This window comes from Megascapheus bottae, chromosome 14, assembly GCF_031878675.1.
Source record: "Megascapheus bottae isolate mThoBot1 chromosome 14, mThoBot2.hap1, whole genome shotgun sequence".
Classification (NCBI taxonomy): Eukaryota; Metazoa; Chordata; class Mammalia; order Rodentia; family Geomyidae; genus Megascapheus; species Megascapheus bottae.
In genome coordinates this window covers 52986363-53274720 of record NC_143522.1, presented here as the reverse complement: position 1 = coordinate 53274720, position 288358 = coordinate 52986363, and the positions used below count along the sequence as shown (strand labels likewise).

General features: G+C 44.6%; 5 protein-coding genes, 1 long non-coding RNA gene and 1 pseudogene across 8 annotated transcripts; 4 read left to right on the top strand and 3 right to left on the bottom strand.

The window, feature by feature from the left end:
- Positions 1-48110: 48110 nt before the first annotated feature.
- On the top strand, positions 48111-177143 carry LOC150055316 (uncharacterized). Its single transcript, XR_016537695.1, has 4 exons — positions 48111-48239; positions 165311-165441; positions 168619-168752; positions 176879-177143. It is a non-coding gene; the product is annotated as an uncharacterized LOC150055316 (long non-coding RNA).
- LOC150055318 (dnaJ homolog subfamily A member 1-like) lies at positions 70733-71896 on the bottom strand (annotated as a pseudogene).
- LOC150055317 (dehydrogenase/reductase SDR family member 2, mitochondrial-like) lies at positions 114344-135724 on the bottom strand. Its single transcript, XM_090345270.1, has 9 exons — positions 135641-135724; positions 125552-125742; positions 123507-123684; positions 122933-123034; positions 121289-121359; positions 115796-115847; positions 115160-115294; positions 114815-114870; positions 114344-114608 (listed from the first exon to the last, which is right to left on the bottom strand). The coding sequence occupies exons 2-9, from the start codon at positions 125689-125691 to the stop codon at positions 114497-114499; spliced, it is 846 nt and encodes a 281-aa protein (XP_090201396.1). The 5' UTR covers positions 125692-125742; positions 135641-135724; the 3' UTR covers positions 114344-114496.
- Positions 177144-224210: 47067 nt separating the features above from the next.
- Jph4 (junctophilin 4) lies at positions 224211-234254 on the top strand. The gene is made up of 6 exons (XM_090345268.1): positions 224211-224870; positions 225371-225920; positions 226441-227212; positions 230810-230928; positions 231217-231749; positions 232651-234254. Exons 2-6 carry the CDS (start codon positions 225542-225544, stop codon positions 232732-232734), a joined length of 1887 nt encoding a protein of 628 aa, XP_090201394.1. The 5' UTR covers positions 224211-224870; positions 225371-225541; the 3' UTR covers positions 232735-234254.
- A 273-nt stretch (positions 234255-234527) lies between these two features.
- Ap1g2 (adaptor related protein complex 1 subunit gamma 2) lies at positions 234528-244019 on the top strand. The gene is made up of 22 exons (XM_090345266.1): positions 234528-234566; positions 234948-235152; positions 235528-235652; positions 235794-235935; positions 236040-236136; positions 236280-236356; positions 236477-236572; positions 238093-238173; positions 238495-238593; positions 238751-238806; positions 238968-239081; positions 239194-239334; positions 239415-239469; positions 239552-239674; positions 240471-240560; positions 240658-240785; positions 241013-241117; positions 241653-241779; positions 241860-241995; positions 242707-242870; positions 243560-243658; positions 243737-244019. Exons 2-22 carry the CDS (start codon positions 234949-234951, stop codon positions 243836-243838), a joined length of 2361 nt encoding a protein of 786 aa, XP_090201392.1. The 5' UTR covers positions 234528-234566; position 234948; the 3' UTR covers positions 243839-244019.
- Thtpa (thiamine triphosphatase) lies at positions 244010-248126 on the bottom strand. The gene is made up of 3 exons (XM_090345267.1): positions 247801-248126; positions 246902-247450; positions 244010-244813 (listed from the first exon to the last, which is right to left on the bottom strand). The coding sequence occupies exons 2-3, from the start codon at positions 247443-247445 to the stop codon at positions 244656-244658; spliced, it is 702 nt and encodes a 233-aa protein (XP_090201393.1). The 5' UTR covers positions 247446-247450; positions 247801-248126; the 3' UTR covers positions 244010-244655.
- Positions 248127-253778: 5652 nt separating this feature from the next.
- Zfhx2 (zinc finger homeobox 2) lies at positions 253779-286232 on the top strand. 3 transcript variants are annotated; one of them, XM_090345265.1, is made up of 11 exons: positions 253779-254088; positions 271152-273256; positions 273452-273969; positions 274421-274661; positions 276127-276198; positions 276623-276681; positions 278087-278287; positions 278737-278863; positions 279038-282508; positions 282729-282913; positions 284461-286232. In XM_090345265.1, the coding sequence occupies exons 2-11, from the start codon at positions 271201-271203 to the stop codon at positions 284545-284547; spliced, it is 7017 nt and encodes a 2338-aa protein (XP_090201391.1). In that variant the 5' UTR covers positions 253779-254088; positions 271152-271200; the 3' UTR covers positions 284548-286232. The 3 variants fall into 3 exon arrangements, with proteins under 3 accessions (XP_090201391.1, XP_090201390.1, XP_090201389.1); XM_090345264.1 differs by lacking the exon at positions 284461-286232 and adding an exon at positions 283549-283997; XM_090345263.1 differs by lacking the exon at positions 284461-286232 and having other exon boundaries at positions 282729-283997.
- The last annotated feature ends 2126 nt before the right edge of the window (positions 286233-288358 follow it).

Below are 288358 nucleotides of genomic sequence, written 5' to 3'. Positions count from 1 at the left end.
CTGGGCACTGTCCCTGAGCTCTTTAGCTCGAGGCTACCACCCTACCCCTTGAGCCACAACACCACTTATGGTTTTCCGGTGGTTAATTGGAGATAAAGTCTCATGGACTTTAGTGCCCAGGCTGGCTTTGAACCATGATCTCAGATCTCAGCCTCTGGAGTAGCTAGGATTCCAGGTATGAGCCACTGTGCCTGGCCAATTCTACTCATTTTTTATGGCCCTTTCCTGCTTTGAGCTAAGGAGTCAAAATAGAGTTTAGGATTTCCTTCTATCCTGTTAAACTTTTGTCACTGGTTCTCTGCAGTTTCTTCTTCTTCTTCTTCTTCTCTTCGCTTCTTCTTCTTCTCTCCTTCTCCTTCTCCTTCTCCTTCTCCTTCTCCTTCTCCTTCTCCTTCTCCTTCTCCTTCTCCTTTCTCCTCCTCCCCCTCCTCCTTCTCCTCCTCCTCCTCCTCCTCCTCCTCCTCCTCCTTCTTCTTCTTCTTCTTCTTCTTCTTCTTTTTCCTTCTTCCTTCTTCCTTCTTCTTCTTTCTTCTTCCTTCTTCTTCTTTCTTCTTCTTCTTCTTCTTCTTCTTCCTTCTTCCTTCTTCCTCTTCCTCTTCCTCTTCCTCTTCCTCTTCCTCTTCTTCTTCTTCTTCTTCTTCTTCTTCTTCTTCTTCTTCTTCTTCTTTCTTCTTTCTTCTTCTTCGTTCTTCTTCTTCCTTCTTTCTTCTTCTTTCTTCTTTTGCCAGTCCCAGGGCTTGAACTCAGGGCTTAGATACTGTCCTTGATCTTTCTCAAGGGTAGTGCTCTACCACTTGAGCCACAGCATCACTTCTGGCTTTCTCCTGTGTATTGTGGTGCCAAGTAATCCAATCTAGGGCTTCTAGCATGCTAGGCAAGCACTCTACCACTAGGCCATATTCCTGGCCCTACAGAATAAGTGCCTGAGGCTCCATTTTGTCCAAGGACAGAATCGTTGTCATCTTTCCAACATTGTAAGTCTTTTGGTAAGGAAGAATCTGTTTGGGAGAAGCAAGAGCTAAGTCTCTGTCTTCTGCTTCCATCCCCCACCCTTCTTCCCCTCTCTGTGGTCTTACTGGGGTTTAAACTCACGGCTTTGCCTTCTCATTTGGCTTTTTCACTCAGGGCTAGTGAGCCACACTGCTTGAGCCACACCTCTACTTCCAGCTTTCAGATAGTGACTTGGAGATAAGAGCCTCACCAACTTTGCTGTCCTGGCTGGGTTTGAACTGTGATACCTCAGTCTCACCCTCTTGAGTAGCTTGAATTACAGTTGTGAGCCACTGACATCCATCTCTGTTTCACTTTTGTCACTGTCACTCTGTGCAGTTTGTTCTTAAGTCCCTGAGTTCCATCTTGTCCAAGGGAAGATTCATTGTCTCATTTCCTAGTGCCATTTCCAGTCTTTTGGCAAGGAGGAATCTAGTTGGCAAAAGCTAAATCACTGTCCCTGTAATTCTCTGCTTTTTTTTTTTTCAAACATGTCTCCCTTTATTTTGGAATGTATTACTTTTTTTATTCACTCAGTGAACATTAAGAATGATTCAGGGCTGGGCACTCAGAATTATTGCAATTCAGGTAATCAGTTGGAGTTGACCTTCAGAAAAAACAAATGAGTGTAACACAGGTAGTAAAAGCAAAATATGGAACTCAGGCTCTGAGGAATACATGGAAGAAGACACAGACCTCAGTTTAGGGTACAGGTGATTCAACAAAATGTCCCGGAGAAGAGTGTACCTAGAAGAGCTTCTAGAATGGTTGCTTAAAAATATTCATGCTATCAGGCACTGCTGGTTCATGCCTATAATGAATGCTAGCTCAGGAGGCTGAGATCTGAAAACCAGTCCTGGTAGGAAAGGCTGTGAGACTCTTACCCCCAATTAACCACCAGGAAACCACAAGTAGGGGATCCAAGTGGTAGAGCACTAGCCTTGAGCAAAAAAGCTTAGGGACAGTGCCCAGGCCCTGAGTTCAAGCCCTATGACTGATCTCCCCTTATCACTACCCCACACACCACCCAAATTCATGCTTATAAAAAGAATGCATGGGGGCCAGGAGTTTGACCTAGTGGTACAGTGCTTGCCTAGCTTGCACAAGCCCTGAGTTCAATTCCTTAGGACCACATACATAGACAAAGTTGGAAGTGGTGCTGTGGCTCAAGTGGTAGAGCTCTAGCCTTGAGAAAGCCCAAGGACAGTGCTCAGGCTCCGAGTTCAAGCCCAAGAACTGGCACAAAAAAAAGATGAATGCTCATAGTGAACTTTAAAAAATGAAAAACATTATAAGCAAGATTAGGGAGAATCTGCAAAAGACTTCAAAGGGGAGCTGACTTTGAAATGGTTTGTGACTCACAGGGGGAAATGAGTCTTGTCCAATGCATTCTTCTAGATTGCAGTTCTTTGAGGTTCAATTCTTTACCTTTGATTCCTTGAAACTATTGATAATTCAATAGAAATTTATTATTTATTCTTCTTAAACATTTATTAGTATATATTAATTATACCAAGTGAGTTGTTTCATTGATATTTCATTTATATATGTGCATTGACAAGATGCACATAATGACTTTGATCATACATTCTTTCAGTTTTTAAAAATGGGTTTCATTGTGACCTTTTCATATGAGTATTTTTGCTCCCTCATTCTCTTTTGTTCCCCCATCTGCTTCTCACTGATCCCCCAACCAGTCCCTCTTTTATGTTTTTGTGTTCTTTTTTCCAGATTCTATATATGAGAGCTCAATGTAATACTGATCTTTATGAACTTTTTCTAAATTTGAGTTGTACTCGTTTGATTCCCAATAACATAATTTCATTCTTATTTTTTTCCATTCTTTATAGCCAAATAGTATTCCATTTTGTATATACACTACATATTCATTATCCATTCACCTGCTGATAGACACTGAGGCTAATCCTATAGCTTAGTTATTGTGAATAGTGTTGCAAAACCACTAGTGTACAGATGTTTCTATTGTATGCTGAGTTACACTCCTTCAGATATATGGCAAGAAAAGTGAAACAGAGTCATATATTAGTTCTACTTAGTATTTTTTAGGAACCTCTGTATTTATTTCCATAGGGGAAGCATTAATTTACATTCCACCAATAGTGCATAGGGGTTTCTTTCCCTCTCATCCTTGAAACCCTTACCATGTGTTGACTTCTTGACAGTTGCTATCATTACTGGGGTGTAAGGCACTAGCTGATGTCATTTTGGCTGGATGCCAGTGGCTCATGCCTGTAATCCTAGCTATTCAGTCTGGGATCTGAGGATCAAGGTTCAAAGTCAGCCTGGATACAAAAAGTCCATAAAATCTTATCTCCAATTACTGCCAGAAAACCAGAAGAGGCACTGTGGTTCAAGTTGTAGAGCGATAGCCTTGAGCTAGAGAGCTCAGGGATAACACTCAGGCCCACAGTTCAAGCCCCACAACCAACCAAAAAAATAATAATATCATTTTTATATACATCTTCTATAGTGAAGGATGTTGAACATTTCTTCATGTGCTTATTGCTTACTTCTTTTAAAAACTGTAAAATGGAGTTGTTCTTATAGTGTCTTTTTTAGTGTGTGTATGCCAATCTTAGGGCTTGAACTCAGAGCCTGAGCACTGTCCTTGGTCTTTCTCATAGCTAGAGCTCTACCACTTGAGCCACAGCACCAATTCTGGCTTTTTCATTTTTTCTTTTTTGTGGGTCATGGGGCTTGTACTAGCCTGGTCACTGTCCCTGAGCTCTTCAGCTCAAGGCTACCACCCTACCCTTGAGCCAAGCCCTACTTCCCCTTTTCTAGAAGTTATTTGGACATAAGAGTCTCAGGTCCTCGCTAAATGAAAGGACCTCTAGGATATAAAAACAAAAGCCATATAATGAGTGATTGTTGTCCTTAATGTACTATGTTATCTCTCATCTCTTTTGCTGTCCCTTGGTTATCTCATATTGTTACAGTATTTCACTTTGTTATCTGATATATTGGATAAATGCGTACTTGGTTATTTGAAACTGGATAGGGAAGGGTAAATCAAGATGAGGGGTGGGGGTGGGGGAAAAGGAAATGGGGACCAAGACATGAGAAAGAGTATCAATGTATGTGAAATAATGCACCTTCTATCTGGTGAATATAATGTAACCCATATATATATATATATATATATATATATATATATATATATATATATATATATACGAGTCTCAGGTCCTTTTGTGCCTGGACTGGCTTTGACTCTCGATCCTTAGATCTCGGCCTCCTGAGTAGCTAGGATTACAGGCATGAGCCACCGTGCCCAGTTAGTTCTGGCTTTTTCAATGTATGTGGTACCAAGGAATTGAACCCAGGTCTTCATGCATGTTAGGCAAACACTCTACCACTAGGCCAAACTTCTGGTCCTTTGGTGTCTTATTTTTTAGAACTCTATATATTATAGATATTAGCCCTTTGTCTGATGAATAACTGGCAAAGGTTTTCTTCCGTTCTATAAGCTGTTTCTTCATGCTGACAATTACTTCCTTTAATTCATAGAGGACTTTAATTTTGTTGCAATTCCATTCGTCAATTCTTGTTCTTATTTCTTGAACAATCTGAGTCCTACTCAGCAAATCATTGCCTAGCTCTATTTATATGCCTGTACCTTCAGGTGTTTTCCTCTAGTAGTTTCAAAGTTTCTGGCCTTAAAGTAAGATCTTTGATTTTTTTCCCAGTCCTGGGCTTGAGCTCAGGGCCTGAGCACTGTCCTTGGACTTTCTCAAGGCTAGAGCTCTACCACTTGAGCCTCAGCACCACTTCTGGCTTTTTTCTATGTATGTGGTACCGAGGAATCGAACCCGGGTCTTCATGCATGCTAGGCAAGCACTTTACCACTAGGCCAAACTCCCACCCCCCTTGATTTGTTTTGAATTGATTTTGGTTGCTAGTCTTGGGACTCGAACTCAGAGCCTGGGCACAAGAATAGCACTCTACCACTTGAACCATACCACCATTCCCTTCTGGCTTTTTCTGTTTATGTGGTACTGAAGAATCAGACCCAGGACTTTGTGCATATTAGGCAAGCACTCTACCATTAGCCACATTCCCAGCCCCTTGACTTGATTTTTTTAAGTATATTTTTTATTGTAATTAATAGAAGGGTTACATGATATTTGCCAGATAAATGGTGCATTAATTCCCATACATTGATACCCTTTTACATGTCTTGGTCCCCATTTCCCTTCCCCCCTCCCCCACCCCTCATCTTGTTTTCCCCCGTTCCCTATCCAATTTCAGATAACCAAATACAAATATATCCGATATATCAGGTAACAAAGTGAGATAGTGTAACAATATGAGATAATCAAGGGACAGTAGAAGTGATGAGAGATAACATAGTACCTTAAGAACAACAATCATTAATTATATGGCTTATGTTTACATCATATTTTAAATGACAAGTTTAACAAACAATTGTTCAAGGAGGGAATCTCTAATTACATTCTCTGGGACTTAGTATTTAGAACTTAATCAAAACTAGGCTAACGGTTTCCTTGACTTGATTTTTGTACAGTGCTAGAGGGATTTAGTTTCAATTTTTGACTATGGCTATCCAGATTTCCTAGCACCATTTGTGCTTCTTTAACAAATGTATGTTTTTACTCCTTTGTTAAAAATCAGATGAATTCAATGCAATATCCTCCAAAATACCAATATAATTTCCTCACAGAAAAAGAAATAAATCTAGAAAATCATATGGAGGCCTAAAAGACAAATTGCAGAAACAATTTTAAGCCAAAATAGAACTACTGCTTACTTGCTATTACATATTTGCATGCATGAAAAGTTTAGATCCTCAGACTAGTTTTTATTGCAAAAACTTATAATAAGTGTTTTTTTTAAAGAGCAGTGCTGAAAATATCACAATACTAGACTTCAAATTATATAGAGAGCCATAATAACAAAAACAGATTTGTACTAGTATAAAAACAGAGCGAACCTACAACAGCAATCTTCAATATGTTGGAAAGCGCAACGACAAATCACGACATATATAAATGGTCAAAGTCCCATACAAAGCCTAAGGGGAGACAAGAGTGAAGGGACAAAGGAGATGTCACCATCCCAAGAAATGACACCTGAAGACACACGAAATGTGACTTTGTTCAGGGAGATGATTGTGGACATGACTAAAGAGATTAAAGTAGAATTCCAAAAACAATTCCAGGAACATAAGCAGGAAATTACCAAGGAGCTCCTTGAATTCAAAAGAGAAATAGAAAAAAAAGTATACATCCCTAGAAGAAAAGATTAATACCCTCAAAGCAGACATGATCAGATCAGTGTCCACAATGCAAACAAATATGGAACCATTAAGCAACAGATTGAGATGGAGAAAAGGACATCAGGAATGGAAGATAAAATGAAAGAGCTAGAACAGAGAACATCAGTCTGGAGAAATCAGTCAGAATTCACCAAAGAGAAGCCCAGGACCTGGCAGATGCAGCCAAGAAATCTAATGTTTGTATAATAGGGATTGATGAAGGGGCAGAGTTCATTAATAAAGGAATGCAACCCTTATTCACCAAAATCACATCAGAGAACTTCCCCAACCTCAAAAGGGAAAATACTCACATTATTGAAGGCTTCAGAACTCCAAGCAGGCAAGATCCTAGAAGGAACTCTAGACCCAAATACTAAGACCCAAATACTAAGACCCACTAGACCCAAATACTAAGGAGCTGATCTTAACTGCCGCAAAAACAAAGAAAGAGCTAAACTACAATGGGAAAAAAAATTAGAATAACTGCAGACCTCTCCATGCAAACCCTAAATGCAAGAAAAGCTTGGAAAAATATCACTCATGCCCTGAAGATCAACAACTGCCTACCCAGACTGATATATCCAGCAAAACTACCATTTACATTTAAGGAAGAAACAAGAATATTTCATTCCAAAGAGAAGCTATATAAATACATGCACACTAAACCAGCATTACAAAAAAATATTAAATAATCAAGAACAAATTGCAGAACAGCAAGAACCCCCATCAAGAAGCAATCACCTATAAATCACTAAACATAAAAGGGGAAAAAAGAGAGAGAAAGAAACTCAGAAGTAAAAATAAATAATGGCAAAGGACACTGACCACTTTTTCATAATTTCCCTAAATGTGAACAGGCTGAACAATCCAATCAAAAGACACAGAACAGCAGACTAGATTAAGAAACACCACCCATCCATATGTTGCCTCCGAGAGACCCACCTCACTGCCAAAGACAGAAACAAACTCCAAGTGAAAGAATGGAAAAGAATTTTCCATTTCAACGCACCAGGCCAAAAAGGAGGAGTAGCAATCTTAATCTCTGACAAATTTAACTTCTCAGTAAAATCAGTACATAAAGATAAAGCTGGCCATTACATATTAGTAAAGGGGACAATCCATACCAAAATATTACAGTTATAAACATTTAAGCACAGGAGCACCCGAATTCTTCAAGCAAACTCTCTTAGAATTACAGAACAAGATAGACTCAAATATAGTCATAGTGGGAGACTTCAATATACCACTCTCAACAAATGACAGGTCAACAAGACATGAGAAAGGGTATCAATGTATGTGAAGTAATGCACTTTCTATCTGGCAAATATAATGTAACCCTTCTATTTATTATAGTAAAAATATATGAAACAAAAGATAAGCAAAGACACTATCGACTTAAATGACACCATAGCCCAGCTGGGCTTAATAGATATACACAGAGTCTTCCATCCAACAGCAAAACTTTATACATTTTTCTCAGCAGCACATGGAACACACTCCAAAATAGATCATATAATGGTTCATACAGAAAACTTAAACAGATACAAGAGGACTGATATAATACCATGCATTCTATCTGATCACAGTGGAGTCAGACTAGTTCTGAATAATACGGTAAAAACTAAAAAAAAAAAAAAATCCATTCAGGGGCTGGGAGTTTGGCCTACTGGTAGAAGGCTTACCTAGCATACACAAAGACCTGAGTTCGATTCCTCGGTACCACATACATAGCAAAAAGCCAGAAGTGGTGCTGTGGCTCAAGTGGTAGAGCCCTAGCCTTGAAAAAATCCAGGGACAGTGCTTAGCCCCTGAGCCCAAGTCCAGGACTGGCAAAAAAAATAAAATTAAAATAAAATTAAAAAAATAAAAAAAAAAACATTCAAACACTTGGAAGCTGAACAACACACTTCTGAATAACTCCTGGGTTACAGATCAGATCAAAGAAGAAATTCAAAACTTTCTTGAATGTAATGACAATCAAGATACATCACAAAGGAACTTAGGGTCACAGGAAAGGCAGTTCTAAGGGGCAAATTTATCACAATAGGAGCCCATATTAAAAAGACAGAAGAAGAGCATGTAAATAACATAAAGAAGAAATTGAAGCACCTAGATGAGCAAGAAAAAGTTAATTCTAAAACAACTAGAAGGACAGAAATAACAAAAATCAGAAATATCAGAGATTGAAATAAGATTAAATTAATAAATCAAAAAGTTGATTCTTTGAAAGAGTCAACAAAATAGACAGACCCCTGGCAAGATTAATCAAAAAAAAGGAGAGGGGAGACTTAAACAAAATTAGAGACACCATGGGAACAATCACTACCAATATCAAAGAAATTCAATCCATTATGAATAAGTACTATCAAGGCCTATATTCAAAGAAACAAGAAAATCAAGAAATGGGTGACTTCTTAAATAAATATAGGCTACCCACATTGAACAATGATGAGGTAAACAAATCAAACAAACCAATTTCATACAATGAAATTGTGGAAGCAATCAAGGAAATGCCAACCAAAAAGAGCCCAGGTCCAGATGGTTTCACTGCAGAATTCTACAAGACGTTTAAAGATGAAGTAACACCTATACTCTTGAAACTCTTCCGAGAAATAGAAGCAGAAGGAGCAATACCAAACTCATTTTATGAAGCTAATATTACTCTCATCCCCAAACCAGGGAAAGACCCAACAAAAAAAGAAAACTACAGGCCTATCTCTCTAATGAACACAGACGCAAAACTCCTCAATAAAATACTAGTCAACAGATTCCAGAAACAAATTTAAAAAATTATACACTACGATTAAGTAGGCTTCATCCCACAGATACAAGGCTTGTTAACATTCTTTGCAAATCAATCAATGTAATGCATCATATCAATAGAGCTAAGGATAAGAATCATATAATTTCTCTGGACACGGAGAAGGCATTTGACAAAATACAACATCCATTCATGTTGAAAGCACTAGAAAAAAATAGGAATAAGAGGTACATTCCTTAAAATAAAGCCATATATGACAAACATACAGCCAGTATTATACTAAATGGTGAAAGACTGGAACCATTCACCTTAAAAATCAGTGTCGGGGTCCTTCGTCCCCAGTCCCTCTCTACTAGTAGGAGGAATGGGGACAAACACGCCCCAACCAGGCCAAGCCGCGAGAGGAGGGGGCCCAATGTCCTCCTCCCGCACCCAGCCTTCTTACCCAGGAGCACGAACAGAGACGCCACGCAGCTTCATCAAGGCAGGAAGATTCCCCCCCCCCTCTCTCTCTCCTCCTTATATTGGGTGAGGGAACCTATCAGTATACAAGATGGACAGGACAAAGAGATCCACGTGTTTTATCCCTACTACAAGCCTCGGCAGAAAGTTATTAGACATGGCGTTACCCGGCCCCCAACAAATCAGGAACTAGACAGGGATGCCCACTCTCTCCACTTCTCTTCAATATAGTGCTGGAACCCTTAGCCAGAGCCAAAGAAGGACATCAAAGGGATCCATTTAGGGAAAGAAGAAATTAAACTATCTCTATTCGCAGATGACATGATCTTCTACCTGAGTGACCCAATAAGCTCCACTCCCAAACTCCTAAAATTAATAAACCACTTTAGCAAAGTAGCAGGATACAAAATTACCCTGCAAGAGTCAGTAGCCTTCTTGTACGCCAACAATATACAAACAGAAGGCCAAATCAAGAAAATGATCCCATTTGCAATAGCCCCCAAAAGAATAAAATACTTAGGAATTAACTTAACCAAAGATGTAAAGGAATTATTTAATGAAAACTATAAGAGCCTAATGAAAGAAATTAAAGAGGATACCAGGAAATGGAAAGACCTCCCATGCTCATGGATAGGAAGAACCAATATAGTGAAAATGGCCATACTGCCAAAATTGATATACAAATTCAATGCAATCCCCATCAAAATCCCAAGACATTCTTTACTGAAATAGAAGATACAATCCAAAGGTTCATATGGAACAAGAAAAGACCTAGGATAGCCAAAACAATTCTAGGCAAAAAGAGCAATGCAGGTGGTATTACAATACCAGACTTCAAACTCTACTATAGAGCCATGATAACAAAAGCAGCATGGTATTGGCACAAAAATAGACCAGAAGATCAGTGGAAGAGAATAGAAGATCCAAAAATAGAACCCCATACCTATAGTCAACTTGTATTTGACAAAGGAGCCAAAGATATACAGTGGAACAAACACAGCCTATTCAATTATTGGTGCTGGCAAAACTGGGCAGCCACATGCAGAAAACTAAAAATTGACCTTAGCCTTTTACCATGCACAAGCATTAGCTCAAAATGGATCAAAGACCTCAATGTCAGACAGGAAACCATGAAACTGCTACATGATAAAGTAGGAGGGACACTGGAACTCATAGTCACAGGCAAAAGATTCCTGAACAGAATCCCAGGGTCACAACAGATTGGAGAGAGACTCGATAAATGGGACTACCTAAAAATAAAAAGTTTCTGCACAGATAAAAGCATAGCTAGTAAAGTAGTAAGACAGTCAACCGAATGGGAAAAGATATTTACCAATAATATATCTGACAAATGCTTAATATCCAGTATCTATAGGGAACTCAAGAAATGAATGCCCCCCAAACCCAACAAACCAATCACTAAATGGGCAAGGGAACTAAAGAGAGACTTATCCAAAGAAGAGGTTAAAATGGCAGAAAAGCATATGAGAAAATTCTCATCATCCATGGTCATAAAGGAAATGCAAATAAAAACAACCCTAAGATACCACCTTACCCCAACAAGAATGGCCAAGATTTTGAAAAAAATCTTGGAGAAAAAGGAACCCTATTGCACTTCTGGTGGGATTGTAAGCTAGTTCAGCCACTCTGGAAAGCAGTGTGGAGGTGTTGGGTTTTTAGTCCTTAGTCCCTCCCGACCTGCAGGAGGGATAGGGAGAACACGCCCCAACCAGGAGGAGCTGAGAAAGTAGAGGGCACCCAGCCCTCTCTCGCCTGAGGACAGTCACGTCAGGGAGAGCCATCAAGGCAGGAACCCGTTTATTGAGGAAGTCCATTCAGCTAACATTGGAGCAGGAGCCTATCAGCACAAAGGTGGGCAGGGCGGGGGAGGTACTCTCATTGAGGAAGTCCATTCAGCTAACCTAGGAATCATGTGCTGTCTGATTAGGGGTCTATCCCACATGTGGCCTTACTTTCCATCGCAAACCACAGCCACGCTTTCCAACTGGGCGGCAGGCACCATCTCAGCCAGGTGTGGTCCCAAGACCAGGGAATGAGCATTGGGCCATGAGTTAGGCTTCCCTTTACATCATAGGTTTCCATTTCCCTGGTGTGACATGCTCCACATGGAGGTTTCTTAAAGAACTGAAAATAGACCTTCCCTATGATCCCGCCATACCACTTCTGGGCATCTCTCCTAAACATCATGACCAAGATACGATAAGGACACCTGCTCAGCTATGTTCATCTCTGCACTATTCACAATAGCCAGGCAATGGAAACAATCCAGATGCCCTACTGCAGATGAATGGATACAGAAAATGTGGTATATATACACAGTGGAATTCTACATAGCCAACAGACAAGATAAAATAATGGCATTTGCAGGGAAGTGGATGAATCTAGAGCGAATCATGTTGAGTGAGAAAATCGAGACCAAAGGAACAAAAAGCACATGGTATTCTTAATATGTGGCTGTTAGATCCAAACAGTACAAGAGTGAGGATTCAATGTTTGCATATCCAATGCTATGGACATGGTACTGGAAATATAAACACAAGTACATAGACATAAAAATTTATAACTCTATAGACATAATGTTTTATTACATAGATTAATATATATCTATGACATACAAACCCTCAGCCTAATTTTAATTATGTTCTAAAATCTAAGTGCCACTGATTGTATATAGAGATTCCCTTCCTGAATATTTGTTTGTTAAACATGTCATTTGAAATATGATGTAAAAATCAATGTTAATAAATTCTAAAAAAAAAAATCAGGGGCTGGGGCGTGACCCCAGGTAGACTGTCTTCCTAGCATACACAAAGCCCTGAGTTGGATTCTTTGGTATCACATGCTCAGAAAAGGTCAGGAGTGATGCTGTGGCTCAAATGGTAGAGTGCTAGCCTTGAGAAAGCTTACGGATAGTATCCAGGCCCTGAGTTCAAGCCCCAGGACTGTCAGAAAGAAATCAGATAGTTGTAAGTTGTCGGCTTATTTCTGGGTCTATTCTATTTATTATGGTCTATATGCCTGTTTTTGTGCCAGTATTGTGCTGGTTTGGGTTATAATGACTCTGCAATGAAATTCGAAGTCAGACAATGTAGTGCTTTAAGCATTCGTCTTTTTGCCCAGGATTCTTTTATTTTTTTGAGCTTGGATATAAATTTTAGCATTGATTTTTATTTTTTCTATTTTTGTGAAGGTTATTGAGGTTGTTTTGTGTGTGTGTGTGTGTGTGTGTGTGTGTGTGTGCATGTATGTGTGTTTTGTATGTGCGTGTGGTACTGATGCTTGAATTTTAGGGCTTGACCATGCTCCTGAGCTTCTTTTACTCAAGGCTAGTGCTCTAAAACTTGAGTCACAGCTCCTTTTTTGTAGTTTATTGGAGGTAAGACCTTCCATGCCTAACCTCGCTTCAGGAGCTAGGATTATAGGTGAACTACTGGCACCCCAGTTTGTTACTGAGGTTTTGATGGGGGTTTTGTTAGATCTGTTCACTGTTTTCACCATTCTACTGCTCCATGAACCAGAGAAGCCTTTACGTCTTCTGTGTCCTCTTCAACTTCTTCAAGTTTCAGTTTCTTCTATTTTTTTTTTTGTCAGTCATGTGGCTTGAAATCAGGGCATGGATGCTGTCCCTGAGCTTTTTTGCTCAGGCTAGTGCTCTACTACCTACCCACAAGGCCACTTCTGGTTTTCTGGTGATTCATTGGCGATAAGAGTCTCAGGGACATTTCTTCCTGGGCTGGCTTTGAATCATTATCCTCAGATCTCAGCCTCCTGAGTTTCTAGGATTACAGGTGTGAGCCACTGGTGCCCAGCTAGTTTTCATATTTCTTTCTTCTTCTTCTCCCTCCCTCCCTCCCTCTCTCCCTCCTTCCCTCCCTCCCTCCCTCCCTCCCTTCCTTCTCCTCCTTCCCCCCCCCTCCTTCTCCTCCTCCTCCTCCTTCTTTCTCCTTTTTCCTTCTCTAGCCTTAGGTAAGATTATTCCTATGTATTTTTTTGTTTTTGCCAGTCCTGGGGACTGAATTCACTGTCCTTGGGCGTTCCTCAAGGCTAGAGCTCTACCACTTGAGCCACAGCACCAGTTTTGGCCCTAGATTTTTTTTTAAGACTTTTTGTTTTTGATACTGAGTTTCTGAACTCAGGGCTTCATGATCTTTAGGCAAATATGCTCCACTATCTAATCATTCCTCTAATCCTTTTATTTTTGTTTTAGTTATTTTTCAGAGAGGGTCTCATGCCTTTTCTCCAGACTTTTTTTTTTTTTTTTGCTAGTCCTGGGCTTGGGCTCAGGGCCTGAGCCCTGTCCTTGGACTTTCTCAAGGCTAGAGCTCTACCACTTGAGCCTCAGCACCACTTCCAGCTTTTTTCTATGTATGTGGTACCGAGGAATCGAACCTGGGTCTTCGTGCATGCTAGGCAAGCACTCTACCACTAGGCCAAACTCCTGACCCCTCCAGGCTATTTTTAAACTGCAATCCCCCCACATAGTTAGGCTTACAGGCATGAACATGACTGCTCTATTTCTTTTTTGAGATAGAGACTCACTAAATTTCTTTCTCTGTCTTTAGATTACAGGCATGAGCCATCATGCTCAACCCATCTTCAGGGCTTTTACCATGAAGGGATGTTGAATCTTCTCAGAGTTTCTTTCTGATCTATTTAAATGTGCCTATGATTTTTGTCTTTTATTCTGCTTGCATTATGTTTATTCAGTGTGTGTATTGAACCAGTCTAGCAACACTGATCTTTTTAATATGTTATTGAGTTTGTCTGGCAAGTATTTTAATGAGAATTTTTGCATCTATGTGTCCTTACGTGTGGATAATACTGACTTTATGGAATTAGTTTTATAGTGCTCCTTTACTTCTTTTATTTTATTTTGCCAGTCCTAAGGCTTGATATCAAGGTCTGGGTTCTGTCCCTGAGCTTTTTTGCTCAAGGCTATGACTCTCTTACTTTAACCACAGCTCCACTTGCAGCTTTTTGGTGGTCAACTGAAGATCAGAGTCTCACAGAGTTTCCTGCTGGGGCTGGCTTTGAGCCATGATTCTTAGATCTCAGCATCCTGAGAAGGGTTATAGGCATGAATCCAGTGCCTGGGCATTTTTTATTTTATGGAATAGCTTGAGGAGCATTGGTGAGGGCCATGACTCTTTAAAGATCTCATCAAATTCTTTAGTAAATCTATTTGGCCTTTGATTCTCGGTCCTGCAGGACTACTACAACTTCAGTCTCATTGTTAATTACAGATCTGCTTATGTTGTTTATATTCTCTTGGCCCTGTATCTAAGCAGTTATCCATTTCTGCTAGATTTTACAACTTATTGGAATATAACTTTTCAAACTATTTTCTGATAAATCTTCTGAAATTCATGGACATCTTCTGCGATACTCTCCCTTTCATCTAATTTTTTTTTCATTTCGATCTTCTATTTGTTTTGGTCAGTTTGGTTAAGGGTTTGTCTATTGATAGCATTCTCTTACCCATGGTATGAGATACCAGCCTACCTGCCTCATACATATGCGACTTTGGGAATGACACACACACGCGCAGAGGTTTTCTCTTTTTTTAATTGTAGAGCTGCGGCATTGAGGGGTTACAGTAAGTCAGGCACATGTTTTTGAACAGTGGAGCCTCCTCCCTCATTTTCTTCCAGCTTTTTCCCTCCCAACTTCCTCTTCCTCAAGTTGTAGAGTATATTACCAACATAGTGTCTAGTGAGTATCACTGCTGAATTAGTTCATCCTTTGTCTCACCATGTCTGTGCTTCCCCTGACCCTCCCCCAAACAGACAGACTTACATACAAGACAAAGGATACAAAAACCAAAAACAGTGACAAAAGGGGAAAGGGGAAAATTACAAAAAGTAAAATAAAAGAAAGCTCATTTCCTTTTCTTGAAGTTTATTTTGATAGGCATCATTGTATATGATCATGTGCACAGAGTTATGGAGCCCTTGTGATCCTCTCCTAAGAATATCCTCCTTTGGTCTCACTGTGGAAATATCTAGAGTCCTGTTTAATTAATTATGTCCAGGATTCACCTATATTTTGACGTATACTCTTCTTAGCTTCAGTGGGACCTTGTCTGAGGCCCAGAGGAATCCAGTGACATGAACAGCTACCAAGCTTGGCAGGTCCTCAGGTGTTTGTGCAGTCACCTTTGCTCTCTCCTCTTTAAGTCATCCAGCTATCACTTTCTCCTTCTCTCAGACATACTCTCCTTCCAGCCTTCATGCTGATGAGCTATCGACGTTTTTAATCGCTACAGGGTTAGCTGGGCTGTGGTGACTGATGCTTGTAATCTTTGCTACTCAGAAAGCTGAGCTCTGAGGTTCATGGTTCAAAGCTAGAACGGGCAGGAATGTCTGTGAGACTCAATAAACTATCTCCCCCCCCCAAAAAAAGCCTAAAGTGGTACTGTTGCTCAAGTGGTAGAGCATTAGCAAAAGAAAGAATCTCATCTTTACCACAGAAACCTTCTATGATTCTGATAACAACTAGCATTTTTTCCTGTGTTGGTTTGTCATTTGTGTATCTTTTTGTTAAGACATGTTGAATTGGGAATTTGAATTCCTTATTTATTTTAGGCAATTGCTCTTTATTAGATACGTAGTTTGTAATTCTTTTTAATTAAGTAGTTGTGCAAAGGCGTTTCAACAAATTAGTTTATAAGTAGAAAGTACCTGGGTCAATGTCACCCCTTCCATCCTTCTCCCCTTCTAACGCTTTCTCTTTCTAGAAGTTGACTCCTTTTTCTGCCAGTTGTTTCCTATGCCGAGCAGAAACCTTTTAATTTGATATTATTCCACTTGTCAGTTTTTGCTGTTGTTGCTTGTACATTTGTGGATACAAACACATGTATCCACATGCAGGCACATACATGATCATGAAGTTTTCCCATGTTTTCTTACCTCCCTTCCTCCCTTCCTCTCTTTCTTTCTTTCTTTCTTTCTTTCTTTCTTTCTTTCTTTCTTTCTTTCTTTTTCTTTTTCTTTTTCTTTTCTTTTTTTTTGGTCAGTGGTTAGCTTTGAACTCCAGGCGTGGGCACTGTCTCTGAGTTCTTCAGCTCAAGGCTAGCACTCTACCATTCTGAGCCACAGTGTCGCTCCTGGTTTTCTGGTGGCTAATTGGAGATGAGAGTCTCACAGACTTTCGTGCCTGGGCTGGCTTTCAATTGCAGTCCTCAGATCTGAGCCTCCTAAGTAGCTAGGATGACAGGCGTGAGCCACGAGCACCTGGCTTTCCCATGTTTTCTAGGAGTCCTTTCACATTCAGGTATTCCATTCACATCATTCAACCAGTTTGAGCAGAGTGACAAGTAAATGGCGACAAGTATAGGTGTAGTTTAATCTTCTGCATGAATACTGTCTCACTTCAGTAAATTGACTATTGTTAGACAATGAAAGATAACAGTGCTGGTGAAGATGTGGAGAAAAGGGAACTTGCACACCTGTTGGTGGGAATTATATAATACAGCTTATTGTGGAAATGGTATAGAGGCTTCTTAAAAAATTAAAACTAGAAGTACCATATAGTCTCACATATAATCCCACTATTAGGTTTATAACAAAAGGGAATGAAATTAGTTCATTAAAGATAAAGAGACAACTCTACTCCCATGTTTATTACAGCACTATTCACAGTAGATTTACTATTCCAATCCATGGAACCAGCTGAAGCATCTACCAACAGATGATTGGATAAAGGGTATATACAGTGTTATACTATTGGGCTATGAAAAGGGCAAACTTTTGCAGCATACAAATGAGTTTGGAGGTCATCATGTTAAATGAAGTAAGCCAGGCTGAATATCACAAGGTCACACATATTAAACCCGAAAACAATCTTAAAAATGGAGACTGGGGTGGGTATGGAGGGAAGGGGTGGTGAAAGCAGTGTTTCAGTAAGGGGGAAAAGTTCTGCTATTTCATTGCTCTAACATAGTGTCATATATATCTAATATTCCCAACACACAAAATGATAAAGATTTATAGTGATGGACATGTCTATTAACCCGATTTGATGGTGATACAATATAATCATGCACTGAAACACTACATTTTGATTTATACATATGCCATATAGTATATCTTAATACAACATAGTATACAATTTTCAATATAATATATAGTATACAATATATGACATATAATAACATCACATATCAAAACATATAGTAACACCACAACACATATGGTACAGAAAACACAAGCATTACACGCCACGCCTATAACACACATATGACACATATCACACATATATGTCCATTATATAACATTACACATCACAAATATAGAGATACCATGTAACATAGATTGTTAATATTTATTAGATAATATATGTACATCAAAAATTGATTAAAAAAAGCCCAGCCCAAATCACATTCTTTCCATCACATACGGCCCCTTTCCTGTCTTGGCTTCTCTCCACAGTGCAGTGACCTCTGTGAATTTCTGTAGTGCTGTGTTAAGTGGAACTGCTGAGCAGAGCACTGTGGACTGACTGTCAATCCCAGAAGAGCAGAATTCAGTGCGTGTGTTACCAGTCCCTGGGCAAGACTGGAACACTCCCCTCTCTTTTCATCTGCGCACGAGAGTCACCAGGGAAACACAACATTGTAAAGCACTGGATGGTCTAAACCTTCCGTGACAGAGAGAAAAAATCAGTTACAGAGAGAAAAATCATCTTTGATAGCATGCCCCGGAAGGGTAGGTGTCCCATAAACAGTAGGTCTACCCCCAGCCAACACAATATACGCTGGCAATGCCACCCTTTTGGGTGGTAGTAGAAAGACTCTGTCACCTTCTCATGGAAGGAGGAAGAGGAAAACCAGGAAAAGATCATAGCAGTAGGGTGGCAGGAGTGACAGGTGCATGTAATACACACTCTGGGACAAGCTCTGGATCTCTTGGTAAAATGTGCTTCTTCCAGCCTAAGTCTCATTCTTTTTTTTTTTTTTCCCCAAGGCAGGCACTCTACCACTTGAGCCACACCCCACTTCTGGCTCTTTGCTGGTTAATTTTGGAGATGAGTCTCATGAGCTTTCCTGCCCAGACTGGCTTCAAGCTGCAATCCTCAGATCTCAGCCTCTTGAGTCCCTAGGATGAACAGGTATGAGCCAGCACTGCCTTGCTCCAAGATCCATCCTGAAGTGGCCACGTGGAATGGAAAGGCTGGATTTGTGCAATGGCCTTTTCCAGATCATTCATCAGCCTCCAGGGGCCCTGTTCACTCTGTTATGTTCCTGGGTGGACATGTGGGGGCCACTCTTGTGGCTAAAGTCCATGCCAGAACCCAGAGTCAGTCAGGATCGTTTTCACTTATTCCATTCCATTCAACACCATTCCTGCCAACACCCTGCTAACTTTCAGTTGATCTATTCAGTCAGGGCGTGGCCTTCGTTGGATCAGGCATAGCTCACGCCTGCCATGGAACAGGGTCATAGAAATCTTTCCAAGGTAATGAAGTTCATCTCATTGCTAAGATTCAACAATGGCTCCCATTGGATTTTATGGGAACTTCTTTGGCTTTTCACACTGAGATGTCATTGATCTGTTCTTGCTCATCACCTCAACTTCATTTGTCTTGGTTTTTACAAATTCTTTTATTATATGGGTGAGAGTTACCTTGTGTTTTGTTGGTTACATTTCCTAATCACCTGCATTATTTTCCCCATTCTCAAGACTCAGAAAAGGCTTTATCTTTTCTGGAAACCATCCTTTTGGCTGGAAAGCTTATTGGATATTCCTATTCCGTTTACATTTCTATCTTTTTAATTCAACTTGCGATCTTAGCCCCTCTCACCCATGCTGAAGTACTAGGGGGAAGAGTCTCTTGACTCAGATTTCACACTGCTTATGTAGAATTCCTTGGGTTTTTTTAGAAGTTGTATCTGGGCTAGGTCCAGTGGCTCACGCCTATAATCCTAGCTACTCACAAAGCTGAGATCCAAAGATACTGACTCAAAGCCAGCCTGGGGAGACAAAGTTGACATAATCTTATTTCCAATTAACCACCAAAAAATGGAAGTGGAGCTTTGGTTCAAGTGGTAGAGTGCCAGCTTTGAGTGAAAAAGCCACGCGAGAACATGAAGTCCTCAGTTCAAGCTCCATGCCAGAACAAAATCAATAAATAAAAGTCACATCTGTGTCTTCATATCTGACTGCAGTGATGCCTTTGAGTCCATTGGGACTCAAAGAGTCAAGGCTGAGATTCCTCTGGAGAAGGGGTGTATACCCAAATGTTCTTTGTGAAAATAAATTTCTTTTCTTCTTAAAGAGAGCAGTTGTTTATATCATTAATGAATCTAGTTTTGGAGTACCTATCATGATCTTAATGACAGTTCATTATTATCTAAACCCACTGAGATGGTGGTAACATAGCCATTTTATATATAAGCAAACTAAGTCATAGAGAAGTTTGTCACCTGTCCAATCATTACAATCATCATTTATCAGCAGTGGGATTTGTCATCATAGTCTTTTTTTTTTGGTCTGTCATGGGGCTTGAACTCTGGGCCTGAGTGCTGTCCCTGAGTACTTCAACTCAAGGCTAGTACTCTACCACTTGAACCACAGTCTCATTTCTGGTTTTCTGGTGGTTGATTGGAGAGAAGAGTCTCATGGACTTTCATGCCCGGGCTAGCCTTGTTCTGCAATCCTCAGATCTGAGCCTCTTGAATAGCTGGGATTACAGGTGTGAGCCACCAGTATCCAGAAGTCTTAACTTATAAGCAATTTTTTTTCTTTTTTGCCAGTCCTGGGTTGAACTCAGGGCCTGGGTACTGTTCTTGGACACTTTTTTTTTTTGCCAGTCCTGGGCTTGAGCTCTGGGCCTGAGCACTGTCCTTGGACTTTCTCAAGGCTAGAGCTCTACCACTTGAGCCTCAGCACCACTTCCAGCTTTTTTCTATGTATGTGGTACCGAGGAATCGAACCCGGGTCTTCATGCATGCTAGGCAAGCACTTTACCACTAGGCCAAACTCCTGGCCCTGAGCAATATTTTAAGGGTTCAGGTATAACACGCATAAAGTATTGTATATGTCCTACGACGTTGTGAGGGGATATCGCGACCAAGGGCGAAGATGGACGGACATGTTAGCGAGGGTCCCTTCTCTGGCCCTGTCTTCAGGTTCCTCTTTCTGATCTGTCTGTTCTACTCAGTAAAGGGTTTCTCGGCTACTATTTTCCTGGTCTTCATTCCAAGTTCTTGGTATAAACTTGTTTTTTCTCAGTCATTATATGTTTAAAACTCAATAGCAAGATTCAGGATTCCATCCATTGTCAGTTTGGGATTCAGAATTAAATGCATGGAAATAATTCATTCTTCTACACCAGGCAATTTCTTTCCAAAATATGCTCACATTTTTCCCTGACATTCGCATCTGGTTTTCAGAGAAAAAGTGTTTTTTTTCCCCTGACAAGGTACCTGGCACTAGAACTAATGCAAGTGTTTGGTTTTTTTGATCATTATATTCACAACAAATGGTACTATGATTTAGTTCTTAAAAGCAGAACTCATTTTTCTTGTTCTAAGACAGGAACCAGTTTGTTCTACTTTAGGCAGAAAGTTTATATACACATACACATACACATACACAGTCTACATATATACTTTATTATACAAATGAATATGTTTTGATAACTTTTGATTACTACAGAGATTCTGAATATATTGATCTTTAATTCCATCATCTTGTATAAGCAACTGGTATTACAGTTGTTATACATAAGAGTTTTACGTCTCTGTGTGTGTGTGTGTGAAAGAGAGAGACAGAGAGAGAGAGAGAGAGAGAGAGAGAGAGAGAGAGAGAGAGAGAGAGAGAGAGAGAGAGAGAGAGAGAGAGAGATGGGGCTTGAACTCAAGGTTTTGCAGTCTTGCTTAGCTATTACGCTGAAGGATGGCACTTGGCCAATTGTGTAGCCTGTGGGCTGGGAGCATGGCTTAGTGGTAGAGTGCTTGCCTAGCATGCATGAAGACCCGAGTTAAATTCCTTGGTACCACAAACACAGAAAAAGCCAGAAGTGGTGCTGTGGCTCAACTGGTAGAGCAGTAGCCTTGAGGAAGCTCCAGGACAGTTCCCAGGACTAGCAAAAAAATGGACAGCACCTTACCACTTGAGAGAATATGTCAATATGTGAATACAGTGCATCTTATCTCTGGTACCAGACTAGCAGGCACAAATTTATGTATTTATTTATTTATTGTTGCCATTACTGGGGCTTAAACTCAGGACCTGGGCACTGTTCTTGAGCACTTTTGCTCAGGGTTAGCATTCTGCCACTTGGGCCACAGAACCACTCTCAGCTTTTTCTGTGTATGTGATACCACCAAGGAGTCAAATCCAAGGCTTCGTAGACGGTAGGCAAGCGTTCTACTACTAGGCCAAACTCCTGACATCAACAGGTACAGATTTATTACGCACATGTATTAACTTCTGGATTTCTTTTGTAGGCCTATATTTACAAAAAATGTTTAAAATTTTGTTTTTATGTTGTGCTGGTACTGAGCTTGAACTCATGGCCATGGTGTTGTCCCTCAGCTTTTATGCTTAAGGTTGGCACTCTACCACTTGAGCCAACCATATCTTTACTTCTGGATTTTTGCTAGCTTGTTGGACATAGGTCTCTCAGATTTTCTGCTTGGGTTGGCAAATCTTAATAGCTAGGATTATGGCATGAGCCACTGGTGCCCAGCTAAAAGTGTTAGTTTTTAAAGGAAAAAAAATTGTCTTTCTTCTAAAACCAGTGCTTGATTTTTATTGCACAAACATTGGAGTCTGCATCAAATTTGTGATAAATTTTATTTTCACTGGGATAAGATAATATCCCATCCTTGATGACTGTTAAACAAGTGAAGCTTCCTTATCCATGTAAGAGGTATCAACATCAGCAGAGAGTTTACTGCTCTCCTCTAAGGATCATTCACAGATACCCGAAACTTCTTTAGGGCCCAGAGTGAATCTCCTGTGAACTGCGTCACCTCACAAAGCTCTTCCTCTTCTTTCAAAACCAAATGCTTAGGATAAGCAGAGCATCCAGATTCAGAGATCAGAGCCTTTCCCCCAACCGTGTGTACACACAGTGAAAAAGAAGGCAAATTCTATTTAAGTTTGTTCTGCACTTTTCCTGGTGGTTTTCAAATAGACTTGCTGTAAAATAGGAAGTGAGGTCTGGCTTTGTCTTCCAAGTCTTCTGGGAGATAATTTCCAAACTCTTAGAATGTCTTATCTGGTAACATGTTTTGTTTTGTTTTGTTTTGTTTTTTTGCCAGTCCTGGGCTTGAGCTCAGGGCCTGAGCACTGTCCTTAGACTTTCTCAAGGCTAGAGCTCTACCACTTGAGCCTCCGCACCACTTCCAGCTTTTTTCTATGTATGTGGTACCAAGGAATCGAACCCGGGTCTTCATGCATGCTAGGCAAGCACTTTAACCACTAGGCCAAACTCCCGGTCCCATTTTTTTTTTTTATACTTTGTGCCTTGAGCCTGTCAGATGGTGACAGTATGATTTTAGTGAATGAACCCTGGGCCACACCAACAATGTAACTCAATAGTTCCACCTGAACCTTATGAGGGCTTAGAGCGCACGAGTAACCATGTGGATTTTTCACCGTGCCTATGTAGTGGGGTTCCAATAATGAGTTTAAACACCAAGACTGAGAGAACATCTCTGGTTGGCAGTATGTTGTGTGTGTTGTCATGTATCTGTGCCAGGAAAGTAATGCTATTTTGACTCTATGCAGAAATTCTATGTTTGGATCTTTTCCTGGTTCTGCTTTTTCCATATGCTGCCTTTCCCCTGGTTGACTTTAACCAGTGCCCTTGGTAATAAGCTGTGACTGTGAATGTGACAGTGTTCACTGAATTCCGCGTATCTTTCTCATGAATTCTTTTATGACAGTGAGGGTTTTTGTTTAGGAATTATTTTGATTTACAGTTTCTTTATGGCTAGAGATATTGAACATTTCTTCACATGTCTATTGGTCATTTTCACTTCTGAGAAGACTCTTTTAGACCAATAGCCCATTTATTAATTGGGCTGTTTTTGTTGTTGGTTTTTGTTTTGTTGGTCATGGCCTTGAACTTGAGCTTTTTAGCTCAAGTCTAGCGCTCTACCATTTGAGCTACAGTGCCATTTCTGGTTTTCGGGTAGTTAATTGGAGGTAAGAGTCTCTTTTACTTTGCCCAGGCTGGCTTTAAACCATAGTCCTCAGATTTCAGCCTACTGAGTAGCTAGGATTACAGGTGTGAACCACCAGCACCTGGCTTGGGCTTTTGGTTTTTTGAGGGTCTAATTTTTTTTGTTGTTGTTTGTTTGTTTTGTGGGTCATGGGGCTTGAACTCTGGGCCTGGGCACTGTTCCTGAGCTCTTCAGCTCAAGGCTTCTGCCCTATGCCTTGAACTACAATCCCACTTCTCCTTTTCTAGTGATTAATTGAAAATAAGAGTCTCATGTTCATTTTTTTATTTTTGCCAGTTCTGGGGCTTGTACTCAGGGCCTGAGCACCGTCCTTGGGCTTTCTCAAGGCTAGCATTCTGCCACTTGAGCCACAGCACCACTTTTTCTATAGATATATGGTACCAAGGAATTGAACCTGGGTCTTCGTGCATGCTAGGCAAGTACTCTACCACTAGGCCAAACTCCTGGTTCCAAGACTCTCATGTTCTTTATTGCCCTGGCTTGCTTTGAACTGTGATCCTCAGATCTCAGCCTCCTGAGTAGCTAATATTAACAGGCATGAGCCACCATACAGCTAATAATAATTTTTAAAGGATGGAAATGGTAGAGTTTGAGGTCTTGCACTGAACCCACAATACTGGGGGGAGGGGAAGAAGTTTGTGAACTAAACTGAGTTTTGTATGGTAGAATTCTGTGTAGAGAAGAAAATCACCTGATTTTTATGGTGATGTTTATGGTGTCAATCCTTATTCTATAAATGCGGCCCTCAGAAGACTCTGTTGCCTTAGATTATGTGCCTTCTACGTGTGAGAGCTGTGATTCTAGTCCTCTTTCATTTTCTTTTTGCCAGTCTTGGCCTAGAACTGTCATGAGTCTCTTTCTGCTTAAAGCTAGTGCTTTACCACTTGACCCACAGCACCTCTTCCAGCTTTTCTGAATTTATTGGAGAGAAGACTTTCCCACCAGGCTGGCTTTGAACAGTCAGCCTCCTGAGTAGCTAGGACCCTAGCCACCAGTGCCCAGCTTTTCTTGATATTCTTTAAGACCATGTTTTCAATACATATGCTAGGTTATTCCTAGGGGCACTCGAGACAGAAATCTTGTGGCATGGAAATGGTTAGAGATTGGACCAAGCCACATGTTGCAAATAAGACACCTCTGTTATTGGGACTCCAGCTGGCCAGCAGAAGGGAGTGAACGCTGATTTGAGAGTGATAAGGAGTTTACCTATCAAAGGGCGAGGAGACTTTTATTGATCTGTTGGGTCAGCTAATTAGGTAACTTCCCATATAGTCACTGCTCAGGACAGTTGAAGACTTTTCCTTTTTCTTGTGCCCAAGCATCCTGGCCTGGCACTTGACAGGTTAACAGAGCAACTGTGGTGCAGAATTATGGTGCTTATAGTTTGGTCTCAGCCTTAAGATAAGTCCAAAGGACCATGTGTAGCTGAGCTGCCAAGAATGCACAAAGGCAAGGTTAAAGATACACATACCATCTCCAGGGGGCAGTGTGATAAGTTAGTCTTGGACCAAACATCTTAAATGATGAACGTGTTGACATGCAGAATTGACTAGAATCTGATTCAAGGGTTGTGACAGCAAAGGCAATAAATACAATACGAAGACAGATGTCCCATTTTAGTCATCCAACACATAGCTCTGGCTCTAGTGAAGAGTCAGTGTTATTAACATTTGTAGCCTCCAGTCAAAGTGGCTCATTCCTGTAATTCCAACTACTTAGGAGGGTGAGATTGGGAAGACTGTGGTTTAAGATCAGCTCAGGCAAAAGTTAGCCAGAGACCATGTCAACCAATAAAGCTGGCGTGGTGGTATGTGCCTCCCAGATCTCAGTTTGGGAGAACCTGGACAGAAAATACAACACCTAATTCAAAAATACAAGTGAAGCAAAGAAGGCTGGGACATAGCTCTAGTGGTAGAACACTTGTCTAACAAGCTTGAGGCCTTGAGTTCAAACCCCAGTATTTTCTCAAAAAAAAAAAAAAAAAAAAAAAACAAAACCAACCAACGAAACAAACAAATACCCTTCAGATTTCTGCATTGTAACCTAGGCAGTCATGTGAATTAATGATTTTTTTTTAAAACCAATTGAGAAAATTCTGGTTTTTCTCTGTCAGATTATCTGACATCTGAGTTGATTCTGGGGGTTAACTGAAGGTGTATTATGGAACAAGGTTTTCTTTTTTTCAGTAACCATTTCTCTTTGTCCTTTATGTATTTTATTTATTTTTATTTTTTATATTAAAGAATTTATTAACTGATTTCTACATCATATTTCAAATGACGTATTTAACAACCAAGTATTCAAGAAGGGAATCTCTATATACAATCACTGGCACTTAGATTTTAGAACATAATTAAAATTAGGCTGAGGGTTTGTATGTAATAGATACATATTAATCTATGTAATAAAACATTATGTCTATAGAGTCATAAATTTTTATGTCTATGTAGTTGTATTTATATTTCCAATACCATGTCCATAGCATTGTGTATGCAAATATTGAGTCCTCGCTCTTGTATGTTTTATTTATTTTTGATCATTTTGATCATTTTATTATTTTTGATCCTTTGTGTAGCTATTTCATACCCAGCTGGTTTTAGTTTGATTTAGTCATAGCTAATGGTTTGTAAATATTCTTACCTATGGCCTAATCTGACATTTTATGATACCACTTACTGAAAGTATACTATTAACAGACAATAGGTTAAGGCCCAGAGGTCATTGGCCTTTTATCATCTTGTGGTAGCCCCTACCTGTCTACTGGTGTTGTCATTAATGGATAAAATGTGGTGAAGTTCACTCTAAGCCCTTTTGAATCCTGAGCTTCCAAACATCTTAGAAATAAAAGGTTAGTTACATTTAAAGAAAGTTTTTTATTTAATTTTTATTGTAATTAATAGAAAGCTTACAGTTATATTCGCCAGATAGAGGGTACATTACTTCATACACATTGATACCTTTTCTCATATTTTTGTCCCCATTTCCCTCCCCCCACCCCATAGCTGTTTTTGAGACCAGTCAATGACCTTTGTATAAATTACAAAAAGTGCCCTTTCTGAGCAAAGTCTGAGGGGTGAACAGCTTGGCAACTTGGATGCCACTTTTGTTCAAATTGGGAAAGACTATTTACCTTTGGGTAAATAGGGAAAGAGACTGGATTCTGAGCTGGATTCTGGACTCCTCTCCCTTTTCTCCAAAATCCCAATGACTCCGTTCTTTAATTTCTTAAACGCTTGAAGAGTAAAGTATTCTCTTGAACATGTTATCCCCTCCTCCCTTCTCTCCTTCTCTCCCTTCCTCTCTTTTTTTTGTTAAATTTTGAGACAGGATCTCTACTATGTAGATCAGACAGGCCTTAAACCAATGTCCTCCAGGCTTAATCTCTCAAGATACACATCATCACATCTGACTTTGTGACTTCATTTTCTTCTTCAATTTCTTTGGGAATGATCTCAGGAGTAGGAGGAAGGAAATGGATAAAGTGCAAATGCAGATTGTTGAGCTGGCTGCTCCTGTGGGAGATGGGAACTTGAGCCCACTGGGATTCTCCGAGAAGAAACCATATAGAAGGTAAATTTGGAATCTCTAGCAAAGTGTAAGAGGCATCTTTTGGTCTGCTTTGTATATCTACAACAAATTATCCAAAGCTGAGAACTTTATAAAGAGTAATTTGGCTCATGATTCTGTTATATGGAAGGCCCTCCCTCCCTTCCTCCTTCTCCCCCTCTTTCTTCTTTCCTTTCTTTTTTCCTGCTCCTCTTTTTTATTTTATTTTTTTACTTTTCTCTTCCTCCTCCTCCTCCTCCTCCCCCTCCTTTTCTCCTCTTCCTCCTTCTTTTTAGTGTTGGTAACGAAGTTGGAATTCAGGGTCTCTCACTCAGTGTTTACCATTATGACTGGTGCTCTACCACTGGAACCATGCCTCCACTCTGGCTGCTTTGTTAGTTCATTGGAGATATAACTGTGGCAGACTTTGCTTCCTTGTCTGGGTATGAACTGCCACTCTCAGATCCAATTCGCCGAGTAGCTAGGATTACAGATATGAGCCTCTAGCACCCAACCTCGACCCTACTTTGTAAAGTTTCCAACATAGTGAGGAACAAACTTCTAGCAGATGAGCCTCTGAATGACAAACTAAATCCAAACCATAGTAGAGGGAAACATTTTCCTGCCAGCTCCCTTTGTCCACTGGTCAAGGGCTATCCCAGGCTTTGTGGGTGTTAATGTTCCCCAGTCCACAGCAGTAGAGAAATTCTGGAAAAAGAGTGAGAGTGACAGACACAAATGAGGGAAGATGGCTGATTTTTGCCTTCATGAGGGTTAAATTGCTGCCATAGGAAGCATCAAAGGGGAGTGGTGTGTAAGGCTGCGTGTAATTCACTGGGTTTTGTAATTACCTTTCTTCTTTATCTTTTTTTTTATTTCACTAAGCATTATTTTATATTATCAGAGGCACAGAAGCTTTGTGCCTTTGTATGCCTCTCTCAAGACTGTCCTCCTTTGGTCTCGTGTGTGAATGTCTGGAGTCCTGTATAATTTATCATACCCTGGTGTAGTTTATATCTAGCTTCTGCATGTGAGAGAAAACATGCACAGTTTGTCTCTCTGAGTTTGGCTTACCTCACTCTACCTTTTGCATTAAAACCTCAGTACAGATTATTTTAAGTCATTTGAATGTGCCAAACATCGATTGATTCTTGAATATTTTTCCACCTCCTAATTTTGTTTTCCCTTTTGGTGGGGGTTGGGGTAGGCCCACTATGTAGCCATATGTAATGGAATGTGTGATTCTCTCCCTCAGCCTTCCAAGTGCTGGGATTTTAACACACATGCCGCTATTCCCAGCTAACTATGTGAGAAATATCCCAGAGATTTTAGACATATCAGCTATTGGGAGAGACAAACATATTTGCAGTTCCAGTTGCAACACAGTTCAATAGTACAAGTTATACCCTTTAGTCTATGTTCCATTTAAAATAAATATGAAGGGAGCGAGCGCTGGTAGCTACTTCTCCCCATATCACAACAGTTAGCTGGTAGATTAGGATTTGTTAGCTGGTGCCTTAGGATGTGACAGTTTAAAGCAGAGATTTAAAGGTGGATGTAGGACCTCAGGCACAACTACCTGCTCTCTTCTTGCTTTTGGCTCAGTCTGGCCTCTGGCTTCTTCTTAAATCAGATTTGGAATCAGCTATATGGATAATAATTTGATCAATTGTGGGGGGCTTTTCATCCATTGAATGCAGTTCAGTTCAACAAATATTTATTAAGGGATTGTTTTTTGGATGACCAAGTCATCATATGCAGACCCTGACCTAAAGCATGCCCAGCACACTTGTAAGCAAGAGTTACTCTGGGGGAAGGGAAATGAGGAGAGAGTGGACTGGAGAAGGAGACAGGTCTGTAGGGGATTCTGGGGAGGGGGTGGTGCTACATTAACCTCAGAGTGTGAAGCTCTCAGAGGAACAAAAGTGAATCTGAGATGGGACAGGAAGCTAGCAATGTGTTGACTCTGGTGTGTATTTTCAACAAAAGAAATACAGCCAGTGGCTCACATCAATAATCCTCGTTACTCAGGAGGTTGAGATGTAAAACCAGCCCAAGCAGAAAAGTCCAGGAGACTCCTATCCATTTAACCATCAAAAAGTCAGTGTGGAAATGTAGCTCAAGTGGTAGAGGGCCAGCCTAGAGTGAAAGAGCTCAGGGAGAGTGCCCAGAGTACCCAGGCCCTGTTCAAGCCCCAGTACTCACCCCCCCCAAACACACAAAACCCTCCCCAACACACACAGAATACCTAGAATTCTGGATTCTGGATCTTTTTTTTTTCTTCTGCAAAGAAGCTTTATTCCGTCTCTAAATCTCCTTTCCTACCTGTACTTCTTATACCCATCACCTCAGGCTTGCTGGTGATACACCTGAGAGTATGGCAAAATGGTTCACTGTTACCACATGTTTATGTGTTACATAATAAACTGTCATTCTTTCTGTTGTTTTGTATCACTTGGTTTGCACAATAACATGGCTGTCCTCTGGGGCCACAGGTTCAGAAGATAGCTCTTTCCCATCACTGAAAGCAGATGCAGTGAATTTTTGTGGCAGTCCTCAGGGAGGCTCTGAGCTCTGTGGAAGGCTTCCCCAAAGACCACCTACTCATGGCAGAGAAGACACTCCTGCCCCACTCTGGACCTTGCTGTTGGCTTTGAAGAGTAGTTATGCTTGAGGGCACTGCCAGGCTGTAGGGAAGAGAGTGTGCCATCTGGGAATTGTGCATATGTCAGATTTATATTTGAAGTCTCTAGGCAGCTTGGCATTTGAAAAGCAAAGCAAAGCTGGCTGAATTATTGAGCCATAACATCTGCTTGGACTTCATTTTCCCTGAAGATTCTGCGCCTAATGTGCAAAGGAGTCTTCACATAACACATAAGGAGTTAGTCACAGGGCTTTGTTGGGGGCCTGCATACCTTACTTACATGACATAGGTATCTGCTTTAATTTGCAGGTTGTCTTTGGTTTAATTTGCAGGTTGTCTTTGTCAACTAGGTATCATCCCTACCTCTTCCCCTCTGCACTGCAGGGAAATCTGGAACTCCCTTTCTCAGTGTCAATTCCTTTATGGCTCTGGGTTGGAGTCTGCCAATTGAAGACATTTATAGGATACCTGGGAGGCAGATGAGGAGTCAGCATTCCTGTTGGCTCTGGTGAGCAGATGCTTGGACATATGATATGCATATGATTTGCTCCAGCTTCAGGGCAACCTCCTGAGAATCTCCTGCTTTGATAGTGTAGGCAGCTGGGTTATTGTCGGCAGCTTTCCCAAAATACATCCTTTCCTGATTTTTAGGAAAGTAGTAATAGTTTTGGATTTTCTGTACTTTCCCAATCATTGTACAACCAACCTTCTATGTCCCTGTATTAAAATACTTTCTCAGGGCTTGGGGTGTGGCTCAAGTGGAATACCACCTACCTTGCAAGTATGAATCCTGATTCAGTTCCAGTGTATGCAACACACACACACACACACACACACACACACACACACACACACACACACACCCTTTCTCACTGGAATAAAGAAGTACATTTCCTACTGAGAAAGCGGATTGGGATCACACCGCTACAGCGTCCCCTCTTCTTTCTTGTAACGATGATCATTGTGGTGGCGCAGGCGATCGCCAGGAATGAGAACACCTAGCAAATTGTCTAGAGCAGTGGACTAGACAGCTTCTGGGTAATTCTTCAGCTCTTCAGCCAGAAACACTGTCCAGTGCCAGTCATTCCTGCTGAATTTTCTCTCTTCTTATGATCATCTGTTTGATAGAGCTCGGCGGGACTGAAGTACTTTACCTAAGATAAGCTTTTTAGCTAATTTGTGACCTGGCTCTAGGCTATGATTACTGTAAAACATGGTACTGAATGCAAGGACTGGTTCCTCAAGAAAACTGTGTGTGTGTGTGTGTGTGTGTGTGTGTGTGTGTGTGTGTGTGTTTATGTGTGTATGAGAGAGAGAGGGGAAGGAGGAAAGAACTCTTGTCAAGATCAAGGACCCACATTTCTTGTGTTTTTAGCAGAATAGAATCCCTAAAGGAAGTTGGCTGTTAGCATCTAAGTAGACGGAGGACAGTGTGGGATGTGCATTCCTCACCACACGTCAGCCTTCTGACACTGTGATAGGAACTCTGGGGTCCATACTGCTGGTACTCTGCTAACATTTCCATCATTTCCATGAACAGAAACTTAAGGTAAGCACCTGTGACTGTTTTTTGATCAAGGGATTTGAGGACTTGCAACTTGGGAGACCAGAAATGCATGGAATTCCTCAGCCAATGATGAACAGTAGTAGGTTAGGTGGCTATTCCCCTAGAGCAAACAGCATTATGATTCTGCAAAACAAACAAACAACATAGAATCCCCACATGATCCAGTCATTACAGAATTAAAAACAGGTTCTCACCTCGTGCCAATGGCTCTTGCATGTAATCCTAGCTACTCAGGAGGCTGAGATCTGAGGATCACAGTTCAAAGCCAGCCTGGGCACAGAAGTCCATGAGACTCTTATTGCCAATCAAACACTAGAAAACCAGATGTGGTGCTGTGGCTCACATGGTACAGCACTAGCCTTGAGCTGAAGAGCTCAGAGACAATATCCAGGTCCAGAGTTCAAGCCCCAGGAGCAATAAATAAATAAATACATACATACAGAATACTTAGCAAAATTTGAATTTCAGATGAATATAAAGAATATTGATAACATATAGAAACATAAATGTATGAAAAAATAAAATGGCTAGAGGAAAATGAGACATGTACAAAACACAAATCTGATAAAGGACATATACAACATACAAAGAACTCTGTAAAGTCAACAATAAGAAAACAAATCATCTTCTGAGTACTATAATCCTAGCTGCTCAGAAAAATCAAGTCTTCAAGATCGCAGTTCAAAGCCCTTATTTCCAATTAACCAGAAACAAGCTGGAAGTGGAGGTGTGGCTCAGGTGGTAGATTGAGAGTCTCTAGTGAAAAAGCCAGTGAGAGCTCTAGGCCCTGAATTCAAGCCCCATCATCAACTCACACACAGAAAGTCATTTCAATTAAACATGAGCCAAGAGCTGGGAGCGTGGCCTAATGATAGAGTACTCACCTAGCATGCCCGAAGCTCTGGGTTCGATTCCTTAGTACCGCAAGCACAGTAAGAGCCAGAAGTGGTGCTACAGCTCAAGGGTAGAGTGCCAGCCTTGAGAAAGCCTGAAGACAGTGACCAGGCCCTGAGTTTAAGCCCCACAATTGGCAAAAACAAAACAAAACAAACAACAACAACAACAAAGAGTCCAAGATCTTAACAGGTAACTCACTAAAGAAAATATGCAATAGATCTCAAATAAGTACATGTAAAGACGTCCCACATCATATGTTACCAGGAAAATGTGAATTAAAACAAAAAGAGGCATCATAGTATACCTACTAGAATCAGCAAAATCCAGAGCACTGATAACTCTAATGCTGGTGACACTGTGGAGAAACAGACACTCCAATTCATTGCTAGTGGCAAAAATGCACAGCACTATTGCTCTCCCTGAGCTTTTGTGCTCAAGGTTAGTGCTCTACCAGTGGAGCCACAGCTCCACGTCCAGCATTTTGTGGCTGAGTGGAGATAGGAGATTCACAGACTTTTCTGCCTGGGCTAGTTTCAAACCACAGTCCTCCAGATCTCAGCCTTGTGAGTATCTAGGGTTACAGGTGTGAGCTACTGGTGCCCAACTCATGCACAGCATTTTTTTTTTTCCGGGGCAGGGGTGGTGGTGGTGGTGGTGGTCGTGTGCACTGTCCCTAAGCTCTTCACCTCAAGGCTACCACCCTATCCCTTGAGCCACAGCACCACTTCTGACTTTTTCTGTGGTACTGAGGAATCGAACCCAGAGCTTCGGGCATGCTAGGCGAACACTCTACTGCTAAGCCATGCTCCCGGCCCTTGGCTCATTTTTAATTGAAATGATTATCAGTGTGTCAGTTGTAATAATTCTACTGTTGGGAGTGGATATTAATGATAGGACTGGAAATGTATGGAGAAATCTCTAAACCTTCCTCTCAAGCTTGCTATGCAGATTCTGTTGAAGAAAAATCCTTGCTTATTTATTTTTTAAATGCATAGAAAACGGTTTAAAAAGTGAACTGAGACCCGTGGAGTAGCTTTTTACTGCTACAAATTGAAAAATAGTCAAAAATTTTTTTGTCAAATTTTTTGACTGAGACCTACCATTTGAAAAATACATCTCCAAAGTACTTTTCTATCTTTAAAAAATTATCTACAATTATGCACAAAGGAATTGCTGTTCAACTAAGCAGTTTATGAATGCAATGCATCTTGATCAATTTCACCCTCTCATCATTCTCTCCCAACTCACCCCTTCCCTCCATTTTCTTCATTTTGTAGAATACACATTCAATTTTATGATTTGTCTCCCCACTTTCCTCTCTTCATTAATCTACCCCCTTCTCTTGATCTCACCCCTTTTTTCAGTCCCAAAGTACTTTTTTTTTTTTTTGCCAGTCTTGGGGCTTGAACTCAGGGCCTGGGCACTGTCCCTGAACCTCTCTGTGCTCATGGCTAACACTCTACCATTTGAGTCAGTGCCACTTCAGGCTTTTTCAGAGTAGTTTATTGGAGATAAGTGTGTCACATAGTTTTCTACCTGGCCTGACTTCCAATCAGGATCCTCCGATCTCAGCCTCCTGAGTAGCTAGGATTACAGGTGTGAGCCACTGGCGCCTGGCTTCAAAGTACTTTTAAAGTTGTTGTATTAAGTGAAGTAAGCCAGACCCAGAGAAACATAGGTTGCTTATTTCCCCTCATTTGTGGTAGCTAGAATGTGCCTACAAATCTATAATTAAACACACTGGGTGGTATGCAGGGAGTTACAAATGAACTGGAGAGTAATAGACTCTGTGGAGAGAACAAATAGTGTAATTCTTTAAGAAGACAACAAAATATGCAGCAGGAAATGAGTACTTGCATGGGGAAAGGGTGGGCCAAAGAGGAGAGGAATAGAAGAATGAAGGGGGAAGGGGGAGAATGCAGGTAAGAACTCATTGTATATACCATCAAAATACCTTGTATTTTGTAAATATAAGAGAAGGGGTGGGTGAAGGGGGGTGGTGGAGATGTTGATGACATGGCTCAAGATGTACTGTACACATAAACTGATTTGTTAACCTACAATTAAGTAAGGGAAGGGGTTGGTCAGGAGGTGTTGGGTTGGGGGATAAGAATGATCAAGATGGATTGCATCATAAACTGCTGCTGCCATGAACGACAACTCCTTGTACAACTACTTCACAAAAAGAAACAAAAATAACAAAGAAAAACCAGTCAATAGATGGAAAGTAAGCCACATATAGGAATTGTGAAAAAGTTTTGAAAATATTACATTCTCACAAAAATATGCGAAATGGGAGATCGGCGCAAGATGGCAGTGGTTCAGTGGGAGTCTTTCTGAGCTCTCGCCAAGATACCAGTTCTAGCATCGTAGGGGAAAGTTCATACCCAAAGACCCATCCTAAGGAAGCTTTAGCACCACAGAGATCTCAGTCAACAAAGCCTCCCTCCGGCACCTGAGCAGACAGCGCTTCTGGGCAGCGCAGACCTGCGGGCTCCACACAGAGCCACACAGAGCCTGCGCGAGCCCAGAGCCGTCACCCGGCCATGGCGCAGACCTGCCAGCTTCACGGAACCAGAAAACCCAGCAATTTGTGAGCACCTCCGTGGACGTTTCCACTTCTGCTCGCTGAACGGCATTGGGAAGGACTTCCCTTCCCCCCAGCTGACGGCAGCGCCATGTTGACTGCTGCCAAAGACCCTGACAAACCAACTGGAGCCTGAGAAGTGGTGCTGGCAGCGCCATCATTCAAAAGGGCAAAGGTTTTCCCAGAGGCAGCTTGGCGGACGTCCATTCCGGCGCTAGCGGAAGTTCCTCCCCCTGGGCGGGGCCGCACTCCTGGTAAACCAAGCTGCTTGCAGCTTCACCGGATTTTATTTTTTTCTGCCCAGTTAAGCAAACTGATCAGAAATACCGCAAAGCCAAATGGCAAGAGAAAAAGACTTTTTTGAAATGTTCCCAAATTTAGTGAAGACACAAGTTTCCTATCCTGTTCTGCCCCCCCAAAGAACAAACTGAAGAATACCCCTTTCTTTTCTACCTTTTTTCATTTGCATTTGTGTTCTTCTTTTTTTTTTTTTTGCCATTTTACCTCTACCTTTTTTTTTTTTAATATTATGATTCCCCCCCCCCCTACTTTCCTTCTGTCAGTGTGGTCATTCCTAGAAACATAGTGACAGCACTGGGTACAGACTGCAAACAAATGATATTTTTTTAATTAAAGAATTTATCAACATTGATTTTTACATCATATTTTAAATGACATGTTTAACAAACAAGTGTTCAAGAAGGGAATCTCTATATACAATCACTGGCACTTAGTTTTACAAATGATATTTTTATTGATACAGTCACCTGCTTTTTAATCTCTGGGTTCGTAGCCCTAGTATTTCTTGTCTAAGAACTCACAATTGTGTGGGGTGTCCCCTATATATACTTTCCTCTTTTCTTTATATATTCTTCCTATTACTCTTCTTATTTTCATAAGTTTTATCTTATTTTTTCTAAATTTTCTACTCAATTATTATAGCTTTCTACCACCTTAGGTCAGTTATCCTTATGCTATCCCTTTTTTTCATTACTATATTAATCTTACACTCCTACATTACTCTTTTCTTACCTCCCCTCTTGTCTTTCATACTATTTTTCTATCTCTGGTTCTCTGTTCATCCTTCAACTTTTTTTTTTTTGGAAGTTAAACAGAGTTTTATTCCATGCCTAGCATCAAGAATCATACCGACTGGTCAGGGCCATCTCTAAGATGTGAGTGAGAGAGCAACCCCACCTAATCTTACAGGCTACTTTTTTTATTAAAGAATTTTTTATTTCATAAATTAATATGTTTCTATGACATACAAACCCTTAGCCTAATTCTGATTAAGTTCTAAATACATCCTTCAACTTTTATAATGCATGCATCTTCAGTGGATGGTTGTTGAGCAATACTGTATAGCTAGGTGTTCAATTATACTGTAGGTCCAGAAGGACTTAAATACAATAGAGATTGGGTTGAGGGTTTTTTTTAGTCATAAAACAGTGACTGGTGGTGGTATTAGATTTGTCTGTAAGTGCACAAAAAGAGAGAGAGAGTGATAATACCAATCTAAAATTGTGAACATCTATTGTCTGGCCAGCTAAAGAGCTCTAGGTTGGTTATATCTTTAAAAATTGTAATCTTGTGCAATATTAATCTTGCTCCCATTTTCAAATGGACAGAACAAGAAACTCAAAAAAAATGGCAAATCAAGGAATAGAATCTCCCACCCAATATAAACAGGCAATGGAGCAGTCAATGGCCAAACTAGAGGAGAGTCCTCTAAATGCTATACAAATGCAATTGATAAACATGATGAATGAAAGACATACAGAAAGCGGTATGTGAGGAAGCCATATCTAAACGAGATGAAACCGTAAAGAAGGTGATACATGAACATGAGGAAGCCATAAAGGAGGCCATAATAAAGGATTTACAAAGAAAAATGGACAAATTCATAGAATCCACAAACAAAAAGCTGACCGAACTCCAACAAATGTCCAATGAGACTAAAGCTGCTGAGCTAACCACTCAAATGTAAATCAAGGAGAAGTCCATACACGATCTAAAACAAGAGATGCAAGACATCAAAAATGAGCAATTGGAAGGAAGGGCGATGAAGAATAAAGTAGAAAGTATTGATAGCCGGTTAGACAATGCAGAAGAGAATTTCCAGGGTTGAAGATAACCTAGTTGTTATAAAGAACAGAAAATGAGTCAAACCAAATCTAGGAAATATGAGAGAATGCTTCAGGAAGTCCAAGACACAATTAGGAAGCCTAATTTAATGCTAATTGATATTGAGGAGGGCCTGGAAAAAGAGGTCAATGATATTGGAAATATATTTCAGGGAATCATCTCAGAGAACTTCCCAAATATCCAGAAGGGCAGGCCTATCCAGATACAAAAAGCTTTTAAAACCCCAAACAGACTTGACCAGAAAAGACCATCCCACCACCACATTACAGGATCAATAGAGACCAAAGAAAGAAATCCTAAAAGCAGCCAGGGAGGATAGAACAATCACCTACAAAGGAAAACCAATCAGAATAACCACGTATTTCTCAGCAGAGACCATGCAAGCAAGAAGAGATTGGAATGATATATGTTAGGCCTTTAAGACAAATAACTACCAACCAAGAATACTGTACCCAGCTAAGCTTTCTTTCATAACTGAGGGAACAATGAAAACCTTCCATTCCAAGGAAAAAATGCAACATTACGTAGCAACCAAACCAGCATTACAGAAAATTCTCAAAGATGTTCTACACATTGAAAACCAACACAAATGTGATACTGACAAAGAAATGGCACGTAAAAATCAAACCAGCTAAATATTGCAAGAACTGTCAAGCCACAGGCCCTAATGAAAGCTTTTAAAAATGGCAGGAACTAGTAAATATTTTTCAATCCTAACCCCTTCAATATCAGTGGATTTAACTGTCCAATTAAATGGCATAGACTGTCGAGTTGGATCATAAAGCAAGATCTATGGTTCTGCTGTCTTCAAGAGACACATCTTGGGGCCGGGAATTTGGCCTAGTGGTTAAAGTGCTTGCCTAACATGCACGAAGACCCGGGTTCAATTCCTTGGTACCACATACATACAAAAAAGCCCGAAGTAGTGCTGAGGCTCAAGTGGTAGAGCTCTCGCCTTGAGAAAGTCCAAGGACAGTGCTCAGGCCCTGAGCTCAAGCCCAGGACTGGCAAAAAAAAAAAGAGACACATCTTGCCCCCCAGAAAACAAATATTTTTTGAAAGTGAGAGGTTGGAATAAAGTTTATCAAGCTAGCGGCCCCCATAAACAGGCTGGCGTTGCCATCCTCATATCATATAAAATTAGTGAGAAAAGACAAAGAAGGTTATTATATACTAATAAAGGGATCTCTCTTCCAGGAGGACATAACTATCCTAAATATCTACACACCTAATCCTGGAGCACTGAACTTCATCAAGCAAACTTTACTTTCACTAAAACCATACATAGATTGAAACACAGTGATTGTCAGTGACTTTAACACACCACTGTCACCTATGGACAGATCAACCAGGCAAAAACTCAACAGAGAAACCTCAGAATTGAACAACTGTATAGACCAACTAGATCTAACAGACATCTGCAGAATATTTCACCCAGCAACATCACAATATACAATTTTTTCAGCAGCACATGGAACATTTTCCAAAATAGAGCACATTTTAGGGCATAAAGCAAACATGTGCAGATTCAGAAACACTGAAATTATTCCCTGCGTTCTCTCAGACCACAAGGGCATCAAATTGGAACTGAACACCAATCTCCATCAATGAAAACCCTGTAACTCATGGAAATTGAACAACACATTGTTGAATCACGAATGGGTCATCGAGGAGATAGGAACAGAAATTCAACAGTTTATGAAATTTAACAAAAAGCACACAAAATACCAGCTCCTTTGGGACACAGGAAAGGCAGTACTCAGAGGAAAATTTATATCTCTGAGTGTGTACATTAACAAATGGAAACATTGCAAACCAACAATTTAATGTCGCACCTTAAGTTCTTGGAAAAAGAGCAACAAACCAACCCTAATTCCAATAGAAGGAAGCAAATTATTAAAATCAAAGCAGAACTAAATGAATTGGAGTCCAAAAAAAAGCTATAAAAAGAATCACCAAAATGAGGAGCTGGTTCTTTGAAAAAATTAACAAAATTGACAGACCCTTAGCAAATCTTACCAAAAATAGAAGGGAGCACACCCAAATAAACAAAAATCACAGATGAGACTGGTAATAGCACGACAGAAATGACCAAGATCCAGAGCATCCTGAGGGAATACTTTTCAAACCTTTATGCCAACAAATTTGAGAATCTAGAAGAAATGGATGAATTTCTAGCCAATATTAACATACCCACACTGAACCAAGAAGACCTAATCCAACTAAACAGAGCTATTTCAAGCACTGAAATAGAAATGGTAATAAGAGACCTTCCATCCAAGAAAAGCCCAGGGCCAGATGGATTCACAGCTGAATTCTATAAAGTCTTCAAAGCAGAGCTGACACCAATACTCCTCAAGCTCGTCAACAAAACTAAAAACGAAGGCTCTTTGTCAAACTCATTCTCTGAAGCCATTATATATGTATATGTATATGTATATGTATATGTATATGTATATGTATATATATATGCATTTACCCAATCATCTAGAAACAAGGACATACTAAATCCACAGCACAATGATGTTCATTGCAGCACTATTTACCATAGCAAAGATATGGAACCAACCCAGATGCCTCTCAGTTGATGAGTGGATCAACAAGATGTGGTATTTGTACACAATGGAATTCTATGCTGCTGTCCAAAAGAACAACATTGCCCCATTTGTAAGGAAATGGAAAGACTTAGAAAAATTCATAGTAAGTGAAGGAAGCCAGATTCAAAGGAACATAGGCTCAATGGTTTCCCTCATTTGTCATAATCAGTAGAAACCTTGGGCTCTCTTAGCAGAGATTTACAATAGAACAAAACCTAAATATATAAGGACATATAGAATGACGCTAAATGAAAGGACCTCCAGGATACAGAAACAAAAGCCATATAATGTGTTGTCATTAATGTACTCTGTTATCTCTCATCTCTTTTCTGTCACTTGGTTATCTCATATTGTTACAGTATTTCACCTTGTTATCTGATATATTGGATATATGTTTATTTGATTATTTGAAATCTGATAGGGAAGGGGGGAAAACAAGATGAGGGGCAGGGGGAAGAGGAGGGAAGTGGGGATCAAGACATGAGAAAAGGTATCAATGTATGTGAAGTAATGCACCCTCTATCTGGTGAATATAATGTAACCATTCTATTAATTACAATAAAAATATATGGGAAAAATATGCAAAATGACATTGCGATGCGTGAAGAAAAGAGAAGTTATGTCCACAGCCTTTGGGGTTAAAGTCTCCAGTTCTGAGGGTTTATAGTTCCAAAGAACTGGCTGGAATATGGTTCAAGTGATAGAGTGCCTGTCTGCCTAGAAGAGTGAGGTTCTGAGTTCAAGTCACAGTAATGTTCCCCCAAAGAGTCCTTTAAACTATATATGTCCAAGGGACAGAGAAATGGAAGTAGATTATAAACAGTACGGACAGGAAGGAAATCAAAACAGGACTAATGTCACTTGACAAATTCTGCTGAAAACAGTGGAATACACTCCTGAATCCATGATCTAAAAATATCTAGCTTCCATACAGTAAGCAATACATTGTAGTCAATGTGCTTTAAAAAAATGAATTCCATTTCATTTGATTTCAGTGACAAATTAGTACATACATTCTTGTCATAAAAATTAAAATTATGGACCGGGAGTTTGGCCTAGTGGTACGTGCCTAGCATGCACAAAGACCCAGGTTCAATTCCTTGGCACCACATACATAGAAAAAATAAAAGCCGTAACTGGTGCTGAGGCTTAAGTGATAGAGCTCTAGCCTTGAGAAAGTCCAAGGACAGTGCTCAGGCCCTGAGCTCAAGCCCATGACTGGCAAAAAATTAAAATTATATAGAAGAATTATATTATATCCCTCTCTAATTCCAATGACCTATCAAGAGCTATTTTAATTGTGAGTACTCTTCCAGACCTTTCCTAATGTGTTTATACTGAGCTGCAAATGCACAGAAACATGTAGGGAGGCATTAAAAACTTGGCTGATATTATAATGGATGTTTCTTTCTGTAACTGTTATAGACATCTTTTTATATCACGACATCTAGATGTATCTCATTCTTTCAAATTGATATATTTAGATCTTGGAACACTGCCTTATAAATTTGTTTGTTTATGTTTTTCTGAATTTTGTCACTGTATTCTTCGCTTTATTTGGAGTTAAACATATTGCATTTTATGAGTGTGTGTGGTGTGTGTGTGTGTGTGTGTGTGTGTGTGTGTATGTGTGTGTGTGTAGGATTGCTCTAAGGAACTAAAAAACATAACTGAGTGAGCAAGGTATGGTGGATGGCATCTGTAATCCTAGCTATTCAGCAGGCTTAAAACCTGAGGATCACAGTTTGAAGCCAGCTGGGCCAGGATAGTCCCTGACATGCTCATCTCCAATTAATCACCAAAACCCAGAACTGGAACTGTAGCTCAAGTGGTAGAACACTAGCCTTGAGCAAAAATCTCAGGGAAAGCCTATACACCATGAGGTCAAGCCCCAGGATTGGCATACAAAAACAAAAACAAAATCCATATAACTTTGCACCATTTATTTAAAATCATTGTCTTACCACCTTTATTAGAATATGTAGAAATTCCAAAGGCACAAGCCTAGGCACTAAAGTTCATGAGAGTAATATCTCCAGTTAACCACTAGAAAACAAGAAGTGGTGCTGTAGTTCAAGGGGGTAGAGCTGAAGAGCTCAAGGACAGAGTCCAGGCTCAGAGTTCAAGCCCCATGACCAACAAAAAAACTTGGAGGTAAAAAAAATATAACAACAATAATAATGAACCTTGGCTACTTTATGGGACACTGGTCTTCTGTACTCCATATATTTGTGATATCCATATATAGAAAACTCCATCAGTGACAGAATTTATGTTTTCAACCATCAAACCATCAAGAGAATAGTCTAAGCTAGCCTTTTCTGATTGGTTCATAATACTTCATAATAGGATTCACAGGATGAAATGTATAAAATAAGTTTGAATCATAGGGAAGCTCTATCCTTAGTCTTTTTCCAGGAACCTCCTATGGCTTTCCAGAGTAGTTGAACCACTTTACATTCCCACCAGCAGTATAATAACATTCCCTTTTGGCCACGTTCCTGTCAGCATCTGTTATTGTTAGTTTTCTTGATAATGGCCATTCTAACTGGTGTGAGATAGAAACTCAATGTTGTTTTGATTTGCATTTCTTTTATGGCCAGAGATGTTGAACATCTCTTCATATGTCTACTTGACATTCTTACTTCTTCTGACAAGTCTCTCTTTAAGTCTTTAGTAATTTATTAATTGGATTGTTGTTTTTTGAATATTTGTTTTGGGGGGCTAACTTTTTGAACTCTAAGTATATTTTAGATAAGAGGCTCTTGTCTGATGCATAGTTAGTAAGGATCTTCTCCCACTCTGTGGACTTTCTATTTCTATTACTAGCTATGTTGTTTGTCATGCAGAAACTCTTCAGCTGGATACAATCCAGTCTTTCTTGGGTTTGCTGTGATTCTGGATCCTTCCTTAGGAAGTTTTGACCTGTGCCAAGGAACCATAGTGTTATCATATATCCAATTAACCACAAACCAAACCAAAGTAAAGCCACCAGTACAACCATGTTCATTGCAGCATTGTTTACCATAGCCAAGATATTAAATCAACCCAGATGTCCCTCAGTGGAATGGATCAAGAAAATGTGATACACACACACACACACACACACACACACACACACACACACGATGGATTTCTATGCTTTCATCAGAAAGAATGACATTTTTCCATTCATAAGGAAATGGAAAGGCTTGGCAAAACATTAAGTGAAGTAAGCCAGACCCAAAGAAACATAGGTTTCATGTTTTCCCTCATTTGTAATAATTAGAATGAACCTATAAATCTGCATGTAAATCCAATGGATAGTAAAATTAAAAATTACACTTGGACATGATCAATTAACCAGGACTCTAAACATATTTGGTGAGACCAAAGGAGGATATTCTTTTTTTGTTGTTGTTTTTTACCAGTCCTGTGGACTGAACTCAGGACCTGAGCACTATCATTGGGCTTTCCCCAAGGCTAGTGCTCTACCATTTGAGCCACAGCACCATTTCTGGCTTTTCTATATATGAGGTACTGAGGAATAGAACCCAGGTCTTCATGCACGCTAGGCAAGCACTGTACCACTAGGCCAAGCTCCTGGCCTTCCCCTCACTTCCCCCCCCACCTTGCCACCCCGCATCTTTTTTTTTTAAAAATGTATTTTATTTTTGGGATAATGCATAGAGAGGTTACAGTTATATTCATCAGGGAATGGATACATTACTTCTCAAAGCTTGATAACCCATCTCACATTTTTTTGTCTCCTTTTCCCTCTCCCATCCCCTCCCAATCATCTTGTTTTCCCCCTTCCCTTCCCTATTTCAAATAAACATATATACAATACACCAGGTAACAAAGTCAGATACAGTAACCATATGAGATTAACCATAAGAGGAAAAAAAGAGAAAAGAAATAACTTCACAGAGTACATTAAGAACAACAATCACAAAGGTAAACCTCAATGGAGGATATTCTTAGGAGAGGATCATAAAGGCTCAATAGTTATATGCATATGGTCATACAAATGATGCTTGTCAAAATGAACTCCAAGAGCTGGGCGTGGTGGCTTACGCCTATAATCCTACCTACTCAGGAGGCTGAGATCTGAGGAGTGAGGTTCAAAGCCAGCTCAGGCAGTAAAGTCCATGAGACTCTTATCTCCAATTAACCACTAGAAAACTGGAAGTGATGCTGTGGCTCAAGGGATAGGGCAGTAGCCTTGAGCTGAAGAGCTCAAGTACAGTGCCTAGGCCCAGAGTTCAAGCCCCACGACAACTCCAAGAAATGGAAATAGGACAGTTTTTGTGGGCTTCCTTCCTTCCTTCTTCTGTTTTTCCCTTTTTGATTTTTGTACCCTTTGGCTTATATGTAAATTTATATGCTTTAGGGAGGGGAAGGGGAAGCACAGAAATGATGGGACATAGGATGAAATAATTCAGCAGTGATACTCACTAGACACTATGTTGGAAATGAACTATACAACTTGGGAGGGGAGGGGGAGTGAGAGGAAAGTAAGTGGGAGAAAATAAGGGAGTGACACTGTTCAAAGGGAAATGTAGCCAATACTTGTCTTAAGTAACTTAACCCCTCTGTACATCACCTTTATAATAAAAACTTAACAAAAAATGAAATGAAGGAAGCATGTTTAAAAAATAAATAAGTTGAAGCCAGAAAAGGGGGAGGGAGGGAGGAAGGGAGGGAGAGGGATTTTTATATCATTTTTGTTGCCCTTGTTTTATTCATGATGTCCACATGTCCTCTTGTATCATTTTTCTCCTGTCAGAAGGACTTAGTTTTGAATAGATCAGCTAGCTGAATTCTCTTAGGTTTCTGAATCTGTGTGAGATTTTTTTTAAAAAAAAGGATAGTTTCATGGAATATAGAATTTTAGGGTGTCGGGTTGCTTTTTTCCCCCTCAGTACTTTACCAATGCTGTACCACTTCCTCTGGCTCCACCATTGCTGATGATAAATCTAATTATTCCAGTTGTTCCTTGTAGATAATATATTTGTTCCTACCTCCAGCTGCTCTCCTGAATTTTTTCTTTGTCTTTAGCTTGTTGCACTTGGATTTTAGTATTTTTAGATGCAGCTTGCTTCTGTGTTACTTTTCCTATTGTAGTTGTTCTCACCTTCTTGTCTGTAGGCTTATGTCTTTGGTGAAATTGGGATGATTTATAGGTATTACTTCTTTTTTCTTCAGCACTATACCCTTTCTCATCCCTTTCTGGCACTCTTCAAATTCACTCTTTCCTAAGTCATTAACATTGTGCTATTGAGTCCATCCAGTAATTTTAAAATTTTTATTTTCTCATAGGGCGAGCAAATCTCCTTCCAACAAACATTGTGTCTCTTTTAAAATCATCTAAATTATTAGAGTTCCTGTATTTTTCCATGACTATTTTAGAACACTTCAATCTAATTTCCCTGAGAATCCTACTGGGAATTGAAAATTGAGATTGTACTGAATTTTTAGACTAATGTGGCCAACAATTGATATCTTTATAATGCTAACTTTTATATATCCTCTAAATATAGAAATATCTGTTTATATTCATCTTTTATTCTGTATCCTTCAAAAAAGTTTTATTTTTCCTATAAAGATCTAGTTCACAGCTTGTTAAGTTTATTTCTAAAGATTTTACACATATTTATCAATGTTGGATACTGGATGTCAGTTTTCAAAGAACCTGTTTAAAATATCCTACCATATTTATGCATTTGCTTTCATTTCTCTCTAGTTCTATGTATTTTTAATGACAAGATGTCAAATTGAAATTTGGATGAAAACACCATGATACCTTAGATGTAAGATTCTAAAGTAAGATCACTCTGTGCAAATAGTAAAGCAAATGTTTAAGAATCTATTCTATGACTTTCAAACCTCTCTGCTGAGTTTAATAGCATAAAAAAATAAGGTATTAAGAGGAACATATTTCTTTCTGAGGAGGTTTTTGTGGAAAGAGACATCCCATCTATCAGTAAACTTGGGAAGTGGAAAGAGCTTCAGTTTTCTTAATTAAGTTTACTTTATACCAGACATAACGGTGAATGCAGTAATCTCAGCATTCAGCTCTCAGTTAAATGGGCTATTGACCCATCATCAGATCATCAGACCACAGATCTCTGAATTCAACTAGGATGGCTAGAAGTTGGAACGTTGATGATCTCACTCAGGCAGAAATAAAAAATAGAGAAAGTTGGTTCTTTGCACCCTGGACAAAAAAAGGCTCCTGTGTTGTTAGCCATAGTGATACAGGTGCTGGGAAAGGCTATCTATTGCTCACCACAGGAGCTTTAGAAATATGGATGAAACCAGGAGACAGAGATCTAGGGATTGAAGACTCAAAGTCAGCTTTGAAGTCCATGGAACTCTTAACTTCAATTAATGACCAAAAAAGCTGGAAGTGCAGCTATGGCTCAAGTGATAGAGAACCAGCCTTGAATGAAAAATCCAAATGAGAAGTTGAGGCCCTAAGTTCAGACCTCAGTTCTGGCACGCGCACGTGTGCGCACACGTGCACATGCACACACACACACACACACACACACACAGAATCATAGGTAATATACAAAATACCCTTTCCTTCATGCTTGTACATCAAGCTGAGAAACCCAGGACAGTATCTCCAAGATAGGAACATGAAATTCCCTCCACTTTCACCCAGTAATTGCTGGGTTACATTAGAGCCAAAGTACAAGAATTAATGGAATGATGCTGACAGCTGTTGAGGTTATGGATGCATGAAGGAAGTTGTGAGCAAGAATAAAGGGCAAGAAATAAACTACTGCTAACAAAGCAAAAAATTTCTCTGACATTTCACTTCTCAGTCAACCATGATCATGGACTCTGTTTAGGTGTGTTGTACAAATGATGCCTAATCCAAGAATCCATCAGAAAGTACTAAATTAATCCATTTTCCCTTTCTTTGCCCTTCTTCTTTTTTAGGTCTGACACCTGAACTCCAACTCAATACCTGACACTTTTTCTCAGTGGCTAGCACTCTACCACCTGAGTCATGCTTTCAACTCCTTTTTTTTGGGGGGGGGAGTAGGGGAGGGAGGGCTGGTCCTGGGGCTTGAACTCAGGGCCTGGTGCTACCCTGACCAAAGCTAGTATTCTACCACTTGAGTCACAGCTCTACTTCTGGCTTTTTGATGTTCACTGGAGTTAAAAGTATCACAGACTTTCCTGATCAAACTGCCTTCAAACTACAGTTCTCAGATCTCAGCCTCCTGAGTAGCTAAGATTTCAGGCATGAGCCACTGGCACCCAACTCCATTTTCCCTTTTGTTTAGTTAACTTTGGAAAGGCTAGGGAAGCCAAGCCACTACTGGATGGGAAAAGGAATGGAGGAAAATGAGTAAAGAATGAATTTATAAAAATGATGGTACATTTTAGTAAAACCATCCTGGATAAGGATTCAGGATCTGATACAAGTATCTGGCTGGAAAGTGACCCATTTCTTGCTTTGATTCACATTTGTGTCACACAGATAAAGAAGCCTGCAAAATGGCTCATGAAAACTTGAAAAAATTGAGAAGAAATATTTTCTGTTACTATATTTTGGCTGAAATGACATGGGAATTTTTACTCATATGAACTCTAAAACAAGCTAATTAGAAGCTAATTGTACACAAAATTTGTTATTGAAGGCTGTGAGCCCAAATACCAGAAGAACTTTGTATTCCAGGGAGAAGAACAAAGGAAAGCCAAGTTGGATATTGGTGGCTCACACCTGTAATCCTAGTTACTCAGGAGGCTGAAATCTGAGGATTGTGGTTCAAAGCTAGCCAGGACACAAAAGTTCATGAGATTCTTATCTCCAATTAAACACCAGAAAGCCAGAAGTGGTGCTGTGGCTCAAGTGGTAGATTACTAGTTAGCCTTGAGCTGAAGAGCTCAGGGACAGCACCCACGCCCAGAGTTCAAGCCCCACAACCAACAAAACAAAACATACAAAAAAAATCAGGAAAGCCATTTACACAGATGTGGTGATCTTTTTTTATTTCTGCATCATTCTTCACTGTTAAACCTATCCAGTAATAGTTATTTGAATATCAGCATCAACATCTGATCTAGCCTTTGGCTCCTTATCTTAGTTCATTTTGTACCGGTAACCAATGACTACAGATTGAGTGATTTACAATGAACAGATTCTATTCCAACTCAAGGGTTTGGGGAGATACATTCAGACCTAGTCTTCCTGTTTTGCTTACGTCTACATTTCCTCCAGAAAATGTGGTCTCATTCTGAGTCACAATTCTGTATTATGTCTCTCATGCCACCAGGGCAAAAATCAAATTTCATCATGAAAGCTAATGATAAGTTCAGCCTTTAACCTGGACTCAGCACTCAGCTTTTTTTTCCCCTGGATCACTTGCCCTGAGAGAAGCCAAGTGTTATGCCAGGAGCGGTGTATAGAAGACCATGTGACAAGAACTGAGGCTTCTGTCTTTATATGATAGCACCATCTTAGAAGCTGATTCACAGAGAGCCTTAAGCAAGTCCAGATTCTGACTGATACTTCCTGACACAAAGGTAAGCTGATCCCAACTTCCAGACCAACATTCTGGGCATGCGCATTTTTTTTCCTTAGAACCATAGACCTGTGGGTACTGAGTCTTCTGTATATTTCATCCTGAAGCATGTTGTGTTATCGCGGAGCCAGAGGCTTAGAAAGCCTCATCAAACATGTTGTAATTTGATCAATGGCTCATTGTCAGCAATGTGATAATATAATGTAGTTTTGCTTTATTTTCTTTAGGAGGGGACAAGGGGCCAATACTGACAAATCAGATACTCCATGAACCTTGAATAATGTGCTGGCTCAAAAACTGTGGGCGAGAAGGATAGCCTAACACATTGAGCACATGTCAGTTACCCTCAGGAGAGTACATTCTATTTTGGGGGGGGGGGCGGGGGTGGGTTGAGTCATGGGCCTTGAACTCGGCCTGGGTGTTATCCCTGAATTCTTCAGCTCAAGGCTTGCCATTCTACCCTTGAGCCAAGCCCCACTTCCCATTTTCTAGAGGTTAATTGAAGGTAAGAGTCTCAGGTCTTTAGTGCCCGGGCTGGCTTTGAGCCTCGATCCTCAGATCTCAGCTTTCTGAGTAGCTAGGATTACAGGCTTCAGCCACTGTGTCTGGCTAAGGAGAGTATATATTAATACAATCCTTCTGCTGCCCAGTGGCTACTTCTCTCAACAAACAATAATAACAAGTGGAAGATAATTAAAAGGTGTTTTCAAAGAAAATAACTTGCAATTTGGCAAAATATCCTTCAAGAATGAGGGGCCTTGAAAGAAACCTCAAAAGGACTGAAGTCATGCAACAAATACTGTCTGCTTTCAGTGAAATTGTCCTTACTTTCAACAACTTGGGGATCCACCTTCTTGGAAATAACTCCTGTCAGAGAAGAGACCATAATAAAATTTTAAATATTTGAAATTGACCGATGATAAGGAAGTACATATCAAATGCTGGTGGATGAAGCTTCTTCAGGGGATGTTTATTAGCCTTGAATATGTTATTCAAAAAGAAAAGAACTGAAGAAAATCCAACAAACCAGGCATCCATTGCAAGACATTAGAAAAAGAACAGAAAATAAACAACATAAAAGCAAGAAAAGAATAAGTGAAAGAGATTTACAAAATATGAAGCAAACATAATGAAAAAAGTCAAAATTGTATTGTGTGTATACATACATGCATACACACACACACACACACATATATATATATAATTATGACTACTTTCTAGGCACTTGTGGCTTATGCCTGTAATCCTGGCTACTCAGCAAGCTGAAATTTGAAGACTGCAGTTCAAAGTCAGCTCAGACAGGAAAGTCTGTGAGATTCCAACTCCACTTAACCATCAAAAAGCCAGAAGTGGAGCTGTGGCTCAAGTGTTAAAGTCCTAGCCTTGAGCAAAACTAATCAGAGACAGTCCCTAGGCCATGAGTTCAAGCCCCAAGACCAACATTTAAAAAGACCACTTTTTTTCCTCTCTCTCTGTCTCTGTTTCTGTCTCTCTCTTTCTGTATCTCTCTCTCTTAACTCAGAGCCTCCTTCCTGTTAAGTACAGGTTTTATCACTAAACTACACCTCCAGCCCATATCATTTTTTACAAAAAGAATCCAACAAAGAAAACACCAATGAATTTCCCCAAACATTTATGAAAGAAATAATGGCCAACATAATCCAGACTGTTTAGGGAATAAATAGAGAATATGTTTCAACCTATTTCTTAAAGCTAGCACACATTTTTTATGCAAAATATGCAAGGATCTAGCAAAAAGTAAATTTTAGCATAACTTACAAATGTAAAAATCCTTTTAAAGATCTAGCAATATATTTTTTAAAACATGCATATAATTTCCATTAAGGAATCAATCAGTAGAATTTACAATAAGGCATAAGAAAGGACAAAGGCATTATCTCAATAGATTCAGAAATAGGACAAAAGTCCTATATCACTAGCTATAATAAAAGAGAGCTTGTAATCACACACATTTTTTCAGTAGGAAAACATATGAGAATTCTTTTAGAGCAGGATGGAGACTATAAATAGCGTGCATCTGTTCATTCAAGTGTTGCTGCCAAAAGAAAACAAAAATGTCCTTCCTTTTTTGGATTTGAGTAGTAGATAAGAATGATGGGGCTATATCAAAATATTTTATAAAAGTAGCCAACTAGAGATTTATAAAAATATCCACTGAAAATATTAGCCAAGTACTGGTGGCTGACACTTCTGATCCTAGCTAAACTCAGGAAGCTGAGATCAGAGACTCACAGTTCAAAGCCAGTCAGGGTAGGAAACTTCATGAAACTCTTATCTCCAATTACCACCAAAAAGCCTGAAGCTGAGGTGTGATTCAAATGGGACAGCACTAGCCTCTAACGTAAAGACTAAGGGACCTTGTGTTCAAGCTCCAGTACAGAGACACACAAAAATATGTGGAAGCACAGTGATAAGTTTATTTACAATGTAACATTCATTGATCTGCTTAAAATCCTGCCTGAGATAAATCAATGTGGGAAGATAATTACGACTATAAGACTGTTCAGTAATTCTAGAATCAGATATTAATCACTAAGTGGTTAAAGGTAAGAACCAAACACATCTTATTGCCACAAAAGACAAGAATCAATGCCCACTTTGAACACTTTGAAATGTAAACACACACACACAGACACACACACACACACCCCAGTACTGGGACTTGAACTCGGGCCTTAGGTAATGGTCTCTTGGCTTTTTTGCTCAAGGCCAAAATTCTACATCTTGAGCCACACCCCCACTTCTGGTTTTTTAGTGGTTAATTGAAGATAAGATTTTTAAATGACATTTTTCCCCCCAGGCTGGCTTTGAACCACAATCCTCAATTTCCTGAGTAGTGAGGGTTACAGGCATGAGCCACTAATGTCCAGCTCTGGTCATTTCTTTTCTAAATTAAAGAGAAGCCACTAATGTGGCTGCAAGGTTATCTCAGAAACAGGAACTTGGCATTCTTTACCTACTGGTTTTCTTTCCTTCTTTCTTTCTTTCTTTCTTTCTTTCTTTCTTTCTTCCTTCCTTCCTTCCTTCCTTCCTTCCTTTCTTTCTTTCTTTCTTTCTTTCTTTCTTTCTTTCTTTCTTTCTTTCTTTCTTTCCTTCTTCCTCCCTTTCTTTCTTTCTTTTTTTTTTTGCCAGTCCTGGGCTTGAGCTCAGGGCCTGAGCACTGTCCTTGGACTTTCTCAAGGCTAGAGCTCTACCTCTTGAGCCTTCTGCACCACTCCCAGCTTTTTTCTATGTATGTGGTACCGAGGAATTGAACCTAGGTCTTTGTGCATGCCAGGCAAATACTCTACCACTAGGCCAAACTCCCAGCCCTACCTACTGGTTTTCTAATGCAAGAAAACTTTTAAGAATTCCATTTAGGGGCCGGGAGTTTGGCCTAGTGGTTAAAGTGCTTGCCTAGCATGCATGAAGACCCGGGTTCGATTCCTCGGTACCACATACATAGAAAAAAGCCGGAAGTGGTGCTGAGGCTCAAGTGGTAGAGCTCTAGCCTTGAGAAAGTCCAAGGACAGTGCTCAGGCCCTGAGCTCAAGCCCAGGACTGGCAAAAAAAAAAAAAAAGAATTCCATTTAACCTCTTAAAATGTTTTGTAATCATCCTTAATTCTGTAGGTATTGACTTCATAAGAGACTTGGGCTAACTCCTCAAGCTCTCTCACTTCAGAGGCCAATGCCTTCCTTATACATTACACTACTGGGGCTTCTATGGGAGACTTTCTAGAAGGTGACAAGTCTCCCCTTTGGTCCACACTGCTTGTCACTCCTGTTAACGTGTGTGTGTGTGTGTGTGTGTGTGTGTGTGTGTGTGTGTGTGTGTGTGTGTGTTGGTATTGGAACTTTAACTCAGGGCCTAGGTGCTGTCCCTCAGCTTTATTGCAGTCTACCACTGGAGCCACACCTGTGGAGGTATGGCTCTTTAGTGGTTCACTGGAGATAAAAGGCTCATGGAATTTCCTACCTGGAACTTCAGTCCTTAGCTCTCAGTATTACAGGCATGAACTGGGTTGGCTACTTCCCCCATTCTTAATTCAATAACCTAAAATAGCTCCCTGCTTTCTCATTCTTTTTCCTCTTTTGGACCTTATAATTCCAACACTTCAAATCTGTATTGGAAAGTTATTTCAATAAAAAAATGACATACTAATGTATTTTATCTAATGACAACCTCAGACTGTCTTACAGTACTTTGAGCATCTGTATTATAAAGAAGGTTGGCTGATCTGTGTTCTCAGTTTCTTAGAGGAAGTTGCCTTCCCACAGACATGTGAAGTGGGCCTGGCATGTCTCTTTTAAGTGACATATTTGCAGGCAGCGTTCAGCGGGAGACAGGGCTCCAGTGTCTTCCGCACTGCTATTGAAAGGCAAGGAATCTAGAACTGGCTTGTTCCTTTGAACACGGCCCACATTTTTTTTTTCTGCTTAGAAATGGGACATTTTATCTGGAGTTTAAAATGTAGAAGGTTATGTCTAGGAGTTTCTTTTTCTCTTCCTTTTCTCTTGTATTTTAGGAGTTTCATTTGCTGTTAAAATTTTTCTGGATAGTTTTATTGGTATGTTTTGTCAGTGTGTGATTTTGGTGTGTAATTTTGAAATTTCTCCTTCTCCCTACCCCATCATAACTCCCTCCCCCCCCTTTTTACTAAGTTCTACTCCTTTTGTTTTTCTGTTATTCTTTTTACATGCTTGCGGTATATGAACAGGAAAGAGAAGAACAGGAAAAAGGAAAGAGAGAAAACATCCATGTGATTGGAGAATGAGACAGAGAGAGAGAGAAAGAAAGAGAGAGGGGGGGGGCTTTATGTGATTAGAAGGAGAGAAAATGAGATGGATTTACGTGATTGTAAATCAGATGAGGTGGAATGGCAGACTTGAAAGAAATCTGAAGTCAGCCTGCTGGTGAATTCCTTCTTATGCAGGGGAAATCACTCTCTGTTCCGTAAAAATCTTCAACTGATTGTATTATGCCCATTCATATTATGAAGACTAATTTGCTTTGCTTGAAATCTACCAATTTAAATGCTAATCTCATCCAAAAACACCTTTAGCAAAGCATCCAGAGTACCGTCAGATCAAATATCTGGGCACAGTGACCTACAAACATTAACGAGATCAAATTTCCACTTGACATGATGTACTATCCTGTGTACCGTTCAAAACACACTAAGTTCTTTTCAAAAGAAGATGCGAAGGTTTGAGCCAACATTTACTCTTCTGTTTGCTACCCAGTAACATGTATGCTATGAGGTAAAATTACAAAAACATCAATCCTGTATACAAAGTCACCCCTGGTCCACTGTTTTCTCACTATTAACATATAGGAGGAGCATGAAATAAAAGAATTCGTCTATTTCTACCAATGTTCGCCAAGCACTGAAGATATTGTAAGGAATTTTCCTTCCTTCCTCCCTGGCACTGCTTTGGATTCAAAGGAAAATAAAGAATAAAGGCATAAGTAATAAAAAGGACATAGGAAAGTTCAGAAACAATATACACCCTTAAAAAAGAGAGAGAATAATTGATGGCACCCAAAGAGCATGTCATTTTCACCTCCCCTACATTCACCACATTTTCACCCACCGCCTCCTTTGATAGAATAAAAGATGAGAATCGGAAGTGGAAGTAGTCTCTGTCCCTGTCTGTGCATCTCCCTGGACACATCTCCAGGTACCGTCTTTTGTCTGAGGTTGCAAGGGAAAGGTCCTTCCTTTTTTCATGAACCATCCTCGTAGGTTTATTTTTTTTTCTCCACATACTCTTTGCTAATTTATCAAAGCTTCAAAACCAGATCTGAGCCAGACATCCTGGGTTGTTGCCTGTCTATCCTAGCTATTCAGGAGGTTGAGATCCCAGTTTCTCAATTAGAAGCCAGTTGAGGCAGGAAAAATCCATAGGACTTTTATTTCCATATCAGCCAGCAAAATGCTGAAAATGAGGTGTGGTTTAAGTGATAAAGTGCCAGCTTTGAGCAAAAAAAAAAAGCTCAGGGACAATCACTAGACTCTGAGTTCAAGCCCAAAACAAAAACCGTATCTGAGCTTTCTGTATAAATGTTATGGTGTTCCTCACAGTTTAGGAGGAAGGGTGGGTTTGGAGACCTGACCTCTGCATCAAGAGCTGGGGCAAGTGTAACAAGAGAGAGCATGTAAGTTCTCTGTAATAGAGCAGTTTGCAACCTCCTTCCATACTTAAATCCAGAGACTCACACTGGTATATAACTATTGTCCAATTAATTCCAGTCATTAAAGCATGGACTTGTGGGAAACTGCAGAGAAAGGCAGGTTGTGTTGGGGGCGAGGGGCCCCAGATGACTGCTGTTGTGAAGAATTTCCTTGAAGATGAGATGAGATAGATATTGTGTGCATAGGGATATGCACAGAAATTTAGAGGTGTGTTTAAATGAGGTATCTCAAAATGTCTATAATACTATCAATAAAAGTTATTTTGAGCATTTATAAATTTTTAAATTTTGTGTGTATAGTACTGAATGAATATATTTTGTTTATAATAAAATTTAAATGCAATATAAATGTTTAAAAAGAGCCAATAAAAATAAATATTAAAAAGTTATTCTTTTTTCCTGCTCCTAATGCATGCTTTTTAAGTCTCCTCTGAGTTTAGTGAGCTTTTATTATTCTATAAGATAGTTTATAATTCTCTCTTCAGCAACACATGTACTAAAAGTTCACAGATTCAGATAGGGAGGGAAAGGAAACCAGCATGAAATATTCTGAAAGGTCATAGATTATTCTCTAAGACCTAACCCACACTCTGACAAATAAAGAGAACCTTTGGCTCACCTGTCCTCCCAAATGGACTTTTGTAATGATTATACTAAAATAAATTCTTGTAGCAAATTATGTATTACCTCCTATTTCTGCTAGATTACAGAGGGACATGCTAACTTTCTCTCCTGCACAATAATCTTGTATTTCATGCAACTTGCAGGTAATCAGAAAGCTTCCTCTGAAAAAGTATATTACTTGATTTTGCTGTATAACAATCCATTTCAAAACCTATTGGCTTAAACCAGGTACCCTTGTAATCCTAGCTACTGTGGAGGCTGAGATTTGAGGATCATGGTTCAAAGCCCACTGGCAGACAAATCTGAACACAAAGACAAAAGTGGAGGTGTGGCTAAAGCACTAGCCTTGAGCAAAAAGGCTAAGCTAGACTGAGCTCAAACCTCAGAACTGTGTGTGCATGAGCTCGTGCATAGATGTGTGGGGGAGGGTGTATGCTCACACACATGCATTCACATACACAAATATTAGTTTATCACAGCAAATATTTATTTATTTCATCATTCTGTGGGTTAGCTAGAATGGAAATTCTCGTCTGTGTTGATGTAGCTGAACCGAAATAGATCTAAGAAATAGAGTTCACAAATGATCTACGGAATGACTGAAGATATGAATGAGCCTAACCAGCACCCGCCAAGCCCAGCCCATTCATGCCGAATTTCTTGAGAAATAACAAGTAATCGTTGTAAGCCACTAAATTCGAGTAATGCTTGTAATCAATAAATAATAACAATGCTTATGATGGTTCCTGGTACTCTCATCAGAGAAGTAATCACATTATCTGCCTAGACCTGGAGATACAGAGTCAGACATAGACTTAAAGATTATTATTATCTGGTGTGTTTGTGTGTGTGAATGTGCACACATACATTGCTCCTGGATTTTTTTTTTTTTTTTTTGCTCAAGGCTAGTCCTCTGCCACTTGAGCCAGAGCTTCACTTCTTGCTTTTTTGGGGGTAGCTAATTGGTGATAAGAAGCTCATAGACTTTGCTTCTGGGGATGACATCGACCCTCAGCTCTTAGCCTCCTGAGTAAATAGTGCTTAGCTGTTATTACCTTTAAGTGGTTGTACAACCAGATTTTGCTTTTGAAATAGCCACAGTCATGATTGCAGTGATCCCTGGATTCTGTTCAGAGATCTTTGCTCTTTGTATTTATCATTTCTCTTAATTCTTTGGCTGCTCTCTATGGTGTTTCTTTTGAGCAGACTCTTACTGTAGAGTCCAAGCCAGCCTCGAGATCTTACTGCTCCAGTTTCTGGAGTAGTTGAGACAGTATGCATGGCTACCACCATACCTGGCAAGTTATGTATTTTTTTACTGTACCAAGATTTAAATATTTATAAAGCTAAATGTTTCCTTTATGGAGTTTGTCTTTGTATGTTTGTTAGGAAATTTTTTACCATCCTGCGATGTGATAACGCTTATTTCTTTAAATAATTAATTTGAAGCTAGGTGCCAGTGGCTCATGCTTGTAATCCTAGCTACTCGGGAGGCTGAGAGCCTGAGGATCATGACTTGAAGTCAGTGAGACTTCATGGGGGCTTGAACTCCAGGCCTGCACATTGCCCCTGAGCTTTTCCACTCAAGACTAGTGCTCTACCACCTTGAGCCACAGAGCCACTTCTAGTTTTCTGGTGGTTAATTGGAGATAAGAGACTCAGACTTTTGTGGACCCGGCTGGTTTTGAACCTCGATCCTCAGATCTCAGCCTCCTGAGTAGCTAGGATTAAGAGCATGAGCCACTGTGCCCAGCTTGAAGATAGTAATTTTTTACAAGTAATTCTGTTTGAAGTAAAAAAGAAAAAAAGGAAAGTAGTTTTTCTCAGTAAACTGTTTGCTGGCCAGATTTGTTAGACTAGGAACAATGCTCAATATTTGTGCATTTTTCCCCTTACACTTTAATCACAAAATGCAAACTCCTAGTACCTCCAACACTGCCAGGGTTCTTCCTCCTTTTGCTTCTGATATTTACAACAAGAATACTTATATTTAACACAAAGGGTTGTAAAGGACATCGCTGTTTTCCATTCTAAAATAATAGCTATTCTAAACTTTATAAATATTAAAAATAGTATGAGTTGATATAAAAGATTCAACAGAAAAGCATACCATCTTTCTGAAAGAAAAAACGTGGATATATAGTTGTATTCTCTAAAAAGCTATGAAAATCTTAATCCAATGTATTGCAGTCTAGAAGAAAGGACCTCATTCTTCCTATTGTTCTAGGCCTGCCATAGATTTCTTTTATTTTCAAATAAAGTGAAGTCTGACCATTATTATTGCAAAACTAAGGGTAAGATAGGGTTTCAGCCAAAACAAACCATCACTAAGGAAGCTAAGCTGGGGGGAACAGTTCGAGGCTAGCTTGGGCTACACAGGTTGTGTCTCCAAAGAGAGGAAAAAGGGATAAGTTGGTTTCTCAATTACATCTTCACGAAGGGAAATGAAGCAGATTGGCAAGTGTCCACACTCTACTATCACTACACTTCTTTTTTATATGTTTGTCCGTCTTGAGGCTTGAACCCAGGGCCTAGGCCCTGTCCTTAGACACCTTTTGCTCAAGGCTAACGCTCTGCCACGTAAGCCACAGTACCACTCAATATCTGAGCTGTTTGTTTCCATAACTTGGCTATTGTGAGTAGTTGCAGCAATGAACATGAATGCATGTCCCTATGGTATCTCGACTTGTAATGTTCTGAGTAGATGCCCAAGAATGATTTGGCTAGGTCATAGGGAAGTTCTGTCTTCAGAACTTCTTGTTGCTGTTGTTTTTGCCAATCCTGTGACTGGGCAGTGTCCTTGGACACTTTTTGCTCAAGGCTAGCAGTCTGCCACTTGAGCCACAGCACCACTTCTGGCTTTTTCTGTGTATGGTATGGAGGAATCACACCCAGGGCTTCATGCATGCTAGGCAAGCACTCTACCACTAGGCTACACTCCTGGCCCTCTATCTTCAGTTTTTTAAGGAATCTCCAGACTGCCTTTACCGTGGTGCTAGTTTATAATACGGTTGTAATAAAGTCCCCTTTTGTAATTTGCTGCGTTTAAAATTAGTTCCTTGTAATCTAAGTCCAGAGTTTTCACCACAATGTGTCTAAGAGTATTTCAATTCTGGTCCTGTCTGTCGGGAGGTCTGTATGCCTCTGTTAGTTGGGTGAGATTCTCTTTCTTGAGGTGGGGGAAGTTTTCTCTTATTATTTTGTTGCATAGGTTCTCAGTGACTTTACTGTTGAGTTCTTCTCCCTTATCTTCCCTGATTATGCATCGATTTGATCTTTTGGAGGAATCCACTAGTTGTGGAATTGTCCCTTCAGTGCATTTTGAGTGTTTTTTCCATGCTGTTGACTTTTGGTTCTAATCCCTCTCTTTATCCTCAACTCCTCATAGTATTTCCAACTTCTTTTGTTCTGTTGTCTATGATTTCAACTGTAATTGGGAGTTAGAACTCTCCTTGATTCCAAACTTTTGGTTGATGTCATTTCTCATATCCATTATTTAAGGTTTTTTATTAAAGAATTTATTAACATTGCTTTTTACATCAAATTTCAAAATGTCACATTTAACAAACAAGTATTCAAGAAATGTACAATCACTGGCACTTAGATTTTAGAACAGAATTAAAATTAAGCTGAGGGTGTGTGTGTTGTAGGTACATATTAGTGTATGTAATGAAACATTATGTCTATAGAATATATAGTCCATCATAGATTTATTTTTATTTATTTTATTATTATTATTTTTTGCCAGACTTGGGCTTGAGCTCAGGGCCTGAGCACTGTCCTTGGACTTTCTCAAGGCTAGAGTTCTACCACTTGAGCCTCAGCACCACTTCCGGCTTTTTGCTATGTATGTGGTACCTAGGAATCGAACCCAGGTCTTCATGCATGCTAGGCAAGCACTTTAACCACTAGGCCAAACTCCCGGCCTCCATCATAGATTTTTTTTTTTTTGCCAGTCCTGGGCTTGAGCTCAGGGCCTGAGCACTGTCCTTGGACTTTCTCAAGGCTAGAGCTCTACCACTTGAGCCTCAGCACCACTTCCGGCTTTTTTCTATGTATGTGGTACCGAGGAATCGAACCTGGGTCTTCATGCATGCTGGGCAAGCACTTTAACCACTAGGCCAAACTCCCGGCCCCCCATCATAGATTTTTATGTCTATGTGTTGTACCCAAAGTTCCCAATCCCCCCAAAAGACCACCAGAGTCCACGACCAATGCAAGCAAGAAAGAGCTGTTTATTAGCAAGCTCGAGCTCGGTCCTCTGCGCCTTAGAAACTGGTGACGCTTGGAGGCCCCGAGTACAGAATTAGCACAGCATTTATAGTACAGAACAAACAAGTTTTAGTTTGCATTCTCACAGCCTCATGTTTTAGTTAACTTTTACATAGAACATTTCACAATTTATTATGTTAGGGTTTCCCACAGAAGTTTAGTCTTAGGTGTCCTTGCTAGCTGTGGGACACTGCTGCAGTCCTAGAGATGACCTTTCAATGTCCTTGCTAGCTGTCTGAGTAAACAACTGATGGAGCATCTTACAGGTCTCCTGAAAAGAAACAGTTAGGGGATTTCTCAGACTTAACTTCTGCAGAATGGAGGCTGCTTAGAAATAACTTTTTACTGAAGTTCATCAAACTTCACAATTAATTTAGGCCTCACATATGTAGTTATGTTTCTTATCACCAAGACCATGTCAATAACCAAATATTGAGTCATTGCTATTGTACTATTTGGATCTAATAGCGACATATTAAGGATACCATGTGCCTTTTCTTCCTTAGGTCTTGACTTGTCTCACTCAACATGATTCGCTCTAGATTCATCCACTTCCCTGCGAATGCCATTATTTTATCTTGTCTGTTGGCTATGTAGAATTCCATTGTGTATATATACCACATTTTCTGTATCCATTCATCTGCAGTAGGGCATCTGGGTTGTTTCCATCGCCTGGCTATTGTGAATAGTGCAGAGATGAACATAGCTGAGCAGGTGTCCTTATCATATCCTGGATTATGATGTTCAGGATAGATGCCCAGAAGTGGTATGGCGGGATCATAGGGAAGGTCTATTTTCAGTTCTTTAAGAAGCCTCCACACTGCTTTCCAGAGTGGCTGAACTAGTTTACATTCCCACCAGCAGTGTAGTAGGGTTCCTTTTTCTCCACAACCCAGCCAGCATCTGTCATTGTCTGAGTTCAGAATATTGACCATTCTAATTGGGGTAAGGTGGTATCTTAGGGTTGTTTTTATTTGCATTTCCTTTATGACCATGGATGATGAGCATTTTCTGGAAGCATGTAGAGGACCAAGAAAAAGTTAATTCTAAAACAACTAGAAGGACAGAAATAATACAAATAAAATCAGAAATATCAGAGATTGGAATAAGATCTACTATACATAAAATTAATAAATCAAAAAGTTGATTCTTTGAAAGAGTTAACCAAATTGACAGACCCCTGACAAGATTAATCAAAAAAAGGAGAGGGGCACCTCAAATAAACAAGATTAGAGATCCTACAGGAACAATCACTTCTGACATTCAAGAAATTTAATCCATTATGAATAAGTACTTCCAGGGCCTATATTCAAATAAACAAGAAAAATTAGTAGAAAGGGATGATTTCTTAAATAAATATAGGCTACCCACATTGAACCAAGACGAGATAAACCAACTGAACAGATCAATTTCATACAATGAGATAGCAGAAGCAATCAGGGAAATGCCAACCAAAAAGAGCCCAGGTCCAGAAGGTTTCACTGTGGAATTCTACTAGACTTTTATTGGTTGAGATGGAGTTTTTGCTAATTTTTTGGCCAGGCTGCCCTCAAATCATAGATCTTAATTTTCACTTCCCGGGTAGCTGTGATTATAGGCACAATCCATTACACTAGGCCTAGAAAAGCCTTTTTTTTCCTTTTGCCAGTCCTGGCCCTTGAGCTCAGGGCCTGAGCAGTGTCTGTGGGCTTTCTCAAGGCTGGAACCCTACCACTTGAGCCACAGCACCATGTCTGGCTTTTATCTATGTATGTGGTACAGATGAATCAAACCTGGGTCTTTGTGCATGCTAGGTAAGCACTCTACCACTAGGCCAAACTCCTGGCCACTTCTACAAGACTTTTAAAGATGAATTACTACCTATACTCTTGAAACTCTTCCAAGAAAAAGAAGCAGAAGGAGCCATACCAAACTCATTTTATGCAGTTAATGCTACACTCATCCCCAAACCAGGGAAAGACTCAACAATGAGCAAAGATGCAAAACTTCTTAATAAAATACTAGCCAACAGAATCCAGAAACAAATTTTAAAAAGTATACTCTACGATCAAGTAGGCTTCATCCCACAGATGCAAGGCTGGTTTAACATTTGCAAATCAATCAATGTAATACATCACATCAATAGAGCTAAGGATAAGAATCATATGATAATTTCTCTGGACACGGAGAAGGCATTTGACAAAATACAACATCCATTCATGTTGAAAGCACCAGAGAAAATAGGAATAGGAGATACATTCCTTAAAATAATTGAAGCCATATATGACAAACTCACAGCCAGTATCATACTAAATGGAGAAAGAACCATTTACCTTAAAATCAGGAACAAGACAGGGATGCCCACTCTCTCCACTTGTCTTCAATATAGTGCTGGAACCCTTAGCCAGAGCAATAAGACAAGAGAAGGACATTAAAGGGATCCAATAGGGAAAGAAGAAATTAAACTATCTCTATTCGCAGATGACATGATCCTCTACCTGAGTGACCCAATAAGCTCCACTCCCAAACTCCTAGCAAAGTAGCAGGATACAAAATTAACCGGCAAGAGTCAGTAGCCTCCTTGTACGCCAACAATACGCCAACAGAAGGCCAAGGTTCGAAGTTCAAGCCCCATGACTGGCAAAAACAAAAAGAAAGAGAGAAAAAAGAAAAACAGTTCCTACATTCATTAAAAAAGAAAGATCAGTGGGGAAGGGAAATTCTATAGTGGAAAGGAAAGGAGGAAAAAGGAAAAGAGGATGCGGGATGAGTATATAAGGCTGGAATATTAAGAGAGTGCATGTAATCGACTCCAATGAAGTAAATAAAGTTGAGAAGCAATGAGTCCCATCCCCTGAACTCTAGTTGAGTCACCTCTACACAGCCTAAGTTGGGTGCTGATGTTCACATGCATAAGCACCCCTACATTTTTTTATTAAAGAATTTATTAACATTGATTTTTACATCATATTTCAAACGACATATTTAACAACCAAGTATTCAAGAAGGGAATCTCTTTATACGATCACTGGCACTTAGATCTTAGAACATACTTAAAATTAGGCTGAGGGTTTGTGTGTCATAGATACATATTCATCTATGTAATAACATTTTTAAGGTGATAGAGAAGGTGAAAAAAAGAACAAAAACTAAAGGAAACAAAACAATAACAGCAACAAATAAACCCAATTAAATGCGTAAGTAAAAACCAAAAATACGAGAGGAAATCAAAGGCGTCAAATGTCTTAGAAGCCTGTCCCATGTTGTAGGGAGAGGTGCTGACAGTTCAAAGCCTGCCCTGCTGGCCACTGTGCCCAGTGGCAGTGTCCTGCACAGAGAGGCACAAGTCAGGTTTAGGGGCTGGTGGGGGGTGGTCCCCATATGCTGAGAGGGGCTGGCAGGTAATTGGGTGGTGTCGTTTGGGTGTGGGCTACTGGCAGGCCGTTGGGGTTCGCTTAGACATTGTCCCTGGGGGATGCCTCAGCAGAGAAAGGGTGGGGGGTTGAGGCCACTCACCTCTCCCCGTCACCATGTTAGAATTCCTCACCAAATCCTGTAGCCACCTCATGGTGCTGCTTGGTCTCTTAAATATGGCAGTCTGGGCATGCCCTGTTGTGGCTGCATTTTCCAATTCCAAGACTTCAGCTTCTTAATCACAAGTATGTTGGTTGCTTTCTGCTGGTGAGGCCAGGTCACCAGAGGGTAGTGAAGAGAAGTAGGGGAAAATAAATAAATGAGGAAAGCTCTCAGGCCACAGCCTGTGTCTGGACTGTAGCTACACTGCTGGAGTTCACTGCTTAGGGTCCTCTGTGTGTGCTTTTTTTTCTCTTGTAAATGCTTAGATTTTGAGGCTTCTTGGTGGATGTGGAGCTATGTTTGTTGATAGCTGTTTGGTGTGCTCCCTTGAAGTGGAGTTCAGTGCTAAAGGCCCAGGACCTTGGTGTTAGCATTAGCAGAGGGAGCTAGGGTTATTCACTCACTGTTCTGCCATCTCCATGCCTCCTCCTAACTTTGTTCTTTTATGAAACTGTTTGGTTATTCCAGTTAATTTTCATTTCCACACAGGTTTAGAAAGGCAATTGAGTTTGTATTGAATTGGGCTTTTATTGGATTGCATCGAATCTGTAGATCAATTTGAAGAGAAATGACATTTTCAGAATATTATGGCTGGGCACGGTGGCTCATAGCTGTAATCAGGAGGCTGAGATCTGAGGATCAGGATTGAAAGCCAGCTCAGGCATGGAAGTCTGAGAGACTCTTATTTGCAAGTAGGAACCAGGAACTGAAAGTGGTGCTGTGACTCGACGCGGTAGAGCAAGAGTCCTGTGCTAACAAGCTAGGGTACAGCATCCAGGCCCAGAGTTCAAGCCCCACGACTGACCCCTCCCCCACAAATGAACACTATGTTTTCCAATCTGTGAATGGTGGGGTTTTTTTCTTTCATTTATTTAGTTCTATAGTTTTCTTTCTTTTTTATCTTATAGTTTCCCTTATTCTATAGTTCTATAGTTTGCTTTGGAGTTTTCAGTGTGCAAGTCTCATACATATTTCATAGCTATGTATAGATCTTAACTATATTAATCAGATTTATACATACATATTTTATTTTTAATGATATTTTAAGTGCTAGGGAATTGTGTTTTATTTCTGATTGTTTGCTGCTAGTGTGTAGAAGTCATTTTTTTTTTACATGTTGGTCTGTATCCTGTATCCTTACCTATCTAACTAAACATTTTTAGTAGCAATTGTAAGTTTTGTTGAATTGTGTACATACAAAATCATGTTGTTCCTAGTCGGTGGCTCATGCCTAGAATCAAAACTACTCAAAAGAGAACTGAGAGGGTGGGAGTTTGGCCTAGTGGTAGAGTGCTTGCCTAGCATGCGCAAAGACCTGGGTTCGATTCCTCGGTACCACATACATAGAAAAAAGCTGGAAGTGGTGCTGAGGCTCAAGTGGTAGAGCTCTAACCTTGAGAAAGTCCAAGGACAGTGCTCAGGCCCTGAGTTCAAGCCCAGCACTGGCAAAAAAAAAAAAGAGAGAGAGAGAACTGAGGATCACAGTTCAAACACAGCTCAGGCTGGCAAGTCCATGAGACCCTTATATCCAATTAACAACCCAAAAGCCAGAATGTGAGCTGTGGCTCAAGTGGTACTGCTCTTACCTTGAGCAAAATAATCCAAGTGACATAGCCAGGCACTGAGTTCAAGCCCTAGTACTGGTACACACACAAAATAGCAGTGATAATATTTTCGTCTTCTTTTTAACTTCAGTGTGTCACTTTTAATTCACTGTTGCTTTGAAATTTTTAATCATAATACAATAATAGCTTTTCTTATTTAGAAAAATGGCTATTCAATTACATTAAGTATCTCTTTGACAACTTAGGAAATTATTTCATTTTGCTCTTGCAATTTACTTACATATTAAAGTAAAATTTATTATATTATTTATATTATATTATATATTATAGTATTATATATTATTATATTATAGTAAAATATATTTTAGTTCAAAATAAAAATTCCTTGGTTACAATTTCCAATATGCTATTGAATATAGTCTTATTGACATTTTACTTTTATCCAAGTGATCTTTATAAGTGCAGCCACTGTATCATATTCTTTTATCTGCTTTGCCTTGCGCCAGTTTCTTGTCCTAATATGCATAATGGCATTCCTGATCGAGGATGCTCTAACGCACACAGGTGTGTGCATTCAACCCTGTCTACTCTATGCTCACCCTCAGTTCATCACTGTCTGTGGAGTCATGAAAATGTGAACCTTCACTCTTTTGTTGCCCTTGATTAAAGCAAGCCAGAAGAAATAGCATCATTTGCACCAGCCAATAGCATAGCCTTTAACAATATTTCTGGCCAGCTAGGCGTGGTGGCTCACACCTGTAATCCTAGCTACTCAGGAGGCTTAGATCTGAGGATTGGGGTTCAAAGCCAACCTGGGCACTAAAGTCCATGAGACTCTTATCTCCAGTTAACCTATAGAAAACTAGAAGTGGTGCTGTGGCTCAAGAGGTAGGGCAGTAGTCTTGAGCTGAAGAGCTCAGGGACAATGCCCAGGATCAGAGTTCAAGTTCCATGACAAAGAAAGAAAGAAAGAAAGAAAGAGAGAAAGAAAGAAAGAAAGAAAGAAAGAAAGAAAGAAAGAAAGGGAAAAAGAAAGGGAAAAAGAAAAAATAGTTATCAAAATAAACTCCAATGTGCGCCTCTTTGCAAACCAGAAATGCCTGTTGGGGCCCATGCAAGTAGACCCTCTTCTGCAAAATTGTTTCTTTGTACTTCTCTATATTTCTTACACACACACACACACACACACACACACACCTTATTCACTTACTCAGTTTTTCCTGGTCTTTGCTCTGCACATAATGGAGTTGGTTTGAGTACAATCACTCTGTGCTATTTTGTTTAGTAATATTTTAGGGAATCATCTCTGTTGTTTCAGGAGATGTAATTCATTCATTTTCATTCCTGTCTGATTCATGCTTTACACTGCAGCAGATCTAATTCTTTTTTTTCCTATTTTGAAAGTTTTATTTTATTTTTTTAAAGAATTTATTAACATTGATTTTTACATCATATTTCAAATGACATGTTTAACAAACGAGTATTCAAGAAGGGAATCTCTATATACAATCACTGGCACTTAGTTTTTGGAACATAATCAAAATTAGGCTAAGGGTTTGCATATCACAGATATATATTGATTTATGAAATAAAACATTATGTCTATAGAGTCATAGGATTTTATGTCTATGTAGTTATGTTTATATTTCCAATACCATGTCCTTGGGTATGCAGATATTGAGTCCTCTCTCTTGTACTCTTTGGATCTAATAGCCACATATTAAGGATACCATAGGCCTTTCGTTCCTTTGGTCTCGACTTGTCTCACTCAACATGATTCGCTCTAGATTCATCCACTTCCCTGCAAATGCCATTATTTTATCTTGTCTGTGGAGCAGATCTAATTCTTTTTTTTTTAACGCATGGCAAAAGCAGATCTAATTCTTAAAAACATAAATCCAACCATTTGTAACTCGACTGCATAAAGCCCTTGTGTGGCTTTCTAGTGCTCCGGGAATAGACTTGCAGGTCCCTGGTGTGGCCTGCAAGCCCCCAGGTGACAGGTCCCACCTCCCTCTCATTTCATCTCATTCCTGGGCCGAGTCACACTGCTCCTTCCCGTTCCTGGACCTCCAAATCTGCCAGTCTTCTCTCCAATTAGTTCTCTCTGAATCCCTTCACATTTGGACGATGCCCTGCCACTCTCACTAGAACATCCAATATGCCATAGCGAAAGGAATCACAGAGCAGGGCAGTCACCTACCACAAGGCCTGCAAATACTCTTCTTTCTTCATCCCCCCTCTTCTCCCCCACCCTGTCCTTCCCTCCCCCCCCTTTCTCTCTCTGCCAGTCCTAGGGCTTGAACTAAGGGCCTGAGCACTGTCCTTGGGCTTTCTCAAGGCTCTACTACCTGAGCCACAGCACTACTTCTGGCTTTTACTATGTTTGTGGTTCGAAGGAATTGAACCCGGGTCTTTATACATGCGAGGCAAGGACTCTACCATTAGGCCACACTCCCGGCCCCAGTCCTCCCTCTTCTTCTAACCTCCATTTTCTTCTTTGAAACAAAATTCTGGTATAACTAAGATTCACCTGGAGCTCCCTATGTAGCTCAGACTGTTCTTGAACTCTAGCCTGTCTTAGCCTCTGGTTTACGAGTGCTGGAACTGTAGACATGTTCCACTATGCTGGTCCTCATTCCATTTTTCAATTCCTACACAGTCTTAGACTGTTTTATTATTTATGAGGTTTTGGGGGCAAATAGAAGTTAAACTTTAACTATGTAACTTCTATTAATAAATTACCTTCTGACTGAAGAAATGGGTGACTATATCCAAAAGAAATGTACTAACAGGCCAAGAGCTTGGCCTAGTGTTAGAGTGCTCACCTAGCATGCACGAAGGCCCAGGTTCAATTCTTTGGTACCACATACATAGACAAAGCAGGAAGTGGTACTGTGGCTCAAGTGGTAGAGCTCTAGCCTTGAAAAAGCCCAAGGACAGTGCTCAGGCCCTGAGTTCAAGCCCCAGGACTGACAAAAAAGAATTAAAAATTATCTCCTCTACTTATTGAAATTTATATATGAAATTACTTGGCTGGGAATGTAGCTAGTGGTAGAGTGCTTGCCTAGCATGTGTGAAGCCCTGGGTTCAATTCCTCAGTACCACATACACAGAAAAAGCTGGAAGTGGTGCTGTGGCTCAAGTGGTAGAGTGCTAGCTTTGAGCCAAATAAACTCAGGGACAGTGCCCAGGCCCTGAGTTTCTCAAGACTAGCAAAAAATTAAGGAGGAGGAGGAGGAGGAGGAGGAGGAGGAGGAGGAGGAGGAGGAGGAGGAGGAGGAAAAGAAATGACTACATTTCAGAGATATTTACTAAGAAAAGATCAGTTTACACAACAATGTTTGTTACATTGTGCATAACCCACATGTACCTACCAGTTCATGATTTCTTAAGAATCTCCTTCCAATCTCCCTACTAGGAGAAAAGTCATCTTTCTGTAAATGCAAATAGAATTTTTCAAATTCGCTGTATATTAATATTATTTAATTATGGAAAATAGTTTCATCATTACTGATGAAGGCAGCCAACAGTATTTATACAGTATTAACTTTTTAAAACACTGTTACTCTGGATCTGTAGCTCTCTACACTCCTTTTCTTAATCTCTGTGTATGTCATAGTATTCAATGTGTGTATGTGAGTCTAGAACTAGAGAAATTGAGGGGATGGGTGGTGGTGGGAGAGATGGGGATAAATAATGCAAGGCGTGCAATTGATCAAGAAGCATTATACTCATAAACTGACATGTTGAATTTAACAACTACTTTTTTTTGGCCTGTCCTGGTGCTTGAACTCAGGGCCTGAGCATTGTCCTTGGGCTTTCTCAAGGCTAGAGCTCTATCACTTGAGCCACAGCACCACTTATGACTTTTTCTATGTATGTGGTACCAAGAAATTGAACCCGGGTCTTTATGCTTGCTACGTAAGCCCTCTACCACTAAGCCAAACTTTGGACCCAACAACTACTTATTTTTAAGATAAGTAATAAAAATAATAGTAAAACAAATGCAGCCAGGAAAAAAAATAATCGCTGCCAGGTGCTGGTGGCTCACGCCTATAATCCTATCTACTCAGGAGGCTGAGATCTGAAGATCATGGTTCAAAGCCAGCCTGGACATGGAAGTCCATGAGACTCTTTTTTTGTGGGTCATGGGGCTTGAACTCTGGGCCTGGTCACTGTCCCTGAGCTCTGCAGCTCAAGGCTACTGCCCTACATCTGGGCCTGGGCCTTGTCCCTGAGCTCTGCAGCTCAAGGCTTACCCCATGAGTCACAACCCCACTTCCCATTTTCTGCTGATTAATTGGAGATAAGAGTGCCATGGTCTTTAGTGCCTGGGCTGGCTTTGAGTGAACCTCAGATCCCAACCTTCTGAGTAGCTAGGATTCCACACGTGAGCCACTGTGCCCAGCTTCCATAAAACTCTCTCTCTCTCTCTCTCTCTCTTTCTTTCTCTTTTTGTCTTTTCTTTTTTGGTACTGGGGATCAAACCCAGAACATTGCACCAAAAATCAATCAATCAATCAATCAATCCCCTGCAAACATTGGCAAATTAAAGCCGGAGATACTTAAGATATTTAAATTTATTATTTAAGTTCATTATGTCTCCTCATTTGAGAAGTATCTAATATAGTGCATCCGTTAAAACTATCATTTATTCCATCCACATTTAAACATAAAAGATATAAAACTAAAACCTTAATATCAAATGACAAATCATATCTATGTTATTATTTTCATATTCTTTTTACAGTACTGGGGTTTGAATTCAGGATCTCATGCATGCAAGTCAGATGCTCTACCACTTGGCCCTATCACCAGCTATTATCTGAACAATTTTGTTTTGAAAACATTTCAAAAGATCAAAATTTGTATTTTATTTCTAAGCAAGTTATTGAAAGATTTATATGTCTTTATTAGCAAAGCCAGGGTATAGGAATGAAATGAAATAACTTGTATTTATGCAGCAATCTATTTCTATTTATAGAAAATTAATATTCCAAGAATGAAATCCTTAATTAAACGATTTAAAGCAAATATTATTGTTATTTTTTGTCGAAATGCATATAACTAACATATTACTCAGTAATTTCTCTTGGCGGAATTTATCCTAAAGAGAAGCACAAAGATATATATATAAGGATTCACGGTAGCTTTGTTGAAATCTCACAATAAAGAATATGAATATTTAACAGTGGATGTGAGGCGTAATAACTCTTGGTATCCACCCAAGGGAATTGTCTGTAAATGAATTGCAAGACAGTATGTCTAGTTTTATCCTCTTTTGTAAACTTAAACAAATACATCCCTCAAAATATGATCTGCTTACACAGGAAGTGACAAGGCTGAGACTTCATTAGTCTTTTAGAAAGTGAGAGAGATCTTTTTTGAGATTAAAACATCCAATAAAGTAACATAGGCTGGTAAGATCCCTCAGCAGCACAGGTGTTTGTACCGATGGTTCCTGAATGGCTCTACAGGAGACCTTAAGAAAGTCTTGTGACTTCAAAACAAGGTTATCTTAGAGCCCTTATTTCTTGGAGTACAATTTCATCAGTTTTCTTAACATACGGTATTTGCCATTTCTTCCTGGTGTTACTGTATTCCCTTCTGAACCGCTATGAAATTATCATCTACTTCTAAAAGTTCTTCTCCTAGATTTTTTTTCCCAGTCCTGGGGCTTAAACTCAGGGCTTGAGCACTCTCCTTAGACTTTCCTCAAGGATAGAACTCTACCACTTTAGCCACAGCACCACTTCTGGCTTTTCTATGTACATGGAATCAATCATTGTTCTTGGTCCATGCTAGGCAAGCACTCTACCGCTCAGCCGACCTCACAGCTCTGTTCTCCTAGAAATTTAACTATTACTTTAATATTAATTAATGTTAACATCCATTTGTTTTGTGTACTACCCCTATTCCCCAAGAATCATCATGTTTGATATATCAGAGTCTCCTTTATTCTGGGTTAGGGTGCTTTGTTTGCTGACATTGTGGTAGTAAACCTTAAGGTAAGCATATTGGTTAAACCTTTTACATAGATTTACCTAAGTCTTTGCCCCTAACTTTTTTTTCTCTACAAATCAACTTCTCTTTTTCAGATTACTAACCAAACACCAAGTTTTAGCCCCACAGATTAGTGATAAAAAGACCATATACCAAAGTCAACACATATACTAGCATTTCAATTTAAGCTTGTCCATGTACACAGCTGAATCAGTTCCAAGATGTGGCTTAACAGATGCTAGAGGAACTATTTTAAAAGTAATTTTCACAGGTATTAAAACCTCATCTTACACACTGAAGTCATCCATACAGAGCAAAGTCCATTAGAATGGCGCCGTCTCTCCTGATTTGGATCGAAGTCCACCAGGTCTACCTGATCCATCTCATCAGACTCTTCCACTTCCTTCCTCTCAGGAAGGAGGTTTTTTTTTTTCCCAGCAAACAGAGTTTATCAGGAGAGAAGAAGCCATTTTCAGGAAAGTTTACCTTAAACTCAATGATTAGGCCCCGCTTTCATATGGTCGTGGGTAAACTGGCATGCCTTCGTTTACACACACTTGATACCTCCATGCTTGACGATCTGACCTGGATGCAAAGTGTTTGACTTGGGTTCGGTTGTCAAGAGTGGAGATTGGCTTTTGGAAGCCACAATGCTTCCACTAGCTGTCTGTCCATACACAGGGAAAGGTCTTCTTCTCGTCTCGTAAAAACAGCATGGTCCTTCTGATCTAATACAATCATGACAGCTCTGGGTTCCAATCCTGGTTCTTGGTCTCCTTCACCGTGGAATGTTATCTTCTGGCCATCTTTCATGCCTTTGTCAATGTGACCTTCCAGAATCTTCTTCTCTCGAACTATCTTCCTTCCATTTTAGCTTTTATATCTATCTTTAGGACTGATCCTTTTTCCCTGGCCCTGGCACACCATGCACACAGGTCCTATCTGCTGAATTCGTATTTACATTCCAGTACCTCGGCAGTTGGGGCAGCACTCCACTGCCCCATTTTTACCACCACAGCCTTCACATTTGTCACAAATCACATTCTTTTGAAGAGCCAGTTTTTTCGTTGCACTGTTATATAAATCTTCCAAGGTAACTGAGAGCTAATGCACAACATTTTTACCTCGCCTTTCTCTCTCCATTCTTCCTCCTCCTCCAAAAAACATATCAAAGATGCCCATGGGGGAGCCAAAACTGCCACCTGCTCCACCCTCCTTCATTGCCTGTTCACCTCCTTTGTCATATAATTCTCTTTTCTTAGCATCAGAGAGAACCTCATAAGCTTGAGAAATCTGTTTAAACTTCTCTCCCTCATTAGGATTCTTACCAGGGTGGTTGGTACTTCAAGGCCAGTTTCCTATAAGCCTTTTTCAATTCTTCCCGGGTGGCATTGGGTTTGACTCCCAAAGCATCATAGTAAGTGGTTTCTTTCACCATTTTGTAGCTGGTGAGGGAGCGGGAAAGAGCTTATAGCTATGTGCAGCTAGGGCAGCCATGGCTCCTGCAACCTCTCTCCGAGCGTTCTCTGTCCCTAACTTTTAACAAAGAGTTCCAAAAGATTATTTCGTTTCTAGAGACTTATTTTTTTGTTTTTGGCCAGTCCTGGAACTTGAGCTTAGGGCCTGGACACTGTCCTTGGACACCTTTTGCTCAAGGCTAGTGCTCTGGCACTTGAGCCACAAGCACCACTTTCAGCCTTTTCTGTGTATGTGGTGCAAGGAATCGAATCCAGGGCTTTGTGCATGCTAGGCAAGCACTCTACCGCTAGGCCACACTCCTGGCCCTCTAAAGACTTATCTACGATTTGTGACAAAGAGTTCCTATAATCTCATCATTTTTTTGTTCTTCAAAATTCTTCAATTTTAGCTTGGTGCAGGTGGCTCATGTTTGTAATTCTAGCAAAAATCTGAAAATTACAGTTCAAAAGCTCGCTTGGACAGACAAATCTATGTGACTCATCTCCAAACCAGGAAAAAGCTAGAAGAGGAGGTGTGACTCAATTGGTAAAATTCCAGCCCTTTCCCTTAAGGAAAAATGTAAAGGAGAGTGTAAGAGCCTGAGTTTAAGCCCTATGTCCAGTGCACACATGTGTACACATGCATCTGTGTGAGCACTCATGCGTGCATGCACACACACACACACTCACGTATACTCATACACATGTACACACAAAGATTCTCTGGGACTTGGGACTTGATCATGAGACTTGAACTCTGGACCTGGGCATTGTCCCTGAGCTCTTCAGCTCAAGGCTACTGCCCTACCCCTTGAGCCACAGTGCCACTTCTGGTTTTCTGGTGGTTAATTGGTGATAAGAGTCTCACAAACTTTAGTGCCCTGGCTGCCTTTGAACCTCGATCCTCAAATCTCAGCTTCCTGAGTAGCTTGGATTACAGGTGTGAGCCACTGGTGCCCAGCAAGATTCTGCAATTTTATCAGCCTCTTGAACCTAGACAGAAACATTTGCTTTTTCCTGGCTGACTTCCTGCTCCTGAAGATGGTTAGCTTACATACAGGTAGGAGTATAAAACCACAAGCAGTGGTATGTACCCTGCGTGCCATGCTGTTCTGCTCCACAGCTGTTCTACTCACTCCACTTCAGCTTTGGAAATTGGGAAGTTTTGCTTACACATTCCAGAAAATGCCTGCAAATCATGGGTATTTTTTTTTCTGTAGTCGATTTGGGGCTCCAAACAAAGCCTTTCTGAGCTAATCTATAACAGACCAAGATAACACTCATGGATGAAAATGCCATGCCAACAACTTAGAAATACCACACCAGTGGGGACCATGCTGTGCCAGGCTCAGCCAATTTGCTGGTGTAGGGAAGATAAATACAATTTGTCTCTGCCCTGGTAGTCTCTGAAGACCACGACAGAACTTATAATTCACTGTGATGTAAGGAGCCATGTTTCAGATTCACCTTATAAGGATGTCCAGGTTCCAGGCATTATGGAGAAGCGAGCCTCTGCTTCTGCCTCGGGAATCAGGAATCCACAGAGAAAGTTAGAAGAGCAGAGGAACGAGAAGCAACTGCACAAGAGCTCCATGTGCAGGACCATTGGCTGGGTGAGTGGAGGGCTTGGGAGGAACGAGACTTACCAAGACACCTGAAGGAACTGCTGATTGATGTTGACAGAAAACAAACAAACTGAAATGGGGTTCCTGGCTGACGGAATTATCACTGAGGGAAGCAGCAGGGTCTGGGGATTCCTAGCTGAGCCGTTAGGGTTTCCAGGTAGAACAGGATCTCAGATCTAATATTTGGGAGGTCGTGTGTGACAGAAAAGAGAGGCACAATCCAGGCTCCAGCCATTCACAGCATGACATCTTTACGGAGGCTAACCCTGATAGGAACACGAGAATCCTGACTCATGCCTACATATCACAAGTAAGAGAGAAACACACTGATCCAGGAGCTTTAAGTCCTGGCTCTGCTGCGTGGCTTTGAACAAGACAAATAACTTGTCCACAAATCAGTTTGAATAACGGGCACTGTTTCAGGGGCTCCTTGTAACACCTGACCTATTGCTTGTCCGCATCACAATGCTGAGCTTACTGTCACTAATTGGTCTCACCAAATTCAAAGCACAGGCAGGTTAGGAATCAAGGGTTGGCTTCTGGTTCTGTCCAGCATGTTGACATCCTCTAACTCCCTTCCTGAAGTGAGGACAACAATATTCTGACATTACAAACTACAGTAGAGATAGAGGGACAATGCCTTAGGCCTGGAGCCAGGAGAACTGGAAAGCCTTAGGGTCAGAGTTACAAGGTCAACTTTCTTTCCTTCTTTGGGCCTTCTGGACTGTCAAGACAAGGGACAATGGTGGGGAGAACAACTTTGTAGGAAAATAGAAGATACTGGGGATCTCCAGTTGGTACTTCTAGCAGTCCTAGAACTTAGGCTATTATGTGGATGTACTGGGGCTTGAACTCAGGGCCTGGGTGCTCTTTCTTAGACAGTTTTGTTGTTGTTGTTCTTGTTCAAGACTGGCTCCACTTCTGGCTTTTGGCTGGTTAATTGAAGATGAAATTCTCATGGATTTTTCTGTCTGACACCCCTTGAGTAGATAGGATTTTAGGCATAAGCCACCAGCCAGAATCTCTGCTTTGTAGCAGAAAAATGATGTGGTCTTCGTACTTTCATCTACATTCCCTTGTCTGTGACATTCAGATAGGAAAATAGAGATCACAAGCAAAATGGTGTGCTGCTAAATAGACCACAGAGCCTTATGAGAGAGGGCCAGACAGGGTACAGGAAGAGAAAACTATCAATTTATACACCAAGGGGCTAATGGACACACATGGTAAAAAGAATTCAAAACATAAAGTATGTGCACATCTTTCTACCATTTCAGTTTCTCCTCTCAATGACAAGCCTTGGTATCAAAATAACTCATTTTCCACCAATATTTCAATGTACATTGAGGCACATGGGCTGTTTATACAGCCAGTTTTGATTGCTGGTGACTTTTTGGTGCCAGCAAGAATCATCAGAACCTTTCTAGAACTGTCCAGAACGGTTTCTCCTTTTTCAGTCCTCCCAGTTCTCTCTTCATGTAAGCCAGTAAGTTCATAAGAGCCACTCTGAATTGGAGAATCTGAGGACTTGAACCCGCCTCACTGATCGGAAAGCTACCTAGAGGTCACAGCCTGTGGTGAAGCTCTCTCAGTGATGGGGAGAAGAGGCTGCAATGATATGTTCCCCAGTCTACCCAGCATCACAGGGACCCTTACACTGGTTCTAACTTCTTGTTTTCTGTGTTCTCAGTACACTAGCATTTGAGAGCCTTATAGACCCAGGAGGAGACTTGCCCCTCCCCTGGGTAGTTAATTTTTTTAAGTTGCCTATATGCCCATCTCTCATTTATGGACTATCCAGCCTGAGTCTTTAACCCCAGACACCTTCTGATCTAACTCACCCACCAAGCCAGTGTTTTCCCTGCTCTAAACCATCCCATCACCAGGAATCAGGCAACTGGAAACAGCACTTCTGCCCACAGACCTATTTGCTCTGCCCCGTCTTATCTTTTCTATAGAAATCCCAGAGAAGGCTTTGGCCACTTCTGCTTGTGCCTTGTTAAACCTAATTTTGCTTTGTCATTCCATGTGGTGTGAGGGAATCCTAAAAGTCTGAAGAACAGTGTGTTAGCTGAGTCAGAAAAATGTGTCACAAGTGAACCCTAAAAGCATCTTATCAAAAAAAAAAAAAAAAACAAGACAAGTGTTTGAAGCCAGGCACCATGGGAGGCGAGAAAGGGAAGGATTAATGGTTGAGGCCGCGCTAGGCAGAAAGGTGCCTGAGACCCTTCCACTCTTCTCAGCCCGTCTCTGGGTGCAGTGGTGGGTATCAATCTCCAAACTGCCTGGGAAGCTGCGATGGGAAGGATGATGGTGCCAGACCAGCCTGGGAAGAAAAGTCCATGAGACCGTCTTCACAGAAGGGAAGCTGAATGTGGTAAAGAAAACCCATGGTCCCCCAGACAATGAGAAGCTTAAAAGTAAGTGGCTAGCGGGTCGAATGAGACCCTTTTCCAGAAGCAGCAGTATCTCACCAGCATGATTCGTGCATATCCACAGGGCATCAGTGGAGATAATTATTCTAGTCACAGACATTTTTTTTGTCCCTTCAAGTCCCAGAAGGACTGAGGGACACATTGTCTCAAGTCTTTCTCTGCTACCACAAAATACTCCAGGCTGAGAAAGTTATAAACAATATAAATTTATTTCTCACAGTCCCAGGGGCTGAATAGTCCAGGTAGATTTGGCATCTGGTAAGGGATGCTTTTGGCTTCCCAGATGATGATGTCTTAGTGCTGTCTCCTCTGGAGGGTGGGATGTTGTGTCTACACCTGGGGAGGTGGACAGAAAGGCAAAAAAGTCCCAAGGTACTTTACTCTGATCAACCTCTTTTGTTTTGTTTGTAATTTACAGTGCTGGGGCTTAGACTTCTAGCTTTTTTTATCAAGTCTGGTGCTCAGCCACTTGAGACACAGCTCTACTTCTGGCTCTTTTGCTGTCTAGATAATAATCTCCTGTACTTTCCTGTCCAGGCTGATTTCAAAACCATGATCCTCAGGTCTCAGGCTCCCGAGTATTATCCCCAGCACCTGGCTACTCAGATCCATTTTCTGAGGGCAAGAAAGGTATCACCCCTACAGTGGGGTTTATGTTTCCACACAGATTTTTGGAAGGGACGCATTCAAATCATAGAGAATGAGGAGCAAATCGCAAAAAAAAGCCAAGCAGCGTCTCTTTCCAGGCTTCACGTTTTTGAGCCTCGCTCAGGATTGAGCCAAGGGTTGTAGGACAAGCTTTAAATTGGATGCAGTTAAAGAATTGATATGAAACTGGACCAGACTTGTTAATACTTGGAAAGTGAGACTATTCACTAATAACTAAAGTGACCAGAAAAGCTATTGAATCTTCCCAAGATTTCATTAAAGTGCAGAAAATGGGGATTCAATGGGGCTCTGAAGAAAGGTAGTGCTATAAATAAAGTGTTTTTCCCAGTTGCTCACACTCTACTAAGGCAAGAACACTGAACAAGCCAGTTGGAAGACATATTGTCAAGTGGCTTCCCACAGGTGCTGGGCTTGCCCCCCCTCCCCTCCCAACAGATGCACAGCACCTGTGTTCAGGAGACATTCACACCAGAAACCTTATCATTGCTTTGACATTCTATGAAGCAAACACACACAAAAGACAAATTTGATTCCTGTCTGTCTCTAATCAATTAGTACCTGCTTCCTGACACTGTGTACTATCTAAAATATTAGTGTGTCCTTTCATGTAATGTCTTGCCTCCACATGTGGTGAGTCTCAAGTTACATAGCCTGATTTACCTAATCATGCAAATCACCCCCAATGAAATATCATCTCAGCCCAGTTAGAATGGCCATAATCAAAGACAGGCAAGAAAAAAAAAAAGACAAGTGCTGGTTAGAATGTGGAGAAAGGGGAATTCTTATGTGCTGTTAGTATAAATATAAAAATATAATTAGGGTTGGGCTGTAGCTCAGTGGCAAAGCACTTGCCTAGTAAATGCAATGTCCTGGGTTTAAAAAAAAAAGAAAAAGAAAAGACAAACTATAGTTTTACAAACCCCAAATGGGGTTGGGAGCGTGGTCTAGGGGTAGTGTTCTTGTTTCGCATGCATGAAGACCCGGGTGCGATTCCTTGGTACTACATACATAAAAGAAGCCATAGGTGAGCTGGGCACAGTGGCTCATGCCTGTACTCCTAACTACTCAGGAGGTTGAGATCTGAGGATCATGGTTCAAAGCCAGTCCAGGCACTAAAGTCTTATCTCCAATTAACCACCAGAAAACCAGAAGTAGAGCTGTGGCTCAAGGGGTAGGGCAGTAGCCTTGAGCTGAAAAGCTCAGGAACAATGCCCAGGCCCAGAATTCAAGTCCAATGACCAACAACAACAACAAAAAGCCAGAAGTGTGCTGTGGCTCAAGTGGTAGAGCCCTAGCCTTGAAAAAACCCAAGGATTGTGCTTAGGCCCTGAGTTCAAGCCCTAGAACTGGCAAAAAAAATAATATAAATTACTACAGCCAGTATGGAAAATGGTATACAGATTCTCAATAGGCCAGCTAGCCTGTATACATACACACACACACACACACACACACACACACACACACACACACACACACAAATACCACCTTCTTTCGCTTGTAGGGAGCATCTAAAAGGTCTAAGTGAGAACAAAGAATAATGATTACCAAAGACTGAAAGTTTTAGGGAGGGAAAGGATGGGGAGAGATTGGCCAGTACGACAAAGACATAGCCAGTCAAGAGGAATAAGTTCTAATGTTCTATTACCCAAAAGGATGATTATAGTCAACAATGTTGTACCATTTTAATTCAAAATAGCTAGAAAAGAGGATTTTGAATGTTCTCATTACAAAGAAATGTTAAATACTTGAGATGGTGAAAATCCTGAGTTCATCAGTATACAATGTATAAATGTACCAAAACATCGCACTGCCTCCCATAAATAGAGACAACTGCTTAAATACAGTTTTTTAAAATACAGTTTTTTAAAGTTGGAAGTGACGGTGCGGTTAAAGTGGTAGAACAACAGCTTTGAGTGAAAAAGCCAAGCAAGGACACAAAGCCCTGAGTCCAAGCCCTAGTACTGGCCACAAAGATAAGATAAGCCATCTCTAGTCAATGTTGCTCTGTGGCAGGTCTCCTGATCCTTGTAATTAATTTGTAATTAATCCTTGTACTAATTTTGCATACTAGTTAGAATGTACATTCATGATGTACAATCAGCATCTATTCATAGATGATTTTTAAAGGTCTATGAGGAGCAAGTGAAGCTAAAAAAATAATATTAAGGGCTAAGAGTGTGGCATAATGGTAGAGTGCTTGCCTAGCATGCACAAAGCCCTGGATTCGATTCCTGGTACCATATACAAAGAAAAAGCCAGAAATGGTGCTGTGGTTCAAGTACCAGAATGCACTTGAGCAAAATGCATCCAAAGACAGTGCCCAGGCCCTGAGTTCAAGCCCCAGGGCTGAAAAGAAAGAAAGAAAGTTGAAAATTAAACTATGTTTGGCCCAGTTCTCTGAAAGATCTCACAGAAATGGAAATTTTCTTGTATATCTAAAGGCATTGCTTTACAGTTCTACTTAAGTTGCATATTAGTAGCTGTCACTATTGAAGCTCTATATCATAATCAGTTTTAACTATAACTCTATATTATCTGATATTAATTTTTATCAACTTTTTTGCACTTATTTATTTATTTATTTATTATTTTTTGTTTTTTGGTTTTTGGTTTTTTTTGCACTTATTTATTTATTTACTGTCTTTAAAAATCTATCTTGGGCCATCCTTTCTCACTGGAACCTTTTGCAATATAATTTTATCTAATGACTTGAAGAGACAGATTTTTTTTGACCGTCCTGGGCCTTGAACTCAGGACCTGAGCACTGTCCTTGGGTAGGCTAGAGCTCTATCACTTGAGCCACAGCACCACTTTCGGCTTTTTCGATGTATATAGTACCAAGGAATTGAACCCAGGTCTTTGTGCATGTTAGGCAAGTGCTCTATCTCTAGGCCAAACTCCCGGTCCTGAAGAGACAGATTTTAATAATGAGTTTAGATTATTAATTTATTTTGGTGCTGGTCCTAGGTCTTGAACTCAAGGCCCTGGTGTTATTCCTGAGCTTCTTTGGCTCAAGGCTAGCACTCTCCCATTTGAGCCAGCCTTTTCTGAATAGTTTATTGGAGGTAAGCGTCTCATGGACTTTCCTGCCCTGGCTGGCTTTGAACCTCAAATTTCAGATCTCAGTCTCCTGAGTAGCTAGGATTACAGGCATGAGCAACCATTATCTATGTTTAGTTATTCTTTTCAATATACATGAGGTATCTTTATCATCTCTGCGTGTATTTTGACTCTTTCCCCCCTTAATCTTGTGTGTGTGTGTGTGTGTGTGTGTGTGTGTGTGTGTGTGTGTGTGTGTGTGTACTGGTACTGGTACTGGGGACTGAACTTAATGCCTCTTTCTCTCACTTGGTTTTTTCACTCAAGGCTGGAATTCTATTTGGGCCACACCCCCATTTTTTTTGTTTTTTTTGCTGGTTAATTTGAGACAAGTTTCTCTCAGACTTTTCTTCCAGGGCTGGCTTCAAATTTAGATCCTGAGATTTTAGCCTCCTAATTAGAATTACAGGTGTGAACCACCAGTGCCAGCCTCTTCTTAATCTTTTTAAATGGTTCGGAAGGCAAAATATTTGTCTTAGTTCAGTTTTAGTGGTTCATGATTAGCATGGATATCTTAGAACATTCTAAGATCTCCAGTTCTCTCACTAGTCCTTGGTTTGGAAAAGATGTTTTGTTCTTGATGTCTGTTTGAGATAGGATCTTGCTGTGTAGTCTAGGCTGGCTTTGAACTTAGAATCCTTCTCTTTCAGCCTCTAAGTGCTGGAATAACAGACATAGGCCACCAGGACTAGTTTATACTTTAGAGACTGGCTTGAATGAAAGAAAAAGTATACAATTGTTTTTGACTATACACCTTATTCTATGCATCTAATTTTTCATCCAAAATTAAATTTGCAGCCAGGCGCCAGTGGCCATGTCTGTGATCCTAGGTGCTCAGGCTGAGGTCTGAGGATCACAGCTTGAAGCCAATCCAGGGAGAAACACCTGTGAGACTCTTATCTCCAGATTAACCACCATAAAGCCAGAAGTAGAGCACTAGGCTGGAGCAAAAAAAAAGAAAAAACCCTCAGGGACAGTGCCCAGGCCCTGAGTTCAAACCTCAGAACCAATACAACACAGCAAAACAAAAAAGTACATTTGCTATTTTTTTTTGCGTTCTATGCTTTTAAGTAAGGACGCTTCTAGAAATAACCCTTCTAGTTATCCTTACCTCATTAAAAAGAGTTGGTATCAATAATGCTCACGAGCTCATTTTTAAGCCATTATCTATTCACATTTCTTTGTCTCTGTTTAGCTTGCATACTCTATCTGGCAGCTTTGAGTAATCTTTTCAAAAGAGGCTCCTCTGGTTGTTCATTTTGTGAGATTGGGGATATCTGAGGCTGGCTCTCTGTTGCAGCCCCATGCAAGTGACCTGATGTGGTTTATTATTCTCCAAGTGTGGTGTGTCCTTTGCATAGAAGATGTCATTGTATTTCACATAGCATTACTCATTACAGTGGAAAAAGCCAAAGCTAGTTTCATATTCTGCTCCATGAAAATGGCCTACTTTTTCTGCTTGAGAACTTGCTGGTTTTAAACTTTCATGAAACTTTGTTACCGTAGTGCTTTTACTATTGATTTTCCCTGAGAGTTTGGTAGTAATTTTATTAACCTTTTACTTAAAATTACTGAGAATTGACTTTGATCCTTTGGTCTGTTTTTTTTTAACCACCTTTGGAGAATTCTTTTATTTGGAATTTAACAACTTTTGTTGAATTGTTTTCAGTCCACGCAGGAAAGTCCAGGAGACTCTTATTTCTATTTTACCGTCATAAAGCTGTGGTTCATTGCCAACTGTGGAAAAAACTGAGGTACAACACTCAGGCCCTGAGTCCAAACCCCAATATTGGCGCACACACACACACACATACACACACACACACGAATATTGTTACATTAAGAACTTAAATATTTAATAAGTCTAGATCTCTCCTATCAAACATAGGTGAATTGAAATACTATACTGGATGTTTACATTTAGTATTTGGTCTGTGTATCTGATTGACTTGTATTTACCTACTCTAATTTTGGAATTAATCTGTTAGAACAGAATAATATCTAATTCACTTTCCTCCCTCTTCTCTTCTCTCCTCTCCTCCCCTCCCCTCCCCTCCCCTCTCCCTTCCCCTCCCCTCCCCTCCCCTGCCCTCCCCTTCTCTCCCCTCCCCTCTCCTCTCCTCTCCTCTCTTCCCCTCTCCCCTCATTTCTTCCCTTCCTTCCTTCCTTTTTTCTTTCCTTTCTGGAATACTGGTGTTTAAAACAGGGCCTTACATTTCCTAGACAGGCATTCTGCCACTTGACCAATGGTCCCAACCCTATTTAATTTTAATTGTTTTTCAGATAGGGTCTCATTTTCTCCTCAAGGCTTTCCTATGCACATAATGTCCTATAATCTGCCTATGCACATCTCCTGAATAGCTGGGATTCTGCCAGTGAACAACCACATCATACCTGGTTTATCTGATGGGTTGGAGTTTCACTAAGTTTTTTCCTTAGTTGGCCTTGAACCATGATTCTTTCAATAGTTGATTCATGAGTAACTGAGATTATAAGCACATGGACTCACTCTCCTTAATGAGTTTTTGTCAATATTATGCAAGGCAGTGCCCGGTACAGAACAGGTACTCAGTACCGAATGAAACATAGGAGCTGGAATTGTCATAAGTGTCTGGACAGGAAAATATGTTCCAGGCACAAATTTAGCTCCTTGCAGAAAACTGGAAGCCACAAAACTTTGTCTCATTTATAGAATAAGGCTAAGAACTTGTTTTTATTGGTTTCTCATCCAATTCCTGTCACTGTCGACCATCTCTGGCTTCATGCTGAGGGTCTTCTTGGACTGGCTTCTGCCCCTATTCCTGCCATCATATCCCAGTGCTCTTTCTTCTGGTGCCAGAGCCCTGGTACAAAAACTTCAGCTCCCTCCATGCCTCCTAATTTTGCATGTGTGGTTTCCTCTTCCCAGAGAGAACACTAGTCCCTTTCTCATCTCTTCGTGTCAGTCAGCCTTTTTGATTCTGTGAGTCATACCTGAGTCACCTCATGATTTCTGAAGTTCCAGTTTATGGCTCTGTCAGATCTGTGCTTCTAAATCATGGTATAAGGACAAGGGAGTATAGAGCTGCTCGTGTCAGGGTGATTAGGACGGAAAGAGAAAAAAGAGGGACAAGATACCCTTCAATGCATGTCCTCAGAGCAACTTCCTTCAGCTAGGCCCCACCTCCTAATAATGCTACCAAATTAGAAACTCACCAGCTGGGCTATAATGGCTCATGCCTATAATATTAGTTATCAAGAAGCAAGACCTAGAGGACCTTGGTTCAAAGGCAGCCTAGACAGAAAAGTCCTCTAAAAGTCTGAGCAGAACACTTCATCTCCAAAATAACCAGTAAAAGCACAGCTAGGCTGGGAGTATGGCTCAAGTGGTAGAGAAACAGCCAAGCAAACAAGCATAGTCAGCCAGGGTGAGTCCCTGTGTTCAAATCAGGGTATCAGCGAAAATCTAAAATAAGATGATGAGTCTATAATTCATTGGTGAAAGCAGTGCCCTTGTGACCCAATCACCTGCAATTGCCTGGATCTACCAGCTAAGGACCAAGATGCCAACATGAGCTTTTAGGGGACACTTCATTTGCAAACCGTACACCCTCCTAGACTAAGAGATGACATTTCTTTCATGCTCCCCACAAACTGAGCTCATTCTTGATGAAGCACTTAGCATGCTAGTGTAGCAGTATTTTTTTCTCCCTTCCAGATTGGATATAGGCACCAATCTTTTGTCTATTTCCCCAAACTCTATGAAAATACTTGGACTTTACTTGGTTCTAAATATAAACTGTTGAATGAATTTTAAAATTAACGTAAATCCAAGCCCCGATGAACACAAAAATACAGGCAACTATATATATCAAATATTTTTTCTTAGTATTTACATGTTGAAATTATGTATTGCCCCCTTCACTTAGAATGATGTCATACCTAATATACCAACTCCTGTTGTACTTATATCTCTTGGAACAATTGGTTTTTTTCCTTCATTGCTGAAGCCAAAGCAACCCCAGTTTTACCTGCTTGCAGAGCAGTGGAGCTATATGAAAGGCTCAGCACAGAGCAAAGTGAAAAACTTCAATTCTTCAATGATTTGGGTTCTGCTAATGGCACATAGATCCTCTAAAAATGCAACTATATGACCCAGATTTTACAGAAAAGTTCCACTTTCAAGTATTTTGTTCCATTTTCTCCATAAATAATCATCCATTTTCAAACCATATGTCTCTGTTTTAAGAAAATGGGATTGTTAAATATCTAATTCCAGCACTTAATGATGTAAGCTCCTGTTAGAGTGCATCATGTCTTATTATATGTATATATAAAAATAGTTTTATATTTTTCTTAATTAAAAATATCTTTACATAGTTACATAGTTACATAGTTCTATCTTTATCATGTCAGTTTATGAGTAAAATGCATCCTGATCAATAGTTAGTTTTAACTAAATATCTGATTGCAAAATACCTTTTAAATTTTACTCCTGTTAAAGAAGAATGAAAAGAACAAAGAAAAATAACAAAGGGCCGGGAGTTTGGCCTAGTGGTTAAAGTGCTTGCCTAGCATGCATGAAGACCCGGGTTCGATTCCTCGGTACCACATACATAGAAAAAAGCCGGAAGTGGTGCTGAGGCTCAAGTGGTAGAGCTCTAGCCTTGAGAAAGTCCAAGGACAGTGCTCAGACCCTGAGCTCAAGCCCAGGACTGGCAAAAAAAAAGAAAGAAAAATAACAAGCAGATTTGGAACAGGCAATGGATTTAGTATCTGGCATAATCTCTAATTGACCAATGACCTCATTCTATTCATTTCACTATCGTATAGATATTTTTATACTTATATACTCTTCAATGATGTCTCAAGAGGGAGTGGAGATTAAAAACTTGTACTTTCTTTCATTTTGACCAGAGAGAGTGATTCATTTTTTTAACTTAAAAAAATTATCTTTGAACATAAGAGTTGTCTACAAATCTTGTTGGCAAAATGAAGGTGTTAAACATGTATAAATATATTCCTTAAATGTAGAGCTTTTGAACTAACTATATATATTGGTCAATCTCGCTCAAATTGAGCTACTCTTTTTGCCTCTTTTGTGCAAAAGTACAGTGGAGATTTTTAACCTCGTTTCTAACAAGGGCTGAGTCCACAGTCAGCCCCAACCCCAGTATCCACAGTACTCTCCAGAGGAAGACTGACAAGCCTGACTTAGCAGATGCTGAGAAGACAGTGGCATTCTGGGAAAAAGGCACGAGGGCCTTCTGTCTTGTTTTAACTGGATGCTGATCAGGATTTAACCAATTTCCCCCAGATAACCAAAAGCAGGAGAAAAAAGAAGCAAAGAGAACATCAGATAAGATGTTACCAGAAGGGGTGGGAGTTTTGCCTAGTGGTAAGAGTGCCTGCCTGAAGACCTGGGTTTGATTCCTTGGTACCACATACATAGAAAAAGCCAGAAGTGGTGCCTAGCTCAAGCCCAGGACTGGCAAAAAAAAAAAAAAAAAGATGTTACCAGAAGTTTCCCCCAGCACCAAGGTAGAGAACTGAGCTTGGGATTATTCTTACCTATTTCTTTCCTGTTGTACAGCCCTGCTCCTTCCATTGAGGCCCATCTAGTGAGTCCCTCCCTATCTAATCTGACCCTCTGGGCCCCTTGTCACTGTCAGTACCAAACACATGATTGGCAGTGTGAGGCCCCTGTCAGCCAGACTCAGAGGCCCTCACTGCCTGCCTGCACTCTCTACAGGCTTTGTTTTTCTCAGCTTCAAAGTGTTGTACAAGGAGGTCACATTGTAACAAGTCTATGTAAGTGTGAAGTGGTTCTTGAATCAGAATCACCCCTTCCATCTTTCTTCGCTTTTTCCCTTCCCCCAGACTCATTTCGTGTTTCACTTATGTACATGGAGTTTTCTGAATGTATTTGTCCCCTGTTCCTATTCATCCATTCACTCCCTCACCACTCCTCACCCCCTTCAATCTCATTTCAGCTTCCTAATATTTATTTTGTTAAACTGTTCATTGTTAGAAAGTTTTATTCCATAGAGCTTCACTCTTGAATATGCTGTACTTTCACCTACTAAATCATATATAAATGTATATACATACATATTGGAGAGAAAACGTGGATGCCTTGTCCTTTGTCTTTCTAAATCTGGTTTACTTCACTTGGTATATTTTCCAGATTCATCCCTATCCCTGCAAATGACTTGGTTTCATTTTTCCTTATATCACATTTCTTGATCCATTGTCTATTAAAGGACATCCAAGGTTGTTTCCATAACTTGGCTATTGTGAACTGTGTTGGAATGATTATGGATGTGCAGGTTGTCTCCTGTCATGTCCTGGATAAATGCTTCTAGGGTAGGTCTATGTTTAGTTTGTGAAGAAATCTCCATACTGGTTTCCATAGTGGTTGTGCTCATTTACATTCTCATGAAGACTGCAATATGACTCCTTTATCTCTGCACCCTCACCAGTATTCATTATTTATATTCTTTCATGTTTTTATTCTTACTCTTTGTGCCAGCTCTGGGGCTTGAATTTAGGGCCGGGATGCCGTCTCTGAGATTTTTTACTTAAGGCTAGCACTCTAGTATGTGAGCCACAGCTCCACTCGTGGCTTTTTGGTGGTTAATTGAAGGAAAGCATCTCATGCACTTTCCTGCCTGGACTGGCTTCAGACCATGATCCTCAGATCTCAGCATCCTGAGTAACTACAATTATCGCCTGGGCCACCATTAGCATCCACCTGGTAATGGCCATTCTCACTGGAGTGAGATGGGATTATAATGTTTTCATTTGCATATTTTTAGCCAGAGATGTGCAGCATTTCCTCATGTATGTTCTTCTTTTCTTGAAAAATGAATCTTCAGCTCTTTTGTCCATTTTTTGTGTGGTATTCTTTGAGTTCGAGTTTTTTGAGCTCCTGTATTGTGCTTATTACGCCCTTGTCAGATGAGGCTAGCAAAGATCTTCTTCCATTTTTGTAGGTTTTCTTTTTAGCTCAGAAACTATATTCCTTGCTACTCCACAGCTTTTATGTAGATGATATGACAGACCAGGGAAGATGGATCCCAAGGAGGAGAGGCCCAGACCAGAACAGATGGTAAGAGGAGAGAGGAAGAAATGTACTTGAACCATATGAAATCACCAGTAGCTAGACAAGCCAGTAAACAGATTCAGCAAAGATATGATTAATAGATCGATGGAAATATATTCAGCTAGGTATCATCATCAAAGCAGAGAGAGTTATAAGGGTAGAGAAGTAGATAGATACAGGTAAAATGACAACATTTTAAAAATAGAGCATGATTTGAGATATATGTGTGCTTCTCTTTAGAAAAGGATGGTCTGAGAGAGTGTAAGAGAAAAAGAGTGAAATAAGCAGGAAATGTCTGTGGGAACAATCTCAGATCTGGTGGCAGACCACCTGTGCCACAAGCCTTGCCTTTACCTACCCTCGCCTGAGGATTTATGTAAGCTTCCTCACAGAATTGTCAGGAGCCTGTGTAACCGTGCATACTGCTGAGACACAAGTGGGAGCTTTTGTTTTAAAAAAATCATTCATTGTTGAGTGAGACAAGTCGAGACCTAAGGAGCAAAAGGCCCATGGTATCCTTAATATGTGGCTATTAAATCCAAAGAGTACAAGAGTGAGGACTCAATAACTGCATACCCAAAGCTATGGACATGGTAATGGAAATACAAACATAACTATATAGACATAAAAACCTATGACTCTATAGACATAATGTTTTATTTCACAAATTAATGTTTCTACGACATACAAACCCTTAGCCTAATTTTGATTAAGTTCTAAATACTAAGTCCCAGTGATTGTAAATAGAGATTCCCTCCTTGAACACTTGTTTGTTAAACTTGTCATTTAAAATATGATGTGAAAATCAACATTAATAAATTCTTTAAAAAAAAATCATTCGTAAGTACATCTCAGTGTTTTGTAAAGTAGCTCACAAAAGCAAAGGTTTATAAGCTTGCTTGAGCTAGAATGCCTGCACGGATCCACCATCGTTTATCATTTTCTCGCAAACTCAAACTCATAAGCATTCTAGGCCATTAGCCTAAATGTATAAATACTTGATCAGTTTCCTCTAAACAATGTGTAAACATGATATGACCGGAATAAAAACACAAAGGAATTCCTTTTGGATCAATGGTTCCTAATGAAGTAGGGTAAATATTGTACCCAATCAATTCACGTTCTGTTCCTTCGTAGTTTCAGTTTATCATGTAGACCAAACCAAAGATCTGCTTCCAAGAAGTCTAGATCACGCAAAATGGTTTGCAAGGGTCCAGGAGTTTGGCCTAGCAGTAGAGTACACTTGCCTAGAATGCATGAAGACCTGGGTTTGACTCCTTGGTACCACATACATAGAAAAACTGGAAGTGGTGCTGTGGCTCAAGTGGTAGAGCTCTAGCTTTGAGAAAGCCCAAGGACACTGCTCAGGCCCTGAGTTCAAGCCCAGGACTTGCAAAAACAAAAATGGCTTGCCACATTCATACTTTAAAAGGTAAATTTATTAGCATAAATTATGCATAGAATGCACTTGGATCACATTCACTTCATCTATATTCCTCTTTCTTAGCTCTACTCTCCTTCTAACCTGCTACCTTCATCTTTTGTTGTTGTTGTTGTTGTTGTTTTGGGGTTTCTCTCTCTTTTTTTTGCCAGTCCTGGGGCTTGAACTCAGGGCCTGGGTACTGTCCTTAGGCTTTCTCAAGGCTAACACTCTACTACTTGAGCCACAGCACTGCTTCCATCTTTTTCTTTTTTTGTTGTTTTGTTTTTTTTTAATTTTTTATTGTAATGAGTAAAAGGGTTACATGATATTTGCCAGATAGAAACTGCATTAATTCACATACATTGATACCCTTTCACATGTCTTGGTACCCATTACCCTACCCCCCCGCCCCCCCACGGGTCTTAGTTTTCCCCCCTTCCCTATCAAATTTCAAATAACCAAGTACAACTAAATTCAATGTATCAGATAACAAAGTGAGATATTGTAACAATATGAGATGACCAAGGGGCAGCAAAGGAGATGAGAGACAACATAGTACATTAAGGACAACAATCGTTCGTTATATGGCTTTTGTTTCAATGTCCTGGAGGTCCTTTCAATTAGCTTCACATTATATGTCCTTATGTATCAAGATTTTGCTCTATTGCAAATCTCTGCTAGTAGAGCCCAAGGTTTCTACTGATTATGACGAATGAGGGAAACCATTGAGCCTAAGTTCCTTTGAGTCTGGCTTACTTCACTTAATATGATTTTTTCTAAGTCTTTCCATTTCCTAACAAATGGGGCGATGTCATTCTTTCTGACAGCTACCAAAGACTTGAGCCCAGGGCTTCGTACAGGCAAGGCAAGCACTCTGCCACTAGATCATCTTTGGCATTTATTTTTCCCCAGTACTGGAGCTTGAACTCAGGGCCCTGGCACTGTTTCTGAACTTTTTTTTCCAGTCCTGGGCTCGGGCTCAGGGCATGAGCACTGTCCTTGGCTTTTCTCAAGTCTAGAGCTCTATCACTTGAGCCACAGCCTCCACTCCTGGCTTTTTGGAAGTAAGAGTCTCAGAAACTTTCCTGACTGGGCTGTCTTCTAATAGTGAGCCTCAAGTCTCAACCTCCGTAGTATCTAATATTACAGGCATGAACCACTGGCATGTGTTTGACAGTTTGGGTTTCAAAATAGATTGTCTCGGAGCACTGGAGATCCTCTCTGGACTCAATGGATAAACATTTGTAAGCAAACTGTACCAAGTTTAGCCACTGCTTTCTTGGGCTCTGGGAGCTTGCTTGGCTTCCTGTAAGACTCACTGAGTAGCATTTGTAGATCATAAGGCCACACTGGGAAAACTGGAATCTTTGATTCCAGTTGGCCAGCCTTGATGGTTTCCTCACATGGATGCTCAGGTTCTTGGATCCCAACTTCAATATCCCATGTAGGCCTCAGAGAAAGGAAGGCCCAAAAGGAAGATGGAGTGGAAAGTAGCTCCAATGGCAACAAGAATAAACTGTCACCACATTCTCCCACTATTCATAAGGCAAACGCAAAACAAGCAAAATGACTAGATTTGCAAGCAGATGTGTTCCAAACATCTGTCCTTACTTTGTTATGAAAGATAAGCAATGCTTTTCAACCTTTAGTTCATAAAGCAGAACACATCTATCATGAAGTACACACACACAAACACACACGCACACACACACACACGTTCAGTAAGCACTATAACTGTCTCGACATAACCACTCAGGCTGATAAACAGATTTTGCCAGCACTCCAGAATTCTAGTCATCCTGCTTCGTTAGCATTCTATCTGCACTCCCCACCTTTTGCTTTCTTTCTTGTGCCAGTATGGGGCTTTGAACTTAGGACCTTGTTTTCTCTCTTGGCTTTTTTGCTCAAGGCCAGCACTCTACCACTACAGCCACACCTCTATATTTGGCCTTTAAATGATTAGTTGGAGATCATAGTCTCTTGGATTTGTCTTCCCAGACTGGCTTCCGATTATGATCCTCAGATCTCAGCTTACTGAGTAGCTAGGACTCTAGGTGTGAGCCACCCTGCTCAGCTCACTCTCAGTTTTATGAATGGCATGAAAATTGCTGCCTATTCCTCCTTGTATTTTTACCACCTTTGCACAAAATGTATTCCCATATGCTCTGGTTTAATTTTGTGAGTTTTAACTTGTAACATGCATATATACATACTAATATACTAACTATAAACATATGAATGTACATGAAAATCACACACAGTGAATTTTCATATATTTTTAGTCTATAGTACATGGTGAATTATTATACATCTCTTAAATTCATTTTGATAAGCCATCATATGACTAGACCACGTTCTACTTTTGGTGGACAATGTATATCTCAGCTCGGGCATGTTATAAACAGAACTACATGGGTTTTTGTCACCTGTGTTAGATCTGGAATTGTTCCATATGGTATGTTCAATCTTAATGAACAATGCTATCATGGTGGTAGTAATTCAAATTTCCAGTCACAGTTGATAGGTGTTCCTGTTGTCCACATCTCTACCAACACTTGCTATTATTAGGTTTTCTCTAACTGTCTAGAGTGCCTCACTGGGGGGCGGGGGGTTCTGTTCCATTCGGGTATGTACTGGTACTGGGGCCTCAACTCAGAACGCTGTAGTCTCACTAAGCTTTCTTGCTCATTGCTTTACCACTTGACTCATGCCTCCAGTCCAGTATTCTGTGGATTCATGGCGATGGAGTCTCCCAGAGGTTTTTTTTCCATAGCTGGTTTCGATCTACAATTCTTAGATTTCAGCCCCATGAGGATCATCGTCATCATCATGTTCTCCTCCTCCTTCTCCCTCTTCTTCTCCTTCTTTGTGTTCATCCGTCTCATCCTCCTAATCCTTCCTCATCCTCTTATCTCTCCTCCTCATCCTCGTCCCCATCTTCATCCTTGTCATCATCATCATCTATCTGTCTGTCTGTCTATCAATCAGCTACTTCGGTGCTGATCCTGGGGCTTGAACTCAGAGACTTGGTGCTGCCACAGAGCTAGTACTCTATCACTGAGGCCAAAATTCCACTTCCAGCTTTTGTGTTCTTTTTGTGGTTAACTAACAATAAGAGTCTAACAGACTTTCCTGCCCAAACTGGCTTCACATGGTGATCCCCTCACTCTCTTGACTTGCTAGAATTATAGGCATGAACCACTAGCACCTGGATTATTATTATTTTTGGACACAATCTCAATGCAGCCTGTTTTTCACAGAAGTTGTCTTGATTATTAATATGGCTGAACACCTTTTCAGGTGATTATAGATCACCTGGAAATCTGTTCAAGTCATTTTTCTCTTAAAGTGTGTTGGTTGTATTTCTTTCTGTTCTGTGGCATACTTTTTGTTATGGCATGGGTATAGGATTCCACTCACACACAGCCTCCATGCTGTATGGAAAAACAAAACGGAGGTGTGTGGCACCCCTAAGGAACCCTGACCTGTTACCCACCCTCCCCCCCCAGCTCTGGGACTATACCTCCTCTAGCTCTGAGTCCCACAGCCCAGATTCTGCAGAAAATGGGGCTTCGTGAGGTTGACACATTATCCTTGATCTGAAGACATTCTATGGGTCATGGCAAGAGAGGGGCAAAGAGAGGCTGTGGGGATAGAGACTGACCACAGGCATGGACTTGGAGTTTATAGACCAGGAGATCCTGCTTGGTGCTGGCCGTGGGGGGGGGGGGTGCTGCTAGCTGCTGGAAGTGGAAGGCTGCTGGTTAAAGAGGACCTTGGCCCTCTGGGGAAGGCACAGAAGGCTGGCTTGGGAGCCAAGGTCAGTCTGGATGAATTCCAGCAATAGATATCTCCCTGCTTGCCCCTCGGCACCAGCTCCATAGAGGATTTAGTGAGGCTCTGCAGGGCAGTTTTCCCACAGTGTCTCAGAAGGAAAGGAAATGAAAATGGCCTAGTAGGGGCCAGGAGTTTGGCCTAGTGGTTAAAGTGCTTGCCTAGCATGCTCGAAGACCCGGGTTCAATTCCTTGGTACCACATACATAGAAAAAAGCCGGAAGTGGTGCTGAGGCTCAAGTGGTAGAGCTCTAGCCTTGAGAAAGTCCAAGGACAGTGCTCAGGCCCTGAGCCCAAGCCCAGGACTGGCAAAAAAAAAAAGAAAAGAAAAAGAAAAAGAAAATGGCCTAGTATCTGTGAGAAGGGGGGCTTTTCTTGCTAGACTCTCAGGAGGAGCACAATGGTGTTTCTTCCACTTTTCCTCTGGAATCTCTGACAGCCACAATATGAACAGGTGCAGGTAGGGAGTCTGGGTGTGGAGAAGTCAAGTAGCCACAAACCGTTGGCCCAGGTAGGCTACCAGGTCAGGGAACAGAACCAGGCAAATCTCTGTTCTACAGGAACTGGCTGTCCTTGTGCAAGTCATTTAAGATCCCTAGCCTCCATTTCCACACTGAATTAGTAAGCTCTGCCTGATCTTAGTCCCAGGAATGTGGTGTAGGGACACTGACGTCCTATAGCGCCCCCTGGTGCGAAGTTTTGAAAAATCTTTCCCCTGAATTTACACAGTGCTATGGGTGCCTGATGTGTTCACGGGTGAAACCCACAGCATTCCTTCCAGATGGCACAGGAGATGTGCAGAGGCAGTTTAACTCCAACCTGCAGAAATTCAGAGGGCTGGTGCTATGTAGGAGTAGTTCCCCAGGTAAAATGAATGTCAGGGGACATTTGGCAACCTGAGCATGGATTGGATTTCAGCTCCTACTTGTTTCTAGATGAAGTACTTTTGTGCAATGAGCAACCTGTCCAACTGTACATGGCAGGCCAGAATTAGGAAGCTTGGCAGCTGTGGCTCTCACCTGTAATCTCCACTACTCAGGAGTCTGCTCTGAGGGTCACCGTTCAAAGTGAGGCTTGGCAGACATTCTGAGAAATTTTTTTATCTCCTGTTAATCAGAAAAAAAGTCATAAGTGAAAGTATGGTTCAAGTAGTAGAGCACCATCCTTGAGAAAAAAAAGTAAAAGCTAAGAGACAGTGCCCTGGTACCCCTCTGTAAGATGCATAAACAGCGGCAGAATTGCTAAGGCACATGATTGGGACAAAGGAAAGATTGCACAATCAAGAATCCAGATGCTTCCAAGAGAGAAGAGAGAATTAATGAAGAGAGACGAGAAGGGAAAGTAAAGGCGATGCCCAGGCGTCGTGGGGGAAGGGAGTCGTCTGGTCTGGAAGGGCCCTGACAGTCCATTGTTCTTGCAGCCAGCTCCATGGCAAGAACCAGCAGTGACTGCGTTCCTGAACACTTGCAGCCAGAGAGCCATTCACCTAAAGCTGGCACAAGAGCTGGGGACGGCCACTGAGACCAATGGCCTTCAAATGACACCCAGATCTATGTGGATTGGTCAATAGCTCAAATATGTGGAGTAAATGTGGAGAGCAGCGGTGCCACGGGGGACTGTGGGAGAACCATCAGGCCCTCTTCATCCATCCCCCTATTCTGAGGAGCCCTGAGCAGTGCCTTTGAAATCTGGTGACTATACAAATGTTTCCTCTCCTTGCCTTTACCTTCCCTGCACTGATGGTCCGTTGGGGTTGTAAACGGGTGTGGGGCTGGGCCCTGGCCTGCACAGCCTCAGAGCTAGAAAGAGGACCTAGGACATGCTGACTACCTACTAAGCTTGAGATTTTACATAGGTATTACATTCCTTCGTTACAGAGCTGTTTTGTGAATTCATATGTTGAATTCATTTAGAATCTGGATTCAACTCTAGGACAGAGCCCAAACCATCTCCTTTCCACCCCTTTATTTTGCTTCATGGAAAATAAGAATTGGATGACAGTTCAGCCTTAGAAGGCAACCACTCTCAGAGAGTCTGGCAGCAGGTCTCTGGTTGCAGTGTCCTCTCTGTTAGAGAGAGCTAACATCTCCTAAATGTGAGCGAGCCAGAGATATCTAGTTCCTGACCCCTCTGCAGATCCAGTGATGACAGCCACTTTGTCAGCCGGGGCAGAGCTCCTATCTGCCCACCTGTGGGAGTTGTTATGGGAAGAGGGGACAAAGAGCAAAAGAGACCGCAGTGGCTAGTGGTCAGGCCCTCATCTTGCTGGACCTAAAGCTGGGTTTGACCATTGGCATTGTGGAAGATATGTCTCCATGGGTCCTTCAGGATGGTGTCACTTGTCACCATCTCACGGAGAATATAGGAGGTCATCTCAACACATTCCCCAGGCAGACTGAGCCACCATCCTGGGTCATTCTGCCCCTGGGGCAAACACAGCCAGACCCCCCAGCACATGCCTCAGTGGCTCTTTCTGGCTACCAAGATCCATGTAAGAAACATAACTCTGTCCTAAGCTTATTCCTCCTTTCTCTCCCTCATCTGTTGACTGAGTGGTCTTTATCTACCTAATGTCTCATTTTCGTCCTTCCCCATCTATCTCCCGGCTGTTTTCACTGTGTCTCTAGTTGATCACCCTGCCTTTTTCTTCACCTAGACCCCACCTATGTCTTCTGTATGGGTTACTTTGTGATGTCACTCTCCTTGCTCTGTGGTTCTCACTTAACCACAGTCAAAGCATGCCAAAGACTTCTGAGGCAAAGCTCTGGTGCTCTCCCCTCACCCCCGCCTGGGGCATGCCATCTGTACTGATCAGACTTCTGCTTAAAGTGCCTGAGGGAGGTTGGTCCTGTTTCTCATCATTCCCATCTCAGAACAACTCTTCCCATAGGACACGATGCTAACTATGGTATTATGCTGGAGGATAAGGGGATGGGAAGAGGGAAAAGGAAAACAGTGTGTGGATGGTTTTAAATATTGTGCAGCGATGAAGATGACATAAGGACTTTCCATGAAAGCTGTTAGTCAATAGGGATTGGGAAGCAGAGCGCAGTGGCTCACACCTGTAATCCTAGCTACTCAGGAGGCTGAGATCTGAGGATCCTGGTTCAAAGCCAACCCCAGGCACTAAAATCCAAGAGACTCTTATCCTCAATTAATCACTAGAAAACTGGAAGTGGTGCTGTGGCTCAAGGGGTAGGGGGGTAGCCTTGAACTGAAGAGCTCGGGGACAGTGCCCAGGCCCAGAGTTCAAGCTCCATGACTGACCAAAAAAAGAGGGAGGGTTGAGAGGGAGGAGAAAGAAATAGAGAGGGTTATTCTGAGGGAAATATCTGAAATGCCATAGTGAAACCCCTTGTGCCATTAACACACCCACGCACATGCACACACACATGCACACACACATGCAAACACACACAATGGCTAACAGGAAAGTAAAATGGGCGTGGGAGGAGGCACAGGCAAAGGGCTAAGGAGGAGGATGAATGAGGTTGAAAGTAGTCAGTTTGCCTGTGGAAAAATAAAACAATGAAACCTGTTGAAATCAATTTAAGAAGGGAGAATGAAATGAGGAAGAGATGAAGTCGATCAGGATACATTGTTTGCATGTGTGGAAATGTCAGAATAAAACCCCATTTGTACAACTAATGTATCTTTTTTGCCAGTCCTGGGCTTGAACTCAGGGCCTGAGCACTATCCCAGGACTTTCTCAAGGCTAGAACTGTACCACTTGAGCCTCTACACGGTTTCCAGCTTTTTCTGTGTATATGATACCAAGGAATGGAACCTCGGTCTTCGTGCATAGGAGACAAGCACTCGACCACTAGGCCAAGCTCCTGGCCCCCAACTAATGTATCTTGATAAAGTAATTTTTGAAATTAATTCTTCCTCCTAATGTAGCCCTACCCCGTTCTCTTTTTATTCCAGGTTCCTCTGGCTCTTCCCTCAGTGTGGGGAAGAATAATACTCATGATAGTTACTGCTTTTCTGTTTTCAAAATTAAGTTTTCCCCACATTTTTAGCAGGCGTTTCTATTCTGTGTGAAAGACACGTACCCAAAGGACAGGTAGTTTGACTGGGTATCTCAATGGCATGAGAAGAGGAAAGTCCTTCACGATGCAACTCTTGTTAAATGAATTAAATGAGGCTCAAAAACAAAGGATGCGTGGTCTCTCCTTAAGGATTTGTTTTGAAGGGGGGCTAATTTTTTTATATCTAGGTGTATGTTAGATATGAGGCCCTTTTCTGTGGTATGGCTAGTGAAGAACCCTCCCTACTTGGACTTCCTATTTATCTTTCTTGTTGTGTCCTTTGCCCTGCAGAAGCACTGCGGTTTAATGCAATCCCATTTATCCAGTCTGTTGTGTTCCCAGATCTTTACTCAGAAGTTTCAACTTGTACCAAGGAGCCCTAGTGTGTCCTCTGTCCTTTCCTATAATATTTTCAGAGTATATGTTCTTACCTCGAAGGTCTTTGATCCATTTGGAATTGACTCTGGTGCAGGGTGATATATAAGGTTCTAACTTCAGTTTTGTGCACATGCATTGCCAGTTCTGTCAGCGCCGCTTGAAGGCTGTCTTCCATCCTGTGGTTTTGGCTCCCTTGTCAAATATTAGGTGGCCATAGGTCTGTGGGTTTATTTCTGGGTCTTCAATTCTATTGCATTGGTCTTTAGGCCAGTTCTTATAACCATGGTTTTATAATAGAGTTTGAAGTTTGGTATTGATATTCCTACTGTTCTTCCAGTTAAGGATTGTTTTTGCCATTTGGGATCTTCTATTATTCCATATGAATTTTTGGATTGCTTCTCTGTATCATTGAAGAATGTTATTGGGCTTTTGCTGTGTAGTACATTGAATTTCTAGATAGCTTTTGGCAGGATTTCCATTTTTCACAGTATTAATCCTTCCAATCCAGAAGCATAGGAGGTTTTTCCACTTTCTGAAATCTGCTTTAATTTCCTTTTTCAGGTTTTTAAAGTTTTCATTATAGAGGTCCTTCATCTCTTTGGTTAAGTAATTCCTAAGTATTTAAATTATTTTTTGAGGCTTTTGCTTTCCTGATTTCAGCCTTGCTCTCTTCTCTCCCATGTGGAAGTTAGATCTAAATTACACACACACATATAGGTAACCATATACAGGGTCATATGTATATTGACACAAATATATTAACTCAAGTATGGTAGATGCAGGAGAGGACTCCAGGGGGGTAACTCCTTTGAATGACTAACTTCCACTTTGACAAAACGAATACCAGGAAGATGAAATGTATTGTCAAGGCAAGTGTGACATCAAACAAATGGAAGACAAATGGAAGGGTGGGATCACAGAACTGTATAGAGGGAGAGAATGAATGGGATTAGAAGAGATGAGGAGAACGATGAAAGGGAGGACATTGGGTAAGGTTCATTGCCCTCAGAAGTGGACATGTTGGATTGAAATGCTTTTGGACAACTACTGAAAGATGATAAAAGTTAAATAAATAAATAAGGAAGTCTTCTTAGATGAAAGCATTCAGATTCGGGGGGAGGCGGCAATCCTCAATTGGTCATAGCTGTTACACCAGGTTACAGTGGGGACCACAGGGCTGTCCACAGGCCTTGTAGGCTGTGGGAGATGGTAATGTGCAGGTGTTTTGTGCAGTACTGAGGGGCTTTGGCCTCTATCAAAATAGTGACTCACATCTCTGCCTATGTCCCATGGGAGTGCTTGCAGAGTGAGGTCAAATGTGTCCATTGTGGGGGTAGGTTCCAGAGTTTAGGGGCTGCTAAAGAAAGTAGCCATTGATGTTGTTCAAGCCTGAGTAGGAATTGCTCTGGTCCATTATTGCTCCCACTTGAGGTCATCTGAACTCCCTCCATGAGCACTCATTGTCTGTGAAAGACCCAGTGGGAGACGAAGAGAAGTCATTGTGTATGCATGACCATTTAAATTCAACTTTACTTTTTCATAAGAAAACTTCTCTCGTATCTATGTGTTAAACTAAAAAATAAAAAGGAAACTGGTCACCTGTGGCTCATGCCTATAATCCTATCTACTCAGGAGACTGAAGATCAATCTGAGAATCAGAGTTTAAAACCAGTGTAGGCAGGAAAGTCTGTGGATTCTTATCTCTAATTAAGCACCAAAAGTAAGCATGGGAAATGGAGCTGTGTAGCTCAAATGGTAGAGCACTAGCCTTGAGCAAAAATGTTCAGGGACAGTGTCCAGGCCTTGAGTTCAAGACCACCTCTCCCCCAAAAAGTAAAAAGGAGCAAGTACTCAGCAGTTCATAATCCTAGCTACACAAGAGGCTCACAGTAGAAGGCTCACAGTTTGAGGCCAATCTCAATAGAAACAATAGAAAACATCTCAAGACCCTATTTTGAAATCAACCAGCAAAAAAAAAAGGCTGGAGCTGTAACTCAAGTGGGAGGGTGCCAGCTTATCGAGTAAGAAGCTCTGAGTTCAAGGTCCTAAATTCAACCCCCAAAACCACAAAAAAGATAAAAGAAAAAAAGATGGGGGTTGGGGGGGGTGGGGGGAGGGTAATGGGTACCAAGACATGTGAAAGGGTATCAATGTATGTGAATTAATGCACCTTCTATCTGGCAAATATCATGTAACCCTTTTATTAATTACAATAAAAAATATATTTAAAAAATAAAAGAAAAGAAAAAAAAAAGAAAAATGAGATTTGGAGGTGGAGCTCAGTAGCAGAGCACCTGCCTAGGAAACAGACACAAGGCCTGAGTGAGATGCTGACCATGGCAAAGTAAAACATTTTATTTAATTAATATTCCCAAAACATTAGCATTAGATAGACAATGTAAAAATAATAACTATCTTTATACTAATCTTTGAAACTGGGTCATATTTTGTACTTTGCACTTTGGACTTTGGCCCCTTTTCATGCACTCAGTAACCATACATAACTGACAGCTATCATATTGGATAGCAAGACAATAGGTAACGAATGTTTTCCCAAATGTCCTTATTAAATATTCTTTAGAGAGAACATTAAAGCTGGACGCTGCGGTTCATGCGCTACTGAGAAGGTTGAGATCTGCTGATCAAGATACAAAGCCAACTGGAAAAGAAAAGGCTATGAGACGCTTATCTCTAATGAACAACTAAGAGTTAGAAATGATAATGTAGCTCAAGTGGTAGTGCATCAGCCTTGAGTGAAAATGTCAAACAGGAGCATAAGGCCCTGAGTTCAAACCCCAATACAGATATAAAACTAAAGAGAACATTAAAAATAAAACAAATCTAGCCGGGCCCAGTGGCCCACACCTGTCATCCTACTTACTCAGGACTGAGATCTGAGGATCAAGGTTCAAAGCCAGCCCTGGCACAAAAGGACCTGAGACTCTTATCTCCAACTAACCCCTAGAAAATGGGAAGTGGGGCTTGGCTCAAGGGTAGGGTGGTAGCCTTGAGCTGAAGAGCCCAGGGACAACACCCAGGCCCAGGGGTAGGGTGGTAGCCTTGAGCTGAAGAGCTCAGGCCAAGTTCAAGACCCATGACCCACAAAAAAATTAAAATAATAATAATAAATAAATAAAACAAATCTGATATATAAAATAATGCTTATCAAAATTAACTCCAGGAAATGGAAACAAAGGGTTTTTTTTAATTCATTACTGTTTTTCTATTTGTCATGCTTGGTTGTTTATGTATCTTTTGAGAGGTTAAGGAGAGCACAGAAATGGAGTGACAAAGGATAAACAAATGCAACAGTGGTACACACTAGACACCAAGGTGAAAATTAACTATACCTGTGTGTAGCATGGGAGGAAAAAGCTGGAGACCCAGAGAAGGGGTGCGATTGCACAAAAAGAAATGTACTCATTACCTGACTTATATAACTGTAAGCTCTCTGTACATCACCTTTATAATAACAATTTAAAAAATAATAAAAACTATTTAGGAATGAACAATGAGAACATGTCATATTTTAAAAGGTATTTCTCATAATCAAAATAATACTTAAGGGCATGGGAACTACAGAATTTTAGAAAACATTTAGATTTTAATTAGAAACTACTTAGAAAAAATTATGTATTATGAACGTAAGTTCTTAACCTAAGAAGCCTCTAGAGGCTTGAAAGAAAATGAAGAGAGATAAAGAGACAAATGATTGAAATTGAAATGAAATTCACTAGAACGTTCCAAATCATTTTCTCTGTGTGATAGAACTCACAGTATTTACTTCCCTTGATTTCTATTTTCCTTCTCTTACCAGATTTCTCTCAGAAAAAAAAAATATGGCTTGTATAATATAAAAACTTATCTTTACTTAAAAAAACAAGTCCTATTACCATAGATGATCTTGAAAGAATGTGGTTTCGTAGTAGACTGCTTGCCTAATATGCATGAAGCCCTGGGTTCAATTCCTCAGTACCACATAAACAGAGTGCTGGAAGTAGTGCTGTGTATTTAAATTTTGTCAGATTTGAAAGAGCTAGAGGTGGAGGTGTGGCTCAAACGATAGAGTGTCGAAAAAGCCACACAAGAGCCTGAGGCCTCAGGTTTGAGCTCTATTGCCAGCACACACACACACACACACACACACACACACACACACACACACACACACATGGCCCTTTTTTTTTTTTTAAGTTAAACAGTTTTATTCTGTACCTAGCATGGAGAACCATACTGACCGGTCAGGGCAGTCTCTAAGATGTGAGTGAGAGAGCAACCCTGCCTAATCTTACAGGCTACTTTTATATGCCACCAGCCATGACACACGGCCCTTTTATGTTCCACCCTAACACAGTGCACTTTTTTGTGTTCCAGTACTGGGGCTTGAATTTGGACTCTAGGCATGGTTCCTAGTTCTTCCCCACCTGCCCCGTGTGTGTGTGTGTGTGTGTGTGTGTGTGTGTGTGTCTCTCTCTCTCTCTCTCTCTCTCTCTCTCTCTCTCTCTCTCTCTCTCTCTCTCTCTCTCTCTCTCTCTCTCTCTCTCTCGCTCCCTCCCTCCCTCTTGGTTAATTAGGACTTTCTCATGGCCTTTCTGCCCCCAGCTGAATCTCAGTCCCCAGGTATCCGTTTTGTGAGTAGCTAGGATTACAGGTGTAAGCCAAAGCAGTGCATTTTTGAAATGACTGTAATTATCTTTTTAGGTGGTAACATACTCTTTTGTATTTCTGACAATGCCAATTTGGAATTGCATTCACTCAGAGCAGTGATTATGAACTACCATGCCCAAAGCTTTGTTGTATAAATCCAACTGACCCAAGGAGTAACCAAAGAAACTATGCAGGAGATAAAGGCAGAAGCACAAACATGTCTTCCTAAGCAGTGGATTCTTCTCCCACCCACTCCTTAAACTCCAGTTGTATGAACTTACTCAGACACATAAACGTGGGTACATGTAAAAACTTAGTTTCATAGAGGCTGGGAAAGTTGAGGAAAGAGAGGACCCTACGTTCTGTGATGGAGCTTTAACTGATGAAACTCTATGGTAACTTCTAACAATAAACGCACAGGCTACAAAATTCCCTCAAGTGCTTTAAGTGTTTTGAAATCCAGGGATTTGGATGGCTCTATTGTCGATATTTTGTTTTCATTCTGTGTTATATCCTGAGCCATTCCTCATTTCATTACATAGTCTTTTAAAATACTAGTAAAATAATTTAATGAGTATATAAAATTGTACTCATTGTGGGATATAATATAATGTTTCAATACATGTATCTGTTGATCAGTGTTTAAATCAGTGAACACATAAAACTTGATCTCATGGAGGCAGGGGAGTTTCAGGAAAACATTGATAAATAGGTATTAAGTTATAGATTAGAGAAAGAAGTTCTGAGCAGGACTCCAGTGGCTCATGCCTGTAATCTTAGTTACTTAGAAGACTAATATTCTGAGGATCACAGTTTGACACCAGCCCTGGCAGAAAAGTTCATGAGATTTTTTTTCCCCCGGTCGGCTTGAACTCTGGGCCTGGGCATTGTCCCTGAGCTCTTCAGCTTAAAGCTAACCGTCTGCCACTTGAGCCGCAGTGCCATTTTCAGTTTTCTGGTGGTTAATTGGAGATAAGAGTCTCACGGTCTTTAGTGTCCTCACTGGCTTTGAACTGCAATCCTCAGAACTCAGTGTCCTGAGTAGCTAGGATTACAGGTGTGAGCCACCAGGCAGCTCTCATGAGATTCTTATCTCTAGTATACCAGAAAAAAGTTGGAAATAGAGCTTCCGCTTGAGTGGCAGAGCCCCAGACTTGAGTGAAAAAGCTAAGGGACAATGCCAAGCCCCTGAGTTCAAGCCCAAGTACTCACACAAATAGTATCAACAATATCAACCAAAGAACCCAGAAAGTTTGCTGTATTACACAACAGTATATAAGACCCAGTTCACCCACTACAAGTCACTCTGTGTGTTTAAATTTTGCTCTGTGGGCACTGGTGTAAACAGAATATTCAGACAGGAATGTAAAACCTTCTGGCAATGTCTGGGTTATGTGGCCTGAGAAAATCATCAGGCATGAAAATCATCAGGCCTGATGATTTTCAATTGAGGCATAAAAATTCATGACTACTTTATCTTCTTCAAGAGCTGCAAACATTTTTTTTAAAGAAAGAAAGAGAGGGACCGGGAGGGTAGCCTAGTGGTAAAGTGCTTGCCTAGCATACACAAAGCCCTGAGTTCGATTCCTTGGTACCATATACACAGAAAAAGTCAGAAGTGGTGCTGTGGCTCAAGTGGTAGAGTACTAAATCTGAGAAAGCCCAAGGACAGTGCTCAGCCTTGAACTGAAGCCCCAGGACTGGCAGAGAAAGATGTATGGGGGGGGGGAGAGAGAGAAGAGAGAGAGAGAGAGAGAGAGAGAGAGAGAGAGAGAGAGAGAGAGAGAGAGAGAGAGAGAGAGAGAGATGGGAGGAAGGGAGGGAGGGAAGGAAGGAAGGAAGGAAGGAAGGAAGGAAGGAAGGAAGGAAGGAAGGAAGGAAGGAAGGAAGGCAGGCAGGCAGGCAGGCAGTGTGAACTTCTATGCTCCCACATGCATCCTATTATTTTTCTCTGTCCAATAAATAGATAAGTGGTTGGGTAGATTATGGGGTGTTAACTCAACAGGTTATGATGATTCTTTTTAGAAGATTGTATATATATAATTTATTTGAATATATTTTAATTTATTTGGATGTTCCTTATATTGCCAAGGAGAAAAAAGCCTGTTGTAGAGAAATATACCATTTTTATTAGAAAACTAACAAAAGCTCATATTCATCATCATAATTGCCATATATTTTGGAGCACAAAGAAAGGCATAAATGGTTGTTTTGGACAAATTTCATATCTGCACATCAGAAACACCATGCTGGAGCCTCTTGAAAATAGGGAACATGAGTGACAGGAATGGGGGAGCAGGGCTCCTTGGGGGAGGGGAACCACTGGAGGGGGAAGGGCTAAAGAAGGGGGTAAAAGGATGAATGTAGTAGAGGTAGTTTGCTTGCATGCTGGAACTTTTGGGGAGAAGGGGGTAGGAAAGGGAAGAGTCATAGAAGGAGTGTGGCTGATTGTGATAAAGAATATACACGTATTGAATTGTTACATTGGAAATCTCCTTGTACAACTGTTTGCTAATTAAAAGGGAAATGAAGCTAAATACAAAAGAAATCAAAGGTTAAAACAAAGCTTCTAGTTTCAGATTCTTAACTTAGAAGAAAGCAGTTTAGCTCACAAGGTCTATTAACATTATTTCATATTTCTTTCTAAAATTAGGTTAGGTATCTTCATGTTTGTCTTATTTACATTTTTGTTTCTTTCTCGTGTGTGTGTGTGTGTGTGTGTGTGTGTGTGTGTGTGTGTGTGTGCTAGGACTTGAACTCAGGGCCTAGACACTGACCCTGAGCTATTTTGCTCAAGGATAGTGCTCTACCACCTGAGCCACTTCCAGTTTTTTGGTAGTTAATTAGAGATAAGTGTTTCATGGTCTTTTCTGGCCAGGTTGGCTTCAAATCACAATCCTCAGATCTCAGCCTTCTAAGTGGTTCTTTCCATGTTTATTAATTATTTGATTATGTTCTGTGAATTTTCTATTCACCGTACTTGCTCATTATTTTATTAAACTGTTTAGGGTTTGAGGGAAATCAATATATAGGAATTTTATATAAATTATCAATATATGTATTGTATGTTTGCTCCAAGCCAAACATTTGTCCTGTATGTGACTGTGTGACTGTGTGTGTGGGGCGTGTGTGTGTGTGTGTGTGTGTGTGTGTGTGTGTGTCAGTATGGGACTTAAACTCAATGCCTAGGCACTGTCCCTTAGCTTTTTTGCTCAAGGGTGACACTCTACCACTTGAGCCACACTTCTACTTCCTACTTTCAGCTTTTTAGTGGATAACTGGAGATAAGGTTCTCACAGACTTCCCTGCCCAGGCTGGCATTGAACTTTGATTCTCAGATCTGAGCCTCCAGTAGCTAAGATTATAGAAATGAGCCATCAGTACCCAGTTTACTCTTCATGTCCGAGTTCTAGGTTTCTTGTCATATCTTAGACTATATCACTGATATCTAAATACTATTATTCTAAATGTTAATTTTGTCAGTATTTAGAGCTATAAAACTTTATTCATTTTATCATGCATAATTTGATGTGCGGACCAGAAAGCCAATGGAGATTCATCAAGTTGCTAATTATGACTATTGTTCAATAGACATCTAGGAACTGGAGAAATAATGACATTGTGACAAGAGAAACTCAGTCATCATGTTGTGAGTCATATCTGAGCTCAGGCTCTATGAATCTCCTCACTACCACAAGCTCTACTTTAACAATAGGCCAAGTGGTATTTTGGGTCCCCAAATGGAATTAACCTTAAATTAGAGGCTTTGTTTAATCCCTAAATGATCAGTCACTGACTTAATGATCACAGGCCTACCTGCAAAGGCTGGGTGCAGGCCTAAAGAACTAGGGAGATTGACAACGATTCCAGTCCTTCCCACACCAATATATTTCTTAATGTTTTAGGAAAGGGAGCCTCTTCTGGACTGCCTCACAAAACTCTTATCATCACAGAAATAGAAAATATAGGGACCAGCCACCACGCTAGAGTCCCTGAAGAAGGAGCAAATGTGAAATTTAAAAAAAAAACAACAAAAAAAAAACCTTCTCTCAGGGTTTGGACTTTCTGAATTCTTAGGGAGTGATTTGAGAAAGCATTGTTGTGTTATTCAGCTTTCCATTACAGTAAAAAATACTTAAGAGGGGCCGGGAGTTTGGCCTAGTGGTTAAAGTGCTTGCCTAGCATGCATGAAGACCCGGGTTCGATTCCTCGGTACCACATACATAGAAAAAAAAAGCCGGAAGTGGTGCTGAGGCTCAAGTGGTAGAGCTCTAGCCTTGAGAAAGTCCAAGGACAGTGCTCAGGCCCTGAGCTCAAGCCCAGGACTGGCAAAAAAAAAAAAATACAAAAATATTTGAGAAAATCAACTTAGAAGGAAAAATGTTTTCTGCAGTTATATAATATAATTATAGATTATAATTATATAATATGTTCAACATAATCTTAGGTTTGATCACTAGCATTATCTATCTATCTATCTATCTATCTATCTATCTATCTAAAATGTCCCACAGTTTCAGGTTTCCATCCATGTTTGGTTGTCCCCATTCCTTTTGTTTCAAAGCTGGCTGGGGTCTTTTTACTCTACCCTGATAGAAATCACAAATAAGTAAGGAGAAACTCTTCTAGTACTAGCAGTTCTAGACTCTTTTCCTTTGTAAATCTGTAAATAGTTGTACAAAGCGGTTTCCGTTCAACATGTTTGTTATTTGCACAATAGATGGACAGTTTATGTGTATAATACATCTTGATCAGCATCACGTCTTCCCTCATTCTCTCTCATCCAACATCTAACCCACACCTACCCATCTCCGCAAATTGCCTATTCCACTGACATGTATTCACATGGAATATTATGACTGTATTTGTCCATCATTGGAACTCTGGTACTTGAGGTTTAGGGGTTACACTCGTAGACCCAGAAGCTTATAGTTCCAAGTCCTGAAAGCAGATAGCTACTGCTCTGGGGTTTAGAAGTCAGAAATGAACTTTAGAATTGGAAGTTTACTGATCTAGACTCAACCATCAGAAGCCCCGGCATTTGTAATCTTGAAGTTCTATCTGCAGCAGACAATGACTACTGGTGTTGAGTCTTCTGAACAGGCTGGGAAGGATCAGTTTCTACTGCAGTTAATGTTACAGCTCTCTGGTCTAGGGTGTCTGGGATTTTTAAGAAAGGCTTGGCATAGCCCTGGAATTCTTCCACTGATCTCATCTTCAGCTCATTGCAACCTTGGTTGTCTCTACTGCCTCAGCTCCTTACTCCTGTCCTTCTCTGGAACTTTTCAGTTGCCACTGCCTCTTCTCAGTTGCTTCTGTCCTCTATTCATGTAGTGCATTCTATTAATAATAAAGATCAAAGCCTGGTGCAGTGGCTCACACCTGTCATCCTAGCTACTCAGGAGGCTGAGATCTGAGGATCAAGGTTCAAAGCCAGCCCCGGCACAAAAGGACCTGAGACTCTCATCGCCAATTAACCTCTAGAAAACGGGAAGTGGGGCTTGGCTCAAGAGTAGGGTGGTATCCTTGAGCTGAAGAGCTCACGGACAGTGCCCAGGCTGAGTTCAAGCCCCATGACCCACAATAATAATAATAATAATAATAATAATAATAATAATAATAATAATAAAAGATCAAAAGTAGGAAGCAAGCCTTTCATTGGGCCTAATAGTGAAACAGTAAGAAGCAGGATAGGAATGTTTCCCACCTACCTGGAAACCTGAACTGAACATCTTGCTTATGATTATAGCCCCAAAGGGGATGTGACAGACTTTCATGCAAATGAATGTGTCTACACCAACCACAGCGTAGTCCTGAATGCAAATGAAGGACTGCATTTACACCAATCATAAGCCTTCTGCTGAGCCACTGGGAGAAATCTTCCTTTCTCCTGGGTGGAAATGCCTGCTAAAGTTCACCAAGGATAGGATAACTAAAAGTCTGACACAAGCCATGATGACAGAAAATCTGACACAAACTTGACGTGATCAAGGCTTGGACAGTGCCTTCTCCGGCCGGAGTTGTGATGGTACTAGGGCTTAAACTCCTTCAGTCATTTTGCTCACTGCTGGTAATCTACCATTTGAGGTGTGCATCCACTTCCAGTTTGGAGCTGGTTAATTAGAAATAAGAGCCCCTCCGATTCTTTTAACTTTATGAAATAACCACAGGGACATTTTTATTAATTAGTAAAAACACAGAGAAAGCATTTGCTCGGCATATTTTAAGGAAGAAAATCATCTACTGAAAGATCCATATCACTTAAAGAGTATGCAGAGTGTGTATGTAACCAAACACAGAATTTTTTGTGGTTAACAACAAGGTGGATTATCTCAAAGCAGTGTGGGAGATTGGGTATGGGAATTTCAGAATCTACATAAGATTTCAAGTTGATCCCAAACTGTTCTATGTGAGCCTCTCAGATTTGTCTGCCAGGACTGGTTTTAGTCCTTACTTCCTGAGTATTGTAGGCATAAATCACTGCTGTTGAACTCGAGTACTCTTATTACAAGTTCTAGGTAACATGTCAGGTGTCAATGTTGACCTTAACAGGACAAATAGAAATAAATAGGACTGGGGGGTGATAGAGTTCAAACCTTGTACTAAGGGGAGAGCAGAAGGGAGGTGAAGGGGCAGGAGGTGGGAGGTGGGGGGAGTGAGGAGATTTATAACATGGCAGAAGCTTGAATTTCAAGCCCATGTTCTTGGATGCAGATATGAGTTTCAGGTATGAACAAAAGGGAAGCATTAGAGGATCCAGTAAGAGATATGCATAATGGTTAAACTGTCTAGGTTGAATATATGGTGCAGTGGTCAAAGCTATGGTTTGTTCAGTTGCTCATTAATTCCAGATCCAGACGGAACCTTTGCTTGATAAGGAAAGTCATCCGGTACCTGGGGAGGTGGCTTTGGCCCACGTCACAAGGAGTTTTGGTCAGTCCTGTCCTTCCTTCATGGTGACAGCAAAGAGAATGGTTCAAAGCAAAGACAGGTATAAAATGAAGACAGAATATTTGTAGGCCCAAAGGCGGAATAGTGAAAGCACTTCCCAACTATGGGTTACACTCTCAGAATCAGAATTAGCAGAATAATAACACTCTATCTCTAATCCAGTAATTTAGTGAGAATTCTGATTGGGTCATCTTTTGTTGTTGTTGTTAGCAGTAACAGGGGATTGAACTCAGGGACCTGTGAATGTCAGGCAGGCACCCTGTTGCTTGAACCACATTTCTAAGGCTGGCTTGGGTTATGCTTAGAAGGGAATTATATTTTCTCTGTGTCTGTAGGACTACAGTCACTTGATAGCAGCCATTTGAGTGAGGTAGAGGCTCATGAACTTTTATGCTATCCTTGAACAGCAAGCCCTGGATTCTTGCCTCCCAAATAGCTAGAATAACAGGCTTGAGCCATCGTGCCCCACTAGACTGGTCCATTTTAGCTCATATGCCCATCCCTCAACCAAACCCTGTGGACAGAAGAATGGCGCATCCTAACTACATTGCCTTTCTTGAGCACCGAAGATGTGGTGCAGACTAAGACCTAGAATTGCACCACATGGGCAAAAAGTATTTCTCCAAAATATGACATTAAAGATAGAATGATAATATAAGCCTCACTGGGATATAGGTCTTCTATAGTCTACTTTTTACCTAGGTAGCATTCCTTATACTCACAGATGTTTTAATTTGTTCTTTTGTCATCAGGACTTGAACTCAGGGCCTGGCTCCCAACCTCGAGAGTACTTCTTCAGCAATCTACTTCTTGCTACACAAGTTATGAGAGGTGGAGTTCTCATTTTGTCTAGGCTTCAAGTTTCACAGATTATCTCACAACACCATAGTAGGCTTCAAAAGCTTTTTTGATTGGCTGCTGGTAGCTCATACCTGTAATCCTAGCTATGCAGAAGGCTGAGAGCTGAGGATAGAGGTTCAAAGCCAGCCCAGGCAGAGAAGTCCAATTAACTACCAGAAAGCCAAAAGCAGAAGTGGGGTGCAAGTGGTCGATCACCAGCTTTGAGTGAAAAATGCTAAAGGAGTTCAATCCCTAGAACTGGCACAGAAAGACAGACAGACAGGCGGACGGATAGACGGAGAAAAACAGAAAGAAACTGAGAGACAGATTCCCACCTCCCTACTCCTCACCTTTTCTTCTCTTAAAGCCTTAGAATTCTGGCCTTCACCAGGGGCCTAGTTTGATGAGCCCTTTCCCTACAGGTGAAAGCAATAAACTTCACTGAACCCCTAGATGAAGCAGAACAATCTGCACCTGCAGCCGGTCAGCAGCCCAGCCCTCGCTGAGACTGACAAGCAGGAAGAGAGATTACTGGGAGTTTGGCCTTGTGGTAAGAGTGTTTGCCTAGCATGCCTGAAGACCCTGGTTCAATTCCTTGTGTACCACATATGTAGAAAAAAGAAAAAAAAAAAGCCAGAAGTGGTGCTGAGGCTCAAATGGTAGAGCGCTCGCCTTGAGAAAGTCCAAGGACAGTGCTCAAACCCAAGACTGGCAAAAATAAAAATAAATAAACACCAGTAGTTGCCAAAAGGAGCTATGTGGGGAGAGTACAGGGACTCAGGCTCAGACTCTGGCCTCTCAGGTGTCCCAATTTTATCTCCTTGGTGTGTTTTCTACCTCCTGGCCTTTTATGCTAATTTTAAAACACAACAGGAAAAAAAATTTGATTTTTCACTTTTAGAAGAAGGATAATGAATGGAACCTCAACAGTGGTTCCCCCAGGCAGAGGTGTCTCGCTAAGTGAATATTGCTTTCTTTCTGTTTTCCTCCAGGTCAGCTCACCATTTTTCCCTCCAAGCTTCCCTCCATCCCTTTCTTCTTCCCACCTTCCCTTCCATCCTACTTTCTTATGCCAGTACTGAGGCTTGAATTCTTCCTGAGAACTGTCTCTTAGCGGTTTTACTCAAAGCTGGTGTTCTACCATGTGAGCCACGGCTCTACTTCAGGTTTTTTGGTGGTATTGGAGATGGAAGTCTCATGGGCTTTCCTGTCCAGGCTGTCTTCAAACTGGGAGCCTTACATCTCAGCCTTCTGAAGGAATAGGATCATAGGCATGAGCTATCTGCGCCTGGACTTTCTCTCTAGACCTTATTAAAGGCCACAAAAAATAATCAGTGACTTCTAACATCCTGATACTTTTTTCAGCAAATTTTCTAAAGGCCCATCTCCAACCAGATCGCTGGTATAAGACAGCTAAACTACACTAGGAAGAAGTGTAATGAGCAATGCCACTCTCCTGAGGAAAGAAAGCTCTTCAGCCAGCCAGTTTCACATTTTGGATCTTTGAAATCTTGATTTCACTCAAACGTCCTTCTTTCTGTGTTATTTTTAGAAATACCCAATTACTTGCAGTTTAATGAAATGTGGGCCTTTAATTGGAATTTCAATTTTAAAATCTTGTTCCACCAAGGCTACAAGACAATAAACTTTGTAGATAGATTGACTTGTAAACCGTGTCCCACAGAGCAGGTTTCATGGTGGGGTTAGGGAGAAAATTAAGCCATGTAAAGGACTATGGCAGAGAGAGTTTGAAAAAGGAGTCATGAGAAAGGTAGCATTTGAATAAAGTCCTGGAAGCTGAATGAGATAATGTTGCATACCATACAGAAATCTGAGGGCAGAATGCTCCAAAGAAAGTAACAGCAATTGTGATTGTCCTAAAACTGGAGATAACTGTGGTCTGTTCAAGGATGTTTCTTGAGATATTTCAAAGAGATTGAGCAGGAAGAGACTAGAAGGATACATATAATTTACTAAAAATTGTCCTTATTTGGGGTCATTTCAATTATTTCCAATATTTTGACTTTATAACTTATGTTCATCTGTCTTCTATAACAGACGGCCTCAGTTAAAAACATGAAAGGTGGAGGAGAAAGCCATTTTCCCCTACCATAATTTAATACACTATATTTCATTGGATTTTCCCAATATTTACTTAGGCATTCGTGTTTTTCTTGTCAGTTTGCACAATCTCATTGTTAAACCTGGCAAATTTCAGTTGTCATTTTTGCGGGATCTTCCGAAATAATAGGCAGAAACAACTCAGGCTCTTGACAATATGTACACGTGACCTCTTGCGGAGTTTCTAATCTTATTTATAGGGACAGGGTAGCTTTAGAAGCCAAAAGCCCCTGGAACAAGAAGGCTTCCAGACTAATCACCACCAGATACCCTCTAACTTCATTATAACTTCATTTGCATGCTAACTGGCATGACCTCCCAATTCTGAGAAGTCTCCACCTACTCCTGGAGAATACATGAATACTCCTCCCCCTTATTAGCCTATCTCCGCCCCTCAGCAGCTACTGTGTGCCGGTTCCTTCAGTTTCTTCTATTGGTTTGTTTTTACATTATCATTCTTTGTTCTCATGGCACAAAGATTTTATTTGTTCATTCACATAACAAAAATGTGTTAACAGTCATGTGCTTTTAAACCCTTTGATAAGTTCTGAGGCCTCCAAAATAAACACAACACAGCCCTAAACAATGTAACACAAGGAAAGATACACTTGTAAGTCTTGTCATTATATAGTTCAGTGTAATGTGTATAGGTTCTTAGCTTAAACTGAAATGAGATTTGGGCAGATGGAATAAAATACATGGTGGTCATGCTTTATAGTCTCAGCAGTACTGGCGGCGGCAACATACACATTACTAACAGGTTTATGGGGTCCCCTAGCACAACATGTCCAGCAGTGCTGCTTCTTTATACCCCCTTAGACAAAAGGGGCACCGGTCAACTACGGTCAAGTGTTCATACCTACTGGCGGTTACAGGCCTGTTCCCTAAACTAACGCCTGTGCGCATGCATGACTCCAGGTTACAGGGCTATGTGAAGCAGTTGTTCCACAGTGTTTGGAAAGTGCAGGCCCAAAGTTCTCTGGAAGTTAGTGGGAAAATCTTGTACCTTTCAGCTATTCTATATCTATACCTCTCAACCACATTGGCCGGGAGCTGGTATCTCACACCTGCAATCCTAGCTACTCAGAAAGCTGAGCTCTGAAGATCATAGCTCGAAGCCAGCCAAGGCAGAGAAGTCCATGAGACTCTTATCTCCAACTAACCAACCAAAAGCCAAAAATGGAGGTGTGGCTCAAGTGATAGAGCACCAGGTTTGTATGGAAAAAGTCAAACGAGAGCATAAATTCCAGAGTTCAAGTCCCGGTACTACCGTGTGTGTGTGTGTGTGTGTGTGTGCGCGTGCGTGCGCGCGCACCTGCACACCATGGACACTCTAAATTATTTTCATTATTGACCTGTGACATCAAACCAAACCAAAGAAAAAAAGGACTTCTTTAGGGTCTCTGACAAAGAGTCAACATATCTGTGGGTTTATCACTATACCGTCACCACAGCTGGAGCCTCCAGCCAGATACTGCACCAAACAAGAGGATCATACTTTCTGTCTCTCCCTTCTGACAGCAGCTATTTCATTTCTTCCTCAAACTGTCCTTTTCTGTCATCCAGTCCCTAGAAAGTGCTGCCTTGTTTGTTTTTCAATTCATTAATCTATGTTGTCTGTCAGTGTTCCTCATTATAATGTGACTTTTCCCCAAAAAGTAAGAGGCTTGTTTCTATGGTGACATCAGGGAAAGTCTATGGCGAGTTGTTGCATCTGGAAGCCTAGACTTCTTTTGAGAGCTCGTTAAAGCTGGTGGAGATAAAAAGCCAGCAGACATCTGAGAATGCCCAGCAGAGATCAAAACTTGGTGGCAAATTTGAGTGAATGGGCAAACCCAAAGAATTTCGTTTTGGTCTTTGTAATTACCTGACATAGGTTTGAAACTTTTTTCTTTTCTTTTTCTTTTTTTTTTTTTTTTTTTTTTTGCCAGTCCTGGGCTTGAGCTCAGGGCCTGAGCACTGTCCTTGGACTTTCTCAAGGCTAGAGCTCTACCACTTGAGCCTCAGCACCACTTCCGGCTTTTTTTCTATGTATGTGGTACCAAGGAATCGAACCCGGGTCTTCATCCATGCTAGGCAAGCACTTTAACCACTAGGCCAAACTCCCGGCCCCTCTTTTCTTTTTTAAGCATTTAGTTTTTAATGAAATATATATATATAAAACTCTACATATATTCCCAGTGGGTGGTACACAAATGATTATTCATGTTAATATTGAACTTCATCAGCACGTCTGAAGACTTTTTTTAATGTAAACTTCTAAAGTCAGATTACTATTTGCAGATTAGAGATGTTTCAGACCTGACTCCCAAGACTCCTGATTCTATTTATCACTTTATAAAATAGAAAGCTTTTGGGGCCAGGGGTTTGGCTTAGTGGTAGAGTGCTTGCTTAGCATGCACGAAGACCCAGATTCGATTCCTCCATTCCACATATATAGAAAAAAGCAGGAAGTGGTGCTGTGGCTCAAGTGGAAGAGCTCTAGCCTTGAGAAAGCCCAAGGACAGTGCTCAGGCCCTGATTTCAAGCCCCCACACTGGCAAAAAGGAAAAAAAAAAAAGAAAGCTTTTTACAAGGCACTGGAAGCTCGCACCTATAATCCTAGGTCCACGAGACTCTTATCTCCCATTAATAAGCCAGAAGTAGCTCAAATGGTAGAGTACTAGCCTTAAGCACAAAAGATGGGGACAGTGCCCAGGACTGGCACATACATACACACACACACACACACACACACACACACACACACACACACACACACGTCCAAAAGAAGACCAAAAGAAGAGATAATTAGATGATTCCTTCCTTCCTTGTTCCTTCTCACTTTGGAAGGGGAATGGCTCTGCTGAGAGCTTTTCAAACTAGGAGTGGGCTAATACTTACAAAATTGCACACACACACACATCCTTAATCTCTGTACCTGCCTACATCCCTAAAAGAAGCAGAGATATGTAAGAATGAAGAGGGAAAAGGTATCCGTGAACATCTTTGTTCTTTCAGAAAAATGACCTGGAGGGACAGCACCAGTAGCTCACACCTGTAAACCTACCTACTCAAAAGGCTTGGGATCTGAGGAGCTTAGTTCAAAGCCAACCCAGGCAAGAAAGTCTGGGAGATTTATCTCCAATTCACCATCAAGAAAACCAGAATTGGAGCTGAGGTAGGGGGGAAAAAGGCTAAGAGCACTCAAGCCCTGCACTCAAGTCCCAATACTGGCATGCACACACAGAGAGAAAAATTAGGGTGCAAGGGGTTTCTCACTAGCCAAATAAGAGTGAGCGCAGAGCAGAAGCTTCCAAACATGTTTATTTCCAAATGAAAAGCTTTACACACTTTCCTGAGCAAGTTTCCCTTTGGGATTGCAATCTAACGATACTTACTCTCAGGATTCCCACCTCCACCCAAGGAGGACCTCCCCTGAGGACCAGGCCCCTACTCTCTTCATAGTTTAGGGGAGAAGCCAGCCACCACAATGTTCTCTCCAGTGATGAAGCTGGCATCTGAAGAGCACAGGAAGGACACAATGCCCGCACAGTGTTCCGGCTCCCCAATCCTGAAGGGAAGAGCAGAACAGCCTTGCCACTGTGGAACTCTGATCTCAGGTTCTGCCAGCCCCGAAGGAGGACCTCGAATTCACCCAGGCAGATCAGTGCCTCAGTACCCACCCACCCCTAACTCCAGGCCTAGACTTAGCAGCAAATACCAGAAAGGGAATTCCCCTTTAGCATACATGAACCCTTCTTCCCCCTTTCCACTTACCTCAGCATTCCATAGACTTTCCCAATGGCAGGTAGGATGTGTGCCAATGGCTTCCTCTGAAAAATTTCAGTGCCAATGTTAGGTAGAGGATTGAGCGATGTCCTAGAGGGAGGATGACCCCACTTGCACAATGAGTGACGCAGAACTTTGGGGTGCTCCTCTCAGAGCCTAGAGATCCCATTCTTCTGCAGAGAAAGGGAAGGTTGCTAGGCCCAAAGGTGGTAAGCAGGAAGTCGGGATAACGGATCGCCCCTGGGCTCTGGTGTGCAGACGTCTCAGTTCAGCCAGGAGCCTAGTCCAAGACAGGAAGTTGAGACGGGAGGAGGATCTGCTTGTTACACTCACCACTTGGCTAAACTCGGTATTGATGACCCCTGGCACTAGACTGTTCACTCGGATGCCTTTTGGTGCCAGCTCCACAGCCAGTGACTTGCAGAGACCCAACAGGGCAGTCTTGCTAGTGTTGTAGACACCCAGTTCCTGAAAAGCAGAGGCAGGAGAAAAAGTGGGTGCTCATGAGAAGTCTTGCTCCAGTGAAATCTATGAGTTCCAGGCTAAGATGACACCCAGACTCTATGCCTAAACAAAATCTTTCCCCTTCTCCTCACTGCTCCGCAATAATTTTCAAGTGAAGTTCTGGGATGAAGGGCTTCTCTGAGCTTAAGGAAATGTCAACAAGTCACTGTCAGGCATGTCCAAGCTTGACATAGACAAAGCTGCACTGGGGAGACCTGGGGAGATGTCCTTGCAATAATGTTCACTGACCATGCTACCCTCAGTCCAGTGTTTAATGGCTTTGGGCTTCAGAGATGCTATGGTAACATGGGTTTGTAATATGTGATTTGTATACATCTTAATTCCACTTATATAAAATCTGCAGCCAGTACTGTCCTCCCTCTGCCCCCTTAACTGTTTCAGGGTCTCACAGGAAACCAAATTCATAGGTTTTACCCAAGCACTACCACAGGGCCTCATACTCACTGGTACAGGCATATAAGCCGCCACAGACGAGACCAGAATCACAGAGCTTCCCCTGTGAGAGAGATGGGATGAGACAAGAGATGAGTTCAACTAAAAGACCAGCTATTCTGCTCATAACCAGATTTATGGAATTGTGACCCCTTTGCACACGTATGTAATAATAATAATAATAATAATAATACCAGATAAAACAGGCAATCTTGTGTGTGTGTGTGTTTGTATGCACACACATACCAGCATTGGAGCTTGAATTCAGGGCTTCACACTCTTGATTAGCTTTTTTCACTCAAGGCTAGTGCTCCACCATTTCAGCCACACTTCCGCCTCCAGCCTTTTGCTGATTAATTAGAGCGAAAAGTCTCTCGGATGTGTCTGCCCAAGCTGACTTCCAACTGTAAACCTCAGATCTCATCCTTTATTTTCATATATTTTTATTGTAATTAATAGAAGGGTTACATTATATTTGCCAGACAGAAAGTGCATTAATTCACATACATCGATTCCCTTTCTCATGTCTTAGTCATTTCCCTCCCCCCCACCCCTACTCCTCATCTTGTTTTCCCCCTTCCCCATCCAATTTCAAATAACCAAATACAAATATATCCAATATATCAGATAACAAGGTGAAATACTGTAACAATATGAGATAACCAAGGGACAGCAAAAGAGATGAGAGATAACATAGTACATTAAGGACAACAATCACTCCTTATATGGCTTTTGTTTCTATATCCTAGAGATCCTTTCATTTAGCGTCCTACTATACGGCCTTATGTATCTAGGTTTTGCTCTATTGCAAATCTCTGCTATGAGAGGCCAAGGTTTCTACTGATTATGACAAATGAGGGAAACCATTGAGCCTACGTTCCTTTGAGTCTGGCTTACTTCACTTAATATGATTTTTTCTAAGTCTTTCCATTTCCTAACAAATGGGGCGATGTCATTCTTTCTGACAGCAGCATAGAATTCCATTGTGTACAAATACCACATCTTGTTGATCCACTCATCAACTGAGGGACATCTAGGTTGGTTCCATATCTTTGCTATGGTAAATAGTGCTCAATGAACATCGTTGTGCTAGTAGATTTAGTATGTCCTTGTTTCTGGACCATTGAGTAAAAGCTTAGTAGTAGAATTGCTGGGTCATAGGGGAGCTCTATGTTTAGTCTTTTGAGGCACTGCCACACTGCTTTCCATAGTGGTTGAACAAGTTTGCACTCCCACCAACAGTGTAGTAGTGATCCCTCCTGGCCACATCCCCTCCAGCATCTGTTATTATTCGTTTTCCTGATCCTGGCCATTCTAACTGGAGTGAGGTAGAATCTTAGAGTTGTTTTGATTTGCATTTCTTTTATGACCAGAGATGTTGAGCATTTCTTCTTGTGTCTATAGGCCATTTTTATTTCTTCTTCAGAGAAGATTCTCTTCAAGTCTTTGGCCCATCTTTTAATGGGATGGTTGTTTCTTTGGAGATTAGTTTTGGAGTGATTCAATTTTTTGAGCTGTTGATATATTTTAGATATGAAGGCTCTTTACCAAACTCATTCTATGAAGCCAGTATAACCCTCATCCCCAAACCAGATAGAGATTCATCAAAGAAAGAGAACTATAGACCCATTTCTTTGATGAACATAGATGCAAAACTTCTCAACAAAATACTGGCCAACCGTCTACAACAACTCATCAAAAAAAATTATACACTATGATCAAACAGGATTCATCACAGGGAGGCAAAGCTGGTTCAACATACGCAAATCAATTACTATAATTCAACACATCAACAGGAGCAAGGACAAAAATCACATGATTGTCTCAATAGATGCAGAAAAGACATTTGACAAGATCCAAAACCCCTTTATGTTAAAAGCTCTGGAGAAACTAGGAATCCATGGAACATTCCACAGTATAATAAAGGCTGTGTATGACAAACCCACAGCTAGTATTATACTTAATGGCGAAAAGCTAAAGCCATTCCCTCTAAAATCAGGAACAAGACAAGGATGTCCACTCTCTCCACTCCTCTTTAACATAATATTAGAATTCCTAGCCAGAGCAATAAGGCAAGAAGCAAGCATAAAGGGCATGCAAATAGGGAAAGAGGTAGTGAAACTTTCCCTCTTTGCAGATGACATGATTCTGTATTTAAAGAATCCTATAGACTCCACTCCCAAGCTCCTTGAGCTGATTCAAAACTTTGGAAAGGTAGCAGGGTATAAAATTAACCCTCAGAAATAAACTGCCTTCCTCTACGCCAACAGTGAGAGGAACGAGGCAACAATCAGGAAAGCAACTCCATTCACAATAGCCTCAAAGAAAATAAAGTACCTAGGAATTAGCTTAACTAAGAATGTAAAGGAACTTTTTTGATGAAAACTTTAAAACCCTGAAAAAGGAAATTAAAGCAGAACTGAGGAAATGGAAAAACCTCCCATGCTCCTGGATTGGAAGAATCAACATCGTGAAAATGACAATCTTGCCAAGGGCTATCTACAAATTCAATGCAATACCCATCAATATCCCAATGTCATTCTTTAAAGAAATAGAAAGAGGCAATCCAAAATTTCATATGGAATAATAAAAGACCCCGGATAGCAAAAACACTTCTTAGCAGAAAGAACAGCGCAGGAGGAATTTCAATTCCAAACTTTAGACTCTATTACAGAGCTATAATAATCAAAACAGCTTGGTAATGGCACAAGAACAGGCCTGAAGACCAATGGAATAGAACTGAGGACCCAGATATTAAACCACAGACCTATGACCACCTAATCCTTGACAAGGGAGCCAAATAAATAGAATGGAAGAAAGACAGCCTCTTCAACAAGTTGTGCTGGCAGAACTGGTTAAGCACCTGCAGAAAACTAAAGCTGGATCCTTCTTTGTCACCCTGCACTAGAATTAACTCCAAATAGATCAAAGACCTCGGGGTAAAAGCTGACACACTGAAAACTTTACAGGAAGGAATAGGAGATACACTAGGCCTCCTTGGCACAGGTCGAAACTTCCTTAATAAGGACCAAGACTCACAACAAATCAGAGAAAGGCTGGATAAGTGGGACTGCATTAAACTGCAGAGCTTCTGTATGGCAAAGGACATAGCTAGTAAATTAGTTAGGAAGCCTACAGAGTGGGAGAAGATCTTCAGATCTCATCCTTTTGAATCACTAAAATTACAGGTGTAAAATCACTGGCACCTGGCTTGGGAAGCTGCTTTCGTGTGGAGAGGAAACGAGCTCAAGGTTAGTGACTTTCTTTTTTTTTTTTTTTTTTTTTTTGTAGCCCAATCCTGGGACTTTAACTCTGTACCTGACACTTTAGTTCATTGGCTAGCTACTCTATCAACTAAGCCATGCCATCAACCACTGACTTTTTAAAGAGTACTAAGAACTTAAACTATTTCGGCTAAAAAGCACTGGCTACTTACTTGGATCTACAAATACACTGAAAGCATGAAAAAAGTTTGACAACTCTGCCTCCCTTTGTATCTGTCCTTACTCTGAGTTACCTTGTATTCACCTTGGAATCCAAGACAGGACTAGACGTTAACATTATTACAAGGATAGATCGAGAAAGGAAAACAAAACAAAACAAAGATGCTCCCAAAGAAAGGATCAGCAGAGCCACTCAGAAAAGAGTACCTAGTGGGTAAATGTAAGATGGAGGGCAGAGCCAAGGAGGGGGCAGGGGAAGATGAATGAAGGGAGAAAGGAGTCAGGAATGTATTATATAGAGTGGCGGGAGTTTGGCCTAGTGGTAGAATGCTTGCCTAGCATATACAAAGACCCAGGTTCGATTCCTTGGTACCATATACATAAAAAAAAAAAAAACGGAAGTGGTACTGTGGCTCAAGTGGTAGACCTCTAACATTGAGAAAGCCCAAGAACAGTGCTCAGGTCCTGAATTCCCTGAATTCAAGCCCTGGACCGGCAAAAAAAAAAAAAAAAGAAGAAGAAGAATGTATTGTATATACCACAAAATTAAGTAAAGTACGAGAAAAAGTCAAAAGGGAGTGAGAATGTTGAAGGGAGACACTGATTAAGAGGCATTGTGTTCATAAACTGCTTTATTAAAGGTACCTCCTTTGAGCTGGGAATGATGGCTCACACCTGCAATCCTAGCTACTCAGGAGGCTGAGATCTGAGGATCACGGTTCAAAGCCAGCCTGGGCAATACAAAGCCATGAGACTCTTATCTCTAAGTAATCACTAGAAAACAGGAAGTGTCCCTGTGGCTCAAGGGTAGGGCAGTAGCATTGAGCTGAAGAGCTCAGGGACAGGGCACAGGCCAGAGTTCAAGCCCCATGACCTCCCTCCCCCAAAAGAAAAAGGTACCTCCTGTCAGACAGTAACAACTTGTTCCTCCTGGTTAGATTGCTTCCCTGAATGAGGACTGCTAAACTACAGTGACCTCTCAGTTCCTTAAATTCTTTTTCTATTTAAATCAAAGGCTGGCATCTGAACCCCAGAAGCTGAGTTGCAGTGCGTTCTTCTTTCTGTATGCCCATGAGTAGTAATAAACCTCCCTTCTCTTTATTTGGCATGGTTGGGCAAGTGACCGTGCCTGACATGTGAACCCATTAAGTTTGGGCTCTGGTTTCAAAAGATAAGTTTTAACGACTATTTAGAACTCTCTGGAAAGGACAGAGCTCTAAATTAATGGACACTAAGATCTCTACCACCCAATAAACATGGTCAGTGTGGCATTCCTTGGACAGCATCTAAGTGGAGAAACAGAAGGGCTTATGTAATGTTGTTGTGGTATAAAGTCCCCTGCTGTCACAGGGCCACAAGAAACATAAGAGCCAGGCTCCCAGGACACAGGAAGAGCCCACAGTACCTCTGCCCAGAAGGAAGACAGGTGAGGTGGCCCACAGAGGATGGCAAGAATTAAGAGAATCAGCTGGGCACTGGTGGTTCATGTCTATAATCCTAGCCACTCAGGAAACTGAGATCCGAGAATCAAGGGTCAAAGCCGTCCCAGACAGGAAAGTCTCATCCCTAATTAACTCCCAAAAAGCCAGAAGTGGAGCCAAGCTCAAGTGATGGAATGCTAGCCTTGAGCAAAAAAAGCTTAGGCACAGTCAGTCCAAACCTTGAGTTCAAGCCCCATAACACACACACACACACACGCACGCACGCACGCACGCACGCACGCACGCACGTGCAAGCGCTAAAGAATGGATCAGAGCTGGGGACCATGGGCAGGCTGTTTCATTTTAGATCCTTCATCCCTGAAGCTGTTACTTAAAGGAGCAAAGTCCCTGCCATTCCCTAAGGGAAGGGGAATGAGGATCCTTGGGAAATGTTTCTCTTCATCACAATCATTACAGACCAGGGGGAAGAAGGTAGGGCTAGAAATGGGAAATGCTTCCCAAAGGTCAGGCTTGCTATCTCTCCCACTATCCCCCACTTCCTGGGCCTCAGCCCCAAGTACCTCCTAGGGTTAGAAAAGACCAATGCTTAAAGACACCACTAGGTCCCCTCAGGCACGTACCCTTTGTTCTCCATGTAGGGCAGCAGCTGGCTTAGCAGCAAGGCTGGAGCTTTCACGTTCACATCTAGGATCTGAAATCAGAATGCATAGGGAGGAAGGGGGCATAGAGATGCAGCATTTGCATGGTCACTTGGAGATTTGTCATCAGAATAGGCACAAAGTTCCATGACTGTGGTTGAGTGGCCAGGATCCTGTGTTCCTTTACTAGATGTGAGGGTCAAACTCTGTCAGAAAAGGAATCTGAGGGAACGCATAGGCCTGCCCAGGTCACAGGAGCCACCAGTACTCTGTGATTTGGGGGACCTTCTCACTGTCAAACCCCACATGACCTCTCCCCAATCCTATCGCCTTCCAGAGAGGAGAAAATAAAATTGGGATAAGTGGTTGATCAGTGACTGCCTTAAGGGAAAGGTATGGTGAGAGAAAGGGAAACCACATGCAGGACCTCATCTATGTCAGGAAATGTTAAGAACCAAGACATTTGTTTGCTTGTAATGTATGTTGTAATTGGGGGTTATTTTCTTTTTCTTTTTTTTTTTTTTCGGTGCTAGGGCTAGAAAATACATCACCTCCTCTTCCTCCCCATTGTCCTCCTCCTCCTCTTTTCTCTCCTTTTGTTCTAGTACAGAGGCTTGAACTCAGAGCCTAATACTCATCTAGATTGCTTGTACATGGCTGGTTCTCTACCACTTGAGTCAGACCACCAGCCTGGCTTTTCCCTGTCTAATTGGAGAGAGACTCTCTAAGACTTTTCTGCCTAAGCTGGCTTTGAACTATAACCCTCCATATGTCAGCCCCCTGAGTAGCTAGGATTACAGCAGGTATGAGCCACTATCATTTGACTTAAAAAAAAAAAAACTGGAAAAGCCTAGGGGAAATGAGTTGGAAAGTAGATCAAGATGGCCATGGGATGTGAGAACCACAGAGAGAAAGTAGGCCAAGTGTGTCAGGAAAGAAGGGAAGGTGAACAGGAGAAACCCCTGAGATGCACCTCCCTATCATGGGCACATTCTCTGTCCTGTATTCAGGAGGTGGTCCAGGACTGAGCCATATCGGGTGGATAGCACGGGATAGCAGGACCCCCGGATTTCCCAGTGACTTCCGGTGGGATTATCAGGCCAGGAGGAAGGCCCCATCTGTCACCTGTGACAGTACAGAGGAGGTGCTTGTGACAGCCAGTCTGAATGGTTCATGAGGTATTTCAGTGGGTCCAGCTTGGGCAGCCTGAGAAACTTGAGCTAGAGAGGATCTCCACCATGAACAGACCCAGAAATATCTTCTCATATCTTCACACTTCATAGCAGTGGCTAGAGTGGGGAGACTGAATGCAGATCAGACTGCTGGCATCAGTCAGGCTGGGCACGGTCAATGCCTGTTGAACTAAACTAATGGGAAGTCTGACCTAAGTGAGCCACAATTTCACCCACCAGAGCCAAGATGCTGTGCGTGGACATACACACAACATGACAGATGGCGTGATATACAAGATATACAGGACCTGATCCTCAAGAGTAACGGAGGGATAGCTAGGGGTGGGAAGGGTGAGACTGTTAAAAGGGGTGACATGGATCAAAATGTGTTGTATTCATAAAGTGGTTGAGTGACAACTGCTTTGTACAACTACTGAAAGATAATAATCCTCACCTTGTCCCAGATCTGCTCACTAGATCCCAGAGTGCTCCCCACCAAGGGGTTAACCCCTGCCACACACACCAGGATGTCAACACCCCCAGAATGCTCCAGGGCCTGCAGAGGAAATTGACAAGAGGATCTGGTTGAAAGGGTGCAGTAAAGAGTGGCCTGGAGGAAATAAGTAACTCCCTCTGGTTATGGGAGGGCTGCACTCCAGCAGAACTGGATGCTCCTGGTAGGCAATGAGTAAAGACACCGGTTTCTTGCCTCTCTAGTTTCGGGCCCTGTGACCTGGCAGCTAGGCCCCTAGGCCTCACTCACCCAGATGGTCGTTCACACACTAGGTAACCTGCTTTCACTCTTCCGCCTTCCCTGGGCTCTGAAAGGGTCCTCTAGGGGGTCTGGCAGAGCAAGGGGCCGTGCACCGTCCAGTTCTGCCCCACCCTCACGCCTCTCGGGCTGATCATCCACAAAAAGGCATGAGGACCAACTCCCACTCCCCAGCCTGGGCGGGGCCGTCCCCTCCCACCGGCCCGCCCACCGGCCATGCCCGCCCCGCCCCCTGCCACGCCCCCTGCCGCAGCACCTTGGCCACCAGGCGCTCCCGGTCCTCGGCCTTCCCCACGTGGCACACGGTGCCCGTCACGCTCAGCCCCTCCCCCTGCAGCGTGGCCACGGCCCGGTCCACGTTCTTCTGCTTCCGGCTGCTCACGACCACGTGGGCCCCATCCTGGGCCAGACGCCGGGCGATGGCGAAGCCGATCCTGCGGACGGACAGGGGTGCACCGCGCTCAGCCCTCGCCGTCCTCCTCCCCCAAAGCCCGGCCCTGTCACATCTCGAGTTCCGGGATACTTGCTGCCCAAGAGCTGCCCTAAGACAACAGGAATGCCCTGTCCACCGTTCAAAGGCTGCATCGCCCGGCTCTCACAACTGTTGTGTAAGGTTTTAAATCTTATTTCTGCTTGAACTCAGGGCACCGAGGACCACTCCCACGTAAGCCACCCCTCCACTTCTGGGGTTTCTTTTGGTGATTACTAGGACATTAAGAGTCTCCTGGACTATCCTGCCCAAGCTGCCTTTGAGCTTTGATCATAAAATCCCCCCCTCCTGGGAAAAATGAGGGGAAAGGGTGGGGGGAGGGAAATGGGGACAAAAACATGAGAAGGGGCATCAATGTGTGAGAAGAAATGCACCTTCTATCTGGCGAATATAACTGTAACTCCTCTATACATTAAAATAAAAAATAACAAAAATAATCTCACCCTCCTGAGTAGCTAGGATGACAGGTGTGAGCCTCCAGCACTGGCTGTGTATAACTTGTTTTATAGATAAGGATATTTTTATGGTAATTTCACTTAAAGGAGCTTAAAAAAAAAAAAAGGAAGCCCTGTGCTCTGTCCAAATAGTTGGAAACTTTCCAGGCACTAGGCCTAAATAGAAAGAAATTTTTCAACTGCCCAGCTTTGCTTCCCTTTGCATAGCTAGAGGGCTGTGGCATGAATTGCACCTTCTCTAAGCCTAATAGCTTTTTTCTGGAGAACAAATTCTCCTGTTTCCTCATGTTAAGAAGGTCTGGATCTCTTGCTTGGAGCTTGTCCTGTTTGAGAAAGGAACCGGAGAAGGCATGTTTCCACTGTCCTGTAGAAGTTCTGTGGGTAACTTGGAATTTGGGGCTATATTCATTTATTATAAACTCTGGGGACAGATGTTATGACATTTCAGCCCCTTATACACATACAAAGATTTAAAATATCATTGGAAGGGTCCTAGGAAGTATAGAATCTGTAAACAATTCCAAAATACAGTTGGCTGAATTGGTGATACTACAGACCATGAAAAGTCAAAGAAAAGAGCACAAAAAATAGAAATTTCCCATCCTTCTACTTTTTAGTTAAAAAAAAAAGAGCTCATAAATGCTGCTGTATTATGTTGGCAGCCAGAGGGAAAAGAGGAATTGGAGAACACTGAAAGAAATGTGACCGTGAGTCCCTCAACTACAAAGTCTCTGAGACATCAAGGGTGGTGTCACCATTCTGCTGGTGCCAGTGGGTAAATGCAGTCAACAAAACCCTGAGTCCGAGATAATTAGATCAGAACCCTGAAAGATCATGGCCACAGAGCTGTGAAAAGTAGGGGCAAGAATGTCCTAATGGTAATTAGTTAATTATCCAGAGATTCCATGGACTAAATTCAAACTCTGCTCTTCCAGCTACATTCTTCTTAGAGCTCAGAAATTGAACATTTTCCACTAAGTGTGGTGGCATACATTTATAATCCCTCTATTTAAGAGGCTGAGGTAGGAGGATGGCTAGTTCAAGACTCAGTCCAGATTCTGTAGGGAGATACAGTCTCAGAAATTTTTTAAAAATGGGGGGGCTAAGAAGAAGGCAGATAAAGAGATGTTGGGAAGGAAAGGGAGAAGGATGGAAAGAAAGAAGACAAGAAGGTCTTTAGATAATCTCAATAGATGTTGTAGGAAAAGATGTTACGATTTCGAGTGAAAAGCCAAAGCTAGGTAAGGGAGTGTCAGTATCCCATGATTTTAGCAGAAATGTGTGAGGTGAGTAAAACTGCAGAGCCCATTGTAATATCTCCTAGTTGAGAACGGACCAAGGACTTTATTCACTCACCCATTTGTAGAGCCGGTAATCACAGCCACTTTATTGGCCTGACTATGGCTCATATTTTCTCTTTGGCTGAACATTCTTGCTGCATGAGGGATGGAGGAACCACGAAGAGCCCTACACCCCTGTGAAATAACCCTGAACATGAGTGTGACTGTGTGGTCTTCTTCTTCCTGGAGATCACACTGGGAAAGTACCTGAAAGACAACCACATGGTGGACCACGTTAGATCTGTATCTCCTCCTTCCTCCATGGACATCCGAATAAAGACTGTCACTTCATCCTTCTTCACCTTGTGTTTTCCACACACATCTATTATCTAAGCACTGAACTTGTTTTGGTTGTTGCTGTTGTTCATCCTTTGGTGAATCTAGGGCCTAGGCCTGAAACGTATATATTCTATCAATGGACCATACCCCAAGTCCTTAAGCACTGAACTTGGTGCTTCTTAAATCTTGTTTCTTATTTTTCCCCTGCCTGCTGCAATCACCTTCTTATCAGAGATGCGAAACATATCGGTGCATCCCACAAGTTGTGTCCATCATTATATGGAGAGAGACCAAGAAATAGTAATTATGTTGGGTTGGCTACCCTCAGAAGCATACCACAAGGCAAGTAGTTCTTTGGAAGTAAAAAGAGAAGTGTTAGAAGAATGGCAAGTACAGTGGAAGAGAAGATAGGCCAAGAGTGGCACATGATCAAACAGGTTACCTCTGTGGTCAATCTCGAGTTCATTTCTGCTGAGGAACTCTGAACAACTATTTCCAATCCTAGAGCTAACCCAAGGGAACTAGGAATTTAATGAGATGTACCATCAGTTTCCCAGCCTTGCGGGGTTTAGCACTGAAAGATCTGCATTCCAGGAAACCCTTGGGTCCCATGCAGACCAGAACAGTTATGCACCTCCTGCGATGGATTCTGAGTTCTTTCCATCATTGATTAAGGTCTGAGCAGCACAAACCTACCTCTTGTGACACACAACAAAAACAAGTCTCTATCAAGGCTAGAGGAGGTTAGAGCAAGCCATGATAGATATCAGGATTGGCTCATCTTCCAGGTACAGAATCTAATGGCCATGGGCCAGTGGTGGAATGCAGAGGTACAGAGAGCACACCTGGAAGTAGGGCAGACAGACATAAGCCAGGTGATGAGTTAGAAGGATGGTGTGAAAGACAAAGAGCTCTGGGTCTTTTTCCTTTTTTTTCTTTATGCCAGTCCTGGGGCTTGAACTCAGTGCCCAGGCTCTGTCCTTGACCTTCTTTTTAGTCAAGGTTAGTGCTCCACCATTTAAACAACAGCACCACTTCCTAATCTTTTTCTAATGAATATTGTTTTGTGTCTGTGCAATACTGAGGCTTAAATTCGGGGCCTACGTTCGGGGCCTAGGTGCTGTCCCCTAGACTTTTACATTCGACACTACCACTTGAGCCACAGCTCCACTTGTGACTTTTTTGTTAATTACAGATAATAATCACATGGACTGTCCTGCTCAGAATGGCTTTGAACCTCAATTATTAGATCTCAGCCACCATAGTAGCTAGGATCATAGGTCTGAGCCATCATCACCCAGCCTGATTAATAATTTTAATGTAAATAAATGGTGCTTATGCGTAGGAAAGTATAGATTTCCTTGCTGGTCCTAATAGCTAAAATAATTCATCATCATTTCTCTCATACTCATTGTTCATCCTGATTTAATTATTTGGAGGGAGGTGATCCTGGGGTTTGAACTCAGGGTCTTGAGCTTACTAGGCTGGTGCTTTACTGCTTGAACCATATCTCTAACCCTGCTTTTTGTTGGTTATGTTGAAGACTTGAGTCTGCTGAACTTTTCTTCAAACCCATGTCCTCAAGATTTCAGCCTCCTGAGTAGTGAGGATGACAAGTATGAGCGCATGTGGCTCATCTTAATCTTCCCTCCCTCCCTCCCTCCCTCCCTCCCTCCCTCCCTCCCTCCCTCCCTCCCTCGCTTCCTTCCTTCCTTCCTTCCTTCCTTCCTTCCTTCCTTCCTTCCTTCCTTCCTTTTTCTGTCAGTAAGGCTTTATTGTTCCATTTATTCATTTTCTAGACTAGTGCTTTCTTTTTGATTGGTCGTGGGGCCTGGGTGCTGTCCTTGAGCTCTTTAGCTCAAGGCTACCACCCAACCCCTTCTGGGTTTTTTGTGATTAATTGGAGATAAGAGTCTCACAGACTTTTTGGTGCCCTTCTAGACTAGTGCTTTAAAAAAAAAAAGTCCTTAGGAATGGGGAAGTGTCATTCTTTCAGATGGAAGACTAGAATAACATTTGTGTATATCACCACATTTTATGGTGATGTGTGGGAGGAGGGGTTACAGTTACATGATTCAGATAATGAGTACATTACCTTTTGAACAGTGTCATCCCCTCCCTCATTCTCTCCTAGTTTTCCCCTCCTAACTTCCCTCCCTCTAAAGTTACATAGTTCATTTCCAACATAGTATCTAATGAATTTCACTGCTGAATTGTTTCATCCTTTGTCCCTCCATTTCTGCCCTTCCCCTTTCCCTCCCCAAACCTTATAAACTTATATACAAGACAGAGGGTACAGAAAGGGAATAAATCCAAAAAAAAAAAGGAATGGAGAAAATATACTGCAAACAGTATAATAAGAAACCTCCTGCTTCCATTTCTAGCAGTTCATTTTGTATCATTTTATATGATGTGATACACACAGCTATTGAGCCCTTGCGATCCTCTCCTAAGACTAGTCTCCTTTGTTCTCACTGTGTGAATGTTTAGATGACTGTGTAATTAATCATGTCCAGGTGTAATTATTTGTCTTTTGCTCTCCCTTGAGTTTACTAGTAGATTTAAAGGCGTATTCTATTTATTGCAAATGAAGAAAAACATGCAGTCTGTGTTTCTTTGTGTCTGGCTTACTTCACTTAGTATAATTTTTCCAGGTCTTTCAATTTCCTTATGAATGTGGCAGTGTCATTTTTTTCTGATAGAAGAATAGAATAGCACTATACATATATACATATATATATATGTATATGTGACATTTTATTGATCCATTCATCCACTGAGGGGCATCTGGGTTGATTCTGTATCTTGGCTATGGTAAACAATGCTGTGATAAACATGGCGATGCTGGTGGCTTTAGTGTAGCCTGGTTTGTGGTCAGTTGGAGAGATTGGTTTGTACTCAAATGGATTGCTGGGTCATAGGGAAGCCCTATGTTTATTTAGTCATTTGAGGAACCTCCATTCTGCCTTCCAGAGTGATAGAACCAGTTTACATTCCCACCAACAGTGTAGTCACATTCCCTTTTGACCATATCCCTGCCAGCATCTGTTATTGTTGGTTTTGTTGATCATGGCCATTCTAACTGGGGTGAGATGGAATCTCAGTGTGGTTTTGGTTTGCATTTCTTTTATGGCCAGAGATATTGAACACCTCTTCATATGTCTACTGGCCATTCTTCATCTAAGAAGTCTCTCTTTGAGTCTTTAGCCCATTTAATTAGGTTGTTGTTTCTTAGAGGATATATTTTGGGGTTTTAATTTTTTTTTTGAGCTTGGAGTATATTTTAGATATGGGGCCCCTGTCTGATGTAAAGATCTTCTCCCATTCTGTAGCTTTCTATTTATCTTGCTAGCTATGTCCTTTGCTGTTGGGGGCCGACTATGGGGTCAGTGACCTTGGGCACACTAGGAAATAAGCTATTAGCTTGACTTTGGGCTATGTTAATCCCTTCTTGTTTACTTGATTGCTGTTTTGCACAAATGCAACACAGCAGTTTCCTGGCTTTAAGTATTTAAGATTGGAACAAAGCAATACACGAGGCTGCAGTCTTGAGCTCACAGCCTTCCTGGGCTGCCGACTTGGGCTGCAGTCCTCCCGAACCCCATCTGCTTGTCTCTTTTCTATTTTCTTAGTCCCTACCCCCTATTTCAGGAACCCCGGTTCACTGCTGCCTGGCCCGACACTTCACCATCCAAAAAGTCTTCAGTTTGATACATCTGGATCTTTACTTAGGAAGTTTTGACCTGTGCCAAAGAGCCTTAATGTTTCCACTACCCCTTCCTGTAATATTTTCAGGGTGTCTACTCTTACACTGAGGTCTCTGATCCATTTGGACTGGATTCTAGTGCGTGATGATATATATGCATCTAATGTCAGTTTGGGGCATATGTATAGCTAATTCTGCCAGCACCATTTGTTGAAGAGGCTGTCTTTCTTCCATCCTGTGTTTTTGGCTCCCATAACAAATATTAGGTGGTTATTGTTAAGGGGAGCAGGGAGTGTTAAGGGGAGCAGCAACTGGCACCATCCGCAATGCCTAAGAGTTCCCCGCACCACCACAGAAGGTCAACAAGGCCCAGCCACCTTTGCCCTTCCAGGGAGGGGCAACCTTGACCTTCTCCCCACCCCCATGAGGAGGGATATCCGCTTGGGTGGGGAGGGCCTGCTTTGTGTGGAGACCTTCCCAATTTGCCCGCCAACTCCAACTAAGGTGATAGGTAAATTCAAACACTGGGCTGTAGCCCTATTGGCTACCTGTGTGTGGCCAGAGCTGACTTTGGTCCCTCTGTGTATGTGACTATCCCATTGGCCACCTGTGTGTGGCCAGGTTTGACTGCATGGGTTTTGTCCTTAAAAACCCAGTGTGAGAGCCGCTCGGAGTCACAGTGTCAGCTCCCGAGTCTGCACTGTGTCCCTGGCGGTCAGTTCACCATCTGCTTCCCCAATAAATTCACCTTTTTATATGAGACTGTCTCTGCGTGGTGGACTCTGGTGGGACGTGGAATCCCCACCTGGAGGGATGTGGAATCCCCTCCTCTTGACCCCATAACAGTTATAGGATTGCATATTTATTTCCAGATTTTCTATTCTATTCCATTGGTCCTCAGGCCTATTCTTGTGCATGTTCCAAGCTGTTTTTATTACTATGGCTTTGCATTAGAGTTTGAAGCTTGGTATTGATATTCCTCCAGCACTGTTCTTCCTGCTAAGGATTTATTTTGCTATTTAGGGTCTTCTATTATTCCATATGTCTTATTCCTCTTTCTGAATTATCTGTTTTAGTCCTTATGCCCCTATAAAGCCCTTATACAAGTGAAGAAATAGTATAGAAAACTAACCTAACCTTTCCTCAAGAAGAGAACCATAAGTATCTAAAATTATACACGTTTACTTCTGTATCCAACATATAAAATGTATACATGTATGTACTTTCCCTGGCTTTCAAACGCAGGCTCACTCTGGCTTGCCTCTAGGAGTGTTACATAGCGAACTGTGTACCCTCCGCAAGACACAAAGGCCCAGCGCCTCAAAAATGCTTTGGAAAAGGGACTTTTAAAGAGATGATTAAGTTAAAACAATACCATTGGAGTGGGTCCTAATTTAATCCAAATGTAGTCCTTATGAGATGAAGGAATCTGGGCCACTGAAGGGAAACCAGAGATGTAAAAAGAAAAAAAAGGCCATGAGAGGACAGCATTGAGATGGAGGTGTAAGGTAAGTTGTCACTCCAAGGTCACAGTGTTAGTAAACTCATTTTCTTCATTTTCATTGTGCTTTCTAGTCAAAGTGCCCTGCCACTTGACCCACTTCCTAGTACCAAAAAGATACTGCAGTCCTGGGGCTTGAACTCAGGGCCTGGGCACTTTCCACGAGCTTTGTCCTTAAGGCTAGCTCTCTACCACGGAGCCACACCTTCACTTTTTTTTTTTTTTTTTTTTTTTGGCCAGTCCTGGGCTTGAGCTCAGGGCCTGAGCACTGTCCTTGGACTTTCTCAAGGCTAGAGCTCTACCACTTGAGCCTCAGCACCACTTCCGGGTTTTTTCTATATGTGGTACTGAGGAATCAAACTCGGGTCTTCATGCATGCTAGGCAAGCACTTTAACCACTAGGCCAAACTCCCAGCCTCACTTTTAGGCGGGTTTTTTTTTTTTGGTAGTTAATTCAAGATAAGAGTCTCACTGACTTTCTTGTGCAGGTTGACTTCAAGCCAAACCGTGATCCTCAGATCTCAGACTCCTGAATAGTTAGGACTGCAGGCATGAGCCACCAGTACATGACCCAAAAAAGATACTTTCTAAAGAACAAAGAATCTATTTTACTTATAAACTCATTTGCTTAATTGAAACCCTTTTGTACAACTACTTAAAGCTTTCTTTGTTTTTAAAGAAAGAAAGCAAATTTTAAAATGGTAAAATGAAAAAGGTTCATAAAAATTATTGAAAGCAGATACGGGTATCTTTCAAAAGAAAAACACAGCCCTAAAATGTCTTCAGGGGAGGAAAATAGTGAAAGGTAGGATTAACCATAGATATTGAGATGCACAGATGCATGTTCCAGACTCTTTTCAGACAAAAGGTTTTTTGAAGAAAAAGTACAAGCATAAATCACTATTTAAAAACAACCACCTGAACACTTTGCAGAAGAACAAACTCCAATATGATTAATATAAATCAGAGGGTAAAATGGGCCTAACACTCTGGGAATGTGGCTTGGTGATAGAGTGCTTGCCTAGCATGCATGAAACCCTGGGCTTGATTTCTCAGTGCCATATAAGCAGAAAAGGCTGGAAGTAATGCTGTTGCTCAAGGGCTAGCTTGAGCAAAAGAAGTTCTGGGACAGTGCCCAGGCCCTGAGTTCATGCCCCAAGAATGGCAAAAAAAAAAGAAAAAGAAAACTGGAAGAGAACATTCGGGGCCAGTAGTATGGCCTAGTGGTAGAGTGCTTGCCTAGCTTGCAGGAAGCCCTGAGTTCAATTCCTCCATACCACAGACACAGAAAAAGCCAGAAATGGTGCTGTTGCTCCAGTGGTAGAGCACTAACCTTGAGAAAAACCCAAGGACAGTGCCCAGGCCCTAAATTCAAGCCCCAGGATAGGGGGGGAATGGTCCTCTATGTGTGTGTGTGTTAGTGCTGGGGCTTCACTTCAGAGCCTAAGCTTTGTCCCTTAGAATTTTTGCTCAAGGCTAATGCTCTACCACTTGAGCCTCAGCTTCACTTCTAGCTTTTTGATGGTTAATTGGAGATAAAAGTCTCACAGATTTTCCTGCTATGGCTGGCTTTGAATTTCCATTATCAAAATTTAGCTTCCCAAGTAGCTAGGATTACAGGTATAATCCACCAGTACCTGGCTAATCTTTACATTTTCAGAAAAAAAAATAATGAAAACTATGTAATTTTCTTTTTCTTTTATTTTAATTTTTTGGACCAGGACTCAGACTTGGTACCTGCTACTTTGCTCATTGACTAGTACTTTACCAATGGAGTCATGCCTCTAATCCCTAAAATTTTCTTTCACTCAAAAGTTACAAAAGACAAATGTTAACAAAGTCAACTTAAAAAAAAGAATGAAACATGGGGCCAGAAGTTTGGCCTAGTGGTAGAATGCTTGCCTAGCATGCACAAAAGTCCAGGTTTGATTCCTCAGTACCACATATAAAGAAAAAGCTGGCAATGATGTTGTGGCTTAAGTGGTAGGGCTCTAGCCTTGAGAAAGCCCAAGGCAGTGCTCAGGCCCTGGGACTGGCAAAAAAAATAGTTTAAATAAACAAACATAACAAAGAAACTAATATTTTAAAACTAAAAAAGGACAAAGACATACAGGAGCCAATCTCCTAATGGCCAAAACTAGAACCTGCTAAACAACAAATATTGATTTTAATTTAAAGTATAACACACATACATGTGTGTGTCTGTATTAATATAAAAACTAATACTAGTTAAATAACTGAATAATGGAGAAGAAACAAATCTTCTCAACAGAGGAACCACAAATACTACTTGTAGGTACATTTCCTTGTTTGAATTTTTACCTTGGCTCAAGAAAAGGGAAACATTGTAGTTTCACTGTGGGGAAACCTGATAGATACTTCCAAGTAATCAAGGTTAAGGTCACTACCTAAGGCTTGTGGAACACCCAGTCCTATTTGCCTTTTGCAGTTCTCCTTTGATTGTTAGGACAAGATAAGAAAGCAGTTGCACGCTGTCATTTTTCTCTGAAACCCATCAGATTAAAGTGAAGTTGTTGTATTGTAACTTGCCAGTTCTTGGTTTTGGTAACTGTTTCCTGTAAGCTGGATATTAACTGTGGGGACTGGCTCAGGGTACACAGCAACTCTCTATACCGTCTTTACCATATTCCTATAAAGTTCCATTGATTCTAAAGTAGAAGGATTGCTTTTTATTAATGAACAATTGTACATACCTGGGGATTCTTCAAAATAGTTTCTCCAACTTCGAATGTAAAATTACACTGATTGAAGCCAGGTGTGGTGGCTCACACCTCTAATCCTAGCTACACAAGAGGCTGAAATCTGAGGATCAAGGTTCAAAGCCAGCCAAGGCACAAAGGGACCTGAGACTCTTATCTCCAATTAACCTCTAGAAAATAGTAAGTGACGCTTAGCTCAAGAGTAGGATGGGGGGCCGGGAGTTTGGCCTAGTGGTTAAAGTGCTTGCATAGCATGCATGAAGACCCGGGTTCGATTCCTCGGAACCACATACATAGAAAAAAGCCGGAAGTGGTGCTGAGGCTCAAGTGGTAGAGCTCTGGCCTTGAGAAAGTCCAAGGACAGTGCTCAGGCCCTGAGCTCAAGCCCAGGACTGGCAAAAAAAATAAATAAATAAATAAATAAAAATAATTAAAAAAAAAAAAAGAGTAGGATGGTATATCCTTGAGCTGAAGAACTCAGGGACAGTGCCAAGGCCCAGGGATAGGGTGGTAGCCTTGAGCTGAAGAGCTCAGGGCAGCGCCCAGGCCTAGTTCAAACCCCATGACCCCCACACACAAAAAAAAATTGCAATGATTGAAAGTTGTGATTGGTGGCATCTATTGTTAAAATCCTATGACTTTATAGCTGAGTATGTATTAAAATCAGCCCATTATTAAATTTTCTGAAATAATAAGTTCCAGTTTCATAGGAGAAACCTTTAGATATACTTCCAAGACAGGGGGACTTACAGGAGAGCACCCACAGACTCTTGTGAGCACCAAGAAGAGCCTTGTAGCCCTTCCCTGCCCCTGTGCAACAGATAGCAAGCATGGCAGTACTTTCCCCTAGGAAAAGATTTCAGAGCAAAGGTTGGGCTCAGGTGGCAGGCCTATGTCTGTACCCCACCTACCGAGGCACACAGAACTCTGATTTTCTCTCCTCAGTCACCAGAAGTTCACACGAGCAATCCCAGCTCCTAGACACCGAGATCTGAGGATTGAGATTCAAAGCTGGTCCAGGCAGAAAAGTCTGGAGATTCCTTGAGATAGGGGAGATGGGAGATTGGAGATTCTTATCTCCAAGTAACCACCAAAAAGCCAAAAGTAGAGCGGTGACTCAAGGGGTAGAGTTCCAGACCAGCAAAAAAGCTAAGGAAAAATACCCAGACCCTGAGTTCAAGCCCTAATATTGGCACAAAGAAGGAAGGGAGGGAGAAAGGGACCCATCTTCCAGAGGAGCAGGAAACTTCCAGTTTGTAAGCTGTGTGAAGACACCTTGGGTGTCCTGGGCCTAGGCGAGGCTTCCAGCCCGCATGCGTTCTGTAAGGGCTGGGTGCACACAGGAGTCTGGCCAGAGTGGAACGGTAGGAGGACAGTGGGAGTGGAAGCTGCTTGCTGTCCCTGCCATTTGGCTAAACTCAATCCTAATTACTCCTGGCACCATTCATTCAGATGGCTTTCAGAGCCAGCTCTAGGGCAGAAGGATTCAAGGGAAAGTCACAGGAGACTCCCAACATGAAAGAGAGCCCTATGGTCCTTCTTCTCTGGCTTTACCTATACCCGGGCAAGGCCCAGACCTTCCAGTATGGAGCCAGCTCTGCCCAGTGGAGTACTTGACAGTGGCCAGTACCACAGCAAGGAATGAAGATTTGACCTTTTATCTCTGGTTACAGAGAAAATAACAAGGCTAGCACTTTCTCTGGTAGAACTTAAATCCAGACCTTAAGATTCTCCCTGTCCAGAATCTGACATCCTGGTGATGATTAATTCAGCTCACTGACCACTGAGACCCCCCCCAAAAGCCGACAAAGCTAGGTTTGTGTATCCTAGAAACTCAGTCTCTAAGTCCCTACAGCCCTCTGGCCCTAGGGAACCCCTGAAGGAAACATGCATGCCTACCTCAGACCAATGGACTCAGGTACTGTTTGCAGATTCCTGAACAGAAGTTTGAGTCTGCAGTGGTCAGGTAATTCTGGTGATCTCTGAGCAGTCTATTATATAAGAGCTCCACCCCCTTCTCCCTTGTCTTTCACACATGCCCCTAAGCTCACACACTGTCATTCCCACCACACTCCCAAAGCTCTAGGATGAGTCACAAAAACATCTCATCAAATTGTGGCATCTTTAGACTAGTTGCCTGTCATATTTCTGAATAATCCTTAACAAAACAATATCCTGCCACTCCAAGGTGCCCCAGTGAAGTTTCAGGTAACCAAAGATCTTGGAGGAAGACAGGAATTCTCATTCCAAGAGTGACTCTGTGTGTGTGTGTGTGTGTGTGTGTGTGTGTGTGTCTGTGTCTGTGTCTGTGTGTGTCTGTGTCTGTGTGTGTGTACCTGTGTGTGTATCTGTGTGTGTGTCTGTGTGTCTGTGTGTGTGTCTGTATGTGTGTGTTTCTGTGTATCTGTGTCTGTGTCTGTGTCTATGTCTGTGTCTATGTCTGTGTGGTATACATGCTAGTACTGGGGCTTGAACTCAGGGCTTTGCACTCTTGTTTGGCTTTCTCATTCAACACTGTTGTTCTACCACTTGAGCCTCACCTTCACTTCTAGCATTTTGCTAGCTAACTGCAACTAAGTGGCCTATCATCTTTCTGTCCCTGCTTTGAATTGAAATCTTTAGATCTCAGCCTCCTGAGTAACTAGGATTACAAGTGTGAGCCATCAACACTCAGCTTCGAAGAGTGATTCTTTTTTTTTATTGTAATTAGTAAAAGGGTTACACGATATTTGCCAGATAGAAGGTGCATTAATTCACATACATTGATACCCTTTCACATGTCTTGGTACCCATTTCCCTCCCCCCCACACACACCCCCCAGGAAGAGTGATTCTTGAATTAAGAGAAAGAGAATCCAGAAAGGATAGTGGACTTTTGTGCCTGGCGCTCAGGATGCCACCAAGACATGTTTAAAAAAATGTGTTTTATGTATCATAGAAAAAGAAGAAGTATGTATATGCATGTCTCTCACAGCCAGCCTGGGGAAGAAACAGTTGTGGAATAAAAGTCTTGGAGAGCTACACTAGGTTGTGTTTCTCAAATTCAATCCACTGTAGACCAAGCCATCCGTACCATCACAGATTCCTCTTAGGGAAAGCTTGTCATAATGCATGATGTGTTTCTACTCTTTCTGACATGCTTGGTAAGATTCAGCTTCGCCACAGGCACCGTAAGGCTGAGGGCGTTGTTATGCAATTTGGACTCTCTAAAAACACTTACAGATTGACAGGCTGACACTGAATGGTGAAGTTCCTTAAGTTTTAGAAATGTGTTTATCTGTTCTCTTAAAGTAGAATCATCGCTAAGTTTACCATGGACTCAATCTATTGTGAAATATTCCCAATGACCAAGAAAGAAGACAGCCTCCACCCACACTTAATGAATGTTGCCTTGCTTATTTGCTCCAATTTTTATTCAAAACAAAACAAAACATCAGCGAGGTATAATAACTTGAGCCTGCCGCGAATCCTAGCTACTTAGGAGATGGAGATCAGGAGATTATAGTTTGAGGCCAACCTAAGCAAAATGATTCCATCTCAACTAATGGCTTGGAAGTGGTGGTGTAGCTTAAGTGGTAGATAGGCTGGCTGCCTTGAGCAAAAACTGTCAAAAGAGAGCAAGAGGACCTGAATTCAAGCCCACTACTAGCACAAAAAAAAAAAGAAAGAGAAAGAAAGAATAAAAGAAAGAAAAAAGAGAGGCTGAGTTTGGTGGCTCACCTGTAATCCTAGCTACTCAGGAGGCTGAGATCCGAGGATCGCAGTTCAAAGCCAACCAGGGCACTAAAGTCCATAGACTCTTATCTCTAATTAACCACCAGAAAACCAGACGTGGTGCTGTGGTTCAAAGGGTAGGGAGGTAGCCTTGAACTGAAGGGAAAACGCCGAGGCCCAGAGTTCAAGTCCCACGATCAATCAAAAAAGTAACAAAGAGGGCCGGGAGTTTGGCCTAGTGGTTAAAGTGCTTGCCTAGCATGCATGAAGACCCGGGTTCAATTCCTCGGTACCACATACATAGAAAAAAGCCGGAAGTGGTGCTGAGGCTCAAGTGGTAGAGCTCTAGCCTTGAGAAAGTCCAAGGACAGTGCTCAGGCCCTGAGCTCAAGCCCAGGACTGGCAAAAAAATAAATAAATAAATAACGAAGAGAGTTAGTGTGTGTCATACACACACTAGGTACAGTGTGTGTGCAGTGACATATTCCTGTCATCTCCACTGACATAGGGCTGTAGAGAATCACATCCCAGTCCTAAAGCAAAATCGTACCTTGGAAATAATCAAGAAAAAAGGGGGTTGAAAGCATATATCAAGTGGTAGAGTGCCTGCCTAGCAGAGAGTGAGGCCTAATAGTCACTTTCCACTACCATCAAATCAATCACAAATTGAACGTCATCCAGACCCCATTACCATGCCCCACTCCTACCCTCCTCAAAGGGGTCACTGCTCCAGAACCTTACATTTCCATTCTGTCTATATTTTTACATCCTTACTATGAATAAACTGATAAGCAATAAATATCGTATAACTTGCTTTTATACTTTTACCAAAAGGGAGATTTTCACACTGTACTTATCATGCAACTTCCTGGTTTTCAGCAACTTATGGATGCAATTGAAATGTGAACATGTTTTTGCAATGGAACAGGAATGTCTCATCTATTCACTGTGAAGTATTGTATGAATATACACAGCTTATTATTCATTTTCTGTGGATGGACATGTTCGTTGTTTTCATTTCATCTGTTGCACAATAAGCTAGAAACATCCTCTGCCCACTTCCTTGAATTACATACACTGCACCAGCTTCTAGGAAGAGAGCCAGGTTCAGAGAGAACCCTACGTTACCAAATTTGTTTACACTTGTACTCCTCTCTATGATTCCTAGATCTTGCTACTCTCTGTCATTTTCTATTTTTGTGAGTTTGACAAATTATTATATATATTACATATACATACTTTATTTTACATTTTCCTGCTCGCGCTGTGTGCATGTTAGACAGTCATTCTGCATGTACTCTTAATTTTTACTGAGTTGATGCTTTTTTTCTTTTTCTTTTTCTTTTGTTTGCCAGTTCAGGGCCTTCAACTCTGGGCCTGGGTACTATCCCTGAGCTTCTTCTGCTCAAGGCTAGCACTCTACCACTTGAGCCACAGCATCCCTTCTTGGCTTTTTCTGTTTATGTGGAACTGAGGAATGGAACCCAAGGCGTCTGGCATGCTAGGTAAGCACTACCACTAAGCCACGTTCCCAGCCTTTTTTTTGTTTTTTGTCAGTCATGGTGCCTGGATGCTGTTCCTGAACTCTTCCGCTCAAGGCTAGCATTCTACCACTTTGAACCACAGCACCACTTCTGGTTGTCTGATGGTTAATTGGAGATATGAGTCTCATGGTGTTTTGTGCCTGAGCTGGCTCTGAACTGCGATTCTCAGAGCACAGCCTCCTGAGTAGGAAGGGTGACAGCATGAGCCACTGACACCCAACTCAGCCTCTTTTTCTTATAGACAATCAACCCATCACTTTTCCTTTTCCTCTTTCCTCAAACTTCCCGCATCTCTCACTTCCCCTTACTTTTAGCTGATGACCTTATTTCTTACCTCACTGAGAATATAGAAGGAATTCAAAGAATATCACCAGCCATCTAAACATGCTCTCCCCTCTGTGGCAGTGAAACTATGTGTTCCCGTGGAAAGCCCACACTTGAGCTTTTTTCTATGGATCCCACTCCTTCTCGTTTCCCTAAGAATATTATTATTCTTTAGTGAACCTTTCCTCACCGGATGCCAACACTTTGTATATTTCCTGTCTTAAACAAAAACCAGATACTTAGCCAGGTGTGGTGATACACACCTGCAATCCCTGCACTCAGGAGACTTAAGCAGGAGGATCAACAGTTCTAGGCCAGCCTGGGCTACATAATGAGGCTCTGTCTCAACCGCAAGCATATGCCCTCTTCAGCTATCATCTGTTTTCCTTCCTTCCTCTGTAGAAAACTCAAAGATGAGACCATGCTCACGCCTGTAATCCTAGCTACTCAGGAGGCTGAGATCTGAGGATCAAGGTTCAAAGCTAGCCTGGGCACAAAAGGACGTGAGACTCTTTTTCCTTTTACTAATTCCTTTTCTTCTCCCCCAGTTTTAAAATTAGACTTCTCCAAAGCACAGGTTCTCAGATCTTTCTTCCTTCTGGTTACTCAGTGCCATGATTTACACATCGCCTACACTGACCCATCCCAAATTCTTATGTCAGGATTTGCTCCCCTCCCTGGTCTCTGGATGTATTGTTTGGCTGTTCACCTGAAGTCTGATAGGCATCTGTCATTTAACATGATTAAAGCCAAGTTCTTTTTGTTCTCCCCAAACCAGCTCCTCCCACAGACTTTATCCTTCATTGAAAAGTACCACATTTAACCCACTGACTTGGACCTTAATTTCTCTTTTCTCCCATCCTAAAGCAAGCAAATAAGATTTTCCCTCTTTTCTAAGTGTGGTAGAACAGGTCCATTTCCCTCCCAGGGCATGTCGTGATACTTTCAGCTCCAGGTTCTCCACTTACACCTCTCCTATCTACCTTCTGCATGGCATCTAGAGCAATCCTTATAGAAGGCTAGTCATATCTGCCATTCGGTCAAATCCTCCAGTGGCTTCCCACACCCTTTCAATGTCCTTGCCACATCCTTTCCCCTCCTGTATAGTCTTCCTCTACTTCCTCAATTCATCTTCTATTATTCCTTTCTCCACAACTGTACCCATACTGGCCTTCTTGTTCTTCAAAGCCCATGTATATTCCTGCCTTTGTGCATGCTAGGCAAGCACTGTAACCACCAAACTATATCCCAGCTGGTTCTATTACCTAAGATTTTAGTCTCTCAGATATTCACAAGCAAAATTCCCTTGGTTCCTTCAACTCCCCACTAAGGTATATCTTATTAAAAAGTCTTTATTGACCATCTTGTATCAAAAAGCAATACAACTAGAGAGATGGCTCGTGCCTGAAATCATATCTCCTTGAGATGAAAAAAGATCAGGAAAATCATGGTTCAAGATCAACCTAGTTGAAAAGTTAATGAGACTCCATCTCATCCACTAGCTGAGTATGATGGGGCTACCTGGCATCCTAGCTACGCTGGAAGAATAAATAGGAGGGTTAGAGCTGGGCAGGGTGTGGGAAGAGGAAAGGGCTCATGTTTGCAATCCTAGTTACTCTGAAGGCTGAGATTTGAAGGACTATCATTTGAAACCAGCCTGGATGGAAAAGTCTATGAGACTCCCTCTTCAAAATCAACAGCAAAAGTCTGTGCTGCAGGCATGACTCAAGTAGTAAAATGATAGTCAAGTAAGCAAGCAAGCCAAGAAAGTGAAGGCTTCCCTAAGTTCAAACCCCAGTACCAGAGGAAAAAAAAGTGAGGGGGTGGGGATTCAGGTCTAAGTCTGCTTGGGCATAAACATGAAACCCTAGTCCAAAAGGGCTAAAGGCATGACTTAACTTGTAGAATGCATGCTTGCTTTGTGTGTGCAAGGCCCTCTGTTCCATCCCCAGTACCATCCAAAAAATAAAGCAAGGAAAGAGCTGGGTGCCTATGGCTCATGCTTATAAGCCTAACTACTCAAGAGGCTGAGAATGAAGTTTCAAAGTCAGCTTAAGCAGAAAAGTCCTAGAGACTCTATCTCCAATTAGCCAGCAAAAACAAACATAAAAATGATGGGGGCTCACAGCAAATCGTGGGGCAATGAGCTCAAGGTACTGGTCCCAAACCCAAACGACCAAAATAAGAGCAACTGGGCACTACCCTTGCTCTGTCTGTTAGCTGCATGACACTGATATGTGAATTCTTTACTGCGAATACAAAGCATTAGAAGAGTCAGGATTTCCTTTCATTCACTGTTGTATCCTCAAGCCACTGTTCAGGACAAAATACCAGCTCAATGAACATTTGAAGAATGAATGAACAAACTATGTAACTCAAAGATTAAAATTTTGTGTTCATTGCATGTAGTTCTTAATTTGACTTCAATTTGTTTTTGTGTACAGCTTAAAATAAGGATGTAAAGAACTAGGGGTTTAGTTCAGTGGCAAATCACTTACCTGGGAAGCCTGGGGTTAGATCCCTAGTACCATCAAACAAAAGCAAAAGAACTCTTGAACTAGGAATGTAGTTTGTTGTTGTTGTTGTGTGTATAGGTCCTAGGGCTTGAATTCAGGACTGGGCACTGTCCCTGAGATTCTTTTGCTCAAGGGTAGTAGCACTCTACCACTTGAGCCATAGCTCTATTTCTGGACTTTCAGTAGTTTATTGGAGATAAGAGTCCCATGGACTTTCCTGTCCAAGCTGGTTTTGAACCATGATTTTGAAATCTCAGCTTCCTGAGTAGCTAGGTATGAGCCACTAGTTTGCTTTTGTTTTTATGTTTTGTTTATACTAGTCCTGGAGCTTGAACTCAGGGCCTGGGTGCTGTCCCAGACCTTCTTTTGTTCAAGGCAAGTACTCTACTACTTAAGCCTTTTGGCTTCTTGGTAGATTTTTGGAGATAAGAGGCTCATGGACTTTCCTGCCCAGACTGGCTTTGAACCATGATTGTCAGATCTCACCCTCCTGAGTGGCTAAGACTACAGGCATAAGCCACCAGCTCTCCCACAGATCCAGTTATATTAAATGTGAAAAAACAATCATGCCATTGCCATGTATTGCTTGTTTCTTCTTTCTAATGACTTACAATCACACAATTGTCATTTTTTCACATTTTTACCTATCTGAGGGTCTGTTTCTAGATTTTCTCTGTTCTATTCTGTTGCTTTATTTTTCCTATCCTTGTCCCAATAACTATTGTATTTATCATAGCATAGCAGTAGCATTTTATATGTAATAAGGCAAGTAACCTTTTTCCTTTTTCAAGACTCTTCATGTTATTTGTGGTTTCACAAATGAGTTCCATATAGGAAGAAAACCCCGAGTCCAAGGCGAACCCAGGCTCCTCAGTGAGACACTACCTCAAAAAGCAAAAAGCAGGACTGAGAGCATGGTCTAGTGGTAGAGTGCTTGCCTAGCACACATGAAACCCTGAGTTTGAGTCCTCCATACCACATACATAGAAAAAAGCCGAAAGTGGTGCTGTGGCTCAAGTGGTAGAGTACTAGCCTTGAGAAAAACCTAAGGACAGTGCTCAGGCCCTGAGGTCAAGCTCCAGGACTGGCAAAAAAAAATAAAAAGCAACTATTGAGATGGGAATTGTGTTGGCTTCATATATTAAAGTTGCAACAGATGGGTGAACTTTAGTGAGATTCTGCCCCCTCCAAAAAATAAATTTAAGGGGTCTAAGAGCATAGCTTCGTGGTAGATAGAGTGCTCACCTAGCATACATAAAGTCCTGGGTTCGATTTCTCGGTACCACATACGCAGAAAAAGCCAGAAGTGCTGCTGTGGCTCAAGGCAGAGCACTAGCCTTGAGCAATAAGTGTCAAGGAAGATGCCCAGACCCTGAGTTCAAGCCACAGGACTGGCAAAAAAAAAATTAAGGGCTGAGAATGTAGTTTATAGTATCCCTGGCATGTGTGAAACTGAGTTTAATACCAAGTAACACCATAAACACACACACACACACACACACACACACACACACACACACACACACACACACAAATGAAGCCATTTATTTTGCTGATCATCTCTCTTGAGTTGTTTCACTTTGTTATTTTTATTTTTATTTTTTTGCCAGTCCTGGGCCTTGAACTCAGGGCCTAGGTGCTGTCCTTGGGCTTTCTCAAGGCTAGAGCTTTACTACTTGAGCCATAGCACCATTTCTGACTCTTTTCTATGTATGTGGTACCGAGGGATCGACCCCGGTCTTCCTGCATGCTAGGCAAGCACTCTACCACTAGGCCAAACTCCCGGCCCACTTTGTTCTTTTTATAGAGGTGTGAAGGTTGGTGATGTGTAGTTGGTAGATGCTAGTTAAATGGGTTCGTTAGTTTTTAATTTTCCTTCCACTCCTTTCTACCAACTTATCAGGTCTCCTAATCAGTGGCAGCCATTATTTTCATATTTGGCTCATTATGAAGAAATATTACATACTTCTTAGATGGCACTTATGATTTAGATAATCTCTGTTCCTTTGTATAGAACAATAGGTTGTACAACTGTCATACACATTACTTTTTCACTTAATCTTAGACATCGTTATGGGTACTGCTGAAATCATTCTTTTCAGTAATTACAAATAGTATTTGTGTTGTATAGATGTTAGTATAATGTGATCAGTCTTTTGCCAGTATATATAGTACTGTCATTAATACAATTTTTTTCATGTATCACTTTGATTATTAGTTTGTGGATAAACAATACTTTGTCCAATTGTTCTGCTATACCAATGTGCAATAGACTCTTCTAGAGACCAGAAAACCCAAGATAAAGGCACCAACAAATTCAAACTATTCTGAAGCCATTTCCTGGTCCTTTCTATGCCACAGTCTGATGGAAGGAACTCCCTTAGGCTTTTATTTAAATTTAAAAGCAAATAGTTTAGTCGTGGCACCAATGGTGCAATCCTGTAGTGCTAGCTACTCAGTAGACTAAGTTCCAAAGGACCAGAGAGGATTGAAGTTCAAAGCTAGTCCAGCCAGAACAAATTGGGAAACTCCATCTGCAAATTAACCAACAAAAAGCAGAGCAGGGGATATAGTTCAAAAGAGGAGGAGCACCTACTGAAAAGCCAAGCAAGCACCAAGCACTGAGCTCAAATCCCAATACTGCCAAAGAGAAAAATACTTAATTTTGTCATTATCTGGAAAATACAAGTTTAAAATAAAACATTTTGATATGTCATCAAGTGTCATTTTTGTAATATTATGCTTATTCCAATTGTAAAGATATATACCATTAAAAATTTCTGAAATCCGGGCCGGGAGTTTGGCCTAGTGGTTAAAGTGCTTGCCTAGCATGCATGAAGACCTGGGTTTGATTCCTCGGTACCACATACATAGAAAAAAGCCAGAAGTGGTGCTGAGGCTCAAGTGGTAGAGCTCTAGCCTTGAAAAAGTCCAAGGACAGTTCTCAGGCCCTGAGCTCAAGCCCAGGACTGGCCAAAAAAAAAAAAATCTGAAATCAAAGATTTTACCTACAAATGAAAACAGATGGCTTATGCTATGTCTATCCATTAAATAGTCCATATTTGGTTTTTTATAATAAGGACTATTGTCTAGAAACAGTATAAAATAAGGCAAACTTTTGGAAATTCAATAATAAAATTATAGGAAAACTTGTCAACTCCTCATTTTCCTTTGGGAGCCACCTGCAGCTACCAGACAAGTAGCATGGTGTCAGAGCCTGGGTTCTGCAAAGCAGAAATCACCTTTGACCTCTAACTCAGTCACTTGCCAAAAGGCTCTGTTTGATGTCTTATCACTATCAGATTTCAGCCCTAAAAGTGGTGGCACAACTATTCAGATCATAGGGAAAAAAATGTAGAAAGTGAAATGGTAGCTCAAAACGTTTTGTAAGAATTACATGTAATGTTGGGAGCTGGTAATTCACACCTGTAATCCTACCTATTCAGGAAGCTGAGATCTGAGGATCATGGTTCAAAGCCAGACCAGGAAGAAAAGTCTATAAGACTCTTCCCTCCAATTAACCACCAAAAAGCTGAAACTGAAGCTGTAGCCTGTAGCTGCCGGGAGAACAGCCCCTCCCCTTCCTCTTCACCTGCCTGAAACTAGTAATCATCTGACTGTCTGTGAGTCAGCAAAGGATCCAGGCTCTGAGGTCACTTCTTCTTCTGCTGAGGTCCCTTCCTGAATGGCCCTGGTCCTAGCTCCCTCCAACAGTGAGAGGTTCTCCAGGCACTGAGATCGCTGCCACATCCTCCTCCTTCTTCCTCTCTTTCACTCTGCTTCATCTTTTCTCTCTTTTTACTTTATGAGATGCATTTATTAAACAACGAAATTGTTTCATTTTTTAATTTTTTAACGTTATTGTACAGAAAAGTTACAGTTAATTAAGTTACATAATGAGTACATTTCTTTTTGGACAGTATATTTCCCTCCCTAGCTCTCTTCCAGTCCGTGTGTGTGTGTGCGTGTGTGTGTGTGTGTCTCTCTCTCTCTGTCTCTCTCTCTCTCTGTCTCTCTCTCTGTCTACCTGTCTCCCCCCCTCTTCGTCTCTCTTTGGTGTTTCTACTGAGTCTTCTCAGGCCCTGGTTTGTGCCTTAGCCTTTTCACTAAAAGCTGGCACCCTACCATTTGAACCATAGCTTTATTTCTAACTATTTGTTAGCAACTGGATAAAAGTCTCATGGATAATCTGTCTGGACTAGCTTTGAAACATGATCCTCAGATCTCAGCCTCCCGGGTACTAGGATTACAGGTGTGAGCCTTCACCACTTAACTTCTTTCTCCTTAGGTCTCTCAATGCTACAAAAATCTACTGCACTCTCCTAATTCACTTACTCTCTTTGATTTTGTTGTTGTTGTTTTCATTCATTTTTTTTTGCCAGTATTGGGGGCTCAAAATCAGAGCCTGGTACTTTCACTCAGCTTTTAAATGTATGGCTGAACCGAATCTCCAGTCTGGCTCTGCTTTTTGTTTTGCCTTGCTTTGTCTCCCCCGCCTCCCTCTTTCTTTTCTTTCTTTTTTTTTTTTTCTGTCTGAACTGGCTTCAAAGCATGATCCTCAGATTTCATCTTCTTGAGTTCTAACTCGGCATGAGTCACTGGCACCCAGGTTTTTGTTGTTGTTGTTGTTGTTTTGCCAGTCCTGGGCTTAAGCTCAGGGTCTGAGCACTGTCCTTGGATTTTTCTCAAGGCTAGAGCTCTACCACTTGAGCCTCAGCACCTCTTCTGGCCTTTTCTAAGTATGTGGTACCAAGGAATTGAACCCGGGTCTTCATGCATGCTAGGCAAGCACTCTACCACTAGGCCAAACTCCCGGCCCAGCACCCAGTTTTGACTTTCGATTTGCAAGGATTTGTTCTTTCTTCCTAACCCCACTTTCAGCATAGCACTCTGATGAGGTGGTTGAGCCAAGTGGAGTCGAACCACCACTCAGGATTGAGTCCCTGTTCCTCCAGTAATCCCCTGAGAACTCAAGCAAGGTACTTCTCAGTTTCCTTCTGCATATTTGATAATAGAACTACACACTCCACAGGGCTATTGTGCTAATCAAATAAAACTTAATGTGTTTAAAGCCTTTAAAGGCTTCCTGGCAGTTATTAAATGCCTAATAAAGTTAGCTATTTTTATTTTTAATTTTGCAGAATTGAATTCAAATAATGTAATTGGTTTTCTTTCTTTCTCTTTAATCCGTCCCTTCTCTGCCATCGAAATAGGAATCTGTGGCTCTATTCATAAAAACCCCTATGGGTATATTCCTATATATTTGATTTTTAGAATGAAGAAAGGCTTCAAACAAAGCCAGAATCACCATAAAGAACGAGGAAAACTGGAAAAATATTAAAAACTAGACCAGGTGCTAGTGCCTCATACCTACAATCTGAGCTACTCAGGAGGCTGAGATCTAAGGATCACTGTTCAAAGCCAGCCCAGGCACCTGAGTACCTGAATAGAGTTAGGCCAGGGTTAGGCTGAGTCACAGCACTTTGAACTTGGAATTGAACAGAGAGGCGGTACAGAGCTTTAAACATGGGCCAGATTTGATCATTTAAGGCTTTAAGATCAGGCTCAGAATTGAGCAATTTTCCTTAAGAACTTGACTGTTTCCTCCCCGTGACGAGTGACCTGTGGAGCTGAAACTCAATAGCAGCATTCTGTTCAGCAAAACACAGAGAACAGCCAGAAATTGAAGTTGTCCCTTGTAAGTCCCTGGACCTCTAAGCCCCGTGGCTTTTTTTAAGGTCCCTCTTGAAGCTCAGGATTTAGCGCCAAGATTTTTCTCTGTGTAGCCCAGTGGGCTTCCTGACTCAGTACCCGAGTCCTCGGCTCACTGCAGTGGTCACTCACCCTTGTTTTGGAAGTGGGAACGGGAGGTGCCGGGGGAAGTAGAGAGCTCATCAGGAGTGAAGAATCCTAATTCTTGAAAATACTGACACTGATTAAAAACACTGCCACTGACTCAGGAAAACAGGGCAAGGGGTCTTTTATTTACCACAGGACTACAACTAGTCGGATAGTAGAGTGTAGCCCCATCTTTCATTCAACAGGGTTTTTAAAGGCAAAGAACCACATGCAGGTGGGTATACATATGAGAATGCAGACACACAAAACTTTGTGAGTTAGCAATTACAGAGAGGTAAATACAGATAACAGATAATGAATGCTAGTGATTACAAATAAGAAATCTAGGGATGGTGCTGAATACAAATTTTAAAAAATCTAGGGATTACAGATAACAGATAATGAATTTTTCTTGCAGAACCATTAAGAACAAAGTTTACATTCCATGTTACTCTTTCTTTATGACTCCTCAAGAAGGAACAAAGTTTATAACCCAGATAATTTTTCCTTTTCCTTAGCAAATATCCAACCACTTTTGATCTTGTTATTTTTGGGTTCTTACTCCCTTTTGGCCTCTCTATGACCTTTGCCTTTAAGGGCTAATTGGTGGACCTATGAACTGCCAGCCCTTGAATAAAAACAAAGACCATACATGTTGGATAGAGACCAGGCCTCATCCCAGGCATTTAGGATAGTGCAGGGAGCAGGGCTTCCCTGGGGCTAAACACAGCCCGAGAAGGCCCTCAGAGAGCCTCTTGGCTCTCCCCATTCAGCCAGATAGCTATAATTTAAAAGATTGATGTCGGCACAGGGAGTTTGGCCTAGTGGTAGAGTGCTTGTCTTGCATGCACAAAGACCCGGGTTCAATTCCTCGGTACCACATACATAGAAAAAAAGCTGGAAGTGGTGCTGAGACTCAAGTGGTAGAGCTCTAGCCTTGAGAAAGTCCAAGGATAGTGCTCAGGCCCTGAGCTGAAGTCCAGGACTGGCAAAAAAAAAAAAAGAGATTGATGTCCTACCTCTTAGAGGACAGCCCCCCCCCCACCTTCCTGGCTAAGTGTCAGGGATGTCAGCGACTCAATCATCTTATTTATTGCTCCAGCATCTAGTTAGGAGCCTAGGTGGCTGTGGCTCAGTTATTTATTTTAATTTTCCTTTGTGGAATATATTACAGTTTTCTAGGTTGTTAAAAGGAGAAATTTACCTTGTTGGTCCTGTGGATGGGCTTAAAGCTGGCCCAAGATCTCAGGAGAGCTGGAGGATAAGAACAAACTCACCAAGGAAGCCTTAATATGAGTTCAGCACTAATGTAAGCAAATCAGCACACAGGACCACACAGAGGCAGGCTAGAAGGAGAATTATAAGGCTTATTAGGGGGTCCTCTTATCCCCAGGAGAGGGAAAGATGGCATCTAGGCGAATCCAGGTGGAGAAGAGATAATGGAGGAGCTTAGATGGGCGGAGAGACCAGATGGGCAGAGAGGCCCTGTGGGGCCCCTGGCCCAGGGCAGGGTGAAGTTACCAGTTTCCCTGGGAAATGCAGTGGGAGGGGCTGAATATTAACAAATATGCTCACCAGGACTTATCATCATGAAAATCAAAATCAGTCTAAATATCCAGTGTCAATGAAATGATAAGGAAAATAGACCACCTATACAATAGAAATCCTTTCACATATACACACAATGTTATTATTAAATAAGGTTATCAAAGGACAACTTACAAATTTCATGCAGTATTCAAACACTCTTACTATACACACATAGAAATAACATATAAATTTGTTGTGTTTATTAAGACAGGTTCACACTATGTAGCTCATGTTAGCCTTGACCTCTTGAGTCTCCTGCCTCTTGGGGGCAGAGATTACAGGCATGAATTGCCATACCCAGCATAATGGTATTTTAAAATATATAGGGAAGAAAGAAATAAAAAATCTTAGCCAGCATAAAAGAAATGTAAATTAAAACAACTCTAAGATTCCACCTCACTCCAGTTAGAATGGCCATGATCAAGAAATCCCCTGGTGGGGATGTGGCCAGGAGGGATCACTACTACACTGTCGGTGGGAGTGCAAACTCATTCAACCACTATGGAAAGCAGTATGGCAGTTCCTCAAAAGACTAAACATAGAGCTCCCCTATAACCCAGCAATTCCACTACTTAGCATTTACCCAATCGTCCAGAAACAAGGGCATACTAAATCCACTAGCACAATGATGTTCATTGCAGCACTATTTACCATAGCAAAGATATGGAACCAACCTAGATGCCCCTCAGTTGATGAGTGGATCAACAAGATGTGGTATTTATACATAATGGAATTCTATGCTGCCATCAGAAAGAATGACATTGCCCCCATTTGTAAGGAAATGGAAAGACAGAAAAAATCATAGTAAGTGAAGTAAGCCAGACTCAAAGGAACATAGGCTCAATAGTTTCCCTCATTTGTCATAATCAGTAGAAGCCTTGGGCTCTCCTAGCAGAGATTTACAATAGAGCAAAACCTAGATACATAAGGCCATATAGGATGATGCTAAATGAAAGGACCTCCAGGATATAGAAACAAAAACCATATAATGAGTGATTGTTGTCCTTAATGTACTGTTATCTCTCGTCTCTTTTGCTGTCCCTTGGTTATCTCATATTGTTACAGTATTTTACCTTGTTATCTGATATTTTATGTATATATATATGTTTATTTGGTTATTTGAAATAGAATAGGGAAGGGGGTAAGGAAATGGGAACCAAGACATGAGAAAGAGTATCAGTGTTTGTGAAGTAATGCACCTTCTATCTGGTGAATATAATGTAACCCTTCTATTAATTACAATAAAAATATGAAAAGAATCTTAGCCAGGCACTGGTGGCTCACCCCTGTAATCCTAGCTACTCAGATGGCTAAAACCCAAGGTTCCCAGTTCAAAGCCAGCCCAGACAGGAGCCTGTGAGACTCTTATCTCCAGTATATCCTGGAAGTAGCTCTGTGGCTCAAGTAGTAGATGTTAGCCTTGAGCAAAAGGAGCTCTGGGACAGTGCCAGGCCCAGAATTCAAGCCCTAATACTGACAAAAAAAGAAGAAGAAGAAAGAAAACTCCATTATAAAACGTAAAACTATTGTAAATAAGAGGAAATTCTCAAGTCTCAGAAATTGAGACTCAGGGCGGGAGTGTAGCATGGTTGATAGAGTGTTTGCCTAGCATGGACAAAGCCCTGGGTTCAATTCCCTGGTACCACATACACAGAAAAGGCTGAAAGTGATGGTCTGGCTTAAATGGTAGAGCACCATCCTTGAGAAAACTCAAGGACAATCCCCAGGATTGGCAAAAGCAAAAAGAATTTGAGACTCCAAAGTCAGTATGGTAAGAGAGAGAGATGAAATCAGGCAGAAAAGAGAATGTTAGGCTGGTGATAGATACTCAGGGCGTAGGGACTGGGGTGGAACTAAGGCCACAGGCCACAGGTTCATGATAGGTAGGGATCTTGTCTTGACCTGACTCCCTCCAAAACCAGAGATGAACGATCCAAACCTTCTTGTATATTAATCCAAATTCCTCAACAAAATAAGACCAATAGGACCTGTATTCTGATGTCTTCACCCATGATCTCCAGGAGACAGCTGCCTGTCAGAAAAGCATATCACTGACAACAATTTCAGTGAGTCCACTGTTTGTGAACGTCAAGGTAATAAACAGAAAGAACCACCTGTAAAACATGTGTAACTCTGGCCAGAGTGTTCTTTTCTGACCAGAAAGACTAAATAGTACTACTAAAGGTGAACCATCCTTAGCAGACTATGAAGAAAATGTCAAGCCCTGGTAGAAACCCATCTCCTCTAATGGTTCAAAGTCAACCTGGGCAGACAAATCCAAGAAATTCTCATCTCCAGTTAACAAGCAGAAAGCCAGATGTGGAGTGTGGCTGAAATAATAGAGTACCAGCTTTGAGCAAAAGCCAAGCAAAGCTGGTTCATGCCTGAAATCCTAGCTATTTGAGGGGCTGAGATCTGAGGATTAGAGTTCACAGCTAGCCAGGCAGAAAAGTCCGTGAGATTGTTATCTCCAGTTATCCACCAAAAAAAAAACAAAAATGGAGCTGTGGCTCAAGTGGTAGAGCACTAGACTTGAGCAAAAGAAAAAAGAAAAAAGCTCAGAAACAGTGCCCAGGCCCTAAATTCAAGCTGTAGCAGCCCCTAAACCCTCTCCCTAAGAAAAAAGCCAAGCAAAAGTGTGAAGCCCTGCGTTCAAGCCTCAGTACTTCACACACACACACACACACACACACACACACACACACACACACACACACACACACACACACCTCATCTCCAGCAGCAGTGGAAGACAATTGAAATTGAACAGGGCAGTTAGTTTGGGCTTTAGAGCTTTGGACTTCCTCCCCAGTTTTGATCATTATCTGGGCGTGTTTTTTCTTCCCCTGTCACCTGTCTGAGAAAAGGCTAAGTAGGTGACAGTTCCAGGGCTTGGTGACATCCTGTCCCAGGGAGGGTGTGATACCCCAGGGAACTGCCTCAGCAGTTCCACAATTATAATCCACAGTTATAAGTCACTGATATATAAATCCCAAATTAATTGATTGGCCTTCAGTAAGTATAAATATCAAGTAAGCAGTTCCTTCCTAGACTCAGAAAAAGAACTTCTTTCCAAGCAGGACCCTGATGGTGCAGGGGGATCGGCCCTGGGGTCCTCTTGTGGGGTGAGGCTTCTGGTGCCTTCTCTTTTCCATGGGGGCTCCCCGGGCTCACACTTGCTTCTCCTGTGATGGGAAGAGGGACACTCAAAGTCCACAGGCACTCCCAGGTGACCGCTGTGGAAAGGTCATCTTCTGCATGTCATATAGGCGAAAGAAACCATTAGGGGCTCCCCTGCTTGAGCTAAATCCCTTCCAAGATTCAGTTCTCGTATCCTGCCATGCTGGACCACCCAGAGCCTTCTTTGATAAGGGGGTCTGTGGTAAGAACAGCAGCAAGCCTGGGGAACTAGGGGAGAGAATTCAGAATCCGGAATAGTCTGTAAGATGTACTGTCTGGTCTACTCGTGGCAGAGAGTGACACAACTATGATCTCTACAGTTTCTGGGAAACATTGGGGGAAGATGTTACTCTTTAAATGTGCCCAGTGACAAGTAAGGTGAAATAAGGTGGTTGAACGTAAGTAATTTCTTGCATCCAGCCTGGTGCCTCTGGCCGGTTGAATGGAATTCTCCACCCAGTGCTGAAAAGCCCAGAGGTGAGAGATGCTATTACTTAAAAGCCCAGAGGGCTCTGCTTGCCTTGGGAAAGCTTTGCATGCAGAGAATAAAAGTCTGGGAGAAGGTGAAGCTCCCCTCCCCCAGGTGATTGGTGTGCCTGAACCCCTGGAGATAGGGGTGGGCACTTGACTGACAGGTTACTTTGCCTGTCAGTCCAATACCTAGGACTGGGAGTTTCCTATGACCCTGCCTCCTGACCTGAGCCTGTTTAAGTCAGGACCAGCCTAGGTGCCCTTGGGCCATGCCATGTCTCCATGTTTGCATCCTGTGTCCTGTATCCTGTTTCCTGACTGGTTCTCTGGTCACCCTGGCATTCCAGTTCAACTGTCCATCAAAGCTGAATTGGCTTGTTGGTATTGTATTTGTTATCTCTTTCCTCCCCAACCTGTTTCCTAATTGTATTAAGTGTTTTCTGGCTGCTGGTCTTTGAGATGGATCTGGGAGCCTAGTGGTAGAGTTCTTGCCTAACAAGTATGAAGACCACATACATACAAAAGGCCAGAAATGGTGCTGTGGCTCAAGTGGTAGAGCTCTAGCTTTGAGAAAGCCCAAGGACAGCACTCAGGCCCTGAACTCTAGGCCATGGAACTGGCAAAAATAAATAGATAAATATTTATTTTCAATGAAAACAGGGTCTGGGTTGAGTTAAATAAAAACTGCAGTTTTATAGCATTCTTTAGTTCCCAGTAAGGGGTCAAATTCCCAGCTCAGTTTCCCGACTTAGTCTAGGGGCTTTTTATTCTAAGGGACCCTTATACCTGGAGCAGGAAAACTCAGATAAACACCAAGATCCTGAGTTCAAGCTCCAGGACCAACACACACATACACACACAAATCTTGTGAGATGTTGCTCCAAGATTGAGCTGAGGAAAAGAAGCCTTGACTTCTTACTAACCCAGGCCTAGAAGGGTGGAACCACATGTGGTCACAGACACACAACCTATGTTGCTATGTTGGAGGATTGAAGTTTTGAGGGTTGAGACTGCTGCCACTCAGCAGAAAGGAAGCCATACTGAGTCACCTTCGATTCTTCCGGAGTAGACCACAAGAAGAGTGGTCCATGGTGTATTGTGACAACCAGACCAGGGTGGAAGGCTAGAGGAATGGAATCACAGGTCACATCCAGCTCTACAAGTCCCAACAAAGCATTACAGAAGAGTCTATTTTAGACATTTGCCAGATTCAAAGATATGAGTGATAACTCTCCTGTCCCCTCCCCGGCTCCCTTCAAGTCTGGTCAGAAAGGAAGCAGAAGCCCCTGGCCTCTTGCAGATCACAGAAGAAAGGAAGTAGAATACCTTCAAGCCAAGTAGAAAGTGATTATTTCCTTGGTTGAATGATTGACAAAGCCAACTGATAGCACAAGGCTGGGAGTTTGAATCTCAGTACCAATACAACAACAACAAAACAACTTCACAGGAATCTCATATGCTGCTGCTGTTCATGTACACAGATGCAAACTCTATGCCAGGTGCTACCAAACATAAAAGCATACCACTGATTTTTGGGTTTTGCCAGTCCAAGGATTGCCTGTGCACTGTCCTTGGGCTTTTTCCTCAAGGCTAGAGCTCTACCACTTGAGCCCCAGCACTACTTCTGGCTCTTTTTTTTTTTCCTATGTATGTAGTACACAGGAATCAAATGCAGGTCTTCGTGCATACTAGTCAAACACTCCACCACTAGGCCAAACTCCCGGTCCCAAAGCATATATATTCTTTAATCCAGCCTAAATATGTATTGTGTATGTATCCTGGCCATGGTAAAAGGATATGCTTTGCAGTCTTGTTTATAATAGCAGAAGATTCTAAATGACCTTAAAAGTCCATTAGTGCCAGGCATTAGTGGCTTTGGAAGCTGAATTCTGAGGATTACGATTCAAAGCCAGCCTAGACAGGAAGGTCAAAGACTTAGCTCCAATTAACCACCCAAAAAAAGCAGGAAGTTGGTGAAGCACCAACACTGAGTAAAAAAAAAAACAAAGCTAAAGAAGAATGCCCAGATCCTGAGTCCAAGCCCCAGAATTGGCACATACATATATACACACACAAATTCATTAGTGAGCAAATTAGTTAATTCCATCATGATATATATTACTATATTTGTAATATATTTTATATGTGTCTCAGTGAGCTCAGGCTACCATAGATGGCAATACCTAGATGGCTTTAAAAAAAAAAAAAAGACATTTATTTCTCTCAGCTTTGGAAGCTGACAAGTTCAGGATGCCTGATTGCTTGGTGAGAGCTTTCTTCCTGGCTTGTAGACTGCCACCTTCTGACTGCCTCTTGTAACTGATAGGAAGAGAGCTCTGGTGTGTCTGATTATAAATCTAATCCCAGGCTCTACCCCCAGGACATAATTTAACCTTAATGACTTCCTTACTCCCTATAGTCACCTGTGAATGGGGAAGGACAATTCAGTCCCCAGAACACAGTATAATTACCGTCCACAGCAGTACTGTGATGGCAGCTATACATGTGCAGAGAGACTGTTCAGTGGCAAACAGCTAAGCCCACAAAAACATACAGAGCTGGGAGCAAGGTACCCACCATTTGCCTTTCTCATCCACTCTACCCTTCCCGCCTGCCCTCTGCTCTGAGACACATCTGGGTGAACCACATCAGCAGGCACTCTGTCGTGTGGCTCCAGGCGGGTTCAGCCCAGGGCGGGCTGAGTAGGGGCAAATATCTGTGCCCCTGTAGCCTTCCTGCCACGCCTCAGCCAGCTGAGCAGCTCACACCATCGCCAGGAGGGGTCCTACCCACCCTGGGTACCAGTCAGTGTCTCTGTGCTTTGCCTACAGCCTGCCCACACCTTTGCAAACAGTGCTTGTACTAAACTCCATTCAAGCGACTCATTTGATGTGTGCCATCTGTTTTCTTCAGAACTCTCGCTGATATAGTCAATATGTTAACATTTGTGGGGGGAAAAAAGTGTGTGTGTGTGTGCACATGTGTCTACGCTTAGCAAATCGCTGGGAAAATGCACAAGAAATTGTCTTGAGGGAAGGAAAGTGGGTCACTAGGGTGGAGGGCAGGAGGAAGGGGGTTTTTTTAACTGTAGCTTTTCTTTCCCATTGGAGTTCTGTATTAGATGCATACATGACTTATTCAACAATATTTTTTAAGTTGTCAGGGATTGTGGCTGGGGCCTGCAATTCTAGCTTCAAGAGGCAGAGATTGGAAAGATCACAGTGTGAGGTCGGTCTGGGAAACATCCTTTCAGGCTGGGTCCAGTGATGTTCACTTGCCACCCCAGCTTCTCACCGAGTACAAACAGAAGGGTCAGGGTCCAGGCCCATGTGAGCATAGACAGAAGATTGTGTCTGAAAGAAAACTAAAGCTAAATGAGATTGAAGTGTGATAGAGTATCTGCTCAGCAAGTAAAAGGCTCTGAGTTCAAATCCCATAGCACCAACCTAAAAATGGTCATAATGATTTAATGTTTTAAAGAATAATTAGTCAAGACTACAGAGGGACTTGATAACAGTGGGCCCCCTGCTCTGAGTGTGGCTTCTCAACTCACCAACCACAGCTCACCCATTGTTTAGCATCATCTCTATTCTTTTATCGCATTCATCATACTTCAGTAGTCGCTGTTCCATCTCATTATTGTTGGCAAAGGTCATTCAGAAACCGCACTACCCTTGGGCCGGGAGTTTGGCCTAGTGGTTAAAGTGCTTGCCTAGCATGCATGAAGACCCGGGTTCGATTCCTCGGTACCACATACATAGAAAAAAAGTCAGAAGTGGTGCTGAGGCTCAAGTGGTAGAGCTCTAGCCTTGAGAAAGTCCAAGGACAGTGCTCAGGCCCTGAGCTCAAGCCCAAGACTGGCAAAAAAAAAAAAAAAAAGAAACCGCACTACCCAGGTAGGCTGCAAACTCAGCTCTGTTCCCTAGATTTGGCTAATTTATCAACTGTACACTATTTAGTCTCCTTCTTCTGGTGATGGGGTGACCACCACAGCCTGTCAGCTCTTCTTCCTTTCCAAATTATCTGACTCAATCATAGTTCCTTAAATCAACCAAACTCTCTTTAAACAAAAAGACAAAAAGAAAACATCTCTAAATGGTACATGCAATTATATACAAGTATATAATTGATGGATAAAATTAATCCTTGGTGTGCATTTTTCAGAGAAGAGCTGCTGCATAAGAAGCAAATGGAACAGAATCTCTCCTGCCCCCAAAGAAAGTGAGATGCTTACTGTTCATTTCCTGGCTAACTTGGCCTGAAGCTAGAAGAGAAACCCCAGGACACATTTGCATAAAGATCCTGGCGCCCTTGCCCCAACTCTGTGCAGCAATCTGACTCTGGTTATGGTCCCATGAGGATGGCCACTATCAAAGAACTGGCCTGGCACCGCTGCTGAGAACTGACACCCACTGCTGTCCCTATCTGCGAGCACACCTTCCCCCCAACCCTCTCTGCATACTGAAAGCACCAACCCAAGTGTCCTCTCATGCAGAGTCTCTGCTGGAAGGGCTCATTACTGTCCTGTTAAATAGACCCAGATCCTCCATCTGGCAAAACCAAATGAGCTTTCTTTCTCCCCATCCCCACCTCCACACTAGTACTTGGACTTGAACCTCAGAGCCTGACATCTGACTCTTAGTCTTCACACTGGGCTGGTGCTGTACAACTTGGGCTACAGCTTCACTTCTGGCTTTGTGGTGGTTAATTAAAGAATCTCACAGACTTTTCTGCCCAGTCTGGCTTCAAGCCATGACATTCACATCTCAGCCTCCTGAGTAGCTCAGACCATAGGCCACCGTCAATAGGTATGACGTGAGCTTTCTTTTATGTCCCTGAAGTGTTTGGGGCCTGGATTGTTCCATTTGGTGTCCTCTGTGACTCTCCTAGGCTTTTTATGGTCAGGCTTTGCCTCTGTGTAAATCCATGGTGAGATCTAGAGGGGCTTATGGAAAGCACAGTGGCTGTCCCTTTGTGCTGCGGTGTATCGGAAAAACAAAGGTTGGGTGATTTAATAACCATCACCAGATCTTGCAATTCTAAGGCTGAAAATGATATGATAGCTAAGTTCTTTGTGAAGATTCTTCTGGTGGCATTCTAGATGGCATTCTTGTTCTGCCCTCACAGGGCAGTGAGAGTTTGAGTCCTGTCATCTCCTCTAAGGAGTTAGACACCTAATTTCCCCCCAAAGGTCCTCCAAATACACTAAGGAACAGTTTCAGAGTATAGATTTGAGGAGGAACACAAACCACTGGAGTATGTATCCACTAAATGATGGTTTAGTGCCAGGCCCTGCGCCGAGACCGTCACCATCTTATACCATCCTGCTAAATCCTCCCCACACCCACCAGGGAGGTGTTAATATTTACCACAACATATTTAATTCATTTCATGCTTGCAACAGCTCTATGAGTCCATCCCCATTTTACACAGGAGAAAAGTGAGTCACATAGCCAGATGCCAGTGGCTCATGCCTATAATCCTAGCTATCCAGGAGGTTCGAATCTGAAGATTGTGGTTCAAAGCCAATCCAACCAGGAAAGCTTGTGAGACTCTTTAGCAAAAAGCCAGAAGTTCAAGTTATATAGAGTGCTAGCTTTGGGGGGCGGGGGAAGCTAAGGGACAGTGCCCAGGGCCTAAGTTTCAAACCTTGGAAATTATTGGTTGTCCACCTTTGCAGGATGGCAGAGAGGTCCAGCTTCAGCCATGCTTGTGCCTTTCCTAACCCACTTTCAACACCACTTCAGGAACAAGCAGATCTCAGTGCTCCTCTGCCCCTGCCTCCACCCTGGGCGAAGGACGTAGGGAGGGACACAAAGTTAAGGATACAAAAGAGACACATGCGGCTGGGAGTTTGGCCTAGTGGTTAAAGTGCTTGCCTTGCATGCATAAAGCCCCGGGTTCGATTCCTCGGTACCACATCCATAGAAAAAAGCCGGAAGTGGTGCTGAGGCTCAAGTGGTAGACTTCTAGCCTTGAGAAAGTCCAAGGACAGTGCTCAGGCCCTGAGCTCAAGCCCAGGACTGGCAAAAAAAAAAAAAGAGACACATGCCACACAGACTAGTGGCAATAACAGCACCAGACAGGGAGTTGGGAAGCTTGGGATCACAGGACAGCAGGAATGGGACGGGAGCCCAGAAGGAAGGAAGGAAGGAAGAGGACAGATAATGGTCCGCTCGCATCTCTGAGCAGTAAACCAGCCATGGGATGAACACACACAGTCCAACAGAACCTCGTGTGTCAGACAGGTGACCTTGGTCTGGGCAAGGAAGGTGTAGCAGGCCTCTGGCCTCCTACCACAAATGAATCCCCATCTCCCAGTCAGGCTCTTCCTGTTCCTGCTTTGTCATGTCTCCATGTAGCTAATTGCTAGTGTGGCCAGGGACTTCAGGAAGTCAACTGCCTTTGACAGGCCAAACCCTGAACCCAACTAGACTGAAATCCTGGGCGTCACACTCATCCCTAATTCACACACACACACACACACACACACACACACACACGAACCACATGCTTGTTAAAAAGCAAAAGCAAAAAACCACTGTGTCCTTGGGTCTCTGTCCTACCTCTTGGGTGGAGGAAGGATGCTCTAGAGCTGTCTCTCTAGCCCCCGCCCCCACAGGTTGTCATGGTGCCTGCTGCTCAAGCCTGCAATTGGACAGAGCCACAGAATGTCTCCATGGCAATAAAAAGGATCTGGGCAGAAAGGACGATTGGCCTTAGCAATGAACTCCTGGGAACACTCCCGGGAAATAAGCCTTTTCTGCAGGGGAGGAGGGTTAGAGGAGCGGCTCCTACTGGAGACAGATGCACTTCATTAGCCATTCTACTGGCCTAGGAGGCCCAGCTTTCTAACGGGAAATGCCTTCATTCCTCTAGCCATAGAGGATGCCAACTGTAGATTCCTGGCTGCACTTAGCCCCCCCCCTCAAAAAAAAAAGCATAAAGATACAGACTGCCTACCTTTGATGGTCTCTAGCCAATGCTCCCTGCCCACTCTATTTCTCCTCCTCCCTCTGTTCCCCAGTCTCTGCAGAGTTTAGCTTCTTTTCTCCCACTCTGATGTAGCTCTGGGAACTATGTGTCCCTGATACAGCTGATATAGTTTTTTTAAAAAGTGAAAGTGTATGTAGTTTTGTAGGGCTTTTGTTTGTTTTGGGGTTGTTTGTTTGTTTGTTTGTTTATATGTTGGGTACTAGTCTTGCGGCTTGAACTCAGGACCTGGGCACTATCCTTTAGCTTTTTTTTGCCCAAAGCTGATGCTCTACCAACTTAAGCCACAGCTTCACTTCTGAATGTCTACAACTTGATTGGAGATAAAATTCCCACTGACTTTTCTGTGCAGACTGGGTTGAAATACATATATTTGAACCCAAATATAATCTTAGATCTCAGCCTGCTGAGTAGGTAGGATTACAGGCATAAGGTACTGGTGTACAGCTTTGTAGGACCCTTGATAACAAAACAAACACAGCTCAGCTGGTCCTCAGCCTTTGCTTGGCTCCACCTCTTTGTGTATAGGCTTTGGCACAACTCAAACTCACTAGAAAAGGGAGGAGGCCATTAGCATTGTTGTTTGAAGTGCTCGCTCCCCCCTCCCCCCTGTCTCTGTCATGGGGCTTGAACTTGGCCTGGGCATTGTCCCTGAGCTCTTCAGCTGAAGACTACCACCCTACCCCTTGAGCCACAGTGCCACTTCCAGTTTGGGGGTAGTTAATTGGAGATAAGAGTCTCAGGGTCCTTAGTACCTGGGCTAGCTTTGACCCTTGATCCTCAGATCATAGCCTCCTGAGTAGCTAGGATTACAGGCATGAGCCACTGCACCAGCTCTCTTAATTTCTTTTGAAACCAACACTTGCACACCTAGAAGCAGGCAGAACCAGGTTTGGAAAGATTCCTCCTTATGTCTCATGGGCAATACGCCATTTCCCCACATACCTCAGGCCTTATGCTTGCTTTCAAAGAAGAATCAGAAACTCATTCCTAATCTAATACTGACTGTCCTACGTTCTCCCCCAAGGAAATCATATATTAAATCAGACTCAAGTCTTACTGAAGCTAAGTGATTGGTGCCTCAAGAGTGGTATTTGAACTTGACTCTTAGGGAGGAAAAGTGGAAGTGGTGTAGATCTCTCCTCTCTTTCAGTCCTGGGGCTTGAACTCAGGGCATGGGAGGGCACTGTCTATGAGCTTCTTTTGCTCAAGGCTTAGCACTTTACCACTTGAGCCACAGCACCACTTCTGGCTTTTTCTGCTTATGTGGAACTGTGGGATCAAACCCAGGGCTTCATGCATGCAAGGAAAACACTCTACCACTAAGCCACATTGCAAGCCCCAGGTCTCTTTTTCTCTAAAGCATCCTTCCTTCCTTCCTTCCTTCCTTCCCTCCCTCCCTCCTTCCTTCCTTTCTTTTTTCTTTCTTTCCTTTTTTTGTTTTAACTCAAGCCTTGTGCACTGTACCTCAGGTTTTCTGCTACCATTTGAGCCACAGTTCCACATGCAGATTTTTGGTGATTTATTGGAGATAAGAGTCTTATGAACTTTCTTGCCCAAACCATGATCTTGGATCTCAGTGTCCAGAATAACTAGGATTATAGACGCCCAGTTCCAAAGCATTTTTTGGTGCTGGCTGATTCCCTTAGATGTTAAAGGGAGTTTGTTTTGTCTCCTTTCCTATTTCTAAAGCCTAGGGACTGATGTCTTACAAAATCTGCTCCACTGAAGCTGGATGTGTTCTCACAGTGGGATGCTTCCTTTGTGAGTGAGAGTGAAATTAAGGCTTTTATAAAAGAGCCTTCATTGGCCAGGAGTTTGGCACGAAGACAATGGTTTGATTCCTCGGTACCACATACATAGAAAAAGCTGGAAGTGATGTGGTGGCTCAAGTAGTAGGGTTCTAGACTTGAGAAAGCCCAAGGACAGTGCTTAGGCCCTGAGCTCAGGCACAGAACTGGCAAAAAAAAAAAAAAAAAAAAAAAAAGAGGCCTCAGTAGGGCACAAAGTCTCACATCTTTAATCCCAGGAAGATTACAGCTTGAGACCAGCCCTAACGAAATGTCAGTGAGACCACAATCTCAACCAATAGGTGGGCATAGTGGTACACACGTCATCCCAGCTACACAGGCAGTGTAGATAAGAGGATTGTGGCACAGGCCTGCCTGGGCATACGCATAACATCCTGTCCCCCAAAATAAAGCCAAAATGACTGGGATCATGGCTCAAGTGATAGAATGCCTACCTAGAAAGCACCACGTTCTAAGTTCCATTACAAAAGGGAAGGGATTGTACAACATTGGCTTCTCTTATCTTCCCTTTTCCCCACCATGCTTTCCTCTCCTCCACAGGGCACAGAATTTAAGGTACTGTCTGAAAGTTAAGAGTTTGAGCCTTAACTTGCTGTCACCTTGACCTCAAACTTCCAGCCTCCAGAACTGTGAGAAACTAAATTTCTGTACTTTGTAAACTACCCAGTCACAGCCATTTTGTTATGGAATTACAAAAATATTCTTCATTATTATCAAAGCTGCAACTTTGAAGCCGGGCATGGTGGCTCATGCCTGTGATCCTAGCTACTCAGGAGGCTGGAATCTGAGGATCTCGGTTCAAAGCCAGCCTGGGCACTAAAGTCTTCGAGACTCTTATCTCCAGTTGACCACTAGAAAACCAGAAGTGGTGCAGTGGCTCAAGGGTAAGGTGCTAAAGAGCTCAGAGACAGCACCCAGACCCAGAGTCCAAACCCTACCACTGACAAAAAAATTAAAAAAGAAATGAAAAGCAACTAATATACTTCTCTGGAAATGCATTCACTATCAGAAACCAAGTTTGCTCTTTCCTTGTCTTTACTTTCTGAAAATTGTGCACATACTATCCCAAATCACTTTAACAATTTCATTGGCTAGGAAATATCATAGATTTGTTATGGAGCCTCAGATGGGGTAAATGTTTGAATGGACAGATGGATAAGTGTGCATAGACTATTGTAATCACAATGATTGCTTTGAGGGAAAAGAAGTCGATCTTAGGTTCAAGTAGATTTTAGGGTAGGAGACTCCCTTTTCACTTGTACTCTTTTTTTTAAGTACTTAAATTTATGAGCATGTTTGTTGAAAATATATAAATGTAAGTGCTGTCTATAGCCTCCAGCCAAAGATTCTCAGGAACACAATTGTAGTCAAATAAAAGTAAGTTTATTGACTCATTTCCCAGAGGAAGAACAGACCCCAGGGAACTGTGGGGAGCCTCCGTGAGAGAATGAATTTACAGGACTTGGCTTCTGTGGGTACTTTGCAGAGAATCCAGAGAAGCCAGGCTGGGCTCTACATTGGATTTTGCCAGGTAGCAGGAGAAATTTCTGATCAGAATTTTCATCATAATTTCCTGTAAAGGGAGAGAAGAAAGGAATCCATTTAAAGGCGTTTCCAATTAAAAGGCAGCATTCACTTTCTGTGTGTGTGTGTGTGTGTGTGTGTGTGTGTGTGTGTGTGTGTGTGTGTAGCTTAAACTTAGGTCCTTGAAGCCCTCTTAGCTTTTTCTGCTCTAAGCTGATGTTCTACCACTTGAGCCACTGCTCTACTTTTGGCTTTTTGGTGGTTAATTAGAGTTAAGACTCTCACAGACATTTTCTGGTCCAGGATGGTTTGAACTATGATCTCTGCATCCTGAGTAGCTAGGATTACAGGAGTGAGCCACCAGTGTCTAGCATTATTTACTCTTTTTAGACATTCCAGGAGATCAGTATTTGGTCATTTTTATAGTGGATCGGTGATTTTCTTGTCTATGTTCAAATATGGTTACCGACAAAACACAGTTATTCTGTTTGTCTTGATGTCAGACTAGATCTTACCACGTTAAAGCCTGGCTTCCAGGGTCTGCTTTTCTCTTTTTAAACTAAGGCCTTCAGACATTAACACAATCTGTTACTCGGACTCTACTGCCTAAATGGTACCATATTGATCTCGTTATTTTTAAATTATTGATTCAACCAAGTAAAAATCACTGCAGCAACTTTCTTTGTGAGATACCCAAAGCTCTTTTTGTTTTGTTTTGCTTATTTGTTTGTTTGCACGGGTTCAGAGCTTGAACTCAGGACTTGAGCACTATCCCTTAGGTTCATTTTTTTTTTGTAGTTTATATAGGTAAGAATCTCATGGGCTTTCCTGCCTGGGCTGGCACTGAACTGGGATCTTCAATCTCAGCCTCGTGAGTAGCTAGGATTATAGGAGTGAACCAGCAGTACCCAATACCAAAGGTCTTTATTGGAATATACTCTAAAACTCCAGTGGCCAGGGCTTCTTGGAAGTAGGACATTCCTCTTTCTCCTAGAAGGCTAGAAAGGATTGGCCAGGCTCTCTGACTACTCATCAACACAGCAGTGAAGTCGCTAGGACGTATCAGTGGGCAAGCAGAAGTTAGCCAGGCACTGGTAGCTCACACCTGTAATCCTAGCTACTTAGGAGGCTGAGATCTGAGGATCATAGTTCTAAGAGACTTTTATCTCCATTTAGCCAGCAAAAAGTTGAATGTGAACTGTGGCTCAAGTGGTAGAGCACCAGTGTTGAATGAAAAAGCTAAAGGTCAATGCCCAGGCCCTGAGTTCAAGCTCCACTACTAACACTAGAAAAGAAAGACATGAGAATGCCAGCTCTACAGTCCTCTCCTCTGGCACTGTCCCTGTTCACCTCCAGAGTAAAAGAACTTCTGGGGTCATCACGATTGAAGATACAGGGAGCTAGGGAGCCTCGCATGGGCCGTTCTTATGGACAGGCCCACACTGAACCTCAACTAATCACGACTACATTGGCAAGTCCCCTTTTCCTTCTCTGGGTCTCAGGTGCCTCGCTGGCAAAATAGCAGGGGAGATGAAAGATCAGGGTAGAGTAGAAATGTTTTGCATGATCTTTTCCTGTTCCATCTTCCTTCATTCTGGGGTTCAGCTGTTCCAAGGATGGGTAGGTTTCAAGCATATCTAAAGGTCAGAAACCAGGTGCACTGGAGAGAAACCAGCAGATCTGACAGGAACATCACAGGCTTTTTCAGGCACGTGGGTTTGGATCCTTTAACTCCTTGGGAGACTGCACTTCCCCACACCTGCATGTACGCCTAGACCCCACTAAAGCGGCAAGGCAGGAGACATGACCTCCTGGAAAAGCTGGCATATGACCAGCTGATAAACTACAGGAGGATATGGAAGAGAAAAAAAAAAGCGGAGTGTTCTGGAATTGGCTTTATGTGCAAACTGTTGGGATCTGTTTTGTAGTTGGGGGATGGAATGCTATAATCTTGGCATGTCCTCAAAAATTCCTGTGCTGAAACTTAATCGCTAATTTTACAATTAAGAGGCAGAACCTCAGCAGTGTATAGATAGCTCATGCCTGAAATTCTGTTTATTCACAGGGTCAAAGATTTGAGGAGTGAGCATTAAAGACAGCCCAGCTAAGGAAACCTGTGAGACTCTTCTCTTCAATTAACCACCCAAAAGCTGAAGTGGCACTGGCTCAAGTGATAGAGTGCCAGCCTTGAAAAAGGTAAGGTATAACACCTGGGCCCTGAGTTCAAGCCCCAATACAGGAGGAAGAAAGAAAAGAAAATTCTTCAACTGTGGAAGTGGGTCAAATGTGCTCTCCCTGAACTATCTAGTTGGCCTAGATGATCAACTTTTATATGGAAAAGAATTGTTAAGAAAGAAAGAGAGCGGGATGACGATGATTAAATTAGAAAAACAGATCCTTGTTGAACAGGATCAAGACATTATAAAGGTCTTGGATAATGGCAACATTTTCTTCTCTTTCACCACACGAGGACACAGCAACAAGGCACTATCTTGGTACAGAGAAGTCTTTGCAGGACACCAAATGCACAGACCTTGAATTTGAACTTCTCATTCTCCAATACCACAAAACATGAAATTGTGTTCTGTATACATTTCCCATCATATGGTAGTCTGTGATAACAGTACTTACATACTAAGACAAGAGTGATGGTTTCCTTTGCTTAGAACTTCCATTTTCACTCATCCTGCCTGTTAGAAGAATCTCTTGGCTGGGGCCAGGGGCTCACACCTGTAATCCTGGATACTCAGATGGCCAACATCTCAGGATCATAGTTCAAAGCCAGCCTGGCTGGAAAGTCTGTGAGACTCTTATCTCCAATTTATCACCAAAAATCCAAAAGTGGAGCTGTGGCTCAAGTGGTAGAAGCACTAGCCTTGAGTGAAAAAGCTAAAGAACAGCCCTCAGGCCCTGAGTTCAAGTCCCTGTAGAGGCACAAAAGAAGGAGGAGGAAGATGAGGAGGAGAAGAAGGAGAAGAAACACTCCAGATATAGAAGGGAGACTGAACTGTTTAATTGGCCCAAAGGATCTCTTCTTTTATATGGAAGGACAATTCTGAGTGACCCAGGACACTCAGGTTCCAATATGCCTGGTACTCTGGCTAGGTTACTGTTGATATACCCAGTTGTTCAATTCCAAGGCACCATGTCACTTCCACTTGTAGTTTGCCTGTAGGCACTAAGGGACCCATCCTTTCCAACATTTTTATAAATTGTCTCCAGAAGCTGAGTCACAAGAAATGGGACAAAAGAGATCATGTATTTCTCCCCACCTTCAAAGACCTCACATTTTAAAACTGTTCTATTTACTTAGAGAAAAGTGAAGGCATTTTCTTTATATTAAGTGTGTAAATTGTATAGTACTAGTTGTTGTATTTAAATACTTATATTTTGTAGCTAGTAGAGCACTCAATTGTTGAAAGACCTTCAGTTCTTTTTATGTGCAATTAGTTAATGACAGTTTTTTTTTCTCTCTCTCTGATCCTTCTTCTCTGCCTTCCCATCCTTTTAATCCTCTGGTTTCTTCTAGTACTCACACCCCTAGGGACAGTCACAGGGACTGCTCAAAACCATTAATGGGATATTTGACATCAGCCCCTCCGGAAAATTTTCCAAACTCTATCCCTTGGGGAAGTGGACTAATTGCTATTTTGCGCACAGGAGAGATTCTGTTTCTCCCTGGAGCCCCTTAGAAGCAAGTGGTTGATGGGTATTTTGTCCCTTAAATGTATTTGAGACTGTGAGCTGTTCCTTCCTAGAGACCTGTAGCAAATACATTGAATGCCCCAGCTCATATCCTGTTGCCTTCATTCCCACTGCAGACATGACTGGGTGGGCTATTTCAGGTGTGCCTTCAGTCATTAGAAGGGGGAAGGTAAATAATCCTCAAAGCTACCCTGATACATGGAAGGTGAAATTTCTGCCATTCATTTATAACTGGCACCTTCTATTCCTTTTCGAAGACCCTGGTGACAGCACTTCGTTGCTCTCTCCATGGTGCACCCCCATGATGTTTTTTCCTGCTTCCTTGCTCACTCTCACCACTTTCTCCCTCATTTCCACTCCCTAGATCTCCTATCCAGACGTCTTTGCCTAGGCTCTGTCTTAAAGAGAAACCAGACTGAGTGCTGGTTACTCAGGCCTGTAATCTTAGCTGTCTAGAAGCCTGAGATCTGAGGATCAAAGTTCAAAGCCAGACTAGCTAGAAAAATCCAGGAGACCCTTACCTCCAATTAACTAGCAAAAAGATGAGAGTGGAGACATGGTTAAGTGACAGAGCACCAGCCTGGAGAAAAAAGCTAAAGGAGAAAGTGAAGCCCCGAGTTCAAGCTCCAATACCAGCACAAAGAGAGAATGAGACAGAGACCAGACCTGGTTATAGGTTTATTAAAATGAAATCGCTTTGTACAACTAATTGATATCAATAAAAAGGAAAGACAGAAAGACCAGACCAGAACAGAACAAAGCTGTAAGAAACAGCCGAAGTAACATTAGTCCTGTCACTTTGTTTCACGTGTTGGAGAGACAGACTTAGATTCAAACAAATCTCCAGTCTTGAGTTTTCTAACCTGTGTGTATGTGGACCAATTAATGTCTCTGGAGCAAGTAGCCATTAGAAAACATCAAAATGTGTTGATAAAATGATAGGCAGATAAAGTCACTTTCCTGGCTGGGACTTTCATTGAAATAGGTCTGAGATGTCAGAAGAGCATCTTTTTAGCCTTCAAGGGTTAAGTGAACAAAAACTGAACTTGAGTGCAGTCCCAGCCTACTTAGCTCCTTCCACTTCCTCTCCCACCTCCAGCCTATGTCAGGGCCCACTTGGCTGTGTCCTCCTTCCCATTTCCATCCTAATCCTATCTGTAACTCATTCCATCGACACATGTTTACTTCACTGTGTACTCTGCCAAGAGGATCATTAGCCTTAAATGGAAAGTGTCTTATTTTCTGTAGCTATAACTGATTACCACAAGTTGAGTCATTTATAGAGATTTAGCTGCTAGCTCAGGAGCCTGGAAATCAAAGAGCATCTAGCCAGGCCTTCAGCCCTCTAGCCCAGTATAAGCCATCTTCTTCACTACAGGAGAAGACAAAGCAAGCATACTCCATTCCAACAAAGCGTGGTGTCTCTCTTCTTAAAAGCCATCAATGCCATCCCCTGGCCCCATCCTCATGATCTCATCTCCTCCCAGAGGCCTACCTCCAGATGCCATCAATTCATGAATTTGAGTTTCCTACAAATTGATTTTTTGGGAGGACACAATGAAACCATAAGAGGACAATTTGTTTTTCCAAGCTCTTTACTGGTAATACTTCATCAGTAAACAAAGGGTTGGACATTTCATAGATTCTTGTCTTCATCTCATCCCACAGAGCTAAGCTGCCATAAAATGTCACATCGACCTCTCCAACCCAGCTACTCTGCCCTAGACCACCCCAGCAGGATACCTCTGCACCAAACCAGACCCTACATGCTGGCACTGCCCCCTCAGGCACCTTTCTGCCAGGTAAGCTCAGTCCTACAAGTAGATTCTGCGCAAAGAAAGCTGGAGATAGGCAAGTGAAAGCTACATTCTAGGACAAGGACACAGAATAGCCACTGCCATTGTGATCTGGGAAAGCAAACAAGGGAGGAGGCAAAGGAGGGAGGGAGCGGGGCAGAAAGAATGAAATAAGAAAGATGAAAAAGAGAGGGAGGGAGGGACAGACAGATGCATGGAGGGAGGAAGGGAGAGAGAGAATGGAAGAAGAAAGAGAAACCAAGAGAGAAGGAAGGCCGGGCACAGTGGCTCACGCCTGTAATCCTAGCTAATCAAGAGGCTGAGATCTGAGGATTGAGGTTCAAAGCCAGGCACTAAAGAATGTGAGACTCTTCTTTTTTCCAGTTGTGGGGCTTGAAATCAGGGCCTGAACATTGTCCTTAGATTTTCTCAAGGCTAGAACTCTACCACTTGAGCCTCAGCATCATTTCTGGGTTTTTTCTATGTATGTGGTACCTTGGAATTGAACCCGGGTCTTCGTGCATGCTAGGCAAGCACTCTACCACTAAGCCAAATTCCCGTGCCCAAGAACATGAGACTCTTATCTCCAGTTAACCACTAGAAAACTGGAAGTGGCGCTGTGGCTCCAGAGGTTGGGTGGTAACCTTGAGCTGAAGAGCTCAGGGACAATGCTCCAGGAAGGAGAAAAGACACACAAAAGAAGAAAAAAGGAAGTGGTGCTGTGGCTAAAGGGTTAGAGCAGTAGCCTTGCGCTGAAGAGCTTGGAGATGATGCCCGGGCCCAGGGTTCAAGCTCCACGACCAACCAACTAAAAAAATGTTTAGCCAGGCGAGGTGGCTCACACCTGTAATCCTCACTATTCAGGAGGCTGAGATCTATGCCATCTCTGGGCATACTAGAGTACCCATTAATTTAACACTTTTTTTTTTCAAGTTTTTCACAGGGGATCAGAGATGAGAGGGTTAACTTGAAATGGACACATATACAACAAATTGCTCCCAATGGAGAGTATAAGAGAATGACTCCTGCCAGGCGCGGAGTCTCATGCCAGAAATCCTAGCTACTCAAGAGGCCGAGATCTGAGGATCAAGGTTCAACGCTAACTCAGGCATAAAACGGCTTGAGACTCTTATCTCCAAATGGGAAGTGGGTCTGTGGCTCAAGAGTAAGATAGCCTTGAGCTGAAGAGCTCAGGGACAGCGCCCAGGCTCAGAGTTCCAGCCCCATGATCCCCCCCCCACACACACACAGACATAGAAAATGAATTCCTTCAGCAGCTCATGGAGGAAGTGGGGAGCCTGACTGAAGCTGCCAAATTCTCAGGCAGGCAAACTGGACATGATGTAGAGATCTATCTGGAAGAGAAGCTGGCTCTAAGAAGTTCAGCCCAGGAGCTGAGGTGGCCTGACTTCGTGAGAGGCGGAAGAAAGAACTTAGAGAGTGAGCAGGAAGGGAGCAGTGGCAGAACCAAGCACTACAATATCATGAGATCCTTCCCCTCGCTCTCCTGTAGCCATCCATAGTCAGGTTTAGACACAGAAACACAGGGGAAACTATAAATCTATGTTGAAAATGAATATGACTTATGGGTGGGGATGGGAGAGAAAAACTGGGAGAGCGAGGGAAAGGGTGACATTGTCCAAAAAGAAATGTTTTTTCTCTCTCTCCCTCCCCTCCCCCCCCCCCCCGCCCCGGCCATTCCTGGGGCTTGAACTCAGGGCCTGGGACAATGTCCTTAAGCTTTCTCAAGGATAGTGCTCTACCATTGAACCACAGCACTACTTCCAGCTTTTTCTTTTCCTTTTCCTTTTGGCCAGTCCTAGGGCTTGAACTCAGGGCCTGGGCACTGTCCTTGAGCTTTCTCAAAGCTTGCATTCTGCCACTTGAGCCATTGCACCACTTCTGGGTTTTTCTGTGTATGTGGTATCAAGAAATCGAACCCAGGGCTTTGTGCATGCTAGGCAAGCACTCTATCACTAGGCCATGCACCTGGCCTCTAAAAATGTACTGTTTACCTGACTTACATAGCTGTAACCTCTCTGGACACCACCTTTATAATAATAATTTAAAAATTATTAAAAAAACACCTTGTCTCTGCTCTTGAATGAGGAGAAGTTACTTCTCATTGTGTTCCTCTTTGATTTCCTGGAGTTTCTGAAAAGGAGTTAGGTAGGGGATGATTGAAGGACAGGAAGCGAGCGAGCTGACAGGAAGCCCTAGGTTCTCATGAAGGTCAGAACGTCTATTTGAAGTTGCTCTCTCACTGAAGGGCAGAGGGCTACACATGAGGCTGGGTCTGGAAGCCTCTGTCATGGCAGCCTTTAAGCCTTTGGTTACCAGGAGGCCCGGGAGATTTTAAAGGAGATGGTAGGGCAGTGAGCAGAAGGACATCAGGGTTGGCTCACTCTGGCCTGAATGTGGCTCCTCTGTCAGGCTCTCATTGAAAGGAGCAAGAGAAAAGAATAAGATGGCCAGGCCTGGTGGCTCATGCCTAGAATCCTAGCTACCCAGAAGGCTGAGATCTGAAAATCAAGATTCAAAGCCAGCCCAAGCACAAAAGTCTGTGAGGCTCTTATTTCCACTAGAGAAACGGTGCTGTGGCTCAAAAGGTAGGGGGTAGCCTTTAGCTAAAGAGCTCAGGGACAGCACCCAGGCCCAGAGTTCAAACTCCATGACTGACAAAAAAAAAAAAAGTAGAATGTGGCCTACTAGTAGAGTGCTTGCCTAGTATGCTCAAAGCCTGGGTTCGATTCCTCAGTACCACATACACAGAAAAAGCCAGAGGTGGTGCAGTGGCTCAAGTAGTAGAATGCTAGCCTCAAGAACTCTCAATGACAATGCCCAGGCCCTAAATTCAAGTCCTAGGACTGGGGCAAAAAAATAGAATGAAAATATGTGGTGAAGATTCAAGAGACCAGCAAGGTGTTGGTAAAGCAACAAAAACCTAGCAACAGCGATTTCTGATATGAAGGCTCAGAGGAGGAGTCAGAGCTGATGGTTAAGGAAGAAGGGGGCATTACCTCACAATTGTTGGGGCTTTAGGGGGGGCTTAGGAAAGACACAGACTCTGCCACTGTGGCCCTTCTAAGGGAGGACCAGAAAGGTGTGTGGCACAGACCCTGGGTGAAACCTGAAGAAGGAGGCTCACATGAGGCATGGAGGTCAGCCTGGCCCCGTGCAGGGTGGAGAAGGCTGGAATGTGATTTGTAGACACTGATTTTGTCCATCAGACACTATTTCTACTTGTGTGTCTTGGAGTCCAGGTATGTCAGCATCTTTTCATGAAAGAATTTTAGCAACTCTATTCTTTCTCGTGTTGATTTGTTTCTGTGCCAGTATTGGGTCTTGAACCCAGGACCAGGGTGCACTCCTTTAGCTTTTCACTCCAGGCTGGCACTGTCACTTGAGCCACGTGGCTCCCCTTGTGGCTTTTTGCTTTGGTTGTGGTGTTGCTGGTGTTGATTTGAGAAGAGGAGTCTCATATTGGACTGCCTGGGCTGACTTTGAAACCACAATCCTCAGGTCTCAACCTCCTGAGTAGCTCAGATTACAGGCATGAGCCAGTGGCACCCAGATTCTTGCGTTTAATTGACCAGCCTCAATGGAATTCCTGCTCCTTTGCATCCCATGATGCTTTGTGTGTCCTGCCTTTATTCCCTTTTTTCTCAATGGATGACCCCAGCTTCACTGCCCCTAACATTTTCTTCATCTACCTATTGACACTAGAACACTATGACACGTATTAACACTATGGCTCTATGATTTATCTTTATAGAATTTTTATTGTTATTATAAAGATGATGAATGTACGATTTATTTTTTAGAAAGTTCATTGTGCTCTTCCCCTGCTTCATGTTAGCTCTGCAGGGCAGAGATCTTCATTTTGTTCCCTGTTATACCCTGAGTTCCTGGAACAGTGCCTGGCATGGAGAGGGGTAGAGGCCTGAGGCGGCCACTTGGCAGAAGAATACATTATGCATGCATGAATACATTCTGCCTCATTTATTGATGAGTCTCTTACCTGCTGTTTTCCCACCCTGCTGAAGGAACTTGAGGGAGGTCAGTTCTTATTTAGACTGGTGTCCTCCCAGGCGCCTGGCACAAGGAATGGCTTGTATCAGCAATAGAAACAGAATTGTTCTCACAAGCAGGAACCATCCTCCAACCTTCTGGGGAGGAGGCGAGACTTTGATGATGAGTGCCCTGGATTCCATTCCTCACTCTGGACCAGTCCTAGACAAGTCACCAATGGCAAGATAGGAGTTCTCAGAGCATGGATGACTTGGAACCGTGGACAGTACAAAGGGACTTTTCTCAAAGGGGGAAACTCTTGGGTTATCCCCAAAAGGGACTCACTGACTATTGTTACTTATCAACATTTGATGTTTTCAGACTATAATTATATGCAAACTTTAGTGCAATTATTTTACCTTCAGATTCTCAAATGTTTGTATGGCCTAGAAAATGTTAAGTGCTTTTGGCCTAGAGAATGCCAGAGGCAAGGGGAGTACCAGTGGCTCATCCTAGCTACTCAGGAACCTGAGATCTGAGAAGCCCCACTTTGAAGCCAGCCCAGACAAATCTGTGAGAGACTTTCATCTCCAATTGACTAGCAAAAGGACTGGAGGTGTGGTTCAAGTAGTAAAGTGCCAGCCTTAAATGAAAAAGGCAAGCAAAAGTGTGAGACCTTGAGTTCAAACACACACACACACACACACACACACACACACACGCACACACACGCGCACGCGCACACACACACACACACACACACACACATACACACGCACGCACGCACAGAGTTAATGCCAGAGAGAACTTGGAATCCTTCATCTCATCACCCACCGCAGTCCTGCTTGGCTGCCCACAGACTCTGTTCAGAGGGCAGGACACAAAGCCAGCTGGGAAGCAATACACTCACTCTCGACCGTGATGTGTTTACCACAGGAGACAAACAGGCCTAGCCCTCACCATGCTGCCCTTGGTTTCATCTTTTCCAGAAACTTCCAGATCTGAAGTTTAAGCTTATTTGAGGAAAAAAATACTCGAAGCCCAAATTTCAGGGATCCTCAGAGACCTAAACCCTTGCTGTTTCCCCTTAAGGTAGCACCCACCCCATGAAATCTGTAAGTTCACACCCCAGGCTGACCCGCTGAACCCCTTGTATCCTAGCTGGCATCACCAAATCGATGGTGGTCGTGTAGTGGGATCCTGAGGATGAAAAGACTGAGGAGGTTTCTTCTTCCTTGAGCCTTGCACAAGCTGAGTTGGCTAAGCTGCAAACTTTGTGCCCAGACTGTCATTGTTGGGCTCCTAGGCCTGGCCCCCAGGCCCAGTCCTCCAGCTGTGGGACTCTACGGAGCCTAAGGGAGACGCCTGCCACTACATTGTTCGCACTAGTGATGTCACTGGTGTCTGGAGAAACACAGGAAGGATGCAGTCTTCTCCACATCCTCAGGCTGCCCAATCCCAGACAGAAGAAGAACACAGCATCAGTCACTTATACTCGGGTGTGCTGCTCTGGAACTCACAGGCCATGGGTAGAAGTGGACTTCATGGGAGAATGGGGGTACTCAGAGAGTGCCTCACACCTTCCAAGGTCATATGGATCCTAGGGTTCAGCAAAATGAAGCATTGGCAGGCAGAGAAGGCACCAAGTTTCCAAGGCCCACTCGCCCCTGCAGCTGCTGCTCCTCCTTGATGGCCCCATAAAGCCTTGTTCTTATGTATCTGAGCAAAGAGAAGAGATGAGTCAGTGCTGCTAAAACATCAAGACAGACAAGAGACCCAAGGCAGCCACTTGTCAGAACACCTTGGCAAATCTCCCTTCTCAGGGTTGATGGAATGGGCTAAACAATAGTGAGGACCTCAACCAAAAACTCTCAGTGGTCCCCTTTATTCCTTAGTCACTGTGAAGGGCTTCCATTAAGCCAGGCTAGGGTAGAGGAAGAGGGGTATGGATAGCCCATCCTAGCTACTTAGCTGAAGTCTTAATAATTCCTGGAAGCAGACAGTTCACCGGGATGCTTTAAAGGCCAGTTCCAGTGCCAGCATCGTGGTAAGGCCCAAGAGGCCTGACCTGGACTTTGTAAGTGTCCAACTTCTGGAAAGAGAATTTAAAACCTGACTAGGTGCCAGGCCTAGAATCTAGCTCCTCGGGAGGCTGAGATCTAAGAATCACACTTTGAAGCCAGTCCAAGTAGCAAAGATACTCATCTCCAATTAACCATCAAAAAGCCAAAAGTGGAACTGTGGCTCAACTGGTAGAGAGCTAGCCTTGAGCAAAAAACTTAAGGGAAGGCCAGGAGTTTGGCCTAGTGGTAGAGTGCTTGCCTAGTATGCATAAAGACCTGGGTTCAATTCCTTGGTACCACATACATAGAAAAAAGCTGAAAGTTGTGCTGTGGCTCAAGTGGTAGAACCCTAGCCTTGGGAAAGCCCAATGACAGTGCTCAAGACCTGAGTTCAAGCCCCAGAACTGGCCAAAACAATAACAAAAAAAAAGAAAGAAAAAAAAAAGGAAGGAAGGAAATAACTTTGGGGCCGGGAGTTTGGCCTAGTGGTGGAGTGCTTGCCTAGCACACACAAAGACCTGGGTTTGATTCCTTGGCAGCACATACTTAGAAAAAGCCAGAAGTGGTGCTGAGGCTCAAGTGGTAGAGTTCTAGCATTGGGAATAATCCAAGAACAGTGCTCAGGCCCTGAGCTCAAGCCTAGGACTGGCAAAAAAAAAAAAAAAAAACTTAAGGGAGATAGTGCCCAGGCCCTGAGCTCAAGACCCAGGACCAATACCAAAACAGAAAGTGATTAGGATTTTTAGGGGAGAAGAACAAATCAGTTGGATTTTTCATCTACAAATCACAGCTGGACATACTTGCCTGCTCTAGTCTGAGAATAGAATCTGGATCTTGGGGACCCAGCAGCCACATTGGCACTAGCTTAGGACAGGTGGAAGAAGATAGGAAGAAGGCAGGATCTGTTCTGGGCCCTGTCTGTATTGGAACGCTGGAAAATGGAACCAGAGGCATGGATTCCTTCATGTTTCATGCTGAAGTCAGCCCTTCAGTGGGGAACTCTGGGGACCAGCAAACAGGAGAGAGGCAGAGCCAGGGAGCTAGCTGAGCTTCTTCCACCAGCTCTGAATGGATTCCCAAGACCCTCTCCTCTCCTGAGGTTCCTGTGCTGTAACAGCAGGCCCTGGCAGCAGCAGGCCTACTTGTCTCTGAGAATGTAGGCCGATGCTACTTTCTGGTTTGTGGGTAAATCTGGCTCGTGCACTCTTTCTGATTTCTTTACTTTTTTGTATTCATTCATTCAGAAAATATTTATTGATCACTAGCTGTGTGCTAGGCACGGTTCATTTGCACATCCTTTTGTGAGGGCAAACATTAGTCATTGGATTTCTCTGGCTGGATCCTGAAGCTGAGATCCCTTTCTAGATTTTGGGATCCCCACTGTCCTCATGGCTGCTCTCAGGATGGGATGCAGCTAGCAGCCCTGCGCAAATCCACTACCTCCTCAAAATCCTCATGGGTTTCTTTTCTGGCTCCTGTTCTACCCACGCCTTTGCTCCACGTCCCTCTGACAGTATAGATGGAAGAGGACTAAATCTTAGCTTTTCATCACTAGCATTCTCCACCCTGCCCCAAGCTCTGGGCCAAAGCCTTGCCCACCTGCTGGCCTTGGAGTGGTGCTCTGCCTCCCCATGCCCTGTGCTCTAACATCGCCACAGGCCGGGCCCCTCCTCCTCTCTGTCCTCATCTGGATGCTGTCCCCTCCCTCCTCAGAGATGATTTGAAATCTGAGCTCCCTGTAGCCACAGCTGAGCAACCTCCTGGCCATTTAGCTGGTACGTAATGTCTCTCAACGATTGGTTGTATTGTGTGGCTGAGATTTCATCGCTAACATTCTCATAACCCCCCTGAGCCACTTTCCTTTTCAGTGTGTCAGTTCATGGGCTTGTGGCTATTTTTCTCAGACCTGTTAGAAGCCTTCACTCCTGTAGCTTGGGACACATGCTGGCAATTGACCTCTCTCTCTCTCTCTCTCTCTCTCTCTCTCTCTCTCTCTCTCTCTCTCTCTCTCTCTCTCTCTCTCTCTCTCTCTCTCTCTGATGCTTCTCTATTCTCCAGGAGCTTGGTTTTCAACAAGTAATTCTGCACCACTGGACAAAAAGCACTGATGGAGTAATTGTACCCCAATCACATCTGTACCACCTTGGAGGTAAAACTGTCACAAAATGAGTTTTGAATTTGCTCCATTCTCTGCTTTTAACTGAGTGCAATTTTTATGAAGCGTCCTGTGAGAAGAATTCCTTAACATTCATCTTATCCTCTGGCCACTTTTGAGGATCATCCCACAGCACATCTCATTCTCTCCAGTGGTTAAAAAACTTCTATCCTGGGGCCAGGAGTTTGGCCTAGTGATAGAGTGCTTGCCTAACATGCACCAAGACCGGGGTTCAATTCCTTGGTACTACATACATAGAAAAAAGCCAGAAATGGTGCTGAGGCTCAAGTGGTAGGACTCTAACCTTGAGAAAAAGACCAAGGACAGTGCTCAGGCCCCGAGTCCAATCCCAGGACTGGCAAAAAAAAAAAATACTTCTATCCTACAGGGAACTCGAGAAACTGATCCCTCCCAAACCCAACAAACCAATCACTAAATGGGCAAGGGAACTAAAGAGACTTATCAAAAGAGGTTAAAATGGCAGAAAAGCATATGAGAAAATGCTCATCATCCATGGTCATAAAGGAAATGCAAATGAAACCAACCCTAAGATACCACCTTACCCAATTAGAATCCTTACCCAATTAGAATGGCCAAGATTCTGAACTCAGACAATGACAGATGCTGGCTGGGTTGTGGAGAAAAAGGAACCCTACTGCACTGCTGGTGGGATTGTAAACTAGTTCAGCCACTCTGGAAAGCAGTGTGGAGGTTTCTTAAAGAACTGAAAATAGACCTTCCCTACGATGCCGCCATACCACTCCTGGGCATCTATCCTGAACATCATGACCCAGGATATGATAAGGACACCTGCTCAGCTATGTTCATCTCTGCACTATTCACAATAGCCAGGCAATGGAAACAATCCAGATGTCCTACTGCAGATGAATGGATACAAAAAACGTGGTATAGGGGCTGGGAGTTTGGCCTAGTGGTAGAGTGCTTGCCTAGCATGCACGAAGACACGGGTTCGATTCCTCGGTACCACATACATAGAAAAAAGTCAGAAATGGTGCTGAGGCTCAAGTGGTAGAGCTCTAGCCTTGAGAAAGTCCAAGGACAGTGCTCAGGCTCTGAGCTCAAGCCCAGGACTGGCAAAAAAAAAAAAAGATAATTCCTAAAAAGCACTTATTAAAGAAAAAATGTGGTACATTTACACTATGGAATCCTACACAGCCAACAGACAAGATAAAATAATGGCATTTGCAGGGAAGTGGATGAATCTAGAGCGAATCATGTTGAGTGAGACAAGTCAAGACCAAAGGCGCATGGTATCCTTAATATGTGGACATTAGATCCAAACAGTACAAGAGCGAGGACTCAATATTTGTGAACTCGATGCCATGGACATGGTACTGGAAACATAAACATAACTACATAGAGGAAAATTTATGACTGTATAGACATAATGTGTTATTACATAGATTAATATGTATCTATGACATACAAACCCTCAACCTAACTTTAATTATGTTCTAAAATCTAAGTGCCAGTGATTGTATATAGAATACTTGCTTGTTGAATACATCATTTGAAATATGATGTAAAAAGCAATGTTAATAAATTCTTTAAATAAAAAAGCAAATGAAAAGACTGCACTTATATTTTAGACCAAAAAGATTTAAAACAAAACAAAAAAACTTTTTTTTTTTTTTTTTGCCAGTCCTGGGCTTGAGCTCAGGGGCCTGAGCACTGTCCTTGGACTTTCTCAAGGCTAGAGCTCTACCACTTGAGCCTCAGCACCACTACTGGCTTTTTTTTTTCTATGTAATGTGGTACCGCTAGGCAAGCACTTTAACCACTAGGCCAAACTCCCGGCCCCAACAAAAAAACTTTTATCCTACCACCACAACCTTGCCAAGGACTCACAGATTCCTACCCAAGACCTCTTCATACGTATAGTTTATCACCCTGCTTTAGATTAGTTTAGTTTAATTTTTGTCCATTGTGGGGCTTGAACTCAGGGCTGGGGGCTTGTCCCTGAGCTTTTGTGCTCAACCCTACCACTCTACCACACCGAATCACAGCACCACTTCCAGTTTTCTGGTGATTCACTGTAGGTAAGAGTCTCTCACTTTCTGCTCAGGCTGGCTTCAAATTTTGATCCTCAAATTTCAGCCTTCTGAGTAGCTAGGGTTACAGGTGTGAATCACTGCCACCCAACTATCAACTTCTTTCCTTGGGAACATCATGATAGTACCAAGAAATCATGATCCAGGCCACCTCTGCCAGATGTGAGAGTCACCCTGTCACTGATAATGGTCATTGATAATGGTCACCAAATGAGCTGCAGCCACTCTCGATCTCCCTGCCCTTGTTAGAGTGAGTCTGGGAAGATGGAGTGGAAAAAAAAAACCTGTGGTATGAGCCTTGTGCTATCCCTCCTTGTTCTTTTTTTTTTTTTTTTTTTTTTTGCCAGTCCTGAGGACTGAACTCAGGACCTGAACACTGCCCTTGGACTTTCTCAAGGCTGGCATTCTGCCACTTGAGCCACAGCACCACTTGCAGCTTTTTCTATGTATGGGCTACCTAAGAATGGAACCCAGGTCTTCGTGTATGCCAGGCAAGCACTCTACCACTAGGCCACACTCCCAGCCCTTGCACTTATTTTTGTACACTTGTTTTTCCTATTTTCCATTTCTTCACATGTAATATCTACTTGGTTTGCTTTGTTCTGTTGCATTATAAATATGCCTTCTATTCATTCTGTTGGAACAAAGCAAGACCGTAAACAAAGGAGCCTCAGAGAGACGAAGACGACTCTTCTAGAATTCTCCCCCATCTCCCAGCATGCTTCTCTTGCAGCACACATACCTTCACAGTGCTTTTCAATGGTCCCTGCTTATTGCTTCTTTCGGCTCAGCCAGAAATAGTCCCGTTTCTTTAAAAAGCATGGGCACTATCTCTATTCACCCCATTTCTGAACAATTCACATTTGTTTCACTTACAGATCTATCCTTTAGCTTGCCTGCCTGTGAAATGAAGAGCTAGCTGAAGCATTTCTTGACTTGGTCTGAGAGGGTATTGGTCTTTCACAGTGGCATCCATTTATACCTGCTGCCTAAATTATAGATCATAAAGACTGAATGAAGCCATGTGAGCAGATGTGAGCCGACCACACTGCTCCTTCTCCCAATCAGATCTACTCTGAGGTCAGATCCTGAGGGGAAACCTGAAGTCCCTGGTCCCTCTGCTGTGCTAGCTGATGGCCCACACAGAGAAGAGGGGGGTGAGATTATAGGGTGAAGGTGGGGCTGGTAGGAGCTGGGGAGACTGAGGCACAGGGTAGCATCTGGAGAATACATGAGGACAACACGAAGGAGGTGGGGGTCAGGAAAGGTCTTTCAAAGATCTCCGTATTTCCTCTCTCCCTCTGCCTACCTAGCCTTGGAGAACAGTCTAGGGGATGAACATGGAGACGATACTTGTGAGAGCGAGGATGGAATCCCAGCACTGCCATTCACTGGCTGTTACTAAACGTTTTTCTGAGCCTCAGTTTCCTCATGTGAAATAAGTTAATAATATTGCCATTAGAGGATTGCATTGCTTAATGACTACATCGTGGTGCTCTGATCGATGCTAATGTATGAGCATGATCTGTCCTCTTGTCTAGCTCTCTCGGGACTGATGGCATCATTCTGCTCTCTTCCATTTCCACTTCTGCACCATTTGTAGTAAGTATTTGGTCCTTTGGTTCCTGGGTGGCGTTAGCGTAAAGGGGTATAAGAAAGGGGTACAGGAGAGAATGGAGGCCTCACCCTCCCGGAGCAGGCCCCGTGAGAACCTCACTGGTTACATGGTTACAGGCAGCCTTTACAAAGGAAGGGTTGCCAGGCACTGGTGGCTCATGCTTGTAATCCTAGCTACCCAAGAGGCTGAGATCTGAGACTCTCAGTTCAAAGCCAGCCAAGGCAGGAAAGTCCATGAGATTCTCATCTCCAATGACTAAGCAGAAAACCGGAAGTGGTGCTGTGACTCAAATGGTAGACGGCTAGAGAGCAGGCATCCTGGATGAGTCCAGGGGAGGCTCTCTGGCCCTGCCTGTCATCACAGTGTAGGCTCCTCACTTTCCAGAAAGCCTCAGCTCCCACTTACTTACTGCTCCGCTGGGACTGAGGTGGGATGCAAAAGCTTTGTGTCTTTCCAGCTTTTGCTCTCTCACAGTGGCCACCAGTCAGTCTCTCCCCGTCCTTGACCTTCCCCATATGGCACAGGGTTCCAGTCCTGCCAAGCCCCTCCCCCTCCAGCTTGGCCATGCCACTGTCCTTTTCTGCTGCTTCCGGCTACCAGTGACCCCATGGGCCCCATCCTAAGGCAGACACTGCTGTAAGGACCATAAAGGGGAGGTGATGGCTGTAAGTGAGCTGCACTCCTCTCCACCATTCTTCCTCTTTCTACCCAGAAACAGAAAGGAAAGGGCCACCTGCTCTGCTGCTCTATGTCCTTTTGGGAGAGCTGGGGCCCTGTGTGGGGTGAGCAAGCACTTTGCTCAATGAGCTCAATGGTCACCGCTGTAACCGGACGCCTTCCCGGGCTGTGGAGAGCTCAGTACAGAGAGAAGACAGCACGAGGGCTTCCAGATTGCCTCGGGGACTATGGTGACCAGATCTGGGCCCCTTGCTGCTGAATCAGCCCTGAAAGAAAGAATCCATTTTAACCTCACAGATGGCATCAGCCAGCACAAAGGTAATCTGGTCTCCACCATGCCAGACAGACAAGGCCAGCAGCAGAGAGTGGCAGGGAGCCAGCTACTCAGAGTGAATTTCAAACAGCCGAGTGTCAAGCCAGGAATCTGCTCCACGAAAATCCTCTAGTAATAAACTGACATATAAGCCAGGCGCCAGTAGCTCACATGTGCAATCCTAGCTACTCAGGAGGCTGAGAAAAAGCCAGAAATGGATCTGTGGCTCAAGTGGTAGAGAACTATCCTTGAGTGAAAAAGCTTAGAGGCAGAGTCCAGGCCCAAGTTCAAGCCCTGGAACATGAACACACACACACACACACACACACACACACACACTTGCAACAACTTGACATCTGGAAGATAAGGATTATTTTTCTATTCTTTTTTTGTTGTCAGTCATGGGGGCTTGAACTCAGGGCCTGGGCACTGTCTCTGAGCTGTTTGGCTCAAGAGAAAATAACTATGCCATACAAGAATGCCAGTGGTACTAGGCATAGTGGCACAAAGCCTGTCATTCTACCTATATGGAATATTTTTTTGCCAGTCCTGGGCCTTGAATTCAGGGCCTGAACACTGCCCTTTGGCTTTCTCAAGGCTAGAACTCTACCACTTGAGCCACAGCACCACTTCTGGCTTTTTTCTATGTATGTGGTACTGAGGAATCGAACCCTGGTCTTCGTGCATGCTAGGCAAGCACTCTACCACTAGACTAAACTCCCGGCCCTATATGGGATAAATTTAAGGTTCAAGGCCAGTGCAAGCATTAAAAAGTTCAAGAGACTTTATGTCATTCTATGGCTGGGCAGGATGGTGTGTGCCTATCATCCCTAGTGCCCTGGGAAAGCATAAGTAGGAGTATCAAGGCCCAAGCTGGCATGGGCATAAAGCAAGACCCTACCTTGAAAATGCCCAGTGTAGGGGTAACAATGTCCATGAAGGAATGCACCCACTACCTGATGAAAGTAACTGCAACCCCTCTGTACATCACCCCAAGAAAAGAAAAGAACAAATAAAAGCATTAACAATTGGGTTTTTTTAATAACCAGTGTAAAAATGGGCACAAGGTCCAGTTTGCTTGTTTGTTTAAAAAGTCAACAGGAAGGGCAGGCTTAGTAGTAGAGTGCTTGCCTAGCATGCACGAAGTCCCGGGTTCGATTCCTCGGTACCACATGCATAGAAAAAAGCCAGAAGTGGTGTTGAGGCTCAAGTGGTAGAGCTCTAGCCTTAAGAAAGTCCAAGGACAGTGCTCAGGCCCTGAGCTCAAGCCCAAGACTGGCAAAAAAAAAAAAAAGTCAAAGACCTTCTGAGAAGTTGTCTATGTATATTATGAGCAAATGGTGGCTACACAGCTTTCATTAAAATGTATATTAACTTATAGATTTATATATACATACCTTTAGTGTCAATAAGAAAAAGGTTAAAAAGCAAAGGTTCCAGGTGTCATGGTTTATACCCATAAGCCCAGCTTCTCTGGAGGCTAAAAGCTGAAAATCATGGTCTGAAGCCATGTTTAGGCAGGAAGCTCTATGACACCAAGACCGTGGAAAGTGGAGCTGTGGCGCGAGCAGTAAAGCACTAGCCTTGAACAACAGCAGCAACAAGAACAACAAAAAAGCCCAGAGACAGCACCCAGGCCTCGAGTTCAAGCTCAAGGACTGGCACACCTGTACACACACACATACACACACACACACAACTACCTTCTCAGAAACAAACTTGCAGTGTCTTAAATACTTGCTTGGAAATGCTATGGGCAGAGGGGCTTTGTATTAAAGCACAAATCTTTCCATTTATAAACCTGTAGTTCACAAAGATTTCCCTGGGAGTAGCCTAACCAGGACGCAAAGGATAGGATGGTAGGAGGCCAGATAACTGGCCCCATTCTTCCCCTGTCCTGGGTCTATACTGCCAGGCAACTCCGCAAGGTGGGTGAGATGTACACATGGATGCGGGCTCCTGCTGGGGATGAGAAAGGAAGGCTAGATAAAGTACAGACAGGGCCTGGATTGTGGCCTAGTGGTAGAGTGCTTGCCTAGCATGCATGAAGCCCTGGGTTCAGTTCCTCAGTACCACATACACAGAAAAAGCCAGAAGTGGTGTTGTGGCTCAAGTGGTAGAATGCTTGCCTTGAGAAAGCCCAAGGACACTGCCCATGCCCTGAATTCAAGCCCAGGACTGACAAAACGAAAAAACCAAGATGCTCCTAGCCACGCCTGTAATCCTAGCTACTCAGGAGGCTGAGATCTGAGGATCATGGTTCAAAGCCAGCCCGGGCAGGAACGTCTGTGAGATTCTTTTCTCCTATTAACCACCAGGAAACTGGAGGTGGCTCAAGTGGTAGGGCGATAGCCTTGAGCTAACAAGCTCAGGAGCACCTAGAGTTCAAGTCCTATGACTGACCCCCACGCCCCCCCAAAAAAAGAAAAGGAAAGGAAAAATAAGTACAGATAAACAGGGCTTGGAAGGAAGAGGAGGAAAGTTTTGTCAGGGGAAATGGCAGAATGCTCCTGTCTAGAGGTCAGCTGAGAAAACAGGCTGTGGCTCTGAATGTCCTGGCCAGTCTGAATGGCCTGACTACACACACACACTGAGCTCTCTGAAGAGTGGTGGCATGGAGTCAAGTCGTCAATGCAGTGTAAAGATCCAGGCCCTCAGAATGCCTCTCAGGTGAGGAAGACATTCCTCCATGAATTGAGAAAATATCAAAGGTATTTGAAAGGAGATTCTCTTTGACCCCAACTCCAAATAGTTCCATCTCATTAGCCAGAGTCCTGTGCCCCAGGACTTACTGCGCTAAGGTAGAGGGACCAGTAGGAACCAGGAGTTAGCAAGGACACTCAGAGACCTGCAGATGGCCTTTCCTTGCAGGACAGTGCCAGGGACATGAGGAGAGGTGACCTGAGGCAGCTGAAGGTCAGGGAGCTAACAGACATAAACTTTCAAGAGACTGCAGTGTGAAGGACTCTGTCCACAGACCTGCATCAGGTTTCCAGACCTGCTCTGGCCGCTCTATCACCCAGGGACTCCTGGTTACTAAGCAACCTCTGCCTTACCTACTGCATCTGCCCTGTTCCTTAGCAACCCTTGCATAACCCAATTCCCTTGAGTTAGGGATTGGTATTTATAAATTGTAAGTGAATGGGTGCTGCTCAAGAATTGTAGAGAAATGTTAGATTAAAGATCAGCTGTAGTCGGGGTCATAATAAATGCTCTCTGCCTCTGGAGGAATAGCCTTGGATTCTCATTTATGTCACTTCTAATATTGTACTTCCAAAAACAGTTATTACGGGTAATAAACCTCTCCTTTTATTCTCTTAGCCTCTCTCCCTCTCCCTCCCCCCCTCCTGGCTCTCCGTCTCTCTGTTTCTCTGTGTGTCTCTCCCCCACCACCACCACCACCACCTCTCTCCTTTCTGCAAGGTCACACTTACACCCTTATATTTGCAAAGACTGAGGTTTTCCTCTTTAGGAAGGTATACCTTCCTCAAACAGGACACCAAGTTCTAAACATTCTTGTGCCTCATTGTGGAAGGGGGCTCCTGTCCCCCAGCTGCAAACTCAAACTAACCCCCTACGAAGAGTAAGGCAAATCCTGGGGGGAAATAAGTCTCCTTTGGTTACCAGGACCGGAGGGGAAAAAAATAGGCATCACTTTGTCGGGACAGAGCCCCCTCTGCTGGCCATTCTCAGTTATAGCATCTCTGAGAAACTGCAAGCTGTCCGTGGCCATTTCCCTCTTCCAGAGGGAAATCCAACAGCCTCTAAGGGATCTCATTTACATTCCTCTCCCTCACAATGCTTTACTCAGAGGCTGTCATTTGGGCCATGGAAGCTGAATTCTGGCAGGTCCTGAGCCTGGCACAGCTTGCTCTGACATCGCTGTCCACGTTGGTCGTTGCAGATGCCCAGAAGAGGCCAAATGGACTCCTCTTGGAAATGGAAGTCTTTTACATAAAGTCCAAAGAAAGAAGAGAAAACTGGGTGGTGGTGGCTCATGTCTGTAATCTTAGCTCCTCAGAAGGCTGAGATCTGAGGATCACAGTTCAAAGCCAGACTGGCTAGGAAACTCTGTGAGACTCTTATTGCCAATTAAATCACAGAAAAAGCTGAAAGTGGTGCTATGGCTCAAGTGGTACAATGCTAGCCTTGAACAAAAGTAGCCCGGGAACAGTGCCTTGGCCAGGGCAGCAGGGGTGGAGGAAGAAAAGAGATATTAGCTGAGAAAATGAAACACAAAATACTTAGAAACAAGCCGGGTACTGGTGACCCGAACCTGCAATCCTAGCTACTCAGGAGGCTGAGATCTGAGGATTGTGGTTCAAGCCAGCCTGGACACCAAAGTCCATGACAAAAAAAAAATACAAACATCAAAATCGGGGGGGGGGGTGAGAGAGAGGGCAAAGAAAGGTCAATAGAAGCTGTACACTCAAGCAAGGCTGCTCCCCTCTCTGAACCTTATCTGCATCTTGATGAGTAACTCACTAGGGACTTTCATAATCCCTGAGAACTTTGCTTTGAAAACCAGAGAAGTAGGCTGGACTAAATCATAGAGCCAGGAAAAAGAAACATCAGCCCAAAAGCAAAAGTGAATGAAGACTGGCTGTTTCGAGCACTATATACCCGGCAAGGACGTATGGTCTGGGTTTAGGCCACAGTAGCTCCTGCTCTGAGCCCAGATGAGGTCGGCTCAGCTTTCTTGCCTCTGTGGTAAAAGTCTGGGAGTGAGGATGTAAGGATGTAGTGTGGGTTTGGGGCACTGCTGACTGGACTGAGAAACTCAAATAATGGTGGGATTTCTAAGCTCATCATTCAGAGGAGTGGGAGGAGACTGAGCAAAAGCTTCACCTGCAACGGAGGAGGGAGAGCCCGGAGGAAGGGCTGGATTTGAGTATTGTTCTGCAGAATGCTGTGTGCACTGCTTACCCACAGCCATTTTCCCTAAAGGTGCTCACACAAAAACAGGTAAATCAGGTGCATGAGGTAAATGAGTTCTGAGGATTGGGGTTCAAAGCCAGCCTAGGCAGAAAAGTCAGTAAGACTCACCTTCAATTAACCAACAAAAAGCTGGAACTACCAGGTGCCAGTAGCTTAGGCCTGTAATCCTAGCTACTCAGACGAGGCTCTGAGGATCACAGTTTGAAGTAAGCTTGGGCAAGAAAAATCCACGAGGCTCTTATCCACCAAAAAGCCAAAAGTGAAGCAGTGACTCCAGTGGTAAACCATTAGCTTTGAGCACCAAAGCTCAGGAACAGAGTTTAGCCCTGAGATTAAAAAAAAAAAAAAAAACAGCAAAAAAAAATCTGGAAGTGACAGTATGGGTCAAGTGGTAGAGCACCCCGAAGCCCTGAGTTCAAGTCCCAGGACTGGCACCAAAAAATGAGGAAAGAAAGGAAAAGGAGGGAAGGGAGGGAAAGAGAAAGAAAGAATGAAAGAAAGGAAGCAAGCTTATCATCTAAGGGGATCAAATCAAGGTCAGGCAATAAGTACATGTGAACATGGAATAGAAATAAGGCTTAGTGGGACCTGAGGAACGCAGGCGAAAGGCCATGTTGAGAGGTCACTGCTCCGAATGGTGTAGCTGGCTGACTAGTCTGGACTGAAGAGCACGTTAGGGGTCAAGGGAACGATTTGACAATTATTGATCAAAGCTAAAAGCAACATCAAAAGTGGCTGAGAACTCCCAGGAGGGAGAATAAAATAAAAAGAGGACAGAGACAAATCTAGAATGTGGACGGCAGTCACCTGGCATTCCTCTTTCATGTGCCCCCTTCCCGTATCATACCAAAGTCGCAGAAGGAGTGGTCTGTCACCTCTGGGGCTAAGATTTAAAAGGCTAGGTGTTGCTGGGCACCAGTGGCTCATGCCTGTAATCCTAGCTACTCGGAAGGCTGAGATCTGAGGATCACAGTTCAAAGACAGCCCAGGCAGGAAAATCTGTGACTTTTTCTTTTGCCAGTCCTGGGGCATGAACTCAGGGTCTGGGCACTCTGCTTGGATTTTTCTCAAGGCTAGTGCTCTATCACTTAAGCCACAGCACCACTTCCAGCTTTGTGACTCTTGTTTGTAATTAACCATAAAATGCCATGTGACTGACATGACAGAGCTCTCATCTTGAACAACAACAACAAAAAAATCTCAGGGACAGCACCCAGGACCAGCACAAAAGAGGAAAAAAAAAAGCTGGACGAGGTGGCTCACACCTATAATCCTAGCTACTCGGGAGACTGAGATCTGAGAATCAAGGTTCAGAGCCAGCCCAGACACAAAAGGACCTGAGATTCTTATCTCCATTTAACCTCTAGAAAATGGGAAGTGGGACTTGGCTGGAGGGTAGGGTGGTAGCCTTGAGCTGAAGAGCTCAGGGACAACGCCCAGGCCCACCCAGTTCAAGCCCCATGATGAGATAGGGAGGGGGGGAGGGAGAGGAATGGTTCTCTTCCACTTTGGGACCATCTTTACTCTCTCTGCCTTGGAGGAGTGGAGTCTGGATACTGCTCCTAAGCGACTTTTGCTCAGGCTAGTACTCTACCACTTGAGCCACAGCATGACTTCTGGCTTTTCTGTGGTACACACACACACACACACACACACACACACACACACACACATTATGAGGCAATGTTTTCTAGCTGTCAAGTTATAGGCCACTTTATTGTGAAGCAATAAATAGCTAATATAGGAAATTTGGAAACTCGATTGAAGTAATAGACCAAAAAAACTTAAAAAAATGTAAAAAAAATTAAACAAAACAGTCATAATTGAAATGGTATTATAAAAAGATTTAAATAAAAATGAAGCCAGAGGGCCGAGAGTGGCCCCATGGTAGTGCTTACCTAGCATGCATGATTCCTTGGTACCACATACACAGGAAAAGCCTGAAATGGCGGTGTTGTGGCTCAAGTGGTACAATGTTAGCTTTGAGAAAGCTCAAGGACACTGCCCAGGCCCTGAGTTCAAGCCCCAGGACTGGTTAAAAAATTTTTTAAAACTAAGCTGTATGACAACATCAGACCAATGGTTGAGTACCAATACCTGGAAACCTAGAATGGTAGAAATGTTCTATATCTTGATTGGGAAGTAAACCTCAATAGGTTGATGAGTGTGTGTGTGTGTGTGTGTGTGTGTGTACTGGGGCTTGAACTCAGAGCCTGGGCACTGACCCTTATCTTTTTGCTCAAGCCATGGCTCCACTTCTGGCTTTTGGGGCTGGAGTTGATTGGAGATAAGAGCCTCATAGACTTTCCTGTCTAGGCTGGCTTCAGACTGTGATCCTCAGATCTCAGCCTCCTGATTACAGGTGTGAGCACCAACACCCTGTTAACCTCCATCAATTTCTCCCACCCTACTTCCCTCTCCTCAAACAATTAAAGTAGTTTACAACATATGTATTCTTATATGCAAGGCTTTTTCACTGAAAGATGAGATTTTCCTGCTCGACGCAGAGCTACATCATCCATGTCTAAATGTGCTGAGAAAAGATGACACTGGCATATCAGAGTTCTCTGACAAGCAGAGAGGCTATTCTCTAAAGAAACTGCACAAAACAGATTAAAACAAAAATCTGTTTCCCTCAGTTATATGGACATTAATAATACATGTCAAGATGTATTGTGCAGTATAACATATTGAATGATACTCTATCAATAGGAAAGATACAATATCATTTTAGATCTATCATCAGAGTTTAGAGAGAACAAATAGAGTAGTTTAAATGCAGGTATAATGTGTTCTTTGAAAGTTAAAACAATGCTAGCTTTTCAAGTTAGAAGTGGGCAGGTAAGCCAGGTACCAATGGCTCAAACCCATAATTCTAGCTACTCAAGTAGTTGAAATCTGAGGAGCTCATTTCAAAGCCAGCTCAGTCTGTACCTCCAATTAATCACCAAAAAGGTGAAAGCAGAGCTGTGATTCAGGTGGTACAGCACAGCCTTGAGAAAGAAAAAAAAAGTCCATATCCTCCCTTCATACCCCAGCACCAGCACACACAGAAAATGATAAAACAAAATAAACTATAGCTGCAAATATGTAGCTTCTATCACTCCTTCATCTGAATAATTGCATTTTGGTGCCAGGACACTGCCCAGGCCCTGAGTTCAAGCCCAAGGACTGGTTAAAAAATTTTTAAAAACTAAGCTGTAATGACAACATCAGACCAATGGTTGAGTATCAATACCTGGACACCTAGAATGGTAAAAATGTTCTGTATCTTGATTGAGAAGTAAACCCCAATAGGTTGATGAGTGTGTGTGTGTGTGTGTGTGTGTGTGTGTGTGTCCTGGGGCTTGAACTCAGAGCCTGGGCCTGGGCCCAGAGCTTGTGGCTCACACCTGGAATCCTAGCTACTTAGGAGCCTGAGATCTGAGACTCATGATTCAAATCCAGCCCAGGCATGCAAGTCCTTGAGCCTCTTAGCTCCAATTAGCCACCAGAAATGGAGCTGTGGCTCAAAGTGGTAGAACACTAAGTATTGAGCTGAAGAGCTCAGGGGTAGCACCCAGGCCCAGAGTTCAAGCCCCACAACTGACCAAAAATATTTTCATTCTTGCCACACACGGAGACATGTCTTCTTGTATTTTCCTATATTATTTGGAGACTTTTCTATCTGAATACTAGACAACAAAACCAGGTGATAGTGAGGTTGTGTTGACTAACGTTTTTGAATTTCAGGGTTTCTCTTGGAAACATTTCTGCTCATATATTGAAGAGAAATTATCTTGATATTTCCACTGATGACAGAAAAACAGTGGTGGGTAAAATGGTTGAGGTTTAGAATACATGATGGCTGGGGCAGGGAGTTTGGCCTAGTGGTAGAGTGCTTGCCTAGCATACACAAAGACCTGGGTTCAATTCCTCAGTACCACATACATAGAAAAAAAGCTGGAAGTGGTGCTATGGCTCAAGTGGTAAACTGCTAGCCTTGAGAAAGTCCAAGGACAGTGTTCAGTCCCTGAATTCAAGCTCCAGAACTGGCACCAAAAAAAAGAATTCATGATGGCTGTGGTACAACCTTGGCCAGTGGTTTACACATACAGGTCCTAGGTACTCAGAAGGCTGAGGTCTGTGGGTCCTGGTTTGAAGCCAGCTTGGCAAGAAAAGTCTTTAACACTCTTTTCTCCAATTAACCACTAAAAAGCCACGTATATAACTAGTGGCAAAGTGCTAACTTTGAGTGACAAAGATACATGAAAGCATAAAGCCCTAGGTTCAAGTCCTAGTAACGTTGTGCCTGCCCGTACACATGCACGAGCACGCGCACACACACACACACACACACACACACACACACACACACACGCCACACAGTAGGGAAAGACCTTCAGATCATTTCCATACGTCTGATTCTTCTCAACATTGTTCATAAAGAGATGAAGAGTAAGGCTGGGAATGTGGCCTAATGGTAGAGTGCTTGCCTAGTGTGCATGAAGCCCTGGGTACCACATACATAGAAAAAGCTGGAAGTGGTGCTGTGGCTCAAGTGATAGAGCACTAGCCTTGAGGATAGTGCCTGGGCCCTGAGTTCAAGCCCCAGGACTGGCAAATAAAAAAAAAGAGGGGGCAGGAATTTGGCCTAGAGATAGAGTAATTGCCTAGCATGCACGAAGACCAGGGTTCGATTCCTCAGTACGACATACATAGAAAAAATGAAAGTGGTTCTGTGGGTCAAGTAGTAGAGCCTTGAGAAAGCTCAAGGACAGTGCTCAGGGCCTGAGTACAAGCCCCAGGACTGGCAAAAGAGATGAGAGCAGGGAGAGAAAGAGAGAGGGGGGAGAGGGAGGGAAGGGAAGAGGGAGAGGAGAGAGGGAGAGAGAGGGAGAGAAATGCAGAGTGCATGTAAATCACTTCTGCTTGCAGAAGAGAGACTTCTTACCAGAAAAGACTCTGTGCAATTGTTTTAGACAGCAGCTGAACTACCGTGCTTGTTTGTGGAATATTAGTTTTACTGGCAAGAATGACTGACAAGGAAACTATGATTATTCAAATTTTGGTATTTGGCAGACATTTTCTCAGAAGTGAAGAAAATGTCATTGTAAAGAAAATAGTTGCAGAATTAGCTGCCAATGATAAAATTTGAACCAGCTAGCAAAAATTAGGATTGTAATAAATGTCATATTTCCCAGCCTGACTGTGACAATCTCCTGACACTAAAAGACTTTTCCAATGAGAGCAATCAACATTGATATTCATTGAAATGTGTCAGTGTGTAGAAGATTAGATAGGTAACTCAATGAGCTAAACTTTTCCAGGTAACCAATGCCTACATGAAATACCCATTCAAAATACAAGTTAGATCAATGAGTTTTAGGATAAAAACCCACAAATATTCAGTGACACTGTTTCAGATACCATGACACAAGACATCTTTTAATTCCTACCATTTTAGGGCTGAGATGTAGCCCAAGTGGCCAATCGCTTGCCTAGCAATGCACAAGGTTCTCCATTCTCTAGTAAAACAAAAAAGAAAACACTTATCTGTGTAATTGTGCCCACAAACACACACACACACACACACACACACACACATCTCATGTCTGTAGAATGAGAAAATATCTGCAATTAATATGAAAAGGCTAATATACCTCTCTCCTAACTACTTGTCTATATAAGGCCAGATACTCTTCAAATCCTCGTCATCAAAACATCATATTGGCTGGGAATGGTGGCTCATGCCTGTAATCCTAGCTACTCAGGAGGCTGAGATCTGAAGGCCACAGTTCAAAGCCAGCCTGGGCACAAAAGGACCTGAGACTCTTATCTCCAATTAACCTCTAGAAAATGGGACGTGGAGCTTGGCTCAAGGGTAGGGCAGTAGCCTTGAGCTGAAGAGCTCAGGGACAAGGCCCAGGTCCAGGGCTAGGGTGGTGGCCTTGAACTGAAGAGCTCAGGGATGGTGCCCAGGCTGAGATCAAGCTCCATGACCCACAAAAGAAAAATCGTACTATAATCTGATGCCAGTGGCTCATACCTGTAATCCTAGCTACTCAGGAGACTGGGATCTGAAGGCCACAGTTCAAAGCCAACCCAGGCAGAAACGGCTGTGAAACTCTATCTCCCATTAATCAGAAAGAAAAAAAGGTCAGGCTGAAGGAAAAGCTCAAGTGTAGAGAACGAGCCGAGAGCAAAAAAGCCAAACCAAAGAACATGAGGCCCTGAGTTCAAACCCCTATCTATACACATACACACACACACACACACACACACACACACACACACACATACACACACACATACATACACACACACATACACACACACATACACACACACACACATACACACACACACACACACACTCAGTATAACAGATTAAATTCAAAGTTAGATATGAAATATCAGCTGTCTTCTATTAAGCCACATACGAAATATATTTGTAAACATGCTATTTTTCTTATTTGTTTTAGAAAATATGACTACTTAGTTAAATCTTACTTATACAAACTTACATTTGTTGTAGCTAGGTACAGTTGCACACATCTATAATCCCAACATTCTAGAGGCTGAAGCAAGATTCCTGAGATCAAATCCAGCCTAGGCTACATAGAGAGTCCCTGCCTCAAATAAATGATGTGTCTAATATGGTTTTGTTTTTTGTGCCAGTCCTGGGGCTTGAACTCAGAGCCTAGCTTCTACCCCTGTGCTTCTTTTACTTAAGGCTAACACTTTCAGCTTTTTCTAAATAGTATGAGTCTTACTGACTTTCCTGCCTGGTGTGGCTTTGAACTATCATCCTTAGATCTCAGCCTCCTGAGTAGCTAGGATTTACAGATGTGAGCTACCCTTGCCCCGTATTTATTTATTGCTTTCAATGAAGAAATATTTCGCAGTTTCAACAGCTACTAAAGGAAGTATTGACAAATATACTTCACATCAAAACTCTTCGGAATCCGCTATGATTTGTAAGAGTCCATATGGGAGACTTGAGACCAAAAGGTCTGAGAATGGTGTAGCCTAGCTTATTGGACTATTCCTTTATTGATGGGCATTTAGATTGTTCCTTTGCTGTGAAAAATACTATAGTAAGTAGTGAACGTAAGGGGGGACTGGAGGTGTGGCTCTGGTGGTAGAATGGCAGCCAATGAACGAAAGCATCAGATATTGAGTTTGAGTCTTGATCTGCCCACTGAGCTATACTCCCAGTCCCTAAGGCAACCTATTTTTTTGTATGTGTGCTTCTACTGGGGCTTGAACTCAGGTCCTCACACTCTTGCTTAGCTTTTGGGCCTAAGGCTTGAGCTCCAGCTCCACGTCTAGCTTTTTGATGGTTAACTGGAGATAAAAATCTCATGGACTTGGGCTGACTTCAAACCTCCATCCTCAAATCTCAGCTATCTGAGTAACTAAGATTACAGGCATGAGCCATTAGCTCCTGATGACAGTCTTTTAATTAGGGGAAAAATCCTATAAACTGGAGTGATTGGTTGTGCTTCTTGAATAAGGGAGGCAAGGCAGAGTGACTGACACTGAATGGGATAAATCAGAAAGTATCTCACCTAGTCATTTCCAAAGCATCATCAGAAAGGTGGATGCAGGAGAACTGAGATAAGGCCTGCAGAACTAGACAGGGTAATGTGGACCCAGAATGAGCCACTGCAACTCTGTACATCCCTTTCCTCTTCTGTGTGATAGAGCAGCTGATGTTACCTGGCAGCTGAAGCCCCTAACAGCAGACCATTACCTTCCCAGCTTCCGCTCCTCCACATGACATGGCTGGCCCCAGTCCTTGGGCCACTTCCTGTCACAGGCTGGAGGAGGCCTAACCCCAGAATCACCCCTCATGCTCCCATAGGGGCATAACTGCCATTATTCCATAGAGGATTACTACAGAATGGGGGGATGGTGGGACCTTCCATGCTACCCCAGGGCAGATCAGAAGCCTGGAGCTGCCTCCAGAGCTCACTCCCCCCACATCTTCCCATCCTTAGCCCTCAGATCTGACAGCCCACTCTGCAACTAGCAACATGGTAGCAGGTTCCCAGTTGTACTGGGGACACCTAGAGCTGGCTGGGCCATCGCATGCATGACAGGACCATAGCCAGGGCCCTGACAGGTCCTTCCTGACATCCCCGACAGCTACCACTTCCAGTCATCCTTCTGCACCAGCGAGTACCAGCTTGCTCCTCTAAGTAACCCAAGCTTAGTTCAGAGGCTACCAATTTCTGTTTAAACCACCCCCTCCCCCAAGGCCTCACCAGGTGGTCACAGCTTAGGCTCTTGGAAACAGCAGGCCAGTTAATGGAAAAACTGGACTCTCTCCCATTCCCTTCCTTTCTGAGAATACATTCACTCTCAGTCCCAGGTAGTGACTCAACAAATTATGGCCCAACCTTAGGTTATCTTTCTAAACATCAATAAAGTGTTTGTTTCACAATACAACATGAAAATGATCCCAGGACTCTCCTCCCCCATCCCTGTGCCCCTCCCACCTACCCACTCCCTATCACAGCCTTCAGGATTCCCAGTGGCAGATGTACTAAGTCAGCCTGGCAGAAACTTTACACATTACACAAGCGCTAACTCAGATCAGAGCACAAACTGAAAACAGGAAACTCACAAGTGTTTAGAATGAAACATGAGCATCTTCCTCCAAGACCATGGAGTACATGGATTGGTTGTTATTGTTGTTGTTTGGTTCTACTAGGGATTGAACCCAGGGCCTCATCTTTACCAAGCACTCTGTTTCTTGAGCTTTGAGTTTGTTGTTTAGATAGCTCTTACTCTTCTGCCTTGACCAGCAGACCCCATCCTCTTAACTTCACCTTCAAGTAGCTAGAATTAGAGGCATGCACCACCACATCCGGCTTGGTTTTCTGAGTATTGAATAACTGTTGCATCTTTGGTGATTCATGCTCTATATTTTTATATATTGCTGGGTTCAGTTTGCTAATAGTCTGTTAAGGGCTTTTTTGGCTATAGTTATGAAAAAAATATTAGACTGTAGGGGTTTTTTTTTCTTTTTATTCCCAGGTGATCCCTAAAACTCTCTTCCAGTCTCTGAGTGGCCCAGCCTCCCACTCCTGACTGAGCCCTCCTGGGCTCCCAGGCTAACTTTAGCTTCATAAAGTGATTTGGAGAGCTGGGTACGATGGTACACACCTGTACTTCTAGCTGTCATGAGGCTGAGGCAGGAGAGTGGACAAACTGAGCTACATAACAAAACTTTGTCTAAATTAATTAATTAATTAAATTAACAATGAATTGGGAAGTATTTTCCCCTCTTCTATTTTCTGAGAGAGTTTTATCTAAAATGCTTCCTCCCTTTTTCCTTCCATTTTTCCTCTTTCATTTTTCCTTTCTTTCTCCTTTCCCTTCTCCCTCCCTCCCACCCTGCCTCTCTTACTTCTTTCCTCCCTTCTTTCTTACTCCCTTCCTCCCTCCCTTCTTCCTTCTTCTCTTCTTTCCCTCCTCTACCTTTCCTTTCTTCCCTTCCTTTCTTCCTTCTTCCCCACTTCCATACTTTCAGGATGATTAGTGATTAACTTGAGGAGGCAAGACACTTACCTAATAAAAGATTCAATTCTACTGTGTGTGTGTGTGTGTGTGTGTGTGTGTGTAAAATGATAGTATCATTTTTACTCCATTGGAAATTATTCTGAGCATTTTGTAAGTATTCTTTTAGTCTGCAATCACTTTGGTAGGTACTGTGATTATAACTATTTTATAAATGAGAAAAACAAAGCACAGAGAGATGGAGTAATTGGCCTATGGTCACAAAGCCAGTTAACAACAGAGTTGGGACTTGAACAAAGGCATCTGGTCTACCAACTTCTTCCACAAGTGGGATTATTATTTGCATACTCTGAGCGAGAAATCTTCAGGCCACACATCTTAAGTGATTTGCCTAAATGAACCCAGCTAAAGTGCAACTCCTGATTTCCACTGACTCCAGAACCATTCCTTCCATCTCCCCTCATCTCAGGAAGCCAAACAAATGAAAACAGTCCATGAGTTTTACTCATCACCTAACCTCCTAATCCAACACTATGATTTCACCTCTGGGACATACACCAATTCTGTCTCTCCATTCCTCACAGCATCCTCCTTCCTGGATTATTCATTTCACTTCTAAGTCCTGTTGAGACTGACTCCCTCTGCTCTGTAGACAGAATTGTCTCTTTCAAAGTAACTATTCACCATCATCCCTGGCTTGCCACTGTACTTGGAATCCAATCTAAATGGTTGCCCATAGGATCTAGGCCCTCATCTCTTCCACCAGCCGCTGTACCCCACCTCACCCGTGTGCTCTAGCCCACCTGTAGACATTTTCCTGCCCCCATCTGCTGCTCCAGCTGCCAGCATAGCTTCTGTGTCTCTGAAAGCTCTTCCCACAAACACATCACGGCTGCTGGATGTCACCCCCACCCCCACCCGAGATGTCCCATGACCATTTGGTAAAGCATCCCTTTCTGGCTGGGAACAAGTGACTCACACCTGTAATCCAAGGTACTCAGGAGACTGAAATTGAAGGTCAGGTTCAAAGCCAGCCTAGACAAAAAAAGGCCATGAGATGCTCATTGCTCATCTCCAATTAACCAACAAAAATTCAGAAGTGAAGATTTGGTTCAAGAGTACACAACCTTGAGAAAAAATTGTCAACCAAGAGTGGGAGGTTTAAGTTCAAGCTCCAGTATCAGCACAAAGAAGGAATGATTGCACGTCAAAGCCAGCCCAGGCAGAAAAGTCCCCGAGAGCCTCTTATCTCCAACTGACCACTCAAAAACCAGAAATTGCAACTGTGGTTCAAAGTGGTAGAGTGCTAATCTTGGTCAAAAGAGCTCAAGGATAGCGCCCTGGCCCTGAGTTCAAGCCCTGTGGCTGAAAGAAAAGGGGGGGGGATGAGGGAAGGAAAGAAAAGAAGGAAGGGAAGGAGGGAGGGAGGAAATCTCTTAGCATGTCCAACATCCATAGATGTTCAAATGTGATGTCAGGAAGTCAGCTGATGATCTCAACAACTTTGTCCGGAATGGTTTGGGATGTGTACCAGAGTTGACTGGTGGGCAAAACTGCAATTCCCAAAGCAGCCATAGTCTTGACAAGCTGGACCCCTACAAAGGAAAAGGAAGAAACATAAAAGGAAACATGAATTGCACCTAATGATAGCAGTCATTTTGTTTTTGGTTTTTTGTGTGTGTGTCAGTCCTGGGGCTTGAACTCAGGGCCTAGGGACTGTGGTTTAGCTTCTTCATTCAATGCTGATGTTCTAACACTTAAGCCATATTGCCACTTTCTTCCTTTTGGTAGGTAATTGGAGAGAAGAGTCTCACAGACTTTTCTGCCTGGACTGACTTGGAGCTGTGATCCTCAGATTTTGGTACCATAAGTAGCTAGGATTACAGGGGTGAGCCACCAGCGGCCAGCCCTACACACTGTCATTTTGAGATAATGGGAAGGCTGCTAAATAGATTTGCCAAGCTGGCAGTTAGCACTGCAAGGCTGAGAAGTCGGGCATGGAGCTATGGATTCTGGGCTTCTGTGTGCCATTTACAGAGATGTGATTACTGAAGCCATGGATGATAGAAGGATTGCTTAGGGAGCAAGAGCTCAGGCAGAAAAGAAAAGGCCGAGGCAAGATGCTTGGAAATTGTACAGTCACATCATCTTGGCACCACTGCCACCCCACTCTGTGGCCCGGGGCTGAATGAGGGCAAACAGCTCGTCTGCCAGCTGGCTTTCTGTGAAATTCTGCTAACAAGAAACACTAGGACATGATGGCAGGACACCGAATGAGAGAAAGAACCTGTTTTCTGTGTCTAGCTCCTGTTAATGTTCTTCCTAGAAGTCAGCAAATGTGTCTGTGAAGCCAGGATATTATACTTTAGCCTCTGAAAGCCATGTGGTCTCTGTTAAATTCTGACATTGTAGTCAAGAGCAACCACAAAGCAGATATTAATAGAAATGAATGAGCCGGGAGCGTGGCCTAGTGGTAGAGTGCTTGCTTAACATGCATGAAGAAGCCCTGGGTTCAATTCCTCAATACCACAAACACAGAAAAAGCCAGAAGTGGTGCTGTGACTCAAGAGGTAAAGTGCTAACCTTGAGAAAAGGCCAAGGACAGTGCCCAGGCCCTGAGTTTAAGGCAGACAAAAATAAAATGAATGGAAATGGAAATGGATTTGTTTATGGACACTGGAATTTGATGTTTAAAATAATTTCCCTTCCACTTTTCAATCTTCAAACAATATAAAAGAAAAATAGAACAGAAAAACAGTGTTAAAGTGTCTGCCTAATGTACACAAAGCACCTGGTTCTATTCCGAGCATGGGGAAGGGAGGAAAACTTAAAAAATCAGGGTCTTGGTGGATCATGCCTCTAATTCTAGCTACTTGGAGACTGAAGATGGGAAGACTGAGGTTCAAGGCCAGCCCAGGAAGAAAAGCTCTTGAGACCCCATTCCCAGCCCATAGCTGATTATTGTAACACATACCTCTGATCCCAATGAGCACAGGAAGCCTAAAAGTAGGTGGATGACACACAGTTTAGCTCAGTATCTAGGCAGGAAGTGAGATCCTATCCTGTATCTCACCTAGTAGCCTAGCAAGCATAAGATCCTGATGGCCAACCCAGCGTCAGCTGGGTACTGGTAGGCCATGTCCATATAAAGATAAAAGGATTATGAGTCAAAGCCAACCTGGGCAAATAAGCCTGTGAAAAATCTTATCTCCAATTAGCCATTTAAAAAAGCTAGAAGTAGAGGTCTGCTTCAAGAGGTAGAGTGCCAACCTTGAGTGGCAAACGCCAAGCAAGAGTATTAAATCCTGAGAGAGAGCATTCGTAACATTCTTAGTCCATGGGACACATAGAAACAGAGTCAGGCAGGTTTGTGCTGGCCTTCCGACTCTTAGGACCCCCCTGCTACAACTGAACTGCATCCCAGAAGCCCAGGGACCATCACCACACATCCCACCCAGAAAGTCTGATCATGCAGGCTACTCTGACCCATGTAGGCCATGTCTCTGAGCCTGGAGGCACCACTTCTTCTCTTCTATCCTCAGCCCTCTCTGGGGTCACCACATCTGACTACCACAAACATCTCCCTTTTCTTTTCCCACCCTCCAAACTGCAGAAAACAATTCCCTGCGTGCACCCTCTGTTTGTAATGCCTCGGGTGGAATCATTTTCCTGCCCAGACCCAGACTGACACTAAAATGCTTTTATTTCTAGAGGATTAAGGGGAGGGGGACAAAAAGGAGTCAGAGCAATAGTAGGGAAAATTAGAAGTGTCCTGACTGGAAGGAAAGGAAACTCAGGAAGAGAGCCATGCTGCAAGGCAAGCAGGGTGTGTGGGGTGTGAGAACACGACTGTCCAGCAGAGGGCGATAGTGGAGGGATTGGGAGTGACTACCGGCCTCCCTGGCTTCCTCCTGCGGGAATCTGTCAGGGGCAGGTGGGTCTTATGTGATGCATTGGCCCTTTTCCATGCAAGGAAGAAAAGTACACACACATAAACCCGAATCAGCATTGTTATTCCATGGGGAAAATCCCAAAGCCAGACAACCGTGGGGGCTGTTAATACGGGCAATGAGACATTGACTGTGCCATGTTGGACCCAGATACGGCTCCCTGCTATGCCTTCTGCCTCTTCCCACCTGTCCTGCAGCCCAGGCTGCTCTCTCCACAACAGCCTCCTCCAGACACAGTCCCTGGCTCCTGGCTACTTTATACTCTCAGCAACTAAAATGCATACCACTTAAGGAAGAGCATCCTGGGAGCATTGTAAGTACTTGCTGCTCAGATCCTCTGTTAATTGTGTCTGTGATTGGTACAAATCATTCTTGTTAGTCCCTTCTGTTTTATCCTCTGACTGTGGGCTTTTCTCCACCAGTTGCGAGTGTACCCTGCGTGTATTTCCACAACTCTGAAGCTCTGTGGAACCATTGCCTTCTGGACAAGATTTCTCGATGGTCAAGAATGGGCCGGGAGCGTGGCTTAGTGGTAGAGTACACACCTAGCCCTGGGTTTGATTCCTCAGTACCACATACAACAGTAAAAAGATAGAAGTGGTGCTGTGGCTCAAGTGGTAGAATGCTAGCCTTGAGAAAGCCCAAGAACAGTCTCTAGGCCCTGAGTTCAAGCCCCAGGACTGGCAAAAAAAAAATCTCATCAGACTGTGCCAGGGACTGGTGCTCCTGACTATAATCCTAGCTAATCAGGAGGTTAAGTGAAATGTCAGGATTCAAGTTCAAAGCTAGCCTGGCCAGAAAAGTCCATGAGACACTTATCCCCAATTAACCACTAAAGCTGGTATGGCTCAAATGGTAGAACTCCAGCCTTGCAGCCTTGAACAGAAGCAAGGGAGAGGTTAGGAGGGGGAGATAAGTGGACTGTACCAGGCCCTGAATTATTGAGAAAGTCAACATGTTGTGTTTTAATTCCTCCATCTTCACTTGCAAACAGCCCCTCCACCTTTTTTTTTTTTTTGTCAGTCATGAGGCTTGAACTCTGGACCTGGGTGGTGTCCCTTAGCTCTTCAGCTCAAGGCTGGCACTCTGCCACTTTGAGCCATAGTGCCATTTCCAGTTTTCTGGTGGTTAATTGGAGATAAGAGTCTTACAGACTTTAGTGCCTGGGCTAGCTTTGAACCTTGAACAGCATATCTCAGCCTCCTGAGTAGCTAGGATTACAGGTGTGAGCCACTGGTGCCTGGGCGCACTCTCTGGCTCTTCTCTCCTCCTTCCCCCAGGCAAGCTAAGGCCCTGTACAAACCAGTGCAAGGGTAAGGCTTGAGGTACCCACACTCAATCTCTGCCTCCTTCTGGCATGTAGTGGAGAGTGAAACCCCCATGAGGACCTGTCTCCAGGAAGAAGGAAACTCTAAAGCAGGAGACACTGGTAGGAGGAGGAGTTGAATCCATTTCCATCCCAAAGGCAGGAAGGTGGGGGGAGGTGGTAAGCCCTTTGGCCCTGTTTCCCCAGCTCCATCTGCGGTCTTGCAACCAGCTTCCTGTGCTGAGAACCCAAGCACAGTGCTAAAAACTGGAAATAGCCAGCCAGAGCTTCTAGAAGCCAGGGAGCCTGGAAACTGAGGCTGCTGGCCCACAGTGTCTGGCTAGGAGTGCCAAATAGCTCCCTGGACTAACTTCTTGGAGCTAGAGGAAAGGGAAGAGGAGAAGCCAGGCCCAAGAACTTCTCACTAGAACACTCTGGGTAGCTTACTCTCAAGTACTTGCCCAGGTTATGTGTTTTCATTGTCTTCATAATCTGTGAGATATGATTGCACTCATTTTAAAATCAAAGAAAATGGAGTCTCATCAGGCACCAGGAGCTTACCCCTGTACTCCTATTTAGAAGGCTGAGATCTGGGGAGCTTGATTCGAAGCCACTCTGGGCAGACAAATCCTAGAGCCACTTACCTCCACTTAATCAGCAAAATGTCAGAAATGAAAGAATGACTTAAGTAAAATAGCACCAACCTTGAGCAGAAAATCCTAAGGGAGAGCTCAAGGCTCTGAGTTCAAGCTTGAGTCGCTAGAATTACAGGCATGAATGTTCTTCCTGAGCTGCAGAGAGGACAGAAGTTCATTCAGTTTGAAGAGAGCTAGAAACTGGTGAGAATGGAGCCAGGAATGTGGTCTAGTGGTGCAATGCTAGCCTAGCATGCACGAAGCCCTGGGTGTGATTCTTCAGTACCACATACAGAAAAAAAAAAGCCAGAAGTGGTACAGTAGCTCAAGTGGTAGAGCACTAGCCTTAAGAAAGCCCAAGGACACTCAGTTGATGAGTGGATCAACAAGATGTGGTATTTGTACACAATGGAATTCTATGCTGCTGTCAGAAAAAATGACATTGCCCCATTTGTTAGGAAATGGAAAGACTTAGAAAAGATCATATTAAGTGAAGTAAGCCAGACTCAAAGGAACATAGGCTCAATGGTTTCCCTCATTCGTCATAATCAGTAGAAACCTTGGGCTCTCCTAGCAGAGATTTGCAATAGAGCAAAATGTTGATACAAAAGGCCATATAGAGCGAGCGGGGCCAGGAGCGAGCGGGCCGGAGCGAGCGGGGCCTGAGCTAGAAAGAGGGCCTAGCCGGGCCGGAGCGAGCGGGGCCGGAGTGAGCGGGGCCAGAAAGAGAAAGGGGCCAAAAAAAAAAAAAAAAAAAAAAGGCCATATAGTAGGACGCGAAATGAAAGGATCTCTAGGACATAGAAACATAAGCCATATAATGAATGATTGTTGTTCTTAAGGTACTATGTTATCTCTCATCTCTTTTGCTGTCCCTTGGTTATCTCATATTGTTACAGTATCTCACTTTGTTACCTGATATATCAGATATATTTGTATTTGGCTATTTGAAATTGGATAGGGAAGGGGGGAAAACAAGATGAGGGGTGGGGGTGGGGGGGAGGGAAATGGGGACCAAGACATGTGAAAGGGTATCAATGTATGGGAATTAATGCACCTTCTATCTGGCAAATATCATGTAACCCATCTATTAATTACAATAAAAAAATATATGAAAAAAAAGCCCAAGGACAGTGCCCAGGACAGGCAAAAAGGAGAGGAGGGGGATGAGCAGGAGGGAAAACAGTGAGAGTATAGCAAAAGTGGATAGAGCAAGATGTAGCTCATGGTGTCACAAGCTCAGAAGACAAACTGAACCAAAAATAAGAATCAGTGGGTCTGTGTGCTATTATTCAAGGTAGTGTACACTGGCACAAATTCTTCCCAAGTTGTTTGAGGGTCTCCTCAGGGGAGCCGCCAGTTCTTAAGCTATCCATCCTGTCCACACTCTGAGGTCACCTCTGTCACTGATGTCTGAAGGCCAGAAATAGAAATGAGTCATTTGGTCTTCTAATGTTCTTAGTCTAATGCTTAATTTATTAAAGATGAAATGATGGCCTTTGGCATCTGAAGATGCTATCCATGCTACTGGGGTTCCAATATTCATAGTATGCCCATGATAGAAATCATTGTCACATTACCCCTCAGTGCAGCCCAAAGGCTTTGTTGTTGTTTTAGTGTACTGTCAGTTACCTCACTCCCTTGTCTCTGTGCTTAGCAGCCAGGGTGGTAAGTGGTAGCTGGAGGTGAAAGGAAAGAATGATGACGTATCGATGATCAATGCCTACGGTCATTTTCAGCACTTTCAGGATCACTTCTGTCCTAGAGCAAGTGTTTGCCAAGGAAGGGGAAAAAAATATCTGTCAAAATACCAGTAATCAAGCCAGGCGCCTCCTAGCTACTCAGGAGGCTGAGATCTAAGGATCGCAGTTCAAAGCCAATTCAGGTACTAAAGAAGGTGAGACTCTTCTCTCCAATTAATCACTAGAAAATGGAAGTGGGGCTGTGACTCAAGTGGTAGAGCAGTAGCCTTGAGCTGAAGAGCTCAGGGACAGTGCCCAGACCCAGAGTTCAAGCCCCATGACTCACAAATAACAACAACAACAATAATAATATTAACAGTAATCTGGGCCAGGAGTGTAGCCTAGTAGTAGAGTGCTTGCCTAGCATGCACAAAGCCCTGGGTTCAATTCCTCAGTACCACACACACAGAAAAAAACCAGAAGAGGCACTATGGCTTAAGTGACAGAGCACTAGCCCTAAGCACAAAGTGTCCAAGGACAGTGCCCAGACCCTGAGTTCGAGCCCCAGGACTGGCCCATCTCACAAAGGAGAAGGCAAAGACCACAGTGACTAAAACTATCCCAGCTACTTGAGACGCAGGGACAGAGGATTGGCACTCAAGGCCAGCTTAGGCAAAAAGGACTCGATGAGACTCCGTCTCAACCAATGGTGGGCGAGGCACAATTTAGATCCCCAGAGACAGGGGAAACACAAGTAGGAGGAAGTCAAAGCACTGTGTTAAGCTCACAAATGACTCTATTGTATGCTAACATTGGAGAACCTCTGACCTAGGATATAATTACCTACCTCATCTAATGTGCTAATCTGGAAAATGGAGATAATAGTGCCTATGGGGGCCAGCAGCTTGGCCTAGTGGTAGAGTACTTGCCTAGCATGCATGAATCTCTGGGTTCGGTTCCTTGGTATCATATACAACAGAAAAAGCTGGAAGTGGTGCTGTGACTCAAGTGGTAGAGCGCTAGCCTTGAGAAAGCCCAAGGACAGTGCCCAGGCCCCGAGTTCAAACCCCAAGACTGGCAAAAGAATAATAACAATAGTAGTGCCTATGTCATTGAATTATGGAGGATTAAATGAGAAACTACAAATTTAGAACAGTACAGATCTGATGGCACAGAAAGCCTTCAGGAAATATCAGTTACTATTATCTCCCACCTCATCTGCAAAACAGGGAGAATCCAAAGCCTTTATGGCACCTTCTTCCTGGGGCAACTGGGCCATGGTAACTGTCAAGCAGGCATGGGCATTGAGGCCTGGCTTTGGAATCCTCCCCACCCACCCTCCCTCAGCCCCTCTCTGGAGCTGCCAGCCTGTGAAGCCGGAAGTGTCCGAAGTGGTGCCATGTTGTATCTATCACCAACAGAACAGGAACATACTGTGTAAAACTGACCTCAGTGTCTCCATCCTGTACCATCACCTATCTATCTCAGGGATGTTAGATGACCGTATGTAATCACAGAACAGCTAGGAAATATCATGCACTTACATGGAGACTTCATTAAGTAAGTGTGGAGACAGAAGCTAAACTCGTGGTGTGAATGGCCTTATACTTGTACAAGGACAAATTTAGATGAAGGATAGCTCTGTCCAGCACAACCTGAAATATAAGGAACAAGACCTAAGCCCACCATTGATGTGTCCGAAAGAATTTGCAGGAGAAAAAGAGTGAGATACCTGCTGACCCCATTTGGTAAAAGGAGAGACTTCTTTACCTGGAAATGGATTTCACAGACGCAGAAACTCTGTGCGTGTGTGTGTGTGTGTGTGTGTGTGCGCGCGCACGTGTGCAGGTATTGGGGCTTGAGCTTGGGACCCAGGTAATGTCTCTTAGCTTTATCACTAAAGGCTGACTGGCACACTACCACTTGAGCATAGTCACTTCCAGCTTTGTGTGTGTGTGTGTGTGTGTGTGTGTGTGTGTGTGTGTGTGTGTGTGTGTGCTGGTTCCTTGAACTTAAGGCCTGAATGCTATCCTTGAGCTTTTCTGTTCAAGATTGGCGCCCAACCTGAGCCGGGAGTTTGGCCTAGTGGTAGAGTGCTTGCCTAGCATGCGCGAAGACTGGGGTTTGATTACTCGGTACCACATACATAGAAAAAAAGCCAGAAGTGGTGCCCAATCATTCAAACCAAAGCTCCATTTCTGGCTTGTTTTTTCTTTCTTCCTTTTTTTTTTGCGTTTAATTGGAGGTATGAGTTTCATGGTCTTTCCTGCCTGGGCTGGCTTTGAACCACTATCTTCAGATCCTACCTTCCTGAGTAGCGAGGTTTCTGGGCATGAGCTCCAGTGCCTGTCTCCTTCATTTATTTTTGGCACATCATTTCAAACAGTTGTTCCCATCTTTCTTCGAAGATGTCACTTTTTAAATATTTTTTCAATCTTTCTATTTTCATCCAAGAGAGTCAATGAGATGTTAATCAGCTAACACCTGCTTATTTCCTACTTAATAAGGAAGTTCTGTGAGAAGCAGCCGTTGCAGCTGTAAGAGGTGAAATTCCACCTTGGGAAATAGTGAATTTGGAGTCAAGAGAAAGCACTGAAACCCAAAGTCCAAAAGTCTAAGGCTGAATATCTTGTATTCACACATTCATTCTTGTCATTTAACCACCAGGCTGTTTCTGACTGCTTTCTCTTCGTGCAGCTGTATCGGTAATGGTCACAACAGGCTCTGTCTTCAAGCCACCTTCGTGCATAAGTACCAGTCATTCTTTCTGGTGCATTGAAGCACTGCTTTGGGATTCGGGGAATGTTCAGGGATCTGATTGCTAGAGTCTGGCCTTGACCCCCCACCTCTCCAGGTTCCCTGATTCTCTTTCCACTGCACAGCAAGCCTGCATTGCTCTGGGATAATCCCACCTTTCATTCATGCTCTCACAGGAATAAAGAACTAGAACAAAGTATACTAGGAAGAAAGGGGGGAGAAAAAGAAACACTTATAGCTGTGCCCCAGTAATAAACTTGTCTGGAAGCCAGAAACCAGTAGCTTGTACTTGTAATCCTAGCTATTCAGGAGGCTGAGATTTGAGGACTGGAGTCCAAAGTCAGCCTGGGCAAGAACATCTGTGAGACCCTTATCTTCAATTAACCACCAAAATAAATAAATAAATAAAAGTGGAGCTATGGCTCAAGTGGTAGAGCAACAGCCTTGAGTGCAAAGGATAGCACCAGGCCCTAAGTTCATGCTCCAGTGCTAGCAAACAAAGAAAGAGGAAGGAAGGAAAGAAGGAAGGAAGGAAGGAAGGAAGGAAGGAAGGAAGGAAGGAAGGAAGGAAGGAAGGAAGGAAGGGAGGGAGGGAGGGAGGGAGGGAGGGAGGGAGAGGGAGGGAGGGAGGGAGGGAGACTAGCTGTTACCTTGTTGGCATCTTAAATAGTGTATCACCCAGGGCTCAAAGGCCCAGGCTTCCAGACTGCCAGCCTGTGATCAGCCTTCCCTCCCTAACCCTCTTCATACCCACCAGTCATTTAAGCTGCACATCTTGGCACACCTTGTACAGTGTGAGGCACATTGCCTTAGATGTGCACAAATCCAGTGTGGGCCCATTAGGTGCCAAGGATGTTGAGGATTTCCCACTTACCTGTCTCCACTCCATGGCATTCCAGGGAAAATCCAGTCTCTTTCCCCATTGGATGATGAGGAAGGTCCAGTCTCTTAGCCTGGCCCCCAAGAGCACTCCTTATCCAATGCCTGCTCTCTTCACAATCACCATTGGAAGCAGAGGATTTAGAACGGAGGATGGGTATCAGAGGGTACTAGATTTGGGGGGATATGGATCTCATGGCGATTGCTCTCTCCCTAAAGTGGGGAGTAAAGAATATACACTCCCTGCTTGCCCAATTTCAAAGGGCTCAGAGTCCTTTGAGCTGTTCTTTGGTCCTTTAGCACATAATGGCAGTTAAAAAAACCTCTGCTTCATACTAAACTCAGTCCGACAGAGAGGTGTTCAGAAAGAAAGCAAAATCCACTTCTCATATATCTAGTCTCATTCTGCCAGCCAGCCTGCCTTTTGCAGCAATCAGGGAGAGGCGGAGACAGACAAGGAAAAACAGCCTTGCAGAACATTCTGGAATCATGATCTGAGAAGCAGACAAGAGCAATTCTTCCTGCCAGCAGTAGCCAGACAAAGGAAATGCAATGTCTGTCTGTGGCCATCCTACCCAAACTACCAGCCTGGGCTCTGGCCCTATCCTGACCCCTGTTGGGTGTCCACTGGATGAGGAAGGGGAGTTCCCAAGTTCCCCCCTCCCTCAGGGTTTGGTCCCAGCAAAGCTGAAAAGACATACTTGCCAATTCCCACAGATGGCAGCCATTTTCTAAGTCCTTTCAGGAGGACTTGTTTCACTGGAGTCACGAGATACTTTCTCAGTTTAAGCCAACAAAAGTATATAAAGAACGCAGTTTCTCCAGTCAAGCTGGCGAAATGTGCATGTGCATGAGTGTGTGCCACTCTGTGTGTGTGTGTGTGTGTGTGTGTGACGAAAGGTCAATGCAGATCTGAGTACAATAATACCAGCATTCTCATGCACAGTGGGTGAGAGCGAAAATTTATACAGTCTTTCTAGATGTGCTTTTGACTAAATGAAACCAAACACATTTCTTTTAAAGAAAGAGTCTGGCCAGGCACTGGTGGTGCACACTGTGATCCTACCTACTAACGAGGCTGAGATCTGGAGATCATGGTTCAAAGCCAGCCAGAGCAGAAAAGTCCCCATGGAACTCTTATCTCCAATTAACTCAAAAATCAGATGTGGAGCTATGACTCAAAGTGATATAGTGATAGCCTTGAGCAAAAGAGCTCAGGGACAGGGCCTAGACCCTGAGTTCAAGCCCCACAACAACGAAGTGTTAGTTTGGTGCTAACAGCTCATGCCTGTAATCCGAACTACTTAGGAGGCTGAGATCTGAGGACTGGAGTTCAAAGCCAGCCTGGGCTAACAAATCCAACTAACTAGCAAAATGTCATTAGTGAAGATAGGGCTCAAGAGGTAGAACACTAGCCTTGAGCCAAAAAGCCATATGAGAGAGCATGAGGCCCTGAGTTCAAGCCCCAGAACTGGCACAAGGAAGGATGTGAGGCAGGGAGGGAGGAAGGGAAGAAGAAAGGAAGGAAGGAAGGAAGGAAGGAAAGAAGGAAGGAAGGAAGGAAGGAAGGAAGGAAGGAAGGAAGGAAGGAAGGAAGGAAAGGGAAAAAATGTCTCTCATTTGGAACCTAATTCTACAGGTACGTCTATAGTTAAGACTTCCTTTTCAAGGAGGAGTGACAGCTCAGTGGTAGAGCACTTACTTAGCATACTCAAGACCTGGGTTCAATCCTCAAGACCACACACAAAACATTTCATCTTCAAGAAATCGATAGACTAGGCTAATACTTGGGATTTGAAATGAGAAAAAACCAAGACTAACCAAAACTGATCATTGCTAAGATAGGTGATAGGTACATGGCGATTATTTATTGTCTCTTGTCTATTTTAGTGTATATTTACATTTTTTCCTATGATAAAATGTGTTTTTGGAAAATCAGAGATATAAAGATGTACATACAATATGTTCATTTTAATAGAAAAAAATAGTGTAAATAGTATAAAATACTACACTAATGTAGTTCAACAAATAATGGTACATCCAAACAGCTGAATATTAAGTGGCTATTAAAGATTCAAGGGCTTTTCCTCTCTCTTCAGCAATCCCCTCTAAGCCATACTTGTCTGAAATAGTGAGCCAGGTCAAATTTTACCTCCAAAGCTGTGTTCACAGCAATAAAAAAAAAAAAACTAATCAATACAGTTTCACTACTTTATCCTGTCACATAAATGATAGAATCTTCTTCTGTGCCTTTGTATTCTCTGCTTTGTTGAAGTTACTCCATTCCCTCAAGAGTCTTGAGCCTTGCTGGGAATTTGACCTAGTGCTTAAAGTGCTTGCCTAGCATGCGCAAAGACCCGGGATCGATTCCTTGGTACCACATATATAGAAAAAAGTCGGAAGTGGTGCTGAGGCTCAAGTCGTAGAGTTCTAGCCTTGAGAAAGTCCAAGGACAGTGCTCAGGCCCTGAGCTCAAGCCCAGGACTGGCAAAAAAAAAAAAAAAAAAGAGTCTTGAGCCTGTTTATTCTGGCCCAGTGGTAGAGTGCTTGCCTAGCATGCATGAAGACCCAGGTTCAAATCCTTGGTACCACATATATAGAAAAAGCCAGAAGTGGTACTGTGGCTCAAGTGGTAGAATTCTAGCCTTGAGAAAGCTCAAGAAAAGTGCTCAGACCCTGAGTTCAAGCCCCAGGACTGGCAAAAGAAGCCCTGTTTTTCCCTTAGGCCATCTCTCCTCATGCCTGCATCTCATCTTTCATATGTGTTCTCCCAGACAGGACATTCACTCTCACTCTCACACAAATTCTAAAATGATAAACACAAGTAGGATTTTAATTATTTTATATATGTATGTATATATATATATATATTGGGGGGGCTAGTCCTGGGGCATGAACTCAGGGCCTGAGTACTGTCCTTGAGCTTTTTCCTCAAAGTGCTCTACCACTTGAGCCACAGCACCACTTCCAGCTTTTTTCTGTGTATGGGGTACTGAGGAATCAAACCCAGGTTTTCATACATGCTAGGCAAGCACTCTATCACTAGGGCAAACTCCCCGCCTTTATTAATATATTTTTAAACAACACATATTACCAGAGAAGGTAAAAAGGCTAGTCATTAAAATTGCCTGAGCTGGGCACCAGTGGCTCATGCCTGTAAGCCTAGCTATTCCAGCCCAGGCAGGAAAGTCTATGAGACCCTTATCTCTAATCAATCAGAGAAAAGGCTGAAAGTGGAGCTGTGGCTCAGCGGGTAGAATGCAAGCTTTGAGTAAAGGAGCTCAGGGACAGTACCCCGGGCCAGAGTTCAAGCCACAGAACCAACAGAAAAAAAAAGAGAATTGTTTTCTAAAGGAGAAATGTACCCTTTTTCCTTCCTTCCTTCCTTTTTTTTTGGCCAGTCCTGGAGCTTGAACTCAGGGCCTGAGAACTGTCCCTGAGCTTCTTTTTGTTCAAGGCTAGCACTCTACCACTGGAGCCACAGCACCACTTCTGGCTTTATCTGTTTATGTGGTAATGAGGAATCAAACCCAGGGCTTCATGCATGCTAGGCAAGCAATCTATCACCATGTTACCAGATGAGAATGGTATTTTATATCTAACTGTATATAAACTCATTCACATACAAATGAAAACTGCTAGAAAATTGTTTTTGAAGTTGTTTGTTATTTGAAATTTTTCAAACAAAAAAAAGCAAATTCATTAAAACTGAAGTTACAGTGGAGAATTGTTTCTAGCCTAATTTTAGATAAATATATTTCACATATAAATAAAATGACCATGGTGCTGGTGGCTCACACCTGTAAACCTAACTACTCAGGAGGCTGAGATCTGAGGATCATGGCTCAAAGTTAGCCCAGGCACAAAAGTTCAGGAGACTCTTCTCTCCAATTAACCACCAGAAAACCGGAAGTGGCTCTGTGGCTCAAGTTACAGAGTGCTAGCCTTGAGCTGAAGAGCTCAAGAACAGCGCCTAGGCCCAAAGTTCAAACCCCACAACACACCAACCAATCAATCAATCAACTGATAAATAAAATGAAAATTTCTATTTCATCACTTACAATTTCTGAAACACATAAAATTGATTATACCTTTCTATGCGGGAGCATTGCTGAAACACTGGGTCACATGCCCACAAATGACTGGTCAATAATCCTCTGTGTGGGTCCGGGAGTTTGGCCTAAGTGATAGAGTAGCTTGCCTAGCACGCAGGAAGCCCTGGGTTCGATTCCTCCATATAACATACACAGAAAAAGCTCGAAGTGCTGCTGTGGTTCAAGTGGTAGAGCACTAGCCTTGAGGAAGGCCCAAGGACAGTGCTTAGGCCCTGAATTCAAGCCCCAGGACTGGCAACAAAACAAAATAAAACAATCTTCAGTGTGTCGTGAATGGCAGAGGAAGACCTGAGCAATCACTTGTAGGGCCATAGCTTGTCGATATGAACCAATGTTTCATGAAGGCTCCTAGTATAGGAAAGAATAAGTCAACTTTATGTGTCAAGGAAACTATGAGGAATTTGTCAAATAAAATCTTGCATAGCTTTCTATTTGCTAAGATGTAAATCACAGACTAGTAAGATTCCAGACACTTCAATAGTGTTCCCATCTGTGAAAACAGATAAATGCTCTAGAGCTACAATATTGTTTTAAAAAGCTTCAAAATGATGATCCATGGTGGAAATTGTTTATTACTTTCAAATCAAAAGACTTCCTTCTAGAGGCATTTCTGTGTGTCCCTTCCAGTTCTTTTGTTCAAGAGGTTGTAGAAAATACAATGGATTCGGGGCCATGAGTTTGGCCTAGTGGTAAGAGTGCTTGCCTCACATGCACAAAGACCAGGTTGGATTCCTCAGTACCATATGCATAGAAAAAAGCCAGAAGTGGTGCTGTGGCTCAAGTGGTAGAGCTCTAGCCTTGAGAAAAACCCAAGGACAGTGCTCAGGCCCTGAGTCCAAGCCCCGGACTGGCCAAAAAAAAAAAGTAAAAACAAAAAGAAAATGCATTGGATTCATGCTTAGTGTCTTCTGGATGGTTCTTTGTGGTGCTTGAAGCATCTTCTATTAGATATTGATTATGCTCCTATCAGTTTTTCATTTTATTTTCTCTCTCATTAACATTCCATTTTTTCGCCACTCTGGGGCTTGAACTCAAGGCCTGAGCATTGTCCTTGTGATTTCTCAAGGCTAGTGCTCTACCACTTGAGCCATAGCACCACTTCCAGCTTCTTCTCTATATGTGGTACTGAGAAATCAAACCCCAGTCTTCGTACATGCTAGGCAAGCACTCTACCACTAGACTATGGTTCCAGTACTTAACATTCTTTTTGTTATTATTTTTTGTTACAATTTGTTTTCTGTTGGTCCTTCAGTGTATATCTAGATTTATCAGTTTCTGGCTAGAAAAATGGGTTTTTGTGTCTCCTATTTTTTTTTCCTTGTCTGTGTTGATAGGAAAGCCGTCATAAGCATATCTGTTGACAATGGTGGTTTCATCTTCTGTCTTTTTATTTGGTCATCTCTCAGCTAGATAGTGTCTAGTTCACTCACTTTATTTTGTAAACTGTTTCTCTGTTGAAGTTAATATCTAGGTACATTTCATTCCTTAGCAGGTGTATCATCATTGGTTCTTTCATACTGTGACATGTAGGTCAGTATCTGTACTTCCATTAGTTGAAAAATACAAAAAGGTTTTGGCAACTTGTTTGTTATCTTCACCTACAAGCTTTTATAAATTTTAAGCATTCTTCTTTAAAGTCTCCTTCTAGCTGTATGTTAGAGTCTTTGGTTTGGGTTTGTTTTCTCCTTTTTTTTTTTTTTTTTTTTTTATTTACAGTCCTGGGGCTTGAATTCAAAGCTTGAGCACTGTTCTTGGGCTTTCTCCATGCTAAAGCTCTACCACTTGAGCCACAACACCATTTCCAGCTTTTTCTATGTATGTGGCACCAAGGACTCAAACCCAGGTCTTCATGCTAGCCAAACACTCTACACTAGGCCAAACTCCCAGCCCCTCAATTATTTTTGTTTTGTTTTTTGGGTTTTTGTTTTTGTTTTTGTCATGAGGCTTAAACTCTGGGCCTAGGCAATGTCCCTGAACTCTTCAGCTCAAGGCTAGTATTCTACCACTTGAGCCACAGCGTCACTTCAGGTTTTCAGGTAATTAACTGGAGATAAGAGTCTCTGTGCCTGAGCTGGTGTTGAATTTCCATCCTCAGATCTCAGCCTCCTGAGTAGCTAGGCTTATAGGCATGAGCCATTGGTGCCCAGCTTGGTTTTTTTTCTTTTCTTCTTTTTCCTATTACTTCATATTCTTGACAAACTTCTTTGGATGGCTGGTCAGAATTGTTTCTGTATGGCTCATTACTTGTGACTGAATGTTCCAGAAAGAATTTATTATAGCTTGGGATAATGTTCCTCATAGCTGCTTCCTGTTCTGTTGCAGCTAGTATTGAAGTAAAATTTCTTCTCTTAGCCTAGATATCTTCTTTAGTGAAGTAGTTTGCAGCATTTATTCTTGTCTTTATGGGTTGGTAACTCGGTGACTTCTGGATACTCAATGTGTATGTCCTTAGAATACACCCATTCACATCGATTCTGCTGTTCACTCGAGGTGAAAGAATACGGACTAAGGGAAGGTATTGGAAAACCACTCTGATTGCATCGAGGTTTAGTTAGTTCCTTTGGGTTTTCTCTAGTTTTAGAAGTTCCTGTGATTTCTCCTTTGGGACATGAATGTACCTAATATCGGTGCCTTTAATTTTAAGATCACACTCAGCTGCCTTCATCTGTTTAAATTCTTTTGGATGAAACATCTTAGGCAGAAGTTAAACTCGACTGACCCACAGGGTTTGGAATACATTTTGTTGTTGAATCATCCTTGAGTGGTGTATATTCTTTTGTTTCCAAATTATCCTTGGCAGCCTAAGTCCATTGGCTTGGCACTGGAGTCGTATGGCACTATAGTTACTTTTACTGAGGACAGTAGGCTGGGTTAATTCCTTAGCCCTAGCAGGTAAGAGTCGAGTGGGTTTGCCTGCTGCTTTGGTGGGGTTCTTAGTTTGATCTGTGATCTTGGTGTTTTCAGTGGCCTTGTCCCCGGGAGTGTTCTGGGCTGTTGAATGAATTCCTCCAGATTGGATATCCACAGCTATGGCCATGGCTGATGGGGGTTCTTAGTTTCTTGCATGTTCATACTGAGCAAGGTGGTCTCATCTTGCTTTGGCAGCCTGGGTCCTAGTGGTTTCTCCCTTTGCTGTTTGGAGGTTCGAGGTTTTGTGTCTAATGTTGGTGGGAGAAACAGCCTTGCACCATCTCAACTCCTTGGCTATGTTCCTAGCTGCCAGGTGCTCTGCGGCTTGGTCCTCGGCTTTGCTGGGGTTCAGGTCAAAGGATTCCCTCTCAGTGGCCTTTGATGAGGAGTACTTGCCTAATTTAACATCATTGCTGAGGAACTAACTTTGTGGTGGTGTTTCCAACAACTCTGCCCTCAGCACTCGGAGACTTGCTGGGTGGTTTTGTCAGCAGGGTATTTAAAGGTATGAAACTTTGTCCCTTCAGTGTTTCGGTCAAGGTGATAGGTGTCCAGTGCAGTTTTTCCTGATGCCCTTTCTTGGTGAGTCTGGGGCAGTTATCTTCACTGTAACCTTAAGCCTGGAGGCAGGAGGGCTGGGATCTTTGTAGGGACTCAAGTCAGTTTTCATTGTCTTGGTGGCCTCAGAAAACACCTTGCCTTTGCTTGCTTTGGTCTCTCTGGCTGCTGAATACTTCCTGGTAGCCAGATTACCAATGTCTCTGCCTTCAATTAATTGTATAGGTGATGCAGGCCTTGATAATTTGTCTGTTCTTTGGGGGAAGCTATCTCATCAAAGCTATGAGGGGGTGACCAGGAGCATGGCCTAGTGGTAGAGTGTTCACCTAGCATGCATGAAGCCCTGAGTTTGAGTCCTCAGTACCACATACATAGAAAAAGCCAGAAGTGGTGCTGTGGCTCAGGTGGGTAGAGCTCTAGCCTTGAGAAAAGCCCAAAGATAGTGCCTAGGCCCCGAGTTCAAGCCTCAGGACTGGCAAAAACATATGAGGTGGTGCAGTGATTGTAAACTGCACACAAGCCCCACGTATTGACTGGGTGTCCACAGTGGTTATGCTGTGGTCATCACTGCTCATGGAGGAGGGGCGTGCAGCTGATGCTTCTCCACAAAAGGAGGAAGCATGCTCAGTCTGCCCTCCACTTCAGAGGTGGGATTACTCTAAGTTCTTCCATTCGTGGTCAGAAATCCAGTGGGACCCTGGTGAATGATTACCCCTGCAGCGGCAACACGAATCCCAGTAGATGCTTAGCTGGGTGCTCCATCCAGTGTATGAAGATGTGAATAGATACTTCTCATTGATCCAGGAGAGTTTAGGCAGATGTTCCTCCTGGGTGGCTAAAATAGGAGCCCCAGTGCATGGTTTATGGGGTGCTCCATCCACTATTTTAGGTCTCGTGGGGATTGGATATTTGTCCAAAAACCCTGGAGCGTCTGTATAGATAATCCTCCTGGATGAATCTGCCAAAACAAAAGCCCTAATAGATGCTCTCCACCCCTCCTTCCACCAGTGTTTGGGAGCCCGGGACAGTTGGGTTGTCAAGCCAGGAAGTTATGTGAACGTGGCTGTATTCAGTGGCAAAGGCAAGAGAAGATTTCCTGCAGCCTTTGTCCTCACTGTAGGAACACTGGGCATGGGTGGAAATGTGCCAGTGTTACTAAGATCAGAGGGTCTTCACACAGTCTCAACTGCTGTGACAAAATAGGAGCTCCAGTGTTCTCCATAATGTGCTATGCGGACACACTGGCTGCTGTCAGGAAGACACAAAGGTCTGTGGCAAAAATAGGAGTCCCAATGGGTGCTTTTTGGGGGGACTCCATCATTCCCTAAGTGAGGATACAAGAAGACTGAATATTTGCCAGTGCTGAAAAGCCAGGAGGGTCTGTTCAGATAGTTCTACCTCCTGAAAGCCATGGGGTCCTGTGGCTGTTTCCCTCCTCCTAGAGTCCCCAAGTACTGCAATCCTTGTGATGTCACTGAAGAGGCTGTGTGTTGGGCGGCTTCCTAAATGTCAGAATCACCCCAGTGGGTCACTGGCTGGTGGTGGCCTTCTGCCCCTTCCACTTGCACACCACTGTAAAAGTCAATGTTCTCTGCCATTTGGACACCGGTTGGGGCCCAGGACTTTGTTGGTCTCAGGCCCTACTGTGTAGTCCAAACTTGGCAGCTTCCAAATCTGGGAAATAAGCTGCGGTGTGCACCTTGGCACTCTTGGATCTAAGGCAGCTGAATTTTGCAAATAGTCTGACCACCAGTCTCTATTGAGACTCTCTAGCTAGGCAGTGCCTCTATGATGCGGTGGATGGGGCTACAGAAACTGGGGCTGGGCCATGTGATTGTTGTTGTTTCCTGTCCTGACTTTGAGCTCAGGGCCTGAGCACTGTCCTTGTGCTTTCTCAAGGCTAGAACTCTACCACTTGAGCCACAGCACCACTCCTGGCTTTTTTTTTTGTGGGTTGTGGGACTTGAACTCTGGGCCTGGGCCCTGTCCCTGAGCTCTTCAGAAGAGCTCAAGGCTACCGCCCTACCCCTGGAGCCACAGTGCCACTTCTGGTTAATTGGAGATAAGTCTCAGGTCTTTAGTGCCCAGGCTGGCTTTGAACCACAGTCCTCAGATCTCAGCCCCTCAATAGCTAGGATTATAGGCCTGAGCCACCACACCTGGCAACTTCCAACTTCTATGTATGTGGTACTGAGGAATCAACCCAGGTCTTCATGCATGCTAGGCAAACACTCTACCACTAAGCCAAACTCCCACCCCCATCTGGTAGGTTTTTTGTTGGTCCCCTGTGTGCCAGTCAATGATTTCTGAGGAAATAGTTGGATTATAAGACTTATAGATTATGCGGCTGTCTATGGGTGTCAGAAGAGTCCAGAGAAACTGAAGGGTTGTCTGTTTGGGGAAAGTTAGAGGGTCCAGACTTTGGAAGTCTTGTCATCAAATTCTACTTCCATGCTCCAAAATGCTTCCGATGTAGGCTGGATCAGTCAGGGTTGTCTTCTGCATTACAGTTTACCTTGACTAAAAAGGGAGAGGCAAATGAGGAGCCATGGAGAAGCCGGAAGTGCCAGCCTATGCCAAAGAAATATTTCCTATGTGCTTACCATGTACTAAGTATTGGAAGTAAAAAAGTTCCTATTTGCTTTAAGTTAGTGTTTTAATACATATCTATGCAAAGTATGTAAAGAGGCCCTGAGGAGCAAGAGAGAACATTTAGATGTGTGTTTGTGTTAGCTCTGTCAGGGCTCTGCCAATTTGATGTAAATAAGGAAAGGAAGGTCTCATTTAGGCTCACAGTTTCTGTCCAAGACTACTGAGAGTATGTAACAGGAAAGCAGCTCATACGATAGCAGCCAGGAAGCAGAGAGAGAAAATGCCTGTGCTCATGGCAAACAATTTTTTTTTTTTGGGCCAGTCCTGGGCTTAAGCTCAGGGCCTGAGCACTGACCTTGGGCTTTCTTGAGCCACAGTACCACTTCTGATTTTTTTTTTTCTATGTATGTGGTACCGAGGAATTGAACCGGGTCTTTGTGCATGCTAGGCAAGCACTCTTATCATTACGCCAAACTCCCAGCCCCTCAAACAATTCTTAATCTTAGCACTATCTAGTGTAAGGCTCTAAGAGCAAACCCTATCACTGTTAAAAAATACTTATACAATGTTTTATTATATAATATACATTGTATTTATTATATATAACGCATATCTCTTATAAAATACTGTGGGGGGGGGGCCGGGAGTTTGGCCTAATGGTTAAAGTGCTTGCCTAGCATGCACGAAGACCCGGGTTCGATTCCTTGGTACCACATATATAGAAAAAGCCAGAAGTGGTGCTGAGGCTCAAGTGGTAGAGCTCTAGCCTTGAGAAAGTCTAAGGACAGTGCTCAGGCCCTGAGCTCAAGCCCAGGACTGGCAAAAAAAAAAAAAAAAAATACTGTCGGGGTTTTTAGTCCTCAATCCCTCCCGACCTGTAGGAGGGATAGAAAGAACACGCCCCGACCAAGCTGAGAAAGGAAAGGGCTAACTGACCGCCTGCACCCAGCCCTCCCTCGCCTGAGAACAATCAGGGAGACCAGTCAAGGCAGGAACTCGTTTATTGAGGAAGTATATTCCAATAATATAGGATGCAGGAGCCTATCAGCACAAAGGTGGGCAGGGTGGGGGAGGTCCACGTGTTTACTCTCACTATAGGTAAAGAAGGAGAACCATGTGCTGTCTGAGAAGGCGGAAGGGTTCCAGGCCTAGCCCAGAAGTGGCCTTACTTTATATCACAAATCACAGCCACGCCTTTGGACCAGGCAGCAGGCACCATCTCAGCCAGGTGCGGTCCCAAGACCAGGAAGTGAGCGCTGGGCCACGAGTTAAGCCTCCTTTTCTACAGCATAGGTTTTCATTTCCCTGATGTGATGTGCTCCACAAAATACAATACCTATACCAATATAAAAAGGGGGGCTGGGAGTTTGGCCTAGTGGTTAAAGTGCTTGCCTAGCATGCACGAAGACCCGCGTTCGATTCCTTGGTACCACATATATAGAAAAAGCCAGAAGTGGTGCTGAGGCTCAAGTGGTAGAGCTCTAGCCTTGAGAAAGTCCAAGGACACTGCTCAGACCCTGAGCTCAAGCCCAGGACTGGCAAAAAAAAAAAAAAAAAAAAGGTTCAAGGATGTTCTGAGCACATGGAGAAATGTTTACAATGTAAAATTAAGTGAATAAGTAGAATACAAGATTTTATGAACAATTTCTAATTCTGTTAAACAAAAAATGCAGGTAAGAGACTGAAAAAATATGCTGTTATATAGTAAAACCATGGGTGATTTGTTTTTATTTTTCTTCTTACATTTGTGTTGTGCTTTCCTAATTCTGTATGTGCGTGGCCACACGCACACCAGTATTAGAGTTTGAACTCAGGGCTCAAGCATTGTCCTTTAGCTTTCTTGCTCAAAGCTGGTGTTCTGCAAATTGAGCCATAGCTTCATTTCCAGCTTTATGTTGGTTAATCATAGAAAAGAGTCTCACAGACTTTTCTGTCTGGGCTAGTTTCAAACTGTAATCCTTGATCTCAGCCTCCGAAGTAGCTAAGATTGCAGACAGTTCAACCTCTACCACCACCAGATGTATTTATTAAAGCATGCTAGCTTGGGAGTCTGATTTATATTGAGAGCCAATAGCTGCCATATGTTAGCTATGGAACAGACTTCTGAATTCAAGATTCAGTCCCCATAAAATTATAATCATGTCAAGCTATTTTCAAGGCCAGTATTTACTTGACATTTACATGGACTGAACACCATACCAGGCGGTATTCCCTCCATGTGTTATCACAGTACTGTTCATACACAATCATTTCAATCTTCCCAATAAATTTCTGAATCAGTTATGTTACTCCTATTTTAGATATAAAAGTGACACTCATAAAAACAAGGTAATGTGCTCAGGGTTGTCCATCTTTGGACGTTCAGCTTTTGGCCTCTCGCCTAAATTGCTCAGCTACAGCATTAGTGAAAGGATTGGATGAGATCATGCAAACAGAGTGCCAAACACTGCACCTGGCTCCAAGCACAGAGCTGCTTCATCTGCATTACTTCCCTTCTCTGTGACACTTGACCATGGATAAACTGTGGCAAAGCAAATCTGTCACTCTTGGTGTTAAACGTGCCTCTACCATGATAGAAAAGACTGATGACCCTGTTAGGAACAGAGCAGAAATGGCTATCTCCCACAGAGAGCTATGAGGTCTCAGGATTGTGTGGCCCATACATTCCAACGTATTCTTTTTGTTTGTTTGTTTTTTGCCAGTCCTGGGATTCAGCACAGGGCCTGAGCACTGTCCTTGGACTTTCTCAAGGCTAGAGCTCTACCACTTGGGCCTCATCACCACTTCCGGCTTTTTTCTATGTATGTGGTACCAAGGAATTGAACCCAGGTCTTCGTGCATGCTAGGCAAGCACTCTACCACTAAGCCAAACTCCTAGCCCCCAAAGTATTCTTTTTTATTTTTACTTTTCTGATACTGGGGCTTCACCTCAGGGCTAGGGCTCTCTCTTTTAGCTTTTTCCACTCAAGCATTGTCTCTCTACCTCAAGTCATAGCTCCATATTGGGCTATTGGCTAGTTAACTGAAGATAAGAGTCTCACAGATTTTCCTTTTCAGATGGCTTTGAACTGCCATCCTGATAGCCCAGCCTCTTTGGTAGCTAAGATTACAGTTTTGAGCCACTGGCTCAAACTGGCTCAGTTTCCAGGGTATTCTTTTTCAAAATTATGACTTCATCAAACCCTGAACCCTAATTTGCAGCTCAGCATATAATATAGATCACCCCCAAACCAAGGAAGTACATCCCAACTTCCAGGTTGGGCAAGGTGTAGAATGCATGTAATCCAAGAACTCAAAAAGTACAGAGCAGAGCTGGGTAGTTTGGCCTAGTGGTAGAGTGCTTGCCTTGCATGCACAAAGACCCGGGTTCAATTCCTCGGTACCACATACATAGCAAAAAGCCAGAAGTGGTGCTGAGGCTCAAGTGGTAGAGTGCTAACTTTGAGAAAGTCCAAGGACAGTGCTCATGCCCTGAGCCCAAGCCCAGGACTGGCAAAAAAAAAAAAAAAAAAGTACAGAATAAGTTGAAGTCAATCTGATAAAACCAACAAACTAGATAGGAAAAAGTCTTCCAGACCCATAGGTTGATTTTTCTTTTCATGCTTGTCTTCTTCTCTGCGAGAGAAGAGGAATCTTACCAACAAGTCATTCTATGGACACAGAAAGAGTTGATATCTACGCTATGGGGCTTGTCCCAGAGTTCTCTTGTGGATTCGTCTGGAATGCCTCTTTCCAGGGCAGTTAAACCCCACCCCTATTCTCTATTCCAATGTATGAACTTGTGGTACTAACCACACTAGAATTGTTTGATGATCATCTTCCTATTAGGTAGGAAACCCCATTATAAAATCTTGGACATATACCTGATATACCATCAACTATGTAGATACTTTATGAGTGGAGAAACGAATGAATGAATGAATGCTCCACCAATAATGTCTCAAGGGAACCCACAGTTGCATTGTTTTGTGCCAACCACTTAAAATAGGCTCCATGGTGTATGCTTGTAATCCCCCCACTCTAGAGGCTAAGGCAGGAGAATCACAAATTCCAAGCCAGCCTGGACTACATAGCAAGACCTTGTCGAAAGAAAGAAAGAAGAAAGAAGGAAAGAAAGAAGAAAAGAAAGAAAGAAAGAAAGAAAGAAAGAAAGAAAGAAAAAAGAAAGAAAGAAAGAAAGAAAGAAAGAAAGAAAGAAAGAAAGGAAGAAAGAAAGGAAGAAAGAAAGGAAGAAAGAAAGGAAGAAAGAAAGGAAGGAAGGGCAGGCCAGGAGTTTGGCCTAGTGGTTAAAGTGCTTGCCTAGCATGCACAAAGACACGGGTTCAATTCCTTGGTACCACATACATAGAAAAAAGCCAGAAGTGGTGCTGAGGCTCAAGTGGTAGAGTTCTAGCCTTGAGAAAATACAAGGATAGTGCTCAGGCCCTGAGCTTAAGCCCAAGACTGGCCAAGAAAAAAGAAAAGAAAGGAGAGAAAGAGAAACTCTGCTCCAGGGGCTTAAAATCTGTAGGTTTCTCCTCATGTAAATGTTTAGACAAACAATGTTTTTGAGAAATTCCTGTTTAATACAATCTTTTCTGTTCTTTTTTGGTAGGTTGTGGGGCTTGAACTCTGAGCCTAGGCACTGTTCCTGAGCTCTTCAGCTCAAGGCTTATGCTCTACCACGTGAGCCACAATGCCACTTCTGGTTTTCCAGTGGTTAATTGGAGATTAGAGTCTCACAGACTGTCCAGGCTGGCTTTGAACTACTATCCTCAGATCTCAGCCTCCTGAGTAGCTAGGATTGCAGGCATGAACCACTGGTGTCTGGCTTATTACAATTTTTTATATTCTTCATTTTTCCAAAGTACTCAAAATGGACCCCTTGAGTCTAACAGAGGCGTCAAAGTACATGGAATAGGGGAGAAATTACAGGACTCAAATAATCTGAAGCTGAATGTAGGTTAGTAATACAGTCTTTGCTTTGTCCAAGGCCCTAAATTCAATCCCTAGCATGAGCCCACGCACATGTGCATGTGCGCGCACACACACACGTTTGAATGTTCTAATCCTACTTCTGCAAGCTCTATTGTGTGGCCACTAGTGAATGATTTTTCCTTTGGGGCCTGGGCCTTAATTCTCTTCTCTATAAAATCAGGGATGTGGTTGAGAGAGTAAAGCAGATACAGGCCTTATATGAAAATAAAAGCAATTGAACCAGACACAAATGGCCCAAGACTATAATCCTACCTACTCTCAGGAGACAGAGATCTGAGGACCTAGGTTCAAAGTCAGCCCAAGTGAACAAAGCCATGAGACTCTTATCTCCAATTAACCAGCAAAAAGAGGGAAGCAGAGGTGTGGCTCAAATGGTATAGAGGTGGCAGTGAGAAAAAGCCACGTGAAAGAGCATGAGGTCTTGAGCTCAAGCCCCAGTACTGGCACAATTTTCTTAAAGGCAAATTGTGTTTGATTGACTATATGTGCATAGTTTGATTGACTGCTGTGTATAAAGGAACATGTCCTCTGTAAAGTCCGAGTGGGAAAACCCCTTCATGTTGTCAGTCTCTGCTCAGTACCCGTGTTACCTCGGTAACTGGCACACCTGAAGGCAGTTACCTCCGCCTTCTCTGAGGCCACATCCTGACATCTCAGATAGCCCAAGTCACATGGACCAAGGAGGTCCTCAGGCTCTGATGTCATGTGCCCATGGGCGTGGCCATACCACGCCCCACCTGGCCACACCTTCTCTCTACCCCCCTACCCTATTTAAACACTACCCTTGGGACTTATTTCCAACATGGCGGGGAGGGGTAGCAGTTGGGGAATAAATTCCTTTTTCTGCCTAAAGGCCGTGTGGTGTTCTCTTGTCGGTTACCTAATTAAAATCTAATATGTTCCCAACCTTTGGGTTTTAGGAGACAGAAGTGGATGCAGTCTAAGGAGGCTGTACTACCTGGGTGGTGACTGGATACGGGACACTGGGATGCTGAGCCAAAAGGAGCTTTGCACACCAAGAGTTTGCCCAATACGCCTATCTTTTTGTAATATGTATCTTTGTTTCCAGGTTTAGTAAAAGCAAAGGCTCCAAACCCACAAGCTTGACACATCTCCCTTCCTTAAACAGAAGCAATACACCCTTCCCCCTTCAGAAAGACACCTGAGGGAGAAACAGCTGGGAGGGCATAGAGAAAGGTGAGGTCCCGGCAGGGCCTCAATTCACCCTTCCTTGGAAGGCTCAAGACGTGAGGTCCCCCTCCAGAGCTTTCTTAGGGAGGGCAGCGGCTTGAATGGATACAAGCATCCATGGCCTAAAATGCCTCTTGGCTTCTATCCAAGCAGCTGGCAGGTTCATCCCTCTGGCAGGGGGGCCCACAAACACCACTTCCGGCCCTCCTGCCTCAATCTGGGCCCTTCCTGACTGGGTTTCTCTTCCCTCTGCAGAGATGTCTCCCTCCCTTCACCACCCTTTTTTTCAGTCCCTCAGTTTCCATATCTGTTTCTTTTCCTCCTCCCCTGCTCCTCTCCTCCTAGCCATCCTTCACCAGGGTCTCCCTCCCTGTCTCCCAAGCCGGCTGTATCTCTCCCCTTCTTAGCTGTCACCCCTGCACCTCTTTCTTTGTATTCCACGCGCCCTCTCCCGGCCTCACCGACATCTCTCCTCCCCCGCCTGGCTCAGGCCTCCCCCTGCCTCCCCATCTTCAGATCAGTCTCCTCCCCCTAGCTCCTCTCCCCTCCCGTCTGCCTCACCCCACTCCCCGCCTGCATGCCAGGGTTTCTTTCCACGCTGGGGGTCTCAGCACCTCTCTTTCTCCTCTCCACCCGCCTCATCCCTCACCCCGGGGTTAGCAAGGGTCCTTCCTTCTCTACCTGGACGCCCCCCCCTCTCCCCCCATCAGCGCCACTGACTCTTCTCCCCACTTCTCCTCTCTTCTCTCTGCCCCTTTAAATCCGCCTGGCCCAGCCTCCCCCGTGATGCTGGAATGGAGCAAACATTGATTTGTGCTGGGATGGAATCGGAATTTTGATTTTTTTTTTTCCTCTCCCAACCATAGAAGAAAAAAAATAATAAAAAAACACTCCCCTCTTGATAGCCCCTACCCCCTCTTCCCAGCCAGCTCCCAGCTCCTCTTCCCCATCTTCAGCCAAGGCAGATTTTTTTCCCCCTACACTATTCTCATCTCCCCCCACCCCTGCCGCCACTCACCCCCCACCCCACTAGCCTGCTTCTCCAGCTGGGAAGACAAGACAGGGGCTCCTCACAGCTCCTGCACCGTCCTTCTCTGGGCTAGAGCAGCCTCTCCGGAAGGGGAGGGGGCTTGGCTGGACCGGGTGAGGTGGGAGTGGAGGGATCCAGCCATGGATGCGGAACCCGGGAGGCAGCCTGAGCCCCAGCCCACATGGTGAGTAACCTGCCCCCTCCCTTTTGCCCAGCTGCCCATCCCCACCCTCGCTTTCTTCCCACAGAGCTTCCTCCATCTCCCTCCTCCCCAAGAGCCATCTACCCACCTGGGGGTTCACATCTTTATCGTCTCCCTTCACCCCCACCCCTGTTTGCTTAGAAAACCGGGGGAACCGGGGGACCCAGGGGCAAGAACGCAGGCGGCCTATGATTCTGCCCAGCCCCCTCTCACCCCCCCCCATCCACACTCTGGGGTTCTAGGCTGGAAAAGTAGGACTCCTGCCTAGGATTGGGGCCCCAAGTCCTGGGAGGCGCCCTCTACAAGTTGGGAAGGATGGGGGGAAGGCTTCCCCATCTCCGCAAAGGGAGATGCTGGAAGGTGCTGCCTGGTGGGGGGTGGGGTGAGTGGGGGGCGGTGCTGATGCTCCCGAGCCACCGGCCTGGGAGCGGCGGCCGAGAGGAGGGGCCTTGCTCTCCACTTGCTCCCCTCTTTCTCCGCAGCCACTCAGGATGAGGGTCCGGCCCTGTCTGCCCGCGCTGGGGCCCCTCCGCCCAGCCCCCGTCTAACTGCCCCCGCCTCCAGGCCTCGCCCGGCCCCCAGGCCCCCAGCCGGCTCTCCAGCCCCAGGATGCGCTGAGCCGCCGGGGGGCTGAGGCCGCGCGAACTACATGCATGTCCCCCGGGGGCAAGTTCGACTTTGACGACGGGGGCTGCTACGTGGGGGGCTGGGAGGCGGGGCGGGCACATGGCTACGGCGTGTGCACGGGGCCCGGCGCCCAGGGCGAGTACAGCGGCTGCTGGGCGCACGGCTTCGAGTCGCTGGGCGTCTTCACGGGGCCCGGCGGACACAGCTATCAAGGCCACTGGCAGCAGGGCAAACGCGAAGGGCTGGGCGTGGAGCGCAAGAGCCGCTGGACGTACCGCGGCGAGTGGCTGGGCGGGCTGAAGGGGCGCAGCGGCGTGTGGGAGAGCGTGTCCGGCCTGCGCTACGCCGGGCTCTGGAAGGACGGCTTCCAGGACGGCTACGGCACCGAGACCTACTCCGACGGAGGTGCGGGGGCCCGGCCCACCACGGCCCGCTCACCCGCATGCACCCACCGCCCGCCCGCCCGGCGCCCTCCACGCCCCGCCTTCCCCAGCCAGTCGCCCCCACTGCGCGCCTGCTTCCGATCCCCGAGTTTCCCCGTGACCCCGACCCGCATCGCCCCCACCGGCGCCACCCTCGGGCCCTCCTCCCTTGACCGTCTCCGGCCTGCGCCTCCTTCCCCCATCTCGCGGTGCCTCGCGCCTCCCCGTCTACCCCGCTGGCCTGTCCCCCCTCCTGTCACTGGTCTCCGTCGGCTGGTACCTCGTGGTCCCGTTTGCCTGTCCCGTGTCCACTTTATACCACACCCCTCCGGCAGCCTGTCCCTCCTCACACCCCCTTTCTCGGGCTTCCCCACGCCTTCCCAGGCCCCAGCTCCCCAATACCCTTCCCAGGCTCAACTCCCCCCTGCCACTCGGGCTTCCGGGGAGTGGATGGCTGGGTTTAGGGGTTTCTAACTCTCCCTCCGACTTCCACCCACCCACAGGCACCTACCAGGGCCAGTGGCAGTCCGGGAAGCGCCACGGTTATGGGGTGCGCCAGAGTGTACCCTACCATCAGGCGGCGCTGCTGCGCTCACCTCGCCGCACCTCGCTGGACTCGGGCCACAGCGACCCCCCGACGCCACCTCCGCCCCTGCCCCTCCCTGGAGACGAGGGTGGCAGCCCAGCCTCGGGCTCCCGGGGCGGCTTCGTGCTGGCTGGACCTGGGGACCCAGACGGCGCGTCCTCCCGGAAGCGCACCCCGGCCGCCGGAGGATTCTTCCGCCGGTCCCTGCTGCTCAGCGGGCTCCGGGCTGGCGGGCGCCGTAGTTCCTTGGGCAGCAAGAGGGGGTCCCTGCGGAGCGAGGTGAGCAGCGAAGTGGGCAGCACGGGACCCCAGGGCTCCGAGGCCAGTGGACCCCCAGCTCCTGCGCCACCCACCCTCATCGAGGGCTCAGCCACCGAGGTATACGCCGGCGAATGGCGCGCCGATCGGCGAAGTGGCTATGGCGTGAGCCAGCGCTCCAACGGGCTGCGCTACGAGGGCGAGTGGCTGGGCAACCGGCGGCATGGCTACGGGCGAACCACCCGCCCCGACGGCTCGCGAGAGGAGGGCAAGTACAAGCGCAATCGCCTGGTACACGGAGGACGCGTCCGCAGCCTCCTGCCTCTCGCCCTTAGGCGGGGCAAAGTCAAGGAGAAGGTGGACCGGGCTGTCGAGGGTGCCCGTCGAGCCGTGAGTGCTGCCCGCCAGCGCCAGGAAATTGCCGCTGCCAGGTGGGCATCTGGTGTACCGGGCACAGAGGTAGGGGCGGGGTGCCCAAGGGAGGACCAGGCCTTCCGGTCTGGGACGTGGTGAGGAAGAAGAGCAGGCCTAAAGGCCTGGCAGTGGGACGGCCTTGGAATGTGGGCTGTTCCTATCTAAGGCTACAGGTGGGTGTGGGTGTAACTGGGGGTGGCGGGGTATTGGAGCGAAGTGGTGTAAGACTGTGTGTCTCAATATCTTTTGTGTGGAAATGTGTATCTGTGTGGGTGCAGCAATGAGCTCGGCATTGTGCAGGCCCAGAAGCCTCTTGGAACACAGACAAGTCCCCCAATCTTCCACCCCTCACAGTCCCTTCCAGGCTTAAGGCCTCAAGCTAGTAGCATGTGTGTTGAGCAGAATAAGCTTTTCCTAAATGGGTTCCAGCCTCGGATCTTAAGAGGAGACCTAGATTGGATGACTGAACTCCACACCTGAAAAACTAGTCTCCCCCAGGTTTGCCTCCTCTCTTTTCTTTTACCCAAGTAGTAAAGGTTTAGGGTGAGGAGGCTTGCCTGTAAATGAGATTTTCTTTCTGTAAATCAGATTGCATTCATTGGAAATGATTCATGGAAATCAGGAACCTTGCAGAATTATCCAATAAGAATACAATGTAAGCCAAATGTGTAATTTTGTTTTCCATTAGCTACATTTTTTTTAAATGAAAAAGGGGCCGGGGATGTGGCTAGGAGAGGAGAGGTAAAAACGTGAGACCCTGAGTTCAAAACCCCAGTACCAGCCAATAAAAGAGAAAGAAAAGGAACAGTTGAAATGAATTTAACAACGTATTTGTATTCAAACTACTATTTTCAAAATACCATTTCAACTCACAATCAAATTACTGAGAATTTGCATTCTTTTGAACTAAGTCTTTGAAATCGAGTGTATATTTTATACTTGCAGCATGTCATTTCCATTTAGATTATCCAAATTTCAAGTGCTTACTACTATCCATGTCTTAGGACTACTAAAATATATAGCACAGCTCTAAAGATAACAACAGAAATTGTAATAGGATTCATGGGCCCTTGGTTTATACAACTTAGGCATTTGAATTTTTCGATACTGGATGATCTTTAAACGGGATGTAAGCCAGGTATAGTGATGCAGACCTGTCTAATTCCAGTAAGGCAGGTTTATTGAAAGCTCAGAGTCAGCCTGGGTTCCATAGTGAGACTCTGTCTCAAAAATGTCTGAATAAATTAATGAAACGAGGGCATAGTTGAGGGATTTTGTTGAAATTTGTGACTGATTCAGAGAGCCAGAGATCAGGAGATTCCAAAGAGGTGTTCCAATGAATTGGTATAATGGCTGACAGGTTTGGTTTTTTGTGTTGTTTTGGTATGTCTGTGTGTAAGAGAGGGGTGTGTGTGTGTGTGTGTGTGTGTGTGTGTGACACACATGTCAAATCTAGAGTGAACAACACTTTGCATCTGTAGATGTATATGTGTATGGATGTTATAATGGAGGCCTTAAACCAGAGAAGTGGGAGGTCAGAGCCCCAAGGAACATTTTAGGCAAGATAGGGTGGAGGCATGTGCAGGAAAAAACTGATCTCAGTAACTGGAGGATCAGGCAGTAGGAGGAGGCTGGTAGGTCTCCCCAGCAACAGGCCTGACAGCTCTGATTGGCTACTGGTTACCATGGAAACAGCAGAGCCTGAGCATCAGGTGCATCTGCCAGGTAGCTTCAACCTGACTGATGCCTGAGTGCAGATTAAATCTACTGCCTGGACCTGATCATTCACACCTTCTACATACACAAACAGTTTCTTGCAAGTTTTACAGCCTTCAACAGAACTCAGTGTAAACCAGCAATGTCAAATCTTGCTCGTCACACCTACCTGCCTGGAACCCTGAGATCAACTCAGTTGCAGGACAAGATTAGGCTTTTAAGCTCCTTGATTTTCAGAGGTTTGAGGAAAGAAAGCTATGTATTTCAAAGTATGTAAGCAAGCGGTTAACTTAACACTACACTGGACACCACCAGCCCCTAGATCCAGACAGCCTTTTTTAAAAAAATGTTTATTGTAAAGGTGATGAACAGGTGAATTACAGTTACAAAAGTAAGGAAACAATTACATTTCTTTTTAAGCCAGCTAGAGTAGACCTGTGGCCAGAAGGAGTCATGGGTCTTGATCTATTAGAGTCCTTGGCAAGCTAATAACCACCTATCTTTGCTCCTTTATGCCATATCTCAATCGAGATTACAGATCCAACTTAATGATTCTAAACTATCTATGGTAAATTGCAGAGGGCAAAAGGATAGGGTAAATTAAGGCAACTGAATTAGGGAGAAAACTGAGAAACCACAATGGGTAAGGAACTGACAATACTTCAGGTGATTTGTATCTGAGGAGCAGAGCATGACAGGATAGCTGTGTGGAAGGAAGGCTAAGTGCTTACCCAAAAGGTATAATTGCCATGGTGAGAAAGCATATTGGTAAGAAGGAATAATATCATTGCAAAAGGGGCAAACCACTCCAACTCCAGAGCCACAGGGCAGGGAAACTGGCAGTGACAGAGAAGAGTGTGATAGTAGCAGAGGCCAGACAAAATCAAGATGGAACTTTTTTTTTTTTTGCCAGTCCTGGTCTTAAGCTCAGGGCCTGAGCACTGTCCTTGGACTTTCTCAAGGCTAGAGCTCTACCACTTGAGCCTCAGCACCACTTCTGGCTTTTTTCTGTGTATGTGGTACCAAGGAATTGAACCCCGGTCTTCGTGCATGCTAGGCAAGCACTCCATCACTAGGCCAAACTCCCGGCCCGGGACCTTTTTTTTTTTTGCCTGTCCTGGGGCTTGAGTTCAGGGCTTGGGCACTGTCCCTGAACTTCTTTTGCTCAAGGCTAGCACTCTACTACTTGAGTTATCACTTTTCTTGGCTTTTTCTGTTTAATGAAAAACTGAGGAATCAAACCCAGGGCTTCATACATGGTAGGCAAGCACTCTACCACTAGGCCACATTCCCAGTCCAAGATGAGACCTTCTTATGCCAAGAAATCTATTCTGGAAGAGGTAGACGGAGAGTAGAAAGGGAAAAAGAAGGGTAGCTGAGAACAACGAGGTAGGGGCGAGGTGAAACCAGATCAAGGCAATAGGATAGTCCCCTGAACCTCACAGGAAGGCACATCACTCCAGGGGGGGTTTGGGGACACAGAAGGGTGCTGACTGCCAAGCAGGCAGTAGGCATAACTGAAAGTTCCAAAAGGAACTGCAGAGAATGTGCCAAGAGGAGGAAGGCTCCTGACTTACTGGGGCAAAGAGCAGGACAGCAGTGGAATAAGAGTTCAAGCCGAGCCTGGCCTTGAGGCTGGAAGTGTTACTACAGGATGCAAGGACAGAGAGGTGCGAGAGGCACTGGAAAGTGTGATAACAGCAAACAGCTCAGGTCTGGAAGGGGAAACTAAAAGGGTTGCTGGCCAGGTCTTTCTGGGAGGCAGGTTGAGGACTCTGGAGGTGAGGTCACATCAGAAAGATAGGGTAGGAATATGGAGAGGGAAATGGGGCGTCTGAGCAAGTGCTTATTTGAAATGGAGGACAACTTTCTAATTTCTTATCCTTGGGGCTTGACAGGGCAGCAGATGCCCTCCTAAAGGCAGTGGCAGCCAGTAGTGTTGCCGAGAAGGCTGTGGAAGCAGCACGAATGGCCAAACTCATAGCCCAGGACCTGCAGCCCATGCTAGAGGCCCCAGGTGAGGTGTGGGTGCGGCGGAGGGGGATAGGGAGGGAAGGCTCTGGGATCTGAAGAGGTTCATGCCTGAGGAAGGGGGGTGGAAAGCTCCCCAGGGATTGGGAGAAGTCAAAAAAGTGGAGCCTAGTTGTCTGGGGAGTGGCACTGGGAATTAAGAGTCAGGGTGATGGGAGGTTTGGGGGTTTTTCAGTGGACTTCGGGGCACCAAAGTACCAATCAGGATAAAGCTTCAAACTCTCTAGTCTCTGGTTCTGGGGGCTCCACTGATTCTCAGCTGTTCCTACCCCAGGCCGCAGACCCAGGCAAGATTCCGAAGGTTCCGACACAGACCCATTGGATGAGGATAGCCCTGGGGTGTATGAGAATGGACTGACCCCCTCCGAGGGCTCTCCTGAGCTTCCCAGCAGCCCAGCCTCCTCCCATCAACCTTGGCGACCCCCTGCCTGCCGCAGTCCACTGCCTCCTGGAGGAGACTGGGGTCCCTTCTCCAGCCCCAAAGCTTGGCCTGAGGAATGGGGGGGCCCAGGCGAACAGGTAGAAGAACTGGCTGGCTATGAGGCTGAGGATGAGGCTGGAATGCAGGGGCTCGGGCCCAGAGATGGTTCCCCACTCCTCGGAGGCTGCAGCGATAGTTCAGGAAGTCTTCGAGAGGAGGAAGGGGAAGATGAAGACCCCTTGCCCAAACTGAGAGGCCCAGGGGGCTTGGTGGCTGAGCCTGTCACCACACCGGTCCTGAGGGGCCCCTCTTCTAGGGGTCCTGATGCTGGGTGCCTGACTGAAGAATTGGAGGAGCCTGCTGCAACCGAGAGGCCTGCCCAGCCGGTGAGACTCCCACTCTTTTTAGACCTCTGTCTGATGAGGGGCAGGCTTTAATTTTGACTTGGCTTGCTCTGCCTGGTCAGCCTTGGACAATATCCTAACTCAAAAAAAAAAAAAAAGAGGAAAGAAAAAGAAAAAAGAAAACTTTCAAGCTAGAAAGAACCCTATAACCTTTCAAGACCAACTCCCTCATAAAATAGATGGGGAAACTGAGGCCCAGAGCACTTAAAGTGACTTGCTCCTGGTTACAAACTAATAATTAATGGTAGAATCAGAACATTTCCATTCCCCCCCCCTCGTTCCCTTTCCATATCATTTTCAGCTCCCAGTTTCCTACTCCACCCCCACCCCCACCTCCGCACTTTCTGTCTTTGGTGCCCAGAAATAAAAAAGGAAAAAATTGTTCCCTCCCTACCCTCACTCTCCCTCCCTCTTTGGGAAGAAGAGAAATGGAGGGGTGGAGAGAGCAGAAAACTGGGAAAGGTGGAGTTCCCTCAGAACTCTCTGCTCTGATTGGTTTGCAGCCTTCTCCTGTCTCCTAGCAACCACATCCTCACCCCTTCATCCCTCTGCCTTACTGCAGTATGGGCTGCTGCTGCCAATGTCTGCTACTAAGGCCAGGCACCTTCTGCCTGGCCCACATGATGTGCTGGTGGGAGGAGAATGGTGGGGGGAAGGGCTGTCCCCAACTTGACAGTACCAGAGCAAAGGTGGGGCCCTGCCTGCCTGGGAGAAGAGAGATGTTTTGCAATCTGAAACAAAGGTTAGAGACTGCCCTGCTCTGGCCTATACACAGAGGTATACAGGGCCCTTCAGCTTCACCAAGGAAGCCAGGGCCAGGAGGTGGGACCTAGCCTGGATTTGGTCTTCAGGGACTGAGACTGCTTTCTCTTTGTCTCTCTAGGGAGCTGCCAACCCCCTGGTGGTGGGAGCCGTGGCCCTCCTGGACCTCAGCCTGGCATTCCTGTTTTCCCAGCTCCTCACCTGAGGAGACTTCCTGGCCTCCTTCTGGCTTGGTCACCTGCCTCTCCACCCCCTTTGACCTGCCTTTTTCTCTTTTCCTCCACCTGGTTGTGTTTTGTCCTATCTTTCCTTCTCCCCTTCCTTTCTTTTTTGAGCCCCTTTATTTTTTTGTCTTCCTTTCCCCCTTTCTTGTTTTGGATTATCTCATTTATTCTGGATCTGTCTTCCTTGCTCCCTTCTCCACCCCACCCCCTTCTTTCTCTAGATTGTTTACATATGAAGGGCTTTTCTCTCTCAGAGTTGCTTTCTTCTCTGAGGCATACAAATCTAAGTCAGACCACTGCCCCCATGCCCTCCCCAACTTTTCTTTAAACCTAAACTTTGATGAGGGTGGGGGTTTGGTTTCCTGAGGAGTCTCCTGAGTGGAGAGGAGGAAGAAAATGGAGAAGGGGTTAACTGAATTCAAGACTAGGTACTAGTTGAGCCCCTGTAGCTTCCTGGCCCACATGAAAAGCTGGAGAAGGAGCCATTGTTACTCTTACCTCGGAGGATTTGAGCTCACCTCCCAGGACCCAGTTAGGTTCTTGCCTAACTTGATCCTTTTAGGGGGAGAACAGGGAAGTGAACAATGGAATAAACTCCGTAGACTCCCTAGCTAGTCCCTTTTCCAATCCCCAAAGATGGCCATTGAGAATGCCACGGCATGCCAAAAGCAATGTGTAACGAAACAGAAGTATTCAATTCAGCCCAGCCCACCACTTGCAGCTTCTGCCACTGACCTCTATGCTTCCATGATCTGGACTCACCTGTGTCCTTTGATTAAAACCCTAAGGGGCCAGATGTGTCATCTACTTACGGCAGAAGGTTAGAGGCATTGAGCAAGGACATCATTCCCAGCTCTGGCAGTTGTGGTGAGTGAGGGAGGCACTCTGAAGGATGGAATCAGGAAGGAGAGGAAAAGCTGATGGGTAGCAGCCACCACTGTGGCAAGTCCTCTACTGTCCAAATAGGCTTCCTCATCCCCTTAGAATCTGGTGAAATGGGACAACCCAGAAAGGATCAAGGAAGCTGATGTCTCGAACCCTACGCTTCCCAGGCAGGGCAGAAGTGAGAGTCAAAGATCAGTCAAGAGGTCTTACTTGAGATGTGTACCAGGATGTGGCTGGTCTCTGGTACTAGCTTTTCCCCTGGGGACAGGAAGCCCTAGGAAAGGGGGGCCGTGGAGTCCCCAGGGGAACATTTCTCCCTCCCCTGCATGAGGCAGAGGCAAGCTGCCTGCCACCCCCCTCCCTCAAGGAATGGCCCAGCCCAGGAATGCCCACCATACACACCCACTTCTTTTGTTTTCTAGTCAAACTCTTGTTAACTCCTTGGCCTGCCTCCCTCCTTCCTCCCCTCTCGACCTTTACTTCTGATTTCTATTTCATGGAATTTGGGATTGAAGTTGTACAACAGTGCCGCCAACACCAAGTCTTGCAGGAAAAAAAAAATACAAAGAAATTTAACAAAAAAAAATATATTAATAAAAAAGTTCAAAAAAAAGAAGAGGGGGGCAGAGATTGTCACCTCCTTTGGAGTGCGATAGCTTCCAACCCGAGCTCTCCAGATGGTGCGGGTGTGACAAGGAGGCCTCTTGGGGAGCTGCAGGTGTCGCCTACTGTCCCACCAGCCTAAAAGCCACTAAAGACGGCGCCCACGCCCGGGGCTGAAGGTCAGGGAACTCGGAGACCGTTCCGGGGCGCTGCGGGAGGGGCGGGGCTCGAGGGGGCGGGGCCGGGAGGGGCGGGGCCCAGCCCTCCGCACACCCCGAACCAGGAAGCGCAGGGGGGAGAGGAGCGAGGCTGAGAACCGGGCCAGGTGAGGCGTCCCAGGGCGGGGGCGCTGAGGCCGTCCCGATGTGGGGTTGCGGGGCGGGATCTCGCGGGAGTCCTAGCGCAGGGTCCTGGAAGAGAAGGAACGGCAGAGTTAAGATGGGCTATCGGGGGAGGACAGGGGGAAAGAAATAGGCGGGGCTCTGGCGCATGCTCCGCGGAAACCGGCGTGGGCACTAGGCGGGGACGCATGCGCTGTGGGGACTCCCTTGGGCGTGGGATTGGGCGGGGATGTGACACCTGGGTCGGGGGGATTCACCGCTTGTGGGTGGGTTCCTGGTCCTTGAGATCTTTGCACAGGGCAGGGCTCGGCCGGCCGTCGGAGAGAAAGGGCTCTAAGCTCTTCCCGCTCCCGGGCTCGCCCCAGGATGGTAGTCCCTCCGCTGAAGCTCCAGGACCTCATCGAGGAGATCCGCGGGGCCAAGACACAGGCCCAGGAGCGGGAGGTGATCCAGAAGGAGTGCGCCCACATCCGGGCGTCCTTCCGCGATGGAGACCCCCTGCAGAGGCACCGCCAGCTGGCCAAACTGCTCTACGTCCACATGCTGGGCTACCCCGCCCACTTTGGACAGGTACTGGCCCCACACCCTCCTCCGGAGCTGGAGGAAGACCAGTGGGACGGGGCGTGCGCCCCCCTGCGTATCTGTGCTGCAACTCCTAAGCCCTCACACCGCACCCGAAAACCCTTTTACAGCCCATTACAACCTTAATTGATCAGCTGCCCTAATCCCTTTATTCTCTGGTTAGCCCCGTGCAGGACACCTCCTTGTTTTCTCTCGTCCTCCACACTTGAGTCCCAGAAACCACCCGCTCATGCCTGAATCTCCCAAGCTTCTCTTAGGTTGAAGAGAGTGGTGGGATATGGTGTGAGGGAGGAGGAGGGAACAGGGATGATAGTGGCTCTGGTTTCACCCCCACCCTTCTGGGTCTGCCCCCTTTTCCTGTAGATGGAGTGCCTGAAACTGATTGCCTCCCCCAGATTCACAGACAAAAGGGTGGGCTACCTGGGGGCTATGCTTCTATTGGATGAGAGACACGACGCTCACCTGCTCATTACCAACAGCATCAAGAAGTGAGAGGGTGCTGGGGTGCTGGAAATCAGGGAGATGGGAGAATGGGGGACTTGTAAAATTCAAGGGGGCTGCCTGCTGCAGATGCTGGGAAGAGCTAGATTTCTCAAGAGGCTTAGCTGACTTTCATCCTGACCCTGCAGTGACCTGAGCCAAGGGATTCAGCCAGTACAAGGCCTGGCCCTGTGTACCCTGAGTACCATGGGCTCTGCTGAAATGTGCCGGGATCTGGCCACTGAGGTAGAGAAGCTCTTCCTGCAGCCCAGTCCCTATGTGCGCAAGAAGGTGAGATACACAACTCTGGAAACTCTCCTGGTCTGCCATAACAGCAGAGTTGAGTTGAATCTGGTGGACCTCCCTGCTCTGTCTGAAGCCTCTGACCTCTGCAGGCCATTCTGACTGCAGTGCACATGATCCGGAAGGTCCCAGAGCTTTCCAACATCTTCCTGCCACCTTGTGCCAAACTGCTCCATGAGCGTCACCATGGTAAGGCCACAGGGCTCCCCATATGGACAGAAACACAGGTCAGGACTACCAGCTCATAAGAAAGGGTAGTGTACACACAGACATACATGCAGTGGACACTCTCAGGCCCCAACCCACTATTCACCTCCCCACCCTGACCCCAGGCGTCCTGTTGGGTACTGTCACGCTGATCATGGAGCTCTGCGAACGAAGCCCTGACGCCCTCAGGCACTTTCGAAAGGTGGGCTGGTGAAGGGGCAGGCCCTGGGCCTGGAAAAGATGGGTAGTGGGAGAGGAATGGGGGACTTGATGTTGAGAGGACAAGGAGAAATGCCCAGCCACGGATATGCCCTCCCTCCAGGTGGTACCCCAGCTGGTACAGATCCTCCGGACTCTGGTGACAACAGGATACTCCACAGAGCACAGCATATCTGGTGTCAGCGATCCCTTCCTGCAGGTGGGCTGAGTTTTCTTGCTGTATCCCTGAAACAGAAGGCTTAGCAGAAACTCCACAGCCAGTGGTTACCGCCCATAAAATACTTTGACTCAGTCAATGTCTGGAGCAAGTCACTGGATGCCAGTGGCTCCCACCTGTAATCCTAACCACCCAAGAGGCTAAGATCATGGTTTGAAGCCAGCCCAAGCAAGAATGTTTATGAGACTTTTGGGAAGTGGGGGGAGAGGGGGGCTCAAGGGTAAGCGACTCGGTAGCCTTGAGCTGAAGAACTCAGGGAGAGTACCTATGCCATAGTTCAAGCCCCATGACCCCCCAAAAATGTTTATGAGACTTATCACCAGTAACCCCCAAAACAAAGTCAGAAGTGGAGCCGTGGCTCAAGTGGTAGAGCACTGGACAAGCCTGTGTTCAAGTTCCAGGAACAGTATGCGTGCATGCACACACACACACACACACACACACACACACACACCATAATCATTCCAGATTGTCATGGTTATCCCCACAAATAGAGTTGGAGTGGGTTAGGGGAAAGTCAGAACATAAGGGAAGGAAGCCAGGGCTGGTGAATCACGTGCTAGCCTTGAATGAAAGAACTCAGGGACAGAGCCCTGGCCCCAAGTTCAAGTCCCATGACTGACAAAAATATATTATTTAATTAATTTTAAAAAGAAAAAAGAAGAGTAGCAATATAAAAAGCCCCTCTTAGGGCCAGGAGTTTGGCCTAGTGGTAGAGTGCTTGCCCAGCATGCATGAAGACCCAGGTTCGAGTCCTTGGTACCACATACTTAGAAAAAGCCAAAAGTGGTGCTGAGGCTCAAGTGGCAGAGTGCTAGCCTTGAGAAAAGCCCAAGAACAGTGCTCAGGCCCTGAGCTAAAGCCCAGGACTGGCAAAAAAAAAAGAGAGAGAGAGACCTGTAGAAGTGAGACAGGGTAAGGGGCTCTAGGGATTAGCCAGACCAACCCCTGTCAATGCCACCTTCAACACTAGGTTTTTCTCCTTATCACATAACTATTTGTCCTGTGAACCCCTCTACCTTCTTTTTTCTTTTTTTTTTTTTTCCTGTTGGTCATAGGGCTTGAACTCTGGGCTTGGGCATTGTCCCTGTGCTCTTCAGCTCAAGGTTAGTGCTCTACCACCTGAGCCACAGTGCCACTTCTGGTTTCTGGTGGTTAATTGGAGATAAGAGTTCCATGGACTTTTGTGCCTGGGCTGGCTTTGAACCTCAGTCCTCAGATCTCAGCCTCCTGAATAGCTAGGATTGTAAGAGTGAGCAACCAGCGCCCTGCTTTTTCTTCTTTGGCAAAAAAGAAAGGGGCTTGAACGCAGAGAACCTGGTCACTGTCCTTGAGCTTTCTCAAGGCTAGCGCTGTACTATGTGAGTCACAGCACCACTTCTGGCGTTTATTGTGTATGTGGTACTGAGGAATTGAACCCAGGGCTTCTTACATGCTAGGCAAGCACTCTACCAGTAGGGCACTCTCTCGGTCCTACTTTACAATCTTGAACCCACCTTCAGGTCCAGATACTTCGTCTGCTTCGGATCCTGGGCCGGAACCACGAGGAAAGCAGTGAGACCATGAATGATTTGTTGGCCCAGGTGGGAGCTGGGTGCAGGGGCAGCATTCCAACATGTTGTGCTGGGTCCACCCACCCAGGCCACACATGACCACTCACCACAGCTGTGTGATAACCCTCTTACCCCAACCTCACCCCAAGCCAGTGAACTCTAGGCAGGAGAGACACTGTGGGTTATCATTCTCTTGCCCTCTGCCCAAGCAGATCCTGGAATGTAATGGGATTTCGGGGAATTTTGTTAGATCGTGGAGGGATGGATAGAAGAAATAGCATTGGGAACCTTCCAGAGATCCTAGGTGAGAACTGAGCCTTGCATGCATGCATCTGTTCTCTTGGTGCACAGGTGGCCACCAACACAGACACTAGCCGGAATGCGGGCAGTGCCGTCCTATTTGAGACAGTGCTCACCATCATGGATATTCGCTCTGCAGCTGGCCTACGGGTATCCCACCATGTGCTTTCCTGGGGCCCTCACCTGCACCCTAACCCAGCCAGGCTCAAGGGCCTGCTCCCTGGCTTCTCCCTGACCCCTTAGTTTGTGCTCTTGTGCTGAGCAGATGGCTTCTTCTCTGACTGTCCCCACCTTCTGACCCTTCTAGGTTCTAGCTGTCAACATTCTTGGCCGCTTCCTGCTCAACAGTGATAAGAACATTAGGTAATGGTCTGCCTCCATGTCTGGCTAGGCTGGACCGCTGAGCCCATGGCCCTCTGCATTCCTCTCTCCTGATCGCATCACCTTCTTACTCCTGAACTGGGTACAGGCCAGGAGACAGGGGCAGATGGCCGTGCATGATAGTTCCTTCCCACCTTGACCAGGTATGTGGCTCTGACATCATTGCTGCGGCTGGTGCAGTCGGATCACAGTGCTGTACAGAGGCATCGGCCCACAGTGGTGGAGTGTCTGCAAGAAACCGATGCCTCACTCAGCCGGTGAGCAGAGGGGATAAAAGTCTAAAAAGGACCCCTGCCTGGGCTCAAGGAGGGCCTGAGGCATACAGCAAAGTGACTCAGTCTACCTGCATAGATACCTTTCTCCTGCCAGGCGGGCCCTGGAGCTGAGCTTGGCACTGGTGAATAGCTCTAATGTGAGAGCCATGATGCAAGAGCTTCAAGCCTTTCTGGAATCCTGTCCCCCAGATCTACGGGCTGATTGTGCCTCAGGTATCCTGTTGGCTGCAGAGAGGTGAGGTGACAGGTTCCCAGGAAGCAAAGGGTACAGCCTGGGAATGGACACCATCAGAGCTAATAAGTAACATTCCCTAGATTTGCTCCAACCAAGAGGTGGCACATAGACACCATCTTGCATGTGCTGACAAAGGTGAGACAGGAACTGGTCTTAAGTGGGCAGGAGTAAGCTGAATTCGCCATACTGGTGGCCACATTCCTCCTTCACCCCCTAGGCAGGCACCCATGTGCGGGATGATGCAGTGGCCAACCTGATCCAGCTGATTGGGGGAGCCCAGGAGCTACACGCCTATTCTGTGCGCCGCCTATTCAGCACCCTAGCAGAAGACATCTCCCAGGTGCCATTTCCACATCCCCAGGCCTGTACGGCCTCCCACAGCCCTTTGTGAGCCTCTTCCCTACTTGGATTCTAAACTGGTGTCCTCTACCTCACAGCTGTTTCCTGAGTGCAGGAGCTGCTCTAGGACAGAGTTGAACTTTTACTAAAACATCTGGGCTCTTGATGCCTACTGGCTGTGGAGCCCTAGACTCAGTCCCTCTCCTGTATCTTCCTATAGGACACTATGTATCTGAGGACCAGATGAGATAGATAGAAAGCCTTGTTGCATGTTTTAGGTTTTACAGTTATCCTGAATGCTGTAGATATGAACAGGTGCCAGCTAATACTCATAGTCTCTGCCCCCCCCCCCCCCCCCCCCCCCCCGGCCTTTTTTTCTCTCTCAAGTACAATGGGCCTGCCTGCCTCTCAAGGCTCCATCATGTGGTTAGGCCATGTAGTTCTCATGTTTCACCACCAGGTGGCAGTAGGAGTACAGACACGAGGACACATAGGACATTGTCCACTCCCATCTTTGTACTGTCTAAACTTGCAAGGACGGGAATATCTGGCAAGCTGTATTACACCTGTGAAATTATTTAGTACCTGACTAGACAGGCATGTCTTCTCATCAGCTTCTCGTTGGCAACCCATTGCCCATCTGCCTGTATTGAGAGTTGGATATTGTATGATGTTATAAGCACCCAGATAGCCCTTGGCAGGAGCAAGGTTCTCTACTGCTGCCGGGGGTGTTGCAGGGTCTCAGAGAGGGGAAAGGACTCAGATACTGATCCAGCAATGTTCCTTGGCCCACACAGCAACCACTGGTACAGGTGGCGGCCTGGTGCATCGGAGAATATGGGGATCTCCTGCTGGAGGGGAACTGTGAGGACACGGAGCCCCTTCAGGTGAGACCTGGCTCTGTGGGGAGGCACAGTGAGGAAGAGGACCTGTCAGGAGGGCAGGGCTGGACCCCGTGTCACTGCCTGTTCTTTACACCTGAAGGTAGAAGAAGAGGACATTTTGGCTCTCTTGGAAAGGGTGCTGCAGTCCCACATGTCGCTGCCAGCCACCCGAGGGTATGCCCTCACAGCCCTCATGAAGCTTAGCACCAGGCTCCGGGGAGACAACAAGTAAGAAGGGGCCCCAGCTTCTTGAAAGAAGTCCCTTTACTTTTGACTGTGCCCACTTAGGCACCACGAGACGCTCCTCTCCTGTATGCGTATCCCTTCCATTCCTTAGGTTCTTGCTTTTGAGCCACATGATCTTGGGCATCTCCTTGTGTTTTCCTCCTCTGCTACTTTCTGGAGTGGAAGGGCAGGGCAAGCCAGTGCCACTCACATGCCACCTTGTGCCCCAGCCGCATCCGCCAGGTGGTGTCCATCTATGGAAGCTGCCTAGACGTGGAGCTACAGCAGCGGGCTGTGGAGTATAACACACTCTTCCGGAAGTATGACCACATGAGGTGCGTCCGTCAAATCCCTGCCTGTGCCCAAATTCAGTGAGGCTCTGGTAGGTCTCACCGTCATCCTAGATGTTCAGGAGGCTGAGATCTGAGGGTTGTGGTTCTAGACCTGGTCAGGAAAGTCTGTGAGACCTTTAGCTCCAATTAACCATCACAAAGCCGGAAGTGGAGGTGTGTGCTCAAGTGCTAGAGCACTAGCCTTGCACAAAATGCTAAGAGTCAGTACCTAGGCCTTGAGTTTGAGCCTGGAAACCAGCTGTCACAAAAAAAAAAAAAAATAAGCAAAACAATCCAAATGCCCCATGCTAGTTTCAGGGGTGCCCACCTCGTGTTATTTCCTGCCAAGGTAAGAGCCTCCTACCTGCAGTTCATTGAAGCTAAGCTGGTTTCCAGCCTCCTTGCTCATCTGAAAAACAAGAGCATGCCATCTGACATCCACACCCAAGGCACCCCAAATTCTTCACCCTCATCCCCACGTGCCCCTTGTGAAGACCCAGGGATCACATAGAGGAACACATGCACTCTACCCACTCAGGGCAGCGATCCTCGAAAAGATGCCTCTTGTGGAGCGAGGGGGTACTCAGGTTGAAGAGGAAGCAAAGGAAAGCCAAATAGCAGCCCAGCTTCCGGAGGAAGCAGCCTCTGCCCCTCCAGAGCCCCAGGTGAGGAAGCTGGAAGCCCTGCATGTGAGACTTGCTGGGGCTTCCATGCCCAGCTGTGACACTTGTGCCCTTCTCCCCAGGCCTCCCAGCTCATGGATCTCCTAGGTCTCCTGGATGGCACTTCAGGGGACACACAGCATCCCCCTCTTCTGGATCCTTCTCCAGGGGTTACTTTAGTAAACCTCCTTGACCTTCCCTGTGTACCTGCACCCCCAGGTAAGCCTCAGCAAAGGGGAAAATGTCATAGGCATTGTTTATCTAAGTTGTTTATCTTTGTAAGGTAAGGACTCAGGCCCTTTCATCTGTATGCCCTCTTCCCAGCCCCTTTTCCATAGGCAAAAGTCCCCTTAGTCATGCCTTTCCCATGATGGCCAATCGTCAGTGTTTTCTTTGTCCCTTTGGGTTTTTTGTTTGTTTTTTGTTGTTTTATTTTGGTCTATTGTGGGACTTGGACTCAAGGCCTGGGTGCTATCCCTGAACTTTTGTGCTCAAGGCTACCACTTTGAGTCACAGCACCACTTCCATTTTTCTGGTGGTTAACCAGAAAATCGCATGGACTTCCCAGCCTTGGCTGGCTCCAAACCATGATCCTTACATCTCAGTGCCTGGAATGGCTAGGAGCCATCAGCACATGGCAGTTGGCTCATTCTTAAGGTTTCAGCTGCCATGGTAACCGCTTCCCCTCACCACTAAGTTCTTCCCAGTATTGTCTCATTTTACTCCTAGCACCCAGCACAGTCAGATAATCTCACGTTGTCATTTGCTCCTCTCTACCCCTAGACTGTCAGCTCCAACCTAAGCTTCTTGTCTACTTTGTCACTAGCCCTCAGGTATCTCAGGGCTAAGAGATGCTCACTCCTTTTGTTGAGTGAATGAATAGGTATGTCAAGCCTGCGTACTGATCTCTGCCTCTTTGCACCACTCCAGTACCCATTCCCAATATCAAGGTATTTGAGCGAGAGGGAGTCCAACTCCATATGTCATTCATTCGACCCCCGGAGACCTCTGCATTGCTCTTAATCACTGTCACCGCCAGCAACTCTTCCGACGGTGATGTTACCCACTTCATCTGCCAGGCAGCTGTGCCCAAGGTTTGTAAAAATCAGGGTTCCAAAGTGGTCTAGGAACACCAAGACACACACGCACACATACTTACACACAAAGTAGAGGAAGTGTATGGGGGGAACAGAGTGGGATGGGAAAGGAATGGTGTGCACTGAGGCAGTTAGAGGGCTGGAGCTGGGCATGGAGGCTCATGCCAGCAATCCTAGATACTTAGGAGGCTGAGACCTGAGGATCGAGGTCCAAAGCCAGCCTGGGCACAAAAGGACCTGAGACTCTTAATTAATCTCTAGAAAACAGGAAATGGGGCGTGACTCAAGGATAGGGTGGTAGGCTTGAGCTGAGGAGCTCAGGAACAGTACCCAGGCCCAGAATTCAAGCCCCAAGACCCACAAGAAAAAAAAAAAAAAAAAAGGGAAGAAGAGGGGCCGGGAGTTTAGCCTAGTGGTTAAAGTGCTTGCCTAGCATGCACAAAGACCCGGGTTCAATTCCTTGGTACCACATACTTAGAAAAAGCCGGAAGTGGTGCTGAGGCTCAAGTGGTAGAGCTCTAGCCTTGAGAAAAATCCAAGGACAGGGCTCAGGCCCTGAGCTTAAGCCCAGGACTGGCCAAAAAAAAAAAAAAAAAAAAAAGAAGAGGAGGGCTGGAACTACTGGGTGTAGTCCTGTTGTCTGAGTCTGGCCTTACTGTGTTCTACTCAACTTCCCCCTTGTTAAGAGTATGCAGCTGCAGCTACAAGCCCCGAGTGGGAACACAGTTCCAGCCCAAGGCGGCCTTCCCATCACCCAACTCTTCAAAATCCTCAATCCTAAAAAGGTGAGTTCTGGAGCACTAAGACTCCAGGGTGGGAGAAGTAAGGGGAACTGACCCTGCTCTCTCCCCTCCCATTCCTAGGCCCCTGTGCGGCTAAAGCTGCGCCTTACCTACGACCACCTTGGCCAGTCAGTGCAGGAGATCTTTGAGGTGAACAACTTGCCTGTGGAGACATGGCAGTAACTATCCTCTCATTGCTACCTGGGGCTTCAGCAACTAAGAACTGACCTGTAGACTACCAGCAGGTGGCACTCTGTCCCTGCACTGGCTACTGCAAAACTGGTGCTGGGGAGTTGGGGGGAGGTCTGCCCCGTCCCTCATAAATAATGAAAGCCAAATAAAGCCACAGGGAGGTAGAAAGCCATATTGCAGTATATTTGAGATGGAAAATACATATGAATAACAGCAAGGCAGGCAGGAAGTATGAATCCTTCTGGAACCTCAGGAACTTGTCTCAGCAATGGTTTTCTTTCTGCCCCTCTCTTCAAGTGCCAGGAAGTACTTCTCTCTGGATCAAGACTAGGCCGACTAGCATATCAAAGCAGATTTCCTAGATTCCTAAGAGGAATTTCCAACCAATTCCCCCACCTTGCTGTGATTCCCCATATCCCAAGGCTGGGAACTCCCTACTGCCTCCCCTCATCTCCACCTCAGCTGTAAGGCAGTTTCGGAGCCGCTGGCAGAATCAATGGCATCGACCAAGGGAGGGGGGGTGGCAAGGGATTTTCCTGTGCTTAACTACTGATCACGGCTAAGTGGAAATCCTATAAACACGAGCGGAAATCAATGGAGGCTGCTTAGCGGCCAGGGGAGAGGGGCGGCCCTCGGATTGCATCTGACGGATGAGGGAGAAGCAGCAGCCAGAGAGTGCTTTAGAAAGGGTAGCTGAGGACAGTGTGAAAGAACAGGCAGAACTGATGGAAAGGGGGCCCTGTTGAAAAAAGATGGGCACAGTGAGCCCAAATGGGTGCTATGTGGGCCCCGGAATCACCATCCCCTTCTAGGCAGTGACCCTGTGGTCCATGCTGCTGTCAGAGAGCTTAGTCCCTGTGGTCTCTCTTGAAACTGTGGGTTCTAGCAGGCGCTGATAGTCCTGAGGCCGGAAGCGCTGTAGGTACACGATGAGCTTGGCAGGTGCTTTCTCCTGTGTTGGCACACCTGCAGGCGACAGAACAATGAGGAAAGTCTCCAATGGGCCACTGTATGTGCTTTTACTAGGTTGTCTGTCCATCTAGCCAGGATCCCAAAGTTTGTTTTGTTTTGCTGGTCCTGGGGCTTGAACTCAGGGCCTGAGCACTGTCCTTAGGCTTTCCTCAAGGATAGAGTTCTACCACTTGAGCCACAGCACCAGTTGCAGCTTTTTCTGTGTATCTGGTACCAAGGAATTGAACCCAGGTCTTCATGCAAGCACTCTACCACTAGGCTAAATTCCTAGCTCCCAAAGTTTTTTTGTTTTTTGTTTTTCCCAGTCATAGAGCTTGAACTTAGTGCCTGAGCATTGTCCTTGGGCTTTCTCAAGGCCAAGAAATCTCAAGAACCAAGAAATCCAACCCAGGGTTTCCTTCATGCTAAAACAAGTACTCTATCACTAGACCAAACTCCTGAAAGTGGCCCTGATACTCTAAATACCATCCTACCATCCAACCAGCTTTTTTTTCCCTTTGGGCTTGGGGCTTGAACTCTGAGCCTGGGTGCTGTCTTTGAGCTCTTCAGCACAAGGCTAGCACTCGACCACTCTGAGCCATAGGGCCGCTTCCAGTTTTCTGGTGGTTAATTGGAGACAAGCATCTCATGGGGTTTCCTGCCTGGGCTAGCTTTGAACCATCAATCCTCAGATCTTAGCCTCCTGAGTAGCTAGGGTTACAGGCATAAGCCACTGGTGACCAGCATCCAGCTAGCATTTTGTTGGTTTGGGGTGGGGTTTTTTTTTGGGGGGGGAGGTTGTTGTTTTGATTTTTTTTTCCTTTTATTTTGGTTTTTGCCAGTCTTGAGCACTGTCCTTGGACTTTCTCAAGGCTAGAGCTCTACCACTTGAGCCTCAGCACCACTTCCATTTTTTTTCTATGTATGTGGCACCAAGGACTCAAACCTGGGTCTTTGTGCATGCTAGGCAAGCACTCTACCATTAGGCCAAACTCCCAGCCTCTAACTAGCTTTTATAAAGTATCCACTCCTTCGGGAGACTATAGAGGTGAGACATCACAAACAGCGACTGAGCAGGAGTATCTGGGAAGCCCCTCTCTTCTCCAGCAAAGGAGAAATCGTGCCTAGGTAGGCACACTGAAGACAGATGTCTCATTTATCACCTGCCCTGAAATCAAGATTAAAGCCTATCTAGGCAAGCCAAAACTCATTAGCATGGTAATGAAGCATATCACAAAGAAACCAAAGTCTACACACCCAATAGAGACAGCTGTAGCTGTGGAATGGGATTCTTAACCCCCGAAACTCTATATGGTTACAAAAAAACCCAACCAAACAAGAACAAAAACCCAACTCTAACAGTATCCTACATCTGTCAGGTTCCATGGGGTGCACAACCCCATACTTGCATGGATAAGTGGTCTACAAGGAAACTAAACATGGAAACATAGAAACCAATCTGCCAAAGCCTATCCAACTATCTCACATAAATGCAGTTTCTTGCCTTTTACCCAAAGAAGAGCAAGAGGAGAGTTAGGCATGGCAGTGCATCTGTAATGCCAGCACTCAGAAGTCTGAGACATGAGGAACTTGAGTTCAAGACCTGAATAGCTACATAGCAAGATTCTAAATAATAATCATAATAAAGTGTAAATGAGGATCTAAGAATAGAAGTTTGGGGGAAGGAAGGGTCAAAGCTAAAAATCAATAAGTAGAACTGAAGGAGACCTGCCGGGAAGTATTAGAGCTAAATCAGATAGAATAACTAGGATAAAGGTATGGGAGAGTTCAATTCAAATTAAGCAGCTATTAAAAGAAGAAACTGGATTTGAAAATTGCTAACAGTTCCTGTTATTGATGTAATCCAGAAACTGGGTGCCAGTGGCTCCTTAGGAGACAGACCTGAGGATTGAGGTTCAAAGCTAGCCTGGGCAGAAAAGTCCTTGAGATTATCTCTAATTAACCAGTGAAAAGCTGGAAGCCTTTAGTTCAAACCTCACCACAGGCACTAAAAAAAGAGGAAAGAATCCAGATAGTCTTGGGGTAACTATATGGACCAAGAAAAGGGAACAAGGTTGTGGCAGAGAGGCCTGTCTCCCTCACCAAGCATGCTGCTAAGGCTGAGGATCTTCTCTAGAGCAGCTGGGACTTCGGCCACCTCATGTACCAGGGCCTCTACTTCACCCACAGCATAGCCAAAGTCAGCTGTATCCAGGTCCACTCTGAGCTGTGGTACCTTTTCAGCTCCAGAGACCATCAGCTTCCAGGCACTTCGGTTGGTCACAAAGCTAGCTACTTCCTGCAGCCTCAGTGGAACCAGCACAGCAGCCACACTTCCAGCCCTCAGCTCTTCAGCCCCCAGCAGCTCACAGAGCTGGGCCACAATTTCAGGTTCAGATGTGAGTTCTGTGTACTCAGTGTGAGGTCCTGAGATGCCTGCTTTCCCGGGGCATTTTAGTTCCCATCCGCTACCCTCTCGTTGTCGCAGCCAGTGATCGGATCGCATGAGGCTCAGCTCAGTGGTGTCATAGTAAGTGTCTCGGAAGGTGAGCCGATGTGCCAGCGTGCCCCCCAACTCCTGCAGGCGTTCCTCGGTATCAGGCCCCGGCACAAACTTTCGCTCTACTTCAATCAAGCCCTGGGCCATGCTACCTGCAATAAATATTTGCAATCAGCAACCGACATTTGTATGTAACACATTCCCTGAATGGCAGCCGCTCGGCCAAGACCTGTGTCTGGCATGGGATGGACGTAGGAGGCACGCACTTATCTCTCGAGCTCTCTGTGAGCTTAGCGGTGCCCGGTGTTCCGTTCAATCTCTTCCACCGCGGGCGATCTCCTCCACCCAGAGGGCTCCCTGGAGGGGAGGCCGTGTGGCGGAGATCCTTCCCACGCTCGCTCCACAACTCCGGGCCCACGGCGGCCAGCAGCTCGACCCAGGCTGGCCCGCCCGCCCCCTCCCTCCGCGGCCACCGGACTGGCTGGCGGAAGCTCGCTCTCACCTGAAAGCTCGAGGGTCTCCCTCTCGCGGGACCCGCGCTGGGGGAGGGGAGCCCACGCCACACCCGCGAGGAATGCCGGGAGTCGTCCCCGGCCCGGAACTCAGCCCGGCTCTCAGCGCCTGGCCAGTCCCACACCAGCGGCCATGTTAGGCCCGTTGTGCTGGTGCCGAGGGAAGGCCAGGTCCGAGAGGTCTACTACTGGCTGACTGTCACCCCTCGGTGGGCTGGGGAGCGAGGGCGTTTCTTGAGCTTGTCTTCTCAGCGTCGATACCTCCACGAATCCCGGGGTCGGCTGGGGTCGGGCCCTAGACTGAGCGCCGCCACCTAGGGTCCGATGCATGGCATGATGGGAGATGTAGTTCTAAGGGAGCCCTTGACGCTCCCGGCCCGTCGCTATGGTGACCACAAAGCTACAATTAGTGCCAGCGGGACTGTACCTAAAGCTACACGGGGGCTGCAGAACAGGGGAGAATTCATTTAACCAGGAGCCGAGGCCCCTGTCCCCAGCCTCTTGTGGCACAAGCCGCTCACTTAGACATTGCAGTTTATTTCTGTGTGTGTGTGTGTGTGTGTGTGTGTGTGTGTGTGTGTGTCTGTGTCTGTGTCTGTGTCTGTGTGTCTGTGTGTGTTGAACTCAGGGCCTGGGTGCTGTCCCTGATCTTTTGCTCAAAGCTAGCATTCTAACACTTGAAGACAGAGCTTCAGGTACGGCTTCTGGAAGAGGTGCACTGCAGATGGGAGCCTCACAGACTTTGCGGCCAGGGCTGGCTTTGCGCTGTGATCTGCAGATCTCAGCCTTGAGTAGCTAGAATTCCACGCGTGAGACTCCAGCACCCACCCTCACCCCCCCACCTGAGACACTGCAGTTTGCAGTGGTTGCCTATTTAAGTGCCAGGCCAGTGGTAAGGGTTGAGAGTAGGATATGTAGCTGGTTGGTTGAATCCAGCTATTCTGGAGTTTCAGAGGGAATCTAATACATCCTGGTAAAATGTTCAGAGTATGTTTCAGTGGTAAGCTTTATGATCAGAGGGTTTTTTTCGGGGGGGGGGGGCAGTTCTGGGGCTTGAACTCCGAGCCTGGGCACTGTCCTTGGACACTTTTTTCTCAAGGCTAAAACTCTGCCACTTGAGCCACAGCACTACTTCCAGCTTTTTCTGTGTATGTGGTTTCCAGTAATTGAACCCAGGGCTTCCTGCATGCTAGATGAACATGCTACCAATAGGCAAACTCCTGAACCCAGAAATAATTTAATAGGGAATTAAAGATAGTGGAATCTCATCAGGCACTGGTGGCTCAGGCCTATAATATTAGCTACTTAGGAGGCTGACATCTGAGGATTGCAGTTCAAAACCAGCCCGGCATTAAAGTCGGTGAGACTATTATCTCCAATCAACCACCAGAAAACTGAAGTGGCACTGTGATAGAGCATTAACTTTGAGCTGAAGAACTCAAAGCGCCCAGGCCCAAAGTTCAAGTGGAATTTCAACAGTTGGAGCCCCGGGACCGGGAGTTTGGCCTGGTGGTAGAGTGCTTGCCCAGCATGCACGAAGACCGGGGTTCGATTCCTCAGTACCACATACATAGAAAAAAAAAAGCCAGAAGTGGTGCTGAGGCTCAAGTGGTAGAGCTCTAGAGCCTTGAGAAAGTCCAAGGACAGTGCTCAGGCCCTGAGCTCAAGCCCAGGACTGGCAAAAAAAAAACAAAAACAAAAAACAGTTGGAGACCTGGATAGAGACAGGAATAGTCTGAGTAAAGGTCCAGAAATTGAAGAGATCCTAGCTAATAGGTAACTAGAATTTAGAAGTTGGAAAATGGCTGGAATCTGGAGGCCAGGAGTTTGGCCTAGTGGTAGAGTGCCTGCCTAGCATGCACAAAGACCTGGGTTCAATTCCTTGGTACCACATATATAGAAAAGCCAGAAGATGGTGCTGTGGCTAAAGTGGCATAGTGCTATCCTTGAGGAAAAAGCCCAAGGATAGTGCTCAGGCTCTGAGTTCAAGCCTCAGGACTGGCAAAAGGAGAAAAAGAAAGAAAGAAAGAAAGAAAATGGCCTGGATGAATGCTAAATTGGTTTGTCAGTTTCCAGCAGTCTCTGAGCAGTTTTGTTGTTGTTGTTGGTGGTGGTGGTGGTGGGTCATTGGCTTGAACTCTGGGCCTAGGCACTGTCCCTAAGCACTTCAGCTAACAACTAGCACTCTACCACTTTGAGCTACAGAACCTGTTTTCTGGTGGTTAATTGGAGTTAAGAGTCTCATGGGCTGTTGTGCCAGGCTGGCTTTGAACCCCAATCTTTAGATCTCAGCTTTCTGCGTAGCTACAATTACAGCACCCAGCACTGAGCGGTTTTTATAAAAGAAATATTCAGTATTTAACATTTAATGAGAAATGGAGATGATCCAAATAGAAAAAAAAACTGTCTTTACTACATTCAAGGCCTAGTTATCTCTAGGCCTTAAATGAGTCTTATCCTCTGGGTGAGTTATTGTTTCCATGATGGGTAAGAAGTGCCAGCTTCCTCATACCTGCTCTACCACTGGAGCCACCCCTCCAGTTCTCATACCTGTCCTCACTCTGGCATGTCTGTGGAAACACTTGATCAGTGGTCGATCATTAATTTATAGACATAGCATCTTGAACTTGGGATGACTTACCTATATCCTGCGACAGCCCCATGCAAAGTACCATTGAGCAGGAGGGGAATAAATCGAAACAACTAGATCCTCTCACTGGCCTCCATCCTTTGCTCTGGAGATTAGTCAGCTTAGGAACATTTATTATTATTATTATTATTTTGGCCAGTCCTGGGCTTGAGCTCAGGGCCTGAGCACTGTCCTTGGACTTTCTCAAGGCTAGAGCTCTACCACTTGAGCCTCAGCACCACTTCTGGCTTTTTTCTATGTATGTGGTACCGAGGAATCAAACCCGGGTCTTCATGCATGCTAGGCAAGCACTTTAATCACTAGGCCAAACTCCCGGCCACATTTATTATTTTTTCCCTATTTTTTTTTGCCAGTCCTGGGGCTCAATCTCAGAACCTGAACACTGTCCTTGAGCTTTCTCAAGGCTAGCACTCTACCATTTGATCCACAGCACCACTTCTGGCTTTTACTGTATATGTGGTACTGAGGAATCAAACCCAGGGCTTCATGCATGCTAGGCAAGCACCTCTACCACTAGGCCACACTCCTGGCCCCATTTCCCCCTATTGTGTAAGGTACAATTCAGTAGGGCTGAGGCAGCTGTTTAATGGAACAGAAAGACTAGAGTCCACCACCAGACAGACCTGGGGTAGATGCTCAGCTTCACTTTCTAGATAGTTAGCTTTGGGCAGACAACTCCAGGCCCCTCTCTGCTTTCTCAATGGTAAAATGTGGATTGCCTTACATTAGAATTTAGTAATAAACTGGGACCAGAAAAGTAGAAATTCAAAATACTGGGGGTTTTCCCAACACCTAAGTTCAGGTGTTTTTTTTGTTGTTCATTTGTTTTTGTTTTTTGCCAGTCCTGGGCTTGAGCTCAGGGTCTGAGCACTGTCCTTGGACTTTCCCAAGGCTAGAGTTCAGAGTTCTACCACTCGAGCCACAGCACCATTCCTGGTTTCTTTTTTTCTTTTTCTTTTTTTTTTTTTTTGCCAGTCCTGGGCTTGAGCTCAGGGCCTGAGCACTGTCCTTGGACTTTCTCAAGGCTAGAGCTCTACCCCTTGAGCCTCAGCACCACTTCCGGCTTTTTTCTATGTATGTGGTACCAAGGAATTGAACCCGGGTCTTCATGCATGCTAGGCAAGCACTTTAACCACTAGGCCAAACTCCCGGCCCCCTGGTTTCTTTTTTTCTATGTATGTGGTACAGAGGAATCGAACCTGGGTCTTCCTGAATTCTAGGCAAGCACTCTACCACTAGGCCAATCTCCTAACCCCAAGTTCAGTTTTTGTTGTTTATAACAAGTGGGATTTAAGTCTGAGCATCAGTGGCTCATTCCTTTAATCCTAGATACTCAGGAGGCTGAGATCTGAGGATTGCAGTTTGAAGACAGCTTGAACAGGGACATATGAGACACTTCTATCTCCAATGAACCACCCCCAAAAAGCCCAAAGTGGAGCTGTAACTCAAATGATAAAGCACTTGCCTTGACCAAAAAAGCTTAGGGACAATGCCCAGGTCCCAAGTTCAGGCCCAGGACAGACACACAGTCTCTCTCTCCCTCTCTCTCTCTCTCTCTCTCTCTCTCTCTCTCTCTCTCTCTCTCTCTCTCTCTCTCTCTCTCTCTCTCTCTCACACACACACACAAGTAGTAGAGTAGTAGTAGTGGATAGGGTATCTTTGGAGCCAGACTACCATGATCTTATTGGCCTTTGAATCTTGGCCTGGAAAATTGTGCCTTGCCTTTTTTGTTGTTGTTGTTTCTTTTTGCTTGTTTGTTTTTGCCATCTTGGGCCTGAGCACTGTCCTTGGACTTTCTCAAGGCTAGAGCTGTACCACTTGAGCCTCAGCACCACTTCCAGCTTTTTTCTATGTATTTGGTACAGCGAGGAATTGAGCCTAGGTCTCGGTGCATGCCAGGCAATCACTTTACCACTATGCCAAACTCCTTGCCCTACCTTGCCTTCTTTTTTTTTTAATTAATATGTCATGTCTCTTATTTATTTATTTATTTTTGCCAGTCCTGGGCTTTAACTCAGGGTCTGAGCACTGTCCTTGACTTTCTCAAGGCTCTAGAGCTCTACCACTTGAGCCTCAGCACCATTTTTTCTATGTATGTGGTGCTGAGGAATCAAACCCGGGTCTTTGTGCATGCTAGGCAGGCACTCTACCACTAGGCCAAACTCCTGGTCCCCTACTTTGCCTTCTTAAACTGTGGAATGTAACTAATAATATCCTCATAAAGTTCTGAGGATTAAATACATTAACATATGTAAAAGTGCTTAAAACTGTGCCTGTATAGTCAATAAGTCTTTTAAAAATATTGCTGTTAGAATACAGAACCCTAACTGGGTGCTGATGGCTCACTCCTGTCATTCTAGCTCCTCAGGAAGTTGACATCTGAGGATCATGGTGTAAAGCTGGCCCGGACAGGAAATTCTGTAAGACTCTTATCTTTAATAAACTATTCAAAAGGGGGTTGCTGGCCTAGTGATAAGAGTGCTTGTCTAGCATGCAGGAAGCCCTGGGTTCGATTCCTTGGAAAAGCTGAAAGTGGTGCTGTGGCTCAAGTGGTAGAGTGCTAGCCTTGAGAGGACTCAAGGACAGTGCTCAGGCCCTGAGTTCAAGCCCTAGGACTGGCAAAAAAACAAAAAAAGGGGGGGGCAAAAAGTGGCATTGTGGCTTCAGTGGTGAGCACTTGCCCTGAGTAAAAGAAGCTCAGGGACAGTGCCCAGGCACAGAGTTCAGACCCCAGGACCAACCAATATAATAATAATGATGATAAACTGAATAGGAGGAACTCAGATGACTCTGGGACTCTGTGAGGGAAGATTTAAGAGTAATTGCTGAAAGAAGGTTCTAGTGCCCAATAGGAAGGAAGGGGGAGTAAGACAGAAGGGAGTGGACCTCTAGCAGCTCTGGGAAGCTGTTAAGCTAAAGCCAGTTCCAGCGCTGATTTAAAACATCTGTATGGTTTCTGTAGGCAGGAGGAGGAGGGGACAGAAAGTGCAGACAGCGGCCGGCCTGGAGCTACCCTGGAGACCGGCAGCCAGCAGGCCCTGGCCACAAGCCTGGTCCAGGACTGAGCGAGGCCCTGCGCTAGCGTACCTCGATGGGGGGGGGGGGGGGGGGGCGTGAGGACTACAACTCCCGGCACGCACCGCGGCGGACGGGCCGCTGCACCTGCTCAGTGGGGCCGCCCCGGGCGCCTGGGTATTGATTATTCCATTGTGTGGGACGCCTCGGCTCCAGCCAGTGAATGAGGCGGAGGAGTGAGGGCAAGGAGGAGGAGGGCGAGGGGAAGGAGGAGGAGGAGGAGGAGGAGGAGAAGGAGGAGGAGGAGGCAGGGAGCGAGCGAGTGCCCAGGGTGAATCAATGGAAACCCCCTCACGAAGCCGGGAAAACACTTCAGCCGCAGCCAAATAGCATTGATTATTTTCCTTCACTTCCCTCGCCGCCGTGAATTTATTTATTTATTTTTTCCATCTCCGTCCCTGACGCCCCGGAGCGAGCGCTGGAGGGAGGGAGGAGGAGGGGAAACAAGGAATCAACACATCGGAGAAGTCCCTGGAAGGGCCGCCCCCTCCCCTCCCGCCTGGCGCGGCGCGGCGGCCGCGGTTCGACTCCCGTCCCTGCTTCCAGCTGAGGTGTAAGTGCATCGATTTCCGATGCTGCCGGGTGGGTTGTGTGCGGCTTTTTTTTCTCCTCTCCCTCTCACTCTTCCCTTCCTGGCTCTTCGGAAGCTCGAGACCGAGGGGAGAGGAGGCGCTCGGAGGCCGCCGCTGGAGGGGACGGAGAGGGACGGGAAGGGGCTGGGGGAGGGGGCACGGACGGACGGACGGACGGACCTCCCGGGGCGGAGGGGGCGGGCGTGGGAGAGGCGGGGTGGGGGACACGGGGAGGGGCAGGCCAGCCCACGGACGGAGGGTAGGGAGACCGGCCGGCGGCGCCGGGCGGGGCGCGGGCTCCCGGGGCCGGGGTCGGCCGGGCCCCGCCGCCGGCGGGCGCGGAGGAACCCGGGCCGAAGGCCGACGGCCGGGCCGGCGCGCTCGGGTGCCGCCCGGGAGGCGGCTGGATACTCTCAATTTCCGTTTTTGCTGGAAGTTGAGCTTAAATCGTGTGTGTGTTTAATTGGAAAAGGTGCGAGCAGATGAGGGACGCACCCTTCGAGGGGAAGCGTTTCTGCCTTGCCCGCTGCACCCGACTCTGCCTGCTCGTTGTAAAGCACCGGACCACGCTTCTCTGTGGGTCTGTGGCTCTCGCCGAGCGCAGTCCGTGTGTCCATTACCTCTTGGTTTTTGTCACTCGTCACCCATCTCCCCACCCTGCCCATCTCCAGTTGTGCCACTGCCTCTGCTGTGACTTCCCCTCCGAGTGATCCTCTCCCCGTGTGTCCATGTCACTGTGTCACACCTTGACGGCTCCACTCTTCTGCCACCTAGGACTATGCCATGCCCCTCCTTGAGGATGGGTCCTGAAATCTGTGGTCTTTTCAGCTACTTTGGAGTTTGCTGGTCAGCTATGTTTGTAGCAGTCACTGATCCCGGGCCGGAAGAGCGTAGAGAAGGGAATAGAGATATGTATCTTCTCCCACAGATACCAATACCCTTCTGCATGGCACGACAACCTCCCCTTCTACCTTCAGCCGAGCTTTGGAACTTCCTAGAATTGTTGACTCTTCCCCTTGCCATGTGCCTGTCTCCCCATCAGGACTCACCTTCCGGCCTCCTGTGTGCCATTTGCCTTTGCAGGAGCTTCCCACCACAAACCTCCTTCCTGCTGACTTAATTTTCCTCCCTTCCCCCACTTTACCATTGAATGTATTTTTTCATTTCCCATTTTATTTCAGCCCATTTTTTCTATCCTTGTATTCCATGCTCTCCCCTGCTTATTCTCCATCTTTGTTCCCATAATCTACTCTGTCCCTACCCTTTCTCTTTGGTCATCTTAAGTTTCTTTTATCCCTCATCCTTTTACCCAACATTTTAATCCCAGCAGCAGAAGATACCCCAGGCAAGGGGCTCAGAGAGGTGGGAGATGGGGTTCATCAGGGCACATAAAAAGGCCAAGAAATCAATTCATTGGGCTTCCAGGGGCGTATAACCCCTTCATCATTCAGTGTCATTATGTCAGTTAACTGTCAACTTTGATTTTGTAAGGGTATGTGCTCTAGGACTCTAGGCTCCACCCTGCCTGACTGCACCTCATCCTCTTCAGTTCATTCTAGATATCAGTGCTTTCTTTTCCCTTCACTTTGTAGTTCATCTTTTTCCTGGGCTCATGTTATGATCTTATTTAGATTCAACACGAAATAGTTTTTATTTTGAGACAATCTGTCTTACATCAGGGTTCAGGTAGATTCTGCCTGAGGAATGGTGAAGTGGACAAATGGTCTGAATAGTTTATGTTGGCTTTAAGGCCAGCATTGTTTTTGCAGACATCAGAAGCATGAAAGGATAAAAGGAGGTAGATATGGGCAGATAATGGAAGATTTCCGAGGTGAACAGAATTATAGAAGGAAAAGAGGAGACCGGATCCAATAAACACGTTATGTAGAGAAATGTATGATGTGAGAGACATGTAAAGGAAGGGAAGAAAAATCTATGCAGAATGGGAAAAGGGGAAGAAGTGAGTGGTGATTCATGAAAAAATTGAGAATAAGTATGAGTTAATAGCTATAGGTGGAAAAAGGAAAAGAAATGACAGGATATTCCTAAAGAGCAGGTTAAAAAAAGCAATATGAAATGCTGTAGTCAATGGAATAAGAAGTAAATTGAGGAAAAAGATGAGCTGGGAAAGAAAATAGTACAAAGAAGGTAAATGGATGGCGAGGGCTGGAGTGCCGAAGCAGATCAGAGCTGCTGAGCTTGCTGGGGAAGAGAGGATGAGATTATCAAAGGAAACAAATGCCTCTGGTGTGAGGAGGACCCAGCAGAGAACCAATGCAAAGAACCCACTGCAGGGGGTAGGCGATTTGGGGAAAGGGAAAAAAAGGCATAACAGAAATATCACTGAGAGAGTGTGGATGTCTAATGGAGAGAAAACCTTAGAAGCATTTGTTTCATTGGCTTCATTCTCTACTTCACCAGAGGCCTTTGCATTTCACTCTTAAACCAGGAGAACACAAGCAAAGAAATAGGAAAGATAGAATTCCCATTTACTGCAACTGACAGGAACTTGACTCTTCTTAAAGCCATGAGAATCAGACTTCAAGCTTCTGATGTCATAAATTGCTGGTGTTGCCGTGGCAACTTGACAGGTTCCCTCCCTCCATGATGTCAGAGGCAGCTGGTGTTACCTTGAGAACCATACAGGAACAACCTGCTGCTTTGCTGGGAAACTGCATTACTTACGAGGTTGGGGCCCTGGTAGGGTCAAATCTGCAGGATTCCTGAGGGGTGTCTTAAACCTGCTTACCTGGGGTTGTTCTTAGCTTGGAACAACAGCTGTCCCCTAGTACTTTTGTTTGTGAGCAAGCCTGAGGCTTGCTAGGACCTGATGGAAGCAAGAAAACAGACTTTGGGAGAGAGTAGACATTGAAATCCTGCAGTCAAAGAAGAAAGAAATTTGAAAATGCCAGTTACTGAGCAGCAGGGAGAATTGTTGCAAATGTCAGAGGAACCTGGCTTTAGGCTTGGGAATGGAAGCAAAGCTGGAAAAACAGAGAGGCGATGAGAGCAAAAGCAATGGTAGAGCACAGTGGAATTTAGTTGCAGATGAAGTGGGGGAAATGGTCCCTTTAGTCGGGGACTCGGTGGACTGATGGGAGACACGGGTTAGATACAGGGTTACAGTAGCCATTTGAGCAGGGTTGTCATCATCTGGTGGTTTTCAGCACTAGCAGAGTGTCTGTCACATGGAACAGGCTTAATACTTACTAAAAGTTGTCCCTTTTTGAACTCTACCTCCAAGAAAGCCCTAATTCTTCATAAATGGGCCAGTTTGGAAATCAGAAATAGAGGGAAGGGCCAGAAGGAAGGGAGATCTGAGTTAGAAAAAGTAGAGAGACTGGGTCAGAGACCCAGGAGAGAGCCAAGGCTGTCCAAGCTGAGCTTGGAAATGTCTAAAGAGATCATGGGAGGAAAACATGAAGGAGCCATCCTGGAAGCCCAAAAGGAAGACGCAGAGGAGGAGAGAGAAAAGAGGTGATTTCCAGAGAAAGTTGAGTTGTTTCCAAAGACAGTAGGCACACTGAAATTGAAGTATCCCCACCACACTCTCCAGTCATAAAACTGCAACAGAATCATTAACAGCCCTACCCTATACAAATTCACCAACAATGGAATGGCAACAAAAGCATGCATCAATCAGAACCGGGACTAGCCTTAAGCACCCATGGCACCTGTAAATGGAAGTGGAAGTCATTATTGGTCAAGTGGACCAAAGGCAGGAAGCAAGAGTTACTGCTGCCCAGACCTTGATGTTAAGAATGTAAAGGATAGCCTTGACATTTGGCTGACCATTGCTGAAAGAATCCAGAAGCATCTAGAAGAGAAAATCAAGATAAACCACACCTGTCAGAGAAAAGTCTAATCAGGAATGATAGCCTGTCCTGTTATTGCAAAAAAGAGTCAAAGATGGGTTGGGAGCTTGGTCTAGTGGTAGAGTGCTTGCCTAGCATGCACAAAAACCAGGGTACCACATGCATAGAAAAGCTGGAAGTGGTGCTATGGCTCAAGTGGTAGAGCTCTACTCCTGAGATAGCCCAAGGACAGTGCTCAGGCCCTGAATCCAAGCCCTAGGACTGGCAAAAAGAAACAAGTCAAAGACTCAAATGGGGAAAGAAGTTAGGGGGAAGACAGATTTGTAGCCCTGGGGAAAGAGGCTGGCTATAACAGGAAAAGCCAGAGCAGCAGCAGAGAGTGAAGGGTGGGAGCTTCATGGAAGGACAGTGGTGGCTGTATGTGCTGTCAGCCACAGCCACTGACTTTAGCAGCTCATATTTTGCAGCAGGCGACAGGCTGTCGACACAGCGGTCTTTTACCTCACCGTTAGAAACTCATTTCATTGATTTTTCCATCTTTCTTCTCAGGCTCCTCATGCTAAGCTCAGACATCCCACCACCCACTTTCCCAGAACCCCTTGCTTCTCCAGGGAAAGCCCCAGGGAACTACCTTCCTATCCATTCTTCTTGTATCCCAGGCTAGGGAGGGTGACAGATGTGGAGCTGACTTCTAGCAGTTGTATCTTTTAGCACCAAGCTATACTTGTAAGAGCCACACACACATAGAAAACATTAGTTTAATAATTCTTCCCTCTCAACATTCTTCCCTCTCCCCAAAATCAAGACAGGGAATGTGAATTCTCCTCTGTGTTTGAGCAGGAATATGGCATTACATTCTAGCTCAAGTTCAGACCTTGTGACCATGACGGGGTCACCCACCAGAATGACATATGCATGGGACCTAGGTAACCAGGACGCCATTGCTCAAGGTACACAGGAGTCCGCCACAGACAGAAGAGAGTGTTGTGTCTGTAGGGCCTGGACTGGTGTAGCTTGTTCAAGTGTCAACTCAGTGGGGCAAGATGGGTGTGGGCCAGACATTTTTTCTTCCTGTGTAGACATTTCCCCAGAGCCTCCTTCAGTCACAGCTACTGTCCTCAGCCTCTCCCTTTGGGGCTCAGCTTGGGAGAAAGGTCAAGAGTCAATTGCTAGTCATTTTGCTTCTCAATACGGGAGGGCAGAGGGTGGGAGAAGAGTGTTGGATTGTGTTTCCCTGGAGGCTGTGAGAGGGTAAATGTCATTTCCATTCTCAAAATTTTCATTCCTTATTTTGTCTATTGCAAAAGCCCAAGGCTCTCTCCTTTGGCCCTTTTCTTGGGACGTGGGTCCATTTGTGCCTGGGCCACAAATGCCTTTCGTTCCACTCCCTCTTCTTCTAGCTACATGGTTTCCAAAACTAGCCTGGCACTTCTTTTGGGGTAGAGGTACTCTGGATGTCAGAGTGAAGAACAGGGAAGGACAAGAAAGAGGTTCAGGACAGACTGAGCCAGGAGAGCCTATCAGCTCTTCTGAGATGGGAGGGAGCCTGAGAGATGCCATCGTTTCAATGAAAAACTAGTGGGGGGTTACAGGCTGTGAGGACTAGGAAAGAATCTGAGAGAAAGCAGGGAGGTGGACAAGGAGAGGGGAGAAGGGTGGCAGTGAGAAGGTCCCATTGAAAAGCTACACCATGGCCTCAGGTCAGTCCTGAGTTCAAGCCTTGCTGGCTTTGACCCTTGTGGGAGGAACTGAAGTGGCAAATTAACGATGATAATGAAGTCACTGCGCCTTGTTTGTCTTTGCTGGTTTCCCCTTGAGATTTGTCCTTTGGCCAGACAGGGCAATGTGGGGGAGGGGAAGGACAGCAGCGGCAGCAATGGGGAGGAGGGGGTGCAGAAAGAGGATGGAGAAATGGAAATGTGGTGACAGATCAGAGTGGGGGAGTAATGGGGAGGACATGGAGTGAATGGGAAGGAACCAGGAATGGAGAGACAGAAGGGAGACAAGGAAAGAGAAGTGAGAAGGACAGAGGAGTGGTAGAACAATGGGGAACAGGCAAGAGCAAGAAGAAGGGAGAAGGAGATGAGGAATGGAGCAGTGGCAAGCCCGAGGGAAAGAACAAGGTGGCCAAGGCTGTGAAAGCTGCAGCTGGTGGGGTCTGTGGGCGGGGCTTCATCTCCATCTCTAATGGCTGTGAAATGAGGTTAGCTCCATTATAGGCAGGGAGAGTGTAACAAGATCACACTCATTAGGGCCAGGCCATCCCAGTAATTACCACCACCCCAAACACGCCCGTGCCAGCCACCAACACATACAGGCATATAGTAACACAGAGCAGAGGGCACGCTGATGATAAATGGAAAGCCCAGGGCCCACACAAGTGTAACCCCAGGGCCTAAGGGAAACTAGCAGGGGTGAGGGGTGAGAGCAAGCACCTCTGCTAGTTCCAGAGAGGTGCTACACCCAAGCAGCCAGCCTCCCCCATATGCACAAAGAGCAAATAAATATACACATAGCCCCCAACTCAGGAAATAAAGGCATGTGGATGGATTATCATTTCTATTTATTGATTACAACCAAAATGCCAGTGCTGATAATGATCATCTCAGTAGACACAACTCCATGAGGTACTTTCTCCATTCTCTATGAAGAATGGAGGCGTTAAGTAATGTCTTAAAACCATTTATGTATGAAGGAGTGGAGTCAGAATCAAATTCTTGGTCTGTTAGAGTCTAGACTCTAAAGGCTGTAGGGTTTTTGTTTTCTTTTGCTCCTGGGATTGTAAACATTTCCACCTCCAAGGCTGGGAATTTTAAAATAACACCAGACTGCTTGTACTGTGAAATTCATATGCTAATATGGATACACATGTCTACTTTGATTTTTTTCATGTGTGTATGTATGTGTGCATGCACGCCCACATGTGTGCAAGTACTGGGACTTTAACTAATGGTCTGGGTGCTGTCCTCTACTACTTGAACCATAACTCTAACACCTGACTTATTGGTAGGTAACTGAAAGATAAAAGTCTCACAGACTGTCCCAACCCAGTCTGTATTCAAACCTTGAGCCTCAGATCTCATCCTCCTGGGTAGCTAGGATTACAGGCCGACCCACTGGTGCATGGCTGACTTTCAGTTTTAGGTACTGGGAATCAAGTTCAAGGCCTTGTGCATGTTGAGGCCTTAGCCTAGACTTTCAATTGAAGAGATATGGCCACTTGCATAATTATCATCATCCAAATAACCCTACCTGATCTCTCCCATCTCTCTCACAGCAACCAGAATAGCCAGTAAGTCTTTGACATGAGGGGCTCTCCTAGAGTTGCACAGAAAAACTGGCCTGTCTTACACTAAGGAATGAATTGGCAGATATCTATGTAGTACCTCCACACAGAAAGAAGAGCATGAGGGCAGAGTAACACACACACATCTGAAGACCTCATTCAAAATACATGCCAGACTTCAGCAGCTTACAAGCTAACCTAAGAGCAGAGGTCTTGTGGTCATGTTACATGAGTTCCAATCTTGCCTCTCCTTTCTAAGTTGGGAGGCCTTAAAAAAAAAAAAAAATCACATAGCCCATATCAGCCTGCTTCCATAGTTCTAAAATGGGAAAGAGAGGTTGTGTGCACTCTACCAGATTGTAGTGGATTAGCGACAGGATGCTTGCTGCACATTCCACACAATGCCTGTCACATGAGAAATAGTGAAAGATGTTGGCTCTTACTATTGTTACAACTAGATAGAGATTGATTATTACTTATCCTAAAGCTTAGGAAGACAAGTATTATGGACATTGGAATACTTGGATATTCATAATAAGATATCTTTGAGGAGAGGGGATCTAGAACTAAATGTGAAATTCACTTGTGTTTCATGTATACCTTATTCATGTAACCCTGAAGGAAATGATATGTAATATGCCTGCATTTTGTTTATGACTCCTTACATGAAACTAGGTATGATATTGGTGCTCAAAAGGTTTCATTGTTTTTTTTCTTGCCAGTCCTGGGGCCTGAACTCAGAGCCTGGGCAGTGTCCTTGAGCTTTCTCAAGGCTAGCACACTACCTTTGAGCCACTGCTGCACTTCCAGCTGTTCTGTGTATGTGGTACCAAGGAGCTGAACCCATGGCCTTGTGCCTGCTAGGCAAGCACTCTACCACTGCTCTACATCCTCAGCCCACACTTTGGATTTTCAGGATGGGGACGCTGAACCTGTAGTATCTGTAATAGTATTTTACGTAGAATTAATTATATAATATAGGTGCACATTAAATCAAAGAACCAGAAAGACTTAAACAATCTTACAATGGTGTCCTTCCAAATAATTATAGAAGAGTCGCCTGTAAATTCTTCTAAACTCAGGGAGATCAAAGTCTTCCAGGGACGTCCACTATGCCAGGATTAGACAGATCTGAATTGAGTCTGAATTGCAGGGCACAACCTCCCTGCTCTCCCTCTAACAAGTGTTCATACAAAAGAACAGTTCATAGCTAGCTTCATGTGGTTACCAGCTTGAGAATATGAGCTCCTCTGCATTCCTCTAGTGTACTCACTGTAAAATTACACACATCCATGCAGCAAAGCACCTCTATGCTGCATGTAGTAATTTCTGAATCATGAGGGAGACGCCTAGGCAGGCTGCTCCTCTCTGGGACACCGCCCTCACCAGCAGCAGGTACCCTGCAACACCCTCTACCAAGTCTACCCACATGTAGCTCAGCTTCTCTTCCACCCCAGCCTCCACCCTCCCCATTCCCATCTTCTGCCACAATCTTCTCACATCTCACCTTGCATCCTGCAAGGTAGAAAGAAGAGCCTCCTCACTGTCTCTAACTGGGGACAATCCAGCAGCCCAACCTGGTGCCAGAGCAGAGGGGTTGGGAGGAGATCCAATATTTACATATGCAGATCAAGATCCACCCCCCCTCCCAACTTCCTTACCTCTCCCCCCCTCCTTTTCTATGCCTTAACTGTCTCCTTACCTTCGGTGACATTTCTTCTCCTGGTTCATTTCCTGCCATTTTCTCCCTCTTGAACAAAACTTACTTCGAATAAAGTGGAGTACAAACTACTGTGGGCAGTAGGGAAGGAAAAGATATAGGACAGTTAGGTAGAATTGAAATGGAGACATCTTTTTCTTGTAAAACATAAAATGTAAGATTTAGAAGCCATGCATGGTAGTGCATGAATCTAATCCCCAGAGGAAGGCTAAGGCAAGAGAGTCATGAGTTTGAGACTAGATAGGGCTATACAGCAAGACTCTGTTTCAGAAGGAAGGAAGAAAAAGGAGAGAGACAGAAACACAAGAAGACAGTCTTAAATGGAAGAAGAGGCCATAACAGATTTTTGCTGTTGTTATTGTTGTTGTTTTTGTTCTAGTTCTAGGGCATGAACTCAGGACTTGGGTGCTGTCCCTGAACTTTTTTGCCTAAAGCTAGTGCTCCACTGCAAGACTCACAGGTCTCCTCTGGCTTCTTTGGTGGTGAATTGGCAATAAGAGTCTGGCCCAGGCTGGCTTCAAATGGTGATTCTCAGATTTCAGCCTCCTAAGTACTTCAGGTGTGAGCCACCTATACCTGGCTTTTGTCTTTTAATATCTTTGTGTCTTTTTTTTTTGGGGGGGGGGCAGTCCTGGGCTTGTGTTCAGGGCCTGAGCACTGTCCTTGGACTTTCTCAAGGCTAGAGCTCTACCACTAGAGCCTCAGCACCACTTCCAGCTTTTTGCTATGTATGTGGGACCAAGGAATCGAACCCTGGTCTTCATGCATGTTAGGCAAGCACTCTACCACTAGGCTAAACTCCTGGCCCCTTTGTGTCTTTTAGTGTATGTGTGTGTATGTGTGTGTGTGTGCACGCCATGTGTACACTTGGGCTGAATGATGGGATTCAACACTCTACCATTTAAACTGAACCTCCACTTGTATGTGTGTGTGTGTATTGTTTTTTAAACTAAACTGGAGATAAGGGTTTCTTGGATCTGTATGTTTGGACTGGCTTTGAACCCAAGACCCTCAGATCTCAGACCCCTGAGTAGCTAGTATTACAGGCATGAGCCATCTGTGACCAGCCTCCATAATAGTTTTAATTCAGGCATTAGCTGCTGCTACAACCAATACAAATGTGAGCCTAGGGGCAAAGCTTCCATCCTGCGCTGGGATAATGGGTGTCCATGGACCAAGCAGTCAAGAAGGCCAGGTACAGTGTGAGCTCTGCTGCTGGAAAGACTAGATTTACCTATTATTTTACACTCAACTGAAAAGGCAAAGATTAGAAGAGTCTGACAAGAAAGGGGAAAAGCAGAAGAAAGGTTGGCCTCAGTGTAAACACCTGCTGGCCCCGTTCCAGAAGAGCCAAGACAGAAGTGAAGAACTTACCTGACACCAGTATTTTTAGTGTTACCTATTTTGATCTTTACAACTGGGAAGTGGTATCATTTCTGTTTCCAGATAGGGAAACAGAGGCCATATGCAATTTACCAAGGTTGATCTGAGTAAGCAATGAAGCCCGGATGAACAGCTCCATTAAGGAAAGAGTCTGGGGGCCAGGAGCATAGCCAAGTGGCAGAGTGCTTACCTAGCATGCACAAAGCCCTGGGTTCAATTCCTTGGTACCACATACACAGAAAAAGCCAGAAGTGGTGCTCGGTTCAAGTGGTAGAGCTCTAGCCTTGGGGAAAGCCTAAGGACAGTGTTTAGGCCCTGAGTTCAAGCCTGAGGACTGCCCCTCCCCCCCAAAACAAAAGAAAAGAAAGAGTTTGGTTGTTCTTTATGCCATTCATTAATTCCTTTTACATAGGGACTCACTTCACTTCCCTAGGTCTCTTTCCATGGGGCCTTCTGAAAGCAACAGGTTGGGACAAAAAGAAGAGAAAGGCAAAAGGAGTATGGAGACTTCAATACTTTAGGCCAGCATTTCAGAGAGTTGAAACAAAAGGAAGAGCCAGCTGCTGCTGATCGATACCTGTAATCATAGCTTCTCTGGAGGCTAAGGTCTGAGGATTATAGTTTGAAGCCCACCCAGGCAATCAAATCTGATCCAGTTAACCAGCAAAAAGCTGGAAGTGGACGTGTGGCTCAAGTGGTAGAGGGCCAGCCTTGAGGAAAAAAAGGTAAAAGCGTTAAGGCTCTGAGTTCAAAGACCTAGCACTGGGAGTTTGGCTTACTGGTCAAGTGCGTGCCTAGCATGCAGGAAGAGTCAGGTTCAATTCCTCAGTACCACATACATAGAAAAGCTGGAAGTGGTGCTATGGTCAAGTGGCAGAGAGCTAGCCTTCAGGAAAAAGCTCAAGGACAGTGCTCAGGCCCTGAGTTCAAGCCCCAGGACTGGCAAAAACAAAAACAACAACAACAAAACCAGTACCAGCACAGAAAAAAAGACTGGAAACAAAGAGGAAAAGATCCTGAATTGGCTCTGAGGAAGGCAAAGCTGATTGGAAACTTAGAAAAGGGAAAGATTAACATTTGTTAAATCTCTAATGTGGAAATCATTGCATGTAGATTGTAAGTGAACATGAAGCTACCCTCAGATAAACTGTTCGTAGCCTTTCTTCCTGTAGTCGGGTCTTGAGAAAAAAAGAAGAGCAGTTTTTGCTTTAAGTGTTCTGGAGGGGCTCTGGGGAGCATGAAGTCAGGTATGTGCTCCCTCTGTTCTGTTCTGTCCTGGCCTTGATGGCATTCTCTCTGTGACCACTGGGGAGCACTAGTGTTTCTTTTCCTCTCTGGTCAGCCTGGGGTAGGAGGGGGCTGTACCCAGGAGCCCTGGGCCTGCTGGCGGCTGGGGTGGGTGGGGGAGTGTCCGGTGAGCTCAGCCCCAGTTCTACAAGCCAGTCCCAGCCACACTGAGACAGACTTCCTCAGACTTCATTTTGGTTCTCCAATTAGGCCTTCTACCTGCTTCTGCAATTTCACATCTAAGCAGTTTTGTTTCTGTCTGCCTTACGATCCCTCTCTCTCTCTCTTAGTCTCTGTCTGCCTTTGTCTCTGTCTCTCTCCCCACCCCATATTGGGTCCCAGCGCAAGTCTTGCTGCCTCCTGGCTTTCTGGTGTCTTCTATTTCTAAGTACTATATCTATTTCCTTGTTGCAATTCAGTAATGACAATGGTCTTTTTGGGGGGGAGGGGCAGTACTTCAAATTTATCTTGGGGAACAACCGAGAGACCCAAATGTGGAAGGAAGGCAATTCCAAAACAAAGTCTCTTCCGTTTTCCCGCTGCTTTCCCCATCTCCCTCCTTTTCTGTGGAGCCTTAGGAAGGAGCTCTGGAGAAGAAGGGCCATTTTGGAACCGGCCTATCCCTCTCAAGGGATGATTCCACCTTCAGCTCTCCACCCCCCCTCAGTTCCTGGGCTCCCTCCTCCCATCCCCCTCAGTGGCAGCAGCCTTGTAATTTAAAGCTCTCTCTGTCGCCTCTAATGTGATCCTCTGGTTTTATTGACTCTCTCTGCCGTCTGTGGCGCCCCTTCACATCAATCTCCCTTCTAATCACACCGCCACCACTGCCTACTCGGCTGCCCGAGCCCTTCTCCTCCACAGAGGCCCCCTAAGTGCTGGTCTCAACCTTGTTCTTTCCTTTTGGTTATACTCCACCTCCATCCACACTGCCGGCCTGTGCTCTTTCCTCCTCTGCTACTTCTAGCACTGGAATGTCAGGGCTTGTGATGGGTCACGCACACCTCTGAGACCTGTCCCAAGGGAGACAGGATGCCCTACGGGAAGCTAGAAACTACTGGGAATAATGGCTGTGGATCTAAGGGTGAACAAAAATCTTGGCCTGGGGGGTGGCTTGTGGGTGGAAGAGAACCTTAGGGTCTGTCACAGGGTTACCTCCAAGTCATGGCAGGAAGGGAAAAGAAAGGGGCAGGGAAATTCAGAGAGGGAAGGAAGAGATGGAAGAGGGAAATGGAATGAGGAAAAAGAAAAAATATTGCTGCAGCTAAAGCTTGGTAATAAATGGGAGAAGCCCTGAGATGGGGGAGGGGGAACCAGTGTGTGTGTGTGTGTGTGTGTGTGTGTGTGTGTGTGTGTGAACCAGTGTGTGTGTGTGTGTGTGTGTGTGTGTGTGTTGGGAGGGTGTACTAAGGCAGAGATAAATTTGCAATTGAAAATTTTTTTTCCTTGAAGAGGAGGAGGGGTTGGTTAGGTGAGGAGGAGATTTGCAATTTTAAATAGCTGCCAACCAACCGTAGTCCTATCTGGGTCTCACCCACAAGCTAGCTGAAAGATTTGGCCCTCTGGCTTTTAAGTTAAGAATCACCTGTCCTTTTCCAGTCTTGAGAATTAAACTCTGGAGTGGGGATGTGGAAGTTGCTTTGGGGTTTATATCTGTCTTTGTTAAACTATGATGTAGAGTTGTTGGAAGTCAGGAGCTAGAAAGGAGGAGGAGCTGTCACAGTGTTCAGGCCATTCCTGGGTCCACTGACCTGGCCAGGTAGGAAAGAGCATCTACCATGATCAGCCCTCAGTTCTTCCCACCCAGTGGAGTAGCAGAAGGCAGTAGTGGACTGAATCTATGAAAACCGGGGGCCTGTCAGTCTCACAAACCAGCCTACTTGTTGAAAGCACCAGTCCAGAAGACTGCATGGACACCAAGGCTCCATACAGCAAAGTTGAATGTCAACAAACTGACAAGCTATAGGGTGCAGCTGTCTGTCTAAGCGCAGAGAATTCCACTAGGGGTGGAATTCTGCAGTTGCCAGGGCTGAGGTTTGAAGCCAGGGGTAGAGTTTACTGATTGTACCACTTCTGGGTCAGGCCTGGGTGGACAGTCCAACACTAGTTGCCCTCTGTCCTATCAAGGATCTGGAAGAGGACTACCTTTCTCCAACTATAGACTTCTGCTTTCCATTTACCTAGGGACGACCCCCACCTTCCCCACCCCAGCAGTTCCTTCACTTTCCTTTTGGTTCTCCCAAGTCCACAACCTCCCAGGTCCACTCCTTTCCCAGGTACTGATTTGTATTCATTAGCATGCCAATCCTGCCCTTCTCAGAGCTCTTAGTGGCCCAGACTTCATGCCTGGCTAGACCCTTAGAGGGGGAAATGGGAACAGAGGCCTGCTAAAAGAGGCCAGGCCAAGGATTCATTCCAAATGTATGAATCTAGGGGTGTAGGAACAAGGTGACCCTAGGAAAAAGAGGTAATCTCCTCCTGAAGCAATATGGCCTGAGTGCTAGTTTAATTATTTAGAGATCTGCTGATAGAGACTGTGGAAGAGGATGTAGATGGCCACCTGGGAGAAATAAGGGATGGAAGCATGACAGCTCGGGTGAGTCTGAGAGGAAGCTTTCAGTAAAAAGACTGGGAGCAGCATGAGAGCCTTGGTTGTCTCAATCTGAGGATGCAACAAAACAGGATTGCTTGGAATTTTTTGTTTGTTTGTTCTGGTCAGTTGTGGGGCTTGAACTCCTGACCTGGGTGCTGTTCCTGAGCTCTCTTGTTCAAGGCTAGTGCTCTACCAGTTGGAGCCCCAGTGACACTTTTGGTTTCTTGGTGGTTAATTGGAGATAAACTTCTCATAGACTTTTCTGCCCAGGCTGGCTTTGTACTGTGATACTCCTGAGTAGCTAGGATTACAGGCATGAGCCACCAGGGCTGGGCATAACCCAGAATTCTTATGTTTTGTTTGTTTTTTATTGCCTTTCCTGGGGCTTGAAGTCAGGGCCTGGGGTCTGTCCCTGAGCCTCTCTGTGCTCAAGGCTAGTGCTCTACCATAGTCCCACTTCTGGCCTTTTCTGTTTATGTGGTACTGAGGAATCAAACCCAGGGCTTCATGCATGCTAGGCAAGCATTCTACCAGTAACTCACATTCCCAGCCCAGGATTTCTGATTGTGGGTTCTCTAAAGATTCATTCTGCCCATATTGTGTTAGGCCTGTCTTTTTTCAATTTCATACTTTTGGAAAGGTGCTGTGATACTAAAAGAAATAAAGGACAAGCATTTAGCATAGTATTAGGAACTGGAATTTATACCTTAATAAGCTATTAGGAAAAAAAATTGTATGCTATTACTGGGGTGGAACTCAGGCCTGGGTGCTGCGCCTTAGCATTTTTGCTCAAGCCTGGTACTCTACGGCTTGAGCCACAATGCCACTTCTGCCTTTTCTGTTTATGTGGTAGTGAGGATTTCACACCTACCAGGCAAGCTACTTGGCCACGGAGCCACATTCCCAACTCCCACCTCTTAACTTTTTGCTGGTTAATTGGAGATAAGAGTCTCACAGACTTTCTAGATCAGGCTGGCTTCACCACAACCCTCAGATCTCAGCTTCCTGAGTAGCTGGGATCACAGGCATGAGCAAGTATTAGTCACATTATTAATATGGCTTATATGACTTAGTTTCTTAAATTGGGAGTGGAGGAGACAACTCCGGAGCCAGTGTCTTCTCACTGGCCAGCAAAACTCCAGGTGTTCCTTCCACTTGTCCTGACCAGAAATGGATACAGAAGGCATTGGAGCAATACAGTGCCTGTATGCAGGGCAAGCAGTGGTGATCTAATGTTGGCAAGAAGACCTTGACTTGGGGAATTTATCTCTTTAGGTCTTAAAATATCTGAAGGTCTTCCCTTGAGTTCATTGAAAAGATATTTATTGACTGTGGCAGGCCTCATTCTCCATACCAATCATGGAGAAATAGACAACGTAGCCAAGTTTCTGTCCTCACAGAACTTAACCTTCCAGGAGGAGGGAGAGCAAATAAATAGGAACTCTCTCTGAAGGAAGTTACCTTGGAGCTGTGGTACTGATGGCTCACACCTATAATGTTAGCTATTTAGGAGGTAGAGATCTGAGGACTGATGTTCAAAGCCAACCCTAGCAGACGAATCTAAGAGTCTTATCTCCAGCTAATCAGCAAAAAGCTAGAAGTGGAAGTTTGGCTCAAAAGGTAAAGCACTAGCCTTGAGCAGAAGCTAAGGAAAATCTCAAGGACTTAACTTTAAGTGTGCACATGCACGCGCGCACATGCACACTCGCACGTGCACATACATGTGCACACACACACACACAATCCTGAGGACAATTTTGACTTCAATAGAGGGGCAGGTTCACTGGAAGACATTAAGCATCATAAATTCTTGCCAATAGGCAAGAATTGTCCAGGCATACTGAACACATGGGCAAGGACCCCAAATAGAAATGAACTTGGCATGTTTGAGAGAAAGAGAAAGAGAGAGGGGTGGGGGAAAGAAAACTGAAGCAAAAAGTAAAAGAGACCAGTTGGCTGGAGCAAGGCAAGATGGAAAGTGTGAAGATGGAGTCTAACAGGCAGGTGCTTTTGTAGATGAGGGAAAAGAGTCTGGTTTGACTCAAAGTGGATTTCTAGCAGGATATAGTACGAGGTACATGTTGAAAAGATGGATGTGATGCTTGAAAAAAAAATTTAAAAACAGTTTATGGAAGGTGGGAGAAGCTGAGGATACAAATGAAACACTGTCATGAATCAGTGATTGCTGAAGCTAGGTAGTAGCAAGAAGTTTCCTTCTATTATTTGGTACACTTTTAAAAGTGTTGGCTTTAAAATGGAGGATTGAAGATCATTCTGGCTATTGGCTGGAGGGAAACTAGTGGAAATGGGAGACAAATGTGAACTCAGGGCTTGGGCCCTTAAGTAGTAGGTAAAATGGTATGTGTAAGGTTTGATGATTTCTAGAGGCTTCTATGTAGGTGGAAATGAGGAATTACAAAAGAAAACTTTAAGGCTTTTAGCCTAAGCAATTGGATAAACAGAACCAACTTTTTTTTTTTTTTTTTTTTGGCCATTCCTGGGGCTTGAACTCAGAGACTAAGCACTGTCCTTGGGCTTTGTCAAGGTTAGTACTCTACCACTTAAGCTACAGCACCACTTCTGGCTTTTTCTATGTATGTGGTACCAGGGAATTGAACCCAGGGCTTTGTGCATGCTAGGCAAGCACTCTACCACTAGGCCAAACTCCGGGCTGGAGCCAACTTTTGAGATATGCAAGATGGAGCTGAATGCCTGTGGTTCACATCTGTAATCCTAGCTACTTGGGAGGCTGAGATCTGAGGATCTCAGTTCAAAGCCAGTCTACACAGGAAAGTCCATGAGTCCAGTTAAACACCAAAGAGCAAAACGTGGAGGTGTGTGGTTCAAGTGGTAGAATGCCAACTCTAAGTCACACACACACGCACACACGATGGAGAGGAGCTAGATTGAGGAGAAATATTTGTTAGTTTGGGAGCCTGTTAGACACCTGTGTTTCCCCGCAGGGTACTGCCTGTCACGCTGAAATGAACTCCCAGCACTTCTCCGTCTACCATGGCCACCCTTAACTCGGTTTCTACTGCTGGCACCACCTCCTCCCCTGGGCACAATGCCCCAGCCCTGCCTGTGGACAACTGCTCCTCCAGCACCTCTGATCCTGTCACCAAAGAGTCCCCTGCTGCCCCCTCCACCTCTGAGAGCATGAGGCCCTCAGAGCCAGGGGGAGAGCCTCTGGAGTCAGGCTGTGGCCTCATCCCACCAAAGGAGATTGGGGAGCCCCAAGAAGAGCCTGGCTGTGGTCACTTCACACCAAAGGACCTGGGAGCAAAAAAGAATAAGGAGCCAGAGGAGGAGGAGGAGGAGGAAGAGGAGGAAGGGCTCCCTCCTGTGGACCTAAGCAACCACTTATTCTACACAACTAGTGGTGAAGCCTACCTAGTGGCCGAGCTGTCCCAGCCAGGCGATACTGAGCTCCTGTTACCAAAGGGCTTCCCCTGGGGTGAGGCGAGCGTCAAGGAAGAGCCTGGCCTGCCTCTCCTTGCCCACTCCTCACCCTCACACCTCACTGCCCTTCACGTCCAACATGGCTTTGACCCAATCCAAGGCTTTAGCTCTTCTGACCAAATTCTGTCCCATGATACCTCAGCACCATCTCCGGCTGCCTGTGAGGGAAGGGATGGAGCCTTCTGGAGCTACCGGCTGGCTCCAAACCCATCCGGAGATCCCAAAGATGGCCCCATGGGGAGCGGAGGGGGACACCACAAAGCACTCTTCTGGCTCTGCCTTCTGTGCCGCCTAGGGTTCAGCAGGCCCCAGGCCTTTATGGGTCACACACAGTTTCATGGGGTGAAGCTAACTCCCACCCAACACCAGGGCCTGCCAGGCAGCCCAGCTGTGCTCCAGGAGGGGGACAAGGGCTGTGCGCCCCTCCTAAGCTTTCTGGAACCAAAACCTCTTGCTTGCCCTCCTTTTGAAACACCCCTTGATGACAGCAGCACAGAGAACACGGAGGTGAATGTACCCCAGATTGACGATGGTCCTCTTGAGGCAGAAGTCCAGGCCCTCGTCCTGCCCACTGAGGAAGTCATGGCTAGCCCGCCCTCCCCACCCACAACCCCAGCCACCTGGGACCCCAGCCCAACCCAAGCCAAAGAATCGCCCATAGCAGCAGGCGAGGCAGGGCCAGATTGGTTTCCCGAGGGGCAAGAAGAGGATCGAGGGCTCTGTCCCCAACTCAACCAAAGCTCACCCACCTCCAAGGAGGGGGGCATTCTCCCTGCTCCAGTGGGCTCCCCTGAAGACCCCAATGACCCACCCCAGCCCTACCGCCTACCCGATGACTATACCCCAGCCCCTGCAGCTTTCCAGGGCCTCAGCCTGTCCAGCCACATGTCCTTGCTCCATTCACGCAATTCCTGCAAGACACTCAAGTGTCCCAAGTGCAACTGGCACTACAAGTACCAACAGACCCTAGATGTGCACATGCGGGAGAAACACCCGGAGAGCAACAGTCACTGCAGCTACTGCAGCGCAGGGGGGGCCCACCCCCGCCTGGCCCGAGGAGAGAGCTACAACTGTGGCTACAAGCCCTACCGCTGCGATGTCTGCAACTATTCCACCACCACCAAAGGGAACCTCAGCATCCACATGCAGTCTGACAAACATCTGGCCAACCTGCAGGGCTTCCAGGCAGGGCCTGGAGGGCAGGGAAGCCCTCCAGAGGCCTCCCTCCCACCCCCTGCAGGGGACAAAGAGCCCAAGACCAAGTCATCATGGCAGTGCAAGGTGTGTAGCTATGAGACAAACATCTCCCGCAACCTGCGCATCCACATGACCTCTGAGAAGCACATGCAGAATGTCCTAATGCTGCACCAGGGCCTGCCGCTGGGCCTGCCACCTGGGCTGGTGGGGCCAGCACCTCCTCCCCCACCAGGGGCTGCCCCCACCAACCCTCCCGAACTCTTCCAGTACTTTGGCCCCCAGACCCTAGGGCAGCCTCAGCCTCCCATGCCTGGCCCTGGGCTGAGGCCTGACAAGCCCCTGGAGGCCCAACTGCTTCTCAATGGTTTCCACCATCTTGGACCACCTGCCCGAAAGTTCCCCACACCTGGTAAGCTTCCTGAATTCTGCTCCCTCCTGCCTGGGCCGAATACTTTTTCCTTCCTGCTTTCCCCCAAAGGCCAGAACATCCTCTGAGCACTGCCCAACCCCTCTCCCCATCATTACCCACACTCCCACCCCCTAACAGTGAACTGATAGCGTCCTTCACTTTTTCCGTGGGCACTAATTCTTCTTTGTCCCTCAGCCCCTGGCAGCCTCTCCCCTGAGGCCCACTTGCCTCCAAGTCAGCTCCTAGGCTCGTCATCGGATGGCCTGGCCAGCACGCCACCCCCAGACGACAGCCCAGCCCTGAAGGTGTTTCGATGCCTAGTGTGCCAGGCTTTCAGCACAGACAGCCTGGAGCTCTTGTTCTACCACTGCAGCATAGGCCGGAGCCTCCCGGAAGCAGAATGGAAGGAGGTGGCCGGTGACATGCACCGCTGCAAACTGTGCTGTTACGGCACCCAGCTCAAGGCCAACTTCCAACTCCATCTCAAGACTGACAAACATGCCCAGAAGTACCAGCTGGCGGCCCACTTGCGGGAGGGGGGTGGAGTCCTGGGGACCTCCTCCCCACTGTCCCTGGGGGATGGGGCCCCTTATGGTTCTATCTCCCCCTTGCACCTACGCTGCAACATCTGTGACTTCGAGTCCAACAGCAAGGAGAAGATGCAGCTGCATGCCCGGGGTTCAGCCCACGAAGAAAACAGCCAAATTTATAAGGTGAGCCTGGGGCAGGAGGGAGCATGAAAGAAAGAAGGAGATGGAGTAGGAGGAAGAAGTTGAGAGTGGGGAAGTGGTGAAAAGCCCAAGTTGATAGACATAAAGAAGAGGGGAAACCTGGAGCATGAGATCAAAGCATCCCGGACTCAAGATGTGACAGACTTGATTCTTGTGGCGCCGGGGCTGGAGGAATGGATCCATCACCTGAGGGTTGAAGCATATAGCTGCAGATTCCATCCATCTACTAGGAGGAAGTCTGGATTGGTAGGAGAATGAGAAGGGATTGGGAGAACAATATTCAGGTGATACTCAGGTGGCCCTAGTGGGGAAAGGAAGGGGTGGGTAGGGAGGGAGATAATACTAGACAGGCTCCCAAGGGGGAGGAAGCAAGTCCCCTGAAATCTGGAGCTGTCCCTTCTGGGCCTGAAACAGCATCTTCCTCTGGTTCTAGTTTCTGCTGGAAATGGAGGGAACCGAAGCAGGGGCAGAGCTGGGATTTTACCGATGCCTTTTGTGTGCCTGGGAGACACCCTCTCGCTTGGCTGTGCTGCAACACCTGCGTGCACCTGCCCACCGTGATGCCCAGGCCCAGAGGCGTCTACAGCTGCTACAGAATGGCCCCACTGCCGAGGAAGGACTCTCAGCTCTCCAGAACATCCTGAGCTTCAGCCATGGACAGCTCCGGACTGCCGGTGAGGAGAAGGGGACGAGAGAATAAGGGCTTGGCAGGAGGGCAGAAGACTGCAGGGAATAGATGCTTAAGTGACACAGAAAGGAGATGGGTCAGTAAGCCATCAGTGGCAAGTAGAAAGGGGCTGTGAAAGTAAGAAGACAGGATGGAGGCTTCAGGAATATGAGGGCTTCCCACCAAGAAGGAAAAGAAGCTGCTGGAAGAGGGCAGAGAAGGGTAAGGACTTCACTGGACAAAGAACAGAGAACAGGAAGGTGAGGAGGAATCACCCATTGATTCTAAGTAGTGACCCATGTCCTAGGTTCGATTGAATTTAGGTGGCATTTTGTAACTAGTCAGGAAGAAAAGAGAAAAAGGACAGAACGTGATTCGTGCTGGGCCACACTTATTGGAAGAAGATGGAAGCTGTGGGCATGGTCCCAAGACAACAGGAATGACAAAAGGACTGGATAAACTTCCCAGCCTCTTCCAGTCTCCTAGGAGGTCTTCCGCCCTAAGGCATGGCTTTAGAGACTCTCTTTAGGCACCTGAAGTTATACTATTAGAAACCAGGATCAGCCAGCCAGGCACCATTGATCCAGAGGGTGCTGAAGAAGAGGGCTGCCAGAGGTGGGCACGGGTATTTGGGCTTTGCAGAGGTCAACAGTGGGCGAGGGTGAGGGCACAGGCAGCAACATCCAGGAACAGGCAGCATTGACTGGTGCTAATTGAATTGCCAATATGCTGGCTGGAGTTAAGTGCTGGAGGGGCCCGGATCAATAGCTAACGATCCTGGCGCAGGACTGAATGGAGTTAAGGAACTTTAACACTTTAATTAGGCTGCCACCGAAAATAAATTCCTACACGTCTGTCAGTTCTTACTTGAGTGGTAATCTCCTCTCGCAGCCAGACCCACCACCTCCTGCCTACCACAGCCACTGTTTCTCTTCAGTGTTAGCTTCCTTCTGCCACAGCTCCCCAATTCCACGTTTGAGGTTCACTCCCTGCTTCCAGGGTCAGCCAAGCCAGGGAGTCAAGTTTAGTTAGGTTTCCATTTCATCCTTCTATCCATTTCATGTTCCTATGAAAGGATTGGTTGTGGGGAGCTGGGGATGCTGGGGATTTTTTTTTTTTTTTTTTTTTGGTCAGTTATGAGGCTTGAACTGTGGGCCTGGGTGCTGTCCCTGAGCTCTTCAGCTCAAGGATAAGGCTCTACTACTTGAGCCATAGTGCTACCTCTGATTTTCTGGTGGTTAATTGGAGATAAGAGTCTCATAGACTGTCATGCCTGGGCTGGCTTTGAACCGCGATCCTCAGATCTCAGCCTCCTGAGTAGCTACGATTACAGGAGAGTGGGGATCTTTTGTCCATTGATTCACCTGTCTTCGTCTACACTGACACCATGATTGTCCTGTTTCCTCTGCCTTGTCTTCCCTTACCCCAGGTTTCTCCTTTGTAAGATGATTCTCTCCCCTTGTTCTACACAGGAAAGGCCCCTGTTCCCTCCTTAGCTGAGCTGCCTACCCCTGAGAAAGATGCCCAGAACAAGACAGAACTAGGTAAGTTGCTCCTGTGATCTGTTACTTTTTCCCTCTCCACAGGCCTCACATATTCTGGGATATTCACAGGACTTTGTAGAAATCCAAGCATATAGCAAGGTTTCCTGCTCTGAAGGAGTCAAACTGACCAAAGAAAAGATCACTGAGAGAAAGGGAAGCCAAAAAAATGGCAGGCAGGCAGGCATTTTTTTCCCTACTTGACTCAAATCTGGGCTTTCCACTAGCCTAGAGCTGGCCCCTGCTGGGTTTCCCCTGGCCTCTGAGTTTCTTGCCTATTCTATTCTCTGGAGCCTACCTCCTACCCTCCGAGCACTCTACTTCAAATCACCTTAAGGGTGTGGGCTTGAAATAGGGTGGGTTGTCTTTGGAAGAGAAAAAGGTAGGACTGTCAGAGTTCCTTAATCTCTTCTGCTCTTATCCTCAGCACCTGAAGAGGCAGAGAACAAGACTGACCCTTCCAGAGAGAATGCCAACCAAATCACGGTCAGAACTGGGGTAACTGGGCTGAGTAGAGGCAGGGGCCTGGCTGGACTGAGATGTTCTGTGTGAAGAGGCTTGTCATGCTTGTGGCTAATTTCACTCAGAACACCACACTTGAGAAATCCTGCCCACAACTAGTTATGTGTTCATACATACAGAGTAGAGCTGCCCAGTAGAGGAAGAAATAGCAGGGAGACGACAGGAAAGGACAGGAGGAAAGGTGAAGAGAATCTGTATTGAGGGTAGGAAAGGCTGGAGGTAGATGGAATTAGGAAAGGAGGAAAGAACAAAAACAAAAAATGGGGGTAGGGGGGAAGACCAGCTGCAGAAAGACAAGTAGTTACAAGACAGAAGCTTATATACTTCAGAAAGCCCTAAGTCTGGGCAGAGCTGACCTGGCATCTCCTTCATGGTAGAGGCACCAAGCAAATGACTTACTCTGACACGAAGTCCCACAAACCGGTAAATCCCTAGAACCTGCACCCAGGTGAGACCCAGGAGTTAGCTTTGTGACCTGAAAAGAAAGTATTGATGGTGAGGAACCAGTCTCCAGTCTTAAGAGGCTATCCTAGGCCTATACCTAATGGCATGCAGTAATGCACCTGTCCAGGTTTTCCCCCCAACTACTGTTCCCTCCAGCCTGTCTACCACAGATGCCTGTTGTAAGGGTTCTGCACCTGGTCCTCCTTTCTCTGACGATCCCTTCCCTTGATGTTACTATTCCTTTCCAGGTGACAGGAGGGGAAATAAGCCAGACAAGCCAGATCAGAGGCAGCAAGTGAAGGCTGCCTGACAGTTCAGGCAGTTGGGTGACAGCACTCCTCTTGTGGCTCCACCCCTCTGGGGGTGTGGGCAAGGCTGTGCTGAGAGGGTGGGACCAGAATTTTCTCAGCCACTGGGGGAGCTGTGGTGCTTGTTTATGTTAAGGAAGAAGCAAGGAAAAGTGGAAGCCACTGAGCCAGCTTCTGAGCAGACAGACAGGGGCCCTCTATAAGGTCAAGAACATGGAAGAGGCAACTAATGGCGGGGCCCTCCGTTCTCTGGGTCCAGAAAGTACCTGGAGGGAATGAAGACACCTCATAGAAAACACAGACAGGATACGGGTACGAAAACAAAGTCTGGTGTGGTTCAGGTCTGTTACCTGGAGAACTGAGTAAGGCAACAGAAGAGAGAGGAAGATTATACCAAAACAGGTTTTAAAAATATGAGAGAAGCGGATGAAGGGAGAGACAAAGGCAAGGCAGCAGTGGAGGGTAGGCCTTTGTCCCAGTGCATGTGTAGAATGAGATGCCTTCCCTCCTATATCAGGAGTGGGGGGACAGTGCTAGGTTGAGGAACCCAAACACCTGTGTGATGGTACGTCCTTCCTACTCTGACTCTTGCTCCATCCCCCATCTGTGCTCCCCAGGTATACTGCTGTCCTTACTGCAGCTTCATGAGCCCAGAGTCTGACCAGGTGAGAGCTCATACACTCTCCCAGCATGCTGTGCAGCCCAAATACAGGTGTCCACTGTGCCAAGAGCAGCTGGTGGGCCGGACTGCCCTGCATTTCCACCTCAGCCACCTTCACAACGTGGTGCCCGAGTGTGTTGAAAAGCTGCTTCTCGTGGTGAGTATGGGCTGGTGAGGGTGGTTGAAGAAGGCTGCCAGGGCCATACATGAAGGGCAGAGCACAGACATACAGACCAGCAGAAGAGATTGAACAAAGTAGCATTTTAGAGACTAGAAGCGGGAATTTATAGAGTTGGGACGATGCTCACCACTGAGCTTATTTAGCTTCCTGTACTCCTGGATGAAACCCCTAGTCTTCTCATTTCCTTTAAATCCTGAGAAGAGCTGTTTTAACAGCAGGCCTAGGCCTGCCAGAACAAGGAGGAGGAGGCTTTGGGGTAAGGTTATTTTCACCTCGCGAAGAGAGAGACCCCCAACCACTGGAAAGCAGCAGTTTAATGGGAGATTGACCCACAGAAGGCAGCTCAGCATAGGTACAGGCACAGAACAGATAGGTCAGGAACACTACTTGGGGTGGTAGTGAAGCCATTATTTCTCAAATTACAGGCCACAACTGTAGAGATGACCTTTACAACCAAAGTGCTGCCCGGGCCCACACTAAGCCCTCTGGAAGATGGCCCAGAGCCTCCCACTCCTGGGCCCGAGTCCACTGCCAGCAAAGACCAGGTAGCAGGTAAGAGAGGGGACAGCCTACCCCCAAGGTGGAAGGAAATGTGGACCTGATCTCTGCAGATGAAGGCAGCCTTAAGAAGACTTGAGGCCAGAGTCATCTGCTGTAGATACTGACTGGGTGAACCAGGCTTGAACACTGTCCTCTGCTTATTGCACCTTCTTCTCTTTCCTGTAGAAAGCCCTAATCTGACCCCAGAAGCCATCCCAGATCCTCTTCCTGAGCCTCCTCTGGCCTCAGCTGAGGCTCCAGATAAGCCCTCTGAAAGCCCTGACCAACCATCTTTTCCAGCCCCATCTCCGGGCTTGCAGCCTGATGCCCAAGCTGAGGAAGTAGTGCCTCCACCTGCCACCACGGAGGAGGAGGAGGTGGCGGGGGAGGCCCGCTCTGCAGAGCCAGCCCCAGCTGACTCTCGCCACCCTCTAACCTATCGGAAGACTACCAACTTCGCCCTGGACAAGTTTCTTGATCCTGCCCGGCCCTATAAGTGTACTGTGTGTAAGGAGTCGTTCACCCAGAAGAATATTCTCTTGGTTCATTACAATTCTGTCTCCCACCTTCATAAGATGAAGAAGGCTGCCAGTGACCCCTCTGGCCCTGCCCGGGGAGAGCCCGGGGCCCCACCTACCACCACTGCTGCCACAGACAAGCCTTTCAAGTGCACTGTTTGCCGAGTTTCCTATAACCAGAGTTCCACCTTGGAGATTCACATGCGATCGGTTCTGCACCAGACTCGATCACGGGGAACTAAGAGTGATGCCAAGGCAGATGGGCCAGAACGTAGCCAAGAAGAGCCTAAAGAAGGCGAGACTGAGGGGGAGGTGGGCACTGAAAAAAAGGGCCCGGACGCCAGTGGCTTCATCTCGGGGCTGCCCTTCCTGTCCCCTCCCCCACCTCCCTTGGATCTGCATCGGTTTCCAGCCCCCCTCTTCACCCCACCAGTCCTGCCTCCCTTCCCTCTGGTGCCAGAATCCCTGCTGAAGCTCCAGCAGCAGCAGCTGCTCCTACCCTTCTACCTCCATGACCTCAAGGTGGGGCCCAAGCTGGCACTCGCTGGGCCTGCGCCTATGCTGTCCCTTCCTGCTGCCACCCCACCTCCCCCACCCCCTGCCCCCAAGGCTGAGCTGGCTGAGCGGGAATGGGAGCGCCCAGCCGTGGCAGACGAAGGGAATGAGGCAGGGTCCTCGCCACCCCACCAGTCACCCAACGAGGCAGCCCGCACCGCAGCGAAAGCTCTCCTAGAAAACTTCGGCTTTGAACTGGTGATCCAGTACAATGAAGGGAAGCAGGCTGCCCCCCCTCCTCCCACCCCCCCTCCCCCAGAGACCCTGGGGGGTGGCGACAAGTTGGCGTGCGGGGCCTGCGGGAAACTCTTCTCCAATATGCTCATCCTCAAGACCCATGAGGAGCACGTGCACCGCCGCTTCCTGCCCTTCGAGGCTCTCAGCCGCTACGCTGCTCAGTTTCGCAAGAGCTATGACAGCCTATACCCACCCCCCGTGGAGCCCCCGAAGCCACCCGATGGGCCCCTAGAGTCCCCCGCGCCCCAACTCGGCCCGCCTTTCCTGGTCCCAGAGTCTGAAGCGGCGGGGACCCGTGCCCCTGAGGGGCGAAGCCGGGTAGGGGGGCACTGGCCCCCGGAGGAGGAAGAAGGCTCCAGAGGAAGCGTTGTTCCCCCCCTGGCGCCCGCAGGCCGCCGCTTCTCCAGGACCAAGTTCACGGAATTCCAGACCCAGGCCCTGCAGTCTTTCTTTGAAACCAGCGCCTACCCCAAAGACGGAGAGGTGGAGCGGCTTGCAAGTCTCCTGGGCCTGGCTAGCCGCGTGGTGGTGGTGTGGTTCCAGAATGCCCGCCAGAAAGCCCGCAAAAATGCCGGTGAGGGTGGGCCCGTGCCGGCCGGAGGAGGCGCGGGCGGAGGCTCTGGCTGCAGGCGCTGCCACGTCACCTTCTCTTGTGTTTTTGAGTTGGTGCGGCACCTCAAGAAGTGCTATGACGACCAGACTCCCGAGGAAGAGGAGGAAGAGGCCGAGCGAGGAGAAGAGGAAGACGAGGCGGAAGAGGAAGAAGTGGAGGAAGACCAGAGGCCGGAACCCCCGGCAGGGCGCGAGGGCCCATCGCCTGAGCCTCCGGATGTGGAGGAGCTGAGCCAAGCGGAGGCGACCAAGCCGGGAGGCAGAGAGCCGGAAGGAAAGGCCCCTCCCTCGCCTGGCGTGGCCCACACCTGTGACCAGTGCGCCCTGGCTTTCCCCAGCCAGGACCTCCTGGCCAGCCACCGCCAACTGCATTTCCTGCCATCCGCGCAGCCCGGCGCTGCCCCTCAACTCCTCGATCTGCCCTTGCTGGTTTTAGGGGAGCGAAACTCTCTGGCGGCAGGCACCCCACCTGTGCCAGGGCCCCCCCTCAAACGGAAGCACGAGGATGGCAGCCTGTCCCCCACAGGCAGTGAGACAGGGGGTGGCGGGGAGGGCGAGCCTCCCCGGGACAAACGGCTGCGCACCACCATCCTGCCCGAGCAGCTGGAGATCCTGTACCGCTGGTACATGCAGGACTCCAACCCCACGCGCAAGATGCTGGACTGCATCTCCGAGGAGGTGGGCCTCAAAAAGCGAGTGGTCCAGGTGTGGTTCCAGAACACCAGAGCTCGGGAGAGGAAGGGCCAGTTTCGGAGCGCGCCGGGGGGCGGGGCCAGCCCAGCAGTCAAAGCCACCGCCACGCCTAGCCCCGCCCCCTTCCCCAAGTTCAACCTCCTACTGGGCAAAATGGATGAGGGGACTGGGAGGGAAGTCCCCAAACGGGAACCCCCTGCTTTTCCCTATCCCACAGTCACCCCTACTGCTGGGCCCCTACCTTTCCTGCCACCTGGGAAAGAGACCACCACACCAACACCAGAGCCGCCTCTCCAGCCTCTCCCACCCCCTCCACCCACTGAGGAGGAGGGCCCCGAGGAGCCACCAAAAGCCTCTCTGGAGAGCGAGGCTTGTAGCCCATCGGCAGGAGATCTAAGCGACTCATCTGCTTCCAGCCTCGCTGAACCCGAGTCCCCTGGGGCTGGGGGAAGCAGTGGGGGGATAGGAGGTGGGACTGGGGTTCCGGATGGGATGGGGCAGCGGCGCTACAGGACTCAGATGAGCAGCCTGCAGCTGAAGATCATGAAAGCCTGCTACGAAGCCTACCGCACTCCCACCATGCAAGAGTGTGAGGTGCTGGGGGAGGAAATTGGGCTGCCTAAGAGAGTCATTCAAGTCTGGTTCCAGAATGCCCGTGCCAAGGAAAAGAAGGCCAAACTGCAAGGGGCGACCCTTGCTGGAAATGGGGGCAGCAGTGAGGGTCCCTTGGCAGCCCAGCGCACAGACTGCCCCTACTGTGATGTCAAGTATGATTTCTATGTCTCCTGTCGAGGCCATCTCTTTTCCCGCCAGCACCTGGCCAAGCTCAAGGAGGCAGTTCGAGCCCAGCTCAAGAGTGAGAGCAAGTGCTACGATTTACCGGCATCCGAGGCCCCACCAGCTCCCAAGGTTCCACTGGCCACCACACCTGCCGCTGTGCCCCTTGCGGCTGCCCCGACCCTGCCTCGCTTGGCCCCAGTCCTTTTGTCAGGACCAACTCTGGCCCAGCCACAGCTCAGCAGCTTAGCACCTTTCAGTTCAGGTGAGTAGGGAAGACTTCAGAGAACATCCCTCTAATAGCATGCCCCGTCCCTGCCCTGCCTGACACCTGCGCTCTTCTCCTGTGACCTTCCTGGCTTCAGGCTCCTTGGTAATGGAGGGAGAAGGGCACGGGAGCTGGAGGGTGGGAAAGTGAGTGTGCAGCCAGAGGAACAGGAGAGCCAGGAGCTGGCTAATCCTCCATCACCCCTTTCATCTTCTAGGCCCTGCTGCCTCCTCAGGCCTCCTTGGCCTGGCCACTTCAGTCCTGCCTGCTACCACAGTGGTCCAGACTGCTGGCCCTGGGCTCCCCTTACCCCAGAGGCCTGTGCCCGACCAAACCAACAACTCCACAGTGGGCACCGCTGACCCAGGCCCAGGCCCAGCTACTGAGCCCTCAGGGAACAAGGTATCTAGTGAGCGGAAGCCAGGTGCAGCCCCTCCCAGCTCCTCCAGTGACGCCCTCAAGAACCTCAAAGCACTGAAGGCTACTGTCCCAGCCTTGTTGGGGGGCCAGTTCCTGCCCTTCCCATTGCCCCCTGCAGGGGGAGCAGCGCCCCCAGCTGTCTTTGGCCCCCAGTTGCAGGGGGCCTATTTCCAGCAGCTCTATGGCATGAAGAAGGGGCTGTTTCCCATGAACCCCGTGATACCTCAGACCCTGATCGGGCTGCTCCCAAATACTCTCCTCCAGCCACCTTCCCAGCCCCCTGAGCCCACAGCTACAGCACCCCCACATCCTCCGGAACTGCCCGCCCTGGGGGAGGGGGAAGCTGGCGAGGCCGATGAGCTGCTGACCAGCAGCACTGGCATCTCCACCGTGGATGTGACACACCGCTATCTGTGCCGCCAGTGCAAGATGGCGTTTGACGGGGAAGCCCCAGCCACTGCCCACCAGAGATCTTTCTGCTTCTTTGGGCGGGGCTCAGGGGGTCCCATGCCCCCCCCACTGCGGGTGCCCATCTGCACCTACCACTGCCTGGCATGTGAGGTGCTGCTGAGCGGGCGTGAAGCCCTGGCCTCCCACCTGCGCTCCTCGGCCCACAGGCGCAAGGCGGCCCCGGCCCCCGGGGGCCCGTCCATCACCACCACCACCAACGCCGCCACCGCCGCCACCGCTGCTGTGGCTTTTGCCAAAGAGGAAGCAAGATTACCTCACACGGACTCCAACCCAAAAACTACTACTACCTCTACACTTCTAGCTTTATAAACAGATAAACCAAGATGGGGAGAAGGGAGGGCCTCACAGCTTTCTCCCATACCCTGGGGGGGTGTGGGAGGAGCTCAGGTCCCTCACCCCAACCTTTGGCTCTGCCCACCTCATGGGAATCAGTTCCCACCCTCAGTGGGCTTCCCACACCCCACCTCCAGCAGAGTCCTGCCTCCTCCCTCACCTACACACCGATCCTGGTCCTCAAGCCTTTGCAGGTGTACTCCACACCCTTGTCCACACACACACACACACACACACACACACACACACACACACACACACACACACACACACCTTGGCATCCTGACTATTCTTATATGTCCACTTCCAGACAAAAAAAACAAAAACCTACCCTTCACCCCTTCTTCCTTTTGCTATTACATTCCCAGCCCCCTTTACAAATGACCACACATCCAACATCCGCTGACTGAGAAAACACCAAAAAGAAAAAAAGGAAACGACAAAAAAAAAAAAAGGTGAAATGAAAGAGAAACAAGGAAAAAGAAAACCCAGGACAAAAGCGGGGGAGGCAGAAGATAACCTGCCACACCCCTTCATCCTTCCCTTCCCCCTTTCTAGAGCGCCACCCCGCTCACAAACTCCAAAAACCCATGTGGCTCCTCAAGTTAGAGCCTGGGATGGGCGGGGAGCCCATAAAACTCTAACCAAACTGGAGGTTGGCAGAGGAAGAAGTGCCCCCGTTCACTCTTCCCACATCCTTTCCCAACCCTTTCCTCGCCTGACAGGGGGCCCCTGTGGCCTGGACTGGAGCAGAAGCCGCCGCCAGGAAGCCCTCTGCCGACCTCCACCCAGCATCCTGGGCACTGCAGTAACTTATTCTCAAAGGCTTTAAACACAGAGATCCTCTCAGCAGCTGTGGGCCTGCCCTTTGTCCTAGCCCTGCCACAGGCTGGGCCAGCCTCCAGGCATCAGCACTGCCCACCAATGGCAAATCCAAAGTTATTTGAAAAAACAAAAACTGAAACACACACAACCAAAAAATGAGAGCGAGAGAGAGTGTGCACAAGTGCACGAAAGAGAGATGGAGAGACCAGAGGAATGAACTAAAGAATAACAAACTTGGAAATACAGAGGAAAAAAAAAAAACGGAACCCATCCAACAAGTGTTTTTTGTTTTGTTTTTCCCCTGTATGTGTCACCCTTGCCCTCATTTTAAGAGTTTCTTTAAACCTTCAACTCTGGAAGACCAGATTGCTTTACCTCTGGTGAATCTCAGGACTGGAAGCAGTTGGCCCTTTCCCTTTGTCTGGACTGTGGGGAGAGACACATTCCTGTCCCCTGAATTGAGTATCAAACTGGGTAATACTCCACCTGAAGTATTTGAGCAGTCCCAGGAGAAGACGAGAGAACAGGGCAGGGTTTCTGAAATCACCATCTCCTCTCATTTACTTTTTCCTTAGTCTTATTTCCCTCTCTACTGCCCTATCACATTTCTAGATCCTTCTTGAACTTCTTTTGTCTCTGTAGGGTTGATCTCTTGTCCCCCACAATTGTTTGTCCTCCTTCTTATCTTACTCTGTCCTTGATCCTGCTCTCTCTAGCTGAGCCCAGCCTTTCCATTAAGCAACAGCTGCTGGAGGTAGCTCCAAGAGTTAGGACCTTGCCTAGGCTCAGAGGGGATAGGGGGGAAAGAGGATGACTGAAGCACAAGGCGAATCTTTGATGGGCGCTCTTATCAGGGACCCATCAGAAGAGACATGCCCTAAGAGAAACAGCCCCATCTCAACCTCACTCTCTCCGTAACCAGCAAGGGGTAATTTCAGCAATCCCAGAATCCAGCTAAAGTGGCACAGAGTAGAGTAGTAGGTGTTTTATTTTAACAAAGAAAAGCCTGCAAAAATTTCCCATGGCCTACTCCCCTTACCCCAGGGATTTCTCCCTCAGACTGCTTCCACTACCATGACTCTTTCAGTACTCATGCACTAGTCAAACAGCCTCGGGACTTAGGATTTCCAGGTATTCTGCTCTGTGAATATGTTCATACTAATACCATGTGCAGAAAAGGGAAAGAGGGGAGAGAGAATTCAGCTCAGTCCCTAGAAACCCCACATACTCTGTGAATCTCACTGTCTGTCCATTTATTTTGAAAAGCAAAAACTCCCAACTCCAGCCAATTGTGGGTAGGGTAGAACTAGTTATTCTATCAACCAAAAAAATAAAATAAAAATATAAAAATAAATGTAAAAAAATGCCAGCTACAAATGTAGGCAAAAGAAACTGACCCAGCAGTCTGGCACCTGCTGCCATCCTTCTTAATTCCTGCCTCTCGGCATCTCTCTCGCACCCCTCTTTCCCTGTCCTCCTCTCTCTTGTTGAAATTCTATGTATAAAACTATTTTCTTAGCATGTGTATGAGGAAAGAAGCTTTTTCCACTCTGTGCTTTCTGAGAATGTAACTTGTGTATAAAAGTTGATAACAAAGCAAACAAAAATAAGAAAAAGAAAAGACATTTTAAAGAAAATTTTCACAAACATTCAGCATGGGATGATTAGAAGAGTGGTGTCATGTATTTTATGGACTTACGGTCGGGACAGGTAGGCATTGGTTTGAACTAGGAATATTTTTTTTTTAAACCAGAAAACACTCCTCCTCTAGCTCTCTAACACCTCTTATACCGAAACACTTTGGCCTGGGAGTCAGGATATACACACACAGTAGACAGCAACTAACAATGAACAACTGTACTTACCTGGAACCTGCAATTTGAGGGACAATAGGCAGCTGGCTCTGCTGACAGGTACTTCTTGAGAAAGTGCCATTCTGCATTCCCAACAGCTGGAAGCAGTTTTTCCTAGCCCTTTTCTCATACCAGATAATGTTGGCAGTAGCCCTCCAAATTCAGAGAGCAAAACGTGGTGGGTCTGGCAGGACAGAAGGTCAAGTCAGCACAACTCTATGCAGAATGCTACAGGTGACCACCGACTCACCAGGATCCTGTGAAGTAACAGACTAAAGTCAAGCATGTGGCACAGTAGAGTGGAAGTACTCCACTATGCCTCCCAGCTATTAAAGCCTTGGTAAATGGCTCACAAATTAGTCTTCCATGGCATAGGGGAGAGGTTTCTAAAGATAGCACTCAAGGGTCGGGAGTTTGGCCTAGTGGTAGAGTGCTTGCCTAGCATACACGAAGACCTGGGCTCTGATTCTTTGGTACTACATACATAGAAAAGCTGGAAGTGGTGTTGTGGCTCAAGTGGTAGAGTGCTAGCCTTGAGGAAAGCCCAAGGATAGTGCTCAGGCCCTGAGTTCAAGCCCCAGGAGTGACCAAAAAAAAAAAAAAAAAAAGAGATAGCACTCAAAATAAGGTCATTCCTTGACTGCCAGGCTCATTAGCAGGAGGCAGGAAGTATAAATGATTTTTCCTGTCTTGGCTTTTAATCAGAATCTGTGCGATGATGACTCAAGGGTACCTAATTCTCAATTAGAAACAATTTCAAAGTTCACTGGGAAACAAAAATGCAGTTTGAGCAACAAGACCACAGAAAGAAACCTGTTCTTTCCTTACCCCTCTAGTCCTAGAGTGGGCTTACCGAGCATGCAGAAGAAAAAAACAAAAAACAATTATTCTAGATATAATAGCATTTACTCACTTCATTCCTATATTTGTTCCTTATCCACTTTGGGGGCTTATAGATCAGGCTACTGATTTCCCAAATCACCACCCTTATCTAGTTTAAGACATTTACTTATCCAGTCATTTACCTAGGTAAAAGATAGCAAACCTGAAACCCAAAGCTCTGTGTATATAATTGCACTAACAGAACAAGTAAATCACTACAGAAAGCAGCAGGCCTCTGTCAAGAGGTCGATAGGAGGAAAACACTGTGTCAGCCAGAATAGCACCCCTGGACATGTACATAAGAACTGGGACGTGACCCCAAGCCAAGGGATATGCTCCACTCAGTCAGCAGAAACTCTAGTACTTGCCGATTCTCTTCACACTTGAGTAGGTAGGGAGGCTTAAATAATGAAGAGAAAATGTAACAGCCTGTCGCAGTGGCTCACGCCTGTAATCCTAACTACTCAGGGCTGAGATCTGAGGATCACAGTTCAAAGCCAGTGAACCAGCACGGGCACTAAAGGACCAGAGTTCAAGTCCCATGACCAACCAAAAGAGAGAATAAGAGAGAGAGAGAGAGAGAGAGAGAGAGAGAGAGAGAGAGAGAGAGAGAGAGAGAGAGAGAGAGAGAGAGAGAGAGAGCGCGCGCGAATGTAACAAGTATCCATTGTTACTCATGGGGAAAGGGCATTAACCAAAGACTCCAAGGAGAGAAGAAATCAGGAAGAAAGTTTTGGCAAAACTCTCACATCACTCTGAAACTGGGTAAACTGAGCTGGGATCCAGTGTGACAGGAAATGTATGATGTTGGGATATATGTCTCTCAAAAACTAATCAGAAACTTCTGAGCATGAGTGTGTGATTTCTAGAAGACTAGGTTAGGAAGAGATCCCCCAATATTAGGAAATGCTTGTGACAAAAAGGCAGAATTTGGACTGTGGTTCATGCCTGTAATCCTAGCTACTCAGGAGGCTGAGATCTGAGGATCAAGGTTCAAAGCCAGCCCGGGTACAAACGGACCTGAGATTCCACTTAACCTCTAGAAAACGGAAAGTAGAGCCCC

Bases quoted from the DNA above. Each gene is read 5' to 3' on its own strand.
- LOC150055317 (XM_090345270.1), bottom strand. From the start codon at position 125,691: ATGTTCAGGGTTATTTCACAGGGGTGTAGGGCTCTTCGTGGTTCCTCC. The intron at 114,871-115,159 runs GTGAGTGTAACA...GAAATTTTTCAG, and splicing joins ATACCGAGTTTAGCCAAGTG to AGGAAGCCATTGGCACACAT. The intron at 114,609-114,814 runs GTAAGTGGAAAG...TCTTCCCTTCAG, and splicing joins AAAGTCTATGGAATGCTGAG to GATTGGGGAGCCGGAACACT.
- Jph4 (XM_090345268.1), top strand. From the start codon at position 225,542: ATGTCCCCCGGGGGCAAGTTCGACTTTGACGACGGGGGCTGCTACGTG. The intron at 225,921-226,440 runs GTGCGGGGGCCC...ACCCACCCACAG, and splicing joins CGAGACCTACTCCGACGGAG to GCACCTACCAGGGCCAGTGG. The intron at 230,929-231,216 runs GTGAGGTGTGGG...TTCCTACCCCAG, and splicing joins GCCCATGCTAGAGGCCCCAG to GCCGCAGACCCAGGCAAGAT.
- Ap1g2 (XM_090345266.1), top strand. From the start codon at position 234,949: ATGGTAGTCCCTCCGCTGAAGCTCCAGGACCTCATCGAGGAGATCCGC. The intron at 235,153-235,527 runs GTACTGGCCCCA...CTTTTCCTGTAG, and splicing joins ACCCCGCCCACTTTGGACAG to ATGGAGTGCCTGAAACTGAT. The intron at 235,936-236,039 runs GTGAGATACACA...TGACCTCTGCAG, and splicing joins GTCCCTATGTGCGCAAGAAG to GCCATTCTGACTGCAGTGCA.
- Thtpa (XM_090345267.1), bottom strand. From the start codon at position 247,445: ATGGCCCAGGGCTTGATTGAAGTAGAGCGAAAGTTTGTGCCGGGGCCT. The intron at 244,814-246,901 runs GTGAGGGAGACA...TGTCGCCTGCAG, and splicing joins CAGCCTTAGCAGCATGCTTG to GTGTGCCAACACAGGAGAAA.
- Zfhx2 (XM_090345263.1), top strand. From the start codon at position 271,201: ATGGCCACCCTTAACTCGGTTTCTACTGCTGGCACCACCTCCTCCCCT. The intron at 273,257-273,451 runs GTAAGCTTCCTG...TTTGTCCCTCAG, and splicing joins CCGAAAGTTCCCCACACCTG to CCCCTGGCAGCCTCTCCCCT. The intron at 278,288-278,736 runs GTGAGTATGGGC...CTCAAATTACAG, and splicing joins TTGAAAAGCTGCTTCTCGTG to GCCACAACTGTAGAGATGAC.